Source organism: Prionailurus bengalensis, chromosome B1 (genome assembly GCF_016509475.1).
Source record: "Prionailurus bengalensis isolate Pbe53 chromosome B1, Fcat_Pben_1.1_paternal_pri, whole genome shotgun sequence".
Classification (NCBI taxonomy): domain Eukaryota; kingdom Metazoa; phylum Chordata; class Mammalia; order Carnivora; family Felidae; genus Prionailurus; species Prionailurus bengalensis.
The window spans coordinates 140,778,578-141,066,935 of NC_057344.1; the positions used below are offsets into that span (position 1 = coordinate 140,778,578).

General features: G+C 37.0%; 1 protein-coding gene across 1 annotated transcript; it reads left to right on the forward strand.

Annotated features, from left to right (window-relative positions):
* The first annotated feature begins 20,596 nt into the window (after window positions 1-20,596).
* Window positions 20,597-176,492, forward strand: ANTXR2 (ANTXR cell adhesion molecule 2). The gene is made up of 17 exons (XM_043572387.1): window positions 20,597-21,461; window positions 22,236-22,307; window positions 24,370-24,441; window positions 41,122-41,203; window positions 41,659-41,766; window positions 41,903-41,971; window positions 42,719-42,799; window positions 64,957-65,017; window positions 66,964-67,062; window positions 69,322-69,391; window positions 82,841-82,919; window positions 96,113-96,208; window positions 112,040-112,084; window positions 112,932-113,024; window positions 119,223-119,390; window positions 119,705-119,785; window positions 173,196-176,492. Exons 1-17 carry the CDS (start codon window positions 21,310-21,312, stop codon window positions 173,232-173,234), a joined length of 1,467 nt encoding a protein of 488 aa, XP_043428322.1. The 5' UTR covers window positions 20,597-21,309; the 3' UTR covers window positions 173,235-176,492.
* Window positions 176,493-288,358: the final 111,866 nt, after the last annotated feature.

The following is a 288,358-nucleotide window of genomic DNA, read 5'->3' on the forward strand; positions in this document are numbered from 1 at the left end:
AAGAGAAAAGGTTCTAACTAGAAACGGGCAAGAAATATCCCTTAGTCATATCCCCTACTCAGGGGGATATTAATATTACATTAATATACAAATTCTGAACTATTGTCAGTTTTCAGTATATGTATATATGTGGATGCTAGATTGAATGTGTATAAGGTGCTTATTTTAAATTTTTTAGTGAGCTATACATAGTTTGATTATAGAATATAAATCACTTATTTTCAATGAATTCTTCTGTTATATTAAACCATATTCAATCACAAGAATCTCTTCAAGTAATATTAAAAAGGCCTTTTCCTCTTTTTAATCTGCCATCTTTATTGTTTTTTGTTCTCATGCTGTTTTTTCATGGACCCCAATAACTGCGGCAGCACCAAAAAATACCAATTAGATAAAAGGTGAGAAGTGGGCTGTTTGAAGACCTTATGCTAAGGACCTCAATTTGCTTTCTTTTACTCTCTTTTCTTCTGGTGTCTGTCTTATCCTTTCCACTCCCCTTCCCAGACTTCTTCATTCAGTTTTCCAGATGAGCTGGTGAAGGCTTCAGGTCCGTGACCACTGGGTGCTTTCATTTTGCCTGCAGAGGACTCTGCAGAGGAGTGTTAGCTGCCCAAAAATGATCCAATGAGTCAGCGTCAGATTTAGGAATAAAATCACGTGTCCAGAGTTTGATCCACAGTGTCATGTAGTGACAACTCATTCAATCTTTTGTAATTTTAGAGTTTATCCAGACTGTTTTCATATGATGCACAGGTATACCTGTGGATATTTTTATAACCCTAAAAACTCTTGCATACATACGATGATGGTGGTGGTGATGGTATTGTGTGCGTGTATCTTTACAAATCATTCTTGTTTGTCTATAAATGAGATGTTAAATTTTTCAAACTTCCCCTTTTCTTCTGAGAACTCTGGATCTTTCCTTTTTTTTTTTTTTTTTTTTTTTTTTTGCCAGGTCCTGGGAATAAACACCTTATGTCTTCAACTGGTCATGGTTGTAATCCGATTTAAAGGCTGAGGAATTGTCTGCAACTTCTTTGATCCTATCTGTATCTCACAATCAGCTAGTGCTTTTAAATTTTTTCTGCTTGCATTTATCTAGGGCAAGACTTTTTTTAACTCCACATATGTCTTAGCATATTTGCATTTTATAATATAGTTATTATCATCCCTGTCTCTACTTAAAGCTAGTCTGAAAATATATAATGCATACTTCAAAGTTTGAGAGACAGTGTTGTGTGGTGAAAAGAGCTCTTTGCCAGGAGTTTTGTGTCCAGGGGCTGCAGTTTTTCATCTATAAGTGAGGAAATTGGACCGGAGAAAATTTTAGTCAACATTCACTGAGCAATTCCCATGTGCCAGCAACTCTTGCAGGTGCTAGTAAGGAAGAGACAGTCTCAGAGCTTACGATGTTGTCAGAAGAAAAAGTCAATTCGTAAGCAATTACAATAAATTATAAAAAGACTCTATTAGGAAATTCACAGCATGCTAAGGGTGGATTTATTTTTCTCTTGAGAGAGCCAAGGAAAAATTCTTGGAGGAAACTACGTTTATGGTGAGAACGCAGAGTAAAAGGAGCAGTACGACAGCGAGAGGTGGGATAGTGTTTAAGATAGACGTCCCTATATGGCCTAAAAAGACTATTACTGGGCCATTTTCACTGCATTTATATAGCAGTTGAGCAAATAAGATTACTGACCTTTTAGAAATATGCAACTTTTGGCTCAATCTGTAATGATAGATCCTTACTTATTTTTAATTTCCTGTTATATATTTCTTCTTCAAGAGCTCCCTCTGGGCCTGCTAATTCAGAAAAGATATATTCGTAATTTGAGCTACATGATTGACATAAAAGAATGTTCAAGCTGGAAAGAACCCACAAGTTTATTCAGTCTAGCCCTCTTATTTTGCATGTTTCTTTAAGACAGAGATCAGGAGACATGTCTACTAAGTGCTTATAGCTGGTTAGTGGTTGAGTTGGACTGAATGTAGTTTTTGACTCTTAGCTTAGTAGTGGCTCCGCCCTGTCAGGTTATCTTTTTATACCATGAGGATAAATAAATGTACATTTCCATCGTATTTTTTATCCAAAACCAGAAGAATAAAATCGTAAAAAGGAATAGAGGCAGAAACGAAACGGGATATGTTTTTGGTTTATTTGTTTTGTCTTGTTTTTGGCTCTCTGGTTAGTGGTTTCATCACTGTGATAGTTATGAATGTGTTTCTAAAGTTAAAGAAAAATGGACCCATTCACTCTCACTTTCTTCAGGTTACATTTCAGTGTTATTTATATATATGTGCTAATATTTCAATTGGTAAATAAATATTATTTTAACCTAGAACAGCTAATATGATTTTTCCTAATAACATCTAATTTCTTGGTACTATCTTTTCAATTACAGTTTACTTAAATTCTTACACCAATTTGTCTTGTTGAATATGATAGTAGTTAAAGAGTTCAGGTTCTGGCATAGTTCCTGGTTAATTCTGGACTCAGTATTTGCCAGCTCTGTGACTTTAGGAAAATAATGTAACTGCTCTCTATAATCCTATTTCTTTATCTGTAAAATGGAGAGGAGATCATGATGGGGATTTAATGAGAAAGTTTATGTAAAGCATTTAGCCTAAGTCCAGAAAAAGGTTCACTGTATGTCAGTTGTTATTATTGTTATGATTCATAAAAAGACAAGTTCTCAGTAAAAATATGGTTGGAGGTGGTCTCCAGAAACACTGCTCACAGGAGTATTTGTCAAAACAAATTAAAAAAAAATTTTACATTTGTGTCATGGACCAAACTAGTTTTGATATTGATGTTACCACTGCTGTTGCTGGAAACCAGATTTAGTTTATGGGTCTTGGCTGCCAGATGAATGAAGTGGAGAGCCAATTTTGTACAAGTGGGCCCCACATGATTCCTGGGAGTGTCCGGAATGTGAGGAGGGCGCAATGTGTGTTACTGTTGCAAATCTCTCTTCCTGCCAGGAGTGACATTATCCGGATAGCTTGGCTCAGCCTGGTCATCCCACCCTACTGGCAGCAAGACAACTGTGAGAGAGAAACAAACAGCCTGGGCCAGGCGAAATAAACCACTGGGGAATGTGGGAAGGGGGTGCAGGGAACTCCTGGAAAGACAAATAAGACAAGGAAGAGGTTTGGGAAAGATGTGATAAAATTAAAATTGAAGTTGATCAACTCCATGGGATTCCAATTGAAAAGGGTGGGCTAATACTTTTGAGATATTAATCAAGTTTTTCTTGGCATTTTCCATTCCCACTGTCCTTTCTCCTAAGCCCGGCCATCCTTAACCCCTCCCTCTTTGCAGACTGAATTGGTTGGTACCTGCCATGCAGATAGATGACACTGAAGACCAGATTCTACCTGTCCTTTCTTTACTCCCTCCACTCATATAAATGCCTTGGTACTAAAGAAACCCCTCTGATTGTAGCTGCACGCTAAAAAAAAGGGAGTGTGGAATCACCGGTATTGACTGAGATGTTTAATTATATCGGGGGCTTTCTACCCCAGTAGGAATTTAGTAGTTAGAGCTAAGGAAATAATATTTAAATTCTTGAACATCTGAGTTTGAAGATGAGATTCAAATGTGAAGCATATATAAATTATATACATTTTTCCTCTTAAATTTTCAGTGTCTATCCAAAGTAGACACTAGGTAGAATATCTTTAAAAGGATTCATATTCTTATAATAGTATTAATCTTATTTTGTTGTCTTCTCCAATGTCTCTCTGCCTGGTGCCAAGACTCTTTCACTGGTATAACTCCAATAAAATAAAATAAAATAATAAAATAAATAAAATAAAATAAAATAAAATAAAATAAAATAAAATTCATATTCTTGTATTACTTGTGAACAAGGAAGTACAAGGAAGTTTTTCATGAGGATTTCACTGCTGTTCTTTATAATCACGAATCATAATCATTTCCTGCTGAAATGAACTAAACCTCCACCTGAGGGATAGCTCTTTGTGTTCATTCTTTCAGCAAACATTTATTGAGCACCAATAATAGGTCGGGCAGCATGTTTGGCACTGGGGATATACTGACAAGAGCATATATGGTCCAAGGAGAGGGATTGTTTGCAAGTAGTCAAGCTAAAAGTCTATGTGAAATAATAAGGAAGTATGGATCTTATAAGTAATTTATAAGTAACATAAAGTTATTTAATAATAGACTTGAATGGATAATCTGTAATTTCCTCTCTCAACCAACATTCCCTTTCCCTAAATAGCCTTGGAGAAGGCCAGGATCCTGAGAACTCTGTGGGCAAGTGTGTTCTCATTGGTTGATCTGGCTTGCTAATTTGAAGTGGAAGAATTCACCTCTCAATCACTCACTTAACATTCCGGTACATTTTTGGAACAACAGATAATTTTGGAAGCTGCCAAGCAGATGGATGAATGGTAACTGACTTAGCAGATCTAGGAAAGCTGAAACCTAAGCCTACCAATAAGTTAATTAAAATTGCTGAACCCTGGAAAGCCTCCCAAATTGAAACCACCAGGTGCTCCTGAAGGTAAGAATGCAGGGCAGAGCTGACAGCATGAACAGGTTGATAGTGTTATAAGGAGTTCCCATTCCTCCATATTCCTACTTCTCCCCATGCAGAAGCTTGGAGGTTAACTGGTTGAGTCATAGACGTTCTCCTCTTGGAGATATCAGATACCGTTAAGCATGGATATGCTGGGGAGACACCATAATAAATATGGGGGAAATGTGAAAGTCTACATTCTGAAAAATGAGACCTTCAGAACCCCTTTGCATGGCATTCTTAACATCCAGAATACTGGAGGATAATTTTATATTCCTCAGGCAGGAGATTGTAGGATTCTTCTCTGTAAAAACATAGCTCATGAAAAAAGACCTACAGATATTATCAGGAATGCAGCTTTTCTGGAATGGAAAGATGGGGGGAAGGAAATGTTTGCATGTGAGGCAGTGGTATAGGGAGTTAAATCCCCTCTTTTATAGCATGCAATCATTAACAAAAAAAATCAGGATATATCACACACAATAAGCATGTTACTTGTAATTACATAGTATTGAAAACATAGAGATAATAGCAGAAAATGCTGCTTATTTTCAAATATTTGAAAATGTATTTGTCAATTTTTCTCCTTCTATCAAGGATTGGGAGTTGGGTAAGTAAAGGAGAAATGTGTTACTTTTTAAAAAATAAAAATATAAAGACAATCAGTAGAGTGCCATGTAGTCAAATCTGGATTCAAGTTTTAGCTTCTCTACCTATAAGCTCTGTGACCTTGGTCATATTGCTTAAATTTTCTAAACTTTAGTTCTTTCCTTGGTAAATGGGAAAATAGGATCAAGCAGACAGTAAGCAGTCAATAAACAATAGCTACGTTTTAGGGTTATTTTGAATATTAAGTGAAATAGTATATTTAAATAGTATATACACAAAAAAACTTAAGCAAGACTATTATGACAATATTTTGTGAAAGATGGGAAGAAAAATCAGAGTAAGGAGAGGAATAAATATTTGGCTCTGAGTACACACACATACATACGCACAGACAGTATATAAAAAGAAGGAGAGGTGAGTGAGTAGAACCAGATTAAAAGAAAGAATGCCAATTCTAGAAAGAAAGATGAGAGATAAATTTCCTAAATAATCTTTTGCTGTATCACCTTAACTCCTTTGTGGAACAAGGTGGCATGTAAATAAATGTGAAGAATTTACTGAATATCTGCAATGTGGAAGGCACTATTTTTAATTACAAAATTACATAGCTGTTACATTTAATATATCTTTTCACTTTATTTTCATAATTGCCCTGCAAAATACATAGGATAACAGTTCATAGTTGGAGGTAAAAAATGGGGAAGAGTGGTAAAGAGAAAAGGAAACCGTAAAAGTTGCCTAACCATTAGCATAGCTATGGAAGCAAAATAGAAATAATAATTTTGTTACATCTACCTATTTTTATAACGCAGTGCGACAATTTGTTTCTTAATTTTCAGTGAAAAATACAATTGCCAAACGAGCTAAAATACTAGTATCACCTGCTTTGCACATTCTCTTCCATGTAAAAAAAAAACCCAAAAAGCCAGAAAACATTTCCATGGAGATTCAAATGAGTTGGTAGAAATACATTCAGAACGGTTATGGGATGTTTTAAATGGCTCATATCATCAAATTATGACACATGATGTCCCCCAACACACTCTAAGGGTATATTTGCCAAGCAACCAGAATGTCCATGTCAGCTGGCCAAGTCACCTTCATCTCTGGGTGGTGCTGAAACTACACTGACAGAATTGTGTTCCTTGACTTCATGCAGACCATCTGGTGACATTTATTCTTTAGCTGTATCAGTACAGTTGGTTAGGTTAAAGTCTTCTCTTATATCAAGTCACATTCCAGGCATGCCTTCTTGAGTATTCTGTATTTCAAATGACAGTTGGAAAACAGTTCTGCAGGGATTAAAAATGAGTAATATATCCATATGGTTTTCTAATATTCTTTTAAGTGCATTAAAAGAAAACCCAACAATTAACTAAAATGAACTTGAGTTCGTTTTGATAAGAATGAAGCTAAAGATGATTAATCTATTGGATTAAACAAATCTGCCATTAGAAGCGTAGGTGCTAGTGTCAGAGTATAGAATGCACAGTCTGTGATATTCTTTATATTGTGTGTACATTTAAGATACTATCAAACTCTTTTAATCACCACCCTTATGTTGGAAGCTTTGTTTGTCTTAGCTAGTGAAATGTCACTTCAACAAAACCAAAAGAATTTTAAAAAATACCCACATGCTTAGAAAGCAGAAAATAGCAAAATGTGGGAAAAAAGTCATCTTTGCAAGGAAAGGTCGGCAGAAACATATGGATCCCAAGTGAAATTAAAATAAGGTTTCTGTACAGACTAGATACTGTGGCAGATAACGATGCCACAGGCCAGACAGAAGGTTCCCAAGGCCCCAGGCTGCTTTCTAACTTCTGCTCGGCTGAAGACTTTATCCAACATTATTTTGGTGATAACACTTGTTATACATCCTCTGGATCCTCAGATGCTAAATCATCCTGTATTAGTCTTCATCCAGGAAACCTAAAGGCCAGCCATATTTCATCATTTCTTAAGTTTCAGTGATTATAAAACAGCCATCTGTACATGTCTGGAAGCATATTTTTATTTGGGTTATTATTTGATAATGTACAGACAATCCAGTCTCCAATCCTCTCTAATGTGCCTACTTAAAAAAAGTCCATAGGAAATTCTTAAATGGTTATATTTTTTATATTCATATTTTATTTAGTTGAAATGTATACAAGATTTCTTGCCTGCATATTAGATAGGAAAATTACATGGGATGACAAAGAATATGTTCATTGAAAACTATTTGACTATATTATCTCATTGATTGATTGATTGATTTTTTTTTTAGTGAAGCAAACTGCCCATATGCTTAGAATTGGAGACCATATATAAGCATTCTGTATTGAAAGCTCTTTGGAAATTTTCCATCTAAACACACTCTTTTACTCTTGTTTAATTTAATGTATTACCTATCAAGTTTTATCTATTAGATGCTTTTATTACCAATCAGATTCAAAATAGGGAGAGAGTAAGTTCAATGCTGTAAACCCCTCCTCTTAACTACAGACTTTTGAGCTTAATGGTCAAGAACATCTGATTGTAAGCCACCTGCAGCAGATGCCTGGCATGCTGACATGAGATGTTTATTCTTTGAGATTAAGGCAAATATGCAAATACTGTTGGCCAGTTGGAAATGGGGTAGAAAGGTAATACATTACTTATTTATTAGTGATCTAAATATTAATGTGAATGTTTAAAAAGATCAGATTATTTTCTTTTAATGAGGAAAGCTTGATGAGCTTGTTTGTCTAGAACAAAGATAGCAGGAGTGAGTACTTCAGTGGGAGCAAGGGACAGAGCAGTTGAGATGGAGCATGGTAGAAATGGGAAGTGGGATAGAAGTTGGTAGAGAGTTGGAGAATGCTATTTAGGGTTACACCATGCTAATCAGGTTCCTGGCAGGAAACAGAAAACATTCAAAAAGATAATTTAATAGAGAGATGATTTATAAGGGATGGAGAATGGATAGATCAGGAAGGAGAAGATTCTAGAAGCAGAGACCTGTGTAGAGAGGGCTGCCTGAGAAGTTGTGCCCTTCAGTGAGAAGGCCATGTAGAGCAAGGACCAAGGCATTGTGGAAAGGAAAGGAAACTACATGTGGCATCCATCTAAAGACTTGAATTTAAGTCTCTGCTCCGCAATGTATACTAGCTAAGTCTGGATTTTCTATGCCTCAATTTTCTCATCCAGAAAAGACGAAAAGTAATTGTGAAGGTCGGAATATATAATTTGTATAAAAGCTCCAAGTGCAGCACCAGAGAAGAAAGTTTGGAAGAAATGAATGTTTAATCTCAAGAAGATGCAAAAATTAAAGGCACAGGTAAAAAGGAAAGAATACCTTCTTTATCTGAGGCAGGTCCTAAGGGTAATATATGGGAAGTAATTCATCTACATGCTCACAAGCAAATGTTTCAGAGACATATGTGTATAAATAGGGATCAATAAGTCAGCAAAGTTAAGGTGAGAGGACAAAGAGGGAGAGGAAAAATACTCCCCCAATAAAATCCAGAACTTTTTCCTGAATCATTAGGATCAAGAATATTAAATATCTGTTTTGCTAGTGGAAGTCTGACTATCCAATCATAGGGCTTATCCTCCTATATACTGGAAATGGAACAGCTTGTAGCTTTGAGTAAAGCGGTGATTGCAAATATTTGTCATAATGCTTCAGAAATTTATTTCACATTCACATATATATATTTTAGTCTGCACTATTAATTTTCTTGGTAAGCCACAGAAGGAGAGTTTAAAACACTATTTTTTTTCTCCTTGTTTCCCCATGGAACTAGCTTTCAGTTTAAATCCCAGCATAGAGTAATGTATGAAGAATGTCAATGCACTTTATCTCCTACAAGATACTCTTGTAAGAAGGATTACTAGTTAAAAGGGATGATACGCTTCTTAAGTCTGCATCAGGGAAAAGAGAAATTATTTGTTTGATCTCATGAGTTTGGTATTGTGTTGTGATAGCATCTAACATGAATGCAGTTTAAAATTCTATGTGAAGTCCCTCTGTTTGGACTGTCAATTCAGGGTGGAAAACCATTTTGTTAGAAGTGTCAAGAATATGATGAATGGTGAAGATATCAACTGTGTTAGCTTATTTTTTTGACTGCCACATGATTCTTCTTGTATTATAGCATGTATGAACAAAAAAGGCATTAATTCAAAGACTAGAAATTCAATGAGTTTTAAACTAATCACCTCAAGGTGCAATGAATTTATCAGCAATATCTTTTACATATTGATGTCTGTGTATACTCAGCTCCCTTGGTTTATATTCAGTATTTGTGCCACAGAAAGGAAATCATTAATGAATGTCTTTAAAATGCAAATTTGTCAAGGTCAGAGTTTCAAAAACAGTAGCTTGTTGGTTGAACTATGCACTGCATTTTATTTCTCTTTAGTAGTTGGCTGGATTATCAATCAAGATGTTGACTATAATTGTTTAAAAATTAATCTATAAAAGCCATTTTCAGCCTTTTCTTTGTCTGATGTGAGAGAGGAGATAGGATAGGTTGGTATATACAATACAGATATTGCACTCTGTGGAACGGAGTTATCCTAAAGAATGCGGCTGAAAGCAGAATTTTTGCAAAGTGAATCTTGCTTCTTTGTTGACTCTCTACAAAAGGCGTTACATTTCTTGTGGTGGACACCTTCGGAAGTATCATCCTATGAAGTTCTCTTCCCGTCTCTGGGAAATGTCCTCTCACCATTAGGGACGGCACCCTGTCTGCCATGTTACATGTTCATGAGTGGTTACATGTTCATGCCTCAGAACTTGACCTGCAGTGCAGGGTGGACACCTGATCCGAACTAAATCAACACAGCAAAACCTTCTTGCCTGAGGATTTGATATTGGGACCTGACTTTCCAGGGTAGACTGTAGTCCCATCCAAAAGTGCCATTACAATCCTCTCCTTAGTTTCCATGAGACATTTTATAGCTTAGCAATATTTATTTTTTCTTTACCTGGTTCACATTGGTATCTGATACTATAACCACATTTACCTCTTTCTTGGGATGATCTTCATGAATTGAATTCAAGACTATTTTAGAAATGGCAGACTTGCTATTAACTATAAAGATATTCTGGGACCCTATTCCAACAATGAGATTTCCCATATGTTGTTTCCCCTGTGCCTTCCCATCCCGTCCATGCACAGTCGCTCCATCTCCAACTCTTTTCCAGGCACATCTTACCTATGTATATTCCTCTGAGGTGTAGAAATTCCCTTACCTTTCCCCTCTTAAGAATGTCACTCTTCTGATTTTACTGTTAAATTTACAATTTTGAGTGAATCTAGGCTATAGTATTTCATTGAAGGCAAGATAAAAAGCAATGTAATAATACTACAGTTTATCTATTTTGCAAGTAGTTTCAAGGGTTCCTGGCTCCTCAGTGTCTCTCCTCTCTAACTTGTCTTGCCACAGTAACCTGAGTGTCCTTCCAAAAGCATAGCCTGTTCAAACCTCTCTGATGTTTAAATTTATTATCTTTACTTTTTCTACACAAAGATGTACATACACTAAAATGTTTTTACCTGAGGTAGAGGTTGGCAACCTTTCTTATTAAAGACCAGATAGTAAATACTTTAGGCTTTTGGAACATAAGGTTTGTGTCTCAACTACTCAACTCTACTATTGTAGCACAAAAGTAGCCACAAGCAGTGAGTAAACAAACAGGAATGGCTGTGTTCAATAAAAACTTTATTTATAAAAATAGATGGTGGGCAGGACTGACCTAAAGTATTCTATGTATTGGACCTTATCCAAATTTGTTTGTTTTGCTTTCCACTCTATCCCATCATGCACTCAGCACTCAACTGAAATTAAGTTTCTGTGCCCTTTAGATGCTTTATACATTCATTATTCTATGATTCTGTTCCCTTGGATGGGGGCTGGGGTGGGACACAGGGGAACTGTCATTTCCCCAGGCACATTTCCTATACATAATGCCTTTGCATCAACTTTTAAGATAATATGTCGTCAGCCTATTAAAAGTATGATGACAGTACTCCAGAGAAAGCATAATAAAATGCATGATTAAAACACAATGCTGGGGTGCCTGGGTGGCTCAGTGGGTTGAGCTGCCGCTTCTTGATTTTGTCTCAGATCGTGATCCCAGGGTCCTGGTATTGAGCCCTGAGTTGGGCTCTGAGCTGAACGCTGAGTGTGAAGCTTGCTTAAGGTTCTCTCTTTCTCTCTCTTCTCCTCTCCGCCCCCCCCATTCACGTACTCTCTCTCTAAAATAGAAACAAAACCAAACGCAATATTAATACTATGATACAAGTAATACTATGAGACACCTAAGGAAGGTAGTGAAAAAGTTGTGCTTATTTTTAAAAATATGCTTGCTCTTGTACTCAACTCAGTAACTGATGCTATCCTTCTATCACTCCCCACCCTCAGATGGAAGCTGGTTATGCCTTTTCCTCCTGGAGCTTTCATCCCTTTGTCTGCACTAATCTTAAAAGTACTACCTATCTTTTAAGATGCAGTTTAAATGCTCGTTCTTTTATTAATCCTGATCTCTCCAGCTAAGAGTAATTTCTCATTCTTTGGAATTTCTATTGCCCTCTATCATGTCACTTTACTCTCCGTCTTATGGTTATTTGTTTAAGTATCTTAGTTCAATCGGTAAAATATATAACTAGGGTATCTTTCTTAACAGACTCTGGGTATCCCAAAGATCAGTGCTTTGCAGAGAGTAAGGATTAAATAGTTATTTGATTCATACATTTAAAACATTTGTAAAAATGAATTTTTTCAATTGAAGTTCCCTTTATTTGATGAAGCTATATTAACTCTGTAAAAAGATCAGGGTCAAAAGCAAACCTCTGGTTTAGTTATCTTTAAAAATTATCCTCAGGCACTTGTGGTCCAATATTATTGAACTTAAGTTGTATTTTTGCTAGCCAAATTTGCTACATATGAAACCCATTGGCCATTTGGGGATTGACAACTTTCCTACTGCTCCTTTCAAAGAACTTCCCAAGAAAACTGGGATAGATAATCTATGTGCCATATGTGCTGTTAAAATAAAGTTGGATATGCACTAATCAAGCGGTTTCCATGAGAAACACAAGGACTCAAACTATGAAAAATCTTTTTAATTGTAGTACTTATGGTAGGCACTCCAAATAGCAAAATTACATTTCAAACTTTTTTATCTAAAAAAATAGTTTATACCAAAGCTTAAATATCTTGGAGCAGAAACACTGTGACTGTTTAAATGTTATATAAAAAAGTTTGAAACAAGCAAAAAAAAAAAAGTTTTCTTTTTCATGTTGCCTACAAAATCTTTAAATTAGTGCTTAGCTTAGAAGAGACTTAATTTTTTTTTCTTTTGCTTTATGAAAATGGTGGAGACAAAGGTCTAGGATGCCCCTTTCCCATGAGGGCTTGCAGGCAAGAAAACAAAAACGAACTTACATTTCCCAGCTGAATGGATTAGCTAGGAACTCTGTCATTTAGGTATCATCCTTAGGTATAATTCCCAGGGTCATTCAGTCTTTTTTATTTGTTTGTTTCTTTTGAGGTGAGAGATAAGGAAGAATTAAGATTGAAATACTGTTAATTTTTAATGTACCCAGCATCTAAGGCCAGCTGGTTGAAAATTTGAAATATTTATCAAAAAGACAATGAGGATAGGGGCACCTGGGGGGCTCAGTCGGCTAAGTGTCTGACTTTGGCTCAGGTCATGATCTCACTGCTTGTGAGTTCGAGCCCCAGGTCAGGCTCTGGGCTGACAGCTCGGAGCCTGGAGCCTGCTTTGGATTCTGTGTCTCCCTCTCTTTCTGCTTCTCCCCGACTCATGCTCTCTCTCTCTCTCTCTCTCTCTCTCTCTCTCTCTCCCCCTCTCTCAAAAATAAATAAACATTTTAAAAAAGACAAGGTAGATAGAAGTATCTTAAAAACTATAAATTGTTATCAAAATTCACTTGTATTATTTTCCAAGTTTTATACTATTATAATACATAATAAAATAAATATTACAAGGATAATTTAAATTCTTCCAAGCTATCCTGTATTGTAACCTCTTAAAAGTAGGTGTAAACATGCAACTTGTTTGTTTAAAATAGCCTGGGAGAAGCAAATTGAAAGATTACTTATGTCCTTTGCAATTTTAAGCATTCCTAGCTGTAACTTGTTTTGTATCCCTTCTGAGTTGTCTGTTTCTATCTACAGTCATTCCCATTCTTTGAATTTGTTATTTAAAATTCCTACTTCTGTGTCCATAATCAGCTAAGAAGATTTGTACTTATCTTGCAAGATTCTCAAAGAAGTCGATTGCATCTTCTTTTTTAAAATCTAATGTGTCTTTTTCACCAGAGTATCTGAGTTTATCAAGAAGAATTATGTCAAATAAATGCAAGGGGTAATTCAAAATTCACAATTTCTTATCTTTTTTCTTCCATTTACAACCTTTTATTGCAATTATAGATACCAGCAAAATGACTAACTTAAGGTTCACAGAGATTACATAATGTTAGAAATTGTAGATGTCTTTAAAAACAGAATGTAGTATAGCTTCTTTAAATGAAAGGTATTTGTTAAGGAGTGTAAACAGCTTAGAGAGTCATGTGGATTGTTGAAGAAGGAAAGTGAAGGCTGAGTTCAGGAACAACTCTTCAAGTGCAGTCACACTGGGCTGTAAGGGAGCTGCCTGCCTGCTCTGTGGCGATCAGGGAGGAGGTGGGCCAGGAAATCATCCAAAGAGTCCCAGATGCTGCCTCTCGCACACACCTTCTTTGCTGTGACCTGCACCAGCAAAAAGGATACTTCATGCCGTCATCTCTCCTCCTGAAACTTGGTTCTGATTCAAAGTCTGGCATAAGCATCTACGGGTGGATTCTAAACCACAAGGAGACCTACCTATAGGGCAGTTTAAGAAATGCCCACATTAAGTTTTTTCTAGCATGCAGAAAAACATGGTAGAGGGGAGTTAGATGTCCAGTGAGTGCATTCATTGTGTCCTCCATTGCAGGCAACTTTTTCTATTCTGTTTTCTTTGATTCTCACTTCTTCCCTAGCTGGATGCTGATGAACAGCAAAATGACTAGAATTTGAAAATTGGAAGATGAATCAAGTTGTGTCAAGATGTGTCAAGGACTTATGAGAATAACTATTTTCCCATTTCCTAATTTGTAGCTTCCTTATCTGATGGTGAAAATGTAGCTTCCACTATCTGTATTTACTTATCAATCCTTCTGTATGTAACCACTTTCTTGTCACCACTGCTATCTTCCCCCCAACACTGATTCCTTCATCCTTCAGGAATTCTGACTTTGTCACCACCCTGCACCCCCACTCAGACTCTGTCACTCTGTACCTGGCTGCTGCATTGCCTGGGCACTTTCTACACCCTGTGGGCAGGGTGGGGAGTAACATTTGCAAAAAAAATCCTCTCTATATTACTTGGGTTTCAGTATCCCCTGCCAGTCTGCTCCCTCTTCTGAAGCTCTCCTTACTCTGTTTGGGTTCAGCTCCACATCAAGCTGGTTCCCTTGTGCAGAATTCCTCTTCACACTGCTGGTTCTTCCACCCTGCACTGTGCTACCAGCTGCCTTATTGCCCCACTCAGGTTCCAACATTCTGGACAGCTTGTCTTCCAGTATAGACTCTCTCCTCTCCTTTTCGTGCTTTGATACCCTGCAGTGGGGGTGACATGCCTGCATGGAAGTCCATGCTTGGACTCCAGCTGCTCCGCAATGACCATCCCTCTTGTACGGAAGTTCTTCTCTCCTCTCTTAGGCTCAGGAACCTCATATTGGACAGTGCTACGGCTACACACATGCACACATACACACTCAGAGATGATCTCCTCACCTGGGCCATTCTCTGACTCCTCATGTTAGGCCACTACCGTCCCATGTGGACATTTCTCTTCTTCTTCTTGGGCTCCAACACCCCATGCCAGGCAAGCCCCTCCCTGCACCAGGAGGAAATTCCTCAATCTGCTTGGCTTCTGACACCCTGCTCTAGACTACTATAGCTCCTGTCCACCCTGACGCTGTTTGCTTGCACCCGCCTAATGGCTTTCAGCCTGAATTGTTCTGTAAGGGAATGGAGAGGAAGAGAATGAAGAGATCGAATTTGACACCTGGAACATGATGTCAGGTAACGGGGGCACAAATGAGGTGAGACTCAAAGGTGCAGTTGTATATATGATAGTATAGTGACTGTCATGGTTCCTCTGGAGCCTAGTGTATGTGAGGGACTTGTCAGAGGTAAGGATAGAGAGCTAATCTGTGCTGCTGTTGTGGAGGGCCTTAAATCGTTTGGAAGTGGTCTCTCATTGGCAGTTGTTAGGTAGGTGATTAATGTGATTGGCTTTACACTTCAGAAAATAAGTCACATTGAAGTGTGTAGGTGTAGGAAGACGGGATATGACTATAATACTACTATAGAGGCATTCCACTGAGCACTGAAAAACTGATCTGGAGAAGGGAGACAGATACATGACATTATCATTCCAGGACACCCTTCTGAGCCTGACCTAGTTTGTGAAGGTCTGACATTACACACGAAATAAGGCTCTCGTCAACCGAGCTGCCACGTCTCCTGGCTTTTTGTGGATGTTCTGGATGCTGTGGCTGCATCACCTAGATTCCTGCTTCAGAACTGAGGCACTCATTCCCCACAGCCAGGAGCTTGGCTGCTGACAGCTCCCAGCTGACGTTCTTCTTATACTGGCCCTAAGCCAGAGGAAGCTGCTTTGCCCAAGGGTATGCTTCCTCTGTAGGGGCAGCCCACATTTAATGACTGGTCCGTGAGGGGACACAAACACTGGCCGCATTGCCCCACTCAATTCAGGACCATTGTAAAAGACCATTCCGAACTCCAGAGCTGCCACTGGGGTTGGCTGAGACTTCCTTTGCAATTGTGCCGTGCTTCAACCTTCCCTCTGACCATCCTGCTTCCCTCACCCCTCCAACATTTTGCTCCTGAGAGCATGCTCCAGTATACATCCTGCATGCAAATCTCAGAGTCTCACATCTGGTTCTGGGAAACTGGATTTAAAATACACTTAATCCCAAATGCAGACCCTGTTGTCATACATAGAGATGTTAATTTAGGAGTAATCAAACCTTCCCAAAACATTTCCTTCACTCTCAGGAACTAGTTCAGATATTCTATAGAAGTAATGACTGTATTCTATAGAAGTTAAATAAGCTTTGTCACCTATAGATACTGAAGATTTATTTTCTTCCTCTGAATCACTGTAGATACCAGGTAATGAATCACTCCACATGTAATGTGGATATGAATCACTTCCAGTGTGGTACTTAACTTCCAGGAGAGTCATATTTGTCATTGTGGATGTCATACAAAGATATTTACTGAAAACAATATAGATTATATGATTTAAAAAGAAACTTAATGTTTATTTATTTTGAGAGAGACAGACAGAGTGTGAGTGGGCGTGGTATAGAGAGAGAGGGAGACACAGAATCCAAAGCAGGCTCCAGGCTCTGAACTGTCAGCACAGAGCCTGATGCGGGGCTCAAACTCACAAGCTGCGACATCATGACCTGAGCCGAAGTCGGATGCTTGACTGACTGAGCCACCCAGGCGCCCCGATTATACGATTTTTTTTTTTTACACATATAGGATACGTGTATTTTATTTTCCTTTCCTGTTTATTGTCATTTATTTGCCCTTTCTGTCAGTTGTTTGTGGGCTTTGGGGGAGATGGAAAAAACTTGGTGATAGCATATTGGAAAGGTGAACTCCTGAGAACAGGGAATATAAGATTTGTGCTTAGAACATTAATAGTTACACAGTAGATATCAATAAACCTTAATTAGAGGAAAGTCAGTAAATAAATAAATAGATAAGTAGACAAATAAATAAATAAATAAATAAAATCTAACATGAATTCCATAGGAGCTCTGTAGGTAAAGGAGGTAGACAATGATAGTGAACAGTTTTAATTATCAAGTGTCAATCTCCAGCAAGTCTAACTGCATACTGAGTCTAAAATGTTTTTGAACTTATTAGCATATTTTATGTAACACGGTAATAGATTCTAACATGGAATTAGAAGTTTGGTTTGGTACAAATAGTAATTTTCAAAGAATGGATGCTGCATGGATTGTGAAGCAAAATACTTCAGCAGAAATCCAGATAATTTGATAAAAGAGAATTATTTTAGATTTGTGTATCTAAATACCTCAGTCTAACCTCTCTCTTTCTGCTTAGACGTCTGCATTCTGCATCCTATTCTTGATTTGGAAAGTTACACAGGGTCCCAGCATGTCTGTCATGAGGCAAAAAAGGTCAGCTTGAAACCTTACCTGGCTAGCGTCCAGCTGACACACTGCCCGAGGGAGGCCTCTTACCTGATAGATGGGAACAGAGAGGGTAGCTGTCGATATTGCTCCTTCTTCATGGCTTGGTGAAATTCCCAAACCTTCCCTTGCTTACACTGTCCCTCATTATTGCTTGGAAACAGAGTGACCAACAGCCTCCTTTGCCATGGACCACCCCAGGGACTGCTCCAGTTTTAGTGCTGAAAGCCCTATCTCCTTGGACACCCCTCAGTCTGGGGAAAATCTGGATAGTTGGTTGCCTCCATAATTAATGACCTTTCCCTAATTTTTACTAGATGAAAGAGATTTGATTAATTATTGGTTTCTGCTAGGCAAGGCCAATTCCCTGCTTTATTATAGGTCTTCCATGAGCAAATGAGTGAAATGAAAAAAAGTTCCAGAACTGGGCTCAATTAATTACCCAAACAAATAACCAAAAGAATGGTAATATGCTTTAGTATTCCATCGGCTCTGCTGGTCTCATAGTCAGGAAAGAAGGACTAAGTAAGGGGACCTGAGGCGGTCCAGGGAATTTTGAGGAAGAACAAGTTTTCAGTCCAAGATATTTTGTTTTAATGTAGGCCTGGACAAGATAGATCCTTAGATTAGTGTGTGCGGTCCCAGAAGATGAGCAGGTTGAGTCAAGAAGCTAGGGGAAAGAAAGCCAATAAATGTGAGTTTAAAATACTTCATCATGAGGATAGAGTACATAGTTGGCATCCTGTCTCTTATTTCCTCACCTTCTGTCCCCTTTTAAACCAGTTGTTATTACTTTCTGTCAGATTTTTCTCCCAGGTTTTATTCAGTCACATACTGATACAGTATTAATTGCTAAAGGTATATCATACCTTTGATTTTATCTTGATTAAAAGTTGAAAATGGAGACTAGTTTTAACCAACGGTGAACACTAAAAACCTTGACAAGAGATGTTAAAAAGCTGTTAATACAAGTTTCCTGAAAAGGTCAGCCTGTTTCAGCTTTGTTGTGGGAAGTCAAGGAGATTAGTGTATCTATAGTTGGACCCAAATGTGAAACAAAAGGTGATAGCAAATCCCTGGAGACCTGATGGCTACAGAGGAATTAAAATTTCAGAACCTCAAGAAAAGATGAAGCCAAGGAGGAAGGAAAGAATTAGGATTCTTTTAATACAGCCATCCCTTTCCTTAGACTTTCTTCTGGAGTTCAATTATTTGAACACAATGTGTTTATTTCTAACAGAAGGCTAAATGATCTTCCATTCGTTCAGTCAACCACTTGTCCTATCAGTACCCTCCCTACCCCAACAGGTAAGAAGTGGTACATCCAGTGGATGGTCCTGGAATTTCCATCTCCAGGTAGCAAATATTTCCAGACTGTGGGTCTGTCTGTTTTTTGTGGGTTTTTTTTTAATGCTTATTTATTTTTGAGAGAGACAGAGACAGTGAGACAGCATAAGAAGGAGGGGGAGGGTAAGAGAGGGAGGGGAACAGAGGATCCAAAGTAGGCTCTGCACTGACAGCAGAGAAATCCATGCAGGGCTTGAACTCACAAACCAAACTGTGAGATCATGACCTGAGCCAAAGTTGGACGCTCAACCGACTGAGACACCCAGGTGCTCCTGTCTGGGTTTATTAAAGCTTTTGTCCATTCATATCCCTCAGTTAAGCTGCTGTAGGGGCGATGGTCCAAAGTACTGTTTTACTGTGCCCTGATACTGCAATGGTTCCTGACTGGCCTCCTTGCTTTCATTGTTGTTGCTTCCAAATACATTGTGGCATATCAGCCAGAAAGATTTTTGAAAAACATAGATCATAGTACTTTATCCTCTACCCCATCCCAGAGGCTAAACTCCTCTAATGGGCTTCTATCACACTTAATAGAATATAAATGTAATGTAATGTAAAATATCTGAATTGTTTATCATAATTTACAAAGCACCACATAATCTGCCCACAGCCTGCCTTTCTTACTTCATCTTTCCCACAAAGCTGTAGCCATACTGCTTTCCTTTCTGTTTCTTAAATGTGCTAAGCTAATGCCTATGGTGACCTGCAACAGCTAGGGATTTCTGTTTTGATTCTTGGAATAGCTGGCTGCCTTTTGTTAGTCACATAGTCAGTCATTCCCTGTCGTATTGCCATATTTGAAATCTCTGCAAACCACCTGCTAATCTGGACATTTACTTACTTTTGTCTGCTTTTCCTTCTCAACCAGACTGCTCTTGTTCTGTGCCTTCACTGTAAGTCCTAGAACAGTGCTTAATAGATAGTTGGTACTCAGTAAACCTTTTTAAAGTGCCTGGTTTCTATCCTCAAAGAGCTTACAAATCTGGTTGTATATCGAAGGTAATGTAAGTGAAAAGTTAAATGCGTATGACAACAAACGAGATGCTAAAAGGTAGTATATGATTAAGTACTACATGAACTTTTTATCATAAAGCATCGATTTAAATAAAATATAAAGGAGGAGGGGATACTTCATTTTCCCCTTTCATCATACCAGTGAAACTGCAGGTTCTAAAAGCCATTTTCAACAAAGGGGAGGTCACAGGTGGAGGTGGTGGGGAGGAGACGGGAGGAATTGCAGAATGAGTAAGCAGAGAATGTGAGTGCCCTTGGACCTTCAGCCCCGGCCCAAGATTGACAAGGACGGCCTACCTTGCCAGGGGATGAAATTCTTAATTATTTGGAACTTGGGGGTAACGCCAGTTGGATGGAATATTTTGAGGTACAACCTTCCGCTCCTAACGAGTTCTGCGGAGGCTTCTCCTCCCTCCCCCCCCTTCTGCCCTCCGTCCCCGCCCGTTTTGGCTCTGCAAGTTGAAACTACAAACCAGGTTTACAAAGAGGAAGTTGCCTTAGGGAGGTAGACCCGCAGCAAGTACAGCTGCGAGGGCGCCGGCGGTAGTGGGGGTGGGGCGGAGGCCACCACCTCCCTTGGAATTGCTAGGCTTTGGTCTCGCAAACACAGAGTGCCTTTCTGCACAGCTGCTGAAATAGGCCAGGCCTGCAGGCTATACGGATATGTTTAGTATCTAGGGGACACTTGTTTTTGTAAACTCCTTTTCCCCTTTCAAAATCTGGCAAACGTTAGTCAACTTGAACTCAGGCACGAACCCACAAGTGTGCGTGTGTGCTTTCAGATCAGGCCCCGCCCCCGCCCTCAGACGCAGGCTGACACACAGAGAGAGACCTGGCCAGATCTTGCTCTTGGCCTTGATTGAAGCGGCTTCCCTGGAATCGCTAGCCCCAGGGCCCGCTCTGCCTCCTCCCCTAAAGGGGACCGCCCGGCTGCGCCGCGCCACAGCAGAACACTGGGAAGAAAGTTTGGAGCGCGGGCGGGGGGAGTCGGGCCGCCGGAGGAAGGGAACGAGCGGACGGGGATCTCCGCTGCAAGTTTGCGCGGCCGTCCCCGCGTCCCGAGGGCGCCTGCCCCGCCCGGCACTGCAGCCGCCGGACATCAGCGCTCCGGGCGGAATGGGGCTTCGGGTTGGGGTCCGCGGCTGCCGCTAAAGGCTCGGCCAGAAGCCTGGAGCGAACTTCTCCTGAGCGCTGTCGCCGTGGGCCCTCATTGTCTGCAGGAACTCTGCGGAGGGGGAGGACTGGATCGCTCTTCCACTGGGATTCGTCAAGAGTTCCGGCGGCAGCTGCGGCGGTTGCAGTATCTCCCTTTGTCCTCCTAGGACCTCCCTCCCTTCCTCTCTCCCTCCCTCAGTCAGTTAGTGGGTCCTGCTGCCCCGGGCGCCGGCGCCCTCGCTGCTCGCTGGCCCCCACCCCAGGGTGCGTCCCTGGTAACTCCTGCCACCTTAGCGTCCCCACCGAGTCGAGTCGAGGGGGCTGCGAGCAAGAGGCAGTCGCAGGCCCCTGGCCGCAGGATGGTGGCGGGGCTGTCCCTGGCCCGCAGTCCCGGGAGCTGGCTGGTCCCTGGGCTGTGGCTGCTGGTGCTCAGCTGTCCTGGGGGGCTGGTGAGCGCCCAGGAGCAGCCCTCCTGCAGAGGAGCCTTTGATCTCTACTTCGTGCTGGACAAGTGAGTGCCGGAGGGAGGTCCAGGGTCTTCTGTTGGTGGCCCTGGATGAGCTGTGGCTGAGGAGACAGAGATGTGTGTGCTCTCTGGGGAGGGGTGTTGGAAACCCGAGGACGGGTACTTTGTGCCCTGTCCAAAGGGCAAGGGCTTTCTTATCTGTGCCGGCTGTGTGTGTGTGTGCGTGTGCGTGTGCGTGTGTGTGTGTGTGTACGTGTGTGTTGTGGGCGGGGGGGAGGTGATCGTAGGAGCCCGGAGCTGCTGGGCTCTCTGGGGAAGTGGGGTAGTCACTGTTTGCCAGTCTTGGGGCCTCTTGGGAAATGGGAGCGTGTCTCTTTGGGGTAGCCGTCTGCATCTCTGTAACCCAGACGGGCTTGTTCCTCGCCACCCCCCCCCCCCCCCCCCCCCCCCCCCCCCCCCCCCCCCCCCCCCCCCCCCCCCCCCGCCGCCTTGTTCTTACCCCCTCACTGGCTAGTTTGCCTGGTCTTATCCTGATCACTGCGCTTTCATTGTGGCCAGGAAAACCTAGGGTCCACACACTCAGGGTGTTTTTCATTTCCTGTGAGGGGAGGTTGTGTTTATTTTGAAGAGTTGAGATCTACTCCAAACAATTGGGCAGGTGGTCCTAGAAGATGGCTTGATTTCCTTGATTCTTCTAGCGCCTAAGTTTTAGCTACTGATACACTTAAATTTTGCTTGAAGAGGGGGTCAGGTTACCCTATGTAAATATTTTTTGTTTTTGTTTTTGTTTTTTCTGATCAGTTCGTTTTCATTTTACAGGTCTGGGAGTGTGGCAAACAATTGGATTGAAATTTACAATTTTGTCCAGCAACTTACAGAGAGATTTGTGAGGTATTTCTCCCACTTTACTTTTCTAGGCAGGGAGGTTTGAGGTGGAAGGAAGTAGACTGAAGTGTAAGGTATCCCTTTTTTGAAAACTTTTTAGGGAGAGTCTTTACTGAGATGTTGATTTTTCAGTGCCTCAAGATCATTATTACATACATGTAGTTATTAGGACAGCCCTTCAGTTGTTCAGGGCTTGTATCATCTGGATCCCAGAAATTTGGCTCAGGCCCTGGGGAAGCATCTTCAAATACTATTCCAAATGTCTTTTCCTTTCTGAATTTTCATCTGTTTTGAATTTAAGTTATGCTTTCTCATAATTTATCACATTAAACAAATTTTATGCTAATAGTATCCATAATATATTTTTCTTTCCACACAGTTCTTAGCATTGTAGAGGTCCTCATTAAGAAAAAAAAAAAGTGTTGGTAAACTTCAAATGAACATGTGTTAATAACCCACTACCAGAAAAGGCACTTGTGTGTGTTTAAAGAAACGAGTTGTGTTTACCCAATGTGTGGGTGTGTGGCTGGTTTAAAATTTAACTGTTCTATATATGCAATAAGCCTTACTAGGAAAGACTGGTTTTCTCTCCTATAAAAAGCATAACTGCTATGAAATCCAGCTTACTCTCTTATTTAGAGGTAACTAGAAATTAGTGGCATCTCTGTTTAAAAATAACCCCAGGACACCAGGCTTTTGAGCCTTCTTTTTCCTTCTTTTTTGAAAGGAAAAAATGCAACGAGCAAATGCAAGTTTATCAAGATAATGCAAAGGACACAAAAAGGAGTGTATCATTAAATATTGCTTCTTTCAGTCTTGTTAGCCCAAATGTTTTCTGTAAAACAGGCTTGGATGATCAAAACATTTTGAAAGTCATGTTGCAAGTAACTTCAAACAATCTGTAGAGGCCTAGGCAATCCTTGCTTTCGGTTATTGGCAGCAGTAAACTTATCCCTATAAAAATGTATGCTTGTCCATGTTCAATCATCAGTCTCCTGCTTAAGAAGCCAAGTATAACACTCTCATTTCTGGACAGGGTCTGAAGTAAAACTGTCTAGGAAAGAAAAATAAGCCCTATATCTTTAAATGTTAAAGGCAGTAGAGACAGTTGTTTATAAATTTTCTGATTTAATCCGAGAGTGCAGAACGTATCACACAGATTTTGATCGAAAGCAACGGATCCTTTCAATACAACGTTTTTAAGAAATGGGGCCTTTATTTATTTGGTCTGGTTTGCACGTTGGAATTCTGTAATACACAGTTCTCTGGCTCAAATTTAGTTGCTTAGTTACTGACTCATAAAACATTGTAGGAAGTGAATAAAGGGTGACTGCTGCAGAGAATGACTTCAAGTATGGATAAGTCTTTGAGATCATTCTGATCTTCAGTTTACAGATCTTTGTTTCCTATGGGCAGTTTCAGGTCTTAGTAATAGTTGCATAGAGTATCATGGAGTCAAGAACCATTACGTGAGATAAATGCCTAAGCTTAAAGGATGTAGCTAACTGGGGCAGGTGTTGCCATATAGAAATATGATGTTTGAGACTTGGGCAATTGAAAATGTCTAATCAAACTAATTGCTTGGTCTCTTTCACATTGTCCATGGCACTCTATAAGTATTCTAACTTCTAGATAGCTTTTGTTTGAACTCCTATCGTAATTGTGGTGATTAAATCAAACCAGCTGCTCCGTAGCCCTAAATATTGTTAATGACAATCACTCAGAAGGGTCTGGCTTCCTTTAAGGAGATGAGGTAGAACCAAGGGAAGAAGTGTTTTCTACAAAAGGATTTTACATTGGCCTAGAATTTATCTTTCTAGTTAGTCTCTTCCTTAAATGGCCCTATGGGTCATGGAGGATTGCTTGAGTGCTGAGAAGCACTGATTGAATCCAAAATGGCTTATGCAGTAATGTTAAGCAGAGTTAGTGTATCTATTTAGGGAGTTCTATTTAAAAGAAGCCTGGATCATCAGAGTCCGATTTTAACTGAGACTCCATAACTATATATCTGTATTGTATCAATATTTCTTTTAAAAATGTTTTAACTGCCTCTTTTCTTATTTTGCAGCCCTCAAATGAGATTATCTTTCATTGTATTTTCTTCTCAAGCAACCATTATTTTGCCATTAACTGGAGACAGGTTAGTGCATTATCATTTCACTGTAGGCTCTTAGTAGAGACTAATCTGGAAGGAATGATTGATATTTCCAAGTGGTGATTCGGGCGTCTCAGTGGACTCAAACAAATGCACAGACAATTCAGCTCTCTTCACTAATAGAAAGGAAAGGAGGTATGCATAATATAAAAGACCAGATAATCTGAAAATCAATATCATTCGTATTGTCCATGGAATGTACAATGAAACCCAGATCTCTGTCTTAGTGGTGTATTTGCTGCTTTCTACCTCTCTTTTGCTATAAGTAGTTCTACATCTTTCTTGTTTAAATGTAATATATTAATCGACTAGGAATTTGCAGAACATTAGGGAGGAGAGAGATACAGATCTCTTTGTATAATTACTAGATTCAGGAGATATCACAGATCTTCAGTCTTATGCTGAGGTCCACCGATGCTGAATATATTTATCCTTGTAAAGGAACTTGCTAGTTTTATTTATAATGTATATACATATAATATTATATATAAATTTATAAATATATACAAATAAAATATATATTATATGTTTAAATATATAAAGATATATAAATACAAATACAAAGATTATACATGTAAATGAAAAAAATATATAATCTTGTGAAAGCTGTGTTTTGCTTAATATGCAGATTTCTGAAAAGTTATACTTGAATACAGCTTTTTTATAAATTATTTTTTTCTTTAAAAATGTCAAGAGAACATAATTCTTATTTGTTTGTTTCTATTTTTTATTTAAATTTTAGTTAAGGAACCATAATATTTAAAAGGACTCAGGGAAAGAAATTATTTATACTTCACAGAATTAATTTGGAAATTATGTTTATATATATGTACATATACATATATATATATATATATATATAAACTTCTTTTTTTTTTAAATTTATTTATTTTGAGAGAGAGAGAGCACGAACATGGGAGGGGGAGAGAGGGAGAGAGAGAATCCCAAGCAGGCTCCATACTGCCAATGAAGAGCCTGACATGGGGCTTGAACCCATGAACCTGAGATCATGACCTGAGCCAAAACCAAGAGTTAGATACTCAACCGACTGAGCCACTTAGGTACCCCTAAGTACATACATATATATGTACATACAGCCCCTAAGTACATACATATATATGTACATACAGCCCCTAAGTACATACATATATATGTACATACATGTATATACATGAATGAACTTATAATTTATTTGTGCTTTAAGTTTTACTTTTTCTGGAGAGGAAATAAGCTCTGTAGGTGAGGAGTCCAGCTTATGCCTTCAGTCGTCTCATCAATGCTTTCCTTCCATACTTTCTTGTATGCATCTGTGTGCCATCAAGAGCCAGAGCAATAGTAGTCCCTTATAACCCAGCTACAATAGCTTTCTATACCTGGTGATTTAATACTCTTTGCCTCCATGAGAAGGAATTTTGTTCATTGCCCAGCTTAATTTTCAAAGAAACAGCTTTGGATCCAGATAGTTCTAATGGAGTGTATTCATTAAGAGAAAGAAAGAACCGTGTTAACACTTATGGGGTGCGTATGCAGGGAAAAGCACTTAGCATAATGCCAGACACATAGTAGACTCTCAGTAATTGTCACCTGCATATGTTGTGCCAGGTTCTCTGTTAGGCACTTTACATATGGATCTTCCAGCACTTGGAAGATGAAGTGTAGTCATTGGTCAACAAAATTGGTATTGCTTAGACATGCATGGAAATGGTTTAAATCGTTAATCTAAATTAGAGATTTTTCCTTTATCACTGGTTGAATCTAATTGAGGAAAGGAATGGGATAAAGAGGCTTCTATTTCAAGAGGCAGCATAAACATAAGCATTTTGCAATTAAGAGTCACTGAACCAACGTACTAGCCAAATGGTCATGGGCAAGATACTTAATCTCTTGATGCCTCAGTTTTGTCCATTTATTTGCATAATGATGACGATGATTGTGATAACAATATCTGCCTCATAAGATTGTTGTGAGAACTAAATTCAGTGAATGTGGAGAATGCAGGACAGAGTCTGGTACGTTTGTATTCAGGAGATGAAAGCTTTGTTGTTGTGATTATTTATTACTATTATTATTATTATTCTAGGGAATATGTAGTATTTTAGTGGTTAGCGAAGAATTATGCTTATTTAAAGGGACAATTGTCCTGCTTGAAAGGATTTATAATATTCTAGGAGAAATTTCAGTAATGCTACTTGTAACTTATATACAGTTTGCTCCTTTCTCTCTTAAATAGGGATACATTCAGTTTTAATGAATTGCACTATTTGCGACATGCTGAACTAGTATGGGATGGCAGAAAGTGCACTAAGAGGGCCTAGGTTACAATTACAGCTGTCCCACGTACTGATTTAGAGACTTGGGGCAAGTCATCTACTCAATGTGTCAGTTTTTATGTCCATGAGCTTCGGATATAGTTGGCCATATTTTTTTTATCTTTTTGTAATTTTTATTATTGATTATCTGCTATTTTCTTAAGAGAGTTATGAAGGTAAAAATAAGACATTGCATAAAAAAGTACTTTGTATATCACAGGACAAAGGATATTATTTCTTAGTTGTTCTTTCACTAATTTTATTTTATTAAATCAGTAACTTCTCAAATTTCTGTGGTTCTGTGTATTTGGATATAGGGTCACTTGTCATCTATTACACATTCTCTGGTGTGTGGAAATCTTTCACATATTTAGATGCAAAATCACTGAACAAATGTTTCCGCTACTATTGTGGATCTTTGTTTCAAAGCCTAGAAATTGGAATTCTACATGTAAACACTCTTGATGTCACATATCACACTCACAAAGAGAGCCGGGTAAATGGGAAACATGGCAGATTTCACAATTTTGGTTCTGTTGCTCATAAATCTACAGTACAGTGATTATTATGAGAAGTACTGCTTTCATGTTTTTCAGAGTATTGCTAAATATTTTCAGTAGAGATGAATCAAGATTGGAAGGCAGTAAGTCCTTACGATAGTGCAGCGTCTTCTTATGGGGTTTCAGCATGGGGTTTCATTCATGCAAATACATGAATAGAATAATAAACTTGGCAAGAAGGGATCAGTTATACATTTTGCATACTCATAATATAAAAACTTTACTCTTTTAAGTGTTTCAGTGAAATACTTTCTTCTTTTCTCTCACCCCCATGATTTTTGTCCTCTGTGTATCTGTTAGCCCATCCTTCCACCTACCTACTTACCTGCTTGCCTACCTTAGATATGATGTACTGAGCATTATGGGCTCTGGGACCAACACAGAGATGAATAATCTAGTGTGTGTGAGAGGAAGGAGTGTGCACATACACATAAATAGCTCAGGGCTGTATCATAGGATCAAATAGGAGAAAAGTGCCATGTTGATTCAATATGGACAAATCCAGCCTCCCAATAATAGAGATTTGAATCAGGACTAATTTTAAAAGATATTTTTTTGCTATTAGGCTGCATAATTGGGGATGGTGAACCATGCTCACTTCAGTTCAATGTGATCTTAATGATGTAAAAGTGATTTAGTTGAAAACATTTAATGAACAGTTATTATGTGCTAGGCAGTGTGCAAAATGCTTTCCATTCATTACCTCATTTCATCCTCATATTAATACATGTAATACATACTATTATTATCTTAACTTTACAAATGAGGAAATATCAGCTAAGAAACGTAATGTAGCTTATCCAAGGACATACACTTAATACGTGGGGAGCAGTATATTAGCCAAAATGCTCTTTTAAAGTATACAGTAGAGCATGTCACTCTCATGCTTAAGGCAGTTCTAATGGCCTAGAAGAGAAGGCACATGTCTCCTGGTGGCCTAAAAGCCCTACCTGATGGCTTTACACAGTCCTCCTCTACAACATTGTGTGCCGCAGTTTAGCCCACAGATCTTTCCATTCCCTGAGGTGACTGAGCTTGTTTCCAGATTACAAATTTTGCTCTCCCTCTGCCCCAGAACTTCTCCTGGCCAGCTCATTCTTACCATTTAGGCACCATCCCATGTGTCCCCTTCTCTAAGACCCCTAGCCTACAGGATCAAGTCTAAAGGAACCCTGGCCCTCCTCCCCAGAAATCTGTCACAATACTCTATTTGGTTATCAGTTTTTGAAATTGTTCTATTAATTAGTTAATTCTTATCTCCATCACCCTACCATAAATTGTGAGAGAGCAGAGGGGTCTTCTTTGTCTTGTTCGTTCATATATTCAACACCGGAACAGAGCCTGGCACACAGTAGATGCTCAACAAATACTTGTTGAATGAATGGTTGAATTGGTCTGACACTAGAACCTGAATTATTAAGTACTGTCATATATTTTCTTTCTTTGAGAAATGAGAAATGATGACTTATATTTCTTTCCTATTCTTATAGATCAGTTATAAACATTTCCAACTCTCTTTTTTTGAATATATTTTTAAAAAATTTAATGTTTATTTCTGAGAGAGAGAGAGAGCGTTCATGAGTGGGGGGAGGAGCAGAGAGAGAGGCAGACACACACTCCAAAGCAGGCTCCAGATTCTGAGCTGTCAGCACAAAGCCTGAAGTGGGACTAGAACTCACCAGTGGTGAGATCATGACTTGAGCCGAAGTTGGACGCTTAACCGACTGAACCACCCAGGTGCCCCTCTGATTGTCTTTTTAATATATTTGTTCCCCATATTAAAAATAAATCATATAATTGTTTGACCTGAGAAGTTTCCATAGGCAAACTTACAGAAAATTAAATAGAAGTCATTTGATTAAGTTTAGATAATGTATACATTTCTGTTATTTAAAAAAATTTCTTCTAATTCCTTAAAATCTGAGTTAAAAATTTACTTGTAATAAAATAGCCCTTCATAAGAATTGGGAACTTATAAATTGATTCATTTATTTTGCACAGAAATTTGGCAGTATCTGTAGAAGGTTAGAAGGTTCCTATCAGCCATTCTACTTTTTAGGACCATGTTCCACTGAAATACTAGCACCAGTGTGCAAAGATAGGTATGTGCAAAATTGGACACTGCAGTGTCGTTCATAATAGTGAAAAACATTCAATCTAGATGCTTATCAATTGATACTGTAATTAAAACATATATATATAGAATGGGATACTATGTAGTCATTAAATGAATTGGAAAATCCATATATATTAACATGAAAATATATTTAAGATACATTAATTGGGAAAAGCAGGAACAGTCTGCTAAGTATGATATTATTTTTCTAAAATAAAAACAAAAAATCTTTAACTGTTTTTATGGTGTGTGTGTGTGTGTGTGTGTGATCATAAATGCATGGAAAAAAGTCTGGAAAATGTGCAACAAACTGCTAAGGACAATACTGTCTTCGCAGTGAGATTCAGGGTGGGGAGAATCTTAATTTTTTAATTTCCATACACTTTGGTTATTCAATTTTATTTCAACATTAATTTATTATTTGTAAAAATTTAAATAAATGCTCAAATTTAAAAAAAAGGGGGGGTTAGAGAGAAAGCATTTGGGAATAACATATCCAGTTGCTACCTTGGAGGGTCCTGAAAGCTCCTTGTTAAAATGAAAACACCAGGAGTGGACCTCGAGTCAAGTAGACATGGAAACTATATACTAGTTGTGTACCTTGGGCAAGTAATTTCATCTTTTGTCGGCCAATTCTTGTCTGTTAAAAGGAGCTAATCATTTCTCCCGTAGAGCAAGATGGGGATGATTAAAGACATATGATGCATGAGAAGGCCTAACTGATGTTGGGTGGAAAGGGGTCTCAGGCTGAGATGGGATTTGGAGGTTATCAGTGTATACTACCATCATTATTTTCATCCTAATGTCCAAGGATTCTAACAGTAGTATGGAGACGTCAAATGAATTTGCTCGAAGTGACACGGCCAGGTAGTGAGAGCTGGGATTCACGTCCAGGTCTGACTCCTGAGTGTAAGCACTTAACCACTGCATTGCCTCAGAATTTCTATGTTCCCTCTTCCCCACATCTCACAATTAGTCAGAATGTGTCATAATTCAAAGACGCATTCATCCTCCAAATTTACTCTGTTCTCTTACAAACTTTTTTGCAGTTTATCTGTCATGCATTAGGTGAGAAGTGACTATAATTTTTTGGTTGTTGCTAATTATATTAGGGAAGTAATTACTTCTGCTTACAAAAGTAACTTTTGGCCAGACATTGTACTAATCCTGAGAGGTCTGGGCAAGATAGCAGCTCAGATTCTAGTCATGGATGTGCTAATAGTTACTTTCAGTGCAGTCCTACCTCTGCTTTATATTCTAGAAAATTAAATACATTGTTACTCAGATCTGGGAGACAAACCCGCATACTGAAGCGGTTAAATGTAGAGGTCAATTTCTCATGCCTCAGTAAAGCATAGTGAAATGGCATAAAAATATACACAAACTGCAGCGAGTATGGACTTCAGGTGTGAACCATGTAGCATACATTAGTAAGTGTAGACTAAATTGGAGGGAATGTTTTTCACAAAAAACAGATTGTGCAGAGCATCTTGTAAGCAGATAGTTTTGAGTCCAGGACTGTTACCTTGGATTCTTTGGTTTGGACTTTGGGCCATGGAGACATTGGCATATGTTGGTCTTAGAGTGACATGCTAAATCAACTATGAGCAAGTTTTTATATAAAGTACAATAAAGTTAGCTAAACCTGTTAGTTCCTAAGATATTAGAATGCATTAGCAATGTTTGTGCTTAGAAGATAACTCCTTCCCTGCTTTGTAACCTTTAAACATTTTTTAAGTTGAGGAGCTAGTAGAGAGCAATTACTTTTTTGCAGTTCATCCTTCATGCAGTAGGTAGTATAGTAGTATATAATAACATGATTAAATAAAGTGGGTATATTTCAGTGAATGAACAGATTTTCCTTCATTATTTTTTTCTAATTTTATCAGCTTGGTTAATATCGTGTTTTGTTATTATTATTTTTTTAATGTTTATTTTTTGAGAGACAGAGACAGACCAAGCATGAGCAGGGGAGGGGCAGAGAGAATGGGAGACACAGAATTCGAAGCAGGCTCCAGGCCCTGAGCTGTCAGCACAGAGCCTGATGCGGGGCTCGAACTCATGAACCGTGAGATCATGACCTGAGCTGAAGTCAGAGGCTTAACTGACTGAGCCACCCAGGCGCCCCAGTATCATGTTTTATTAATGGAAGGAGGCAGTAAAAGTAGTAGATGGAGTTTATTGAGCACTTACTATGTGTCAGAGATTTTGCTAAGTGCCTTATATGCAATAGCTCGGGTAGAGTACTAAGGACTAAAGTGCTAAGTGGATTGTAAATTATTGGTAATTTGTAGAGATGTAAAATAACACGTTGAGAACAGTGTTTCATATTCTACTCAATCTGCTAAATTTTACCTTCTAGAAAACATTTAATTGGGGCACCTGGGTGACTCAGTAGCTTGAATGTTCATCTCTTGATTTTGGCTAAGGTCATGATCCTGGGGTCGTGGGATAGAGCCCCACGTTGGGCTCTGTACAGAGCGTGGAGTCTGCTTGGGATTCTCTCTCTCTCCCTCTCTCTCTGCTTGAAAGCATGCTCTCTCTCTCTCTCAAAATAAATAAACATTAAAAAAACTGTATAATTCTATGTAATTGGCTGATCATCACAAAGTTACTGCATCGCTACATTTTGTTTGCAGTTACTATTTATTTCAAGAATTAATGTTCCTGGCTAATAATCTCTTGAAGACAAACAGAATTGACGTATGATACAAATATTTATAACATTTATGCACATGCACTTATCTAAATTGGCATTTGGTAGCATAAGTATATGAAGCTTTGTAGCTTTTGTGGCGGATTGTTCTGTGGCTTCCATTTAATTAAGTAAAGAACACATACAAACATATATATATATATATATATACACACACACACACACACATATTTAAATACATAATTAAATTACATATATTTAAGTTTATAAATTCATTTAAATATAAAGTTTAAAAATCTGGTGTGGGCCTATGGCTGACTTAAACCAATAGAGTTCAGCCCATGAAAACATGGAACTAAGCCTTAATAAGGCATGGGAGTTTCCTTTCTTGTACTCCTAGTAGCCAGCTGTCATGTAAAAACTTTGATTACCCCAAGACCACCATCGTAAGAGGAAATCCAACCTAGCCATGTGGAGAAGAGAATGATCAACAGTCCTAGCTGAGCTACGCAATAGCCAGCACCAGTTCTGACTTGCCAACCATGTGAGTGAAGCATTTCAACTCTTCTAGCCATTCCTACTTCCTAGCTGACAATGTGTGAAACTTAGGAACTGCCCATTCAATGCACAGGATTATGAGGAATAAGAAATTATGTTTTTTACACCACTAATTTTAGTGTAGTTGATTATGGCCAAAATGGAAATGTGACTGAGGTAGGTGCCAAATGACCTTGAAGAGATTGATAGTGAAAACTGGAAGGGCAGTGAGCAAAATTGTTAAATTGGAGGTTGAGCAGAAAGGACCATTGTCCTTTGGTGGTAATGTGCAAAATAGAAAATGTACATAATTTGATACATGGGGATCTCCTAAAATTTTTAATTTTTTTTTTTAGTGTTATTTTTCAGAGAGATGGAGACAGAGTATGAGTGGGGGGAGGGGCAGAGAGAGAGGGAGACACAGAATCTGAAGCAGGCTCCAGGCTCTGAGCTGTCAGCACAGAAACCATGAGATCATGCCCTGAACTGAAGTCAGACGCTTAACCAACTGAGCCACCCAGGCACCCCAATCATAAAATTTTTAAAGGGCTTTTTTTCAACTTGGATTAAAAGAGATAGAGATTTCAAAATGAGAGACTTCTGGGCTTCAATTTTATATGGGCAGGAAGGAATCACACGTGGTCTACTTGCAAAAAAGAATGACTCAGAAAGTAAGACCAAAGCCCAGAGGATGGAGCTGAAAGCCACAAAGATACAGTTCCCCTTAGAGTTGAGCCCTAATCAAAGAATTGGGAATATCCACACAGATGAAATATGACACTTCTGGTACCAATTTCTCTTTTGATTCATGACAAAACACCCCAAAACTTAGGGGCTTAAATAAGAACAATTTTATTACCATTAACGATTCTGTGGTTTGAGGGCTTGGCTGGGAGGTTTCTCTGCCCCATGTGGTATTACCTGGTGCTGTAGTCACAGAGGCTGGTTTGTTTGTGTTTGAGGCTGGTTGTTGATTCTGGAGCTCAGCTAGAGCTGTTTAATGGAATAACTTGATTCTCCTCCATGGGACCTCTGAATGTGGCATAGTTTCTAACAGCATGATAACTGGGTTCCAAGAGAGAGCATTCCAAGAGCAAACATTACAAGATGAAGGAAACAAAATCCCTGGTTTTCTTAAAGGTTGGACTTAGATGTCCAACAACATCACTTCTACCTTATTCTATTGCCAAACAGTAGCAGGAGTAGACCAGATTCAAGGGGAGAGGAGATAAATGTCATCTCTTGATGGAAGAATGGGCATACATGAGTGGGAAGGAATTGACAGAGGTCATATTTGGAGATTATCTACTAGGGATTTTATAAAAAGTAATAATGAAATTCCAAGATGAATCTCTTCTGAAATAAATATGTTAAGTTAGAGAAAAAAATATAAAACTTGTATATAACCAAAATAACAAATGAGATAGGTGATTTTGGTGCTAGTCTTCAGATTCTAGTATGACCCATAATCCATCTCAGTAATTTTAAATGCCAAGTGTCCTTTACTTTTATTATTTATTATTACCCTTTTCCTCTCATTCCTTTTGTTGTTTTCTATATATTAAAATATTTATTAACAACATTAATACATTCCCTTTTGTTATTTTAATATTACCATTATGTCCTTCTTGAATTATGTTAGAATAGATTGGAACATTCTGCTTTATCTCCATGATTTTGTATGGTATTATTAAATTTAAACTCTCAAGGACTTAATAATTAACAATATGCAGAAATACTTTCTAATACAACATGAGGATGGAAGTTTTATTAATTAGAAATGACTGAAAATTTAAAAAAATATCTTAAAAGTTTGTGCAGTAAAAGAAGAACATTTTGAGATTGTTGGTATTTGACTGTTTACTCAAGAGCCATAGTGAACCTTATGCATATGATTTGTAGTTCGTGTGATTTAATGTACAGTTTTAAAATGGTGTGTTTTATCAGGGACGATTAAAGGGATAGTTCTCAAATGAGGCTTATAAACCATGACTAACAAAGCTGATAATTCAAGCTTATGTTCTCTTTTATGGATAAAGAGATAGTACAGTGAATAGACATAAAGTTGGTATTGATAATTGAATACTTATGTGCCATGCAGTATACTAAGTGTTTTACATATAATAGTATCTTTAATTTTTATAACAACTCTACTATGTAAGTACTACCCTCACCCCCATTTTTCAGGTGGGAGAAATGGAAGACTAGAGAGGTTACATAACTTACCCAATGTTGCAAGACTAAGAGGCATTGGGGCTAGGAACTGAGGCCAAGGCCCCATTGCTTGACCTGTATGCTACATTCATTATTTGATGCAGAGTGGCATAATGAAAGAATTGAGGGTTGGCTTGTGGATGACCCCACTCCATCCCTGACACATTATGTGATAAGAGAATAATAACTAATGTCTACATAGCACTCACTTTGTACCAAACACATATACATATGCATTATATGATAGGTTTTCCAGAAGAGTAACATAGCAATGAAAATGAGAAACTATAATGAAGAGGATTTGTTTTGGGTGCTAGTCACTTTCTTTCTCCTGTCTCTCTCCTAATACCCTCTCTGACCAGTCACTTACTTCCTTTCGAATGCTCAAAGGTGCCAAATAACATTATGTTGTAAATATCATAGTGGACACCCAATAAATACGTATAAAATGAACGAATGAAAACCTAACTGGAGCAGGCATTATTATTTACATTTTATGGATATGGAAACTGAGCTCCAGGAGATTAAATAACTGCTGGTATTATATAGCTCGTTAGTTGCAGAACCAGACTTGCAGTTCATTTTTAATTTGCTCTAATCCTTGAGTCTTCCTACGTCATTAACATAGCTTCCCATTTAACTTCTTTCCAGGAGTTCACTATAACTCTTTCCTCTCTTTTTTTTCCTTTTCCTCCTTTCTGGTTTCTATATCAAAATGTTCAACTCTCAGTTTGCTGGGTGAGCTCTCCTTAGAATCAAGGAGAAAGTAGACTGGGTGAACAAAATCCTACTAACACGGGAAATGACTAATATCAACTTAACGACAATAGTAGCTACAGCTTACTCAGTACTTATGTGCCACTGAATCCTCACAATGGCCCCATGGGGTAGATATTTTCACCTCTATTTTACAGATGAAGAAACAAGATAGGGCTTGGAATTAATCTGTATTATCTCTGGCTGTAAGCTGTACCATCTGAGAAAGTATATTGTACAATTTAAAAGATTATCCTAGGTACCCCCCAGCCCCTTCAGTAGAGGACTGACTGGCAAAATAGTTAAGGAAAAGAGCATTCCAATAACATGCAAAGGTTTTTAAATTAGTTTAGATTAGAAGTTCTTAATTCTGGCTGCACATGAGAATGCTCTGGGGAGTTTCTAAAAACCTGAATCTTTTTTTTTAAATTTTTTTTTCAACGTTTATTTATTTTTGGGACAGAGAGAGACAGAGCATGAACGGGGGAGAGGCAGAGAGAGAGGGAGACACAGAATCGGAAACAGGCTCCAGGCTCCGAGCCATCAGCCCAGAGCCTGACGCGGGGCTCGAACTCACGGACCGCGAGATCGTGACCTGGCTGAAGTCGGACGCTTAACCGACTGCGCCACCCAGGCACCCCTAAAAAATACCTGAATCTTTCACAAAACAAGTAAATTAGAATCTCTTCTGTTAGAGCCCTGAAGAGATTTTTTTTAAGCCCATCATTGATTCCAGGGTACAGCCACGGTGGAGAACTAAGGTGCATCTGTAGAGATGTGTGTGGACTATTTGTGAGCCCTTCTCATATCACCACATAGATTCAGTCTTCACTTGCGGTGGGTGCTCAGCAGGGGGATATAGATTGACTAAAATCTGGAAAGAGCTTTGAAATCTGAAAAGTTCAGGGGCGCCTGGGTGGCGCAGTCGGTTAAGCGTCCGACATCAGCCAGGTCACGATCTCGCGGTCCGTGAGTTCGAGCCCCGCGTCGGGCTCTGGGCTGATGGCTCAGAGCCTGGAGCCTGTTTCCGATTCTGTGTCTCCCTCTCTCTCTGACCCTCCCCCGTTCATGCTCTGTCTCTCTCTGTCCCAAAAAATAAATAAACGTTGAAAAAAAAAATTAAAAAAAAAAAAGAAATCTGAAAAGTTCAATTACCATACAGATATACTGTATAAACCTAATGTCCTTAGTCACAGGTAAAAGTTACTTAAAATAAAAAAAAAAAGTGCCTCAATTGTGTTAGTTGGGCAAGTTAGAATTCTCTGCCAACCATTTTATTATGCCCCTATTTACAATATATATTTATGTTTAGTTATGACATCTTGAACACTTTTCAAAATCCAAAGTGTTCTATGCGTGGGGAAAAGCCATTGATGTAGCACATTATATGGCAGCTGTAGTTGCTGTGTTTCCTTTCCTTCTCATGTCTTTTTGTCCTTTCCCTTCCCTTTTATCTCTTCCTTTCCCTACTCAGCAGAGAAATTTGAAAGATACTAACAGAGTGGAAAGTGTTATTTTATAGATTTAAAAAATGAGTCCGTGTGTTTTTGCCTTTCTTCCCTGTCCCTCTCTCTCTTTCTCTCTCTAATCAGTATAATTACAACATAAAAAAGAAAGAGTTGATTATACATTTTGGCCCCCTGATTCTCAACAAAAAAAATCGAGCTTTAATGTCCCATTTTACTTGTCTCAAGTCTCTTTCCAAAAAATATTTGAGGCGTCACTGAACATAATAACATTGCAGAAAGATAACAACTTAAAGAAAAGAAAAGTTAAGATCTTGCGAAAGAGGATGTAGCAATAGGTTAATCATAGGAGCGTAGCAGAATTCTGTGAATGAGTAAGAAATTTACCGTGGGCTTCCCAATAATCATGGCAAGAAACAGTTCACGTAGTTGTAGTTAGCAGAATGGAGGAAGTATGTAGCGATTACTCAGGGATGACAAGAAACTTCTGCCTCGAGACCTTATAGGGGACATTATGTGTTATGATAGCAGTGCCCTTGACTACCGCTTCACAACAAATACCAAAGTAGTTTTGGTATCTCTCTTCCTGTAGTTGAAGACCTAAAGTTAAAACCAAACTTGGTGAGGATGATCTAAGATGCTGTGGGATTTGAGCTTTGTAATGTGTAAATATTTTTTTGTTTTTATCATTCCTCACTTGCCTTTTTTTTTTAAAGAGTCTTCTTCAAGTCTTAGTGTAGATGAATGAGTCCTGTTTTTAACCTTCAACATCATTTGCTTTCCCCTAAATTAGCTGTTTACGAATAGACAAATTTAGAACTTCTTTTTAGTGGCTTGGGATTTTTTGAAGCCCTGAGATCTGCCCTGTCTTGTTTTAGCTTTCCTTCCCCCTAAAGTGATACTTGTTGATGCAGTAGAGGCCGACAGACTGTGTGGTTACACTGGAAGGAGATAAGACCAGGGCTCATGTGTGTTGATGTTGACTGTGGGCAAGAAACGCTTTTCCTCTAGGGACAGTGCGGCTGCAAAAGGAATGATGGAATTCAGTGCTATGTAGAATGTTATGGTATCATGTGTGGGTATGGATAGAAAAGCCAGGGGCACTCTACTTCTAATGAAATGAGCTAGCTGAGACATCCCTTCCAAAAAAGCTGTGAATTCCACACTGGGCAAGTGCATTTAACTTAGGGTTGTCTGCTGCTGTTGTCTGGTGTCTGGTGCTTAGAAGTAATTAAAAGGTGAAGTGAATCTAAGCTGAATGGAGAGGGTGATTTTTACCTTGCAGAATCTGTGTAAACTTAAATTTCAGTTTTCTTTTTCATTTCCTTTTTGGTAGCAAACAATGCTTGAGGCCATGCTACCACTCATTTCTGGGAAGCATCAAATAGTTGGTTTTTGTCCGCATTGAGACAGCATCAGCTTCAAGTTGTTTCTGTAGACACTAAACATAAATATTTAGGTAAAACAAGCTTATAAATTATGTGATTTACTCCATCATCTGTGGAATTAGAAATCTTTTTCCTAGGACAGGTTGAAACACTTATTGAACACTTACTTTGTAAAAGGCATTATAGGGGCCCCTGGGTGGCTCAGTCGGTTAAGCGGCCGACTTCGGCTCAGGTCATGATCTCACGGTCCGTGAGTTCGAGCCCCGCGTCGGGCTCTGTGCTGACAGCTCAGAGCCTGGAGCCTGTTTCGGATTCTGTGTCTCCCTGTCTCTGACCCTCCCCCATTCATGCTCTGTCTCTCTCTGTCTCAAAAATAAATAAACGTTAAAAAAAAAATTAAAAAAAAAGGCATTATAATAAGCAGTAAGTGCAGAGTAAGGGGGTACATTATAAATGATAGACACAGTGATAGCCCACTGTAAACTTGCATTCTAGTTGAGAAGTTAAAATATGAGATTCAGTTAAATTAAATTAGTTACATTATTTCGAAGTAGAATGTTTTTGAGAGCCAAAGTATTCTTTAAAGTAAAAGTTGAACAAGGGTCTATTTGCGGTACCTTACAAGAAAGAGTGTGATTAAATTAAAGATAGGTTCAGAATAGGCTGATTTTATTTTATTTTATTAAAAAAAATTTTTTTTTTAATGTTCATTTATTTTTGAGACAGAGAGAGACAGAGCATGAATGGGGGAGGGGCAGAGAGAGGGAGACACAGAATCTGAAACTGGCTCCAGGCTCTGAGCTGTCAGCACGGGGCTCAACGCGGGGCTCGATCTCACGGACCGCGAGACCATGACCTGAGCTGAAGTCGGCCGCTTAACCGACTGAGCCACCCAGGCGCCCCCAGAATAGGGTGATTTTAAACCAGGTATTAAGAGAGACAGAGATGGTAGGAAGAGATGACTGAATCAGGAAGGAAGAAGATTAAGATCAAACTTTGAAAGTTGTCTTGTGTTTTTGGAACATTTCTTGAGATGGAAAACTTGTCTGATAATAATTTTCATTGCCATATCAACATATAATCAAGAAGTTACTTTTAAAACATGATTGAAGCTCTGGTAAATGGTTCATTTATTTCAAGTATTTGACATACAACATTGCTGCATAAGGTTTTTTTTTTTTTTTTTTTACTATTTCTGACATGTTTAAATAGTGTATTACACACACACACACATTTATGTATGACTCCAGTAGTTCCTTGATGTTCAGATAATTCACTTTTTATAATTAATTTTTCATCTATCATTCTTAGTAGTGCAGGTGCTCTTCATGTTTTATTTAAAGTATTACATTTCAGGGGTGCCTGGCTGGCTCCGTCGGTTAGGCGTCTGACTTCAGCTCAGGTCATGTTCTCATGGTCTGTGGTTTTGAGCCCCGTGTCGGGATCTGTGCTGACAGCTCAGAGCCTGGAGCCTGCTTTGGATTCTGTGTCTCCCTATCTCTGTCCCTACCCCCCATCTCTCTCTGTCTCTCTCTCTCTCTCTCTCTCTCTCTCAAAAACAAACATTAAAGAAAAAAAATTAAAAAAAAAGTATTATACTTCAGTTTACCATTGCAAGGCTCTTCTGTTTAGAAAGGTATTTTTCTTCGCTTCTTTTTAAAAACTAAAATTTCGAAAACAATATGTTAAGATCTCTCTTCTGGTCTTTTAAACTTAAAATTTTTAAATGAAATTTTAAGTTTATCTCAGATTGTTTTTGTAAAGTTGTTATATTTATCTCATATGACTCTTACAATTTCTTTATTTTTCAAGGGGTCTTTGGAACCTGTATTTAAAAAACCCTGAAAAAGGAGCCTTCTCTTACTTAATACACATAAAATAGCTCTTAATAGTGTAGTCATACTTCATTTAGACATACCACATTGGAACACTAATTAGTCATGATGGAAAAGATTCTTCTATAGTTTTTCATCTTTTTCATTTATACTGCCTCTTGCAAGAATCCATTATCATCCATCCATCCATCCATCTACCCATCCACCCATCTACCCATTTATTCTTTCATTTGTTCATCAAATATGTATTACTACCTGCCGTATTCAAGACAATGAGCTGTCCAGTGTTCGGATGGGTGAGATATTACAAAAATGACTAGATTCTGAGATATTTGACTCTGGAAACAAAAATGGAGAAGGTTGATTTCTATAAGTTAAGGATTAAGTAATGTGCCTTGGAAATTTGCAAATAACAAAGAAAATTTTCAACGTGTAGGGAAGTGGTTAAGTGCTTCAGAAAGGCTTTTTTCACCTCAGCTGACCTACTCAGTCCTTGTTTATTTTGGATGAAGGAAACTGTTTTAACATTTAGTAAAAAATACAATAGAAGTTATCTGTTCTCAGTTCAAAAATGCCTAGAATATCTCTAGATTTTTCAAGATGTTTCACATCATCAGTACTTTTACTTTTTGTAGTTAAAATATAAATGCTATTAAATACTTAACTAAAATAGCGAAAAGTATGAGAAGTTATCTGTCCTCAAGGTCCATGTTCTTTCCTCTTACTGAAGAAACCTGAGTTGTAATACTGCCATGTTTTTTGATAAGTGCTTATTGTGATCTTTGCTCATTTTTCTTTTGTTTGATGTTATAATGCATTATTTTTCAGGGGCAAGATTAGTAAAGGCTTGGAGGATTTAAAACATGTTAGTCCAGTAGGAGAAACATACATCCACGAGGGACTAAAGCTAGTAAGTTCTTTTACATTTATAAGCATAGGGGAGAATGTTTTCTTATTCTGTAATACAATAAACTGTAACTCTCTAGTAAAACTCAAAGGCCCCATTACATGTTTATCTTTAAAAGTTTTTAAACATGCTTTTGTTATTCTAAGGATGAGATTGACTTACCATGGTGATAAGAAAACTTTGGATGGCATTTTGCTTTTTAAGGAATTTTTCATCTTCTGTGTGATTACATTCAGACTAGTCAATCAAAGCTTAAAATTTATCTCCTTTAAACCCAATAGTAACTACTCTATACTGTGAATATATGCACATTTCAAATAAAATAGTTAACCCAAAATACCCTGTTTTAAAAGTCAGTCTATAATATTTTGATTTTGTCAGACTCCTAAATTCAGCTTGATGGAGCATACTGGTTAAAAGTTAAAATTCTTAGTTGGATAATTATTCTTCATTTTCAGGCAAATGAACAAATTCAGAAAGCAGGAGGCTTAAAAACCTCCAGTATCATAATTGCTCTGACAGATGGCAAGTTGGACGGTCTGGTGCCATCATATGCAGAGAGAGAGGTGAGTATTGAACTGAACCTGTTCTTTATGCCCCAGTGTATTTTGCTGTGTGTCTCTGTATGGATAGCCTGATATTTGGATAATTCACCTCTGTCTCTCTCCCTCTGTCTTTCTCTGTCTTTCTCTCTCTCCATAGGCAAAGATATCCAGGTCATTTGGCGCTAGAGTTTATTGTGTTGGTGTCCTGGACTTTGAACAAGCTCAAGTGAGTACAACAGATCTGCAAACTTTAATCTAAATTACATAATTGTCCTAAGGATAGCTTATCAAATTTTTTTCACTGATGACTTACTGTGATGCTAACCATTTGCCAAAGGTTTTCTATAAGGTGGCCCTATGTCTTGAAAGCTGCATCAGTCATGTCTAGTTTTGATAGGTTTCATTACTGAAAACAAAACTCTAAATTTCATGACGATTCATTTGATTTGAAGGAACTAATATTGTAGGATATACATTTGGATTAAAATAACATGAATGCTCCTTCTTGAACTCAACTGACAGGATTATTATGACAGTCTTATAGAGGTATTTTAGTTTGATTGAAAACTTGACTCTTAGGAGTGCAGGGATTTGGGAAAACAAAATTTTTTAATTAAGTTTTGAGGGTTTATTATTAATTTTTTTTTCTGCTCACCAAGATGACTTTGCATTTAAACTTTTGGTTGAATGTGACATAGGACTCCTGTGTCTCATGGCATTTACAGCTAGCAGAGCTCTGCACTGCTTTGAGATTCAAACTTGGGGCCAATGTAAAGGGGCTGTGGCTGATTCATTTCATTGTGATACATTTAGAATGACACTGGTGCCGTCTCCTTCAATTCCTGACAGGCTACCCCGGTGAATTAATCTGTAGTGTAATTTTTCAGATGAACATAACTGAAACATAATGAAGTGTATAAAATCTTGTATGTCTCAACTACCCGTTAATTAAATGTTCCTCCTTTTACTAAAGCTGGAAAGAATCGCCGATTCCAAGGAACAAGTTTTCCCTGTCAAAGGCGGATTTCAAGCTCTTAAAGGAATAATTAATTCTGTGAGTATTTTTCTGGGAGTAAGAAAGGCTCATAATTTTAGATACATTTTACAAATGTTGGCAGTAATCTTGATGTCCAGTTCAGGTAGTCATTGTGTTAAAAAGGAAGTTTGTTTGGTACTGTGAACACAGCATAATTCGGAAGATCTGAGATTTTGTTTGCGAGATTTGGTGTTGATTCTTAGATGTTGAACTCGGTGAGCCTGGGCTTGTGATTTCAAGTTTAAGATCTTAGACAGCCTGAGACCCTTATATCCTTTGAACGTGGAGTTCCTCACTGTCTTGATAAGTTTTATAGGATTTATGGAGGAAGTATAAAATAAAAATTTGGATTGGAATTTGTGTGATTTCTCCCTCCTCCAAATACAGTGTTTCGTGGCTGTCAGGCACCTTGCCCCAGCGGCCGAGTATTTGACTGCTGTTGTTGTTCTTTCCGTTTTAATGATTAATAGTTTCACTGGAGCTCATAATATTTCTGTTTGGAATTCAGTTGCTCTGTCTCTGGTGATCGTTAGAATCGAGGCTACCCTAAAGAGTATGATGGGAAGTGGGATGATGAAATGTGAAGCAAAACTCCTAGGCTTTCACTGCTGAGGTTTATGTTTCATTTTACTGCCTTTTGCTAGAAGCACTAGGAACAGTTGCTATTAAGTATTTATGATATTTTGGTAAACACCATCCTAAAATGGAAGCGAGTAATATATATAGTCTCTAAGCTAGAGCCTTTCCTTTAATCTTTAGGTATTTACTGAAGGGCGGTGGGGTGGGGGGAAACAACTCAGTGTCTTTGGATGTTTCGTTCTGGCTTTTAAAATTTCTCTTTAAAGATCATTCATGTGTTTCACAACCAGAGTGAGATGGATTGATTTTGTTTTTAAGTAGCATGCGAGTTTTTTTTTTACCCCCTCACTCATGGAACTTTCCAAAGAAAAAAATATGATTTGGTTCTATCACGTATCGGTACTTCTAGTGGGCAGGCCGAATGTAAATACAGAACGGAACAGAGATTTTGTTATTTTAGGAGTTTAATTATGCTTAGTATTTAGAAAAAATTGCAATGTAAAAAACAGTAAATATTTTTATACTTGGATTCAAGGTAAATACTCTGCAACTGTGATTTGTTTTAAAATACAGAAATATGCATGGTCAATGCAAAAGGGAGGATAATTTGATCCTATAAATAAACAAACCAGCAGATTGTGTTTTAAATAGAATTTCATTGTGCTTGGGAATTTGCAGTTATTTTTATAATTATACTGGAAAGGAGAGAAGACCTCTCTGGATTATTTTATTTGGAATTTTTTTCTCTGTATAAAAAAGGTTCACTTCAAAAGACTAATTGGTTTTTTAAAACTCTTTGCTTATGGGCTATGACTGCATATTTCTCCTGTAGGAAATTAGTAGTTGACAACCAGAGAAGATACAGTTGTTGTTTTATTTGTTTAACTTCATTTATTTTATTTGTATTGGAGAAACTTTAGAATGGAATTTCTAACTGCAGTCTTTCTGGCCTGGAGTTCTTGATGGACTTTAGCTTGAGTAAGTTATGTGGAAAGAGTTAGCATGAAATTAGAAAGACTTGTGTTATTTTAGCTACAGATTGCAAACAAAGCCTCTTGAGTTTCATCTGGTGGAGGCCGATGGGTATAGCGTTCATTTTAATACAGTTCCACTTCAGCTATTTTGTCACTAAAGGAGGAGTAAATTCTCCTCAGGGAAGCCAACCTCTGGGGAAAGCCTGGCAGTAACATGGCAGAGTTGACAGGGGGACAAATGGAGTCATCACAACCAAAGTTAATCTCACTAATGGTTGAGATTTTTATCAACATGATGATAGGTTGGGATTTTTGCTTACTTTGCAGAAATTTAAGGCAATTCAAACACTTTCTCTCTCTTCAAGGCAGAGATTGCCTCATCTCTGATAATATACAAAAGCTATAATTCTGCCTTAAATTTGAATTGCACCTTATACTGACCAAGTACCATGTTATCTTCAAAAAATTATATTTGGTATTTAAAACAAATATACTGTATCTATTTCAGGGTAAGGGCAGAGAGAAGAGACGATCTCTTTATTCTTTATGATTTACCAAACTAGTAGACAAAATTGTGCTGTGAAATGTATTTATGCAAAGCTAAGCAAATGTAAAAAGTTAGAAAATTGAACTCTTTCAGATGTCTGGTACTTTGATTTTTTTTTAATATTCATTTTTGAGAGGGAGAGAGAGAAAGAGACAGAGTACGAGTGGGGCTGGGGCAGAGAGAGAGGGAGACACAGAATCTGAAGCAGGCTCCAGGCTCTGAGCTGCCAGCACAGAGCCCGGCAGGGGGCTTGAACTCCCAGACCACGAGATCATGATCTGAGCCAAAGTTGGATGCTTAACCAACTGAGCCACCCACGTGCCCCCACATGTCTGGTACTTTGAAGGCAAAATATTAGTTAAATTGAGAGATAATTTCTTTTTCCTGCAAGAAGTTCTTCAAATACATCTGGCTTTATTGCCAATGAATGAATTTTTTTGAAGTTAATCTTTGAGAAAAAATGTAATGTGTTTTTCTTGCTTTCTCAATCCCCTCTCGCCTGCCCACCAAAATCCAGTGATCTAGATGGTCTGGTCCCTTATTGTATATCACGTTTTGTTAAGACATCGTTTGTCTAAAATCCACTTCTTGATCAGCAAGGATAGGTGTTTCATTTTGGAGCCTTCCTTCCTGTAGTTAAAAAAAAAAAAAAAAAAAAAAAAAAAAGAAGCTCTGTAGCAGTACTGTCTTCTGTAACTTCAAAAGCAAGGGACTGAAAAAGGCCTTTGTTGTGAACATTTTGCATGTTAACAATATAATACCTTCTCTAAGATTTACTTGATTCAGAAAATCATTTTAATGTTTTAATTTGGAATGGAATGAATCATTTCAAAATTTTTAGACTTTTAGGCAAACGTGATATGTGACATTTTTTGGAATATGGGTTTAATCTCCAATCTTAATTAGGGATATTAAGGTTTAAAATTCATTATTGTCTCAAGTAGATGCTGGTAAAACTTTCCTCTTGTTCACCTCTTTTCCCCCCCATTATCTAATTTATTATGTGAATTCATTCATTTATTGAGCTCGAACATGCTTACGGCACTGTTAAGCTCAGAAGAAGGGACATAAACTTAAATAAGACCAACTCTCTGTTTCTAAAGGAGTTTGAAGAATGACGACTTGGGGTTTGGAATATGGTTTTCCCCTTGCAGGAATTGCAAAATGCGCAGACAAGGAGGCGGGAAACTTCAGTGAGTCACTCTAGGTGATAAAAAGGAATCCTATCATGCAATTTGTGTTAAGATGCCAATATGGCTAGAGTAAAGTTAACAGAAGGGTGGGATAAGTTTGGATATGTTAAGTAATGGAAGACTTTGGGTGGTGGAATTTGAACTGTGCTCTGACAGTTGGAGTAAATTAGAAACAAGGAACACAGAACTTCAGAAAGAACCTGGGCTGAGTGGCTGAAGCACAGGAGGCAGTGTGTGGCCTGGCTTGGATTAGGAGGGATATGAAGGATATCAGGCTGGATCCAGATTCTGGAAACTCTTAAGTGTTTGAATGGGGAATTGGCACTTATTTCATAAGTAATTGGGGAATGATGGAGGAGCAGTTTGGGGATGGGATTGATATGATAGCTGAGAACGTTTAGGAAGAATATTCTTGCAGTAATGGATAGGATAATTTGGAATATGGAAAGGTGTGCTGAGATTGGGAATAGGAAGACCTGAGTATGAGTTCTGACTCTGCCACTGTCTAGCTATGTGGCCTGGTGTACTTCCTAAGTGTAATCTCTCTGATTTCTAAAATTCTCATCAAGTCAAATGGGGACAATTCTATTTCATTGGGTTGTTTTGTGAATAAAATGACACAATGATTAAGAATGATCTAACTCAGAAGGGTTGGGTTTTAAACCATTTGGTAGGCAACTAGGAATGGCAGGAAGTTGGGACCGTATAGGATAGGTTATTGATCTTTCTGCAGGACAGTCCACTGAGAGAGATGGCTAGAATTCTAAATAATCAGTGTCTTAGAAGAGCATGACACTGCTATGTGAGAGGATCAAATCTAGCAAGTGGGTCGTAAGCACAAGGATTTCTAGATGGTGTAGCTAACCAAAGTCAGATATTTGGCTGTGTCCTAGTTCTGAATCTTCAGGCCATGGAGCTAGGACCCAGCCAACAACTGGGAAAGGAGATTCAGTATTCCCATGACAAAAAAATTGTTTTTGGTAGAATGTCACGTAGAATTTCAGGACCCTGCATTCAGAAAAGAGTCACAGTTCTTGTCAGGGAACTTGTAGTGCTATTTAGTGATTCAAAGTAGAAACCTAGTTGTTAAGGGGGGAAAACCATCTTCAGTGGACCACAGTTCCTTAGGGCTTATTTTAGGTACTGAGATTCTAGGTCTTTCCCAATAAAACTAGGTCAAGGACCACAAGGAAAACATGTAATAAACTCTCTGCCCTGGTCAGAATCATGTCAGGAACAGGGTGGGGCAGAACCTCCAGGGATAAAATTGTTTTCTCTTGCTGAGCCAGTCTCTAATGGGTCTGGAAAACATTAACTGCTGTTATTATTGTGATGGCAGTGAAACTGGAAATAAAAAGGTACATTTGGGAAACCTTAAAAGTTAATAGAACCTGAGAGATGACTGGATATGGGGTGAAAAAGACAGAGGGGAATCGAATATAACTTGGGCATTTTGCCCCCCATCTGGAAGCAGTGAGAGTGAAAGCTGTTTTTACAGAGGGGCACAGAGTGCTAGAGAACACACTGGAATTGGACAGAGGGACAGAAGAGAAGTAGGACTGGGCTGGGAAGTCCCTGTGGGGAAGGTCCCTTTGGGAAGTGGAGGTCCAGCAAAATGTTCAAGTCAGAAAACTTCAGACTTGAGTCATTGTTCCTCCTCTTGTGTTTTCTCCCCTCCCGTTGCCTACAAACACAGGACATAATTCTTCTGTTTTCCTCTTTAGATTATCTTTAATATGTTAGAATGTTAAACAATTATTTTTGGTTTCTTGGAAAGGTGATTACCAGGCTTTGATTTGAAAATGAATTTTGAACTAGTGTTCGAACTAGTGTAGGTCAGACTGACGTGTGAGTACCACATGGGTACTGGTTCAGTGTTTCATAATGCAGTGCTTTGGCAAAATAAAATAACACCTCAGATTGGTGAATAATATGGAAAGAATAAAAATAAAAATTCTCTGTGGAAAACCCCCTCTCTCCTTTTCTTTTCCCCTAAAAGCAAGGCCATGGGATGTTATACTCTTTGCAATTATTTCAACAATTTTTTTATAGAGTACCTCAGAATGTATTAAGCAGAAGAGATAAATCAGTTGTGAAACTGGTTTTATAAATAACCCTGATCCAAAAGAATTAAGAACACTATATCCTAGGTGATGGCAGCTAATGCCAGAGTTCCTAAGTACCTAACGGGGAAGTATGGGAACATAAATAGGAAGGAAATGATCACTCATACGTGTAGGACATTTAAATAAAACTGTAATAGGTTGTTTATAAAGGGGGAAAAAGTGCAATATACATTTCAAAAAATAGCTTCATTCATAGTACTGGAAATGTAAGCTTCATCTGACCTTTGCAGCCAAATTGTTTTTTCTCAGTAATGTCTATTGTTGCTGTTTTGAAAAGTTTCTAAGAAAGGTGTCTACATTATGTTTTAATGAGATGAGAAGACACTGCAAAATTGTTTTCTTTACAGGCAAATCATTTTCATAGAAGAGGTACCTAATGAACATTCTGATAAGACCTCAGTTTAAGTGATTTTAGCAGGTTCTGCTACGAATGTTGACTGCTTAGTTGTGAAAATCTCTATAAAATCATGGTTTGATGAAAAAAATCTAAAGTCTGAGCTAACTGTAAAGATATATCCACAGGAAAACCTCCAAACTGGTAGGATTACTCAAAATTGGAAACCAGTTTCTAGGGCTCTTTTTAACAAAAGATTGAGTATAATATGAGGCTCACAATAAATCAGCTTCTTCTGGGCTTCTATTTATCCAAGAATCTTTAGTACTGAATATAGATGAAGTGTCTCATTATAACATCTTCCACATTAATGGTAGGAAGGTTGGGACTGTATTTCCTCCTAATCCTTTTTTTTGTCTAGTGCCTAATATAGCACTGGGTAAATAGTTATTGGTTAATTTATATTTATCAATGATTGGAAAATAAAATCAGTGCTTTTTGAACATATTTTCATAGTTTTATAATATAGTTATGGTGTATTTAAAGATTAAAAAAATCAGATTTTTTCTTTGCCAGAGAATATTTTGAATTAACATGATTCCATATAACTTTTATTTCATCTTCTTATTTATATTCCACTGTATTATGACTTTGTTTACAAAAACCACATTCATACTACCTTAAGAGGAAAAAAAAGTTATTGGCTGATATAACTGGGTGGTGCAGAGGGAGGAAATTACCTCAAGTACAATTGGATCCAGAGAATCGGTCTATGTTCTTAGGATCTCTCTTTGTAAAATTTACCCATGATTTTATTAGCCTCATACTTTTCTTGTTCAAATGAGTGTCTGATGAAGGTAATTGCCAAAGGTTTCAGGGTTGTATGGGCCTCAATTACCAAGCATATTGGAAAGAGAGAGCTATTGTTCTGGGGCATCAGTATACTCTGTCCCAGATAAGGACTCTGAGTGACTCAGTTGAGTCAAGTGCTCATCCCTGTCAACATATTTGGACCAGCCTGAGCATCATGCCTACCCCGTGATAAGAGATTGACAGCAAGGCAGAGAAGGAGGAGGCATTATGATCCATAGCATCACTCAGACCACATGGACTGGAGAACACTTTCTCATTAGAAAGGAAACACTGTTCATAGACATGTTAAGGGTGAAAAAGTGTTCTGGGTAGGGGAAAAAAATCAATAGCTATTATAGTCCACTATATTCAAATACCTTTAAATATTTTTGACATCTATTCTTCTATTCTATTCTATTCTATTCTATTCTATTCTATTCAAGACAGAGAGAGTGCAGGTGGGGGAGAGGGACAGAGAGGAAGAGAGAGAGAATATTAAGCAGGCTCTGTGCTCAGCATGAAGTCCGACACAGGGTTTGATCTCATGACCCTGAGATGATGGATGACCTGAGCCAGGATCACAAGTGGAATGCTTAACTGGCTGAGTCACCCAGGCATCTCTGACGTGTATTCTAATTAGACACTTCAGGGGCGCCTGGGTGGCGCAGTCGGTTAAGCGTCCGACTTCAGCCAGGTCACGATCTCGCGGTCCGGGAGTTCGAGCCCCGCGTCAGGCTCTGGGCTGATGGCTCAGAGCCTGGAGCCTGTTTCAGATTCTGTGTCTCCCTCTCTCTCTGCCCCTCCCCCGTTCATGCTCTGTCTCTCTCTGTCCCAAAAATAAATAAACGTTGAAAAAAAAATTAAAAAAAAAAATTAGACACTTCATTCCTTCCAGATGTTAATTAACTAAAAAATACAAATAGAAAATTTGTTTTAAGTTATTCATTTTATGTACTGAAATTTCGTAATCTTATCTTGATGTCTATAGTCCAATGCTCTGTTTGCATTTGCATGATAATTTTACTTGATAACAATATTATTCTTTTTCTTTATGTGGTTGGGACTATAGTTTAAGAAAATCAAACCTACTTTGAATAAATACAGCTTTGTGATATTTTGTGAGAAAACTAAACTAGCCATAGCATTACATAGCCAAACTCAAGTGCCTGAAGGTTGTTTTTTAACATCAATCTGTTGGGCTACAAAAGATGACCTTTGGAGGCTTACCTTTTCTTGAAAACAAATTCAATCAAGTAGAAGGACATTGAAAAGGAGGCTACAGTGATTAAGATTTATGAATTAAATGTACCACCAATATGAATTATAATAGATAAATGCATGATTTCTGAGTTATATCTTATTTTTACCCAAATATAATAATTCTCAATTTATTTGGAAGCATTTTTTTTAAACTAACTATGTTTAACACACGTTTATGGAGTTGGGTTACAAGGATAGGTATGGTACCCTTGACTTTTCTGAGTTGACTGCTTTGAGGCATGTTTGTTTGAATGTAAAACTAAATAGAAGAGTTGATAAGGCTTTTTTTTTTTTTTACTATTCTTGTTACATAGGGAAATATTTTATTTGCCACTATGGATTTTAAAAAATCAAGTAGGACAAATATAGACTTAGAATGACAGATGGATTTCATGTTTTAGTTAAGAAAACAAGAGAGTGGGCAAATAGGACTAATATGAAATAATATATGTATCAGAGTGAAAAACTTGCTGGAACTCAATTTCTTTAGATTCTGAAACAAATAGTTCATTTGTTATAACTTTATCCATAACTTCAGTGTGCTTTTTTTTTTAATTTTTTTTTCAACGTTTTATTTATTTTTGGGACAGAGAGAGACAGAGCATGAACAGGGGAGGGGCAGAGAGAGAGGGAGACACAGAATCTGAAACAGGCTCCAGGCTCTGAGCCATCAGCCCAGAGCCCGACGCGGGGCTCGAACTCACGGACCGCGAGATCGTGACCTGGCTGAAGTCGGACGCTTAACCGACTGCGCCACCCAGGCGCCCCACTTCAGTGTGCTTTTTATGGAGATTCTTCATCCTTTAAGAAAGCACTAAATGATTATTCTGAGTTTGTGTTGACTAAAAAAAAAAAAAAAAAGATGATAAGCTTTTGTTTCAAATCACAACTATTTTTGGCAGATTTCTATGTTGTAGCAAGAAAGGAAGACTTGCTAATATGAATCATTTTTGAAAATTGTAGTTGTGAGGTGCAGAGGACCTAAATGTCATTTGGGGGTTTTGTTTCACAGTTTGTGATATGGGCATTATTTTCACCAACAGTATAATCAGAACGATTCATCTGTTATGTTTGGAGCTGAGAAGAGTAAAAGGCAATGATTATAACTCACATTCTTCCTTAGATTTCTTAGAGTAAAAGTTTGTTTAAAAATTTGTCACTTGTGCTTATACAACTCGCTTACTTGGAAGGAAGAGAGAATCCATTTTTAGCAATGGGCCAGTGCAGAATGAGCTGTATTGAGCAACTGGTATTTTGAAGCTTCAAGCACTTTTTAGAAATGAACTCAACCAAAACATGTGATTACAAATTACTTTTTTTAAAAGATTTTATTATTATTTTTTTTAAGTTTACTTATTTATTTTGAGAGAGAAAGAGTGAAGTGTGTGAGCAGGGGAGGGGCAGAGAGGGAGAGAGAGAATCCCAAGCTGACTCTGCCCTGTCAGCCCTGAGCCTGAGGCAGGACTGGAACCCACAAACTGTGAAAGTGTGACCTGAGCCAAAATCAAGATTTGGACACTTAACCGACTGAGCCACCCAGGCGCCCCAAGACTTTATTATTATTTTTTTAAAGTTCGTTTATTTGTTTTGAGAGAGAGCAAGAACAAGCAGGGCAGGAGCAGGGAGAGAAGGGGACAGAAGATCTGAAGCAGGCTTTGCACTGACTGCAGAGAGCCCTATGTGGGGCCCAAACTCATGAACCATGAGATCATGACTTGAGCCGAAGTCAGATGATTAACTGACTGGGCCACCTAGGCACCCAGCCACCCAGATTTTATTATTTTTAAGTAAACTCTACACCCAATGTGGGGCTCAAACCTGCAACCCTGAGATCAAGAGTCACATGCTCTCCTGACTGAGCCAGCCAGGTGCCCTATGATTACAAATTATAATTGTTTTTCATTGATGTATCACCTCGTAAAGAAAAATATATTTGTTAGGGATGTTTGGCAGCCAGAGAGAAAATAAAGATCATCTGAACACTGAAAGCTAAAAAGCAAACAAGAAAAGACTGTGAAAACATCCTTACAATTGTTTTAGCTGCTTATTTTATGCAAATATATGGTTAATTACTAAGGCTTCATTTTGTTGGGACCTTTGGAATAATGCTGTTCAGTGATTTTTCCTTATGAGATAGAAGCTTGGAATCCTTCATATTAGGATGAACTCCTATTGTGTTTAAAACTACTCCCTGAGTAAGGAAAAAAAAAAAATGCTTGCTTTTTTAGACTTATTCTTATCCTTACAGATATTTTCTGACATGTTGTATGTCATGGAAATTCGCGGTTTCTATCTGTTAAAGATATACCTTGGATGCCTGTAAATTATCTATAATGTTCTACTGTAGATGATGTTATATACCCAAAGTCAGTGTTAAAATTTATTGCTAGGATGAATATTTTTAATTTTTAATGACGTTTAAAAAATGTTATAGATGTTTGGGTAGCAGTTGAATTTAAGTATAATGCAATAAATGCAATATTCTATTTTTGGGGGAAAATCTCTAATATTTCGAATAGACCTTTAAAAATGAGATCACAAAGGAAACCATTCAGTGGGATTTATTTATTTATTTCTCTTTTCACATATCCTATCTAGAATTAACCTTCTTTTCTTAACAAAATAACGTATATTAGGGGCACTGGGTGGCTCCGTTGGTTGAGGCTGTCTCTTGGTTTTGGCTCAGGTCATAATCGCACAGTTCGTGAGTTCAAGTCCTGTTCAGGCTCTGGGCTGGCAGCCGGGAGCCTTCTTGGGATTCTTTCTCCCTGTCTCTCTCCCTTTCCTTCTGCTCTTCCCCTGCTTGTACTCTCTCTCAAAATAAATAAATAAACATTAAAAAAAGAAGATATGTATATTAAATTCATGTTTCTTTTCGTGTTGTTTTATTGTTTCTTATTTTTTTTCCATTTGGTTTGCTGCTTTATGGGTGCGATTGATTACCAAAATTTGTACTATGCAAATAAGCTTTCTCTTCATGTGTGTGACTGAAGATGTGATTTGATTAATTCAAGTAGCACATAATTAAGCTCTGTATTTTTTTATATGCTTAACTGTTCAGTGTTACACACTTCATTTATTTGTCTTATAGTCAAAATGCTCATGCTTTTTATTAGAAAGTTTTACAGGTACTCTTCAATTAACTCAATAAACATTAATTGAGCAGCTGCTATTTTTAATATATTGTGCTATCTGCTTTTTATATTAGATTGGTTTTGAATATATGGCATTATCATTCATTAGAGAAATGCTTACCTAGTTTCTTCTGGAACGGGCTCTATTCTATTTTCCAATATTATAACCTTTCTATTGCCATTTAGAAATTGGAAAAAGTACAGATGTTAAAATCTGTTTTGGTTTATCTTAGTTGTGGGAAATTTTTCTTTTTTTTAACTGAATGCTTGATTCTCAAATCATTAAACCTAGATATTTCAACATAAACTTGAGAGACATGGTATGTCCTAAGTCATACTCTGACTTCATTTCCCCATCTTAACTAATTTCTGCTAAATTTTATCTTGGGTATATCTCAACCAGGGTTCTCCACTAATTGATCCCATTTTATCGTAAAGGCCAGAAGAAAAAGGCCACGACTATATACATTGTATGCATTTTTTTCAGGCCATAATATGGCTTTCACTACTTCTTCCATGCCCCCTATCTATAATTATAGCCTGTGTTCATGATGTAAATATGTTGAGGAATTTATAAGATCTCATTACATGGTTTAATATGCTTCTTAAAATATCTAAGAAAGAAGAGATAAAATATGATGCTGTCTGGTTATTTCTGTTGTAGATGGTTCCTCAATAATGCTGTCATTTTACCTGATTATTATTCCATACGTATAAAGAACTGATTGCAACTTTAAAGACAAACAAGATAAGAAATCGCTTTGTAACCAATGAGATTCTTGAAAGAGTTGTGTCTGACTTAGCAGTTGTCCTTACCCGTACTCCCACAAATATTGCCGGTTCTGGCTTCAGGATACATCTCTGCCGCTTGTTACTTTATATGTAAATTTGGCCTACCGTGAAATCCTGCAACCGGACCACATGACATTAGATGTAGATTCAATCCAAATTAATTTGGAACATGCCTGGAGTAGTCAGGGTGAAACACCATTCTGGTACTTCATTCAAGTAGCTCTGCAGAGAAGCGACAGCACAAAGGGATCTACTTTGATCTTCTGCCAAACATCTATAATCTCAGAGAGGCCAGCAGGCACAAGGTCAGAGCTGACTCCTAAGGCTGCATCTGGTCTTACTGCTAACCAACAACCAACCCAGAGGGAGGCATAAATAACCTTATCTATTCTCTCCCCCTCCCTTGCCCAATAGAGAAATTCCATGAAATTAGTATTTACAGTGTACACGGAACTAATGAGAAATTTTGATTATCAGAATTGTGCAGATAGTGAATTAAAATTATATACAACCAGTTAGCAACAAAAAAATAATGACAGTTTGTAAGAGTGAATGCTATTGTTCCACTTGGAGTTTTACCCCAAACAACTTGGAAGAGGGGAAATATTTAGGTTTTGACTTTATTATCATAATGCATGGCAGACTTTTTATCATACATTTAAAAGAAAGCATTCAAGACAAATACATTTAAAATTCTTTTTAATGTTTATTTTTGAGAGAGAGAGTGGGGGAAGAGGCAGAAAGAGGGAGACACAGAATCCAAAGCAGGCTCCAGGCTCTGAGCTGTCAGCACACAGCCTAACTCGGGGCTCACATCCACGAACTGTGAGATCATGACCTGAGCTGAAGTTGGACGCTTAACCGACTGAGCCACCCAGGCGTCCCAAAACAAACACATTTTAAATAGGACAGAAAGTTTTGATAACGAGAAAGGACAGTGACTGTGATTATAGAGATTAAATATATAAAACCATCTTTAGGCATTTAATTCACAGTTTGGGACAACATGTTGGAATGTAGAATTTTTACACAAAGAACCAGAATTTAGAATTCTATGTATTTTAACTTCTTTTCTATTATAGATTTGCACTGGCTTATAAACGCAAGTCTTGCAGATGGCCTTGTGTATACCAATGGCTACTTTGCTTAGATGTCTCTCTCCTGGAAGTTCATACCTTCATCTCCTACCCAGCCTGGCCCTGTGGGTGCAACTGTAGGTTACAAAGTTTTCACAAATATAGGAGGGAAAGAAACCAAGAAAAAGAATAGCAGAGGAACAAGTCTCTGTCATGCAGATATATAAGCAGACCTCATTTTCCGATGTAGGCATCCCATTTTAGAGAACATTTTCCCTCATGCTGCTTGCATTTCTTGCTTTACTAAATGGTTGTGCTACCTGAATTTCCATATGTAGGGATTTTTATGGGTAAAAAATTTCTCTTCAAGGTATAACCCCATCTAGGTTGTTTGAAAGGCCATCATTTCATATATTTGTTTATGTATTAGTGTGAATAGGTTCATGAAATGAGAACAGCCTCATTGAAATAGAATATTTTGGGCAGCAGAAAACCTGGACAGTGATGGCGTTTAGAAAAGGGATATCTGTGTGTCCAGTAACCTAGGTGACACCATGAGCGAGGGAGGGACAAGGACTAACTTATTCTGTATCAAAAATTCTCCTAAAGCCAGTTCCACATCCAGAAAAAATGGAGAAAAATGAAAGAAAACAAAGCAAAAAAACCCCCAGCCTTCTGCCTTCTGGCTCCAAATGTCCTTTCTGTTCCCAGGACTCAGGCAAGTTCTAGAAACATATGAAACCAAAATACCCTTCAATGCCATTGACATACTACTTTTATGAAAAAAAATATGTGTTCTATGATGGAGTAACAAATTAAGTTTTCTAAACACAGTTTGATTTTAGTTTTCCAAGTGCTTCTGGTGCCCTCAAACCAGAGTTAGGACCTTTTGTGGTTCTAGTATAGCCTCTCATGTCTTTTAAGTTCTGGATTATGCTGAGAAGTAAGAAGTACAAGTGTTCTATCTGTACAAAACACATTTGAGATAGAAAGTGATAATAAAATAAGACAATAGAAAGCAAAAATAAATCAAAAGAGAGAGGGCCCTAAGCATTTGCATATCCTATATATTACTAATTGATAGGATGACCTAAAGTTTTGATTTATTCAAAGTCAGTGGAATTCGGAATTTTAAATCTATAAAAACCCCATCAAATGTAGATGAGGGGCAGCTGGATGGCTCAATTGGTCGAGTGTCTTACTCTTGATTTTGACTCAGGTCATGATCCTAAGGTCTTGGGATTGAGCCCCGTGTTGGGCTCCATGCTGAACATGGATCCTGCTTAAAATTCTCTCTCTGGTTCCCTCTGCTCCTCTCCTCCACTTGTGCTCTCTGTCTCTAAAATAAAAAAAATAAAAATACATACATTTTAAAAATGGGGGTGAAAGCTTCATGGAATAGTTTTGAAGATAAAATATAACATAAATTTTACTTGTTTTTCATATTAAGATAGCTTTATTGAAGTATAATTGACAGATAACAGACTGCATATATTTAAAGTGTACCATTTGATAAATGTTAACAGATTTTTATGTATAAAGTATCCATGGAAATACCACCACGATCAAGATCATGAACTTATCCACCAAAGTTTCCTCCCTCTTTGCCCCTCCCTTTTTTTCCTGGAAGCCACTGATCTGCTTTCTGTCACTATGGAATGTCCTTTGTCTGTATCCATCCAGAGTCTTGGAAATATCGGTATCTATTGACACTGACCAGTAATTAGATTTTTAATAATCTTTGGGCCTATATGCATACATAGTATACACTTGATAAATGTTTGTATTATTCCTGCCTTGTGTGTAAGGATTATCACTCCATTGATGTGATATTTCACTGCATATGAGCCAGACATTGAAACTTAAGTGTGTTCATTATTACTGGAATATATATATTTTCTAAACCCTTGCTACTCAGTGTGGCCCACAGACCAGCAGTCTGTGGCATCATTTGGGAGGTTGTTAGAAATGCAGAATCTTGGGACTCTTCTCAAGACCTACTGAACCAGAACCTGTATTTTAACAATATCCTAGGTGATTTGTACACTCATTAAGATTTGAGAAACACTGTTCTAAGACATCATTTAATATTTGTAAACTATCCGGATGTGCCATTATTTACTTGATATGGGGAGAAATTTGTAATTATATTAACTGAAAAGCAAACAACAACTCCATATAGTAGGATTCAAATTTTATTTTTCAAAGATGCAGCTTATAAAATGCATAGAAGTGCACAAAAACACAGGAAGGAAAGAGATAAAGATGGAGTGAGTGATATTGCTGAATAGAATTGTGATTTTTATTTGAAATGAGATAGATTTAGATCATTTTGATAGTGTAAATAGAATCTGGGCAAAACAGACAGATAAATTGCACAAGTTTTGTAGATATTAGATTTTGTAATGATTAGACTGTCTCTCACAAGCCTGGAGGATAGCAGAGCGCACTGATTACAATAGGCTTTAGAGTCAATCAAACCTGAGGAGATCTTGCGATGCTATTTAAAAACTACTCTTTCTTAGCAAAAAAAAAAAAAAAAAAAAAAAAAAATTAACAGTAAAGAAAATATCTCTCTACCTCAGTTTTCTCATCAATCAAGTGGGGATAAAAATAGTATGTATTTGGGGTGCACCATGGGTGGCTCTTGATATCGGCTCAGGTCATGATCTAATGGTTTGAAAGATTGAGCCCTGCGTTGGGCTCTGTGCTGACAAGCACAGGGAGCCTGCTTAGGATTCCCTTTCTTCCTCTCTCTCTGCCCCTTCCCCTCTCTCTTTCTTGCACACATGCTCTCCCTCTCTCTCTCAAAATAAATAAATAAACAAGAAAATACCGTGTATTCATAAGACTTGAGAGGATTAACTGAAGAGATTTAGATAAAGTGCTTAGCACACTTCCTGGAACATAATTAGTCCCCAATAAATGATAATTATTATTACCATTGTTCGGGATTCTTTTGAATTTTTTTTTAAAATATGAAATTTATTTTCAAATTGGTTTCCATACAACACCCAGTGCTCCTTCCAACAGGTGCCCTCCTCAATACCCATCACCCACCCTCCCCTCCCTCCCACACCCCCCATCAACCCTCAGTTTGTTCTCAGTTTTTAAGAGTCTCTTACGTTTTGGCTCCCTCCCTCTCTAACCTCTTTTTTTTTTTTTTTCCTTCCCCTCCCCATGGTCTTCTGGTAAGTTTCTCAGGATCCACATAGAGTGAAAACACAGGGTATCTGTCTTTCTCTGTATGACTTATTTCACTTAGCATAACACTCTCCAGTTCCGTCCACGTTGCTACAAAAGGCGATATTTCATTCTTTCTCATTGCCAAGTAGTATTTCATTGTTGATATAAACCACAGTTTCTTTATCCATTCATTAGTTGGTGGATATTTAGGCTCTTTCCATAATTTGGCTATTGTTGAAAGTGCGGCTATAAACATTGGGGTACAAGTGCCCCTATGCATCAGCACTCCTGTATCCCTTGGGTAAATTCCTAGCAGTGTTATTGCTGGGTCATAGGGTAGATCTATTCTTAATTTTTTGAGGAACCTCCACACTGTTTTCCAGAGTGGCTGCACCAGTTTGCATTCCTACCAGCAATGCAAGAGGGTTCCCGTTTGTCCACATCCTCACCAGCATCTATAGGCTCCTGATTTGTTCATTTTGGCCACTCTGACTGGTGTGAGGTGATATCTGAGTGTGGTTTTGATTTGTATTTCCCTGATGAGGAGTGACATTGAGCATCTTTTCATGTGCCTGTTGGCCATCTGGATGTCTTCTTTAGAGAAGTGTCTTTTCATGTTTTCTGCCCATTTCTTCACTGGATTATTTGTTTTTCAGGTATGGAGTTTGGTGAGTTCTTTATAGATTTTGGATGCTAGCCCTTTGTCTGATATGTCATTTGCAAATATCTTTTCCCATTCCTTTGGTTGCCTTTTAGTTTTGTTGGTTGTTCCCTTTGCTGTGCAGAAGCTTTTTATCTTCATAAGGTCCCAGTAATTCACTTTTGCTTTTAATTCCCTTGCCTTTGGGGATGTGTCGAGTAAGAGATTGCTACGGCTGAGGTCAGAGAGGTCTTTTCCTGCTTTCTCCTCTAAGGTTTTGATGGTTTCCTGTCTCACATTCAGGTCCTTTATCCATTTTGAGTTTATTTTTGTGAATGGTGTGAGAAAGTGGTCTAGTTTCAATCTTCTGCATGTTGCTGTCCAGTTCTCCCAGCACCATTTGTTAAAGAGACTTTTTTCCATTGGATGTTCTTTCCTGCTTTGTCAAAGATGAGTTGGCCATACATTTGTGGGTCTAGTTCTGGGGTTTCTATTCTATTCCATTGGTCTATGTGTCTGTTTTTGTGCCAATACCATGCTGTCTTGATGATTATACCTTTGTGTTAGAGGCTAAAGTCTGGGATTGTGATGCCTCCTGCTTTGGTCTTCTTCTTCAATATTACTTTGGCCATTCAGAGTCTTTTGTGGTTCCATACAAATTTTAGGATTGCTTGTTCTAGTTTTGAGAAGAATGCTGGTGCAATTTTGATTGGGATTGCATTGAATGTGTAGATAGCTTTGGGTGGTATTGACATTTTAACAATATTTATTCTTCTAATCCATTTGCACGGAATGTATCTTCTTCAGTTTCCTTCATAATCTTTTGAATTTTTGACTGCTGATATTTGTACTAAATTTAGGAAGTTTGACTTTTAGTAAATTTCAGTCTTGTTACACATATTAATATTTGAGGACTTAAGAGTAGGGAGTAGGTAATAATGTACCTATTATTTTCATTTGTAAATATCCCTTAACACTAATATTACTTTTTGAGTGAACAGATGCTTGTGAGTGAACAGATGCTTCAGTAGTATACTTTTTTCATGGTGACCATCAAGTTCTTTGCCAATTTACATATATATATATATATATATATACACACACATATGTATATATATGTATATATACATATATAATATAATTCATATATATGTATATATACATATATATAATTTATATATGTATATATACATATATATAATTTATATACATATATATATAAATAGTTCAGAATCTCAAATGATGCAGTTTTGCATCTAGTGTGTGCAGTGCCCTGGTTTTATTAATAGCATTTGGCATGTCTTTAAATTTGGTCTGTGGTGCTATTAGCTCTCTCTGATGTCAACCAAGGCCAACCTTTAGTGGAAACTATTTTCTGTGTCTATTGAGATATAATGAAGACAGATGGCAACACATATTTGAAGAAACATCCTTATAAGATGCTCTGTTGTACAAATGATGGAAGTGCAGATATGAAAGATAATGCATCAATTATCATAGATGGGACACCTGATCCAGTGTTCAATCAATCAATAACAGTATTTAATTTAGTAAAAATTAGCTAGAGTGTTTAAAATATTTGCCGTCTCTGTCAGTTGTCGTTTAGTGATGACAATTTTAATATAATGGACCTATTTTGATATCTTGAACATTTGAACTTGTGCAATTACTTGGTGAAAATAAATTATAAACTGTTTTGTGTTTATGGAACTGTTTATACATACAAACATTGAATTATTTGGATTTCCAGTTGTTTTCCTTTTTTAAAAAAATGGTTATTTATTTATTTTGAGAGAGAGAGAGCATGTGTACAGGGGATGGGGAGAGAGAGAGAGAGAGAGAGAGAGGGAGGGAGAGAGAGAGAGAGATGGGGAGAGAGACAGAATCCTAATCAGGTTCTGTGCTGTCCGTGCAAACCGTACCACGGGGCTTGAACTCAGAAACTGTGAGATCATGACCTGAGCTGAAACCACTGTCAGACGCTTAACTGACTGAGCTACCCAGGTGTTATTTTCTTAATACAGGAACATGGTAAACACTAGATGGAAAAATCCAATTTAGGACAAATTTTATTTTTTAAAAATGCATACACTCTCCTGTCTCAATTTCTCCCCAGTGCATTCTCCGTCCCTCTCTTTGATTGTTTTTCATTTGGAAATGTTTGGGGTGGTTTGGGTGAACTTCCTCTCAAATTATGGGTTTCTGGATTTCCAACATTCACAACTTACTGGCTTTTTCACATAACTTTATTCTGCTTTATCATAGTCATAATATGGTTGTTGCTTTGCTTACTAGAAAGACATTTTTTATATTCTCATTAATTCATGTAACCTGTATTCCCTAAGCATTTATCGGTTGTACTACATGTACAAAACAATTTGCTAGTTCTAAAGGGTTGTATAGTATAATATCCTATTTTTATACCCCAAAAGAGTTTGTTTTTAATAGAGGAGGTGATTCGTATACTCAACCAATATAACATAAGGTCCAAAGAAATATATTTAAAAAAATCAATACAAACTTTAGAGGGGGGTAGGTAATGTCCTGTGGGGAATTCAACTGAATTACTTTAGATGATGAGTCCAATTTTATGACTCATTGTCTAAAATGCTTGCCCTTCTTTTTTCTTTTTTTTTTTTCTTCTTTTTACGTTTGTTTATTTTTGAGAGAGACAGAGACAGCATGAGTGGCGTAGAGGCAGAGAGAGAGAGAGGGAGAGAGAGAGAATCCCAAGATGACAGTGCAGAGGCTGATGTGGGGCTCAAACCCATGAAACTGTGAGATTATGACCTGAGCTGAAACTAAGAGTCAGATGCTCCACCAACTGAGCTACCCAGGTGTCCCCAAACTACTTGCCTTTCAATGAATGTGTTACTGGAGTCACTTTTCCGTTCAGTAATGTCATTTCTATAAAATTCATTTTATTAAAATAAGTATTAATATTAAACTAATGTAAATGTATTCTTGTATATTATATAAGAATATAAATGTATAAATGAATGTATAAATGAATGTAAATGTATAAACGTACATTATACAATATATTGCACTATATAATCAATCTTTAGCTGTTCTTAGCTTCTGCTTAATGTAGTGTGATTTCTTTAATCTCAGACTTGAATAGAAAATAAATATCTAAATAATTTTGAACCTTTTTCTTTAAAATCAAAATACCTTACAAGGGATAAATAGGGTCTGGCTTCAGAGATGTATACCATCAATAGTACTTAAAGGTATTTATTCTCCAGTTTTATGGAGAACGCCACAAGAATTAATCATTTGATTTTGCTATTGGAACTGTCTTTTTGAACTGTATGATGGATTACATCAAATTAAAAGAGAAAGTCAAGATACACACATTTGTCTTAAATATTTTGAGATCTGATTTAATTATGGTCAATATTGGTAGAAGAGACAAAACTAAGACAATTTTAGAAATTCACACAGGTCATTCTGGGTTGCATATTCTTTGACATGACCTTTGGAAAATCTAATTGTAATTTCTTTTTTTTAATGTTGACTTATTTTTGAGAGAGGCAGAGAGACAGAGCACAAGTGGGGGAGGAGCACAGAGAGAGGGAGACATAGAATCCAAAGCAGGCTCCAGGCCCTGAGCTGTCAGCACAGAGACAGAAGCAGGGCTCGAACCCACGAACTGCGAGATCATGACCTGAGCCGAAGTCTGATGCTTAACTGACTGAACCACGCTGGCCCCCCCCTCATTGTAATTTCTTGATTTATCTTATTCTAAGCAATTTTTAAAAAAATGGTTACAGTTTCCAGTGGATTCAGTCTTTAAGCCTCTCATAATTTTTCTTGATGTTTGAAACATTTTCAGTAATGCTGCCAGAGGTGTGCCTGAAATAACTAATAAAGAAATTGAGAACTGATCTCCTTAAGGGATCTATTTTAAAATAGATTCCCTCAGACTTGCTGGCAGGTAGAGTAGATTTGGAGGCTTTACGGTTTTCCTTTGACCCCTCCGTCTGTGTGGCTCACCGTTCTTTTACCTCAGATCGGCCAAAGTGAATGCTATAATGCTCCATTTTTGTCAGAACCTTTTTAGCTCCATATTCCTTTAGCAAAACTTTTCTGTTTTGTTCCTTTCAGAGTCTTGTTACCTGTATCGTGTTAAAATATTTAAGGAGGTCACTGATTTGAGATACTTGCCCTCCAAGAGGGCATGTTAACCTTTGACAGTGGTCCTCAATTCTTTCCCCAATTCTTAATTGAACAAAGGTACACAGTCTTCAGAGGCATGAGTGTTGATTTTAGGAGATAAAATAACAGACCAAGAGGAGGTCTTTGGGCATTGAAAGGTCTGTGGGTGACCATGGAATCAATCTTTTTGGTCATTTCTGAGTTTAAATAGGCCTCATCCAGAATGTCTCAGATATAAAATTTTACTGTATTTGTTTCCTAATCACTAAAGCTTCAGTTGCTTTGTGAAAAGTGGATTCACTGAGAAGTGATCTTAAAAAGTACAAATGATTCCCCTTTTCAGTGATGCATATTCAGCAGCAAAAATTACCAGCTGACTTTTGGAGTCTGACAATTTATACTTCCACTGTTATTAAAGAAAGCATAGAAAGCGTTTCTATTTCCTTCTTTCCTGTTCTAGTTACGAGCAGGAGATGCTAGAGACCATTGTACGTCATCTGTCTTCAACTCTGTCAAGAAAGGAATGTCGTTCAAAGATCATCTGGAATTTGTCTGAATTTGATAATGAAGTGCAGAGCAGTTCTAAAAATAAAGACAGGATTGTTGGGTCCATTCAGACCAGCTTATTTCATCATTGTTGTTTTTCACTTGTAGCCTTGTGCCTTGTATGGTGGTTTCTGTTTCTCAGAACGAGCTAAGAAGGGCCATTCTGTTCCTGTGCTCTGGGCATGCTGGAGTACAGAGTCTGTGTTTTTGAGGAAAATGTTGGGCTCATCTAAGGAGCCTGTGTCCTCCAACCATAAGGTTTGCTGCATACAAGGTGGGTTAGCATCCGTGGGAAAGGAGGCTGAGAAATCGGATAGAAATGCCAGAAATACAGAAGTGCTTCTTTATGGATATTATATTGAACGTCTTGATAAAATGACATTAAATTTTCAGAATTAAAGAGGGGGTCTGATTTGCTATCTTGTTTTTGCCTAATAGGGAAAGTCAGCATTGATTTCATGGCCATCAAGAAATTTTAGTTATCTGTTTGTATTCAAGGCTACCAGACTTTGAGGCAACATCCGCTTTATTGGTGCCTATTTATATTTGCTCTAATCGAGTAAGGGTTCCTACAGTATACAATTGTAGAATATATACTGGAAGACAGCACAGAAATTTCCTAAGAGCTTGGTAGCTGTATATATGACAGTTAATAGGTTTTTCTCTGCCATCTATTAAACTTAAGGGGAGGACCTTGAGGTTATTAGCAATCTTATAATGCACTTTACATGTTATAATTTAGTTCTCTATCTCGGTCTTCTTTTTTCCTTTTTAGATACTAGCTCAGTCATGCACTGAAATCCTGGAATTGCGGCCTTCAAGTGTCTGTGTAGGGGGTAAGTGGTTAGAATTTAAAAATACCATATAAGAAATTGTATTTTTTCCCCCTAGTTAAAATATATGATTTGAAACTCGTGTTGGAATGAGAATAACAAAATTAACTTTTTTGGCATCCTTTTCTGTAAGAATTTTTAAATAATTCCTTGAAATATTTCTATTTTAAATTCAAATTTTTTAAGATTGGAGTGTTATTTTAAATAATGAACATATTGTGTGACAGGCTTTTAGAATTTTCTGTATATTTAGTTCATGTTTGAGACCTTTCCTATGACAAGTAAAATAAAATATGAGTTTTTTTTCTTTTATCTGATTATACAGTCATGTATCTGTAGACTTTGAGCTCCATGATTTGATGACCGGCCCGAAGTGCAGTGCCCTCCAGCTCAGGGCACAGAAGGGAGCGATGTATGGGTGGATGGCAGGAAGGAAGCAGGTGGCTTCATTAGCTAAGAACAGACTCAGGTTTTAGCATTTCCAGGCTGTCCTTACCCAAAGAGAATGTGATTCTCTCTGGCTTGTTCTGTTTCTTCTTCTTCAAGTCTGACCTGGAGTTCATTTTAACCTGACTTTACTAGAAAAGGAAAAATATATTGGGTCTGATGGAAGAGGAAATGTGCTGTGTAATTTACCACCGAGCCTCCCAATCTCTGGATATAGTCTTAAATTCTATATCTTTTAGACTCCCTAATTAATGGTTGAGATGTTTAAAAGGAATAGTGCATTTGAATGTCGCAGAGCATCCCTTTGCCTTTATAACTTTACTTAATCTTCATACCAGCACTATTTGACATTTTTATAATCACTGGTTCAACAGATGAGGCAACCCAGGCAGAGTGGGTCAGTATTTGCTTTAGTAATTGTCCTATTTGACTCTTGTCTATCTGACTCTGAAGCCCATGATCTTTTGCACAGTCACATTGTAAGTTTTACCTGCCCTTTATAAGTAAAATTCCTTTTATAATATACTCCATGCAGAGTGGCATAGCAATATTTTCTTGATAATACATTACTGTATATATGTTAGATTTTGCTAGGAGATTGCTTGAGAAGATGGAGAGTTAATCACTGTTAAAATAGTTAATATGCCTTCTTCTAGCTAAATAGCAAATGTTTAATGGCCTATCAAGGTATGTGATCAGTTAACGTTTTTTCTAGCATTTTATCTTACTGTCTAACATTTAGTGACTACTTCCCCTGTATAGAGTCCTGAGCAATATGTTGAAAAAACTTCCTTTATTGACTGGTCATAGATGATTAGTAATCCAAAGTGCATGTCCTCTGCTGGGTTCTAAATTTGTATGTAAAAGAAAATGAAACCAGATTAGTAATGTCAAGAAACTGTTAAAGAACTCTGTCTGGGGTGTCAGAGATTAAAGAAAATACAAAACTGTTCTAAGAAACAAAGAACATGAGTAAGTAATTTTCTTTACATTCCCACATCTTAATACTTGGGAGTACAGAAAAACAAAGAGGGTTCTTTCCTACTGATATTTGCCTAAGGATAGAATTTCTTCCTTTCTTTCTTTCTTTCTTTCTTTCTTTCTTTCTTTCTTTCTTTCTTTCTTTCCTTCTTTCTTTCCTTCTTTCTTTTTTCTTTCTTTCTTTCTACTGGGGACAGAGAAGACAGGGTAAGGGGAAGATCCTGTGGTACGTGGGAATAAGTGTTAGGCTTTAGTTCTAATTTCTTGGTTACTATTGGAAACCACTTTGTTTAAAAAATTAAATAATGTCACCTTCCTATGTGACAATCAATGATATCTTCCCTGAATTTCCCTAGAGGGTCCGAGAAGCAAGTAGAATTGGAGACAACGATGTCTTCATTGTTACTAGTTGGCTGAATACTATGAAGAAATTAATTCTGTGTACCTTGACCTTTCAAGTTATGTCTTTTTATTCTTTGTAAAGCAGGGGTTAAAATGTTTGTTTTTCTTTTTGCTTCTAGAGGAATTTCAAATTGTTTTGAATGGAAGAGGATTCATCTTGGGCAGTCGGAATGGGAGTGTTCTCTGTACTTACACTGTAAATGAAACATACACAAAAAGTAGGTTCCTCATAATCTTTATGTTGCTTGAGTATCTTTACAGCATATAAGTACCAAGTGTTTTCCTCTTTTTCCCAGCTGAAATCAACTATGCTATATTTTTCAATCAAGGAAGAAAGAAATGAAGTCTGGTGAGAGTACCAGTAGTAATAACAATTTGTTGTTGTTGTTGTTGTTTCATGATTACAACCTTTGTTCATAACTTAAGAGATGCTGAACCCTATCCTGAGCAGCCTCATTTTACGGGTGGTGGTCCAGTGGCTGAAAGAGTCAAATAACTTGCCTGTGGTGACACAGCCAATAATGGGCAGAGCTGAGAGTTGAACCCAGTTTTCCCAACTTGATTCTGTGTGGACTGCATCAACTGCTTGATTTAATTGCCTCTTTCTCCAGATTTATTTATTGTCACTCTTGCCTGAAAATCTAACTATCTTGGACCACTCTACTACTTATTGCCTTATTTTATGCTCATTCATTTTCTTCATCTAATGTCCCAATAATTTGCCAGTCAGCTTCTGGAGAGAGGCTTTTTGCCTTGTCGATATTTCGTATATTTTATGTTTTTGAATGTTTCACGTATTTTTATCTTCAGTGCCCACCCAGCACTGTTTATTGAAAATTATCATATTTATGGAATGGGGTTTTATTTTCCCTAACATGACTTTCAAAAAAGCAGATGAGGATAGTGTTTTTAATCTTCATTCTGAGAAAAACTCCTTATATAGATCTTAAATATTCTGAGCGTTTTGGGTCTCTATTGAGACATTTTTTCCTTATCGATGATTATATTGGCTTCTAAAATTTTAATCTGTAAGGCAGATACCATAACTCTGTGAACTCTGGTGGAATTATGTTTTGAGAGGTTCATCTACAATTTTGCTGTTTTTCTGATGGTACTAAGCACTCCAATAGCACAGCTTTGGCTATGTACACAGCAACTGTTCAGTGTGTGTTTGTTGAATTAACGTGGTGAGGATCTCAGCATGGTAAATGTCAGAATTAATTCCTCTCTTTCCTGTTAGAATCATCATTTTGGTAAAGCAAGACAATAATATTTGTAACAAATGCTTCATAGTAGATGCTACAATTGTAGAGGACAAAGTAATTTTATTTTTATTCACTAGCCATCTGAATCTAAGAGTTAGCTTTACTTAGCTCCCTTCGGTTACGTGTTTGATTATAATATAAACATATTTATCCCTTAGCTACATAAGATTAAGTTTATTAAACTAAATTCTCAAACAAATGAGTAGAGTCAGGTTGTATTTTCATCCCTCATATCCAGGATTATCCATTTGTTTATGTAACTTTTCTGAATATTTATAGTCCAGATTTTTTTGATCCTATATTATTAAAATTATTAGGGCAATTTAAGCATTCTGTTTTATGAAATGTATTTATTTATTGTAGATACAACTATTTTATTGAAGCCTTGAAATACCTTCATTCTTCTTTGGATATTCATCTTTTCTCCATTGTTTTTAAAATTTTTTTAATGTTTATTTATTATTGAGAGACAGAGAGACACAGAGCGTGAGCAGGGGAGGGGTAGAGAGAGGGGGAGACATAGAATCTGAAGTAGGCTCCAGGCTCTGAGCTGTCAGCACAGAGCCCGATGCGGGGCTCGAACTCACAAACTGCGAGATCATGACCTGAGCCGAAGTCGGTCACTCAACCGACTGAGCCACCCAGGCGCCCCTCTCCATTGTTTTTAAATTCTGCTTTTAAAATATATATCACTTATCCTTAAAAGCCTAAGATACTTAAAAAATGGAGATGGAGAAGATGATAATTTTATAGTATCTACAAATACATGTGAATTTAGTCTAAGAAAAAAACCACAATTTACCAACACTGTATATCAGTGAGGCCTAGAATCTCTATTTTTTTCATTCTCTTTTCCTTCTCCTCTTTTTCAATGAGAATCTATTTGGTTTTTCATTCTAATATATATCTAATGTTCCACTGTTAAACCCTTCTTGCCATTATGTTTTAATATAATTTAAAAATTATTTTTCAAGTTTATTTATTTATTTTGAGAGAGAGAGGGAGAGTGGAGGAGAGAAAGTCCCCCATATTGTCAGTGCAAAGACCAACGTGGGGCTCGATCTCACAAACCATGAGATCATGACCTGAGCTGAAATCCAGAGCCAGATGCTTAACCCCTGAGCCACCCAGGCATCCCATGTTTTTCATAATATTAATGAAACTGAGAAAAAATAAAGCTCTTTATTAATTCAGTGCCATTTTATTTTCTAGGTGTTTACCCAGTAAGTGTGGAGCTTAATTCTATGCTTTGTCCCGCACCTACACTGAATAAAGTTGGAGAGTAAGTACTTCATTTAAAACATACTAAAAACATTTTAGGTACAAATTATTAGGAAATGGTGACAAATATGCATCAATTATTTTATTGCATCTTTTTTTTTTATGTACAGAGTGAACATGAAATACTAGTTCTAGGCAAACTACTCTGGCTAGTACTTTAACCATATATACTCTTAGTAGGTTGAAAATGCTTCAGTCAGCTTTATCGTATTTCTTAAATATTGATTAAAAGGCTCCATAAGTATTTATCTGGATGGGTAAGAGATATTGTTAGAGCCTTTAAATAATCAGAGCCAAAGCATTATTTTGAACTGTGTAGTATTAAATTTACACATGCCCCTACACACATCTACACACACATGAGTTACAAAGTGAGATTTTGACTAATTACTATGGTGTTTAAATATCAAGATTAAAGAGCAAAAGGAACATGGCTCAATAAGGCATGCCTTGGACTAGGAAGTATTTGTGCTTTAATTTAATATCCACATCCTATGAGGTCTGTTTTCTCATGTTCTTTGGTGTGACAATATAAACCATAATGATAGCTGGTTAAAATAAAGGATGTTAGTTTGGAAGAAGAGCGTTTATTTAAATCACCTAAACAGATAATTTTGTTCATAATTTAGTATTTCCATTTGTGATTTTTTTTTTACACTCTATTATGAAGGAAATGATTGCAGACAGTTCAGATATTCCTTAGCCCAAAAGTAGTGGAAGGAATATGTTTAGGATAATAAGATACAGAATTACTTTAAATTGATCTTGCATATAGAGCAGAGGCAAATAAAATATACAAGGTTTATTAGCTTCTCCTGGTTTTTCTGCTTCTGTTCTTGGCATAGCGATCCTTTTAAAACTGTTCATTTATATCACCTTTCCCTTAAATCCTTGATAATATTTCCTGTTCCACTCAGAGTGAAAATCTAAACATTGCCATGTTCTACAAGGTTCTGTAGGATCTGGCCCCTCACCGTGTCAGAGTATTCATCTTCCTTTTGCCCCTTTTGTGATGGTCATACAGGCCTCTTTGCTGTTCCTCAGCTACGTTGGCACTTGTATACCTGTTGTTCCCACTGCTTGAAATGCTCTTTTCCTCATGGCTCATTCTCACCTTCTTTAGGCCTTGTTCACCTGTCACCTTCTTGGTAAACCCTTCCTGGTCACCCTATTTAATCAATACAGTCTTTCTCCTCTTGCGTTTGGCACTCCCTATTCCCTTCTCATGGTTATTTTTTTTCTCCCAAGCATTTATTTTCTCTTGGGTCTCTTTCCTGCTAGGATAGATTTTGTTTTGATTCCTGCTGTATCTGTAACACCAAACACAATGCTTGGCACACAATAGATTCATAAATGTTTGCTAGATGAGAGGATGGATGCATTTTCCTCAAATATTTTGAATTACGAGTTATATTAAGAGCAAAAAAGTACCTTTGATTGCTGGGGGTGATCAGAGACTTATATCAGGTAGGAGAAAAATGCTCAGAATCCTATGGGAGGGGCATGCCATTTAAGAGAATAGAGGAGTGCGTGGGTGGCTCAGTCGGTTGAGCGTCCAACTCTTGATTTCAGCTCAGGTCCTGATCTCACCGCTTGTGGGATTGAGCCCTGCATCGGACTCTGTGCCGACAGTGCTGAGCCTTCTCGGGATTCTCTCTCTTCCTCTCCCTCTGAGTCTCCCCAGCTCTCTTTCTCAAAATAAATAAACATTTAAAAAAAGGAAAAAGAGAACAGAAAACTATCTTGACTTTTTAATAGCAATGATTGGTTAAGGAAGACATCTTACCATCTTTTCCAAAGTAGTTATAAAATGCAGTATGCCTGTTTTATCCCAGACACTGAGTTTGTATTCTCTAGAATTTGCCTCTTTTTTTTTTAAGAGACTATAGAGACTGCTGATATTCTTCAGTGATTTGTAGATTGACTAAATACCCAGGACATGTGATTAAAAAAAAAAAAAAACATATAGAACATAATAAATATCAGACATGAGAAGTCATCATTTATTTGGCTTTTGACATTAATATTTCACCTACAAGAGAACTGGAGATTTGGGGGGAAGGACATTTTAGATAATTACTTTTGCTTTCTCTTGCTTTCCTGCTTTCTTTTTGGTATCAAGCACGTGATACCACTGAGGCAAAACATGAGGTTTTATTTGTTAGTATATTGGGCACTTGGGGATATCATTATTGTTCTTCTAAGTATGTTGCAAGTAATTCAGACCTTTCCTTTGCCTTGACTTTTCTTTAGATACCTCTGTAGGTGACGAGCTCTCTTATGAGATTGGATAAAAATCAACACAACTGAAACAGTTTAGCCTTGTAAGGTGACTGATGCTTAATATGTTTGCCTAATTAGCTTTTGGCTAAGAATTCAAACCCATTAAGTAGCTAGTTAGTCTATGTTTCAAATAAACACATCTGGCCCAAGAACGAATGAAGGGTTTTCCTGTGTGAGGGTGACAGATGTGGTGATGGTTCCCCCTGTTCTCTCACTTCAATAATTAACAACACCCTGGTGAAGTAACCCTGGATAGACAGCCTCAAAGGCAGATGCCTAGTCTCAGAGCTGGACCCGTGGACATGTGCCTCATCTCATTAACCTGCTCTATCAGTTCCTTTCGCATCTTGCTGTTACTTCCTGAATTCCATTTTTGTTTGAGGATTATTCTTTTAAAAAAACCTAAACACTTGTGAATGTTAGTTTGTAAAAAGGTTAATATGAAGATGCTTTGCTTGCAGATGGGGACAAAGACTATAGCAGCAGAGCTAGGACCATAGCTTTGCATTTGGAAATTGATGTTGTGGAGTAAACAGACATTAAAACTGCCTGGGCAAATCTTATCCAGGCCTATCATTAGTTAGTGTTATTGAAATGGGTCTTTGAAGTACTTTCTTTGAGAGAGATTTCCGTTTATTAAATTTTTTTATTTGATATAGATTTCCAGATTGAGATGAATGGATTCTTAATATTTATTTATTTTATTTTACTTAAGTTTATTTATCAATTTGGAGAGAGACGGAGACAGTGTGAGTGGGGAAGGGGCAGAGAGAGAGGGAGGAGGGAATCCCAAGCAGGCTCTGCACTGTCAGCCTGGAGTCTGACACGGGGCTCAAACTCTCGAAACCACAAGACCATGACCTGAGCTGAAAACAAGAGGTGGACACTTAACTGGCTGAGCCACCCACGTGCCCCTGGATACTTAGTATTTAAATGGGAAGAATGTAAAGGTGGTGGTAATGAGGTCGTTCTTCTGTACTTCTTTCATTGGATACAGTTTAATTTTAAAATGTCATGTGATTAAACAAATTGTCTTACCGAGAGAAATCTGTAGATTGTTGACAGTTTACTTCTGCCAGTGGCTCACTTGTACCAGTGTTTTAAGTCTGAATAGGAAAGACTCTGTGGAGTTCTTTGAATCCTCCCCACCGCAGGGCATTCGCCTTATGGTGTAAGTGCACGTGTCCCCAGTACTTGAAGGATGGGCTTCTCCTCTGACCCTTGTTGAGTGAGATGTCAACAATAGCACAGCTGTTCTGCAATAGTTGAGATCCTCAAACCTGTAATTTGGCAAGAAGAGCAGAACAAATTGGGTAAATATACATAAACACATTGTGAAGAAAGAAAAACAGAACAGAATGAACCAGAGCCTTATCCTACAGCTTGTTTGATAGAGATGATTTAAGGAGGCATATGGTATAGTTAAATGTGCTTTCAAAAACATTGGCCAGAATCTTCTGGCAAATATGAAATAAATATCTAAGTCAGATGAAACTGATAGTATTAGTTCTCTTAAAAGGCAATGTGGGAAGACACATGACAGAGTGTTTTGAGTAAGAAGTGGTGGGACATTAGCGTATGTGGAAATTTTTAGGCATGTGATATTGAAGGTTCATTCAGATGAATGGTGTGGCCACCTTGGGGTTAGAGCCTAACTTGGTAATAGAACCTTTTTATTTTCTTCTTCAACATTGTTAGTTTTTCAATATGATCATTTTACCTGGAATAAAATTGATTCATTCCACTTCTCCTTCTTGGCTGGACAAATTCTGCCTTTAACACTGCTTCTCACATGAACACTTCTTTTCAAAAATATACCTATGCATGCATGTGTATATATATCTATACAATACCTAATAACATTACCTTAGTAGCAGATGATATAAGAATGCCTTTATTCTCTCTTGTTTTCATTATGAGGAATGACACTTGATTTATTTATTTTTATCATAGATTCTAGGACAGTAGTTATGTCTTTACTTTGAATGTAAGCATTAGAATCTTGGTGAGATGGGTTAAGGCTGAGGACCATCTCTGTTTCTTTATTTCTCTATCCCCCACCCCAGTGGTGGGGCATTTTATCTTTTTTCTTTCCCATAGTGTATTGCTTTCTGATTATGCGTATAAATGTGATCAGTTCATCTAATCCTTATTGGGGCTCCATCCTCAGTATTATTTTTAGTTCTGGAAATTGTCTTTTAAGAGGAACAATTAGTTGGAGCACATCTAGAGGTGGCCAACAAGATGTTGCCAAGTATGGAAATGCTAAATACAATGTAATTGAAAATACTCTAAAATATGATTCAGGCATGACATATCAGATGTCTTCAAACATCAGCTCTGTCATGTGAAAGAGCTGACTTATTCTTTATTGCTCTAAGGAAAGGAGAAGGAAAGAGCGAAAGGTAAAGAGAGGCACATTTCAGCTCAATACAAAGAAGATCTCTGACAATTTAGAGAATGTTTTGGTAACCACAAGTGTTCAAAGACGGATGAGATGAGAGATATATGATGAGATAGAGATATCCTTAGATATGTGTTTCAATCCTCTTAAATACTGCTTCTAAATTTTGTATTATTTTATTCTTACTTTTTTTTGCTATTAATAGGGGATTTGGCTTTTTTTGGATGAAAGGCACTAAAAATGAGTGATTATTTCCAAGTATCTTTTCATTATTTTATTAAAATATGCAAAAACAGTTAGAAAGGGATTATTTTCAGGGTAATGCTGTAAACATTTGCAGTACAGCTTCAAGTGTGATGGCCAGCACATTTCTGAATACAGCTTTCTGTTCTTTCTGAAATCTAGCAACTTCCCAACTGCAATGTTTGTTTTAGTATACACATATTTTGAAATATCTTAAAAAGAAATTATTTTATTCAAGAACCCTTTAACCACGTTAAAAAGATATCCTTAGATAAAGCATTATTTGCATATATACTTCTCACTATAAGTGAAATCTAGTGAAATCTTTATTCACAAATATGAAGACTTATTTTTCAACTCTTCATCTTTATTATGCACAAAACTAACTTTTAAAAAGCTCTGCAGAGTATTTAATAGTAGCACTTGATTTCAAAATATCTAAGTCATCATAATTTTTATAACTTTTTGAGTTGTTGCCAGCTTAATTTTCAGTACGTGCAAATTGGAGGTAAATTATTTATTACTTCTGGCAAATGCCTTTCATAATTTTATTTAATTTTTTCATCTTTTTTAATGGATCATAAAATGGCATCTTTTATTGGCTACACAAGAAGTCAGTAGTAAATGAATACTTTGCAAATAGGCTACCATGGATTGAAATGTCAACCATAGTTCATGGTGTGTGAAGTTTCTTAGATCAAAGTAGCTCTAACATATGGCACTGAGCTATTCTGTTTGGGAACTCTCCTGCATCTTTAAATAAACTCACTGTGACCATTAGGACTTACTGAATTTTATTTACTTAATTATATATCACAATACTATTTAATAATTCATGTGGAATGAATTTAGTTTTATCACTATTAATTGAATACCAGTTGACATTAAAATGTACTTCAAACAGTCTTTTTGCTATGGTGAGTTGTTTGGGTTTCTTCTGTCCTTCTACTTTGTTTTGTTTTTTTGTTGTTGTTTTTTGTTTTTTGTTTTTTTGTGCTTAAATGAGCTCTAGACCCAACATGGGGTTTGAACTCACAACCTGGAGATCAAGAGTTGCATGTTCTATGGGAGGAGCCACCCAGGCACCCTGATCCTTCTACTCTGAAAAAAAAAAAATATTCCAAGGATGGAACCAAGAGTGTATTATTTGTGAGCAATTCTGAACAATGTAGAACCAATTTATAGAAAAGGATGTTGGAAGTTTTCAGTTCTTAGACTGATCTTCCCTAACCACCCTGCATTAGGCACTGTGGGCCATTCCTGTCTCAGAAGGTTCTCCCTTTGTCTTTCATGACTTTTTATTCTCACCTAGCTGGCTGTTTCTTCTCAGATGTCACTGCAGGCTCTTCTTACTGTCCCTTACTCTCAGTTATCACCATTGTTGGCATACTGATTCATAAATGCATGTTCTTCAAGGCTTCCTTTTCTTGCTGAGGAGCTCCAAATCTCAAGACAAGATCTTTTTCTTAGCTCTAAAGGCACTATCTGAAAGTCCATTATCCGAAAGTCTACTGCTTCGCTTGGATTTCTCATGGCCCATTCAACTTGAAGCTCCCAAGTTAAGCCTAGGTACTTCTGTTCAAACCTGCTCTGTTTCCTGTGTTTCCTATGCAACCCACCTCACACCAAGGTAGAAACTGTTAAGTCATCATTAACTATTTCCTTCTTCCTCACCATTAACATCCTAAATGTCCGATCATTTTTATTTTAACTCCTTAAGATCTCCCAACTTTCGTTTTCACACCACCCTTATTGCCACTATTTTAGTTCATTTCTACTTTGGCTCTAATGTGAAATATACCACGAGATCCATAAATGGTGTTTCTACTGTAGAATCTACTCTTCCAATCCACGTTCTACACTGTAAAAAAGAACGATATTTGTAAAAACACAGTTCTGCCAATATTTCTACATAATTTAAAAACTCTTAAGACTAATTCCAAATGTCTAAAGATGGCATCCTGGCTGTTTCCTGATCCTTTCCTACTCCCTTTTCCAGCCTCAGGCCACATATTCTCACTCTCACATCTTGTGATGCTGCTACGTTGAATGGTTTTAGTTCCTCGACTGTTCTGTGCCTTCCTTACCTTCCAGCCTATCAAATAGCCTCCTTCTTCGTGGATGCTTTTCTAATCTCTTTTCCTTATTATCTCCTGGTCATTATGTAGGATTCATCTTTGAGTGACTTCCTGCAGGAAGCCTTTGTTGATGTCCCCTTGGCAAAGCTGAACAAGTTGTATCTCTCACAACTAGGTCCGCTAGTACTCCTGTGCTTATACCTCTTTTAGTTAATGTCACACTCTATTGTAATTGTTTATGTGGCTTCCTTTCACTTACATTGTAATACTGTGTTTTATTTGTTACCGCAGTCCTGTTACCAAGCACAGCCTAGCTTGGCCTATTGTAGCAATTTGTAAGTATTTGTTTAATTAACTAGTAATAGAATGATTGAGTGATTAAATGAATCATGAACTTATTGGCAAACATTCATAAACCAATTTAGAGTGCAGTTTTAGGTTTGAGGTGTAAACATACAGCCCAACACAGCTATGATGTTGGGTTTAATCAGATGATGTTTTGTAACAGGAAGGAAATAACACTGAAACATTTCTGTACAGGAACCTGGGTGATGTTACATTCTAGGCAGTTTTTGAACAATTTATCTGTAGTTTTACATGGCAGTGAGTAGAAAAGTTCTTTGAGCCAAAAAGTGTTAGGTAATTATTTCATTGCTGCTAGATATTCTTCTGTATTATCTGTGTTATATTTTCACTTGGGTCTAAAAGGTTTATATAAAAGTACCTTGGGGCGCCTGGGTGGCGCAGTCGGTTAAGCGTCCGACTTCAGCCAGGTCACGATCTCGCGGTCCGTGAGTTCGAGCCCCGCGTCGGGCTCTGGGCTGATGGCTCGGAGCCTGGAGCCTGTTTCCGATTCTGTGTCTCCCTCTCTCTCTGCCCCTCCCCCGTTCATGCTCTGTCTCTCTCTGTCCCCAAAATAAATAAACGTTGAAAAAAAAAAATAAATAAAAATAAGAGTACCTTGTTATTCTGAATAATCTGTTAGAAAAATAGTCAAGTGTTACAGTAATATAAGAATAACTGCTGTATCCTATGTTGGGTATTTTATGCTTATTATTTTTCCAGGCTCTCTTCCCCCAAACAACTCTGACATAGGTAAAATTATCCCCATTTTACAGATTGAGGAATGCAAGGTTGAGAGTATAGGGACTAGGCTTCAAACCCAGGACTCCTGATTTCTCAACTTGTGGGCTAGACCTCTCCCCTTTTATAATTTTAATTGATTCTTGGCACAAATGAAAAATGAACTCTCCCCTCACCTCTCACTTCTGTGTGGAATTAGGTAAAACCAACATGGCTTTCATACATTTTCATCCGTAACAAAGCGTCTATCAACTGGGAGTGTGGGTTCTACTGTTAGTGATACACTAACCAGAAGTAGGGGTTATGTAGGAATGAGCAATGCATAGATACGAATGGAAATGACATAAAATAAGATGGCAAACATTAAATATATGTATTGGAATTTTGAGTCAACAAAAGGTCAGGGTATCAGGTTTGGGTTAGAGGGTGAGGTGGCTTTACCAATCTGCATGCAAAGGAGCAGCATACCTTTGGGGGCAAAGGTATCATTCATGTGCCAGTATCATACCAATAATTTCAAAAACGTTTCACTAAAGAAACAACAACATTTAAATGCAAGAGTAACTTTTGGAGTGTGTTTTTTGTGTTATCTTAGCAGTTAGTAAATGCCATTCTAGTTAACCATGAGCAATATGGTAAATGTATTAGTATGAGCAATATGGTAAATGAATGTAGTAAAAACCTGGAGGAGTGTTACTCAGCTCTTGCCGATGAGAGAAATTTAAATGTAAGATTCTCACATATTTATCAGGGATGAAAGAAGTATGTGGTAGAAATAAAAGAAGCACTTGGACTCCAGAGTCAGAGAAGTTTAAGGTTTGGGCAAGTTACCTTTGTAAGCTTCAGTTTCCTCTCTTGGGAAGTGGAGAAAATGCTGCTGCCTAGCTCAGGGGGTCTCTGTGAAGATTAAATGAGAGGAGAGCCTTGTGTCTGGCTCGTAGTAGGGACTCGATAAACGCCATCGTTATCAATGCTGCTGCTGATGGCCATGCTCTGCTCTCAAGAAGGTAAAGATCATATTGTTTCAGTTGAGTCCACATGTCAAAAGAAACATCAGGTGCCTTTCCATCTGTGGAGACTTGTCTCAGTTTTATGTGAAACCAGCCACATGATACTAGACTGAGTTTTGGAGATAACTGCAGTTATATTGGCTGCCTAGAAGATCTCGTTGGCATGCATTTCTACTAGAGGAAAGAACTTTGTTGTAAAATAGATCTTCTGTTCTTATTCCACTTGGATAAGCATTAAAATCCTTTTTTCTTTTTTTCTCAGTCTGGAAGCATCAAAGTTTTTAATGTTTCCTTCATTAATTAGAGAACTGGTTTATTTCTGGGGAGTTCTAAGTGCCAGGTTATAAACAACTTCTGTATCTGCTGAACGCATAAAAGTTGAATCAGTAAGATTATTTGCAACAATCATACATTATTGTGAACCAGATAGTCCCTTCCCCCAAACTAAAACCATACTTACCATGTCATATGCTTTCTGGTACACTTCAAAGTAGAGGAATTGGGAACTAGGAAAGATTATTTTTGGATTCAACTCTGCTTAGTCTTCAAAAAAAGTAAATAAAACAAGGCACTTGTTTCTGCAGAATAAGCAATTGGGTTTAAGTTTTCTTTCTTAAATAAACCACTTGGCATTCTGTGTTGAACTAGTTCAAAAGTTCAAACAAGTTGATATAAATATCTTAAGTTCTCATTCTTTTCTGGATATAGCTAAACCTTTTTTTTAAACAAAGTATTTTGAAGGGAATAATTTAAAGAAATATTTTAGGGGCGCCTGGGTGGCGCAGTCGGTTAAGCGTCCGACTTCAGCCAGGTCACGATCTCGCGGTCCGTGAGTTCGAGCCCCGCGTCGGGCTCTGGGCTGATGGCTCGGAGCCTGGAGCCTGTTTCCGATTCTGTGTCTCCCTCTCTCTCTGACCCTCCCCCGTTCATGCTCTGTCTCTCTCTGTCCCCAAAATAAATAAACGTTGAAAAAAAAAATTAAAAAAAAAAAAAAGAAATATTTTAAACAGAAGTATTACTGATTTTTGAAGAAGAGCTCAGCTTCAGGTCTGCTAGGAGTATCTTTTCTGGTGTCTCTTGTTCCTGTGTGAATCCAAACTAAATATCACGGCGAGAAAAGAAACACACTAAGGACTCTGATTTCAACAAGCTTGCGTGGTCTGATGGAAAGACTTCAAAATTAGTTAGAACCCTAGCTTTACCACTTTAGGCAAGGTAATTAGCATTTCTGGGCCTGATGTACCCCATCTACACAACTGTGAAACTACTACTTTCTTTAAGGGCTGTTGTGAAGATGAATGAGATGATGTTCATAAAATGCCTAGGCTGGGTATCTGACACATAGCAGGGGCTAAATCATATTTCTCATCCCCCATCTCTGGCATTGTAATTGAAATTTTACCAGTGGTTTGAGATTGCTTCTCTTTTATCAGAATTCTTTGTAAGTGGTAGTGAATTTGGCCTTCAATTCAAGGAATAGAGAAGAAAACTTCAAAATATAACATTTTGTTGATTCAGAGTAATTCAGGCAAAGTTTTTAGCTATCAGTTCTTGGAATTTAGAATATTTTCGGAGAATGGGAGCATGGCACTGTATAGAAGTTAGATTACCAAAATCTTATCTACTACTTTCTGCTTTAATGAATGGATAGCTTTGAAATGTTGGCATTCCAAATATTATAGGATAATATACTGTGTAAACTATTTTGGAAAAGGGCTGTTTCCTTAATATTTTAAAATCCCCTTGTCATTTTTTCCCCTTTTGATATCTTAGAGCCATTTTTTAGAAAATTACCAACTCCTGGCTGACTGATCACAAATAATTGCTAGAATCTGAATTAATGAAATTTTAACTATTATTACTTATCTTAAAATTTGAAATCATGTTTCCAAAGTAAGAGCTGTATTCTAATTCTGATGTATCTTAGCCATGAAAAAAAGAAATTTTTCTTTCTTCTTGTACCTTTGTCAAGATATTTTTTTTTAATATATGAAATTTATTGTCAAATTGATTTCCATACAACACCCAGTGCTCATCCCAAAAGGTGCCCTCTTCAATACCCATCACCCACCTCTCCCCTCCCTCCCACCCCCCATCAACCCTCAGTTTGTTCTCAGTTTTTAACAGTCTCCTATGTTTTGGCTCTCTCCCACTCTAACCTCTTTTTTTTTTTTTCCTTCCCTTCCCCCATGGGTTTCTGTTAAGTTTCTCAGGATCCACATAAGAGTGAAACCATATGGTATCTGTCTTTCTCTGTATGGCTTATTTCACTTAGTATCACACTCTCCAGTTCCATCCACGTTGCTACAAAAGGCCATATTTCATTCTTTCTCATTGCCACGTAGTATTCCATTGTGTATATAAACCACAATTTCTTTATCCATTCATCAGTTGATGGACATTTAGGCTCTTTCCATAATTTGGCTATTGTTGAGAGTGCTGCTATGAACATTGGGGTACAAGTAGCCCTATGCATCAGTACTCCTGTATCCCTTGGATAAATTCCTAGCAGTGCTATTGCTGGGTCATAGGGTAGGTCTATTTTTAATTTTCTGAGGAACCTCCACACTGCTTTCCAGAGCGGCTGCACCAATTTGCATTCCCACCAACAGTGCAAGAGGGTTCCCGTTTCTCCACATCCTCGCCAGCATCTATAGGCTCCTGATTTGTTCATTTTGGCCACTCCGACTGGCGTGAGGTGATACCTGAGTGTGGTTTTGATTTGTATTTCCCTGATAAGGAGCGACGCTGAACATCTTTTCATGTGCCTGTTGGCCATCCGGATGTCTTCTTTAGAGAAGTGTCTTTTCATGTTTTCTGCCCATTTCTTCACTGGGTTGTTTGTTTTTTGGGTGTGGAGTTTGGTGAGCTCTTTATAGATTTTGGATACTAGCCCTTTGTCCGATATGTCATTTGCAGATATCTTTTCCCATTCCGTTGGTTGCCTTTTAGTTTTGTTGGTTGTTTCCTTTGCTGTGCAGAAGCTTTTTATCTTCATAAGGTCCCAGTAATTCACTTTTGCTTTTAATTCCCTTGCCTTTGGGGATGTGTCGAGTAAGAGATTGCTACGGCTGAGGTCAGAGAGGTCTTTTCCTGCTTTCTCCTCTAGGGTTTTGATGGTTTCCTGTCTCACATTCAGGTCCTTTATCCATTTTGAGTTTATTTTTGTGAATGGTGTGAGAAAGTGGTCTAGTTTCAACCTTCTGCATGTTGCTGTCCAGTTCTCCCAGCACCATTTGTTAAAGAGACTGTCTTTTTTCCGTTGGATGTTCTTTCCTGCTTCGTCAAAGATGAGTTGGCCATACGTTTGTGGGTCTAGTTCTGGGGTTTCTATTCTATTCCATTGGTCTATTGTCTGTTTTTGTGCCAATACCATGCTGTCTTGATGATGACAGCTTTGTAGTAGAGGCTAAAGTCTGGGATTGTGATGCCTCCTGCTTTGGTCTTCTTCTTCAAAATTCCTTTGGCTATTCGGGGCCTTTTGTGGTTCCATATGAATTTTAGGATTGCTTGTTCTAGTTTCGAGAAGAATGCTGGTGCAATTTTGATTGGGATTGCATTGAATGTGTAGATAGCTTTGGGTAGTATGGACATTTACCTTTGTTAAGATATTTTGATGTCCTAGGATCGTCTACAACAAATACCTACATGGACATTGCATTCTCGTTTTTCTTCAGTTTCTCTCTCCTGTATTGTCACTTTCTCTATATTTTAACCTTGAATGGTTTATTATTTCCAATTATTTATTTATTTACCTATCTATTTTTTAAGAATTTTTTTTAATGTTTATTTTGACAGAGAGACAGAGCGCAAGTAGGGCAGGGACAGAGAGAGAGGGAGACACAGAATCCAAAGCAGGCTCCAAGCTCTGAGCTGACAGCTCAATGTGCGGCTCGAACCCACAAACAATGAGATCATGACCTGAGCAGAAGTCAGACACTTAACCTACTGAGCCACCCACGTACCCCTCCAATTTTTTATTCTTAATAATCTTGTGATGGTAGTAATGTCTGAAGACAGGGGAAATATGGTAAATAGGATCTAAGTGGTTTTTTAAAAATTTTTTTTTTTATTTTTAGGGTATTGGGAAGACAGCCTCAGCATTTCTCTCAAGGAATTTTTTAATGTTACTATTTATGTTAATCTTTCTTTTAGGAACAATTAGATCATTTAAGGAATTTGCCTCTGGCTACTAAGTAATGACTGGAGCTAAGAAAGAAAAAAGTTGGGATAACTGATCAAAAGTAAACATTCTTGCTTGTTTTGAATTATATGCAGAAATAAAAATCTCCCACAATCCTCTCGTTTTTAATTTATTTTTAATTATTGTTTCTTTCATTTTCTTTCAGAACTCTTGATGTTTCAGTGAGCTTTAATGGAGGAAAATCTGTTATCTCAAGCTCATTGATAGTCACAGCCACAGAATGTGTAAGTAAAAAGTTGCATAAAGTTACTTTTTAAAAAGATTCCATCCAGAAATAATTTACAGATTCTGAGTGCTGTTGCATATTATAATAAGGAAGATGCCAACAATGACACTGGAGAGCACCACAAGGAAAACTTTGTATAGAATTCATTCTAGATTTCTGTTTTTTTTCCTTTAGTCTCATTAAAAAGAGATTTTAAGATAAGATAAATTTTGTTCTGATATTCATAAAATTCAGAAGTCATTTAAAATCAAAATAAGGTAGAAGAATGATTTTCAAATGAAACATTTTTATTAAAACATTAATTATCAAAATGGAATAATTTTTTTTTGTGTTATGAAGGTTGGGTTATTGTGTCTAAGACATTGATCACGTTTTTGAAATTATGAGTGTGTTTTAATGGTGAGCTCATATTTTTGTCCCTTTTAAATGTTGGTGCTTTCTAACATGAGTAAATAATTTGATTTCCATAGTTTGCTATATCTTAGTTTGAAACTCTGTTTTAGTTGAGATGATTGATTTGTATTACCTAAGATGCAATAATTTCAAATGTAAACTTTGTTGTTAAGATAGTGTTTTCCTTGTGGATAATTTTTAGGGTTCATGGAAAGTTTTCATATTCAGTTGAACATGAAAACAGAAAGCACTAAAAGGGACTGATCACATGGCTATTATTTTTATGAGTATATTATCTTTATAAAAAATACAGTAATCAAAGCAAGAAACCCCAAATTCTTGCCCTTCAAAATACGAAAATTACAAACCAAAACATTTTCTCACATCTCATGGTTGCATGGGTTTATATTTTGATCTTCATTTTTTAAGAAATGTTTTTATTTTTATTTATTTTGAGAGAGAGGGGGAGAGAGAGCAGGAATGGGACAGAGACAGAGGGAGAGAATCCCAAGCAGGCTCCACGTTGCCAGGGCAGAGGACTTGAATCCACAAACCATGAGATTATGTCCTGAGCCTAAATCAGGAGTCAAATGCTTAACTGACTGAGCCACCTAGGTGTCCCTTCCTTCAAAAAACAAAGTAACTCAATATTATCTGTATAGAGACAGTTGTCTTTCTCACTGTAAGAAAACATTGCAAGGAAAACAAACATCCATAAGGACCTTGGGCCACTACTAAATTTTCTGGATAACTCTTTATCAACACCTGTCTCTGTTTGAAAATATCTAGGTTTTTTTTCTCTCTTCATTTGCAATTCATGTTGCAATTTGCAAGTTTTCTTGTCTCTCAGGATGTGGTTAGATTACAAATTACGTAGTTTCTCAGTGATTAGCTCACTAAATGATACTCTTTCTCCGTCCTTCCTCTTATTCTGTTCCTCTAGCCATCTCTTCTCATCCTTGTATGGGATACAAAGACTTGTATCCCATAGGCACTCACAATTTTGGTGTGAAGGGAAGCTGAGGTTAAATGACTCATTTTCGAATTTACAAGTCATTGTACTTTTAAGGGAGTCTTCTAGGTCTTTCCGGTTCTCAGGAGAGCACATTGTGACTCAAGGTAGTTTAAGAGTAAGGTGATTTTAGAAAGAGTGACATTGGTTGTGTCAGAGATGGAGAGAGTGAAGGTGCAAGTTGTAATATTAAGTAAGGGATCAAAGTAATTTTTGTTGCAAACGTGAGATACGAATAAAGACTTGAGGAATGTGTGAACGTGAACCCTGAAGACCACCCAAGGGAAGAGTGTTTTATGCAGCAGGAGCAGCTAGAACAAAGCTTAAAGGGTCATTCTGTCTGACAAGTTTAAAGCAAAGCAAGGTGGCCAGTGGGCTGGAATGGAGGTATCCTGGGAGAGCAGGAGTCTCAAGAAGAGTAGGAGAGAATGGGGGAGGGGGGGAAGGGGACCGATTATATAGGGTTTTGTAAGTCATATTAACGACGTGAGTTTTTCTTCTGAGTGAATTGGAGAGCCATTGTAAGGTGACATGATATGACTTAATACTTTGAAAGGATCATTCTGGCTACTGTGTATAAATAGATTTTGCAGAGAGGGGCAAATGTGGAAATACAGAGACTAATTCCTTGCCTAATTCAGTAATCTAGGAGAGGGGAGAATGGCTCCACTAAATGTGAGATGGTGAGAAGTGATTGGATTTGAATACATCTGTGTAAAGGTGGAATCTATGGGATGCCTAGACAGAGTAGATGTGGGTGTGAGAGAAGGACATTCACAGTAATTCTTTTTTTTATTAAAAAAATTTTTTTAATGTTTATTTATTTTTGAGAGAGACAGAGACAGAGCTTGAGTGGGGGAGGGTCAGAGAGAGAGGGAGACACAGAATTGGAAGCAAGCTCCAGGCTCCGAGCTGTCAGCACAGAACCCGATGCGGGGCTCGAACCCACGGACGGTGAGATCATGACCTGAGCCAAAGTCGGATGCCCAACCTACTGAGCCACCCAAGCACCCCCACAATAATTCTAAGTGTTTTCACATTGAGGGACTAGAAGAACGTGTTGTCATCAGGTAGAGCAGTGTTTGGAAGAAGATGAGGACTTCTTTTGTTTTGGAAATGTTGAGTGAAAGATGTCTATACAGCCATTTCAGTGGAAATATCATAAAGCAGTTGAATATACAAGTCGGGAATTCCAGAGAGAGGTCTGGGTTGAAAGTACACATTTGGGCACTGTATAGAGTGAAGTAGTCAATGAAATTCCACATGATTTTTACTGAAAAAAGAAAAAGAAAGTGACTTTCAAGAGGTTAGAGCAAGAAGAGAAAGAAAAGAGCATCAGAGAAAGGTTTTGTTTTGCTTTAATTTGGAGAATAGTTGACATACAGTATTGTATTAGTTTCTGGCTGATTTGATATTTACGTACATTTCAAAATGGTGACCGCCATAAGTGTAGTTACCATCTGTCACTATATAGAGTTGTTACCATATTACTGACTGTGTTCCCTGTGCTGTACGTTATATCCCCGTGTTTCATGTATTTTATAACTGGAAGATGGTACTTCTTAATCCCCTTCACCAATTTCATCCATACCCCCAAATCCCTCCTCTTTGGCAACCACCAGTTTGTTTTTGAGAAAGGTTTTGTATTCATGGAGGAATCAGGATAAACTGGGTCCTGAAAGGAAAGCAGGACCTAGGCAAGAAGAAAGGAGGGAAAAGCCGATTACAGATGAAGAGAAAAATGAAATTGAGGGTGGATGTATTTGATTGGAGTGAAGATGGGAGGGAAACTTGAAAATAGAAAATTTAGACCAGATTATCAGTAGCCTCAAAGAAGAAAACAACCAGGTGGAGTTTAGAGTTCATCCCATAGGTCTGTGGTTCCTAAACCCCAGTGCACAGAAGTCAGTGCTGAAATGAAAAAAGAAAAGAAAATGGATTATATTTTTCATAATGCTAGATTTATTCAACTTGAAAGAATTCTTTTATTCTGAAATTGTTCTTTCTGCCACTTTAATTTTGCAATATCCTTTAACTGAAGAAAGGATAACTGTAATAATTTGTTGGATCAGCCCTTCCTTCGTTTTTTATTCTCTCCTTCCCTCTCTCTTCCCTCCTGGCTCTCCTTTCTTCCTTGGAATGGGAGAAATATGTAGCAATAAAGAAAAACTGCACTCAACAACATTAAACAGGTAAGGAAGACCTTATTCAAGGTTATTATAAGGGTGCCTGACTGGAGCATGTGACTCTTGATCTTGGGGTTGTGGGTTCAAGCCCCACATTGGGTATAGAGATTACTTAAAAAATAAAATCTTGGGGTGCCTGGGTGGCTCAGTTGGTTAAGCGTCCGACTTCAGCTCAGGTCATGATCTCACGGTTCGTGAGTTCGAGCCCCGCATCGGGCTCTGTGCTGACAGCTCAGAGCCTGGAGCCTGCTTCCGATTCTGTGTCTCCCTCTCTCTCTGGCCCTTCCTCTCTCTCTCTCTCTCTCTCTCTCTCTCTCTCAAAAATAAGTAAACATTAAAAAAATAATAATAATAAAATAAAATAAAATCTTAAAAAAAAAAGACTATTGCAATAGGGGAGAGATTGAACTCAACAGAGGTGGGACAAGGGAGAGGAAGGAATTGCAGGCCACCTGTATATGCTAACTGGTTTTACCCAAAATAGAAATAAACTTTCTCTTATTTTACTGACAGGGGGTAGTGTTAAAATTTGGAGCTAGGCACCCATGAAGTTAGGCTACTGCCCTTCCACAGAGACTGGGAGATAGGGTTACCATCTTGTTTGGTGAATACATTTCAAAGGGGTAGCTCTCAGGTTGAGAGAGACCTTCCCCCTTGGATCTGTAAAACTGGAAAGAGACTTAAATATATTTCAAAGAGGGAGAGAAAGATTTTGCAATTAGAAGTTTTCTTTTTTTTCTTTTTTTTTTAAGCTATGAGCACAGTGCCAGACCATTCAATATTTATTCAATCAAGAATGCTAATTCAGCTGTATATAAACTAACAGGAGGAGACAGATATGCAAACATATCAGGGCAATGGTATTATACAACAGATAACACTGTTATCTGTGTGAAGTAGGTATTATTTTTTTTCAGTATATGAAATTTATTGTCAAATTGGTTTCCATACAACACCCAGTGCTCATCCCAAAAGGTGCCCTCCTCTATACCCATCACCCACCCTCCCCTCCCTCCCACCCCTTGCAATTAGAAGTTTTCTAAAGTAGATTCTCTCAAAAAAAAGGGAGGTCATGGACCTATTGCCAAGAGGAAACTTATCTGAAGTTTAATCAAGATGAGGAAAAATGTAAGCCTATGTTGGTCAATAGAATTAGTGAAGTGAATGAGAGAAGGAACAGTTCAAGAAATGGGAAAACCAGGACACTTACTATATAAAGGAGCCGAAGGAAGATGGAACTCTAATATGAAAAGAAGGCAGCATTAAGTGCTTCAGAGAGGTGAAAGAGGAAAGGTCAGAGGGGTCACAGTTACCTTGATGCTTCAGTCTAGGTTGATGATGTATAGTTTTCTGTGGGAATTTTATTATTCCAGTAATTATTATAGGATAATAAATACTATAATTTTCATTATTGTATTGCTAATAATCATAGCATAATTCATTTTTCCTATTAGAATAGTCATTGTTTTGTACTCAAACTCAAATACCTCTAGTGTGTGGTAGTGATATTATATAACATTTGTAGATGTGAAAAGTGAGACCATTGCCATGAGATGCTCCTGCTGATGTGTGCATTAAATCTCTTTTCAAAACAGACTAGGATAGTGGGTAAGATGATGATAAACACTCGGGTGTTGTATTAAGTGGTACTCAGTCTGTCAGGCATTTTCAGATATGATGAGATGCAGTTAGTAGTATTACTCATTCTAGGATGATGCTTTTGGCTTTCACAGATATTTGAAAGCCAATGAAAATAAAACACCATTGCTTTGGCAATCGATTAATCCTCATAGAAATCCCACAAATAAAGCAGCCCTTCTGTGTGCTCCCAGGGCATCCAGGCTCAGTTCTGTTAAGGCACTACGTCACTGAACTGTAATTTCCTGTTTACTTCTGGGCTTTTCTTACTTGTTTCGAGATATTGGCAGCAGGGCCTGTCTCACTCCCTGCCTTCCTCCCAGTGCCTGGTCCTTACACAGGGCTTGTGCTCCAAAATTATTTGTTAAATGAATGGAGGTAGATCTAGTTTACAAGTGGGAAAATGAAGCTTCGATTTATGAGACTTAAGATTAGGGCCCAAGGAGGGCTTGTATTTAGACAGTCATCTCTCTTTATCTATGTCAGAAGATCTCCTAAATGAGTCTCTGCTTAAAAGAAATAGTGAAAGATATCTTTCTTCCCCCCTTTGAACCACTGTTCTTCTGACTCTTGACATAACAGTATCAAAAATGTTTCTTGAGCACACAATGCCAGACACCGTGCTAAGCACTATACATGTGCTAAGCACTTTATGACTTCATTTAATACTTAAAACTTAAGAGGAGGCTCTTACTGTTACCTTAATCTTACAGATGAGGAACAGAGAGCCACCTCTTAATTTCTCGTACACATATATGCAAACACATCAGAAGGTGCTTCTTCTATTAGGTAGACCCAACCCTCAGCAGGGGGTATGGCTTGATGCGAAAGAACATCGGTTGATTTTAGCTCTCACTGCCCCTGAGAGGGGGGACATGGAGCCTGGAGGCTCTAAAGGTTAAATTATCTGCTCATATCAAGTAGGTGGCAGAATCAGCAATTGAATCCAAGTCTGTCTCCGCCCACCCTGGCCTGACCACTTGTGCAATCTGCCATTTGTAACTAGGTCCTAATTTGATTTATATAAAACAGGGGTTGGCAACTTTTTTTTTCCTGTAAAAGGTACAGGGTTCAGGGCTACACAATTTCCATCACAGCTACTCAACTCTGCCATTCTAGCACAAAGGCATCTGTAAATACTATGTAAACAAATCCATGTGGCTGGTTCAACAAAGCTATGTACACTGAAATTTGAATTTTATGTAATATATTCTTTTATTATTATTATTATTTGAGAGGGAAATGGGAGAGGGGCAGAGGGAGAGACACAGAGAGAGAGAATCCCAAGCAGGTGCCATACTAAGCGTGGAGCTTGATGGAGGGCTTGATCCCACAACCTGGGATCATGACCTGAGCTGAAATCAAGAATTGGACAATCAACTGGCTGAGCCACCCAGGCGCCCCATAACGTTTTTGTTTTTGTTTTTGTTTTAATTTCTTTTGGCTATGTAGTAAGATAAAAGAAAAAAATCTTAACTTGCCAGGGGTCTTATGAAACACATGAGCTGATTTGGCCTTTGGGACATAGTTTGCTAATTCCTGATATCAAATGTTCCAAAAGAATCCAGAACATGAAATCATCACCCATTCTGTTACTGATTTTTCTTCCCTGAACTCTAAATACATAGAAACAAAAATTGTGGAGACCCATTTCCCCTTCTCTGAGTGTCTCTTTGTTTTTTGTTTTTTTGTGGTTTTTTGTTTGTTTGTTTGTTTTTTTAATGTGGTTTCTGTGATTAATTATTTTCTAGGTAGCTTACAACAGTTTTGAAATTTTGAGTGATTCCTTTCTCATAGTTATTTTGCAAGTACAGTACTGACTGATTTGTTTAAAAAGTTTTTTTAATGCTTATTATTATTTTTTTTTTTTGAGACAGAGACAGAGTATGAACGGGGGGAGGGGCAGAGAGAGAGGGAGACACAGAATCCAAAGCAGCCTCCAGGCTCTGAGTTGTCAGTACAGAGCCTGATGCGGGTCTCGAACTCATGAGCAGTGAGATCATGACCTGAACCGAAATCAGATGCTTAACCGACTCAGCCACCCAGGTGCCTGTGACTGATTTGTTTTTATACTTCTATGATTCTCTTAGCCAGAATTTCACTTACATTAGGCAGAGTGAAGTTTTTGATTGGAAAACTTACTTTTAATGGAGAAAAGGAAATCAGATGCAGATGAAATTCAAAAACTTAGTGTGTCCGGGATGACTACAAAATATGTTCTTTCTACCCCACTGTCGAGCTCAAGGCTCTGGTATGTCCTCAGTTAACCCTTAAAAGAGTTTTGGCTTCATAGCTATAACCATCATCTGGGTAGTAAGTCTCAAACTGGACTCCTCAGCTAACTTGCACAACCTACTCTTCACAGACATGTGAGAATGCCATTTTTTCAAAACTGTGGTTAGAAAGATTCAGTCCAACAAATGGCCAAAAGAAAGGTTGTCCAATAAATGGACATTAATCCAACAGATGGCCAAGTCTCTCTGTATTAAAAAGAACTGCCACTTTTGAGAACTTTGTGTTTCATACCCTCTCTTCAGCTTCTTCAGGTGCTACTAAATCCCCTCTACCTATGTTCCACCCAAAGTTGTCTTTCTCTTGTCCTTGCAAGAAGCCACTATTTCTACCATACTTTCTCCCTGCGCTTTCTTACTTCCTCAAAGTGGTCCTCTTAGAACTATAGACCAGGTTCGTCTCTACTTGTCTCTATCGTAGTTGCCTTCCTTGCTCAAACCTTGCTCAAGGTTTGTCTCTCCAACTAACCTGTGGGCTTCATGAAGACTTGTCCAACTTGGTAACTTTGGCACCTACTTATTTAAAAAGTGGCTTGTAGTTTCTGCCTGTGACACAGATCTATGTGTCATCATGGCTATTTCATTTGTCTCCTAAGTCTGCAGTTTTCATCTTGCTGTCTGCTCTTAGGACTGAAGTCTATGTGTTTGACCTTTCCTTAATTTGTTTATAAAGCTATGTGAACAATGAAATTATTTCCCTTTAAAGATGAAGTCTTTCATGCTCGGATAATGGCTCTGGAAAATGAAAACAACAGAACTGGGAAAGCCTGAATTTGTATCCAGTTAACTGAGCTAATTTCTGGGACTGGGGCATCCAGGGACTGTGTCATATACTTACAGCACTGATGGCAAGGTTGGGCTATATTATATTCTTTGCTTCCTTTGACCTGCTTTCCATCATGCTCAGGTTAAATATGATAAAGATTAGGTCTGTAGGTCTTTAGAAAGTGTGTATTTTCGGGGTACGTGGGTGACTCAGTTGGTTAAGTGTCCGACTTCGGCTCAGGTCGTGATCTCACTTTGAGTGAGTTTGAGCTGCGAGTCAGGCTCTGTGCTGACAGCTCAGAGCCTGGAGCCTGCTTCAGATTCTTTGTCTCCCTCTCTCTCTGCTCCTCTCCCACTCATGCTCTATCTCTCTTTGTCTCTCAAAAATAAATAAATGTTAAAAAAAATTAAAAAGAAAAAGAAAGTGTGTATTTTCTTTTTAATTTTATTGAAGGTGAATCTTTGGAGTCCATTGACATGATAATATTGTCATAATAAATATATATTTGCGTGTGGATGTGCATAGTGTCTTATTAATGTTCCTAATAGAGTTATTTTTTTGGAGGAAAAATTAAGAATTTTAACTACCTATCATGGTGAGCCCATCTACTGTATATTCTGTCAGTGTGATTTTCTGAATTTCCTGCTAATGACACATTCATAGAAAGAAAAAAAAGACACCAATAAAATTTTAGCAGATTCGTATCTTCTGGTTGCATGTTCTTATTTCTGAACACAGAGTCTGAATTCTAAGAAAAGAGGAAACCAAATGTTCATAGAACCTTTTTGAAAACTGTATAGCACAGACAAATGGTGAGCCATTTCCATGAGTGCTGTGACTAGATCCTAATGTGGGAAAAGACTGGTAGGGAGTGCTGTATTCATTCTGTACATAAACAGTCAGATGGGGAGTATCTTATATAAGACCTTATATTTGAAGGTAGAATCATGAATTTATGCATTTGACAGCATTTCTCCCATAGGATATCACATTTTTCTATGTGTTTCTTTGACATTCTTTTCCTGTCATATTCCTGTTTGCCTAGATTTTAGAGCTTAGTGTAATCAAGGCTGTGGAGAGTCACATGATTTGTTCATGAATGTTTAGAAGTCTGTGTAGAAAGATGTACTTTGAGTATTTCTTAGGTAGCCTGGTGTGTGTTCTGAATTGTTTTCTTTGACTTTAGGAACAGAGAACTTAGATATTTGCCTGGAAAATTTCTGAAAAGTATTTATATTCTCTCTCTCTCTGTCACACATATGTGCACACACACACACGCACGTACACACACACACACACACACACACACACAGGAATTTCTATGTGCAAGACAGTGAGTGATTTAGATATTTCAGATATATTAATAACTAGATTTGAGGTTATATTTTCATTCTACCAGACTCCACATCAAGAAATTGCTACATGAGTCCATGTCTTTTTATTTCTTATATTTTAGGTTAATTCTTTATGGTAAATATCATGTAGTTGCATCTTCTAGAGCCTTAAGAATGGTCATATAGTGAATGATAGAACTCGGTGAAGATAGTGTGTGCCTGTGTGCAGTTTCGAAAGTTATTTTTGTTGTCTTCTGTGAGAAAAGTTAAATAAAATGATCAAAGATTCTAAGTGATACCTTGGTGGTGCCAGTTTGGGTTCATTTGCAACCTAATAGCAGCTACAGAAATTTACCTCCTATGGTTGTTCCCTCTTCCTTTCAGATGCGAAATCAGAAATCAAAGGATAGCTTTAATTGTTCATGTGTAGTTGAATCTCAATCTTCTGAAAGTTTCTGAAAGTAATGAATGTTTTATGGTTTATGCTGCTCTGAGAATTAATTATTTTAAAAGTAGATTTATTAAAACTGAAAGGCTGCTAGTAATCGGTATCTATAAAAATTGATCTGTTTTGGGATAGCTTCCAAGCCGCTATATGCTCATCGTTTTTCCTTTTTCTTCCTTTGTGATAATAACTGGTGGTACAGGGAAATGATACACATGTCAAGATTTTTCTGATTAGCTGAACCAAGTGTATTTGGCTAGCACTTCTTGCCACTTGTTTTGAAAACTACCTTCTCTTCTCTTCTCAGTTATTTACATGTAACTGTCTACCTAGTGATTATTATCTCCTTTTGTGTGTATGGCATTATGTTTTGCACTTTAAATCCCACTATAAAATGTTCTGACTGAATACTACCACCATTGTGACTGAAACATCAGAAAGTCTCTCAGCTTTGATCGATCCCATCAGTTCTCAGTGTGGATTCTAGGGAATCCTAAATTTAAATATTTAGATGTTTCAAATGTTATGAGAAAAACAATGGTTCTGTGCTGATGTAAGTTGAACTTCTTTACTGCAGAACCATTCAGATACTTAAAAGTATGTTAACATGCAGAATGATTTCCTGCAAGAGAGAGATAATAGTAATGGCTTTTTTCACAAAGAGTTTCATGCTTTGGGAACAACTGGCTTTCTTGTTTTGTAGATTAGAAAACCATCCCTGAGAAATTAAACAACTTGCTTAAAATTAAATGTCTAGACTAATACTTTTAATGCAGTGCCATTCCAAGACGGGTACTGCTGAGTCCCCCCACACCTTGCCACCTCTCTTGCTGTCAGCTCTTGTGATACAAGTAGCTCACTCTGACCTCTGGGCTTGTACTTCTTATTTGTTTTGAATGACAGGACATGTATTTCTGAAAAACTGCCCATGAAGTTCCAAATTCCCACCTGGAGAGTGTATTGATTTATTTACATTTTTTTCCTTCCCTGAATTCTTTCCAAGAAAGAAAGAAAGAAAGAAAGAAAGAAAGAAAGAAAGAAGGAAAGAAGGAAAGAAAAGAAAGAAAGAAAGAAAGAAAGAAAGAAAGAAAGAAAGAAAGAAAGAAAGAAGGAAAGGAAGGAAGAAAGGAAGAAAGGAAGAAAAAAAGGAAGGAAGGAAGGAAGGAAGGAAGGAAGAAAGAAAGAAAGAAAGAAAGAAAGAAAGAAAGAAAGAAAGAAAGAAAGAAAGAAAGAAAAAGAAAGAAAAAGACACACATACCAAAAAACAAAACATTATTCCTGGGGATACCAGAGTAGGATTTTAGAGACACACTTTGTCCCCTTGGGAACTTTATCCCCACACTAAAAATTCAGTAAATACGAGTCTTCGCATCAGTGGCTTTTGCAGCCTAGTTTTTTAAAGTTCATTTTCTTAATGCCAAGCTCATAATTTTAAATGCCAAGCATGGAATGTACATGGGTGAGTAGGTTGGATGTAACCCCATGGCTTTCTAGAGCTCCTAATGAATAGTGGCAGAAAAGAGAAATGAAATCAGTTTATCAAAAGTAAACAAACAGGGGCACCTAGGTAGCTCAGTCGGTTAGGCGTATGACTTTGGCTCAGGTCATGATCTTGCAGTCTGGTCTGTGAGTTCGAGCCCCTCGTGGGGCTCTGTGCTGACAGCTCAGAGCCTGGAGCCTGCTTAGGATTTTGTGTCTCCCTCTCTCTCTGCCCCTCCTCCACTCGCACTATGTCTCTCTATCTCAAAGGTAAGTAAACATTAAAAAAAAAAAAGGAGGAGGGTGCCTGGGTGACTCAGTGGGTCAAGTGTCCCACTTCACCTCAGGTCATGATCTCATGATCTGTGAGTTCAAGCCCTGCATCGGGCTTTTGTGCTGACAGCTCAGAGCCTGGAGCCTGCTTCGGATTCTGTATCTCCCTCTCTCTCTGCCCCTCCCAAGCTCACACTCTGTCTCTCTCCCCCTCTCAAAAATAAATAAACATTTTTTAAAAAACTAAAAAAAAAATTAAAAATAAATTATGATAAATGTTAAAGATTGAAGTACAGAGAACTATGAATTGTGTAATAAAGAGAGATGTTTTCTATCTTTTCTTTTTTTTAGAAAATTTTTATTAGTTGATGGAACACTTTGTTTTTGTTTGTTTTTCAGATTTTTATTTAACTTATAGTTAGTTAACATATAGTGTAATATTAGTTTCAGGAGTAGAATTTAATGTTTCATCACTTACGTACAATACCCAGTGTTCATCATAACAATTGCCCTCCTTAATACCCACCCATCTAGCCCATCTCCCACCCACCTCCCCTCCATCAACCCTCAGGTTATTCTCTATTGTTAAGAGTCTCTTATGGTTTATTTCAAGGAGGGGCATTTTCTACCCAGAGGGTGCAAGACAGCCTTCCTGGGGAAGTGACTTAAGCTGAGCACTGTAGGATGAGTAGGTGGTGGTTACAGGAAGGGGATTGGAGGCAGAGGTAAGAGCAGGTTCCGTAGGGCTGGAGGATCTTGGCATTAGGAAGCGAGCAGACACCAGTGTGGTTCTTGAGTGGTTAGTGCTTGAGCTGTGGTGAGAAATCTTCTGATATGTGAGTGCAGAGGTTGCTTTCTTGCACTGATGCATATGAACCGTTTGCCAACAAGAACCATTGTTGTTGGTTTCTCATTTGCTTGGTGATTTTTGATATTCCTCTTGCCCTGGCATTTAAATACATAATGCAAGTAGTTTTCTGTCATCAAAAAGTCTGGGAAAATGCTGCATACATTCTGCCTAGAAGTAATCATGCTTGCAATCAAAATAATCCATTCCCAGAGACAAAGATAGAGACCCAGACTGCCCATTCCTATAACCCCAGATAGTGATTTTTCCTGCATTCTTTGAGCCATCATTTAAAAGTGTCTATAGCACTTTGGAAGGTTTCGTATTTATTATTGACTGTTTTAACATATATGAAATAGACTATAAAGGAATTTACCGAATTTAAAGGAATATAATAGAACTCTGATTTGACATCATTATGCTTTTCGCATTGTTTTCTGGTGTTTCCTTAAAAAAAAAAAACATGTATTTGGGATTTAACTCTGCGCTTTACTGACCACTTTGTTTTTGTCTTCTGTCTCTTCTAGTCTAATGGGATTGCAGCCATCATTGCTATTTTGGTGTTACTGCTACTACTGGGCATTGGTTTGATGTGGTGGTTTTGGCCCCTGTGCTGCAAAGTGGTGAGTAAGGAGGATTTTCAACTCTACTTGTTTGTAAAGCAGTGGAGATGTCAAGTAAGGCCTGGACTGCAAATCAATGCCACTTGGTCAACAACAGCAAAGTTTCAGTTAGCAAATTGAATTTTAGGAGCTTTTATTGCTATAATAAGTTCTAGAAAACATGCATGCCAATAAATGTTTCTTATAAAACTTCATCTAAAAAAACATTTCAAAATGAAGCTTGGAGGGAGAAGGCGAGAGGGTGGGGGAAGAGGTAGTGGGGATAAAGGGCTTTCTACTCCAGTACAAAAGAATTTCCAGTAAGTTGAATGATACTTTCTGTTGGATTCCTGGGGAGAAGTTGCTAATCTGTCAGGTTTTCTTGTCAGTTGCTTATTGAATCTTTCATTACCTCTTTGGAAAATCGATTTCAGGACCATCTCTGTTTGCCTCTCAAAAAAACATTTTAGAAATAAATTGTGTGCAGATGTTAGGGTTGCACAGGCAGTTTTGAAGTTACAACGGTTTATTTGAGTTATTGTTCCTGTTTGAGTAAAACCTTTGAAAGACTACAGGTTTATATTAGTTTTCTATCGCAACTTGAACAAATTGCTCTGCATTCGTGGCTTAAAGCAACACAAACTTATTATCTAACAGTGATTTAATCACATATCCAAGATGGGTCTCACTGGACTAAACCGGGCTAAAAGGGAATGGCAGAGTTACATTCTTGTCTTAATGCTCTGGAGGAGAATCTGTTCCCTTGCCTTTTCTGGCTTCTAGAGACCACACACGTCCCTTGTTTCGTGGACCCCTTCCTCCATCTTCAAAGCCAGCAACATTGCATCTCTCTGACTATTCTTCTGTAGTTGCATCTCCCTCGGGTCTCAGCCAGCTGAGAAAGGACCTCCAATGTTAGGAAACCATGTGAAGAAATTGGACCCAGCTGGATAATCCACGATAATCTACCCTCTCAGCATCCTTAACTTTATCATATCTGCCAAGTCCCTTTTGCTATGTAATGAAAATTATGCATAGTTCCAGGGACAGCTTTGGGGGGACCATTATTCTGCCTACCACAGGATGGAATGTTGAGTAATAAAGTTCAGCACATTTATGGGGCACCTGGGTGGCTCAGTCAGTTAAACATCCGACTTTGGCTCAGGTCATGATCTCACGGCTTGTGAGTTCAAGGCTCTGTGCTGACAGCTCAGAGCCTGGAGCCTCTTCAGATTCTGTGTCTTTCTCTCTCTCTCTCTACCCGTCCCCTGCTCACACCCTGTCTCTCAAAAATAAATAAACATTAAAAAAATTTTTTTAAGTTCAGCACATTTCACGCAACCCAATTTGGATTGTTCAAGTTTCATAGAAAAGATTATTCTGAAGAAGCACTCATTCAAAGCATACCTCCTACTTAGTTTGATAGTATTCTTTTTATTATCAGCATATTATGTAGAACTTTATATTCTGTAGATCACTGTGGTGTTGTACCTAATATTACTGGACTGCCTTTTTTCTCCCTCACGTTTGCTGACTAATTCCAAGTTCCTTATAACTTAAGGCACTACTTTGCATCACTCCTGCATTTATTATTAATTGTACTTCAGTCCGTTTTCATGAGTCAACTTTACAATCCTTTATCTCAGAGCAGTTGGCCCATATAAGAGGTATAGAATTAACTCAGACAATGGTAGAGACAAGAAGCATCCTGTCTCTTTGCTGAACTAATCAGTTTCCTGCCATAGCAGTTTATGCTCAGACAGTTTCCTGTTGTAATCTAGATCATCCTAGATATGGCTATTTTCGGGTGGCTAACGTTCTTGAGTCAAATTGAAAGCAGAAAGGTGCCCTAATATGATTTGTGCTCCTTGGTTTTTTAATTTAAATTTGGCCGTGGTGGATGTCCTTTGCAGTTTCATTTATTATTGATCAGAGGGCTCAAAAGCGTCAAAGTATATGATTTTTTAAATCATTAAAAGACATGTGAAAACTAAAATGGGCTTCTTTGGAGCATTGTTAGATGCTCCAAAAATGTGGGCAAAGTTTAAATGGAGGGGCATGAGTGTCCCAATAGCAACATTTGTAAAGCACACTAAGAACATAAGGAGGAGGGATTTACCAGAGTCACGGGATTGTTTCAGAGAAACCTGACTGGGCTGATGACCCCACACTGAGTTTTGAATAATGAATAAGATGTTTGCAGTTGAGAGAGATTTCAGATGAAGTGTGTGTGTGTGTGTGGAATTATACTGAGTTATTCTGGCATGCTTTGGGGAGCACTGGGCTGAGGCTTACCTAGTGTGCCAGTGAAAGGGAAGCGTGAAAGATGGTTTGGGATTTAGGTAGGAATCTCATTTAGGGAGGCTTCCTCTGTCTTTTAGGAAGTTTGAGCTCACCCCAGGGATGATGAGAAGCCACTGGAGATATTTGTTCAGTATAATCCCCTGAAAGAAGCTTTGCTTGCTTTACAGCAGTGTCTACTCAGGTCTGGTCCTGGTGAGGATTAAGTCTGTATCCAGCTGAGTTTCCATCAACAATTGAAATGGAAAGCCAGTGACAGATGATGCACCCTGGATATGGCCAAAGCAAAGGAATGCTAACAAAGTGCAGATAGGAGTTAAGGTAGAAGCTAAGTGAGCTAGGGAAAAATGAGGAGGTGATGTGACGAAAGGGGCACAGGGACTTTAGCCTTGTGAAACAATCTTGAGAGTGTCAAGGGGTGTTGTGGTGCAATTGCAGGATATTTGTTTTACTTTGTTCCTTTTAGAGAATATGTTTGTGCAATGCTGGACTTAGAATGTAGTTAGCTAAATAATTCTTAGCAGTTAAATTATTAAGGATCAATTTAACTTTGACTATTGTTACCAGTAATATTACTTTCTAATGTGAAATGAGATGCATTTATTTCAGCTTGGTGTTGTACAAATTTTGTTTTGTTTGAGTGCTTTTAAAGTACTAGTGGCAGGGGCACCTGGGTGGCTCAGTTGGTTGAGCATCCGACTTCTGCTCAAGTCATGATCTCACGGTTTGTGAGTTTGAACCCTGAATCAGGCTCTCTGCTGTCAGCACAGAGACAGCTTTGGATCCTCTGTCCCCTCTATCCCTGCCCCCACCCCACCCACTCTTGCATGCCTTCTCTCTCTCTTTCTCTCTCTCTCTCTCTCTCTCTCTCTCTCTCTCTCTCTCTCTGTGTGTGTCTCTCAAACATAAATAAACATTTTAAAAAAATGAAGTACTAGGGGGAAACATTTAAATTTAATGTTTCTGGGGTGCCTGGGTATCTCAGTCGGTTAAGTGTCTGACTTCAGCTCAGGTCATGAATTCACTGTTTGTGGGTTTGAGCCCCATGTTGGGCTGTGTGCTGACAGTTCAGAGCCTGGTGCCTGCTTCAGATTCTGTGTCTCCCTCTCTGTACCTTCCCTGCTCACGTTCTGTCTCTCTTTCTCCACCTTTCTCTCTCAAAAATAAATAAACATTAGAAAAATTAATCTTTCAGCTGAAACATGACTAAAGAGCTTAAAAATGTCTGTTCTCAGGCACATTTAGATTATGTCCATGGTCCACTTCCTTGGGGATCACATGCTCAGGGGCTCTTATAAAGATAGAAAGCCTTGATATAAAGCTCTGAACAGAGTCCATAATATTTGTCACACATTCTCAATCATTTCATATTTTATGTAAATATCTTATGAAGTGATTTGTTCATTGTTCAGAGATTAAAATTTCAAAATTTCACATTTACCTGATCAATAACTCAAAAATGACAGTGTTTCTTATACTTCAGACCGTGGTTCTCATTTTTTTTTTTTCCTGCCCCAAATAACCAGAAGGTCTCAGAGCAGTAGTGGTAAGATTTCCCATGGTGATGATTCTCCCTGAAGGGAAAGACAGGGCAGTTTCTGTAGGATTCAGTGCCATTTGGAGAAGCCTGTGGGGTTTGCTGAATAATGGTCTCTAAAGATATGCAGGTCTTAATTCCTGGAAATTGTGAATGTTATCTTATATGGCAAAAGAGACTTTGAAATGTGATTAGATTAAGGATCTTGAGCTAGGGAGGTTATCCAGGAGGACCTACTGGTGGGCTCTAAATGCAGTCACAAGTGTTCTTGTAAGAGGGAGACAGAGGGAGATTAGCCTACTCAAGGGGAAATGGCAGTGTGACCATGGAAGCAGAGACTAGAGATGCAACTACTGGTCAGGGAATGCTCACCGTCACCAGGAGCTCAGGGAGGCAAGCAACAGATACAGTTCTGGAGCCTGTAGAAGGAACCAGCTCTACTAATACCTGATTTTAGCCTGATAAGACTCAGTTCAGACTCCTGACTTCCAGAACTGTAAGAAAATAAATTTTCTCTGGTCTTAAGCCATTGCAATTGTGGTAACTTGTTGCAGCCATGTTAAGAAACTAATACAGTTCTTAAATGATTCTGATATTCCCCAGGGTTGGGAATGACTGCCCAGGGCTATTTATTTTGGCAATTCTTATGTAACACGTCTTCGGAGCAGCTCGTTACAAAAACTGTTCATGGAGTACAAGAGGTTGTAAAATGGAAGACAATGAAATATTCTTTAAAATGTTAGCAGTGGTTCCAAGGCTATTAAGAAATCAATATGCATTTTTAAAAATTAGAATTACGTTTCTGTTTTGTTCTGAGTAACCATAAAATAAATGTGCATAATGTTGTATATACTGAGTAGAAGTTACTTACTGTTTCAGAGTGACAAGGAATTTTTGGGAAGAAACAGGTTTCTAATTTTCAGAAGTATTCAAGGCGTATATGTCATTAGAACCATTTGACAACGGGGATCCATGGACAGTCCCCTTGGGGTGCTTGTTATTTGCTAGAAGAGGCCAGTACCATCCTATTCATATTCAGAAACTGAACCACTGAATTCCTTGAAAGCTAGAAAGTGACCATTTTACTCTGCAAGGAAAAGCAAAGAATTCAAACATTTAACTAAATATGTCTCTGAAACTATGACATATACTTCATTAGCTGTACCAAATTAGCATGAGGAACAAGAAACACATCAAAATCGTAACTATCCCCTCTAGAATATTTTATATTAAAATTTTAACCAACGGGTGCCTGGGTGGCTCAGTCGGTTGGGCATCCCACTTTGGCCTAGGTCATGATCTCTCTGGTCTCAAGTTCTAGCCCCGTGTCGGGCTCTATGCTGACAGCTCGGAGCCTGGAGACTGTTTCAGATTCTGTGTCTCCCTCTCTCTCTGCTCCTCCCCCACTCACTCTCTCTCTCTCTCTCTCTCTCTCTCTCTCTCTCTCTCTCTCAAAAATAAATAAACATTAAAAATAAATTCAAAATTTTAACCAAAATCCTCAAAAAGTTACCCAATGGTACATTTTTGGTGATACTTAAATGAAATTAAGATTAAACGATTATTTATGTGATCATTTGTTGAGCATTTCTCTCACTTTATAGTGTACTAATTTCATGAAGTCAAGTATTGTGTGTATTTTAATCATAGGCGTGTTATACATTATCTTCTTTGAACCGTTTCAATTCTTAAAACACTTGACATCTCTTTATCTGGAAGACGACTTCAAAATAGGGTAATCTGTTGCCAGTTTTAATCAAAATTCTGTCAACTATGGAGAAGCATTTTGCATGAGAGGATTTATGGTATACTCTTAGTTCTTTGTATGATTTTCACTGGTTTTATTTAAAAGGTATTCTTTATAATGTATATACAATAGGAAAGGTGGCCTTTGCCATTTCTATACAATAAGAAGTAAGATACAAGTACATAAAATTGTTTATTATTTTTAAGTTTTTTTTTTTAATTTTTAAAATGTATTTTTGAGAGAGAGAGAGAGAGAGAGAGAGAGAGTGAGAAGGGTAGGGGCAGAGAGAGAGGGAAACACAGAATCTTAAGCAGGCTCCAGGCTCTGAGCTGTCAGCACAGAACACAACACAGGGCTTGAACTCACAAACCACGAGATCATGACCTGAGCTGAAGTCAAATGCTTAACTGACTGAGCCACCCAGGGTCCCCAAGAATTTTTTATTATAATAAAACTCTGAAGTAGAAGCAATTTAATTTTAGTTGCTTCTATATACACCCCACAGGGGTTTCAAACCTGAGGATTGTGAACTTGGGTGGGAAAAAAAATGTTTCTTTTTACTTCCAACTGAAATTTATCATTTCCTTCATTTATAAATGTAGGCCGCTATTCACAAAACTATTGTCACCAATAGTAATTACAGGTATCCTATATCACATACAATTCTTCAGATATTTTTGAAATATCTTTTACAAGTAACATAACTTCAAAATTAGGATAGTTCTCAGTTCTCATTATTTAATGAATTAATAAAGTAGCATATATTTCTATATCAAAAATTTGTGTGTGTGTGTGTTTACAGAATTGATAATTATATTTAAATATAATTGGATTCCTTAAACCTTTTTTATTTTAATGTCACTTAATTATTCTGGGAAGAGATCCATCAGTTCACCAGATTGCCAAAAAAGGGCATAGAATAAAAAATGTTAAGGAAAAACCTGTGCAATAAAAAAATCTGTCCACTCACAGACTACTTACTGGGCACCTAGGTGGCTCAGTCACTTAAGCATTGAACTCTTGGTTTCAGCTCAGGCCATGATATCACAGTTCCTGAATTGGAACCGTGCATCGGGCTCTGTGCTGACAGCATGGAGCCTGCTTGTGATTTCTCTCTCCCTCCATCTCTGCCCTTCTCCGGCTTGCTCTCTCTCTCAAAAGATAAATAAATAAACATAAAAAATAATGAGACTACTTACAAATTTTAAATCTTTCAGTTCTGTTTATTTATTTTTTTTTTTTAAAAAAATTTTTTTCAACATTTATTTATTTTTGGGACAGAGAGAGACAGAGCATGAACGGGGAGGGACAGAGAGAGAGGGAGACACAGAATCGGAAACAGGCTCCAGGCTCTGAGCCATCAGCCCAGAGCCCGACGCGGGGCTCGAACTCACGGGCCGCGAGATCATGACCTGGCTGAAGTCGGACGCTTAACCAACTGCGCCACCCAGGCGCCCCTTTCAGTTCTGTTTAATGAGTGTTTTCAAGGATAAGAGAGAGAAAGAGGGAGAGAGAGAGAGAAATCATTTAAAATGTTGCAGAATAGGGGTACCTGGGTGGCTCAGTCGGTTAAGTGACTGACTTAGGCTCAGGTCATGATCTCATGGTTTGTGAGTTTGAGCCCCATGTCGGGCTCTGTGCTGACAGCTCAGAGCCTGGAGCCTGCTTCGGATTCTGTGTCTCCCTCTCTTTGCCCCTCCCCCACTCATGCTCTATCTCCCTCTGTCTCTCAAAAATGAATAAACGTTAAAAAATATTAAAAAAAATTAAAATAGGGGTGCCTGGGTGGCTCAGTTGGTTGAGCATCAGATATCAGCTCCGGTCATGATCTCATGGTTTGTGGGTTTGAGCCCTGCACCCAGCTCTGTGCTGACAGCTCCAAGCCTGGAGCCTGCTTTGAGTTCTGTGTCTCCCTCTCTCTCTGCCCCTCCCTGTCTTGTGCTCTCTCTCTGTCTCTCAAAAAACAAATAATAAAAAAAAATTTTTTTAATTAAAATTTGCAGAATAGTGTCCTCTGTGTACCAGAGCTTTCCATGACAAATAGAAATCTGAAACAATGATAGTTGGAAAACTACCTAATAATAATCATAGTAAAAGAGTCTTCATGCAAAGCTGAAATTTTTAGGCACTATCATTAGTGAATTATAGAGTGTGTTGGGTTTGCAAACTATTCCGTAAGGGGAAAAGTTCTCATTTTGTGTGAAGTTATTTCTTACCATCTGTTTAAGAGTCTGTATCCTGCTCATTGAGGATCCTCACATCCATCCTTTAGACCTGCTTTTCTTTAGCAAAGACATCAGCTGCATCCTTCCTTAATCCTTAAATTAAAAATGAGGGCAGGAGAGGTTAAAAAAACTTATCATGTACTGAGTCATGAGTGGAAATATCAGAAAATATGGGTGTTTTCATCATTGTTTAGCTTAGAAGTTCTGTTGAGTTTATGACAGATTTGTTTTACTGCCAGGATGGCAGAAATGACAGTCCTATAGTTGTATCATTGGAATATCCAGACACTCTGCAGAATTACAGATGTAAGGCTAATGAGGTGGCAAACAAAGGCTTTCTGGAGTGTTGTCAATTAGAGGGTGTTCTACAGCTGCAAATAAATATCTGAATATGCTGGAAATGATAAATGTTCACTTTGCTCTAGTGTCCTTGGCCAAAGTTCTTCATCCTCAAGGGAAAATTGCAAGCTCATTTTTCCTTGGAGCATTTAAGACTTTACATAAAGATCTCATAAATCTTAATTTAAAAAAACCATTTTAAAAAGTTATCTTTTTAAAGCCCAATTTGCTTATAAGTAAGTTGAGCTTTCATGATGAGGATATATCTGACTGCAGCTCCATGGAATCATTTTCTTAGCCAGCAACAGCTGTGCTGTTCTTTCTAAATAGTAATAATGCTTCTATATTGCACTTGTCTTTTATTGTTGAGGAGGGCTTTTGGTGCCTTTATTGAGTTACTTTGAGAATAGCCTGATTTTTTTGGGGGGGAAATGCACAATAAAATAGAAGTAATTTGAATTTTAATATGCCTTCCTTGCACCATTAATTAAAATGATTTATGTTTGGTTGCCTCCTCGAAATAGAGTGTGATGTTAGTACTTACAGCTTCCATGGTGATGTTTTCCAACAGAACATCATTTGCGAAAACAGGGTATCAAACTCTCCCTGGTATTAGTTTATTTGCTTTGACAGCAGCACCTTTACTTAACTCTTGGCAAAATACACTCTCACACTATTCTTCCCAATCCCCATTTGGCACTTTAAGTTATATTTATTGTCCAGACCTCCCACCAGCTCTTTATTTGTTCAGAGTAGGAATCTTTGATCATTGATGAGTGTGTCAAGGAGAAGAGGAAAGGGGGGATGAGATAAATCAGACCGTATTTTGATCTGGATGATGAAAGGATCTAACTTGGTGAGATTCAGGGGGAAAAAAGTCCCAGATACGAATGTAAGAGAACTTTGTGTTTATGCACTTCAGAGGAAAGGCACCACACTTGCTCTCTGATCTTATCAAAAAGAAAAGGAGAATGAAAGGAAGACCCCATATATTTCAAACAAACTTTTCTAAACACTGAGAGTGACTTCTCTATTGTTTGTGGGCTCTTAGTCGCTTAGATGACATTGCTGATAAATTGGGCATTTGTTTTTGTCACTGGCAAGAATCAGTCCTGAAACACGACTTGATCTACAGGCGTTGTACAGTATCTTATTCTTTTTTAATCCAAGGCAGTTCACTGTTGACAGTTCTTTTCACTCTTTTCTGAATATTGGAACATATGATTGCATCAAGCTGGCTGCAGGCTCCAGTGCTGACATTTTCTAGCGCAAAGAATGCCCACATCACTCGAACATTTGAAAAGTGTTAATGAGCGGATCAAAAGGACTGTTGCCTGAAGCAGCTAACTTTTTTTTTTTTTTTTAAGAAATCGGCTCTCCTCCAAACTGAAATCTTCATTCTAGCAGCTAAGTAGATGAGATGTAATCCTCCCTGATGATGATAATAACAAATGAAAAAAAAAAATTGGAGGAGAATCAAACTCTACATATGGTTCATAAAGTGGTGAAAGTGTTTTCCAGAATCTTCAATACAGAACTAAAGGATGCTAAGTGGAAAAAATCCTGGCAACTAGGCAATATTATGCCTTTTAAAATCTGCAAATTCTCATAAAATATGGTGCATATGAATACATCCTTTTCTGAAATGGATGTGTTCTTGCACTATTTAGTACAAGAATGGGATTCTCATGACTGTTATTTTTAATGTATTTACATTGACAGTAAGGTTTCCTTTTCTCCTGCACTAGTGTTACTGAAATGTAGGGATATCAGTTGGACACAGATTTTTGCCATTTTGGCTTTTGAACCAAATGGCTTCAGATTATTTTCACCGTCTTTGGTTACTTATGAGAGCCTGTAATAGAGTGGAGGGGGGGGAACATTTTGAAACATCACATAAAAGCCGTTTTATTTCTTGTTCCAACATTTCTAGGTCAGTGATGTTGGGCATATTAATTAACAAGTTATGTCTCTATAAAGTGGGAATGATAACCTCTATCTTTCATAGTTACTATAAGGTTTAAATTAAACTCTATCTCTCTCTCTCTCTCTCTCCCCCTACCTACCTACCTACCTACCTACCTACCTACCTTCTTATTCATCTACCCGTCCATCCATTCATGCATTCTAGCAATTAACAGATACTCAACACATCTTAGGTCTTTTTTCTTTTCACCCTTCCCCTTTGTAGTCCAAACCTTATTTTATTAAAAAAAATTTTTTTTTAACATTTTTTTTTATTTTTGAGAGACAGTGTGAGCAGAGGAGGGGCAGAGGGCAGAGAGAGAGGGAGACACAGAATCTGAAGCAGACTTCAGGCTCTGAGCTGTCAGCACAGAGCCCGATGCAGGGCTCAAACCACCGTGGGATCATGACCTGACCCGAAGCTGGAACCTCATCCAACTGAGCCACCCAGGCGCCCCATTCCAAACCTTATTTTAAATGGATGCCATGTGGCAGAGGAAGTTGAACTCTGAGTTTGGAGATAGATGGACCTGGGTCCTGGATTTGAGTCCTAATTCTGTTTTCTCTTTGTGCATCACTAGACAAGTTATTGAAATTAGCATCTCCCTCTCCTTATATTTAAAATGTGGACAAGTATGGTAACTGCACAGGGCTACTATGCCAATAAGGGAAATATAGAGCATGTGGCATCTTGTAGCACCAGTAAAGGGTGGTTGCTGTTAATAGTCATAACAGCACAGAGATGAGCCTGAGCTCTGGTTCAGTTTCTGAAGGTGCTATTCGTTGTGGTGGTGGTTGTGTCCCTTAACTTACTAGATCAAAATTTGATGTAGACAGAGTTTTAAGGGGTGTATTTCCATTGTTAACAATGTAGAAAATATACTTGCTAGAATTTCAGAATCAATTGAAATTTATAAGTCATACATTTAGTCATAAATGAGATTATACATTATCGGAAAAACAAACCCTTATGTTCTTTTCTGGAACCAGGTGGATACAAATGCATGTTGATATATGGCCTACTTAATTATGGAAAGGCCTAGAAGCAAAGACCTGCTGGAAAAAATGTGATACGTATTTTTTAAGTGTTCTGTCAGAATTTTCATGTTGGAAATGACCTACAATTAATCAAATTTATTTCCCAGATGAAGAAAGTTAGGATGGTCTAACATCTTCCCACCTGCCATTTAGTTAATTAGTTCTCTGATTTTATTGGTTGAAAGAGAAATTTGATGCTTCATTTTTTTTTGAAACTAGCAGTGTTTTAGTTTCATGGGAACCTGTGTCTATTTGCTTATCATTTATATATTTTTTCTCAGTATTTTTCTTTAAATGTAGAGGTTGGCTACAAGCCTTTGTGAACATCCTCAGCTAGCTCCTTCAGGTTACTTAGAATCATATTTTTAGTATCGCTATTCTCAGAGCACTTTCTGAGGAACTGGTGATACTTGTAAAGAAGGAGAAATGATTATTGCCCTTAAGAAGTCTACACTCTTATGGGGTAATTGAAAAATTCCCAAATAAACATATAAGTCCAAGCTAATGAAGCATGAATGATTCAACTGTGCAGCAACATTTATTTTTAGAAGTTTTCAAGATTTTAGATAAAGCACTAGAAAGTTGGGGGAATGGTTCCGTGAAGGTTGGGTGGGACTTAACATGGAAATGGGCATTTTATTTGGGGCAAGCAAAATAATCTTCACTTTTTCTGGAGTAGCGATGCACATAGGGATGTTTGTAGATAGGATGTGAAAGCATCACTGCATCATACTGATGCATTTGAACCATGAGAATAGAATTGCTGGTTCACATATATGTCCTGTACTGAAAAGAAGCTTTGGTTTTCCAGGTTGTGGCTTATAAAAAATGCAAAGATGCCTCTTGTTAACCTATTGTGAGTCTGTTGGCAGTGGTCATATGAAGAATTTATATTAAAACTCAATTTGCCTGTATAAACACTAAAACTAGATGCTATGCAGGATAATGAATATGACAAGTATGATGTAAAAAAGGATGAGTCATGGAGGAAGATTTTTCAGTAATTTTCAGGAGGATATAATATAGAACCAGTTTGGGGATACTGTTTATGTCCTCAGAAATATGTATAAAAGTGCAAGATGTATAGGTAATAAGCAGAGCAAATATGAAATCTTTATGAGGAAATGAAAAGGAGTTCAGATACAATGTACTCACACTTAGTGGAATGAAATATGTACCTTGGTCTTTTTCTAGTGAAAGAACTCTAGGGAGTACTTTAAGGTAATATGCAAAGCTAAGAGTAGAAGCATCATTTGTAAGGATCATCCAGTACAATTCACTAATCCAATGATTTCAATTGTGGTCATTGGAACCATTGATCCATTTTGACCAGAGAAACACTTAGGCTACTGTTAGAAAAATATACCTAGTTACACAGGTTAGAATGAGGGATGGGTCGGAGATAGAAAAACAAGATAAATGTCTAGTTTAAGTAAGTAGAGCATGTGGACATTGATGCCAAAAAATCTATGGCAATTATTGACTACCAATCAATGTTATCAGTGTGTCATTAGTTAAAATGCATAGAATTGAAGTAAAAACTGGTGAGGGTGCATCTGTTTTATGTGAGTACCATATATTTACTTATAATGGCTTGGTTACACTTAAAATGCTATTATCAGTTCTGGAAAGCCTGCTTGGAGGTATTGATCAAAAGAATATGTACTAAAGAAATGGACCAAGATGACTGAATAACTCAGAACCATTGCATGAAAAATTGTTGTGATGTTTAGCTTCCAGATGAGTAGGCTCAGTAGATATATGGTTATTATCCTAGTATTCAAAAATAGGAACTGCCCTCTTCTGGAAGAAAGATTAGTTGTGTGTGTGTGTGTGTGTGTGTGTGTGTGTGTGTCCATCCGAGTGTGTGTCCACATCCTAGGATCTGGACTAGGAGTGGAAACTACAGAGAGAGAGGCGCTTTGGCTTCTTTGGTGGGGGGGGACTTTCAAATGATGCAAATTATTTGCCAGTGGAATGAATTGCTTTGTGAGGTAGTGAATTTCTCTTTATTACAGGAATTCAAACATAGTTGGACTACAACTTGGTGAGAGGTTGTCAGAATCTTGAAGTTTTGGTTGAATGTGCATTGGAGAAGTTGAAAAATGTACTAGATATTTTTAAGGTCCAGAGAATTATGAGTTTATGATTTTAGGTGGAAATAGTGGGAATAGAATGCAAAGAATCCTTCCCTCTTCCCTTGTTCTTCCTCTCCTTCCTTCTTTCCTTCCTTGTTTCCTCTCTCTTTGTCCCTTCCTCCCTTCTTTTTTTTCTTCCTTTCCTATCTCCATCCTTTTCCTCTCCTCCTAACTTCCCTTTATTCCTTCCTTCCTTTCTTCCAAAATAGAAAACCTATTTTGTGCCAATTTACTAAGTACTGGGAATGCACTGAGGAACAAAGCAGACATGAATTTCCAAATAGGCATTTATGCATATGAGGGGAATCTTACCTGCATTGGGAAGATTGGGGAAAGTCTTGGGTGGGAAGGTGAGGGACACAGAGAGAGAGAGAAATATTTCAAAAAATCTGTTGGACATGGTAAATGATTTGGTGAAATCATATAGAAATGAAGAAGAAATTATTGATTATGCAAAAATTTTGAGGCTGCAACTGGAAAAAATAATTTACTTGAAAGAAACATGGAATAAGAGTTGGATTTTCGAGTGCGAAATGTTAATAGATACAGTTTTTACTGATTGCGTTTGGACATGCAGTTTGGATAATGATATGTGGCACTTTCTTTCTATAAATGCACCTGTAGCTTGATAACCTTCACTTTGTTTTAAATCTTATCCTCCACTGGCATTTATTTCTGGGCTAACTGTAAAAATTCACAACTTTTTATCCTTCAAAATTACTAAAGAGAACCGCAATTTTATATTGCTGATAAAATAAAATTGAATTAAATAAAAGGGCTAAATAGAAATAACAGCATTGTTGGTAGCATTCAAAGTTTTAAATAAGTTAGAGATTCAGTCAAACTGTCAAATTACTGTCTAGTTACATCTATGTGGAGACTGGATCTATCTGAAATTTAGATCCAAACTAAAATTTGGACAATGAAAATATTATACATAAAGAAAAGTAAGAGTCGGTTCTCTCAACATTATCAATAGCATTGCATATTAAAAACCTTTCACTATGGAAAATCTCAAACATATAGAAAGAGAAAGTCTAAAATAACGAATTCCCTCATGTCTCTTTCACTCAGCTTCAATTGATTCTCAATTTATGGCTAATTGTATTTCATCTGTAATCCCTTCCACTTACCCATCCCAAATTATTTTGGTGAAATATCAGAATCATATCATTTAATCTGAAAAGTTTTCAGTATATATCTTTAGAAAGATGAACATTCTTTTAAAACATACCCATGACTACAGTAATATACCTAAATAGTAATATAATTCTTTGATGATACTCATTTTCAAAATTATTATTTTAAACTTCTTAAAAAATTTAAAACATAATTGAAATATTTGACATTAAGGTGAAGCAGTTATATTTTCAAACAGTTTTTCCTCTTTGTCTAGAGACTTGGAAGTATGTCTAAATTATCAGAAGCCATTGACACTTGGTCAGTAATTTTCTATCACGATGGTGTGAAAGTCTAGCTACCCCAGTACTGGTAAAGGTCGTTTAGATTAGATCTTAGGCTTCATTTCTATCACATAAAGAATCGGCCATACACAATGTCATGAAAGAATATATTGAGTAATAATTCACAGAAAAGGCATCTTCGTTAAGAATGTCTGTTTCTAGCTTAAAGGGTGCGGAAAGAGAAAATGTTAATTTTCCCGTCATCTCTTCCAAAGCAAGCTAACTTGTGCATTTTAAATTCATGGAAAAGTCAATGAGTCTTAGAAGGAAGATGTTGCTAGTAAATTCCTGCTCTGTTTGAAGGGGCATACTGTAATCTAGTGAAAAGTGGTTGCATTTTGACATTAGAAGAACCATTCAGTGAAAATTTGTGCAAAGTATTTGACAATTTTTGCTCTTGTTTTTCACCTGAAAAATGAAGCTACTAATAAGTCTATGGCCTAAAGCTAAAAGGAATGAATGCATATGAAGGAGTTTTGTAAATCGTTAGGTGCTTTTTATCTAGTGCTGCCTAACAAACCACTCCACAACCTAGTGTCTTCAAGTGACAAGTTCTGTGGAAACTGGCTCAGGCTAGGAGATTCTTACTCTGGGGTTCTCTCATGTGCAGTCCGGTGGCAGCTGGACTGGAGTCTTCGGAAAGCTCTACAGACCTCCAGGTCTGAGAGAGCCATGCTTGGCACTTCAGCTGGGATGGTTGACCAGGCACTTCTCTCATTACCCAACCTTTCCATAAGGTTATCCTGGGCTTCCTCCTGGTCTGATGGTCTCAGGATAGACTTCCGACATAACAGCAGGCTTCCTGCAGAGTGCGTGTCCCAAGGAAGAGGGAAGTGGAAAAGCTTCTTTTGACCTAGCTGCAGAAGTCACGTGGTAGCACTTGTACTTCATGCTAGTCAGTCAGAAGCTAGTTACAAGCAAGCCTGTATTCGAAGGGAGAGGCATACACATGGAGAGGCAAGGATCACACGGCACTACCAATATTTCATTAGCACTACCACGTTATGTTATTTAATCTAGTTATTTATATACATCTTTGCTGTCTCCTTCCTATGCCACCAAAGTTTTTTACATTTGATTTTTTTTTTTTTTTGGACAGGTTATCAAGGATCCTCCTCCACCACCACCTCCTGCACCGAAAGTGGTAAATCAGTGCCTAATAAGTGATGTGGATATTTTTTTCTGTATTCAGATACTATCCCCAAATATGATCATTTACTTTGTTGTTAGACAACGGTGATGCCTGTCATTGACTTTTGAATTTATGAAAATTCATTGTTATTTTTCATCTTCTTATGACTTCTTTCATGTGCTTGAGGAATAGAACCTTCAAAAAATGACAAATATAGCCTGGCCATGAGGATCAATAGCGCATAGAAACGTACTTTTCTTTTTATGTCAATACATCAATAGTCCGGCTGTTACTTATAAAAAGTTGTAAGATCCAAGCTGACGGTTTAAAGATGCTATTCCTTTCTTCAAGATGATTCTTTTATATTCCATTCTTTGTTAGCCAAAATTGAGTTAGTGTCATGAAATATGGAAGGTAGTGGTGTAGTGCATTTTCAAAACTTTGCAACTGCCTACCTTTTTAGTACAAATTTTGCAGTTTAACTTCAACATGTATGTTGATGTTTTAAATGATTATTGAAATGCTGTTCTAAAGTTAATGTCTTTTTAAATATGAAGTGATGTATAGAACTGGAAAAATAAATGATGCTCATAGTTAGGGAGCAACTTCTGGTGATCTGGTGAAATAAGGGAGATTCCTAAAATTGGAAGGGCGGGAGTCCTTGTATTCTGTAGAATTCCACTTGAAATTTATGCATGTAAGCCTAAGTACATCCTCATGCCCTCTACGTAATTGTTACCACATTTCTTTCATGTCAGTGGCATTATTTGGCAGAAACGTTTAAATGTGAGTTAGTTCTGATGAAACAGTATCTTAAGAAATTAATTAAACCCATGTTTAAAACCTTGTATCTACCCAGGAAGAAGAAGAACCTCTGCCCACCAAGAAATGGCCCACGGTGGACGCTTCCTATTACGGTGGCCGAGGGGTTGGAGGAATTAAAAGAATGGAGGTTGGTATCTTTAAAAAAGAAAAAAAACCCAAAAACCCAGAAGCTGCTAATCTGAACATGTAATTCTAGAACTATTAAACCATGGAAACTGTGCTTTTCACAATTTAATAATACCGTCCAATTTTATTTAACACTGGCTCTTTTTTGGATATAATTTTTTTTTTTCCTATGGGATCATCCTGGCCATTTCAAAACCATTCAAGAAGAACTGACTTCATTTAGTCAAAGCATCGCATTGATAAGATGTTTGAACTCTAAAGGGCAAAACAAAGTTAGGGTTTTTCTCACTATTTTGGAAAAAATTACTGCAGACAGCATCAACTTTGTAGAAGCCAGCCACTTAAAGTTGCAACAATGCTTTTCTTTGAAAAGATCCAATAGTTAATGTACTGTTTAGAGATAAAAATGTTAAAATATTCAGTGGTATGGGTATGACCTTATCACAAATGTAAGGAAGCACATTTAGGCTTTTTTTTTTTTTTAAACAGCTCTTAGTTACCACTTATGAACAATTATAATTAACTTAATTTATTTTTTTAAGTTTACGTATTTATTTTGAGACACAGAGAGAAACAGACAGGGTGCACCCATGAGCAAGTGCAAATGAGCATGAGTGGGGGAAGGGCAGAGAGAGATGGAGAGAGAGAGAGAGAGAGGGAGAGGGAATCCCAAGCAGGCTCTGTATGGTCAGCACGGAGCCTGACATGGAGGCTCGAACTCAGAACCCATGAGATCATGACCTGAGCCGAAATCAAGAGCCTGATGCTTAAACGAATGAACCACGTAGGCACCCCCATCATAGTTAATTTTAAATATCACTTACAGAATGTATTGAACTTTAAATTTTTTTTTAACGTTTTATTTATTTTTGAGACAGAGAGAGACAGAGCATGGACGGGGGAGGGGCAGAGAGAGAGGGAGACACAGAATCGGAAGCAGGCTCCAGGCTCTGAGCCATCAGCCCAGAGCCCGATGCGGGGCTCGAACTCACGGACCGCGAGATCGTGACCTGAGCTGAAGTCGGACGCTTAACCGACTGAGCCACCCAGGCGCCCCTGTATTGAACTTTTAGACTGGCTCAAATTGAACTTTAATATTATATCTTCAAAATGAAATGTGGTCTTCTTGCCACCACAGAAATAGTTCTCAAGGTGATAGCTTAATTAATAATAAGCCATTATTGCCAGCACTGAGCCCTTAGCAACAGTGTAGACAGGCCAGCATCCCACCTCAAGGAACAGTTGGAGGAATTTCGTCATTGATAGGCTGACTTTATTATGAAACACAGATCCTGGCATTTCTTCCTTATTAGTTACCTTTTAACTTTACTTCTTGATAAGAAGGAGTTTTTATGTGCTCTGCAATTATCGTGTATCTCCTACCACCGTATCTGCCTTGTCGTGTCACTGCCAGCAAAAACCAGTAAGCCAATTAATAAACAACCTCACAACGGTTGCAGTTTTCTCTTTTTATACTTTTCTATAAAATTCAGATTCCCTAGGAGAGTTTCCCCTTTTCAGAATAAATTTCAGTATTCTTCCAAAGAAGTGGTTACTCAAGCCATCTGATAGTGATTCTTACTTTCTTGACCACATTAGATGTTAAAGTAATGCACACTTTCCATAAAAGCATGCCACATTATTGCTGAAATATCCACTGAGACAGGTACGTCATTGCTAACAAGCCATGGAAAAAGGAGATGCGGGAAGCCATTAAGTTTGTCTTTTGGCGGAGACAGTGCGTATGTGTTTTCTTGTGAGTGACTGAGAATATCAAACAGTCCACAAGAACGTGGCTATGCTAGCTTTTGTTGCCTGACACAGAACCAGGAACATTTCCTTCTGCTTAGTTTTGTTGTGTCATTCAGGGCTTGGAGGGGTGGGGAAATAATAGACTAGGTCATCTAATGTATATGAAAAATAAACTTGGAGATAAAATAGTTACCTCTGGATATCCTAATATTGTCTCTCTCAACTTATTTTTAGCTTACTTCACCTCATTCCAAAATGTGTATGTAAAAAAATATGTGCAAGGGGAAAAAAGTTTTGACAAGACATACTACAAAATGTTAGTAGATTTCTCTGGATGGAGTGATTTTCAGTTTGTGCTATGTATTTCCCTATTTTTCCTAACTCATTTGATAATGAGCATGCACTACTTCAGAGTCAAAATAATACATTTAATTCTATTTTGAAATCCACACATATAAAATACCACATGACCGTGAAATAAGGATATGCTAGTAAGTGAGCCTTAACTGAATAATGTTCTTGCTGAAAAAACGAGGAATTATGCCAGATTTTTGTGAGTCCAATATTCCAGTGTACCAAAGATTGAGATCTCTTTCTAAAGGGGGGAAAAAAAAAAGCATACACATGAGCTCCTGAAGGGGTCCTGAGTTCAAAGGAATAATACTGGTTTATGATCAAGAAAGCCAAAGGCTCATGCACATTCTTGAGTAACTCACATTTCAAGTTCTAAGAGTTATTAACTCGTAATATGTGAAACGATATTGCCTGTCCTTTTCAGTTTAAGAAAACTTATGAAAAGGACCCACTTTTAATGATTGGGGTGCATTTTAGCTTTGGACAATTTTGGCTACATTGTATAGGGTATTCCATACATAGGGTAAATAGGGTATAGGGATGGAAATGGGAATGAGAAAAAATGAGAAAGGAAATGTGAACATTACAACAGGGAAACAATACATAAAAATACACAATAAAAATTGAGTCAAGAATTAAGCACCATGAAACTTTCTCAAACCTGATCTTATTTAAACTTAGGGAAAATAGAAAATTTAATTGTTTTAAAACCATGCCTATTTAAGCCTGGAAAGTATTTTTCTGAAAAAATACCTCTAACTAGGAAAAATAAATGGAATTCTAGAAGTTATGTGCACATCTGAATTACAGAACAAATCTTCATAACTAATGTTATTTTAAGGCAGGATAGGGATTTTACGTAGATTTTTTTTTCGTACTCTTCCTTTAAATTAAATATTTAAACGTTACGGTAATGGCAATTTGCAGAACGCTGGAACTGAGCTGATGTTAATAACAGCTGTTAGCACAACTGATCCACAATACCTAATGACTTCAAATGTGTGTTTCTGCCAATTCAGCGTGAAACTGTTTTTGTTTCTTTTCTCAATTCTAAAATTGCTCCTTTATGATACAACCTCCTAGTCATCCAAATATGCTCTGGCAATTATGGAATTTTATTGTTTATTATGAAAGCCAAGTAGAGTTGGAAGGATTTAGCTATCAAGCTTGCACTTATTTTTTTTTTCCATAGTAAAAAAGCCAGGTATATTAATTCTGCTGAAGTTCCCTTTAGCAATTTATTTGTGTGTGTCTTTAAATCCTTTTTTGACTATCTTAAAGTGGTTAAACTAAAATATTAAAATTTATACAACTAAATGTATATATATATTTGCTGGCATACCTTGTTTTATTGCACTTTGCTTTATTGTACTTCACAGATACCGTGTTGTTTTTTAGAAACGGAAGGTTTGTGGTAACCCTGCATTGAGCACGTCTGTCAGCATCATTTTGCCAACAGTATTTTCTCCCTTTGTGTCTTTGGGTTATGTCTTGGTAAATTCTTGCAATATTTCAAACTTTTTCATTATTATTGTATTTGTTCCGATGATCTATAATCAGTGATTACCACTTGCTAAAAGATAAGATGACAGTTAGAAGCTTTTAGCAATAAAATATTTTTACTTAAGGTACATACATTGCTTTTTTAGACATAATGTTATTGCACACTTAATAGACTACAGGACAGTGTAAACATAACATTTATATGCACTGGGAAGCCAAAAAATTCACTTGACTCATTTATTACGCTATTTGCTTTATTGTGGAGGTGTGGAGCCAAATGCGCCATATCTCTGAGGCTATGCCTGTAATTGCTTGGAGAGTTTTAGGAAAAATCTATGAAGTATTTCCTAATTTTAGACTTTGAAATTGAATGGGAATTATTTGTTTTGTTCTTTGTGATGATGGTGACGATGAAGGACCAGTTACTTTAGGAACTAACACTAAGGATTCAACTAATGAATTTCCTTTAGACCTCAGCAACTCTACTTCACAGAATATAGTCTTTTAATAGTCGAGTGTCTAGAAATACATTGAGTCAGAACTCCAGTTCAACAACCTTCTTCATGTTCTTTATCTGAGAATGGTGCCAATGATAATTGGAGAATATGATTACCATTACCTCTAAGATACCAACTGTGAAAGCGAGCCTGGAGAGCTGTGTATGTTAAGTCTATAAGTTCTGAATAGATCTAACCTTTATCTACTTACATTTTTAATTTGAATTACTTTTCTGAGTTATGGCATTCATTTGTTTACTTAACTGTGTATATTTTTTTGTTTTCTTTTTGTTTTTTTTCCCTTAAAATTGAGACTTCACAACTGCCAGAATAATATCCTGGTTTTAGAGGGTTTTGTTTTGTTTTTGTTTTTGTTTTTATTTTTTTAGCTCAGGTTAGCTATATTTAAAGATTTCATAAGTTTTAGTTTATCTAGGTGAAGACACTGTGATTTGAAAGAGAAGGTCATTTCTCTGGAAAGAAAACCAACTACCTAGCTCTAAAGGTTTAATGGTGTTTAAAACAATTTTAACAACCTCATAAAGAACATTCTAGTACCACTGATCACACTGAAAGATACAGATACATTTTAATGACTCAGCAGGGTCTACTTGAAGTTGAAAGCCTGTTCTAAAATTGTAGTAAAAAAGGTAAAAACATCTAAGTAAGCCTTATCGAAAAGCCATGAATAGTTCTTCCTGTGAACAGTAATCATCTGTATCCCTACCCACTAACTCAGGTCATTAAAATGCTTTAAAAAGTGCCTAATTTTTTTTTTCCTTTGTAGAAATCATTTAACTCTGGTGAATCAGCGTGCTCTGGACAAGGCTTCGTATTTCTTTTTAGACCTTCACTTATCTTATCCTTATCATCTTTGTTAATGTCTTTGCTTTTTGTAGGACTTCTCCACTGCTCCTGGTTGGACAAAATCTTTCTCCAGGAGTCACATCCTATTCCCATACCTATACAGTGGTAAAGTTTAGCTCAGATTTAGCTCTTAATTCTTATTCATTGAAGAATAAAGAAAACAATCATTTGACCCTATAGTTTTTCAATCTCTAGAGCTTTCAGAGAAGGAAATACCCTAAAATTTGTGGAATTCTCTGGTGCCTCTGAATTTTTCTTTTCAAAGCAGAGTCTTTTCAGATTTGCCTTCCTCTCAATGAAGAATTGACCTGTCAAATAACCATACCCAAATAAGCATCAGAACTAAAGACTAAAAGCTACTTTACAAAGTCAAGTTTTACAAATTAAAGAAAAATTGTATATAATGATTTTATGTGTACAAATATTTTTTAAGAGACTTTTTTTTTCAAATGTTTTTATTTATTTTGAGAGGAAGAGAGGGAGAGAGTGCGTGAGCTGGGAAGGGGCAAAGAGAGGGAGACACCAATTCTGAAGTAGGCTCCAGGCTCTGAGCTGTCAGCACAGAGCCCAACACAGGGCTCGAACCCACGGACTGGGAGATTATGACCTGAGCCATAGTCAGACATATAATTATTTTACTTCTAAAGTCTAAATGTTAAAATCATACTTTTTGATTTAGGCAAACTTGATGAGAATTTTGGAAGAACAACTTACTCCTTTGTATAAAATACAAAGTTTTTTACAAAGTTGTAAAATACATGTAAATTATATTTGTAAAATTCAAACCTATTTGAAAGGTACTTATTTCAGACTGCTTACGTTCAAATCCCTGCCCTGCCACTTGCTAGCTGTGTGACTTTGGACATATCACTTAACCTTTCTGTGCCTCAGCTTCCTCATCTGGAAGGAAAAGAATATAGTACCTATACTGTCTATTCCATTGCATTTTTGTATGGATTAAATGCAAATTGGCACATGGTAGCCATTCAGTAAATGTGAATTGTCATCATCATCTCTTTCCCCCAGTGCCATCAGTACATATGGGTACGTATTTAGCTAGAAGAGGAACATACCTAATTTAGTCTCAGAAGAGGAGAAATTGAGAGTTAGTATACTACTCATCTGTTTATTCCAAGATGGTGAGCCAAAAGACCATCTACTAAATAAGAGGTTGTTCTTCTAGGACACTATATGTCTGATACAAGTATTTCCCCATTGTTTTGAAGGTCCGTTGGGGTGATAAAGGATCTACTGAAGAAGGCGCGAGGCTAGAGAAAGCCAAAAATGCTGTGGTGAGGATTCCTGAAGAAGTTGAGGAACCTGTCAGGCCTAGACCACCTCGTCCCAAACCCACGTACCAGCCTCCTCAGACAAAGTGGTACACACCAATTAAGGTAGTTGTTTAAATTTTGTATGATTTAACTGAGAAACCGTAACTAGAGAAAATGTGACTTCTTCAGCTCCCCCAAGCTCCCAACTGTCTGAAGGAGGACCAAGGTACATCAAGTAGCGGACATTCATCATACATTCTAACAACTGAATGCTTTCTAGGCAATAAGAACCTCCATTTTTGTTATTATTTGTTTAATTTAGTAAAGAAAGGAGAGAGAGACTAAGACTTTACCTTCTTCATTGTAACTGTTCGTTTATTTAGTAAGTAGAGGTTAAATACGTCCACTGAGAATTTACAAATCCTGTTTCCCTTTAGGGTCGTCTTGATGCACTCTGGGCTTTGTTACGGCGGCAGTATGACCGGGTTTCCTTGATGCGGCCTCAGGAAGGAGATGAGGTTTGTATGTGGGGATGTGTTAGGAAAGAGCGGAGTGCTTGGATCAGTATAATGAAGGTAGGGAAATAATGATCAAAAAGAATTTAAAGCCCTCATCACACTTGAGGAAGGAATCATCATCTTACATGTTCCTATTACACATGCCTATTACATAGGGTGCTTAATAAATTATTTTCTATTGTTGCACTATATTTGCAAGTCAAGGCTCAACACAAGTCCCTTCTCAAGTAGTTTGTAAAAATTATGGCCTATTGTACACATACTTTCATATGCACACTCGTTGCTTCAGCCTTTGACTTGGACGACATCACATTCTGAGGTTTTCCAAGGTGGGAAGGACAGACTGAGGACTAGTAGCAGATACATGTCCTAGCAGACTAGGACAGACTGAGGATCCTTTCTCTGGCATCTACCAGCAGAGAGGCCCAGGGAACATAGGTGAACTTCATTCACATCAACTTCAGAGGACTTTAGGTTCATTCAGGTTTGATAGGCTATTTTTTTTTTAAGATGAATGATTAATGACACTAATATTTATTTTACAGTGCCAAATTAAGTTATGTTTAGTGCAATATATTTTAGCTTGGTGCTTAACATACAAAAACATCTAAATCCTTAAAATTTTACTTCTAGGAAAATGGGGGTCATTTTAAAAACCTCTGAGCTCAACTATTTAGGAAATACAGTTTGAGACTTTTCAACAGATCATTTACCCTTTGCTTGGACCATAGGTAGAGTGAAGCAGGTGGTTTATGGAACAACCTCGTTCATTTCCAGACCACTGTAGTTAATAGAAAGTAAACTCTATTTACTCTTTAATATGCCAGCCTTTCACTGTGTGTGTCTTAAAATCATTGTTGTGCATCTTCTTAGTTTTCTGTTCCCCAGATTAGACATTAATTTATTTGTTTAATGATTTTCACCTGTAAAAGTGTTGGGTATTGTGATAGCACTAAAGATGTATTAGCTGACAAAAGCAGGCAGTGGTTCTAACATTCTTGCCAATACTGTATATATTCTTTTCACTCTTATGATTAAAATTTAGTTTTGTCTTTCATCATTTCTACTAATTCTGATTTAATTCAGTAGTTTTTGAATTATATATGTGCCTTAGTAATGACATCAGGTACTAGTGAGGGGTAGATACAAACTGTAGCCATCGCCCTTAAGAAACCTAAAACTTGTTTGGGAAACAAGACAGCTAGGAAAGAAATATTTACTCCAGAAGGTGATCTGAGCCACAGTATAGGTAGTTACCAAGTACCCTTGAGTGTACAGAAGGAAGAGAGATGAACTCTTTCTGGAGGAACTTGGGAATGCTTCTTCAAAAATATAGGTCTTCTATCTTTAAATATGAATAGGATTTCAACAGGTGGAGTTAGGTGGAATGAGCTTTTCCATGGACGAAACATCAGGAACAAAGTCTCTGAGGCAGCCAAGAACACAGTGATTCGTGGATTACTAGTCTGAGGGTTGGGGATTGAAACCAGAATGATAGGTTGGGAATAGAAGAGAAGAAATCTTTTGAGATTGAGCACAGTAAATATTGTTATTGACAAGGCCAACCATGTGACTCTGTGATATTTGTGCCAAAAAATCTACACCAATCATAAGGCATACATAATCATAGTACATGTTGGGTCAACTTTATAAAAGACTGTACAATAACTGAAATACTTGTACATCTTTTGACCCCAAATGTCCTGTCTTGTTCTCTTGTTACCCATGTCCTCTCCCCACCATACTTACTACTCTTCAGATATGTTCAGTCCATTTCCTTGAGTATGCACACTCTCTCTTGCTTTCTTTTTTTTTTTTTTAATTTTGTTTAACGTTTCTTTATTTTTGAGACAGAGAGAGACAGAACATGAACAGGGGAGGGGCAGAGAGACAGGGAGACACAGAACCCGAAACAGGCTCCAGGCTCTGAGCTGTCAGCACAGAGCCTGACGCGGGGCTCGAACTCATGGACCGTGAGATCATGACCTGAGCCGAAGTTGGACGCTTAACCCACTGAGCCACCCAGGCGCCCCATCTCTTGCTTTCTTAACTCCAGGTCAAATAATATTATCCAGAAAATAATATTTAATTGTTTATATGAAATCATGATTGCATGGCACCATGGCAATAATCTGTATGGACATTCCAACATCCCACAAATTTGATTTTAAAAAAGAGAGCAACAATATTTCTTAAGTTCCAGTACCTTTTTACCTTTAGAGTATCTTTCATTTTAGAAATAAAAGTGATTCACCTAGTAAGAAAATGACCTAGAGGTAGAAATAGAATTAGGATATGGAGCATATTTTGCACTGCTAATTTTGATGTACATTTGGTGTAGGATATTAAAATGGGATGATTTGCTTTGGTAAGGCTTTATTTATTCATGAGAAGCAGACTGGCTCACCATTACCTTCTACTTACTATGGCTAGTTAAGCCCTCAAAAACTAAATGGACTGAACTGTACAATTTTCACCAATTCACTGTATGTAGACATAGTTTGTCTCCCAGGATTACATGGAGTAGAGAAAATTTTAAATTTAGGAGATTAAGATATTCAAATGGCAGAGGCCTCCACTCCTCTGGCTATTCTTCATGTTGAATACTCCAAGTAGGCCAGAATAGAATCATTGAAGGAGTAAATTAGTCTTGGGAGGTTTTTTTTTTGATAGCTTAAAACCATACTTACTAGTGACTGGATGCTGTAGCATGTGGCTGGGTAAAATCCATTTTCAACTTTACTCCCCTGAAGCCAATCAGTACCTAATTAAACTCAGACTACTCAAAGTACTCATGAAAGGTTTGATACATGTGTGTGTACAGCACACATGTATACAGTAAAGACAATCATTGTCCTTCCAAACTTATTACTTTGATTTCACAAATCTATTTTTCCATTAATTTTTCCCATTAAATAATAGGGAATTGGTAAATAGTATTGTATCAGCGTAGGTATATTGATTCCCACAAAAACCGTTCGCATATCAAATAATGCACTGGAAAAATGTTATTAGCTAGTCAAGGACAATCTTTTTAAAAGAAACTTTCTTATCAACATACAAATTGGTGAAAAAATTTGCCAATAATTTTGTTATTTTCCTGTGCTCATAAAATCTTGTGCGTGTTTACCTTTGATTATACTTCTTAGAAGTATTTGTACAATGTCATACGAGGCATGTGTGTATATATGGGCAATTTGTACGTTGTAGAAATGAAGAAGACTTTTGGAAGAATTGTCTAGTCGTTGGAAATGGATGGTTTGTTTCCTATTGTCAAGGAATAAGCAAGAATGGTTTCTCATTTGTGACTTTTAAAGGAAATAATAGTCAGTCTCTTTCTTAAAAAAAAAAAAAGGCAAAACAAAGTTAGCGCTGCTTGGGAGACAATAAAACAATTGTTTTCAGGTTGTGGCTGATGGTTCCAAAATAACGGAACCAATGCCTAGTCAACAGCACGTTTTCCACCTTGGAAAACAATCTTGTCATTTATTCATAAGTTGTTTACTGTAGATTCTGCCTCTTGAGAGTTTAGTTTAATAAACAAATCAGCGTACGTAGAACTAAACCCGGAGTCAAGCACATTTTACTCTGCAAGTCCCGTCACGCTGAATTTCAAGCCAAATGTTCTCCTTTTATGGCTCCGGGGCCGCACCGGGCTCATTTGCAGAAGAATTCACTGCTGAATTGAAGTCCTTGATCAAGTAATTGAAGTTCAGGCATAAAGTATCAAAGCGGCGCGAGAAATCTCTGGCCCCGTCCCTCGCTCCCGCTCGCTTTCCGCGCCGCCAGCTCCTGCGGAGGTGGCGGGGTCCGTGCGCGGCGCACAGACCAGGCACGGGCTTTGATTGTGGCTGCAACTCCTCTGAGTCATGAATGTTTCAGCGCGCGGCGCGCGAGGTTAGGGCCGCGCGTCCAGGTGTAAGCTAGCAGGTTGTCGCCGACATCTGTTTGCAGCAGCGGCAGCGGCCTCCCCAGCCCGCAGCGAGCGGCCGGATTGTCAGCGGAGGTAGTTGAGAGCGGCAGAACCATTTTGGTCTCACACTCTCTGCCTGGAGGCCTGAAACACCAAAGGTAGGAGTGGGGGTGGACACAGCTGCGCTCCCAAACTTGCCTTAGGCACAAATAAAGAGATCTAATGCAGTTTGACTCCGTTGCGGTGGGGAGACGAGGACAGAAAGCCACTTCAGAGACAACTTAACGCTGCAACATCTGCCGCCAAGTTTCCAGGGAGTGACGGGGGACAGCAGGTACAGATTGAAGTCTCCACATAAACAACCTCCATTAAGCCATGGACTCTTTTGAAGGGCCTCCATCAAACATGCTGGAGTCCGCAGCAGGAGTTTGTTTGGTTTTCAAAGCGGTGTTTTGTTTTTGCAATAACAAGGTAATTTATAAATGATGCATTACCACGCGTTCTCCTTTTTCATTTGAAAAGTGAGAGTTGGAGAAGCAGAAAGGCAAAGAAAGAAGAAAGCGCGGCACTAGTTTTGGAGTTGTTCCACAAACCAATTAAATCTCCAAGGAGCTTCTTGGCTGTGATGGAGGTTATGTTAACCTTCAGACCGCAATCCCTCATTCACCAGTAAGCAGACATAAATTTATACGCCGCAATAGAAGAACCCTGGTAATAGTAACACCCATAAAGCGCATCCACTCTTTGCTTTTAAACTTCTGTCGTGCGGCTTTTTACTACTTGGGGTGAAATGAAATTAGATTTTCAGATGGATGTAAATTTTTAGCAAAACAAAATTGAGAAAATTCTATTCGCTTTAATTTCCTATTTATAAAAGACTTTACTTAATGGCTATAGTTGGATAGTAAAAATACAATTGTAAGTCAAAAGTAAGAAGTGCATGTTCAAGGAAACATTTTTCTTTCTGAGGGGTTTTTCTGCTCTCCCGCCTAGATTTAGCCAGAGAAAAATTCAAGAACGTGTATACTTTTCAGTGGCAGTATTGCAAAAGCTCATAGTTGTGCACACACTCATGTGACATAATTAGAATTGGTTTAAACATTAGTGTGACAAATAAAGCTTCAGGGTACAGTAAGATAATATTTTATGGTAATGTAAACTGTTATTATTAATAAAGTTTAGGTGTCCTCACCTGAGGAAATACCTGCAAGGCTACTCTGAGATAAAGAAAAGGTGCTAACTCACAGGTATCCTTTGGAGTGGGAATAGTCAGGGAACAATGCCCTAGGGAGACCTGCTAGACTGTGGCAAAGTTTTCATCAGTCAGTAGTGAAATAAGCAACAGAAGTGCGTAGTGAGTTTCCAATTAAGCTAAATTTATGCTGAGAAGACTTTTATTAATCGTACAGATATAATTTTCAGTTTTTGAGATGATTGATGGTAGCTGCTTTAAAAGACAAAGTCCATTTTGACAGAAGCCAATGTCAGTCCTCCAATTAAAAAAAAAAAATCTGCAGGGAAAAAGAATCCCTGAGAACATAGATAGCACAGGCTCATTTAAAAGGCACCATGGGGCGCCTGGGTGGCGCAGTCGGTTAAGCGTCCGACTTCAGCCAGGTCACGATCTCGCGGTCCGGGAGTTCGAGCCCCGCGTCAGGCTCTGGGCTGATGGCTCAGAGCCTGGAGCCTGTTTCCGATTCTGTGTCTCCCTCTCTCTCTGCCTCTCGCCCGTTCATGCTCTGTCTCTCTCTGTCCCCAAAATAAATAAACGTTGAAAAAAAAAAATTTAAAAAAATAAAAAAATAAAAGGCACCAGAGAGGGGCGCCTGGGTGGCTCCGTCGGTTGAGCGTCCGACTTCGGCTCAGGTCATGATCTCGAGGTCTGTGAGTTCTAGCCCCGCGTCGGGCTCTGTGTTGACAGCTTGGAGCCTGTTTCAGATTCTGTGTCTCCCTGTCTCTCTGCCCCCCTTCCCCCCCCCCCCCCCCCCGTTCATGCTCTGTCTCTCTCTGTCTCAAAAATAAATAAATATTTAAAAAATTTTTTTAAAGGCACCAGAGAAACCTGATAACTTCAATGGCAAATGATTAAGGCTGGGCCTCTGATGTTTATATCTCTGGTTCTAGATTTATGTTCACTCCTCTGCCTGTCCTGCATCTGCATTCTCAAGTTCAAAACAAACCGGCCTCACTGTCTTCAATGGCAGCTTCTTCAATGATCCTAACCTCCTGAGGATCGCTGTGAAGTCCATCATGCTTACAAATCCCCCAGTGCTCAGTGCTATTAAGTCACTTCATCTTCAGACTGAATAGCATTTTGGTAGCAGAGATTTTGTGTCACACTGCCTTTAAGTTCCTCATCACATTTGCAAAATGTAGACCTCTTGTGGGTGTTTATGAACAGATTGAAACCTTCACTCACATGATTTGAAATTTCAAATGTTTTCAGTGCTTGGAAGTATGCAGCTAATGACTGCATTTTTACACTTAGTTTTTAGGTTCCATCTTAATATTTTGTATCATATAGCTGGACTTTGCAATCAATTTTAAGTGCTATAAGAAAACCCTTTATTTTAGCCTGAGTCATTAAGTCCATACTATACACAAAAATGCCCCTGGGGCATTGAGGAGGGCACCTGTTGGGATGAGCACTGGGTGTTGTATGGAAACCAATTTGACAATAAATTTCATATTTAAAAAATGCCCATGGTACTTTCAGATCTTTTCTTTTTTTGAATTCTTAACTCAGAAAAATATTGAGGTATTTTAAAACTCAGATGATTACCTTTATTTTTGTAAGGTCTGAAATTTTACATGATCCTTTAAAGTAATTATGATGTGATATCGCTGGGAAAGAAAACCATCAGATTTTTCTACCCTCTTTGTTATCACCAGTGCCTTTCATTCTTATTATCTCTTGTCTTAATATTTTAGGGCATTCTGAAAATACCTAAAATGTCCCGTTTAAACTAGTAGAAATAATTTACTTGGTTTATATACATTTGAAAGATAAATTTTTACTAGAATAACACAAGATAGACTTGCCATTATTACTACAATCCCACTGAGTAAGTGTATGTATGTGTGTGTGTGTGTGTGTGTGTGTGTGTTTACTGTAAATATTTTTGTGTGTATACCTATAGAACATATTTTCTCTGTGTGTATGACATCAGTTAATGCTTGTTTAAGTAGAAAATAACAATTTCATGAAATAGAGTGCTTTTTTGGATTCCATTTCTTAGCTTAAATAAAACTCTCTCTTAATTATGTGTATAAGCTGACAAAAGTGTTGACTTCAGTTTAGTTCCCTAAAGTGAAATATAGAATATGTGAAATGTAATGATTTAAATTATACAGGAAGACTTATTTTTTCAAAGAAAGTATAAATAAATCTAGATACTTACTTGGCTTTTTAACCCCCCCAAACCAGGCATAATTTGTATTTAGTGGCCTCATACATATTTTATGTATCAACTTATAAATAAGTTTAGGTAGAGAGATTTCTTGGTTAAAATTGATCAACAAGTTTTTGATTATCAAGAGGCAAAAATTGTTATATTAGCATGAATACCCTCCTTCCAAAGCAATGTGCTGATTTTAGAAATAAACTTTTTTTTTCATCATCCATGAGCCTTGGCACACTAAAACAATACTTTAAAAATACCAAGAGTTAATGTCAGTTGTCTAGGGCTAAATACATTATTTTCTTAGGCTTAATATACAGCATTGCTGTAGAACATCTTGAGGACATCAATTCAGTCATCTAGCTGGGAGCAGAAATGTCAGCACAGATATAATTTTTAACTTCTCTTTTTTACTGTTTTGAGTACTTTATGTATGGCCTTTTAATAATGTTAATTGCAGAAGATTAAGTATATTTAAGTAAATCATCTTATAATTCCTAATGATTTACAAAAATGTATATTATCCTGCATATATTAAATATTAAGTTTTCAATTTAGAGCTCAAAGGACACAGTCCAAGGGGTGGGGGGAAGTGCATCTTTTTTGTAGACAGTTTATTATTTTACCAAAGCACATTACGATGGTGCCTTCATGTCTACCAGAGCCCCAATTTATAAGTTTAGTTTAAGGAGAGCTTCATAACTCAGTTAAGGAAATTGGCTTGAGTAGGAAGCTTTTATTGTTCCCTTATTCTTAAAAAGGAATTTGTATTAACACATTATACAAATGTATATACTTTTAAGGAGTGTCTTTTCTTGCTAAATATCTTTCATTTTTATTTCTAAATAAAATACTAGTATTTTTATAATATACCCTTTTAATCTCTAAGTAAGTCCTTTTTAAAATTACTTCACATAATCTTTGTATTTTCCCTTAATTCTGCCCTGAATCAAATCACAACCTCTAACACTTGAAAAACTTAAAATTTACATAATTTTGAAGTATAAAATAAAAATGATTTACTTTTCAAACTTTGCAAGAAGTTGTTTAAGAATACCAGTAGACATTTGTTTACCATTGTATGACTTTGGCTTAAAAATTAATTCTTTTATTTCAAAGGGTTATGAGAAATTTCTTGTTTATTTTTCTTTTTGCTTTTTTTTTTAATTAATGAGATTGGGATGGTTTTTACAAACTTGTTCCCATTTCAAAGCGATTTTATTCTCTGATATACCTCATATCTTTCTCCTAGAGAGCTCTTTTCATTTAAGACTGTGGAAAAAAGGAATGCATCTAATTTCTTAAACTTTAGATTCCCATAATGTTTCTTAGCAAGCAGGTTAATGTAGTGAAAATAATATATATTCTATTTATATTTTAGAGTCTTCTCCAGTACTAAGCACATTTTGGTTTTGGGTCAAAATTAGATTTTTTTTTCTTAAATCAAGCACTGTTTCCTGCTTACAATAAATTCTTCTATTAGAGCCATTTCCTGACACTAATGATATCTTAACAAAGAGTTTATAATGAATTCAATAAATTTTATTCAAATAGCATTAAGATCTACCCTAATGAGAATTGGCTATACACACACAGGAATATATGGTTTTGCAATTATACACACTGATATCATATTATATATCAAATCATATCTTACTTGCCTAACAAAGTAAATCTGTAAAACATATTTCAATGAAGAATTCAAATAGGACATCTATATATATAGTGTAGAGATAAAAGCTCTAGAGTTAAGAGTGCTTATTCTCTGATTTCTTTCTCTACATCTTTCATTTTTCTCTCTTCTCCTTCCTCCTAACTTTTATTGGTTCCTCAGGTTTAACCTTTGGTCTCCTGGTATTCTCACATCTCACTCTTCTCTAGAGATCACATGGACTTTCACTGCTTTGCTATCATCATTAAGTACATCATTTTTAGTCGGTTCCTTCCTCTCTCCTAAATTCTACTTGCACGTCTCTGAGAGCTTATATGAATTTCCTCTTGAATGTTCTCTTGTCACCACATCATCTGTGTTCACCTGGATTTTTACTGTATTCTTTATGTATGGCTTTCAAATTATAATTAGCATATAACTTTTCAGTCTGTTCATCTCTGCCCCTCACCTGATGTATCTCAGCTGAGACCCAGCTGACTTCATGATTCCCACCAATGCAGTGAGCACAGTCAAGACTTTAACTTTCTCATTCTGGATAGGAAGTCCTGTGCCAAAAAATCACAATATTTCACTATAATGTGCACAAGATATTGAACATTGCTGTGTGTATTAATGTCTCTTAGTTCTATTATAATTGATGGAAAATAAAGATGAGCTGTTGAGGAATATATGCATTAGACTCTAGTGACTCTTGAGAGACACATCACTTTGACTTTGTACAATTTCAAAGCTTTTATTATCATGACTTATGATTTTAGGTTCATGATTTTTCCCCTGAGACTATGGGACTACAAAAATCAAGACACAGAGCAGTTAGGAAATTTGATAAATTTGAATTATTTCTTATAAAGATATAGCTGAGGATGCTGATACATAAAAATGTTATTTATATGGTGCTAAGATTTATCATTTTGGATGATGAATAACTTTTATAATTAAATCTATTAAACATTTTCTGAGTAATAAAAGCATGACACAATCTTTTCCTTTTAGGTGGAATTCTGAATAGATGAAGGCTTATAATTTTTATTAATTCTCTTTATCAAGATATGTGTATTATTTTGTTGCTTGCAGCTTCATTCTGCTTATTTTTTTCTAAAACAGATTTAATCTTTGTTTCATATTTGATCCAAGAAGAGTTTTCAGTGATTGGGATTCTTGTGAAGCCTGTATTTGTCCCAGTGAAATCATACATTAATGTCAATCTCTTCCATAATCATCTTTCTGCAGGGCTGTATGTGGCTTATGCTAGCCTCTGAGTTCAGTTTATAGAAATGCTGGCTTTTCCCAGCAAACAGAGAGAAGGGAGCTGCTGATTGAATTCAGTTCCTACTCTCCAGAAGAGGTGTGATGTCTTTATCTATCCTCTGAATCCAGATTTATGAACTAGTCCTGTGCTCTTAACTAGATTAGTTCCTTTTCCATTAACCGCTTAAAGTAGGGCAGAGCTGTCTGAGCTGTTGGTTGTAAATTTGCTAATGTCTACTTCGTTAATCTCAGATACAAAAGGCAACAGATAACAGGAACAAAGTTTTGGGACCCTGTGTTTTCACAGCCTGAAATGAGCGTGGAGTGGTCACAGGAATGAGAAATTAGAGATAGGAAGGACTGCTACATTGAAGAAAAGGGAATGACTTCTGTCATTAATCTTAATTAATTGCCAAGAGTTTTAAATCTGAGTTATTAATACTGAAGCTAAGCCCTTAATACACTGTTCATACTTTGGCATCAGATGCTCTTTTATGAGATAAGAGGTTTAGGAGGGGAGGGGAGAGGAGGGGAGAGGAGAGGAGGGGAGAGGAGGGGAAGGAAGGGGAGGGGAGGGGAAGAGAAGGGGAGAGAGGGGAGGGGAGAGGAGGGGAGAGGAGAGGAGAGAGACTTACATAAATATTTTCATTTACATCTTTCAAACATTTCCCTGGGTTAATATTCAGGCCTTCACCTTTTGACAGTTACTGTAGGGCAGTTAGGAATTATAGACAAGTAACAATAAATCCAAATAAAATCCCTAGGTATAGCATCGGCAGTAAATCTGAATAATATTACTTTACTGGTTACCAGCATACAAAATACTTCACTGAAGACGACATGTCAGATTATGGGCTGAGATAGAAAGAGGGAGGATCAGGAGCAGAAAGAGGAAAGGAAGAAAGAGGAAAAAGAAATGAAAACTGGGGAGGAAAAATGATTCCTCTTAAGCACATGCGGGCAAAAGGAGGTTCAAGTGTTTATTTATTAAGTAGTAAGCTGCAGATTATATGTTTGTAGGGCTTCCTGCTCTGCTGGACTTCAATTTGGAATGAAATTGACCCTCAAAATGACTAAGCCATCTTCTTAAAATCTCTTTGTTTTTCTCCCCCCTGTGGCTGTTCCATTCATGTTTGTCAGGTTAATCTCCCTTCACTATTAAATCTATGCTATTATTCTGTGATACTTTTCAATGTGAAATCACAGCAAACTGATTCATTGTATTTTGTCTGTGAAAAACGGCTTGCAATTCTTGCAGAAGAACTCCTTAAAAAGCACACAAGGCTCGAAATTTAAGAACATGATTTCGGTCTTATGTCTCATGTTCTCCATGCATTTGGACAAAATAAAAAAAAAACAAAAACAAAAAGGTCTGTAATGAAAATATGCGACACGCTAAATCCATTTAGTTTCTACATGTATATCTTACTTCTGATAACTGTGAAGTCAGTTTCAGTAGAAGGTTGTCATCAGTGGCTTGAATATTATTGTGTGCAAATTTGAAATCCCAGATTTGGCTGTGAGACATATGTTTATTCTTTGCAGCAATGTTTCCTTTTATGTTAGCTTTAAATGTAAATAGGGGGAAAATGTGAAAGTGAAATAGTATTTATTTTATGTATTCAGCTATTTATTTTGTACCGAGTAATTATTGGAGAGACAAGCAAAAATCTGCAGGTGTCAAAGGTTTAGATTTTAATTTATAGTCCATGGGGAGCCAGTAAAGGATTGGAGCTGGGCAGTAACATAAATAACATTAGAACTGGGCTCTTGGAAGGTTCTCAAATAAATTTGTAACAGGACTAGAGATAATTTGTGTTTTCCTGTATGGCTTAGTCTTGCTTTCAATGTTTTTGTCTTTGACTATAATCTTTCATCATGAGTCACAAAAAAAGACTTGTATATAAATTTTGATATAGAAAGTGTGGTGGATTCTCAAGTCATCAAGTGGTTTCTTGGGTAAAGTAACGCTTTTCCAATAGGAATCCTATCTTTTGTTCTTGTTGTTGTTGTTGTTCTTGGGTGGATATCAACTTAGATTTATTAGCTACAAAAAAAAAGAGATTCCTGGCTTCAGATATTTTTCTTGATATTACCAAGGCTCAGGCTTGTAATACCGATAGATAAAAATGCATGTGTGTGTTCATGTGTACATATGCATGTATATGTGCGGTGTTTATGTATCTAATGGGGGTGACAGTGCTTTGTACTTGTTGAGGGTGCTCTTAATTTCAGGAAGGAGGAAATCTTTCATAGGATAGATTCAGAACTCAAATTAGCTAACTGTCATTGACTGCCTACTATGTTTTACGTATGTTCTGTATATTCAGTTCCTCACAGTGCTGAGTTGGGTATCATATTATTCCCATATTACAGATGAAGACTATGTGACTCAGAGATTTTTTTTTGTTTTTTTTAATGTTTATTTATATTTGAGACAGAGAGAGACAGAGCATGAACGGGGGAGGGCCAGAGAGAGAGGGAGGCACAGAATCTGAAACAGGCTCCAGGCTCTGAGCTGTCAGCACAGAGCCCGACGCCGGACTCGAACTCACGGACTGCGAGATCATGACCTGAGCGAAGTCAGACGCTTAACTGACGGAGCCATCCAGGCGCCCCGACTCAGAGATATTTAGTGAATTTCCCGAGGTGACATTGCTGAAAAGTAACTGAACTTAGATTCAAACCCAAGTTTTTTTGATTTCTGGTTCAGTGAGCAACTCCATTGTGCCGTGCTGTCATTTTAGAGTGCAGCACTTTATTTTTCTCCCTCTTTCACTCAATAACAGACTGAATGAAGACTATTATACATGTAGGAAAGTACTTTTAAATAAATTTCAATTTTGAGTCTGATTCTCATATGGAAATTATTAATATTGTATTGATGCCAACGTCAGTAAGTCGTTTTGGAATATATACAGAATGCATGCATGTTCTATTTCTATATATTATATAATGTACATTTAATTTTGCATGCATTTGTAACTAGAAAATAACATTTAGAAGTGGCAATAAATTCCATAGAAAGTTAATAAGCTGCATCTGTAAATGAAAGATAATATTTAGAATTGGCAATAAATTCTACAGACAGTTAATAAGGATCTTTTGCATCATAAAGGACCTTAAAGTTGTGTAATTCATCACCTTTCTATGCAGAAACTTCCCCTCCATTTCAGTTCTATGCCCCAGAAGGTAGAGCATGTTCAGAGGAACAAAAGGGATGAAATATCTGTGTATTCCAGGAACAGTTGTGTTCTAGGCTGGCACAAGAGTGTCAGAATTGGAGAAGTAAGTTATGAGAAGAAAGCAGAATTACAGAAGTTCTAACGCGCTTGGTGATGTATTGGCAAAATCACTACACTGGGGGTCCAGAGACTTGGATCTCTGTACTGTCGTCGATTAGCTTGAAGCCCAGCATAAATCTCCTCCTCTCTCTGGTCCTCAGTTTTCTCATTTATGTATAGAGAAATAAATGATCACAAGGATACCTTTGAATTCTTGCAGTCTGGTCTTTTTTTTCTAATTCCAACCAAGCCAGTTTTATGAAGACAGGGCTTTTCCTGTAATGTTCCCTGGGGTATCCCCAGGATGTAGGGCATTACCTCTCAGAGAGTAGGCTTTAATAATAATCTTTGATGAATGAAAGTTTGTGTAAGTAGAAAGTTTGATCTACTGTTTACAAACCTGTTTAAACTAATTTATACTTTTTTAGTAATTAGACATTTTGTCAGCCCATCAATAATTTAATAATACATAGAAACAACCTGAAACTAGTATAATACTATTTGTTAACTACACTGGAATTAAAATAAAAAATGATAATACATATAAACATTTTACAAGTTACCATAAGTTAAATAATAGTATATATTCCTCACAGTATTTTGAAGTATGTCTGAATAACTGTAACAGTATAATGATTTTAGATCCATAATATATATTTTGCTACAATTATGCTTTAAATAAATGGAAAATAACTGCATATGGAAGAAAGTAGAAAGAATACAGATTTAAGAGAGCAGCATAGTTAAATTTTATGCCAGTTTTTTGTCTTTATAAGACTAGTCTATTACTGCTTTTCTTCTTTCAAAATAAAAGAGAAGATATTTATGTGTGATATTGGATTATCTCCATTGTCGTTTTGATATGTTGCAATTTCCTGCATTGTGTCACAACTGCAAAGTAATTTCAACACAAAGTTTCTTTTATTTAATGCTGTTATAAGTAGTGAAGTACTAATGGGTTTCTGTCATTAAATATATATAGCTAACATGGAGCCCTTCTCCCATTGGGTCACTCTGAAATTGATTTTCCAACTTGAGTTATCAGTAGTGGACAAATGTTAAATGAAAATCAATCATTTTGATTTAAATTAACCAAATACACTCCTTGTATTAAGTGGTCTTTTCCCCGAACTAGATGACAAATAACACTTTTGGTGACCTCTAGCCTTTGAAAGCTTTTAACATCAACCTCTAAGGACAATGGTTTTTATCATAGTTTTATTCTTATAGTAGAATTATTTTACTACTCTTGATCAGTTAGATAAAAACATATTTTAGGTATTCTTTATATATTGAAAAATCCCGAGTTAATATTGGCATCAAATTCTTAGATCTTTAATATTTCAAATATGTATCAGAAATATTTCATTAAGGGGGCACCTGGTTGACTCAGTTGGTTAAGCGTCCGACGTTGGCTCAGGTCATGATCTTGTAGTTCATGAGTTCGAACCCTGTGTTGGGCTCTATGCTGACAGCTCAGAACCTGGAGCCTGCTTCAGATTCTGTGTCTCCCTCTCTCTCTGCCCCTCTCCTGCTCATGCTCTGTCTCTCAAAACTTAATAAACATAACAAAAAAAGAAAGACTTCATTAAGAATACAATGTGGATATAAATAGCAACATGTTATTGGGAATTATAAAGATGAAGACATGGAAACACAGCAACATTTAGTAACCTTTAGCTTCTTTTTTTTTTTTCTGGATCATAGATTATATGGTAGTTTTGTTTTTAATTTTTTGAGAAACATCCATACTGTCTTCCACAGGCTGTACCTATTTATTTGCTTATTTATTATTACTATTTTTAACTGAAGTATAGTTGAGACATGATGTTATGTCAGTTTCAGGTGTACAGCATGGTGATTGGACCAGTCTATATGCCATGCTCTGCTTACCACAAGTATAGCTACCATCTGTCACCATACAGCACCATTACGGTACCACCCACTGTGTTCCCTGCACTGTGCCTTCTATCCCTATGACCTTAAAACAGGCAAAGATAGGGGAGCCTGGGTGGCTCAGTTGGTTAAGCGTCTGACATTGGCTCAGGTCATGATCTCATGGTTTTGTGGGTTTGGGCCCCACATCAGGCTCTGTGCTAGCAGCTCAGAGCCTGGGGCCTGCTTTGTGGATTCTGTGTCTCCCTTTCTCTCTGCCCCTCCCCCACTTGCACTCTGTCCTCCTTCTCTCTCAAAGATAAAATAAACATTAAAAAAACACAACAGGCAAAGTTAAAAAATCAGGAAAGACCCCAATGTGACATAGATCTTAGGTAATTATAGTGATGTTGGGACAGTGTCAGGATCCAAAACTGTGATGGCCAGCATTGAAAATCAAAACTTGAATAGACTTGACTAAAAAAATTGCCTAAGAATTTAGTTCTATGGAAGGCAGCACACCTCACCATCATTATTGATACCATCATTAATTTAAAAACCCAGCATTATTTATAGAGAAGCAGCTCTGTGCCAGGTACTGTACTAGTGACTTGTATATGTTGCTCTAATTTTCAGAGCAACTCACTGCAGAGTATGTTTATCCCCATTTTATAGATAAGGAAACTGAGGCTCAGAAAGGCCAGGTAATTTGCCGGAATCACACAGATAGTTGGTGAGTGAGCAGTATTAACGTTCTTTGAAATTTAAATACATTATTGGAGGAATTTGTTTGCCAATTAAATTCTACTTTATGTTTTAAAGCTAATTGGCCAATTGTACAGAAAATGCACCACAGTTTAAAATTCATTGTTTTAGTTGTAATATATAGGCTCATGCATTGAATTGAGAAGATCATACCAATGAAATTAAATTGAAAAGGCCAACATAGACATGGGAAATACTACTAAACTATTTAAATAACCTAAGCATCACTAGTGACTATTTAAACATAAAATATTCAAAACATAAATATTAAGCATTTTAAACGCAGTGTTGTAAATATTGGGGTCAGAAAATCATTTGTGGATTGATTTTTGAGCATCTACAGATACTATACAAGGACCAAGGCTTAGGAACTATTATAAAACATATTTTCCTTAAAAAAAAAAAAAAGAGAGAGATAAGTAGTGGTAGCAAATAAATCAACAGGTTACTCTTTTTATTTTTTTTAAACTTAATTCCAGTGCAGTTATCATACAGTGTTATATTAGTTTCAGGTGTACAATATAGTGATTCCACAGCTATCACTCAGTGCTCCTCATGATAAGTGCACTCTTAATCTGCTTTACCTATTTCATCCATCCCCCCACCTACCTGCCCCTCTGGTAATCATCAGTTTGTTCTCTATAATTAAGTGTCTGTTTTTTGGTTTGTTTCTCTTTTTTCCTTTGATCATTTTCTTTCTTAAATTCCACATATGAGTGAATCAGGTGGTATTTATCTCTCTTCGACTGGCTTATTTCATTTAGCATTGTACTGTCTAGATCCATCCATGTTGTTGCAATAGGAAGATTTCATTCTTTTTTATGACTGAATAATATTTCGTTGTCTATAAATACCACATCTTCTTTATTTATTCATCTATCAATGGTCACTTGGGCTGCTCCTGAGCTTGGCTGTTGTAAATAATGCTTCGATAAACAGGGGTGCATATATTCCTTCGAATTAGTGTTTTCATATACTTTGGGTAAACACCCAGTAGTGTGATGATTGGATCATAGGGTAGTTATATTTTTAATTTTTTGCAGAATCTTTGTACTTTCTTTCACAGAGGTTGCACCAGTTTGCATTTCCACCAACAGTGCAAGAGTGTTCCTTTTTCTATACATACTCTCCAGCACTTGGTTCTTGTGGCGTGTTTTGGTTTTTTGTTTTGTTTGTTTGTTTTTTGAGAGAGAGAGAGAGAGCCCACATGCATGTGCAAGCGAAGAAAGGGCAGAGTGAGAGAGAAAGAGAATGTTAAGCAGGCGCCATCCCCAGCGCAGAGCCCAATGGCAGACTTGATCCCATGTACTGATCCCATGATTCTGTTTTCGACAAGGCCTCTTGAAAGATTTTCATGTCATAGCATGCTGATGTCATTATTATTTTTGTTTTTATTTTGCTGAGAAAATACCTCTTTTCCAAATTATAAGAAATAATAAGTCTTTCTTATTCCCAGGTTATGTTCAGTGTGCTCACTTCCATATAAAGATACTAATATTAATAGTAATAGTAGTGATGAATTTATGTAACTGAAGGAATTAGGACAATGTTTATATGAACTAAATTTTAAATCTTAAGTTATAAGATTTAGAATAAATAGTTTTCTAGTCATTTCTAAACATTGCTTGGTTTTTGTAAGTAAGAGCAAGGAAAACACAGGAATAATTAATGATATTAATACAATTATAATATATGGTCTAGAAGATTACAGGTGAAAATTCAATTTTGAAAATTATGAATGCTAGAATTTTTCTTTCTTGGTGTGTGGAAAAAATGAACATTTAAACACATTTCTTACTTTTGTCTTTTCTGAAGTTTTGGTTAAAATGTTTTTTAATAAAATTAGACCAAGAGGAAAATGAACTACAATCTTGTCAATAGACCCTTTAAAAAATTTAATGATAACTAGATAGTCCCTACTTACTAGGAATTTATGGTCTATTGGGGCAGGAGATAAAGAAAAGCTCACAAATTATAACTCAAAGCAAATCGGGTAAAGTTCAATTAACAAATAAAAACAAAAAATGAAGCCAATTGAACAATCTAGATGGTTTCTAATTCTTAATCCAACTTTCTACTATTGTATTGCCTGAAATATATGACTATGTTGCTTTTGATACATACTGTATTTTGAAGAATTAAAATATTTTTTGCTTTATATCAATTCTTAATAATATATGCATGAATGTGTTATAGATAATCTATAATATGTATTTATAATATGCATTTATAGCAAAGCCTGGTCTCATATACCTATCTACATATACATATATATGTATGTGTATATATATATATATATATATATCTCCATAACTGCAATTCCAGAAACAATTGGTAGTTTAAAATAATGAGAGGCATAAAAATAAAATGATTCATTTCTTTTTGAACACTCACTACTTTAAGCTATCTTTAAGACCCCAAAATATTTAGTACACAGTCCTCGATAAACTTATAATCTACTCAAAGGACCAAGAATGCACATTTGGAAAACAAGATAATGGAATATTTAAATACCAATTCAAGGCAGTAACAAAGAGATGCTGTGAAAGTATCGTTTGCTTTCCAGATGAATGGTCTAGACATTAATTGCTATTGGAGTTATCAGGGAAGAGCACTTCAGACTAGGAGATTAGTCTGAAGGAGATTAGCACTTCAGACTAGGCTAGTTAACAAATGAAGAAATAAACATATGAGTTAACTTTGAAGGATTTGTACAGGTGGAAAAGGTAGGAAAGTGAACATTTGTTCTAGGAGAGTGGTTCAAGTATTTTCTCTAGGAACTTCCAAGCTATATGGGGGAAATAGTAGGGAATAAATCAAGGTCATGTCCATTCTCAAGGGTCTAGGATATTAGACTTAACATGTAGCAGTCAATGTCCAGCACATACTTATTGCTCTGTGTCTCAAGTTTTTTTTAAAACCTTTGTCCCACCAAAGATATTTTATTGAATTCTGTTTTATTCATGAAAACATTTTTATTTTTTTAATTTATTTTTAATGTTTATTGACTTTTGAGAGAGAGAGAGAGAGAGACAGTGTGTAAGAGACATGAACTGTGAGATCTAAAGTGAAATCAGACGCTTAACAGCCTGAGCCACCCAGGTGCCCCCATGAAAAGATTTTTCAAAGGAATTAGCTTGGTGATCCACACTATATATACTCCTGGATAGGTTGAAAGAGAGAACAGAAGAAGGCTGGACTAATGCAGGAGGAAGGGACAATGGGATTTCATCAGAATGGGAAATAGGAATTAGAAAGGGGCTCCTAACAAGACTTCATTACTAAGTGGCACTAGAGAGAGCCATACATCTAGAAAGAAAGAGAGGCCGAAGAAAGAAGAGAAAACACCTGAGGATGGTGCCATGGAATTGAGCTTGAAAAAAAAAAAAAGTTGGAAATGCTCAGTAGGAAGTTGGAAATACTAGATGTGTCAGAAAAATCAGACCTGGATATGGAGACCAGAGAGGCTCCTTATGTAATTGAAACTCTGGCAGTGTTTAAGAGATTGAGGATCAGTTTGTCCTACTTTATATCACGTATTTTCTGTCTTGCAGATCAAAACCACATCTGTTTTATTTTATTGTTTTAATTAGAAATATCTTACTGACCACTCGTTGGCAGTTGTTTTTATTTCCCAATTCTTTGCCATTTTTGGTAACATGAAAGATACAAAAAAGGAAGGGTTTGAATAGTCTACGATGGAGGGTGGATGGGCAGAGAGAATGGAGAAGAAGGGAGAAGAAAGAAGAAATAGTAGCTTTGGTTTGTAAAATTCTGTAGCTATTAATTTGCAGCTGTTTAGAGCAGCTTAATTCTTTTAAGAGCTAGAGATATATGTAGCTACCAGAGATGTGGTTTTTCTTCTAAAGCAGTGAGAGTTTCACAAATGAACATGGATAGTAACTGAGAGATGTGGGTCTGTAGGTTCTTGTGAGCTATTGTATCTGAAAACAATGTTAAAGAATGATGTGAATGATGATATTTTTAAAAAAAAATTAATGTTTTATTTTTGAGAGAGAGAGCAAGCACACAAGTGGGGGAGGAGCAGAGAGAGAAAGCGACAGAGACAGAGACAGAATCCCAAGCAGGCTCCAGGCCCTGAGCTGTCAGCACAGAGCCCAACGCAGGGCTCGAACTCATGAACTGTGAGAACATGACCTAAGACAGTTAACTGACTGAGCCACCCAGGCGCCCCATGAATGATGATACTTGATGTATTAAATGGTACAGATAGTAACTACTGCAGTCTTAGAGTATGAATGAAGATATGATAAAGGAAATTGGGGCCTTTTTCTACAACTATTTCTAAGATTGATGATCCAACAGAGAGTATCAGGATGACTGTTCAGTTAAAAAGAATATACCAGATACTGAATAAAATAATGAATATTGAGTGGGAATTTTTTAAAGAAGTTTGCTAGTGGTTTTATAAACTTAGTTGGAATGATGCATATTCAAAGAGGACAGCACTGATATGATAGCCATTCTGTTCCCTTCCTACGCGTATAAATATAGTCATCAGTTGTATGCCTTATTTTTAAAATATTGGACCATAATTCAGAAGTTATAGTAGTTATAAGTTGATGTATTTTTCAGCAAAACTTTGTAAGAATATAAGAGTATGTAAGAATATGTTCCTTGGAGAAAGCAATTTTAATCTAGAATTGATCAGTTTATTCAGTGGATTAGCAGATAACAAAACTTTATCCCATAGCTTCTTTGTGCCAGCTGTGTTACATTTGGTTTTTAACTTAATCCTTATAAAGAGTAGGTTTTCCATTATGCACAAAGGAATTTAACAAAAATAAAACAGTGGTTTGTTTAAACTCAGAGTTTGACGACATCAAAGCTCTCACTTATATTACCCTGGAACTAGTGCCTTATAAAGCCATAGTCTAGGAAGGAGTAAATTCTTGGGGCATTGAGGACACTGAGATTTTCTGTGCATGTTTCTGTATATATTATTACTTCTATTTTCTAAGCAGATGTAGTAAAGCCCGCACTTTCCCAGGAAGGACCTCCATAGAGATAAGGATTATGGCAGTATGGTTACCCACCTGGGACAGTGACAGGTGCTGCAGCCGAATCCAGCCCTTGTCATCATTAATGACCTGCATGTGACACTTTATACCAGCCATCCTTGTTTAGTGTACAGTGTATTGCATTAAAATAATTACTACCTGTCACCCCCTATTTAACAGAGCTCTTGGTCATCCCAGACATGTGAGCAACATGTGACATACCAAACCCATGTTAGCTCCTGTGCTCTCATCCTGTTTGTGGATACCTGTGTCCTCTGCCTTTCTTCTTTTCTCATGGTGTTCCAATACACTTTATACTTAAATGAAGCATTTTCATTTTGTTATTCATATTGAAAGTTCATCTCCTTTGTTTTAAAAATAATGGCCAAAGGATGTACAGTCTCTGTCCTGCTAAAAATACTGGAGAGCTAAAGTAGAAATCAGAGGAAGGAATGGGACTCAAGGAAACATGATGACCAAATCCAGAGTATAAATCCTGTACAGAGGGTATTATAATGCTGATAAGAAAAACTTTGTTTTAACTTAAATCTGAGTTACTTCCGAGGACAATTTTCTTTTCTTCCTCCCTTCTTCTCTTCTCTTCTCTTCTCTTCTCTTCTCTTCTCTTCTCTTCTCTTCTCTGTTCTTTCTTTTCTTTCTTTCTTTCTCTCTCTGTTCTTTCTTTCTCTCTCTCCTTTCCTTCTTTCTTTTCTTTCTTTCTTTCTTTCTTTCTTTCTTTCTTTCTTTCTTTCTTTCTTTCTTTCTTCTCCCTCCCTCCCTTCCTTTTTTTATGCATTTAGTTTGAGGGAGACACAAGGGATTCACTAAATTACTCAAATGGAAAGGACCTCCATCATGATGTTAAGTCATTATAATATTCTTGCAGTATGTCTCGGGGCGCCTGGGTGGCGCAGTCGGTTAAGCGTCCGACTTCAGCCAGGTCACAATCTCGCAGTCCGTGAGTTCGAGCCCCGCGTCAGGCTCTGGGCTGATGGCTCAGAGCCTGGAGCCTGTTTCCGATTCTGTGTCTCCCTCTCTCTCTGCCCCTCCCCCGTTCATGCTCTGTCTCTCTCTGTCCCAAAAATAAATAAATGTTGAAAAAAAAAATTAAAAAAAAAATATTCTTGCAGTATGTCTTGAATGGGTTTAGAAATTGCTTTGTCTTAGACATTGAAGATTGCGACTTTTTTTTTAAGACTTTTATTATCTTTATTTTGTTTAAGACCCACTCATAGGCATCTGTTATGGTTTATTTTACTTAAGGGAGTTAGTCTAAAATGTGCTTCTGAATTGCTGTGTATCTTAATTTGACAGCTTAAGAAAACAAAATAAGTCATGCCTGAAATTTGTAATAATGCATGCCTTGTATTTATTATGTGATTTATCCCAGCTTTATTGTCAAAAGTCCAGATTCAAATACCAGATTTTGAATTTACAGCTGATTGGCCTTGAGCAAGTTATGTAAGCTTTCTAAACCTTTAAAAAAAAGAATTTTTCAATTGAGGCTCCTTAGCTGAATCATAGAACAGAGGAAATATTTTAAGGGACTATCATCTCATTGTCCCAAGGATGCCATACAACTACCATAAGGCTTGGGTGAGAAGTTAGTGTATCATATACAAATAGATACTTCCACAGGTCTTGAGGATAAGAAAATTTTCCACTTTACATATTTTTACCACTATTTTTCTCATTAATTGCAAAAGGCTTTGGTTTTGCAAGCCAGAGTGAATGCAGCCAACTAGCAATTTATTTATTTTTTACTTCCCAGAGTATCACTCAAGGAAAAGGAGGTTGATTTCTCTGAAGTAAAATTAATTTCTCAAATATGGGCCTTCTGGATAAAGTATAATTTTATAACAATAATGAATACAAAAGGACAGAAGTCTATTTTTAGATGGGTTTATTCAAATTTATATTTGTGGGATTAAGTTTATGTGTATAGTATATTAAATTTGGAGAGCAAACTTTTTTAGAGTTTTGTGATATACTGACAAGATAGTTAGGTCATTATTGTGCATGTGTATATACGTTTTTGCAAGAAGTTGTAGCATCACTCAACAGTGACCTTGTTAGGTGAGAGGGAAGGCAAGAGAGGGTTACACTGCCTCTTGAGAGCAAGTGGAGTGATGCGTATCAGGAAAAGACACTAAAGATTTATTGTCTGTGGCAAAGGAAACACAGATTTCTGCTTGTGCAATAAGTGTTTTTGACATTACCCATAGTGAAGGGTGCTTAGGAGCGCTAAGTTGGAAAATGTTCTACTGGAACAAAATAATAAACATTTTCACGTTGTTTGTATTAAGAGCTTGTCTCACTGTTGCTTCTTTGTGGCACTTAAAACATGAATAATTGTCCTGACAAACCAGTCCTTGTTGTAAATAGGACCTTTCTATCCAAATAACCAGATTTACCTAATTGAACCAGTATGTAAGAGCAGATTTGGTGTGAGAGGTAGCACTATAGAGCTGCATAATTATCATTTTTTTCTTCCAGTTTCATATTTTCCTTTTGTGAACTTTCTTCTCTGTGTATACTGGCTAGTTTAAGACAAATGTGATCCTCTTAGCCCAAAATTTGAAGGAAGGAGAACAATTGTAATGGGAAGAACTACTGTCCTTGGGTCTTCACGTAGCCCCATCTGGCTAAGGAATAGGGATTACAGTTCAGTTATTGTTGTTTGTTCCTACTCTGTTTCTGGTCAGAGGAAGCAGGCATCTCACACATAGTAGAGATTCATAGCAATTTGAAATATTGTCTCTGTGGGTGTATGAATCTTCACTTTAGTAAGAAAAGAGAGAAGGCATTGTGCCCCTTTTATTTTGTATGGTATCTGCTTCCTAAAGTTTTAGGATTATCAGTATACACATACAGGATGCAAACTATCTGGTATGTAACTTTAGGTAGATTAACCATCCAAATAAAAGTCTTCAGTTACAAACAAAAACAAGGAGGTTTTTGTGGCTCATCACCTATTCTCATTCTTTTTTTCTCCTCCATCCCTCTTTCTTTCTTCCTTCTTCCCCTCCCCATCCTTCTCTCTCTGTCTCCATCCCTCTCTCCCTCTCTCTCTTTATTTTTCTTTTTCTTTCCTTCCTTCCTTCCTTCCTTCCTTCCTTCCTTCCTTCCTCTTCCTCCCTCTGTCCCTCTTTCTCTTTCTTCCTTCCTTCCTTCCCTCCTTCCTTCTTTCTTTTCTTTCCTTTTCTTTTCTCATCTCTTTCCTTTTCTTTTTTTTTCTTCTTTTCTTTTCTTTTCTCTTTCTGTTGAGCATTTCATGAAAACCATAGGAAAACTATTTCCCCTGATGGTTCAACAAAAACAGAGTAGGGCCACCCACATTCAAGGGCTAATTGATGTGAGGTGCTCAATTCAGAATAATTTGAAGGGCCTTTCCCACTCCAGAGATCCCCTGTAAAGTGGGGAGAACTGCAACAAAATACAAATTCTTGTTTTGCCCAATCCTGCTTTCTTCATGGAAACCGGGCTGTTTCTGAAAGCACTCCCAGGGAACATTTTGCAGACAAATAATTACCTTAGAGTCTGTTTGCAGGGGGACATGACCTCACTTAGTAACCCATCACTTTCTTTTCATATCTGGCTTCCATTCCTGGTTGTACCATTTACTAAGTCTGCCTTGACACAAATTCCTAGGCTCTCTAAAGCTCATTTCTCTTTTTTTCAATATTTAAAATAGAAATTGTCATATAACAGCGGTTTACCACAAAGGGTTGTTTGGAGATTAAATGAGATAGTAAAGCACATAGCCCAGTGACTGAAACCCAGAAAGTCCATAATAAATATTTGCTATTATTATTTTTACCATGATGATTATTATATTGGTAGTCTCTATTTCTCAATTTCATTCTCACGCCACATTTTCCCACCATACATATTCTGCTTTAGAAGATCTTACTTCCTCCCCACCCCCCCACCCCCAGTTTATTTTTATTTTATTTGTAAATTTTTAGGTCATTATGTAGTGAAAAAATCTGGGATATGCATTTATGTGTAAGAACAAATATATTAAAGGAGGGCCTATTTGTGATGAGCAGGATACATTTAATTTAGGTTCTAGCTGCTGTAACTCAGACCTTGTTGACTGCATGGGGCTCCTTCTTCCATTCTTGTTATATCAGAAGCAGGATGGCCCAGTCTTCTGGAGGGGTGCCCAACAAACACCAACGAGTGAGTCTGAATGCTGTTTGACACAAAGGAGCCTCATAAAAACTGAGTATCTCAGCTTCAGCTTGTATTGAGGATCTCACATCAATAGATAGTAGTTTTATTAAGGCAGAAAACAAAACTGCCTCCCTGGCTTCATGTTGTGTCATATAAATACCCTGCTTCATTTCTGTGGAGGTCGTAGGAGTTAATTCATGCGAAACACTTAGAGCGTTGCCTGGCATAGAGTAAACACTCCATAAATATTACCAACTATTTTAGTCATTAATTACAATACATAGGAAATCAGTGCATTTCTTCCAATAAAATGATATGGAATGGATGATGGTTGACATGAAAATCTGGAAGCTGAAATTATAATGAGAATTTCGGGGAAGAGGATTATTCCATATTTAGGTTAACTACTGCTATATAAAGAAACTTTGAGGCACACTCCTAAAAATGAGATTTCCATATTGAACTTCTGCACGCGTTGCTTACTGTACTAAGTTGACTTCTAATTGGGCAAGAGATCTCCACATACTTGCTCTCTCATCCCTGCCTTCAGTGGGCAATGCTGAGCAGAAGAAATGTGGCAGAAAGAAGAGAGAACATCCACTCTCACGGAAGCAGCTCTAGTGTGGATGCATCCATGATCTCCGGTGTAGCTGCTGGAAACTAAGCCCACATTCAGGAGTTAAATAAGTCAAGTAATGCTTTAAAAGTCAAGAATGACCTGTTGGAAAACCATTTATGCTTGGTTTTAGAAAGCTCAAGCGTAGAAAACTGCCGTGTCTTGAGGGAATTACAAAACAACTCTAATTTTAGCTGAATTTCTTTATTGTTTTGTTGGCAAGAGTCACCCTGCGGAAACCTCCAGCTCTAGGGTGAGAATCCTGGGTTAGAAGGAAAGACAATCAAAGGGGCAGGGCATCTGGCAGCAGTGGTGGACATGCTTAATGTATTTAAAGGATTAATAGGCTATTGAAATGAAAATCGCCAACACAAGGCATGTTATACCAAACTCACACACGTATGTATAACAACCATATGGGCTACAGCTTAGGCCAGTGGCTTGCTTTTATATTGTGACAGGCATAGAGTAGGCCTTTTTTTAGTGCGAAGGCTCAAAAAAAAATACCTTTTATTTGTCACACAAATTAGAAATATACACTTAAGTACAAGAATTCATGTTCACATTTTTCCCCCCAAGCAGTACAGTACATCATTCTTTTGGTATGGTGCCAGAGTATGATACTCTAAAAATCTGAATGTTTTTCTCCTACTGCAGCAGTTTAAAATGGTCTTGTGATTTAGTGGCTTTTAATGAGTATAACAGTAGTAATTATTCCTATGTATAATATAATATATTAACCACCATGGATAACAAAGTAGCGATACTTAAGGTAATGTACTACTTTCTCAGCATTATTTAAATTTTTCTGTAGGGAACTAAATTGGTTATAGAGAGCTTGGCATGAAAATACAGAAGTGTTTCAGATACATTTAATGGGCTTGAATTCTAGAGCTCTCTTCTTTTTCCTGCTTTTCCATCACCATTCTGCATTTCACAAAGATACCCTCTAGAGTAAAATATTTTGTTAATTTGTATGAGTAGCACTACCAGTGTTGTTAGGCTTTGCGAAGCCTCTGGCAGGTTTTAATTAACTTGATTCAAACTCAGAAATGAATGATGTTTTGCCACCAGACTTAGCAAGATTACTTGCCATCTTGTTCAGTGTTCTTTCCATGTGACCATTTCTGTCTAAACGGACAGTAGTAATGCTTATGATCAACCTCATGGAAGCTTTTGCAAGAAGTTGAAACAACAAATTCCTAAAAATATGGAATGGGAAAGGCAGTCATTTATTAATAAAAACTAGAATGAAATAGGAACCAGCTGTCAAAATATCATTTCTTGTTTTTACTGAAAAGCAATGAATTATTTGATAGTATTAGGGAGTTTTAAAAACACAAGCACAGTGCAAGGTACACAGTTGGTGCTCAGTATAAAAAATTGCCTCAGTAGACACTTAATTGCTCAAGTTGTACTTTGTTAGTGACACACAACATTTTTTTATTTCTCTGTTTCTAGTTTAGATAGTGAAACAAATCTGCTTTTTGAGAATGACACAATCTGGGTAGTACCTCTATCACGGTAGATATAAGTTGGAAATCAGAGTTGAGAAAAAGGAACCCAGGTGAGTGGCAAAAAAAGTAACCTGCAACTGGCCAATTTTTTGTGGATGTACTATAGTGAGGACTTTGATGAAAATACATCCAAGTGTAAGTAATCAGAAACCAGCCGCGCTAGCCTAAATTTTTATGGATATTTAAAACTGTCTTCCAGAGACTTTCTTCTTCTGCCCTATGCTGTACAGTTTTAGATGGTTCTATGAGATTGGTTTTCAAGGACCTTAATTGAGCCAAATCTGAATCTTTTGAGGTTTTCCTATTACTGGTAATTGCCTCATTAAGAAACTGAAATGGGCACCTTGTTTTCTTAATGCTGCTGTTGAGACTATAGTGATTGACTCCTATTCTCTATAACTGAGTTAAAAGCTTAATTAAGTTTATGGGTATTTTTAAACTGCATAAAATTAGGGCTAATTCATTTATTTCTTAAGAGTAAAGAAAAAGATCAGCAGTACATTTTTTTTCTTCTTTGTAAGGAAGATAAAAATGAGAAATGCCTCCAAGTGATTGAATGAACACATAATCAAATTATTCATTACTTGCTGACTTTGTTCCTAGAATTGTGTGAGAGATAGAAAAAAGAAAAGTATATAGTTCTTACCTTTAGTTAGTACCCTTGTGTATATAAGCATGCTTATATAAATAAGTATAGTATCTAAACCTTGGATACTACTGTTGTATCATGTATAAGTGCAAAGGTCAAAATCCACAGTGCAATAAATTACCAGAGCTTAAAGTTAATTATTTTAAAGATTGTGCAATCATTTTTTAATTAATTGCTTTCTAATTATTTCATGTGTTTTTTTTTTTTTTTTCTTCACTCTTAGGTTTAATAAAGGATATTTATTTATTTATTTATTTATTTATTTATTTATTTATTTTTGTATCATTGTCCAGTCTCTAAGAGCAACTTGAATGCTATGGAAATACCTCACTATTTTCTTCCATCAGCAATTATACATGAACTTTTATGAGGGAAATAAATTCTCTTAAAAGGAAAAGAAGCTTTAATAGAGTTAGAAAAATGTGAGAATATTTCGCCTGTTCATTTAGGTTTTGGAGTGAGATAGAGGAGAAGGCTTCTCGTATGGGATGTCTCAAAGTAGGATTCTAATGTAGTGCTACCAATTATAGTGCTGACTTAGGGAAAAGAATGGTAATAGTTTTGAAAGAGAGTAGCCAAGTTCAGATGAAAGAAGATCTGAAAATAGCACAGCTAAATAGCAGTGTATCATTTTACTTTTTTTAATGTTTATTTTTGAGAAAGAGAGCACACGCATGAGTGAGTGAGGGGTAGAGAGAGAGGGAGAGAGAGAATCCCAAGAGGCTCTGCACTGTCAGTGCAGAGCCTGACATGCGGCTCGAACCCATGAACCAGGAGGTCATGACCTGAGCTGAAATCAAGAATAGGGCACTCAGCTGACTGAGTCACTCAGGTGCGCCCCCCCCCCCATAATGTATCATTTAAAAATTTATCTGAATGGGGATCGATTTTTAAAAATCCAGCAAAAATTAATGTACCTATGAATTAAATAATTATATCATTTGTAGTATTTACTTGAGTGATGATTGAAACCACTGGCCCCCTTAAAAAGTAACATCAGAGTAATGCTGGCAATGATGTCTGGTTACTTCCTACATTTAGAACTGAATGCTATCTCTGTATTAGAATATGTGATCTGTAGTTAAGTTGTAATATGTCAAATCCTGGTAAATCACATTTTCTTACAACTTTAGAATGGGATCATAGTTCTTGGTCCTTTTTGGGGGGCGTGGGTTGGCAGATGCACTTATAGTTTAAGAAACTAGATCCTAACAGAAGCTAAGTCATCTCCAGAGAGTATACTGACTGGAGTGTCACTCTTTAATATGACTATACAACACCTAGACCGTGGTGGAATTGCACCGCGTATTATGGCAGTGATGTGAAATGGCCAGTGTTCCTTCTGAAAGCAAGCAGTCAATGTACCCACAAATGGTCACAACATACTCCTTTCTAACCCACGTTAGATTTCCAAGTCCTTTGAATTTTAAACACCTCTGACAATTTCTTTGCATCACAATTTCTGTAGCCGAAAGAAATAAGACTTTCTTTCTACTATTCTGCATACCTTCAGCACTTCATTATAAATAGCAATGTGCTTGCTTGCACTTTAGTTTCTACTCTGTTTCCTCATATTAGCATGACCCAGCCTTCACCCAAGTCACTGCTCCTTCTGGCATTTCCCTGTTTCAAGTCCCCTTTTTGTCATACCAGCTGGCCTTTGAGCTTCTCTTTTTTTAAAAAAAAATTTTTTTAAAGTTTTATTTATTTTTGAGACAGAGACAGAGCATGAACGGGGGAGGGGCAGAGAGAGAGGGAGACACAGAATCGGAAGCAGACTCCAGGCTCTGAGCCATCAGCCCAGAGCCCGACATGGGGCTCGAACTCACGGACCGTGAGATCGTGACCTGAGCTGAAGTCGGACGCTTAACCAACTGAGCCACCCAGGCGCCCCTGAGCTTCTCTTTTTATGATCAGTATTTCTCCCTAGACAATCTGCTACCAACTCTTTGTCACTATTTCCTTTTCACATTTGTGATCCATGATGTCCCATCAAAAGTTACCTATAATTTCAGGAATGCTGTTTCTAGTTGAGCGAATTATGCCCTGCATAAAGGTAAAACCTGAGGGAATAATGGAGGATCATTGATATCCCGCCCACTTTGTGTTGGCCACCCTGAGTCAGCCTGGAAGAAAGGGAGCTTGTTCTAATTGCCCAAGGCAGTGCCTTAAAAAAAAATACCCAGAACATATAATTTTTAAACTCTTCACGTAGGTAGAGGGCATGCACTTTAATTTTACGAGAGTGTTAGAAACCTACCTATTTTTAGCAACGGCTAGCGCTATTTCATTGTTTTCTTAGAATGCTCAGAGTCTGTTCTCTTAACACACAACAGGATCTCTCTCCCAATGACTGTGTGTGTCCCTCGTGAAAGAAGCTCTGAATAGGTAGATAGTTCTTTGGTTTGGAACTTGACTAATGAAAGTTCTGTATTTTGCTCCAATATCTGCTTTGAAGTTATAGTTAAAATAATTCCATGCATCAAACTACTTGCCATCGCATCTCTGTTAGATGGGACTAGTAGTAGGAGCAGGAGTAGTAGGTCATAGTAGAGTGAGGAGCAACTGTAGGAAAGGCATTTATGCATGTTTATCATGTGTCGAAGATTGGGCGTCATGTGCAAGCTCACACTTGTCCCACTAATTCTATGAGGCAGTACTATCACTTTTCACATTTTATCAGTAAGGGAAATAAGGTGGAAAGATGCGTTCTTCCAAGTCAGATGCCTCTCAAAATGGCGGATTTGGTTTTCAAAGACAACAAAAGCCTGCCCTCTTAACCACTGCTTCCATCTTATTCAAAAGCATTGACAGTCATTTACTGATACTCTTGTCACAGAAACTCTTTTCTGTTGCTTTTCCCATACACTTGTAAAAAAAATTGTTTTAATGTTTGTTTATTTTTGAGAGAGAGATACAGAGTGCGAGTGGGGAGGGGCAGAGAGAGGGAGACGCAGAATCCGAAGCAGGCTCCAGGCTCTGAGCTGTCAGCACAGAGCTTGATGCAGGTCTTGAAACCACGAACTGTGAGATCATGACCTGAGCTGAAGTCGGATGCTTAACCAACTGAGCCACCCAGATGCTCCCATACACTTTTTTTTAAACGTGCTACAGTTTATATCTGAGGGAAAAAGTATAATTATTTGCAACTAATTAGTTTCTTCCAATAATTTGATTTAGTGGGAAGACAACAATTTAGAAAAAGTAACTTTATGTTTCTTGCACGTGGAAGATGGGCGTAAATAGATAAATGAGGTAGTAAGTTTTAACTCTTTATTACAAAACAAATATGTACTTTATATTAAAGAAAATTTGCAAAAGTTTCAGGACAAAGAAAAAAGTATCTTCCCCTATCACACAAACCAAAACTATTAAAGAAAGTATTACCTCAAAACTTTTTCTGAGCCTGTTTTTAAATATAATTGAAATCATACTATATAAATACTGATTTCTGGGGCGCCTGGGTGGCGCAGTCGGTTAAGCGTCCGACTTCAGCCAGGTCATGATCTCGCGGTCCGTGAGTTCGAGCCCCGCGTCGGGCTCTGGGCTGATGGCTCAGAGCCTGGAGCCTGTTTCTGATTCTGTGTCTTCCTCTCTCTCTGCCCCTCCCCCGTTCATGCTCTGTCTGTCTCTGTCCCCCCAAAAAAATAAATAAACGTTGAAAAAAAAATAAATAAATACTGATTTCTAGTCTCCTTTAAAACTATATGATTATTATTTTTCATATCTTTTATGATAACCGTCATATGACATTTTCCAAGCATTTTACTATGATCAGTTTAGGAATCCTCTGTGTTTGCATATTTAATAATTTTCTCAGTGATGGGAAGGACACTATTGTAACCAATGCAGCAGTGATGAATCTGATTGCAAGTTGGGTACATTTGAGGAGAAAATGAATAGGTTTATAATGACAAATTAGGAAGGAAATCTTTTTCCAAGGAAAATACACCACTCCTTTATGCCATTAAGAGTTGTTGTGAACCATTTAAATAATTATACAAGGAAATTCTTTCTGTGCGCAGTCTCTACCTTCCTGAAATGCCTCCTTCACTAATCTTTCTGCTCTCTCTAGACTGAATCACACATTAAATGTTTAACCCTTTTTTCCTCTTGGGGGCAGTCTTCATGAAACAAACTTAACTATGAGGTGGGCACAGGTGGGGTTACTTAATAAAGGCCATTTTATTAATGTTTTGCTTATATTTAGAATTAACTGAATATGAATAGTAAAGGCCTGACTTAATATACCTATACAATGGATATTTTGGGGGCATTCCAAACTTAGAGTATGCTAATTTGACTTAGTTAATACTTTCTTTTTCTTTTTTTTAAGATAGTCTTCAAGTAATATTATATTAGCAGTGTACAATAAATTTGTATGTCAGAAGAGTTTTAACGTGTGAACATAGGTGACACATGAGTGCCTTTATACCCTCCTTTATTTTTCTTTAATATTCATGGAGTTAGCAGTTTATTACTATGTACTGAGAGGCATCAGTGGACAAGACTGATCAGGTCTTTCTTCTTGTGAGGTTTACGTCTAGCTCAAGAGCCACAGAACAAATAATTTCGTTATGGAATGTGAAGTCCTGTGAAGAATTCTGTGAATAAGAGTAGTGGGGGGCATATTTGGTATATTAATAGGCAACCAATAAGATTTTCAGGTAACAGGAACTCTGAAGAAAACAAAACGAGCTAAGGAAATAGAGAATAGGTGGGAAGGGTCTACGGATACTCAGATACACATGAATATGTGAATGCATTCAGGCGGGTGCACAAAAGAGAGTATCCTCTTCTTGTATTATTCCTAAGGATACATCATTCATCTAAATACCATCTAAATTAATGCATTTGTGGCAAATAAAATGAATTAAATATGCTTATTTGTTCCAGAATTTCTATTGTTGCTCTGGGAACAAATAGTGAGCTCTCACAGTCGCCGCTTTAACCTTGCCAATCACAGACTTCCTGTAAGTGCACTGCAGTTATTTGGAATCTTTTCTGGGTTGGCGTTGGCATTCTTTTACTAGATTACATTTATGCATTAGTACCATCTGTGCCTGCTGTACCTTCTGTGAGTTAGCCCTGGCCAAATGACTGGCATTTATCTGGAAGGAGAGAGAGAGAGAGAGAGGGAGAAAGAGAGAGAGAAAAGAAGAGAGAAAGGAGAGAAAAAGGAGGGGAGGAGAGGGAGAGATCTAAGAGCATTTATTTTACTCTGTTGGCACAAGTGGAATTTAGGAGACAAGACACATCAGTGAGCATAAAATATTTGCAGCTGGTGTCCCTGACTTCAACCCTTGTAAAGCTAACTCTTCATTTGCGTTCTCTTAAAAAATAAAATATAATAGTTATTTACTTTTAGCCTGTGATATGCAAAAGAAGATAAAACCAAGCATTTAAATAAGGAAGTATAACAAAGCACATTTGCAAAATTTTCAAGTTGAGAAAAATTATGTACAATTTGAATATGTGTGCGCTTATATGACAGTGAATATACATAATGTGAGTTTGGTTTTGTTGTTTAGATTTGGTAGACTGCTCGAATTGGACTCTATTTTGGTAAACGTGTTGAAATGTAGACTTAAGAATATTACAATCATGTAGGAACAGTATGGCTCAATATTCAACATATAATCAGGATACTGAATTTATTCTGTAGAATCTTCATGCAATTATATTATAAAACACAGTTGACCTTTGAACAATATGTATTTGAACTTCATGGTTCTCTATTTTCTTAATAATATCTTCATTTCTCTAACTTACTTTCTTGTAAGAATACAGTATATAATACATGTAACATACAAGGTATTTGGTAATTGACTACGTTATCCGTGAGGCTTCCAGTCAATAGGAGACCGTTAGTAGTTGAGTTTTAGGAGCTAAAAGTTATATGTGGATTTTTAACTATGGGGGGAGAGGCATGGTGATGCACCTAACCTCTGTGTTGTTTGAGAGTAAACTGTATGTGGTATTACAGAATAGATCAGTAATTCCTATACCTAAATCACACTGTAGAACTGTAAATGGAAATAAATAACTCTCTGATCAGTAAAAATAGATGTTGAAGAGTTCCAGCTCATTGACACTATTCTCTATTCTTATCTCATACCTACTTTTAGTGGGCTTGATTATCTGGTTTCCCTATTGGTGGCAAATTAGAAGAAGGGATATAGAATTGAGGCAGAAGGATAGATATCTATCTATCTACAAAAGATAGATACGACACAGTAATGAGAGGTCAGCATTGCAAGGAGGAGAACTAGAGAAGATAGACAAAAGACTTAGACCAGCACTGCCCCTGGGGGGTCATATGATGTAGGAAGAAAAACAGCCTCACATTCCCTATTATCCTCTGAGGACATTATTGACTACATCCTAGTATAATAATTAATATTCATCATTACAGAGTTATATCATGATATGAGAACATGTGCAGATAACTCAGTTTAAGAAGATGGAAGTATGAATACATTCTCAAGGAGAGTTCCATCCAGATTCTAAAATATACAGAGTTTTAGGACTTAATGTAGTTAATCTACACGTATCTTTACATACTAGCTTGTATTATGTTTTCAGTTCTAGATATCTGAGTCACTTTCTGTGGTCTCAAATAGGAAAAGTCTCTCATATAAGTTTCCCTAATATATTTTATATTCCTTTTCATAATGCTCTTCGGACTAAATTTGTCCTGTATTTAGTTTTTGTATTTTCACTGGATTTAAGTTTCATAGAAGTGGGCATTTTTTCATCCAGTAATATTTTATTATGTCTAATGTAGTTTAAAAGACCTATATAAATCTTCAAGATACAGAATTTTGTTAGCGCTAGGGTGGCAATGATTATGAGTGTTGGAAGCTGACACTCGTGGGTCCAAATCCAGGAGCTGCCATTTACTTGTGATGGACTTTGAAATAAATGATTTGCCTTCTGCAAACATCAGTTTAATCATCCATAAATTTTGAATACCATACCTGCTACATAGGGCCTTTGTGATTATTAAGTAATACCAGTATTTATAGAGCCCTCAGAAAAGCATTTGGTTTATAATAAGGACTAAATTGTGTAATGGTTAGTCATAGTTATTGCTGCTGTTGTCAGAAAACAACTGATTACATACATGTGGAATATAATTTGTTATGGTTCAAATTATATTTTTAAAAAATGATTATTACTGGTTTCTCTGCTGTACTATGTTATGTGTATTTAGCTATGTATCTCTTTGGAAAAGTCTTCAAACTCACAGTCGTATTGCAATGTTAGCACTAGGAGAAAGAAGTGCCGTAGCATTTGCTCCTGTCCTGGGCCCTGGGTCCTGTCTCTGTTGGAGACACTCATGGTGGCAGCAGAATTAAGAACAGCTAAGGAGAATTTTCTTTTGCTAACAATAGCTAAGGTACTTTACATTTTAATCTTTGGTGACCAAGTCTGCCAGGCCAGTGGTGGCTACTTGCGTTCATCCCCAGTAAATGGCAGCTCCTGGATTTGGACCAGAGGGTAGGCAACAGGGGAGAAGACTCCTTACCAGGGCCAACTCAGATGACTGGGAACAGAACAGAGGCTGGGGAAACCAGCAGCTCCTTTGCCTTCTCCTCTCAATTAAGAGTATAATTAATTGTTCCACTCTGAATTACTTGTTTCCCTGCCTGCTATTACATATGGTTAAGATTTGGTTGCTTCTGTTAGCATCTATTTGGGTTAGTACAGTAATATATCTAAACTAGATTTTGAGTTCATTTTTGAGGTGTCAGATATTTTCTTATCTTATAAAAATACATATGAGCCAACAATTAGTTCTTTCTTACATGCCATCATTAGTTTTTATAACATTAAAATGAATTGACCAGCATGGCAAATAAAATAATCATGATAAATATGTAGAGATAACCACGTATTAGGAATTTATAGTAAAATTTGTTATATATTTTTAATATATTAATAAGTGTTTTTATTTAAACATAAATATTCCATCATATTCCTAACTGAATTATTATTGGTATATGGGATATTTTGATTTTTTTATATCTTGAAATCACCTTATCACTGACTTCTACAAATTATGATATTTCAGCTGATTTTAAAATCATATAAATAATAATTGTTTATCGTGGTAAAATATGCATCACATAGATTTACAATTTTAGCCATTTTTATGTGCACAATTCAGTAGCATTGAGTACATTGACATTGTGTAACCATCACTGCTATTTATCTCTAGAACTTTTTCATCATCCCAATTAAACAATAACTCCCCCTTCTCCCTTTCCCCTAGCCGCTGGCGGCCATCATTTCATTTTCCGTTTCTGCGAATTTGACTATTTTAGGTACCACATAAAAGTGGAATCATACAATATTTGTCCTTATTTTACTTAGCATAATGTTTCCTGAGTTCATCCATATTGTAGCATGTGTCAGAAGTTCATTCTTCTTAAGCCTGAATAATATTCCATTGTAGGTATATGCCGTGTTCTATTTATCCATTTATCTGTCGATGGACTTTTGAGTTGTTTCCTCTGGCTATTGTGAAAAATGCTGCTAACTATATGAGTGTGCAATAAGGACTGTACAATACCTGTTTGGGTCCCTACTTTCAGTTTTCCCAGAAGTGGAATTGCTGGAACATACAATTCTGTGTTTAATTTTTTGAAGAATCACGATACTGTCTTCCACATTGTGCCATTTTACACATCCCCTAACAATGCATGAGGATTCCAATTTCTCCACATCTTCTCCAACACTTGTGGGGTTTTTTTCTATTTATTTATTTATCTGTGGTTTTGAGAGTAGCTGTCTTAATGGATGTGAAGTGAGATAATGGTAATCTTTTTTTAGTTTCCACTTTTCTACTTATTTTTCCCATTTGTAAACAGGTAGTGTGTACTTCCAACTCAGGCATTTTGCTTGGCATGGAAATACAAAGATAAAAGACTTATCTGATAAATTATGGTAACCTCATAGCAGCTTTCCCATATAAGAAACATAGTTGGATTTCTTAGTTCATTTAAAAATATCTACAGACATGTTATGTTCAGCTGTCTCCACATTTGATGAAATTGATTTATTTTTAAAATAAAATAGTTACTTTCACATGCAAGTCTTTACAGATCTTTATAAATTCTCATTTTCCTTTCTAAGCTTAAAATCACATCTCTTAATTTGCTTCAATATGGCAACCATCTCACTTCTCTTTCAACTCACATAAGCTAACACAACCTTCAAGATAGGAAGCTGACATGTAGTCTATAAAATAATAAGGTTTAGAACTCGAACCTTACTTCTGACATCATGTTAGACACATTTCCTATCTCATTGACAACATGGTACAGTAAACTGTTTTCATAGACATGATTGAAGTTGCTGTGTCTTGGTAAGTGAAATATTTTGGTTAACTAAACTTTCTCAAAAACATGCACAAGAACATATGACTCTTCAATCGATTATTAATTCTTACAGAAATTGGATTCAGATTCTCATTCACAAATATCGGCTGATTCACTCAATGCATATGAATCACTATTAATTCAGCACACCCTTGGCAATCTTGAAAGGTCTCCAAAGCCATCATTTTGAATCAGTTTTTAGTGTAGAGGTCTCCAAAGGTAAATAACCTAGGACACTGAAGTGACTGTTTAAGAACACACTGATTGGTGGAAGGTAATTTCTAAGATCATTTTATTAGGTAGAATTTGTCTTTTTCCCATAAAAGTGAAAAGCAACCAAAGAAAACCGCTTGCTTTAACATTTGTCTTGTCTTGAGAATACCTGAATGATATCAAATTTTCTTTGTCAGACTTTGGTTGCTCAGTACTTACTTTTTCGTGGACACCACATCTGTGATAATGCAGTTAAGTGGATAGATGAAGGTTGTTATACTAATAGTATTGGTTGCTGTTAATTAATTTATTCACTGGCTGATTTGTACAAGTGTTATTTTTAATATTGTTCAATACAAAATGACCCCAAGTCATACAAGGAGAAGGATTCTCTTGATACAATCTTTAAAAATCCATGAATAAATTTGGTAGAACCTGAATAGTAAGCCATCGACTGTGGAAACTTTAAGTCCTGAAGGTTAGTATGATTACAGTAAAGAGATTATGTTTCTGTTAGTTCTGAGTCTCCATAACCTGCCTGATTTGAAACTACTGTAAAGTAGCTTTTGAACCAATATTTGAGGCTGGAATTCAGATTTTCTTTTTCTTATTTCCATATGCTCCGTTTCAAACGTATGTTACATTGTGTATTTAAAGCAAGAAGTACCAAAAATCCACATAAAAATATGTTTTCTTCATTATTAAAAGCTTCAATGCCATCGTCATTTGGGAAAAAAAACAGTGAATATAATTCAAGTCTATACAACAGACTTTTAATAACACCAAATAGAACGAACATCTGGCTTTCTTTTTGCAAGGTGCATTGATGTTGTCAGAAGAGAATAAAAATGCTGATATGATTGTCCATGTTTGGGGTTTGCCAATACAGAATATTTTATTCATTCAGTGTTCTCTGAGTTCCAAAGATAGGTGTTGACTTTGATGAAAAAATACAATGATATATATTTAGAATGACCAATCTTTCACATTTAGATCTACAAACGTGCTGCTGCAGTTGGGTTTTTCTCAGGGATGCCATTCAAGCAACACATTACATTGTCATCTCACATAGCCTTTCTATTTGTGATGATAGGATGCCAGGTTAGAGGATGACAGCTTGGCACAGCTTTTATTATGGCATTGTACTGATGCATGACTACCTCGCTTTTGTTTCAGTCAAAGAGATATTTTAAAGTGGCAGCGTTTTGAAAGTGAATTTTCGTTGTCATATTTAAAAAGTGTACCAGAGGCTGAATTTAAAGAAAGCAAGCTTTCTGAATATTAGATGTTTTGCAATTGCAAGAGGCAGTTTCTTGTCCCTTCCTTTCACGTTTCCTGACTCTGAAGAACATTCTTTGCTCGAGTCCTGCCATAGAATTAATACTTTTCTAATACCCTCTCACCAAAAGAACAACAACTCCAATAATGGAATGCGGGTTAAAGATGTATTAATTGACATTGATTTTTCAAGTTACATTTATCCTTTTAAAGAATGTTCTCAATCTTTTTAAGCCCAAATCTTTCTTTTTGATAAAAAGAGCCCCGTATCCATTAAATCCTAAACTTTCACATTTGTCAGCAAATGCCACCAATGTTGAGAGTATTATAAAAACGTGTATTTTGAAAATCTGCGTAAATTGTGTTGTATTATTTTCAAATTCAATAATGTTAGTAACAAATGTAGAATAATCCCTCCTTGATGCATAACTTAGTCTCTGGAATTTTTTAACACATGTAGAGATAGAAAGTGGTATGCCACTTGTGTGAAGAAATACCATGTTTCTTCAAATATTGATTTCTTTGACAGGGAATAACTGAGGGATAAAGGAAAATAAATGCCCAGGAAATCAGTTAATTAACTCGGCATTGATTTAATGTTTCACTACTTCATAACATGTTTACATGTGGTTGGGTTGCTTGTAATGACTGATTCCTGCTTGTCAAAGCATGTGTTGATTTAGATCTAAGAATCATAATGGGCTTAGAATATATACTTTTATCTCTATCTTCTCTGTTGGTGGTTTCAAGCATGAAACAGACCTCACTTTCTACCATCTGCTCTCCATTTAAAATTGACACCAAGTTCAGTTCCTCTCTGATGCCTACTTGTTTCCCAGCTTAGAACAATTCTATCCTGTGGTTCAGCCATCTCCCTATTAAGCCTACCCATTGGCCTGGTGTATAGGAAATGGAACATCTAGGACGGCTTGAATATTCATGTCTCAAAATAAGCCAGAAAGACTTTTGCACATGGAATGATGGCCACTATTGCTTAATTACAAGTCAGTTAGCAAAAACTGAGGTACAGTTTTGTTGTTTTGTGTTTTAATGTTTAGACAAGTGAACTATTTTATTTTATAGCTTGCTAATCATTGTGTTACTAGATTCAACTATTTCAGTATTCATATGGATATCTATGTCAGTTACATGTTTCAGAGAGATATTAGCTGCATAGGTTAAATTTAATATTTCAAACCCTGTAGTTATTAACTCAGCAAATATTGTTAAGGACTTAAACTCTAGGGTGAACACTGTCTTAGGAATTTGCAAAATGGTGGTGGCGGGGGAAAAACATGGAGCTTGCAGTCTAGGAAAGAGGACAGAACTTAAACAATTACTTAGATTTCTTTGTTAAAAATAAATTAGAACTGTTACAATGTTGAACAAACTTTGCTATCACCCAGAGTCTATTTTTTGTAGGAGGATAAGATATTGGGCTAGTAATATAATTTTGGGTTTAGAAAATCATTTTGGCCTAGAATATCAGAATTTGTTTTTCTAAACTAACTGAAAAATGACTCTATATTCACATCAGTGTGTCTATATATCTTCCTATCTATCTATTCACCTATTTATCTATCATCTGTTTTGTACAAACATTAGACCCAATACTTGTAGATAGATCTAAACTCTACTGGGATTTATGTTGAGTAATTACATAGACAGTCAAATGGAGATTAAATAAAGCCAATCGCTTTTTGTTCCTTGACCCTTCATTATACATGTCTTCATCTTTTTTGAGTTCTATGGACCAATAAGCAAACTGTCCTTTGTATATAGAGGTAACTTATTACACACAAGTGAGTAATTAGTAGTTGGAAACACTATCATAATCATGTTTGTTCACTTATTTGAATGCATCTGTATGTTTTTATGTGTATAAATGTTTAAACTTTGAAAGTTTAGTCTTCCTGTTTGGGGAAATTATGTTGGATTAATTATATCTCCAGAGAGGGTCTAATACTTCCACAGTTGTTTTAGAAATCAGTCTAGTTAGTTGATATGTTTTTTGTTTGTTTTTTTTTTTAATTTTTTTTTCAACGTTTTTTAAACTTATTTTTGGGACAGAGAGAGACAGAGCATGAACGGGGGAGGGGCAGAGAGAGAGGGAGACACAGAATCGGAAACAGGCTCCAGGCTCCGAGCCATCAGCCCAGAGCCTGACGCGGGGCTCGAACTCCCGGACCGCGAGATCGTGACCTGGCTGAAGTCGGACGCTTAACTGACTGCGCCACCCAGGCGCCCCAGTTGATATGTTATTTAGACTAGGAATGTCTGTATTGATTAAGGGACAAATTAATGCATGTTTAGTTTCTTTTCAAACTGTGAACAAGGGATTCTATTAAATACCATTTTATTCTCACTGATCAGTGAAATGACATCTGGGTCACAGTGGTATCTATATTTGCAATATAAATCCCTGTGGCTATGTTTGAAAGGTGTCTGCACATAAAAGTAGGGATAGATTTCATGCTGCTACCAGCCTAATTTTGGTATATACAATTTAAGGTGCCACTTGAAGTTTTGTTCTCCATGGTATAAGTTTAGTAATAAATGTAGTCATTTGGCTGCTGTGCTAGCAGTCTAGAATGTAGAGGTATAATGTGAAGAATTATAATCCACATTACTCAAATGTTATAGAAAAGCATATATCATTTTGTATCATATATCTAAATATTAGTCTTTAATAAATATACAAAATTAAGTCCTGACTTTGGGGATTTGGATATCTTCTCAGTAGATATAAAACCGACTTAGCAATTGTTTAAAATTGTTTTTCCAGGGGCACCTGGGTGGCTCAGTCAGTTAAGTGTCTGACTCTTGGTTTCGACTAAGGTCATGATCTCATGATTAGTCAGTTCAAGCCCCGTGTCTGATTCCATGCTGACAGCACAGGGCCTGCTTAGGATTCTTTCTCCCTTTCTCTCTGCCCCTCACCCGCTCATGGTTGTGCGCACGTGCTCTCTCTCTCTTTCTCTCTCTCAAAGTAAATAAACTTAATAAATAAATAAATGTTTTTCCAATATTTGATAAAACATAAGTAAAGCATATATTTGTTGAATACATACATATATTTTGTATTAAGACTGAACGCCTTGAATGAGTTCATAAATATTTGCTATGCTGAAAGAAAACAGTACCAGAGTAACTAATTTTCCAGCTAAAGCGGTAGGCAGATTTTTCATAACATTTTTTATTTATAATCTTCTAGAAACTAATCTGTAATTACTCTTCAAAGTGAAGCTTTAAAAACTGTACATTTCTATAAAGTATCTTTAATTGATATTATTCATGCAATATCAATTTAAAAATTTAAAGTGAAGTTTTTAATAATTGGTTTTCTTTGAAAAATCCTAGTCTCAAATTAGCCAGGAATTTAGCTATCTGACAAATGACCCAAAGAACTGTGAATACTTTTAAGTAGAGAGAGCTAATAAAAATCTGTGTGACTCAAGTGCAGGCTGAATTCATCAACATATTTTTAGTTATTAATTTTTGAGTGGGACAACACTTACTGTTTCAGGGTCCCAAAAGTGAGGATTTAATTCTTAGAAATTTAATTTAGCCAGAGATGCATCATTACATCCCTAGGGTCATGATTATTTTCAGTGCTAATATGTGTTAAGTATTCAGGATTTCTCTTAAATGTGACAAAAGCAATTTGATAAGACAAATTTTCTCAGTGCCTGATTTTCTAGGAAAAAATCCATGAATTGCATGTAATTTTTTTTGCTCTGTGATATTAACATGAAACTTTAAGTTTAGAAATATTCTAGTGCAAATTAGTATTTTCACATGGCATTCTTCCACCGTGAGTAAATTAATTTATTCTATTTCTCACCTAATTTAACAGTAGTGATTTGATATGTCTTTCATTTGGATTTTTAAAATTAAAATTTTCCTAAATGCATAATTCAAATATGGATTGAGGTTTCAGTTAGCCATTATTTGATATAATGGTGGGTATTTGAGTTCTTTATTGTGATATTGTCTGTGTGTGTGTGTGTGTGTGTGTGTGTGTGTGTGTGTGTAAGGGAGGGAAGGGAGGGAGAATATTTTGGTACGTGTGAATCTTAAGAACTTTGAAAAGTAGCTCATTTAACAGCTTAACTCTATCTACTGTAAAAGAGATGAGAGGGATCCAGATGTTAACTTTGTATAATTAGTAACTTTGGTTTTACAAAGGAGAATTTGTAACAGGTACCCTACAAGGCTTTCGCATGATAGGATCTCTGCTTCCTCTCTGACTTCATCTTACACTTTCTCCATTGCTCAGTCTACTCCTGCCACACTGGTTTACTTGTCTATAGATATGCCAGAGGTGTTTTACCCCAGGGTCTTTGCAATTGGTTTCTCTAACAGAATTACTCTTCCACAGATAGTCACAGTCTCATTGACTTCCTTTGAATCTCTGCTCAAGAGCTACCTCAACATTTTTTAAACAATTACAACTTCTCCAGCAATGGTCCCCCACACAGACTGATATATACTGATACTCTGTACCCCCATACTCTGATTCAGATTTATATTTTTCTTTCGGCATGGATTCTTCACAAGTGGTGCTGTGATAATGCATCACATCAATTTCTATTAGGTAGCCAGGATAGATCAGAGAAAGCAGGTTGTAAGAATCTGATCCATCATATTGATTATTATACATTTGTAACATGGCCCAAATTAGTGTTTAATAAATTTATTTTATTTTGGCATAATGTGTCCCAGATTCATCTTTTACATTTTGGTTTTAAGACTGGAATAAACCAGGGTGCCTGGGTGGCTCAGTCTGTTAAGCATCCGACTTCAGCTCAGGTCACGATCTCACAGTTCATGAGTTCAAGCCCCACATTGGGCTCTGTGCTGACACCCCAGAGCATGGAGCCTGCTTTGGGTTTTGTGTCTCCCTCTCTTTCTGCCCCTCCCCTGTTTGCACTCTGTATATCTCTCGAAAATAAATAAACATTAAAAAAAATTCTAAAAAAAAACCTGACATAAACCATTCAACTCCAAAGAGCCCAAGATGTTTTTAGTAGATAATGGTATTTAGAGAACACATTTTGAATATTAGCGGTGCTAATTGTTATTGGGCTGTCTTGCTTCTAAGCATTTCAGAACATAAAGCTAGAAAATTGAATAGTTTTGAAAAATATCATGAATTTATTATGGTATATTTTCAATTCTAACTTAGCATTAAGAGCTCTTACTGAATATTTTTAAAAATTTATACTTGTATCTCTTTTACCTTACATGAAAAATCTTGGCCTTAACAGTACTGAAGTATTTACTTATTTGCTTTAACCTACCAGATACATACCTACAAATTAATTATAAAGTACTGTTCGTAAAATTAAGATTGATTAATGAAATAAAACATTTCTTTGCTGCCATATTTGTCTTTGGATTATATTCTGTTGTTGGTATACAGGCAAAATACTGTTTTAGTCACTTGAAATACTTATTTTCTGGATGTACTTGTGTATCCAATTCATTTGTTTCAGTTTGCGTCTAGTTCTTACATCCACGTATTTGATTTCTATTTGTTCTATCCACTCTTCATTCTGTTTCTCCTTTTCTGCCCTCTTTGTGCTAACGTAGTTGTTTTGTAATCCATTTCATCTCCTCTCTTAAGTAGATTTTTGTGCTATTTTTTTGTGGTTGCTCTAGAAATAACAATTTGCTTTTAGAATTTTTCACAATTCATTATCACATAATATAGCAGTTTAAGACCAATATATAAACATTACAGTGGCCTAATTCACATTTCCCCCTCTAACTCTGTGTGCTTTTGTTGTCATATATTGTATTTCTACATATGTTAGGAATTCAATAATGGGATTTTTTTTTACTTTAAGTAATCAATGGGTGTCATAAAGATTTTTCATTTCTTTTCTATATTTGTATTTCTTGTTTGTTCACATATTTCCTCCTCTGTTTTTCTTTATTTCTTCCTGCAACTCTAGGCTTCCATCTAGTATCTTTTACTTTAGTTTCAAGAACTTTTAGCACTTGTTATCTTTGAAGTCTATTGTAGATAAATTTATGTCAGGTTTTGCTTATCTTAAAATATTTTTATTTTGCCTACATTTTTGAAGGGTATTTTCTCTGGATATGGAAATATAGGTTGATTTACCTTCCCTTAACACCATTTAGCATATTTTGGGGAATTCCATTGTCTTGTGTCCTCCACTGTTGCTGATAGAAAGTTGGCTGTCCTGCTTGTGTTTTCTTTGTATGTAATGTCTAGGAAGGGTGATGAGGTACAGAGAAGTATGTTTTTATGATATTCTTTGGTTTTCAGGACTTTTACTATTTGTTCCCTGATATATTTTTCTGTGTTTTAATCCTCCTTGAGTGTCACTAAGTTTCTTTGATCTGTAGGTTTATGCCTTTCATGAATTCCAGGATGTTCTCAGCCATTATTTTTTCAAGTTTTTCTTGTCCATTATTTCTCCTCTACTTCTGGGACACCAATTACTCATTAATCCATTAGATGTGTCCCCACAAATCTCAGATTCTCTTTAGTTATTTTTTTTCTTTGTTTTTCAGTGGGAACAATTTCTATTCCCCTACCTTCAAGTTCAGTAAGCTTTTCTTCTGCTGTGTTGTCTATTTTACACAAATCAAAAGCATTATTCTGATATTACAGTTTTCTCTCTAGCTTTTCCATTTCATTCTTATTTATAGTTTCTGCTGAAACTCACCACATTTTTATGCATGCTACCTATCTTTCTCACTAGAAATTTTAATATTTTTATCATAGTTATTTTAAAGTTTGTATCTTTTGGCTGCATATTTCTCTATATTGACTGTGTTTTCCAGTAATTATGGGTCATGTTTTCCTACTTCTTTGTGTATACTATAATTTCTTATTTATGCTGGGCACTGTACGTAAAAATAGACACTGGATAATATTTACCTCTAGAAACATAGCTATCACTTCCTCTGTCATGTTGCTAATCTGTAGCTGAGCTGGGTCACAATTTGTTGCAATTTAAGTTATTTTTATTTCCCTATTGGCTTAAAACATTTTGAGGGCAGGATCAGGGATTTCTTTTCATCAGAGCGCACTCTCTCTCTCTCTCTTTGTCTCTCTCTCTCTCTCTCTCTCTCTCTTTGTCTCTCTCTCTCTCTCTCTGCTTTACAGCCCACCTGTGAGCTCTGTGGGTAGCAGGAGAGTTTTCTTTGCTCTCCAGCTGCCAGTATCATATCCCCTCACTCACATCCTCTGCAACTTTCTGTATCTTGAGAGACCAGCTTCCATATTGATTCCTGCTTGTAGCCTTTAACTGACCAGTGATTTGCACTCTCAGCCTCATGAATCTTGAAGGGATTTTTCTCAGTTCTCCTGCTCTCAAGCTTTCAGTTGGCTGCTAAGGCCCAGGTGCCTCAGGGTTATTTTTCTCATCACTCTTGCCATTCCACAAACCTTCAGTGAGCTGCTTCCTTCCCTGGAGGAAGGTCCCTTTGGAGAGGGAAAGATTCCTATTCCTTCCTGCCTTTCTCCCATCTTTTACTTGACTATATTCTTGTTCTCAGGGAAAACTTATTGTACTATGGAGGAATTTCCCTTAGCTTTTCTGCCATGTCCTCAGTTTTTGGCAGAGTTCTGACTTGCACTTAGTAAAGCCTATTTTAGTTTGTAGGGATTTCTTTTCTATTGAATGTTTTTGCAAATGTATGTATTTATGATTGCATTTGATAGTATATAACAAGATCTGTTCAAAGATCTCCTTTACACCCTCATCCTGGTCCCAACATGAGTCCCCTCTTCCACCTATCAGTAACTGCTTTTATTTTCAAAGCAAATATAGGCTTTTAATTTCCATTTGAAAATATAAGTATGTAGCAATTCTAGTGTATTTTTCTTCTTTGTAACATAAAATATAGCATAATGTATATACTATATGCAGCTTGCTTTTTTTCCATTAATAGACCCTGGCCATTATTCTATAGTAGTATAAAGACATTTCCTCCATTCTTTTTAACAGCTGTATATGATTTATAATATTCTATTACCTATCTGTATCTTATAGTTTATTCATCTTGTCTCTTACTGATGGGTATTTGGGTATTTTTCAGTTTTGTTACATACCCATAATGTTACACTGTGCATGTACAGAACTTATATTCTGTTTTTCTATAGCTTTAAGTTATATTTTTAAGTAGTTCTTTTTTTACTATTGGTTTAAGACCTAAGATACAAATAGTACTCTAATTGAGATTAGAAAGAAGAAAATTATTCCTACACTACTTACAATGTATCCAACTAAAACAACGTATGGAATTCTGATTTTACATAAATAATTCTACTGGGCATCTTCTTCCCATTACAATGTATCATGAGGCCCAAGAACGTATTGCCAACAGTGTTTTTGGAAAACCATCAAAGTTTTACATATGTATGTGTGTGTGTGTGTACGTGTGTGTGTGTGTGTGTGTGTGTGTGTGTGTGTGTGTATAAAGAAAAATTAAGAGACCTGAATATTTGCAAAGTAAATGTTAGCAGTGCGTATAGAGTCACTAAAATTTTGCAGGTGCCATAATAGAAAGAAAAGGGGAAAAAAGCATTTGAAAGTAAATTTGTCAAGCAAACTCAGCACTTCACTCCATGACATCTACTGAATATCCATATGGTGTGTGGTCTCTAACCATAAATGGGACTTTTATAGGTTGAACTTCCATTACAAGACAGTATGTGTAATTTATATTTCAGCTCAAAATCTTGCACTTTTGGTTTGAGCAGAGGATAGTAAGGATTCTCTCTCATATATATATATATATATATATATATATATATATATGATGTAAAATTTTATGTGTTTATATATATGAATTGCTCTCTTGATATATATCTCATACATAGATAGATCTCTGTTGCATATATAGGAGAAAGATGATAGTATGTGCCCTCTCTTCAGTCTTGTACTTTCAGTTGCTTCAGAAAATCTCTGCCCAGAGAGCCTATTGTGTCCTCAAGTCGACATTCTTTCCTGATAATCATGATTTTCTGGACCTCTTGAATTGTTTTGTGTCTATTTCTATATGTATCCACGCTTTGTATACAATTTTAAATTTGAATCACTGTTTACTGTTGCACAAAGCACGAAGGTTTAGTACATTTAGAAGTGGAGATATAAATAAATCCGCTATCTGTGTTTGAAAAGTCTAAACTAAAGTGCAGTTGTATGCTTCAGCTTGTCAATGGATATTTATGAGGTGAGCATAATACTATAACAGTTATAGCAGTGAAATATATCCTGTGCAGATAGCTAGTAAAGGAGTTCACTAGCATTAATGCCAGCAGAATTTTAATGCTGAAAAAGATGGGAAACATGGCACTTGCTCTGGCTAACGCTACTCTTACTGCCTACAGTGAAAATGAATAGGTGAAATCAGTTTTCAAATATTGCAAAAGAGTTAGGGTCTACATACTTAACCACCAGCAAATATGTCAGTTTCGACTATTATCTTGTTTTCATCTCTTGGTTTACTTAACTGTAGAGCAGTAACAACACCAGATACTTTTTTTGGGGGCATCAATTTCCCTTTCCCACTTATTAAGAGACCCAAAAGAAGATATTTCCAACAAGGATTTCTGGAGAAATGTCAATGAAATTCTTACTCTAATAGATACTTGTTAAATGCCTGAAAATCACTTAAGTGATGTTAAAGCTGACAGATTCTAATTGTGAATTTAGACTTTGTGACCAGAGTTTTATTTGTGATTTATCCTTGGTACATTCTGTTCCTTCTCAGGTGGAGGGAAAGTGGATAATGCAGTAAATCTTCTGCATAGAGTTCTATTCTAATAGATGAGTTGAGATGTTAATGTATATTAAGTTTATAAAGAATCATACTGTGCTTATTTTTTTAGAAGCCAAAGAAAACAAAGTTAAGCTTTCAATCTTTAGACCTAGGATATTTATTCTTGTAGAACTTTTGGGATTTTATGAAGAATAGTATAGTTTTAATATGATTACAAGTGTAAACTTCAAGTTCATATTAATTATCTAAGTTAACTAAGATTAAGTTCAAATTAATAATCGTTTGACATCAACTGTCTGCAGAATACTTCATTAGGTCCCACCAGAATAAGAAAAAGCAACAAAGAAGGGAAGTAAACATGATATTGTCTTTTGGTATAAGATAGAGGTTGAGATGGGGCGCCTGGGTGGCGCAGTCGGTTAAGCGTCCGACTTCAGCCAGGTCACGATCTCGTGGTCCGTGAGTTCGAGCCCCGCGTCGGGCTCTGGGCTGATGGCTCAGAGCCTGGAGCCTGTTTCCGATTCTGTGTCTCCCTCTCTCTCTGCCCCTCCCCGTTCATGCTCTGTCTCTCTCTGTCCCAAAAATAAATAAATAAATTAATTAATTAATTAAAAAAAAAAAAGATAGAGGTTGAGGCAATTCATTTGTTGGAGGGTTTGGAAGGTTTACCTGAATGTGGAATCTTTATGTGTATGAAAGTTGAGAATTAAGAAAGAAATACATATTAGTTAAAATTTACTTATACCTGGTCTACTTCTAAAGAAATCATAAGAAAAAAACATACCATCAAACTACAGAATAAAAATAAAATAATTATGGGCCAAAGTCACACTGTATGGACACTAGAAAGTCACACTATATAGTCACACTAGAAAATGAACGCTAAGGGCAGTCATAGCTTCTAGAACATCATGTGCCTGCATTTTTTGAAAGCCAAATTACAAACAGAAAGGCTGAGTTATATAGTTGCCATTATGTAAGGGTAGCACATAAACTTACCAGAAGTGACAAGCTTTATCCTAGTTAGCTCTTAATTTCAAGAATTGATCTCTTAATATCTGTGTTCTCAATAGCAATTTTCCAAAATTTAAAATTCTCTTTATATGACCAGAAGTCATCTGGGCTGTTCCTATGACCAAAAGCCAAGGGAATAATGTTGTAATGGTGTCGTAGATCTAGGAAGGCATGTCTAAAGAAGAATAAAGAAACCAAAGTCCAGATATATAAGTAGCTTATTGGTGACCTGCCTTAACATAAGCATGAATATCTTGAATAATAGTTATCAAAATTCATTTTAATACAAATAGAAACAAAATCTTGTAGTGAATTGCAATTTTAAAGGTAGGTGAGATGGACTTCCTTGAGCCAAATGAGGATTGAGGGGCTTGCAGTGTGCCACCTCATTCCCTTCTTGTGCACCGTGCCAGCCATGGTACCCCTGAGGCACCTACAATGGACTACAGTATAAAACCTGACAGAGAAATACATGGCTGGCATTTCACTTAGAAGTTCCCTCCCAGGTGGAGATAATTTTGCCAACTGATCTGGAGAGACAGGATTCCAAAGTTATTGCCATTAGTGCCAGAGGTAAAATATTCTACGTTGTTCATTGAATAGAGAAATACGTACCTCTAGATACCAGGCATATGGTTAGAAAGATCGATGTGGTATGAAAATTGAATAGCTTTCCTGTATTATTATTTAAATATAATCAATCCCAGCATGCATAGAACTTCAGATAGGCTGTGTGTAAGTGGTTGGACAGGCATTTCATGGAAACTCTTAGAAATGTGTATCATAAAAATGAAATGCTGACTAGTGGTTGTAAGATGTATTCATCATTGGCTTGCATCATCACCATGCACTCTTTTTTTTAATTTTTTTTAACGTTTATTTATTTTTGAGACAGAGAGAGACCGAGCATGAACAGGGAAGGGTCAGAGAGAGAGGGAGACACAGAATCTGAAGCAGGCTCCAGGCTCTGAGCTGTCAGCACAGAGCCTGATGCGGAGCTCGAACTCACGGACTGCGAGATCATGACCTGAGCCGAAGTCAGACGTTTAACCGACTGAGTCACCCAGGCGCCCCAAACCATGCACTCTTGAGTAGAATTGCATTCAGATGGATTCAAACAGGATGTTAACTGTAAATACAACCCAGAGATGAGTAAACAAGGTGATCTATAGGAACATTGAAAACTTTGGCATAGTTGGTAGCTGGAGGTGACTCCCAGAGTGAGTAGTCAACAGATTCCCCTAGGAGTAAGATCCCTGATGGAATACTGAATAAAAATTCCTTTCTGGCCAATAGTTTTTTTTTCTTGGTTATAGTTTTTATTTTTCCCTTTTTAGGGCTAATCTCTTCCAGTATCTCTATATTTTCTTCTCACCTTTTCCACTGCTGTATTTTTCTCCTTGAATCTTATTTATTTATTAAATTAATATTAATATTAAATTAATAATTTAATTAAATTAATATTAAATTAATATTAAATTAAATTATTAAATAAATCTTATTTAATCCTTTTTCTCTTTCAAATTTATGTTTCTTCTGTATTCCTATTTTTGAGGTCTGGTTATTATGTATTCATTCATTTTTATGTTTGTCACCCATCCATTCATTTGTTTCTAAGTGAATATTTATTACAAGTTGGATCTATGTTAGATACTGCAGTGACATTGTACAGGACATACAATCCAAAAGGCTCCAGAAGATAATATTTTTATTAAAAAAAAACAGTCCATCACTGTTTTAATATGCATAGTTCAGAACTATATCTTATTGCACATGAAGTTACACTGTCATGGCTTAGAAGCACTGTTTTATTGCTTTGCTCAAACATTTATTAATCATGTTATTTTTTTCTACCTCTCCCCCTTAAAAAATGTTTAGAAAAGTGATGTGTAATGAAAATAATGTTTTTAATGTTTCCATGGCTTTTGGTGTCATACTTAGTTAATCTGGAGAAGAGCATCTTTTCACTTAATATTCATCCTAAAGTTCTTGTTTGAAGGTTCTAGACAGTACAAAAATACAGTCTGTGTCCATGACCTATGACCAAGGAATTTTGACCTCATTCTAAGAGGGTCTTCTCTCTGCTTTTCTCCCACTCTCATTTGCACAGCTATTATTTGTAGACACTAGGTACAAAGTAGGTAATAAAATTGACAGTTGTAATAATGTTGCCTCCAAAATTGTTTAGAAGATGTATAATTTTTGATGAATGTCTGCCTTTTAGGCAAAAGCTGATGGAAACAAGTTTGCTTTTATGCTTTCTCTTTTTTCATTAATTTCTGAAATTTCTAAATTTATTGAGCAAACATTTTTGAGAGGAAAATGGACCAAAATCTTTTTTTTATGTTCTAAGCTGTCTTCTCCAACAATATTTGTTGTTTCTTTTGAATCTTACCATATATTGGATATTTAAAACAAACTTATTATTTACATTTAGAGAGAGGTAAAGAAAAGTTCTAAAATCTGAAGTTAAAGAGCAGATATCATGACAAATAGGAAAATCTCAGTAAGATGATAATCTTTACCCAAAACTAGAAAAAAGCAGTATGCTTAGCTTTTGGCCTATTGAGAAATCTGGATGTGGTTTATGTCGTACAGAGTATCACCATGGCTGTACCCAGGAGACCGAAAGAGGAGATCCTTTATCAATAATTTAAAACTTTGTTTTCAAATAATTCTTGGATTATTTACAATTACATAGGAAACAATGTGTCTCCATAACCTTCCTTGAAATGCTAAGAAATTGGGATGACAGTCTCTGAAATGTGGAAAGTAGTGGTGCCTGGGTGGCTCAGGCAGTTGAGTGTCTGACTCTTGATTTCTGCTCAGTCATGCTCTCATTCTCATGAGATCGAGCCCTAAGTTGGGCTCTGCACCGGGCATGGAGCCTGCATGAGATGCTGTCTCCTCCTCTCCTTCTGCCCCTCCCTGGCTTGCGCACGTGCACACAGGTGGTTTCTCAAAAAAAAAAAAAAGCAAAGAAAATGTAGAATGCAAATAGTCACCCTTTGTTAAGAACACATAATGATGGTGTGTAGTTGCACACAGAGAAGTGGTCAACAGCAGAGGACGAGTTTTCTACTGTCTTTGGCAAAAGCCTTTTATTAAAATGCAAACAGAAAGAGATGCCATCTCTTCCCTTTCTCCCTGACTCCTTATCCTCCGTCTCTTACTACTTCTCAAGTGCATTCTTCATATATACATTTTAGAAGCACCATTTTTATATCAGTTTTAAAAGCACCAGATTGCATAAAGAAATACTTTCATTTAAATCCATTATAGAAAGAAACATAGGGTTTGGCTTTGATATTTTTATTGCTAAGATAGTAATGCTATACTTTAAATAGCAATAACATAGTTCTGTTTTACATAGAGTTCTTTCCACTCTAGTTTTACCATACGGTTGTGTAGGTGAACTTGCTCCAGAAAAGATCTGAATGAACCACCACCATGCTTTGACCCAAGGGAAAAAAAACATGACTTAACGGTTCATCTTAACATTGACGTGTTCTTGGGTAATTGTCTATTATGTCATGGTAGGAAAACTAGGTATTCTTATGCCTTTTTATAATTGCTTTAATATTTCAATAGTGGTTTTTTTTTTTCTTTTCTAGGGCCGGTGCATAAACTTCTCTCGAGTTCCATCTCAGTAAAAGGAAAACAGGAAGACCAAGAAGGTATGAAGATACATCTTCACACTGCTGATTTCCAACCAAATGAAAAAAATATGCATTTCAGAAGTTTTTGGAAGAACAGCTTTATTCCTCTCAGTCAGGAAATGTTTTCTCTGCCTTCTGCTTTGCTTGCACCAAACATTTTTAAATACTTGTTCTGCCATCTACACGAGAGTTGATGGAACCCAGGAGTAACTCATGATTCATGACATTGAAAATAAAGACTAATGTTAATCTACACGCTATGGTTTATACAAGAAAGTGCATTTGAAAGTGTAGAAGAGGAAAAAGCAAAAACGACAGCATGAAGATGATATCAAAACAGGGACCACAGAACAACTGGCCATGATGGATCTGTAACGGAGAGAGGAGTGTTTTATATGGAAACATGGCACTTGTGTTTTCACAGCGCAAGATTGTTAGCCACAGGCAGAGTATGGAATATCCCACCAGGCCAAGCAAATAAAGGAGTCCATTGCCTTATAGCTATGTCAGATCACAAAATCCTCCCAAGTCCCCTATCACAATGTGCCTTACGGGAAGCTTCTGACTGGAAAATCTTGTCATTCTAACACTGAAAAGTGCACACGCATGACAAAATGTAGACAGGATGCCTCAAGGTGTTGGTAGCAAGCAAGATTTTGCCCTTTCGTTTTTGAAGACACCTTTCTTTCATTATGCACCCGGGAAAAGAAGAAAATTAATAGAGCGTTATTCCACAGGAAGACAGCCTCTAAGCAAAGATCTTGAATGGAGTTTGAGGGACTTGGGCTTTGAGAACTTGTCTCTGGGATCGGTAGATTTACCCCTCTCTCTATGTTTAGGGTTTAGTAGTGCATAAAGCATTAATATCTGTAAACATACCAGGAGTTTGTTTTGCTTTTAATTTAAAGGAAGCAGTAACCACAAAGCTTCCGCTCAGGGTTTTTCCTTCCTCCAAGTCTCCAAGGGCTCTTCAGCGTCACAAGCCAGCAACTCTCTTTGCATGAAAATTTCAAAGTTTAATTAATATAATTAAAGGCAACAGCAAGCAGCAGCCTGTGAAGATTTTGCTCATCTTTTTTATGCCTTTTGACATTGAATGACCTATTACTGTATGCGCATTACTTGGATTTTGAGGGGCACTCCACCTTGGTTATGATTCAGTAGAGGAAAAAAGACCTCCTCTCATCAATTTATAAATTAAATTTTCAGGAGGATCGGCCACCACAAAACACCGAAATGTATGTATTATAATTTTTTAGAAAAACCACCATCGTGTCACGTCGACGATGCCAAATTATGTTAGCGTGAGTGGAAACACTGTGGGGGAGGAAGAAGGCAGCAGCTGAAGAAAAAAGCTCAAATGATCTAGTCACTTTCGATACTGTACTTCAGATGCGAAATGGATATTCGACTCGAAACCTGACAAAGCGCGCCTGCTTTGATGTGAACTGGTATAGACAATGACCAGTGGCTGGGTCAGTGGGATGTCTCTCTGTGAGCACAAAGGCTTATCAAATGACACTAAAAATAAGTTCAACAACCATCACATTGGAAGGGAGAAGGCGAGCATTTCATGTTTGGCGGGCATGTGTGTGCACAAGATGGAAAGAGCGATTTGGAGCATCCCAGTATAATTACCCCCATTGTGCTCTTAATGGAAATTTCAAAGGACGGGAGTGATTCTGTTGGTTGGTGTCCAGATCTGTGGCACTGCTCCGAGAAGCCTTACTCAAGCACACACAAATATAAGTATACATGCATATCCTCTAGCTTGAATCTTTTTGCTCAAGTTTATTTATGTCACTGGCTGGCTGGATCCAAAGTCATGTGTCTACATATTCATAAATAAAATTTTACCTGTGCCTCTGCTACCATTTTCTTTAAGCCCACATAAACTCAAGTTTTGTTTGGTTGAATATATAATTGTCCTGGTTAGTTTCAGGACAGAATTCTATTCAGTTCCAAAATGTCGCTTATGTTCACAAATGATACTATTGCCAGTAATTATCCATGTGTGCAAGTGTGACTTAGAAGCCTGATATACACCCCATGAGTTCTTGTAGACCTTTGTTCTACATTTTTATATCTGGGATGGCATTTACTGCTGTTTTCTCAAATTGGCACTTCGTTTCTGATCCATGCACATCCACAAATGGTATTTAAGAGCACCAAAGATAGTACAGAAGCCAAGGCTGTTTCTTCAGTAGTTAACTTGGAATTTGTCTACTATCGTATGGCATTTGTATTGAGTTAGTGTTTTGCTACATGAGCAATGGGAGTAGACCTCTGCCCTTAAAGGGAAAAATAGCTTTCTGTAGATTGGCATGTAAATGGGGTTCCAGTTCTAATACCACTATGAAGAGCTCTCCGTGAAGAGGGAGAGGCAACGGCCTGTGTGTGTAGACTAAAAGAGTACAATTCATAAAGTTCAAAGACAGATGGATTTTCACTGCACTTAAAGATATGAACCAGATCTATGCCATTTTCTCTCATTTTGCTATCTAGCAAATAGAAGAATTTGATTTGAAAGAGTACTCTTTTCTCACCAAAGAACTAAATCAAAACCTCTATACCTTTCAGTCAGGAAAATAAAAGGTTAGAATAAAGCCATTTCTATAAGTTTAATAACGTTTTTTTAAATATTTTGTAGAGAGGAATCGGTCCTGTTTAATTTTCTGGACATAATGTCAGTCAAGATCTACTTTCTGTGTCTAAACGAATAAGTCTTTATCCGTAATCCATTTGTGTTGCATAAGGTTGCAACGACAATTAAGTGGGAAATGACTCCTAACTTATGTGTCTACTCTGCCTGGAAAGAAAGTTTTGAAGGCATCTATATATATTTCATAACAATGTCTGTTCTTTATGGATTTGATCCATAAATATTTATCTATCTGAAAACTTTGATACTTGGAATGTTTTCCTTAAAGCATTTGGTGCTCCAAGAAAAAACATTTGGTGCTAAGAGTTACAGCACTGATGCCTTTCCCCAAGTTAATTCTATTTTAAAAATTTATATTTCCTTCCCAATGAGATGCAGAGTCAAATTTGAGACCCTCCATTAAGTAGGGCGCAGTACCTGCCATCTACAGATAATTCTTATTTTGACAAAAATAGAGAAGGCTTAAACCTCCTGTATTTCAGATTGTTTGAGAGATGATTTGCTTATATTCTACCTGAACTTTATTTGAACCATTTAACATCATAAATTATTCAATATCTGTTTTTCTAATAAATCTTTACTGGATATAAGATCTGGGTGTCTCTGTGAAGTTAGTAACTTTAATATCTGTGTATCACTGACCACTGTTTACTGCTCAGAGGCAATTTATTGGTTTATGTTTAAAATTAATACACTGTCTGTATTGTGGCCAAAAGGCATCTAAAACATTTTTGATTGATCACTTCACATATATTATTTTTGAATTTTAAGAGAGCAAAATATAATCAGGCCACAATTACCAGTATTGTAAAGCACTGTAACCTCCTCCTCCATGGCAAAACCCGTGGTTAGCTTCTACTAAGTGGCAGATTAGCATCACATTACTTTAGGAAGTTTATAAGTGTTTTATTACCAAAAAAGTTTTTGGTGGGTATGTAATTCAGGAAATAAATATATCCATTCTTTATTTTAATATGAAAGGAACTGTATAATGTAGAATCAGAATAACTGGTACACCTGCCGTATATTTAAAGAAAGAAACGGGCAGGTGAGGCTGGAGAATGTTGTCTGTAGATAATGAAGTGAGTACAGCCATGTGTTCTAGTCTCGAGGTTTAATTTTGGTATATTCCTACACTTACTAGGATCTAATTCAGTCAAATTGGTCAAAGGAAAAAAAATTTTTTTGAAAACTCATAATGCAGCAAGCCCTGTGCTATTTTTTTAAAGTGTACTTTATTTCGGTGCTCTTCTGCCAAAAGAAAATGCTGATAAAAAAGTACACAGTAGAACATGCAAATTTATATTAAAATGTGCTTGTTCAGATTACTTTACGAGAACTATATTAAGGTAGTGTGTGTGTGTGTGTGTGTGTATATGTGTGTGTAAGAAAGAGAGAGAGGAAGTCAGTGTGATGTGGTACACATCATCTTCTGTTAGGAATCAGGGGATGGATGCCCCAGCTCCTAGAGTGAGCTACAACTAGCTTGCTGAAACTGAACTGATCAGCTTCTCAACCATAGACTAGAGGTGCACTGGAGATGTCTCAAGTTCCTTCCAGCTCTGACAACATTTCTGTGAATACAGTCATATTGGAGGTTTTAGTACTTATATATTTCATATTTGTAATGACTTTCCTCATTTGGAGAGCACAGCAGTATTATCTCTGTAAACTGCCATTTAGTTACCAAAAAGACATTGAACCATACTACATAATTTTATAATTAGCCATAATAGAGCAATTTCTCAGTTAATTTCTTACAACTAGAATTTGTCAAAGAGGCAACTGATAATAAAATTTATGTGTGATGAAACCTCTGAAATGATGAGTAAGATAGTGGGAAACATATCTTGTGTATTTCACTCTGACTTTACAGTCATAGCAGGTGTCTCAAAGGCATGTATAAAGATGTACAGAAATTGTTACAATATATTTATGTTACTAATTTTAATGAGGAGGTACTGTGTACTCTGCAGAAAGTTAAATTATTCTTTAAGTGAAGTTAAGAAAAATGAAACTTTTCTCTCCTTAGTCGAAATTGGAAAACAATCTTCATTGACAATAACTGTGCTTATATCCCCCATGAGAAGTATTCAGTGGAAGACATTTTACTGAGTAATTTCAGTACTACTCAGGATATGGTAGTATTTTAGAATTGCTAAACTTCCACAAAGTTACCATTGTCTTATTGTAGAAGAGAACTTTGGAAGTAAGAATTAAAAGAAAATGGATGCTTAACGTTGTCTCCTAATTACTATAAAGTTATTTATGTTTTAGGTAAGTAATATTCACAAGATTGTAAACGTCAGTGGATAATCCAAAAGTAATTGTAAAAGTTATTAAAATGTACATTTAAGTAGATCTCAATTTGGTTAGAAACCTCAAGAGTTCATCTTCTAGAATGTATACTATCCAAAAGATAAGCATTGCCTTTATGCACTAAAAGGCAAGGTGATTAAGCAATGTAGATGCAAACCAAAGGAACTGAGAGCTTCCAAAATCATGGATGATAGAAAAAAGAAATTGTTACATCATAGGCTAAATTAGAAGCAAATGTAAACCTCTAGCCATGCTTGTGTACGTCACCATCTGATTTGTGTAAGTAGCTGGGGAAAGAAAAACTCACAATATAAAATAAGATTGACTAGGTCTAGCAGATGACACCTGTAAATAGAATTACCAGTTGAAATTCTGATGTGAAATGAGATGATTAATATTATCACGCTAAAGTCTTCTTTTGAGTTCTTTTTTTTAACATCTTATAATCCGAAAAGTCTCTGTTAATTAAATAGAGCAATGACAGACCTGCATCTTCTTTAAATACTTTGTTTGTGTGAGGCTGTCACATGGGGAGAAAGATTATATTTTAAACAATATGTTCAAGTGTAAAATATCTTCAACAAATTCTTAATGTTTAAAAAAAAATGGAAGAAGCTCCATGAGTTCTATAATTAATTTCATGGGATTCTTCATAAGGAGCGGAATATTTCAGAAAGCTTTAAAAGATTATATATATACATATATATATATATATATATATATATATATATACACACACACGTATATAGTTAATTTTTTAAATGTTTATTTTTGAGAGAGAGTGCATGGGGAAGGGGAAGAGAGAGAGGGAGACACAAAATCTGAAGCAGGCTCCAGGCTCTTAACTATCACCACAGAGCCCATTGCGGGGCTCAAACGCAGGAACAGCGAGATCATGACCTGAGCAGAAGTTGGATGTTAACTGGTATATTTTTTTAAAAGGGTATCAAAGACCAAATTATATTGGTAAATATTCAGTGTGTTTTATCTCATTTTAAAGGATACTGATGTGATTAAAATAATATGGCATACCACTAAAAAGAAAATCACAGTGGCATTAATGTTCAGTATCTCTGTATTCCTACAACCATCCAGAAAGCATTGAAATGATATGTTTATATCAATGATTTTTTAAAAATTCAATTCAAATGATAAAGACCAATACACAAATGGTTTCAAAATTATTAAATCCATTGGACTGGTAGAGTAAACCTAGTATACACATCAAATTATTTTTTCTAATCATGTATAAAATGGGAGGGATTACTATGCTTTAAAAAAGATTTCCCTCAACTCTTCCAAAATCAGTCCAAAACTTTCAACCCAAGGACATTATGCATATGTCTATAATTTCTAACTCAGAAAAAAATGTTTTTGATATCAATTAAATTGAAAAGAGAGGGCTTGTGTTACTTTTCTATTGCTTCTGTCACAAATTGCCACAAACTTAGTGGCTTAAAACACAGATTTATTTTCTTATAGGTCTGGAGGTCAGAAGTCCAAAATCAGTTTCCATGAGCTAAAAAGTTAAGGTTTCAGCAGATTTCGTTCCTTCTGGAGGCTCTGAGAGGAGAGTTTGTTTCCTGGTCATTTTCAGCTTCTAGTTTCCTGGTCATCCTCTGTAACCTTTGGCTTGTGGCCCTTTCTTCCATCTTCAGAATGTATTATTCCAACCTCTACTACAGTCACCTTTTGTTTTTCTGATTTCTTTCCTCAACATCCTTAACATAATCACACGAGCAGAGTCTCTTTTGCCATGTATGGTAATAGTCACAGGTTCTGGGGCTTAGGACATAAACATCTTGTGGGGGCATTATTCAGCCTACCACAAACATTAGAATGATTTACCTTCACTAAATATTTTCCTTGCATCTGACACCCTAAGAAAATATACCAGTTGAGTTCAACTGTCTCCATTAAATCCTTGCCTGCCCATATTCTTTAGATCTTGTCATCACACAAGTGATTTTGTTTTTGGAGGAATTCCATTTGTCCCCATTCTACTGCTTTATATTTTACTTGAAATTCTTCTCAGAAAAGGAAAAATGCCAAGGGATAAATTCTTGGAACATTTTTTTTTTGCCAGATGATAAACCTCACACAAGGCTGAGAAGCATATGGGCAGTTTTTTGTTGCCTCTGGAGAATTTACCTGGCCTATCTGCACAAGCCCAGAAGTTAACCTAGATTTAGTCCCTGTAATACTTTATGCTATGGTACTGAAAATCTATTTAGAAGGTATTTAAATATCACTAGAGACAAAGGACAAAAATAAGTGGATGTTGCTAACATCAGAAATACACATGTAAAAAAGAACTTGAAAAACCTTTCTTAAATGCTTGTATTGACCATTTTGTCCCAAATCCTGTGGCATTCACACATGACACACCCTGTGTTTATATAGGTCATTGGCTGCGATCTTACCTCATATATATATTTTATATATTTATTTCTTTATTTTTAAATTTTTTTAACGTTTATTATTGACAGACGGAGAGAGAGCATGAGCATCGAAGGGGCAGAGAGAGGAGGAGACACAGAATCCAAAGCAGGCTCCAGGCTCTGAGCTGTTAGCACAGAGCCCGACGTGGGGCTCAAACTCACAAACTGGCGAGATCATGACCTGAGCTAAAGTCAGACGCTTAACAGACTGAGCCACCCAGGCACCCCTATATATTTTTTTAAGTTTATTTTGAGAGAGAGAGAGTGTGTGTGTGCACATGGATAAGCAGGGATACAGAGAGAGAATCCCAAGCAGGCTCCACATTCCATGCTGAGCCCAGTGCGGGTCTCGATCTCACAATAGTGAGATCACGACCTGAGCCAAAATCAAACGTCAGATGCTTAACCGACTGAGCCACCCAGGCACCCTTAAAATGGAGTCTTAATCGTATCGTTTGGTCCCATGTATAATGTCACTCCAGAACACACACTCCACAACAGAAAATTCAACAAATAACTATTGAATGCCTACTGAGGGCCAGACATTATGTGGATCACTAGGGAAGTGATATAATAAATAAGCTGAGCTTACATTCTACTGGAGAAGAAAATACCTTAAGTGAATAGGTAACAAGTAGGATGCGTGTTTTAAATGTGTGAGTGCTGTGTTTGCAAATAGTGAAGATTTAACTGGCTTGAGGGTTTTAGTGAAAAACTGGAAGAAGCAAGAACTTGGAAGTGATAAGGACAGAAAGGAAGAAGGAAAGAAGAATGTTGTGGACAGTGAAAAAGCATGCCCTAGAATTAATAGAAATTTAAGCTACCTGGGAGGACCAAGAGATGTGAATTACAGCATAGAGAGCCAAGAAGACTGGAAAAAGATGGCACAGGGTGGTTTAGGAAGGATCAGACAGTGTAGGGCCATGTTCACAATTTTTACTGTCTCTTCAGGTTGAAAAGTCTAAAGCGTTGAAGGTCTAAAGCAGGAAAACAATATTTACTAGGTTGACATTTTGAGGCATAGATGAGAGAGGAGACTATCAGGGAAAGGGTGTATCACAAATAATTCAACATCTCTCCTAAAGTCTCACATCACTGCACTGTCTGGATATTATATTTCTGAGCTTGTTATACCCTCTTGAATTATGGGAGCCTTTAGTTTCTACTGCCTCAATTAAAACATACCCCTCAGTTTTAAACAGATGCCATGTGTTTAAAGTTAGAACTAGTCATTCTTGCTTCACACTTGTATTTTTTTTTCTGTTACTTTTAAAGATTCAAAAAGAGTACTACTATTTTGAATAATTTGGCCATGGTACTACCTACCCCCCCCCCCACTCCATCTCTGTGGGACTTGTCACCCCTGTGCCTAGATCCCTGTGTCTGGCCTCCCCCTGTGTCTCTTGTCATTCTTAGATTCCTTACCCTCACATTAGCTAGAAGTGACCTGTGAATGCTAGGCGACCTGTGACCTGTGGCACCAGTTCCACAATCACAGCATGTCCTGCCCAGAAGATCTAGTGTAATGCACATTTGGATGTCACTCCTCAACTCTTGAGGCTTCTGCTACACCTTAGACAAAAGACTCCCATTTTAATGTTATGTCCTAATTTGTTTAACAGGGTTTTGGGGAAAGAATAGCGCAGGGGGATAAGATCTCTGGTTTTGGGGATTTTACATTCAAGTGAGGAACTAGAAAATAAACAACGGGACTTCCAGAGATGGTCTCTTAAAGTGACAAATATATAATACATGCCATGTGTGCTATGAAGAAAAAAAAGCAGGATGAGATAAAAAATGAGCAGAAAAGGATTTACAGTTGAGGTGGTCAGGGAAGGTTTCTCTGAGGGTGTGAGAATTCCAGATAGAGGGAAGAGCACATTCTCAGGAGCTGAGACAGAAATGAGCTTGGTAAGAACGAGAAGTTGAATGGAGAAGGGCAGGGGGGTTGAGAGGGAGGGAGAGAGTCTGTGACAGGAGAAGAAGATGAGGCAGCAGAAAGCAGAGCGTGTAAGCAGCCCCCAAAGGCCCCAGAGGAGAGAAGACGATACTCTCAGATACTCTCACCATGATAGGAAGCAAGCTATTGGAGTTGAGCAGGATAGTGATGCGTTATGCTTTAGACATGGGAAAAAATGACTCTAACTCCTGGGTGGAGAGGAAGTATTAGGAGTCAAAACTGGAAGCAGGGAGATGTGTGTGAAGTACTGAAAGATCTTCTCTTCCTTAAAATTTTGTGTAAGTTCATGCATATGTTTCCCAAAGAACAGCGATTCGTATAGAGGAATTGTATTTCAAGTTGGTATTATTCAAAGCAATACGAGGAGTTAAAAATATCTTGTACTCTAGTTGCCTGTGCGCTTGGGTAACTGGAATAATAAATTGCCTTTGCTCTCTTTGTAACGAACGAAAGAGCATGACAGCCTTTGTCTTAAGAACTTAACTCAGAGAGGAGGGGCTCTTGTAAGTCGTCCCTTGGAAGCTTCAGTTCAGTTCTCCCACGTGACGTGAATCTCCGATCCGAGTTCTGCAGCGGCGGCTGAACAAAACTGAATTTCTCTGCATAAAACAAATCTTGGAGGCATTCCCCCCTCCCCTGAAATAGAAGGGAAATAAGATGGAGAAAAAAGAAGACAGAGAGAGAAAAGGGCTGAGCATCATTGTAGGAGGTTAGAGCATAAATTGAGAAAATGATAGGAGATGTTTGTGTTTTTAAGAATGGAAATGCCTGGTGCTCTGTTTTCAATGGCAGGCATTCCTGCAGTGTAAGCTCCACTGCCTGATAATTTCACTTGTCTGCTAACTCCGTTTTTGTGTTACTTAAGGAAGTTGCTTGAGTTCAGGAAAACTTTCAAGGCAGAATAAAATGATCCTTAAGATTAACATAAAAATGAGCTTCTCTGAAAATGTGCAAAAATGTTGAGAACTGGCCATTCAAAACTGATGAATGGGTTTAAGGTAATATTATATAGATCTTATATAGTAAGTTGCCCCCACCTATTAACTGTTTTCCTAGAATAATATACATATTATACACACACACACACAAACGTGTGTACATATATATACATATATATACGTGTGTGTGTATATATATACACATATATACATATATATACACATATATATAGTAAGAAAGGAGAGTGATCTTAAAGTCAATAAAACTCACATTTATTTCAAACATTGTTCAAGTAGCAATCAAATTGATAAACTCTAAATGATAGAAATAGAAGGGATCAGTTTCTCCAGATTTCCCCTTAAATATTACATCATGTGCCAAGGAACCTTGAGTTCTTAGGAAGAAATTATTAGATTCCCTACATGCGATAGGAATAGCATTTACATCTCTCATATTTTTTACTTTACATAGCTATACACACACACACGTGCACGCGCTCCTTCTAAGAAACATATTTGTGTTAGAAAATGCTATAAATGACCCAAACTATGAACTTTTGTGTACAGCTTCACAATCCTAACGATATCCGGATTATTGACATAAGCATTTTGACATCTGAAAATAATGATTTCTTAGCACGTTCAAAGAAAACCAGGCAAATCACTTAACACTCATAACTTGCATTTCTATATCCTTCTATAATTTTCCAAAGTACTTCCACATGTATTTTTCATTGTTTTTATTTAATAAATATGTATTGGCTACATACTATGTATACAGTGCAAATTTGGTGAAAACCTACGCAAATTGAGTGTGAAATTGTGGTATAAGGGTACGGGTGGAAAAAAATGGCCTTCCCATGATGCTCAGTAAAAAAAGTCTTGCAGCATGAATCCTGAGTGGCCCATTTAAAAATAAACCCTGATCACATAAAATGAGATTTAATGCTAAATGAGGCCTGCTTTATATGGGAAACCCTAGATAAACTCTGTACCGCTGAGAGTATCTCATTTTGCTGCCACACAATTTTCCGTGTATATTAACAGCCTTCCTGAGGAAGCAAAATACTTTTAAATCATTTAACGTACTTTAAAACATTACTTTGGTCTAACTCACAGATAAGTTAAGCTACATAAAAATTTAATATCCCCTAAGGGTAAACAAAACAAAACAAAATACCATAAAAATGATGAGGTTAAGAAGGTTGACATGATTCCTAGGGAAAATGAAGGTTTCTGTAGGAAATTGTTTTCAGGGCCAGCTGAAGGACATTATGATAGAGATCATTGCTTTAACATAATTTCAGAGGCAGTTAATGTTGAACAAGAAGGGAAAGAAAACCCAAGACAGTAAAAGGATAATTAATTCAGTCTTGGTTTTAATTTCCAAGGATCATATGGTGAAGTGACCCTTCACCATGGAAAACTGAACTCGATTTATAGTTTGCGTTTTTATCTTGTGACGATTAACTCTTCCAGGTATTTATTCTACTTTGACATCGATGTTTCCCCTCCATTTTACCAACTGACCTACACAAAGCAGGTGAAGAACAATGCTGCAGAGGATGAAGCCAGGTATCACAATCCTTCAGCACCTAATGTTCCCATAGCTCCTGGAGAATGGCGGCATGATGTGTCTGGGGTGGAGTCCTGGGAGTAGGAAAGGTTAGTTGGGCTTAGTAGCCAGGAATGTGAAGACACTCCCCCCCGCCATGCCTAAATTCAGGGAGTTGGTTCTGTTGCCAAAAACTGACCAAGGAGGTCAGAAGTCAACGCAGCCATTTTACAAGGGATGAAAAGCAAAGGTAAGAGCAAAGTCAGGCAGAGAGGAAACCGCCTTGGATTCACATATTTAGCTAATTTAATGAATACTGGTGATGCCTACCTAGTGCCAGTCTGTGTACAGGGGGATGGGATATTGCAGTGAGAAAGACAAACTGGTCTCGGCAATCTTACTGGCAACTGAGGACAGACATTGAACAAGACAATTCCAGGTCATGAGTTCTGTAAAGGGGAAATATAAAGTGGTATTGGGGCATGTAATGGGAGGGGAATAACCTAGTGTGAGTCATTAGAGAGGGCAGTGAAGTTGTCGCTGAGACTGTGAGGGTTTGTAGTGTTTCCTTCCTTCCCTCTTTGCTTTAGTCCTCTTCACTTAGCAACATAAATAGAACAGCGGGGTGCTTGGCACATACTAGGCTCTCAATGAATATTTGTTAATGAGCTAGAAATTGATTATTCAGACTTCCAGTTCCTCCATGACTGAGTATTCCCAGTTCCTCCCATGTCCTCCCTATTGCAATCCAAAATTCCTGGACATAACACAACAAAAACCTAAGAAGCCCGTGAAAGGTGGAAAGAAGAAGGCAGAGGCCATAGAACTCAAGGAATAACACGTAGGTCCCTGGGTTTTCTTACTGCATTACCCTGGAAAGGCTTCCCCAACAACCTCCAGCTGGGAATCCCCAATAGGACATAGAAAACCCCAAAGAAAGCCTCTTTCAACCAGCTAAAGGATATGGGAAAGGGGGCCTACCAACGGAAAGCTTTTCTGGCAATACTTGGTCAAATCCGACCAAATAACAACAGAAACAGGCCACGCTCACCCAACCCTGGTGTTTACACGGGAGCCAAGTGGGAAGTTGCTGTTCCAAGCCCCCGTGCCTCCATCATTCAACCCCTTCCCACTCCATGGAAGCAGCCAGTGAGCTCTGATTCTCCTGCTGGATTCCATCTTCCATCCAGTGGAAGTAAGAGGCAGTGACTTGAGGGACCACCCTCAACTAGCAGCCACGAGGCTTAACTACAGGTTGCAAGGCTGAACTAGTGACCACCATGCCTCGCCTCCACCCCCTGAGAGCAACAGCAAGTTCAGTTGAACCTCCACACCCAGAAATTCTGTTTTTGGAATTGCTGCAACATAAATATTGTTTGGCTACTTTTATCATGTTTATAAATTGACAGATGTGCCATTTCCTCTTTTTTTTTTTTTTTAAATTGTAGCCCAAGAGTTAAGCTTTCCTCTATGAAAGAGTATAATTAATGTGTGTGTGTGTGTGAACATTCTTTTGAATTAGTATAACTTGTTCATTTCCATTCAACACTAAAAGGCCTCAAGGCCACTGCTATAACGAGATTCACATTTTGGAGCCAACAATAGTATAGCAATGCATTTCGTGTTGTCGTTCCATAATTTGCCTAATCAAATAAAATGAGATCAAGCATTACATTGGAAGGATCCAACCTCCCCATTCATACAAAGCTATATTTAGCTAATCACATAAGAAATTACTCTTTTGCCAGGGTTTTGTTTAAATTTTTAAGCTAGTTACAAAACAGAATTTAATTTCTATTCCTCTTCTAAACTCTAGTGAGACTATTTCCCCTACTAAGAAAAGCCAAAATAATGAAAACAATGTATGGAGCTTGATTAATTAGTTAAATCAATAGATATTTACTGATTACTGGCAACATGCTAAGGCACTTTGCTGGTCACTGATTCACAGCAGTGAAAAAGATAGAAACATGATTCTTGAATGTTACGAGGCTTCTTATCTCTAATTTTAATAGTTTTTTTTATTGCTGATATAACAAATTACCATAACTCTGATGTCTTAAAACAACACAAATTTACTATCTTCCAGTTCTGTAGATCAGAAGTCCGACAGCATTTTTTATGGAGCCAAAAGGGAGAATCTCTTTCTTTAAGGTTATAGGATTAAGGTGTCTGGGTTTCTGTTTGGGACAACCCCCTCCACTGGCTCGTGGCTTCCTTCCTCCTCCTTCAACGCCAACCACGGCAAGTCAGACTTCCTCACTTTGCATGTCTCAGACCTAGTCTTTTGCCTTTCTCTTCCACTTTTAAGGAATGATTAGATTGGGTAGAAAACCCAGGATAATCTCATTTCAGGGACCTTCATCTTAATCACATCTGAAAAGTTCCTTTTGACATGTAAAGTAACATAATCACATGATCTGGACATCTTTGGGTGAGGGGAGTATTATTCTGTCTATCACACTAACATAGAGAGTGAATTTAAGAATTTGGCCTGTGAAAATATTTCCTTGAAATAAATTTATTTCAAGTAACAATTTAAATTCATATCATATGCTTTGAGAATGAAACTGAATTAAAAATTACTCAAATCTGCATAATGGCATTTGAAAATTTATGTTTGTTTTAATTTCAGATCAATCCAATTTATTGAAACTCAGGTGGAAAAATTCTGGTTTTCCTCATGCCAACCAACACCTCTTTACTAGTAATTTTGAAAGGCTCAACAGTATTGTTCTTTGTCTATAGCCATTGGCCACACATCCACCATAGCAAGTCCCTAATTCTGAATTATTGCTTTCAATTTTCCTGTTACAAAGCTAAAGAACACTGCGAGAGGATATTGAGTCAATCACCAATTGGCACCATTAAAAAAAAAAAATGTGTGTGTGTGTGTGAGTATGTGTGTGTAGTTTTCTAGTGTCATATATTGTTCTACTGTTATTGAGAATAAATAACTCTTCTGGAAGGCAATTAGTATGTGCATTCTCTAGAAACAAATAAATTTGCTTTATGTTTTCTAAAAAAAGAAAAAAATTAAAGACAAAATTATAACCATATGATTAAATATTGTAACAAATCAATAATAATAAAGGATTGGAACCCATCTAAATAACAATAATAGGGAAGCAATAAATTAAATTCTGGTACATATATTGAAGAATACTCGATCACATGGGAAATGTGTAGTATATATATGCGTATATAAGTACACATATATATACATATGTATACTTATTTAAAAATACTAAGTTATAATATGTAGCTATACTATGATTTCATTATAAAAAACTATTAAAATCACATAATAAATGCACATGAAGATTTAGATACATAAATTTAAATATAGCAGTTGATGTACAGAAAAGAGTGATGCTACTGAATTTTATTTTTAAGAAATTGTAATTTTACTCAAAAGCAGATATATTTCCATTTTAAAATGCCATTTGGATTGGAATCTCTGATGCAGCTATTTATAAATATCCATAATAAAAGGAAAGAATGAAATTAAAAGTTAATAGTGTGAGATACAGACTACAATAGTGAGATGAAGAGGAAATTAAGTGAGTTAAGGTAAAAACTAGAAAGAAACTAAAATTTGAATAGCTAGATCAACAAAAAACAATATTATCAGAATAGATGCTGCAGAATCTTTAGTTACATTGAAAACACAGAGAATCTTTTTAAATTAAGAAAAAAGAGACAAAAGATAAAACCATGATGATGAACTTGAAAGACCTTACACTCTAAATCACTTACCTCACTTAATCTGCCAACTTATGTCGCAAGAAATTTTTCCACAATCTAATGACCAAATAGGCTTTTATTCAGCGATTCATGAATCAGGCAGCATCCAATCAACAGGTAGAAAGGAACTCCAAAGAGGTGCATGAAGGAAAGACTTTTATAGACTAGCATGAGCAGAAACAAAGAAATTACACTGGGTGTTTGCTGAACGGTTAAAACACACTTCTTTTACCTAGAGCAAAGGGCAGTCGCAGAAACTGGTCAGGTAGCATGTGTTGAGATTTTACATACGGGAGATTAAGAATGTGTAAATTATTTATTGAATTTGGTGTTTAGAATCACTTATGTTGAAAAAAAATTTTAAAGTCATTTCAAAAGTAGACATTTATAGAGCTAAAAGTAAATTATTTATTTCCAAATAACTGAGGAAGACAAAAATAAAGCTAAACAAAACAAAGTTGTTTATACGAAGATCATAAAAAGGAGCAATAAAATAACCATAAAATAAAGACAAACTATGGAAACTAAAGTTCCAGAATGACAGACCAAGTATATCATTTACAATCACAAATAAAAATGACTTAAATTCTTTCTTAAAATTCAGTGGTTTCCATTTTATCATAGAAAGATTAAAATAGAATGGAAAGTAAAAGTAAGTCTAATTCAATGACACAAAAATATAATAAATAAAATAAGTATAGCAAAGCATAAATCAAAATAAAATTTAACATATCAAATACAAATAATATAAAAGATGAGCAGTGGGGCACGTGTGTGGCTCAGTCCGTTGGGTGACCGACTTTGGCTAAGGTCATGATCTCACAGCTGGTGAGTTCGAGACCGCGTCAGGCTCTGTGCTGACAGCTGGGAGCCTGGAGCCTGGAGCCTGGAGCCTGCTTCGGATTCTGTGTCTCCCTCTTTCTGTCCCTCCCCTGCTCACACACTCTGTCTTTCTCAAAAATAACCTTAAAAAAATTAAAAAAAAAAAAAAAGATGAACAGTTAATGAAAGATAAAATACAGAAATCAAAAATTCAAAATATCTGAAGACCAAACATATATGTTACAATGACTAATGTTTGACTACTTAAAAAATTCAGTGGCTCATATTGAGTGAAAGAAGACACAAAATAATCATTCCTTTTATATTATGCCCAAGGATAGGCAAAACTAAACTACAGTGGAAAGAAATCAGCAAGTGGCTAGATAGGCAGTGTGCAGAGTATTGGGTTTACCGGAAAAGAGAATGAAGGAATGTGTTGGGTATGAATACAATGCTCTATAACTGGTCACTCTTGAAGGGTGGTCCAGACCAGCAATGTAAGTACTACCTGGGAACTTGATGAACATGCAAATTCTTGGGTCCCACATCAGACCTACTGAAATAGAAACGGGAATTCAGAAGGAGGGACCCAGGAATCTGTATTTAATAAGCCCTCTCACAGATTTTAAATATATGCAAACCTTTGAGAATCAGTACTTTGTTTTGGGTGATAGTTACATAGATGTAAGAAACTATCAACAGAACTAAGTGTTTAGAAAACTTTTTATGTAAATTATAATTTTTTTAAAAAAAAGTCAAATATAAAGATTCACTGTTCAAAAAAAAAGGCTTGCATTTTGGAGTAAATATAAAAATACTATAAAAATAAAACCCACTAAACAATGTAAATGTCAGAAGAACATAAACTAATTATCAGCAAATAAAGTTTAACAAGGAAAACACACGTGAAAATAGAGGAGTAGGTTGCGGGGGGCAGTGGAGGGGGGCATCTGAAATTAAAGGAATGTGATGTCCCATGACTGGCTTAGATATACAAACTGGAAGAAAAATTAAATGGCTTATTTCAAAAACATCTATTGATCCCTCTGTGATATGAGATTAATATATAAAAAGGAAAACGCAAGTCAGTTTTATTTAATTAATTGGACAGAATTTTGTATAATTTTTAATGCTCTTTAAAACATTTAGAGCATGAGATATCAAAGATCTTTTAGGACACAGATTTCTTCAACATCCTGCTCAGAGATTTGGCTTAAAAACAAAGTTTATTTCTATGGAATAGGGAAATTCTCTATATTCAGAAAATTTAACCAGTCAATTACTGGGCAAGTACTAACAGCTGTGTTCCATTATAGACAAAATATGAATTCTAAGGTAATCAATCTATCATACTTAATATGTATTTGTATAAATCCCTGATGCCTTTTACAAGATAAATGTAGTAGCTCAGAGTAGTGTATTGAAGCATTTAAGGAGCAGTATGTCAGTGTTGTTAAAGTAGGAGTTAGTGTTCTATCATTCTAGGAGAAAATTTTAAAGTCCTTTGATGTCTTTGTGGGCAATTTTTTTAAAAGTTCAAATGCTTGATAAATTTGTATACATTTACCCCATGATACCATTGTGAACTTTTTAAAAGGTTAAATTTAATACACAGGAAAAAATATATATTTCTGAATGGAGAAACAACCCAATTTGGTGATTTTCACAAAACTCATTTATTCTAAACGTAGGACATCATAAGGACAGTGAGAATCCAGCATTGTTTGGGGATGGTTCTCTAAATTAAACAGGAGAAACAGGAAAATGTTTAATGAAGGATCTCCTGTTACAAAGGCAAGTTGTAGAACAGAGTTTTTTATATTAACTTTGGACAGTGACACAAGAAATATCCACCAGGATGTGCAACTGTCATCTCACACTCAACAACTACCACAGCAACGACACGAATAATCTCTCATCTTGGCCTCTGCATAGCTTGGCATTTCTTATGTCTGTCAACTCATCAACTAATCATGACATCTCGAAATCATAACCAATTTCCTCCTTTCTTTATTCTCCTATTTCTTACTAGCTATCATTAGTTTTCCCTTTCTCTTCTTAAATATTCCTGTTCCAGTTAATCTAATCTTAGGTTGCACTGTCCAATAGAACCTGTGAGATAATGGAAATCTGTAAATCTACACTGTACAGTAGAGTAGCCACTAGCCATATGTGAGCACTTGAAATATAGCTAGAAAGACTGAGAAACTAAATTTTCAATTTGACTTGCTTCATCCATACATGCATTTGGTCATTTAAAAATATCTTCTGGGGGGTGCCTGGGTGGCTCAGTCTGTTAAGCATCCAAATCTCTATTTTGGCTCAGATCATGATCTCATGGTCATGAGATCAAGCCCTCCTTTGTGGAGCTCTGCACTGGGCATGGAGCCTGTTTAAGATTCCCTCTCTCCATCTCCCCCTGCCCCACCCCTGCCTCAAAAAAATCTTTCAGGGGACATCTACTATGTATGCAAGCATAGTTAAGCTTCTAATTCCAAAAGGGTCCAGTGGCAGAGAAAAGAAAGTGATAGATATTTGTGCATAGGGGGTTATAGGAGAGTGGACAAATACCGACTAGGTACTCAGAAAAAACTTCTTGGGGAAGGTGATGCTTTAAATGAGACTCGGTAGGTAAAGAGTACAGATGAAGGAGGAGCAGAGAGGCATATATAGTATTAATGTAGCAAAAGAGAACATGGTCCACTTGGGGGGAAATTATAGAAGTTTAGCATGGCTGAAATCTGTAATTTGAAGTGAGGAAAATGTCATGAGATGAGCTTAAAAAATTACTCAAAGACTCCAATGTCATGTTTAACCATTCCCTGCCCCCTATTTTAAAGTGCTTAGAAGATAATTGTTTGGTAATGGACTAATCAGGACTATTTTGTTAATTAAAATTTATTTTTAAGCAAAAGAGATATAATCAGATGTGGAGTTTGACAAGTTATGCAGGAGAATGGATCAGAGTATGCAAAATTCGTGGGGCTGTCAGTGGGAGATTGTTGCCATGGTCTTAGCCTGTAATGACAGAAGAGAAAGAAAGTAAAATGTATTGGGAAAAAAATTATTATGGGGTTAGAATCAGCAAGATTTGTGACTGATTACCTGTATGGGGTGAAGGGAGTTGGGGAATCAAGACATCTCACAGGTTTCTGACTCTGGCCCCTTTGACTTGCAAGAGTCATTAATGTGGAAAGGTTTGACTTGGACCAAAAATTATTTCTAAGATAACTCACTCAGGTGGCTCTTGACAGAAGACCTCAGTCCATAGACACATGAACCTCTTGACAGAGTTCCATGAGTAGTGTCCCTATGACTTAGAAGATTTCACCCCAGAGCAAGTGTGAGAGGAGAGATGAGAGAGAGAGAGACACACACAGAGAGAGAGAGAGGACACGATGCTTTCTAATGACCTAGTTTTGGAAGCTGTGTACCATTGTTTCTGCCTTATCCTATTCGTTAGAATGGAGTTATTAAGTCCAGCTCATAGTCAATGGGAGGGAATTAGGCTCCACATTTTGAAGGGGGGAGTGTCAAAGAATTTGTGGGCATATTTTAAAATTACTGCACTAATATAGGGGACAAACAAGCTTATTTATTCCAGCAGTAGGCTTCACTCTAATTATTGTGGAGGAACAATGAACTTAGTTCTGGTCCCACCCACTTGCCTTTGTGAAATATATAAATGGCAATTTTCAATAGACTGTCAGGGAATACCTGTAGCAGGAATATATGGATGGAAGTAGAGCCCAAAAGTGATTGTAAAAAACTGATAGTCAAATTGTGTGAGAGAACCAAGAAAGAGTGATGTGTTAATGAATCATAATATTTGGAAAAGGAAGAAGTGGATATAATACACAATGACTTTAAGTTATAAGTTACTCCTGGGGAGGAAGAAACAGGGAAAGGATGGGGATTTTTAGGCATCTCTTATGTTTTATTTATTTATTAATAGAGTTAAAAAATATGGCAAAATGTCTGTATTCGTTTAATCCAAATGATAAGTAATGAGTGTCTGTTATATTTATTATGTGAATTTTTATATTTGAGACACTTGTGTACTTGAAATACTTACAATGTTAATAAAATTCCAAAAATGGATTAACTTTTGAAAGTCCTGAAGAAAGTTAAGTAGGACAAGGACTGAAAAATATCCATTGGATTTGGTAATCAAGTGGTCACTAGGGACCTTGATAAAAATAATTTCAGTGGTTGTAAAAGCCAGATTTCAGTGGGATAAGAAGTTAATGGGGAGGTTGGCTGGAAAGGTCAGATATTGGACTTCGTAGATCAAAACATTATATTTTTGTTACTGCTTCCTTATAAAACAAGGTGACTTCAATTTATTTATTGACCAAGGTGTGGGGAAGCCAGTAGAGAAGGAAGTCATGCGATACCAGACCCAAGTCCCCAAAGAGCAGAATAAGATCCAGAATGCACATAGAAGCCTTGTCATGAATGGGACGTGGGCCTTTCTTTGTCTTTTTATGTGGTGGGGAAAAAAAGGTGAGAAGGTGAAAATAGAGCTTCTAGAAATAGCAGGAAATTGAGGGAGTCACTGAGATAAGAAGGATAAGAATGGGTAGGGCTTATAAGCACCATAAAAGTCTGGATATCTGTTCTAGGAATCAGAAACCTATCACAAAACACAGTGCCTGGAACTACCTGCCTGAGCTATACAGGCTGGTTTCTAAGAAGCAGATGGTGAAATGGAGTTTTGGGTGCAAATGTTTATTGGGGACCAATGCTTATGAAAAAGTGGAAACCATCTAATGCTTTTTTGTGGACCACAGGGTGAATAGCCATGGAGCATTCATATTGTTAAAATAAATGTGTCAATATGGAGAAATCCCAAGGATAGAACATTGAGTGAAAAAAGTAACTCGCCTAAAGGTATCTGTCATAGGGTAAAATTTGTATAAATTTTTAAAGCAAACAAACTAATAGTATATGTTATGTTATGGATAAATATAGACAGAATAAAAGTACAAAAACCCCTAGGGGAATGATACACATCAGTGTAGGTACCTCTGGTCGGCACGAAATGGAAAGGAGTGGGAGGTTCTGTGAGGTAATTATGTCAAGCCTCATTCTTGACACATAATAAATACAATAAATAAGTAAATAAATAAATAATACAATAATACAATAAATAAATACAATAGATGTTAACTAATATAATAATAAAACATATTAACATATGTTTATTCTCACTGGTATATATACAAGTATCTATTATAGTATTTTATTTTATTGTTATTATGTTTAAAAGCATTCGTACTTGATGATTTTAAGGAAACAAACACCATCAGGGACCCTTTCCTAATTATACAAGGCCAATAATAGTACTAATTTCCAACATGATATGTGACTTTCATCTCAACTTTCTGAGGGCCAAACCTCTATGAATTAATTGGTGATGAAATGAAATAGTGAAGTCAGTGGCATACTGTTTGACTGAATACACACGCGCTCATATGCATGAACATCCTCTTCGTGTAACATAAGCACCAATAACCTCATTAAAGGCTAAGGCCAAGTGCATCTGTCTTTCCTCTTTACCTGATGAATTCTTCAAGGGTAGGACAGTGTCCCTTTACGCTCTGCCAGCCGTCCCTGGCATATTGTGAGCACTCAATAAATAATAATTACTTCAATCCCTTAATAAACAATCATGCATTTCCTCAATAAATAATACTTAATGATAATGAAATGACTGAAAAGAATGGCAAAACTTGAAAAAAGTTCTAAATGAGATATACCTGTTTGAACCTAATTAAATATAATTTTCTGAAAAGTGTACTTAGAACTTAACCCTGTAGATTTCATATAGGTATTCTATGCCTTAGATTTTAGGACACTATTGTTCTTTTAGTTCATATTATCACTAATGTCTCAGCTATATTCACATTTATATAAACCTGTTATGCACGTGTGTGTGCATATATGTATGTGTGCATATCCCTCTATAAGTGTGTGTGCATATATGTATACGTATATATATTTGTGTATGCACAAATACATTTTTTCCATCTCAGTCTATATATCACTGATTCTCAGCAAGACTGTGAGGCATTATAGTTCTCTTTGTGGGTGTGTATGTGGGAAGAATATTCTCCATTTTGCAACACCATTGATACTATGTGGCCTAACTGTGCCCCCAACCTTTTATGCCCTGTGTCCTAAACTATCACAGGTGTTAGCTAATATTATCACTATCGTCTTACTATTTAGCTAATCTCATAAACTAATTTGTAATGAGGTATTACTATGTCAATGAATTGTTTTCTTACTTTAATAAGGACTGTTGGTACTTCCCTCTGAAAAAGTGATTGACAGTATGAATTCGAGACATACATACCGTCCAGACATGCTGTGTTGGAAATGCAGTTCCACAAGGATCCTTTGGTAGTACTCAGATTATGACATATGTAATATTCTTGCTACACAATTCATATGAAAGATAAATTCACCCTGACATTTGTTCTCAGATATCTAGCTTTTTCATCAAACAAAACAATAGAAAATACTGATTTTATTTTACTTTACTTTTAGGTTGTACAGCATAGTCTTATTAAAATTTAAACTGATGCTGGTTGGCTCAGTTGGTTAAGTGTCTGATTCTTGGTTTAGGCTCAGGTCATGATCTCATGGTTCATAAGTTCAAGCCCGCATCAGGCTCTGAGCTGACAGCACAGAGCCTGCGTTGGATTCTCTCTCTCCCTCTCTCTCTGCCCCTCTTCTGCTCTCTCTGTCTCTCAAAATAAATTAAAAAATTAAAAAAAAAATTAAACTAACTTTCAGAAATGCATTTTGTAAATAGAGTAGCAAAATCATGTGACATGCTGTAAACCAATCTAAGTTGATATGCCCACAGTTATTTACCAACTTTCCATTTTGATTTTCACTTGGACATCTTCTTGGAGACTCATCCATTTCCTCCTTTCTCTTCTATAACTACAACTGAAATTAAATACTGTTCATCTCATTCAGGATTCAGGATGTGCCTCTCAAAAAAATGAATGACTGCCCTTTCCGAGTTGGTTCCATAGAGTAACTTTAAAGAGTGAACACCACACTTGAAGAACTATGTAATTCAGACAATGCTTTTATTGATGAGAACAATTTTGCTTAAGTGTGAATGCTTTTTTAAAAGAGGATAATATGAGAAATAGATGTAATAAAAGGAATGAGCCCTTTAGATAACAATGGGGTGATAATAAGCTTGTGATGCTGTGCTTATGACTTATTTTGTTATTTTAGTCTAATGGCCTGAAAGGTCCTTTAAAAATCATCTAGGTGGATATATATTACATGAAGATAATAGTGTAGGTGGTTGTTTCCATTTGACTTTAAAATAAACTTCAAAGTCAGGAACTTTTTGTATTATGTTGAATTGTTCAATTATGTACTTTTGAAAGGCATGGTTTTCATATGCAAAATATCTTCCCAACATGTGCATGCTTTAAAAGAATTCTTTTACTCGAAATGTAAAAACACAAAAATAAATACCTCAATTCAACCAGTGAACTTGGTTGATGAATCCTCTAATGGAATAGCGTGTCAACTCTGCCCCTTTTAAACTCACCTTTGTCTCTAATGCCTGAGCTATCACTGAAGATTAAAGATGGGATTCAAAGAGAGCTATTCTTCATATTTTACCTGCTCATTAAATGCCAAGATAGTTTTTTACTCAATTATACATCTGCCAATGAAAATGGTGAGCAAAGACAACACCAAGGCCATGTTTTCCTTTCCATCATTGTCCCCTAGTGAATTACAAGGTTGCGAGCTCTCTTAAAACAATTTATATTGACCCAGGCTTCATAAATCTGGTACAGGAGACTGAGTTGCTGAGCTATATGTTGTGGTCATGTCTTTCTGCCAACAACATTAATCACTTGCTCAAGAAGAAGTAGCTGTTCAAGAGTGTTCTGTCTCAGGCTCTTGTCAGAAAGGACGTCTCAGCAGAAGGCTTTAATGTTGCCCTCTCCCCTCTGGCTTTCTACACTCCTCTCTATAGGTAGGTTTTCAGGCTCTAACCTACCATGTACTCTTTATTAGGTAACGTCAAAATGAACAAAAATGTACAAAGAATCATATGCTCGTGAGAAGAATATTATATTTGTTAGCCACAATTTCTAAAGAATGGAGATAAAATTAAAAAGACACTAGATACATTTGCATATGAAAAAAGTAATCTTCCATGTTTAGAATCACTTGAAGTTGGAGATGTATTTGAGATGAAATGATTTTTATTTGTGCCCTTGCGATGAACTGCTTCTAACTCATTTTTTAAAACAAATAATTTTCTCCTTAAGGAACTACTAAACTTAACCAGAAACCAGCCAGCACATCTGTCTCTGAAATGTTTCAGGGGAAGACATTAACAGGACTCTGGTAGGTTATGCATCTGGCCACCAACATTTTATTTGGAAAAAGAAAGAGGGCTATGACTAATATACAAGAAATTATGTTATTTGACACCTTATTATATTAGAGAAAAAAACAAAACAAAATATTAGGCTAGTATGAATGAAATGAAATAAATGAGATTGTTTTAGGTATTATATACAATAATTACTCCATTTCTTCCCATTGCCTTAGTGAATAAACAGAAACATTACTATAATATTTTTACTGAAAATAAATAAATAATATGCCCTTTTAAAATCTCAATTTTCGGGGAGCCTGGGTGGCTCAGCTCGTTAAGTGTCTGACTTCGGCTCAAGTCATAATCTCGTGGTTTGTGAGTTCAAGCCCAGCGTCAGGCTCTGTGTTGACAGCTCAGAGCCTGGATCCTGTTTCAGGTTCTGTGACTGACCCTCTCTCTGTCCCTCCCATGTTCATGCTCTGTCTCTCAATAATAAATAAATGTTAAAAAAATACTTTAAATACAAAAATAATAAAATCTGAATTTTCATGTGTCTTCCTATAACTGCTATTAAGTAACTCTTATAGGAGACTTTTGTTCTATGCGCAGAGCAGTTTGTAATCAACCAGTTGATATACTTCGTTGAACACTATTCTCCCTGACACTACTGATGAGTGCCTAGAGCATTTCTTTCTTTCTTTTCGTTATTCTCCTGCTTTTTTAAAACTTCCATGAAGTATAGAGTATCTAGGGGATGCTTAGTTTTAGTTCTCAAAACAAATACGTTAGCATTTGATTACAGAGAGACAAATAGAAGAGTGCTCAGAATTATTTTTTTTCTAGCCAGTATAGAGCATGTGCTACACTTTTAGAAAATGTGGTTCTCATCCTTCGTTCCTTCGTTTGTGATAATTTTAGAAAACCACTTAAATAAGAGTTTAATTGTATACAATTTATCAGGCTGATCTCTTTCATATTGCTGGCAGTTTTAATTACTGTTGATAATATTGATTTGCCGGTTATACTGAGTCTGGAAATAGAAAGGTCAATTGAATCGACTTGTTAAAAAGTATAAAATGGTAATAATTATCCCCAGCCCCATATGCGAAGTTGCCAGGTAGTGGCAACTTGTACAGCCATCGATCGGTTCCCTCAGCATTATCTGTATGATAAAGACCATTTTTAATGCTACAGTCTCATGATGGATATAGAACCAGATTGCTGAAGATTTTTCCCTACTTATTAAGTCATCTTATACCATCTGTACCTGGACTACATTTTGCTTACAATAAAATTAAAATGAGTCTATGGGTAATGAAGACATTTAAAGGAATGCTGTATAATACAATTCAAAGCATGAAAAACAATACCAACGCTAATATTTTGTACACATACAATGCAGTAAGATAGTGAAGCCACTGTATCAATAATATTTATTTTTTAATGATGTAAAATAATGCTTACAAATCATAAAAACACAAAAAAATTAAGGAAAAGCACCTCATAATCATAGAGGGATTAATGTGATTTTAGAACTTTTACTTCCACTTTTTTTTTCACTCCATATGCTACTTTGTATTGGATGCAAATTTCCAAATTAAGATATCTGTGGAATCCTAATCTGCACTGAAGCAAAAACACCGTGCGTGATCAAGAAACTCTTCTTGCACACATGGAAATCATGTAAGTCACAGAAAAGAATACCTTTATTTTCTAAATTTTTTTAATGTTTATTTTTGAGAGAGAGAGAGAGAGAGAGAGAGAGAGAGAGAGAGAAAGGGAGCTGGGGAAGAGGCAGAGAGAGGGAGACACAGAATCCAAAGCAGGATCCACGCTCTGAGCTACTGGGCACAGGGCCCGACGCAGGGCTCGAACTCACAAGCTGCGAGATCACGACCTGAGTCAAAGTCAGATGCTTAACCGACTGAGCCACCCAGGCACCCCAGAAAAGAATATCTTAAAAGGGGTATTTCAAAGGGTAGGTGTTTGACAATATCTTTCCTCCTCAAACTGTAATTACTTTACAAAACTAAGATCAAGTTTGATATTTCAACATTGAAGTATCAGTAGGTTTCTAGGAATATCCCAAGAAAAATAAACAGTTAAATGGAAGGATTGAGATTATGATAGGCGTTTTGAGATTTTCATGCAGAAGATTATTTTAGATTTTCTTTTAATATATATATAGGGGAGGTAAATGACAAGAAATGAAAACAACTACTTCAAGAAATGGCATGGTAATTACCACAACACAAGAAAATTGAGTTGATCCATCTTTAAAAAGCTAATCTACTTAGAAAATACTTGAGCCATATTCTTTCTGGAAGCTCTTATAGCGTTGTCAATGTGCCATAGAATTTTAAGTCTTTATCTCCAGTGAGGTCTCTCTTACTCCAGACTCGTTTTACCCACTGTCCCATACCAATCATTTGGATAATTCAGACTCAACTTGTACTCAACATGTCCAAAACAGAACCTCCCACATTTTGCCTAAGCCAGAAATCAAAGGGGGAAATGCTCTTCCCTTCAAACTCCAAATTCAATCAATGGTCAAGTCCTGTTATTATACTACTTAAACATCTGTAGCCCCTGTTTCACTTCTCTCTATCCCATGACGATTCCCTACATTTAGACCACCATTGCCTTTCATCCAAAGATGCTAAAATAGCCTCCTGGCTGGCTTCCTGGTCTCCTTTCTCTCCAATCCACATTGCAGTAAGGGAGAGAGATAGCAGGAGCTATGGAGAAAGGGAGGGGGGACTGAGTGAAACTCTGATTTAGACTTATCCTTGACAAAAATCTTTAAATATTTTCTTAAATTTCTTTTTTTCTTTTTTTTTCTTTTTTTAGAGAAAGTGTGTGAGTAGAGGAGAGGGGCAGAGAGAGAGAAAGGGAGAATCTTAAGCAGGCTCCATGCTCAATGCGGAGCCTGATGTGGGGCTTGATCCCATGACTCTGGGATCACGACCTGAGCAGATATCAAGAATTGGATTCTCAACTGACTGAGGCACCCAGGTTCCCCCAAATATTTTCTGAGTATGAACAACTGGAAGTGGATTTCAGTGGCTCTTATGACCTGGTTCTTGCTTTCCTCTCCAGCATGTCTCTCTAACTAAACCTCTTGCCTTGAACCCACTGAAATATACTTCAATGCAACACATCCCTCCCTTCTTGAATCTGCGAACATTTTTGTCTTTGTTGAGTATTATGTTCTACCCTTTGCCTGGTTAGCCCCTACTCAACTTTCCAATATCATCCCTCAGAACACTTTCTAAATGTAAACTTCACTGGCCCCAAAGGCTTGGCTAGACACTCTTTCCCCTTATGCTTCCAGAGCACCTGTATTTTCTTCAGCAGAGGATCTATCATTCTGCATTGAGATTCCTAATTACTTGCAAGGTATAAGGCTAGGAATTGAATCTTTTTAACCATTATATCCTCAGGTTTATATTTTCCAGATTTCTCTCAGTTCTCATATGTATGCATTTAGGCTCCATTCAGCTGGACCATCCAGAGCCTGGTGAATTCGCCCCTCTTCTTCTTCTCTCCATTATTTTCCCTTGAAATCACTCATGTTTCCCCAAATCTTACTTGTTCTTCTAAGTTCTGTTCATTTGGCACCCTTTCCAGGAACCCCTCACCGGTAAAAAGTGCAGAACTCCTTAGAGCCTTTATAACAATTATATAACACTTATTTGGATTTGCATGTTAGAGGCCTTTTTGGTAGTCTTCTCTTTCTTATAGCACATAGACAGAAACTATATATTATGAGTCTGTGTACTCTTAATTCCTACCACTTAACACTAGTACCAGGAAATAAGTGTTTAGTGTATAAATAAATGCCTGCTGATCTTTGGACTAGTTTAGAAACTCACATGTCACATATACTAATCTCTGTCTTGGTGTGTCTCTTCCTGACATGCCTTCTCTTTCCCCCCCCCTGAAGTCCATCTGTCCTTTTCCCGATTCACCTCCTTAAGGAGACATTTCAAAATCATATTTTCCAGGGAAGCCTTTTTGAATCCACCTGCCACACCCTGACTTCTCCCCCACTCTCCTTGTCTTGTATGCTTCCTTAGTATTTTATTTTATATTATATTATTTTATTTTTTAGAATATTACTTTGTAGATGCTAACATATCATGTTGGTTGTTTTCAGGTTATTTTGAGGATATTTATTTTGTCTCCTAAAATAACTTGTAAGTTCTGGACAGAAGCTTTCCAATACGACTCTCTGCCATGATGGACAAAGTCTATATCTGTGCTATGCAGCAGAATACTCTCTAGACATATTTAGCTACTGAGCACTTGAAAAGTGTCTCGTGTAACTGAGGAACTAAAATTTCAATTTTATTTAATTTTCATTAATTTAAATGTAAATAGCTACATGTGGCTAGAGGCTACAATATTGGGCAATGCAGTTTTCAATGCCAAAGAGAGTATATTTCAAATTATTCCTCTTCCCTAAGGTGTCTGGTACTTAACAGGAAGCAATGCCTCATGTTTATAAAGTATTTTACAATAAATATATAAACTCAATTAAATACAGAACCCTACTCAAGTTTCAGAATTACTCTTTCATGCAGGTAGGATAAATATTATTAAACCCATTTAATTAAAAAAAATTTTTTTTTAACGTTTATTTACTTTTGAGACAGAGAGAGACAGAGCATGAACGGGCGAGGGTCAGAGAGAGAGAGGGAGACACAATCTGAAATAGGCTCCAGGCTCTGAGCTGTCAGCCCAGAGCCCGACGCGGGGCTCGAACTCATGAGCCGTGAGATCATGACCTGAGCCGAAGTCGGACGTTTAACCGACTGAGCCACCCAGGCGCCCCTATTAAACCCATTTTAAAATAACCGGGAGGGTAAATGACTTATGCAAAGTCATATGGAAATCACTGGCAGATTAGAATCTGCCCCTTTAAAAAAATATATCCTAATCCTTTTCTTTTCAATGTTATGTCGCCACTCAATAAAGTCTACCAATAAACTGAATTATCAAAGCAAGAATTTAATTTGATCACAGAATCTTCATTAACTGGTCATTTATTTCTTCACTCAAAAAATATTTATTGAATCCCGTCAGTGAGTCAGGCATGCTACAAGCTGGCAGTAAACTGGTGAATATGTGGTTCCTTGCTCAGAAGGGACTGATTGTGTGTGGGTTGGGGAGTGGTGATGAGTGACAGTGAGTAAGCAAGTCGGTAAGTAAATAAATGAATACAGATGAAAAAAGTGCTGTGAAAAATATAAGCTGGGTGGTTAGGTAGAGAGTAACTGGGGAAGTCTTTTTCAGATAAGGTTATTCGAGGAGAGTTCTTAGAGTATATAAGATATGAATTGAGATCTAAAGGATGGAAAGAGTTGGAAACTAATTCTGGGCAGGAGGAACAGCAAGTCCTGAAGCTGAGAGGGATTAGCTGAACTTGAACTAAAAGGAGGTTAATGTGTCTAGCGCCTGGTGAATAGGGTAGGGGCTGTCTTAGTCTGCTCAGGCTGCCATAACAAAATATACAAATTGTGTATTACACAGCATACAGAAAAATTAATTGAAGATAGACCATGGACCTTAATGTAAAAGCTAAAGCTGCAAAGCTTATAGGAGTAAATATATGAGAATATCTTCATGACCTTGAGGTAGGCAGAGGGGTCTTAGGACAAACATATATAATATAATGCATCAATTGTCAACCAGTTATAAATACACAATAGAATACAATGTGCTTTATGATTAAATACTACATAGTTATAATACAATTATACAATACAATATAATAATTGACAATTGGACTTCATCAAAATTAATAAAAACTTTCATTTGTGAGGGCGCCTGGGTGGCTAGGTCAGTTAAGCGTTCAACTCTTGGTTTCAGCTCAGGTCACCTTCTCATGGTTCACGGGTTTAAGCCCTGCATCGGACTCTGCGCTGACAGTGCAGAGCCTGCTTGGGATTCTCTGTCTCCCTCTCTCTGCCCCTCATTCTCTCTCTCTCTCTCTCTCTCAAAAATAAACAAACTTTTAAAAACAAAAACAAAACCTTTTGTTTGTGAAAAGACACTGTTAAAAATGAAAAGACAAGTGATACACTTGAAGAAAACATTTACAATGCATTAATCCAATAAAGGATTATATCCACCATGTATACAAAATGTCTTAACTGTATATTAAAAGTATAAACCACAAAAAGATGGGCAAAGGACACTTAATGAAAAAAGATATATGAACAGTCAGTAAGTATATGAGAAGATGTTCATCATTAGTCGTTGAAGAAATGCAACTTTCCTGCACTCACTAGGATTGCTAAAGCAAAAGAGATAGGCAATACCAAATGTTGGTGGTGATATGGAACAAATCGACTCTCAGATATCTAGTAGAATTGTAAAGTGGTTTAACCAGTTTAGTAGATCCTGATAAACTTACATATACACCTACCTTATAGGCTAGCAATTCTACTCCTTTGTATTTACCCAAGATATATGAAAACATATATTTGACAGAAACTTGTACATTCATGCCTGTGGTATATTTATTTATAACAGCCAATAACTGTAAACAATCAAGTGTCTATCAAGATAAAAATAGAACCGAATTTGCGTTATATTCATGTGATGAAAAAATAGTAACAAAAATACTGATACATTCAACATCATGGATGAATCACAAAAATATACTGAGCAGAAGAAAACAGCATGAAAGAGTATATACAGCATGATTATATTTATAAGAAGTTCAAGTTCAAGCAAAATTAATTTAAAGTGGTAAAAACTTTAAAGTACAGTTTCGGGGCTCCTACGTGGCTTAGTCGGTTAAGCGTAGGACTTCAGGCTAGGTCTTGATCTCGAGGTCTGTGAGTTCGAGCTCCTCATGGGGCTCTGCGCTGACAACTCAGAGCCTGGATCCTGCTTTGGATTCTGTTTCTCCCTCTTGCTCTCTGCCCCTCCCCTGCTCACACTCTGTCTCTCTGTCTCTCTTTCAAAAAATAAACATTAATTTAAAAAATAATAATAAAATAAAGTTCCAGGAAGGGGTGAGGATGATTGTCTAGAAATGAAACCTTCAGGGAGTAAAGGAATTCTACATCTTGAGTGGGTGATATTACATAAGTGTGTCATTTGTCAACATTCAACCAACTCCACACATAAGCTCTGTACATTGTACTATGTGTAAAATATATAAAAGAAAAATGTAATTTACTAGTAAAATGTGATGAGTAATAAGAGTAAAATGCAAAGCATCTGACTGAAATGGAAAGGATCAGGAGTGAAGTTTATAATTTAACCCATCTCATTCGGGAACCCATGTTGGGCCCAGACACAGAGGACTGGACTGACTTGACAATACTCTACCAGGCACATCGGCCAAGTTCAGTGGCTGGATACTTCTTTTCTTCCTACCTTTTAAGTACAGATACTCCAATAACTACCAGGAGATTCTGATCTCAAGAAGAAGGTAAGTTAGAACTTGGGATGCGATATAAATGCTCCCATTAGTGATATCCATTGACTTCATCAGGTCCTGAGTTTGAACTTTGCTAGGACGGTGGAGAATTTTCCATTTTGGAACTCATTTATGTTGTTATTCTGCTGCAGCCTGAGAGCTCTAACCTCCAGGGCACAGGGCAAGCCTCATCTGTTTAGCCTCAGTATTAAGGGAAGGGTGGTTCAGCTGTAGTCAGTTTGGCAAGGGTGGAGATGTAAATATTTTATGTTTTCACTTGCTAATTTTAAGTACATGCATAAGGCCAGTGGTTGAATACTAGCTTTAAATTCAAAATCAAAATAAGGCAGATTACAACTAATAAGTCCAAGACATCAGATTAAAAGAATTTCAGCTTTTTCAGAAAGATGCTAGAAAATAAAAATGAATATACCTGGGTAAATATTTGAATAAGTAGATCTTCATGACCCCGGTGATACTCCTTTTAAAGGCCCTGTACAACTAACTACTTGTTTCCCTGACATGCTTCCCCTTTACTTACCATCTCTTCAGATACACCTGCTATATTTCTGCAGCTAAACTCTCAATTTTTTGAGCCCAAACACTACCATGTCACCACTATGATGTCATTGAGTCTATCCTGTGACATATGTACTATTATAATTTCTTATTTACAGATGTAAAAACAGAGAAGCTAAGTAGATTGCCCAAAGTTGCAGAGCCTCTAAGAGAATCAGGATTTTAACTCAGATCATCTAATAGACATGCTTGATCGCCAAGCAAAACCAGCTCTCCTCACCTTGCCCCTTTCCTTCGCTTCCTCAAGCACCAAAGTGCTTTTGCATGTAATATTTACTCTAATTCTTGTAATGACTTTGAAAGATGAGATGTCAAATCTTTACTGACTAAAAAAAAAATAGAATACTGAATTTCAAAAGATTAACTTTCCCAAGTTTGCATGGCTAGAAAGTGTTGATGGCACCCGAATTTGAATCCTTATCTACCTACCTGCAGCGCTGTGAGTTTTTCTACCTAAAAGACACACTTTTAACGTACAATTTCTCCCAGGCCCTTTTGTGTTTTAGAAACCATTTCCATATATGGCTTACTTAATTAGGTTTTACTGAAGCTATTTTAAAATAGTTTGCATTCTTTGGGCAAATAAACATGAAGGGAACCCAGAAGTGAGTTGGAGGTCATTAAACAATTGGGCACTTGTGGATATGATTGAAACAGTGTGGCATTCACACATATTCCATATGTATTTTTCAAAACCTTGAGATCTCTAGTCAATATAAAATGTTAAATTTCTCTAAGTCTTGTTTTCCTTATCTTTAAAATAAAGGCATTGAACCTGCTGATTTTTAAGATCTTTTCCTACGAATCATTTTCTTTTCTATTCTGTAATATGCTCTGCCTATGTACTTTTGTGTTTTTTAAAAAATACAGAAGTATACAGGGCTTAGTATACTAAACACCTTGGAGGCTTAGTCGGTTAACATCTGACACTTGATTTTGGCTCAGGTCATGATCTCAGGGTTCGTGAGATCGAGCCTGGCATCAGGCTCCATGCTGTGAGCACTGGTAGCCTGCTTGGGATTCTCTCTCTTTCTCTTTGCTCCTCCCCTACTCACATGCTCTTGCTCGATCTCTCTCTCAAAATAAATAAATAAACTTAACAAAATGCAGAAGTGTAAACAGGATGGATTCATTATTTCATTTGTTCATCTGATTTTCCATTCCACAAATATTTATTGAGAACCTACTAAGTGCCAGGCAGTCTGTTGACTCTGGGGCAACAAGCATAAATAAAGCACAGTGTCTGCCCTCTGGAAGATCCCTTCGCAGAGTTGGATAAAGCTACACAGTACAGAGGGATGGTGCAATTCTCATGGGTGGCATTCTTCTCAGAGATGACAGATGACAACTGCTCTTCCTTTCATCACGAAATGTACAAAAGGTCCGTTTACTTCATAAGCTAACACGCACACCTCCCTCTAACAGTGCTGTTATCTTTTGTGTAACTTCTTCAGAACCAGGAAGGTTTTTTTTTTTCTTTTTCTTCCTCCCCCCCCTTTTTTTTCCACATAAATGAATAATACAGGAGACAACCAATAGCCAGTTTATACTCCCTGCTGTCCTTCCAAAGCTTCATAGCCCAAAATAAAGGTGCTGCGGAGGTGGAGAACCCAATTTCCATTCTAAGTTTCACACAGTGGGTTTCAGTCAATTAAAATTTCTGTTCCTAAGATACAGTTGCTTATGGAGGCAAGTAGCACCCACATTTTCTGGAAACAGTGATCCTGGTCTAGAGGAATGGTCTTTCCCCAGTATCTGCTGAGACCCCAAAGGATTCTTTCTATTCAGTTGCTGATGCAGGATTTCATCTCCTTTCTCAGGCATCAACTTCCTCTTATTACCTGGGTTTTGACTCCTCTAAGCAACACAACAAACATCTTAGGGGGAAACAACATGTTTGTCATTCTTTTTATCCTCACTAATGCATTGGAAGTAGGCCATCTGGCTGCCTTTTGGGTAAATCCATTTTATAACAAGATTTTTTTGTGTGTGATTCAGTAATTAAACCCCTTTGGATAGAGTTCAAGATGGACCTGCCTTATGCTGAATTTTGCTTTAGAGCAAACTGTTAGTCACAGGTGCCAGTGAATTCATAAATCAGGATGAAAAATCTTTTATAGATTTTGGAAAATTAGTCATCTCTCTGAGTTTCTTCTGGCCTTAGGTACATTCTTCTTCAGAGGTGAGCAAGGTGAGAATATCCTTAGGATTGCCCCTGGTCTAACATGGCTAAGATTGTGATCTGCCATCTATTCTAAATCTAACCTCCTAGGGCTGAAATGTTGAAATTAAGATAAGAGACTATTAATATTGTTAGTCATTGCTATAGACACCATAATAGATTTATTCACTCATTCATTCATTCATTCAGTAAACATTTGCTAGCTGAAGGTACAGAAATAACTAGAAAAGCTTGTGAACTCAACTTCATTATGACATGATTTATTCTATTAGAGACCCGATGTTCTTTATGTGTGTGTGTGTGTGTGTGTGTGTGTGTGTGTGTGTGTGTGATTTATTATGTGGGGGCTTCAGTTGTCAAAATCTGATATGACATAACATCTCCTTTGGAATATTTTCTAAGAATAATTTATTTCTTTGGACAAATGGCCCCATCTCTTAAACCCAAAAAATATAAATCAGTACAAAAATATGGTTAAAAGTCAAGTGATCAGTCATGTTTTGTTGGATATCTTGTAGGAAATATTTCCTCTTGTTGGCTAGTTGTGCTCCCAATTTCTTTTGCCATGAGTCATGGAAAGTTAATATTCCATTTGAGAATTTTCTTCTGGCCACTGATTCCTATGAAAATCCCTTTGCAAAAAATCATCACTTTGATTAGACCCTATTTGCCTTTCTTCTTGCTTTCTCCTTGGCATCCACTTTCTGGCTGATGAGATGACCTATTCCTTAACATGCTTATATCTTTCCTTAACTATGATCTAGTTATAATGTCATTCGTTTCAGCAGCCCTGAGAGCTTGTTTGACAAGGAGAGCAACCCTCTATGACAGTTAATTGAGTAACAACTCACTTTTATATCAAGCTAAGTTGTCTGCATCTTTTAAATAGATAATAAGCATAGAATCTCTCCTCAAGCATAAGAGTGGCTTGCTTTGGGAGGAGTAAACTCTTTGAGTTGGGGCATTTTCCCTCCTTGGGCATAGATTTGCTTTACTTTTGGACCCCCACGAATGGTCACTGTGGTCTAGTGTCATTGAGTAGAGACAGAATGTTCCTAAATTCCTGGAAATTCACCAGATGGTACCAGACTTCAGCAAACAAATGGTGACTTTGGCTTCCTTGTGGCTTCTGTCTTGACTGACATAAATCAGCCTCCACAAGTGGACAGCTGATGTTTGTAGTCAGAGAGAAATGTGCTCTATGGCTTAGGTCTAGATTCTGCAAAGACTAAAAGAGGTAACAATGGGTTTGGGTGCATTAGAACAATTGTTGGAATTACATCTGGGGTCACACTTGGGAAAGGTTTTCATCTTGCTCTCACTGAGATTCTTAAAAGCTGCTTATACAATTGTAATTCACTTTGAAACTTTCTGAAAACAAACTTCATCATGAGATTTCTAAGGAATTTTTAGTTCTGGTTGGGTCCCATACTAAGAGAAAACTATCTAAGTAGAAGCCAAGACGTGCTGCAATCCAGACATGTTTATGAGGAGGCAAATTACCACAGGTGTAAGAACCTCTCAAGAGCTCACCAAGTTTAGATAAAATTAAAAATAGTTCACTGCAATATTGTGAAATGTATTTTTGTCACACATTCTTGTGAGTACTAAAGCATGATTATTTCAAAGGGTTGTCAAACCGATCTTGTATTCGCAGAATTTTTTGTGTACTAATGATTTATTTTTTGCTTGTGGGTTTGGTTCTTCTTGGCCACAGTGGATTGTTCTCTGTATAGTGTATGGGTTGGAAGGGCTTAAAAGACATATTGATGAGGTTTACAACTTGCTAGCTGGAACCCTTCCTTGTTAGTGAGGGGTAAATTCCAAATATTCCCCTGCTGAGAGCAGACTTGAGGACATGTGCCTCCTTACGTAAGAATAGGATGCTCTCTCAGACTGAGGCACCCAGTTCTAATGATCTGGGCTTGCATTGGTGGCTCTGAGACTTCATCAGAAGTCTACGTGAAAAGGGGTGAAAGGCACAGTGAATATTTAGAGTTGCAAACTTACTGTACATCAAGAGCATTGCCTGTGCTGCTCAAATTGGTGACCAAAGCAATGTAGTGTATTACTGTGTAAATGAATGACCTGGTTTTTCAAGAGTTAAACTTGGAAGAACCCCCAGGAGAGAGGCAGATGGGGTTCCAGGTAAGGGACCACACAAGACTTGATTTTCTCTGGCAGAACTGGCAGAAATTATGCCATTGATGGAAGAGCCACTATTACATGAAGAGGCCAGAAGCCTTTGAAGGTTAATAGAGTTTTAAGTTTTATATTTATTCTTGGATACATTAAGCCATGCGTTTAAATTTGGTTTGAATTAAACTATGTACAGAGGTTTCAAGTAAAGCAAGTGGTCCACCTATCATACATTCTCCATCCTTGAGTTCCACTTCTCAATGTGAACTTTTTTTTTGCTTTTGCTTCTGGTATTCCTCTCCATTTGTCTAAATAGCAGAATATTTCTTTATTTAAAAATGTTAGACCTTATTATTTGATTTTTTACTACAGACAATAAATATTTACCCCCATCCCTCCCACAGCCCTCTCTCAGGTATACATGGGACTCTCCCCTATCATTCTAATACAGTTGTTTTGCCACTTTTGATTAAGTCTGTATTCGGTATTTACATTATTTTTGGTTATATAGATGTCAACTGCTAAGCCACTTGATATAATAAAGTGACTTTCCTATATTTTTACAATTTTTGCATTTTGAGGTCTTTTTAAAAGCTAATAATTCTTTTTTAGTTCATTTACTTATGCATTCTTCAGTCATAAAAATCTCTGAAAGAACTGACCAAACACATCAAATAAGAGGTCAATTTAATGATTTTTTTTTCTTTGAGTTCTTTAATATTTCTCCAAGAGCTTTCAGTTTTCTTTTTCTAATCTTCCCTGTCAATTGCCAGATCTTCCAGGATTTTTTCACAGCCGTTTTGTCCTTGTTTTGTCTTGGATCTCACATTGCTTTCATGTTTTCTGCCCTATTGATTCACTCCCTAATTTTGTTGGAGTGCATTCTCCAGTAGCTTTCTAAGAACAGCTGTGTAAGAGATGGATGTTTTGAAGCATTGCATGTCTGAAGATATCTCTATTCTATTTTATCAGCCATTGGTACTTTGGCTATGGGATTCTGGGTTGTGTGTCATTTTTTCACTATCTCTTATTTTAGCTTCCAGCACTGCAGCTAAGCAGTTTCATACTATTCTGATTACTGATCCTTGGTAAATGACTTTCTTTTTTGTCTCTCTGGAAGCTTTTGCAATCTTTTATTTCTTCCTTCCTACCTTCCTTCTTTCCTTCCTTCTTTCCCTCTTTCCTCTTTTTCCCCTCTCCCCCATCTTTCTTTTTTCCATTTAGGGTGTTCTTGCTGAGGAATTTGAAATCACAGACACATGTTCTTAAGTTCCAGAAAATTGAAAACTTCCTTGTATTTTGTCATCAATAATTTCCTCTTTGATTCTTTTGAAAGATTATTTTTCTAGAACCCCTATAAGTTGCAGGTTGATGTCCCATATTGATCATTTTCTGACCTCCCCCCTCTGTTTGTCTTTTGGTTCTACTTTCTCAGTCAACTCCTCAACTTTATTTTACAGCATTCTTATTGGCTATTTATACTTCTTCTCTCATATCTTTAATCTCCTAAAGCACTTCCCCATTTTCTGAATGTTTTCCATTTATGTTATTCTGCCCTTATTACATGGTTGTAAACTCATTTCTAACTTCTGTGGGAAAATTAATTGAAATGTTTCCTTTAATCCTTTTCTTTGGCCTCTTCTTTTATGTCTTTTTCCAATGCCAGGTTTTTCTTTATATTAAAGAAATAAGGTGTTCCCCTGTTTCTAGAAGTACGGAAGATTATTCTAAAATTTTCTCTTAATTAAAATAAACTTATGGAAAAAATTATATAAACTTTTAATTAAATGCTTTTTAGGCCTGCACAAAAGAGTCTGCAGAGACTAAAAACAAAGTGAAAGAACCTTGAGATTAAGACACATCCAAACATGCCTCTATTGCGAGGAATTCTAAAGAGAGAGACTGAATGAGATTGCTGGATTGGATGGGAGGCTGGATGAGTAATTCCAGCCCTACCCTCTTTGGACACCCTTTAAATATATTTTATATAATTTCTCATTACCTTAAGTTTCACTGCAACATATACAAAATCTTTATATAGTCTCCCCCCCCCAATTTTACCATTGTGTAAGGCTATGAAAAGCACAGTGAAGATTAAGGAAGAGGGTCAGATACCAACAAGATTCTTTATGGATGAAGTTTTAGAGACTTTTGATCTAATAGGAGCAAGGGAAAGCTTTCTAACATTTAGCAACAGAAATTTAGTGGAATAAAAAATATTTCTATTATTTCCTTCCACCCAAAACTCTTCGTAGGGATAAAGTGAGCTAGGTTTTCCATAGGTGACAGCTTCTTTCATTTTCCAACTTGAATTTGCCATGTTTCAATATGGATTTTTGTTTTGTTTTGTGAGGTAATAAGCATGAGATATTTCTGTGTTCAACGTTTTATCAAATCTCCTGTTGATGCTTGCTTAGACCTTTCATAGCAAATGACTATTTCATACTTTCCAATTGGGATAGCATGGCTAAAACAGGAAGATTTCCTTTTCCCATTTTAATGACAGATCCTTATTTCCCTTTTGTTGTTTTTCTTTTAAACAAAGTATAAAATATCTTACTTCACTAATTAGCCAAGAAAACGAGATTTACCCCCTCATCCTTTTGAGTTTAAAAGAGAAGTAAAACTCTAATATCAAGGGTCTTTAGAATAATGTCTAGATTAAAAGTGCTTCAGAAACACAAGTATTAGAAAAGAGAGAAACATATGTCTCAGGAAGCAGGTGGCTGTACAAGAAAAGAATGTCTATACTGGCTGGCCTGCATTTCTGGAAGCCAGAAATACTGCACAAGCACAGCCTTAATATAACCATAACAGACAGCAGGGTATGACTTAATGATCAAATAATAAATAACAAGAAAAAAAATGAAGCTACAGGTATTAAATGGTGAAGTGTGAAATGGAAGTCCTGGACTATGGAGCAGAACTTAGCAAGTCACTTAAGCACTTCTGCAGCACTGTAAAGCCTCTGGATTGAACTAAAATCTTTTTTAAGAAAAGAAATTATATATATATATAATATAAATGTTTTATTCAAATGTACTCCATCTATTATTTTTGTTTAAAGTTTATTTATTTATTTTGAGAGAGACTGAGAGAGAGAGAGAGAGCGAGAGAGCAAGAGCGTGCATCTGAGTGCGGGAAAAGCAGAGAGAGAGGGTAAGAGAGAATCCCAAGCAAGCTCTGCACTGTCAGAGTCAGAGGTTGAAATCAGGAACCATGAGATCCTGACCTGAGCCGAAACCAAGAGTCAGCTGCTTAATTGACTGGGCCACCCAGGCCCCTGTACTCCATCTATTGTGGCAGAAATTGTTTCTAATTGGCTGATCATCATCCATTCAATGACTTACTTAACAAACCTTAACTGAGTGCCTGTTCTATGCCAAGTCTTAAGCTAGGCACAGTGGATGCAGAGATGTCCCAAAGTTCATAGTCTAGTAATAGACAAACACCAACTTTCCAATTAGCACTATAGGAAGATGAGTTCTGTGGTGAAAGGAGGCAACAGATGCTGTGTAAGAAGAACTACCTAACCCAGCCTAGAAGACTTTCAAAGGCAGCTGATATTGAGGCCACATAAGAGTGGAAAGGTTAGGAGGGTTCTTCTAGGGAGGGGAAGAAGTATATACAAAAGCCTGAGAGACTTGGCTCAAATCAGCAATTTTGAGTTGAGTATATTGGTATACACAGTGCAAGGACTAGATGGGTAGACTTAAATAAAGGTGTTGCCTAAAGTCACTGTGAAGGCATGGCAGGATTTAGAAAGATCAAACTAGTGGCTAAAAGTGGAGGTTGGGAGACCAGATAAAAGGTTGTTATAATAAAGTGAGAACTGATAAAGTCTTAAACCAAGGAAATCACAGTTGAGATAAGCAGATTCCCCAAATTCAAGAAGTACTCCAAAAGAGCAGAATTAACTGTAACTGATGACAAATTTTATGTGGAATAGGGGAGTAAGGGAAGATGATGAGTGAAAGATGATATTCAAATCTCTGATTTGAAGAATGGGTATACATGTTGCCAACTATGCAGTTAGGGTAATCTGAGAAAAGAAGCAGATCTGGAAGAAAGCTAATGGGTTCACTTTGAGATGGGTTCTGTTTATGGCATATTTTTTGGCATCCAAGTGGAAATTCCAGTAAGTGGTTATATATAAAAGCCTGGAAGTCAGGAGGAGGGAGATTTGGACTTAGACAGGTACAATAGGGAATTATTGAATAGTCATAATAGTTGTTGTCATCATTAGTATAGATGTATTTGTCAGGTTGGCCAAGGGATAAAGGTAGATAAATATTAACTTTCAAGGAGAAGTGAAAGAAAGAGTATGTTATAAAAGGGACTGAGAAGGACTAGCTGGTGAAGCCAGAGTATAACCACGTGAGAGTGGTCTCCCGGAGTCAAGGAGCTCAAAGAAAGAGCTGGGTCACAGAGGTAATCGCTGCAATGCAGTCAAGTAAACTAAGGATCAAAAAGTTGAGTGATGATATAAATCATCATCCAAAATAGAATAAATTTGAGAGAGCAGGGACTGTGATGGTCGCTTTAAGCGTCAACTCAACTGGACCATGCAGTGCCCATATATTTGGCTAAACATTATTTCTGGATGTGTCTGTGAGGGTGTTTCCAGATGAAATTAACATTTGAATCATTAGACTGAGTAAAGCAGATTGCCCTCACCAGTTGGGGTGGGCACCATCCAATCAGTTGAGTCTGAATAGAACAAAAGGGCAGAGGAAGGGAGAATTCACCATTTCTCCACCTGAGTCAGGTGAGTGCGAATATTGGTTTCTCCAGCCCTCAAAATGATATTTACACCATTGGCAATTCTGGTTCTCAGACCATCAGACTTGGATTAGAATTTACACCATCAACTCTCCTGGCCTTTGGTCTTGGACTGGAACTACACACAGCCAGCTTTCCTGGCTCTCCAGTTTGCAGACAGCAGATCTCAGCTTCAATAATTGTAATAAAATCCTTTCTATATCATTTATCTCTATATCTGTATCATCTCTATCTTTCTCTTTATCTATCTGTGATCTATCTATCTATCCATCTTATATCTACCTGTAAATCTATTTATCAATTTGTCTACACATTCTGTTGGTTCTGTTTCTCTGGAGAATCCTAATACAGAGATTGTTACTGATGACTATGATAGGACAACAAGTATAAACCAGAAGTTCTCTATGCAAAGAACTAAATTTAGAAGAATTATTTCAATGAAGTAGTTGGAGTGGGGTTGTGGATGGCAAGAATAAAAGAGTGAAGTGAATGAGAAGTAATTAAAATACTTATTAACAGACTATTTTTTTGAACTGACTTCTATTTAAAAGGGGAGAGACTGCAAATTAGAAGGGGATAGCAGGTTAAAGGCAAATGTTTTGCCCGGCAGAGGCTTGAGCAGCCCTGTATGCAAAAAAGAACAGGTCAATGAAGAGGAAGAAGTCAGAGAATTTACCATAAGAGAATAAATGATTGAACCACTGCTATATGGGAACTGGAGGGGATGGCAGGATTAGCTTTAGAAAGAAGGATAGAATATCTTGCCTAGAGAAACCACAGAAAAAAATGAATGGAAAGCAAATATAGCAAACATATGGGTGGTGAGTATGAGGTTGGCCAAATTTCCTCCTGATGGTCTCTGTCTTCTCTGTAAAGCATGACGGGAGGCCTAGCGCTCAGTATGGATTACATACATACATTAATAGGGAGCTTGGGAGACACAGGTAAAATGGTATGTTACTCTGGATAGTGAGGGACAAGCTGATTAGGAACATGACAGTATTTTCAGGCAATATTAAGGGCCTACTGGGCACTAGTAACTTGCAGTGACATGGACCTACAGAGTTTCATGTTTTATTCTCCCCCATCAGTTTTAAGTAGTGGGGATCATGGCATTGGTACAACAATATGATGCATGAAGGAGTGGTTTGAGTTCTGGATTATTGTCCCCATGGAACTGGGGACAGGAAGAGGCTGACTGATGGGTTAGACTCGGGAAGTCAATAAACTTCAAGTCTCACTAAAGTTGGGAAACAAACATGTTATTAGTACAAACACAGTAGCTCGAAGGACAGGAAACTGTGGATAGGTTGGACATAGAACCTTAAGATTTCAGAGGTGTGTGAGCTCGGGGTGGTGGTGAAGTCCAGGCTATGACCATGGTTGCATGTATACAGTGGAGATGAGATATGTTCTGGAGTTGCTGTTGGCTAATTCAGCCGCACGGTTGCAAAAATTACTAAGAACAATGATAAAAGTTAAAGCAGAGAGGAAAACCTTAAACCAAGGATCACTGAGATGACTGAAGTAAACAAAGAGATGGAGATAATGTGCACGATATAGCTCTTATTTTTTGCAAGAATTTAGAGAAGCAAAGATTTTGTGTGGCCCCACAGAGTTGAAACTGCAAATGCTGCCTTTCAGTATAATTCTTCAGTGGGCTTTTAGGCGTATGGTATCATCAGACAGAGATTTTCACAAAGACATTGAGATCTAGGAAATGTCCTGTGAAGAGAGTGGAAGGGTTTACAAGAATAAGAGGATTGTCATGAGATAGGAATAAAAGATGAGCTGGGAATAACAGTAATGAAGAAAAAAAGTATAACTGAGAGGTCAAGCTGCATTTTTGGAGGTGAGGAAGGATGAGAGGCATTCACTTATCGAAGTTTCTACCCTGTTCTAGCCTTCCTAGCACTTACTAGCCCCTGAAATGTATGTGTAGAGCATGGGCTGTAAGCTCCAAGACAGCAGAAATTTGTAGCATTTTGTTTATTGCTGTATCTAAAACACACCTGGCACAGAGCGAGTGTGCCGCATTTATTAAAGGAAGGAATGAGCGAATCCCGGGAGGTGGGACAATGGGTAATGGGCAATGGGCAGCGGTTAAGAGCATGAGCTCTTAAATCAGAGAGCTCTGAGTCAGGACCCTGGCCAAATCTTGGGCAAGTTGCTTAACTTGTTTAAATTTCAACTTCCTTATCTATGAATTCTAGGTTAGGTTGGTAACTATACTTCAGAATTTCTGCAAGCATCTGGCACCTAGTTGGCACCCAGTAAATGGCAACTATTGATGGCACTATTACTTTAACTGTTTTATTTGTTAGGAGGAAATCTGGTAGGACAGTATATAATTTGTAGCTAGAGCTCTGATATATATGTATATATATCTTGATCTTTGGCATATATATATATATACACACACATATAGCTAGAGCTACAAATTATATACAATTATATATATATCAGAGCTCTAGCTACAAATTATATGCTATATATATAGTGTATATATAATATATAATATATAATATACTATACATATTAATTTAACCAGGCTTTCAAGCAGAATGTTGGTTAAAAATCCCAGAAACGTTATACCAGTTTCAGAATTAGTTAACTCCTTAGAAAGTGAAAAGCCTTCCTTGCTTTTAATAAAAACTGCAACATTTCTACCTGGTTACTTTTAACAAGTGTTTTTTGTGTTTTTTTTTTATATCAATTTTTTGCCTACACCTGGACACCCTAAGCAGAAATATAGGATGTTATTTTTTTATTCTGTGAATAATACAAATATTTTTCCTGTTTCAAATCTACTCAACCTGGGAAAAGGTAAAACATTATGGGAGTGTGTGGCTGTGCTTTCTAGTTAGTTTGCACCTTTCCTGAATTTTCTTTGACTTTGTAAACTCTTGGGTTCCAATGACAATCACTGCCTACAGTATTCAATTTTCCCAGAAATTCTGAGTGCACATGAGTTATGAATAAGAAATATTAACATGAAATTATTTTAATTTACTTAATAGGAAATATACTGTCTCCAATGTGCCCATGGATAATTTGGCTATGATCTCTATCAGCAAACCCCCTTGACTTACCTAATCTGCTATTTTGTTTCTCTCTGGGTTTGCATTGGGATCTTGTGTTTTAGATGAATGTCGGCTTCTCCCCCAACCCCCCGGCCCAGTTGACTCTAATTCCTTCTCTATCAGCCCTGAAAACATCTTGTTGGGGGTAAGTAGCTCATTCCTTTTCCAAAACTTCACTCTAATACCCTTAGAATGTACATGACTCATGGGAAAGCCAGGAAAATCGCTTCCAACACTTTTACACTGATTCTGGCCCAGCCTACAGTTTCCTCGTGCTATGATCCTTTTGCTTTTTTGCTTTCAAAATCCACAGACTGCAAAACAGCTCCCACCCATTGAAATGACTTTCCTCGCAGATCACCAAAATCTACTCTAATCTTTCCATGTGCGGGAGGTGACCTGATTCCTTTCAGTGTTGGAAACCACCTCTCATTTCCCCCATCCACCAGTGGACTTTGTGGCCTTTTCAAGATTTTGCTCCAATGCCAAAGATCAAGTCCAACCTTCTGTGACATATTCTTGATTTATGGTTGTGGGGTTTTCCAAATGATGTTGAGTGTTCAACCCGAATATTTTAAATGAAAACTTGAGACATTTTTTTTTCAACAGAGCCATAGTCGTGAATCTCTCATGTCTGCTCTCCTGGGTCAGTTTGTCCTACTGGACACAGAGCCCTCCTAAAAACCCACACAGTGTGGGGGGTGAGGGGGGGGGTCTCCACATGATGGTGTGATGCTTTGACACTGCAGCTGGCCAAGTGGTCACTGGTTGATTTACCCAGCAGGAGATTTTGCAAAAATTAATTTGATGAGAGTAAAATAAAACTATGCCTCCCCCCCACCCCCGGAAGCTGTAGTAAAAATGAAGCAATAAATAATTTTGATTATTTTGATTAATTTTGATTAATTAACCCTAAAGAGACAATAGAAGAAACATAAGGTCATTCATTGGTAAGGGTAGTTGCTGGAACCCTACTGAAGCAAATGCCGGTATTGTTTTCAAGGTCAAAGACTAAAAGAGAGTGAAGTTAAACTTGGCTTGTCTCTCCTATGGCATGTGCTGAATGTGGCAATTCAGGGAAGTTTAATCTCTTTTATACACAGATTGAATTATATGGTCATGAATTTCTGCATTACTAACTAGCTTTAATCCAATGAGAAATAACTTGATAGAGGAAGAATACAGTGCCTGAAACAACCAGAAAACCTGAAAAAATTTTTATTCTATGTTGTGGCTGTAAAGAACACTGCAGTATTAAGCAGAATGAGATAAAAATGTTTACCTCTTTTCTTTCTGCTGCTCGATTTGCTACTGAGCCTTCTCTCACTCATAAATGCTGAATAATCTGTGAAGGAATTAGAATGTAAATCAGGCTTATGTAACTGTACCTGTAAGTGCTAAACTTGTTCGAGACTAGATGCAGTTGAGTATTAAGGGGTTTGTTTTTTTCAAAATCTTTTTTCCTGATTAAAAGATCAACTCATCCACGCACATCCAGACACACACATATTGTTAAATTGGTTATTAGATAAATATTCAGGTATGTAATTATTAGATTGTTGTGTATGAGCAAAGAAATGGGAGAAATTGAAAGCGCTGAGGTAGTTTCAATGAACTCATAATATTTGATGTATTTTATTACTTAAAATATGTGTCTGAAGGAAGAGAATGATGAACGAATAAAGTATTGGGGGCACAGCTTCACCTGAAAATCTCATGTGAATTTTGTGCTTTACTGTGTATTTACATCTGTATAATGTCTTATACCTACAGTATCCTTTTAAGAGGAAGAAAAAATAATGCCAGTTTTTCTTCCCCAAATCTTTGAGTAACATTAGTTTTCCAGAGAGACATGCTCCGTTTTTATCCAGTAGTTTTGTGTACCGCTGAGCCCACGGGAGTTGCCCTAATTCAAAGGGTCGAAGCTCTGTCAGAACAGTGGACACAGTAGGGTACCTATATAAAAATGCCAACTCCTGTGCCTCTCAAAAGTCCAATTAAATCTGAGTCTCTGGGAAAGATTCTTGGCATTGATATTTTAAAAAATCTCCCCAGGTGAACCTAGAATTTGCCCAAGGGTAAGAACCAATGCTCTAGGTGGAGGCTTACTACAGCTTGAGGACCAGGGAGGAGGTTATATTAGATATGATCTGTCGTTATACCTTTCTGCACATCAACCTCTCTTTGAACTTTTTTCCCTCATCACTGGGACCCTAGAGTAGGGAACTGATTGCCACGAAGTAGAAACATGGTCTGCAATGAAATCCACGCCTAGTGTATATAGCCCAATGGGATCCAGCATTCAAGTCACTAATTCTACAGCAGAGAAATAGAACTACTAACTCTAAACACGTTGGGCATGGGTTTTTTTTTCTCCCTCATGGTAACTTCCTACATCTGAAGAAAATTTTAACGTGATAAATTCCAAATTGTTGAATTTTGAATGTATTTAATAATTATAATTTTTATCAGTTTGACTTTTTAAAACCCCACCAAATTCTCCTGCAATATTTTCAGTATTTGCTGAAGGATGACATCCCCCTTGCCTTAATCATGTGCCAGATTACTCGTAAACCTGGACCATATGCCACTGCAATTTGCTGATGGGCCCAAGCTGTTTTGGTAGATAAAAAATCCAAGGGGATTAGAATGGCTCAATCCTCACTGTGAACAGAGCAACGGCATTAGGGCAGCTCTATGCTTTCCGCTCTCTCCTTGTCCATGCATTACCTAGTTTCTCTCCGTTCAGGTCACTGGTAACCCCAAACCAGAGATTGCATCAATGCCTGCAAAAGACGTATATTTCACCCTGATAAGGCTTTCTGTAGGTACGTCGACAGAAACCAATTTCAGAGATCCGGATCATGCAAGGAAGGGAGTAAAAATCATTATGTGCAAAAGTAGGAAATATTTCCTCACTTTTGGCTTTAGGATGGTCCTAGGGGGTGGTAAATACTCTAAAATTGATGAGTAACAAAGCATCTTTCTCATTTGGCTCCTGGTTTCTGCTCGGTACCGTTAATGGTGATATTCTCTGTCATTAATATTTGAATGACTACAAGTTTTTCTGTTTATAATAAAGTGAACCTCTATGAATTCACTTCAGAACTCCTCTGAATCTTGAAATCAGAATCAGATGGCTGATTAAATTATTAAAATTCAAAATGACCTTTGGGAAAATATAATTTTCTGGAAGACACTTTCCCACACTCCCCTTTTCCTTTCTTTGCAGGTGAAACTTTCCTCAAATCAGGAGGTCATTGTGATTTATTTCTTGTGTCTTGAAATCCATTTTCTTGATAGCAGCCCTTGTTTTAAACCTCTGACATGGTGTGCTTAAAGATAAAGCAGTAAAGCATTTGGTTTGAAGTATACTGCTAAGAGTGCTTTAAAACAGTAGGAAAATGCTGGTTATTCAGGTTTCTAAGTTACCATTAAATAATTTGCATACTAAATAGTTAATAGTCCCAGTAGTGGGGAGTTTTTTTCATTAATTACACATTAATTAATTAGTTCATTGATTTACTAACTTCTTAGATTGTCTCTTAATCAAGTTTCTTTTAGTTAAAAGTGACACAAACATAACCCTACCATAAGAAACAAAGGAACTTTTATTATTATTATTATTATTATTACTATTGCTGTACAAACAAGACTCAGGTACAAGATTGCAGGATTCCAGCAATGTAACCAAGACTCCCTTTCTCTTGATCTCTTGCTGTTGGGGGGAAAACCACACTTAATAACACTTCTGACATCAGAGGTGTGGGTTGTGGGTTTATTCCCAAACTGCCCAATTCTCCAACACCAGCTGAGTGTTCACAATTCAATTCAATTCTGACACAATCTCCCTGGAGATAGCATCAGATTCCAGAAGTTAAGGGCTCAATCCCACAAGACTGTCCCCCCTTCAGATACCAGTCACAAGCCCCAGGTTGTCACCTATATTTCTGACTGCCTAGCTATAAATCAGGGTTCCCACAACCCCCTCTTTGGGTTCAAAAAATTTGTTAGAAAAACTCATCAAACTCAAGGAAACATTCACTGATGGTTACTGGATTATTATATAATAAAGGATATGATAAAGGATAAAAATGAACATTCAGATGAAGAGGTACACAGGCAGAGGTCCGGAAGGGACCCACGTACGTACAGAAGCTTCTATCCTTATGGAGTTGGGATGAGCCACCCTCCTGGCAGGTGGATGTGTTCACCAAACTGGAAGCTCTCTGAACCTTGTGCTTTAGAGATTACAGGAAGTTACACGGGTTTTAAGAGTTCTGTGTGAGGAATCAGGATCAAAGACTAAATATCAGCAGGAACAAGAGGCAGAGACTAATATATGTATCTTCATGCAGAAGGAGGACACAAAGATAGTGCCCACCTTTCTAAGGTCTCTGGAGAGGATTACAGAGGGTGTTTAGAAGTATGTTGAACTAGCAGCCTGCCCCTCAGGCCACAGCTCTGAAGATAAACTAGTAGGCCTTTCTCACAGAAAGACTGGTTTGAGCTGGTTGCTTCTGTACTGGGCCCTGGGGTAGAGCCAGGGTGAGTCTGCATGAACTATTTAGGAAATGTTTCCCAGGGCACTATAGCCTTGTGGGTCTTGTATATGCAAGCTCCATTGACATTCAAAGCTAGATGTTTTGGGATGTGTTCTCTCAGCACAGGTCTTAAAAGTTGGGTACCAAATGTGGGTAAAACACTTCTTCTCCAAGGAAGCTGGGGGTTATGAGTTCCCACCTGATGGTGGATCACTGCACTGGGGCTGCGGTTTCAGATGAGATTGTGTCTCAGGCTCTCCTACCCATTTTGATGCAGTTTTTTTCTCATTCATCTGATATGTATTGTCTGGAGGGAATTTAGGTTTCTCATGTTTTCCAAATTATCACTTTATCTGCTATGTTTCCATTTTCTCTAGTTATGGAACAGGCTGTAACATAAGGAGAGGTGCAACACCATTGAGGAAGGAACTATATATATTTCTTATTATTTCACACCTGTCTTTGTTGGTCTCATTCTCTCCTACTCTATGTAAACTTTTCCATGTGGCAGGTGATATGTTTATACATAGCCTCGAGTTCATATCATCCCAATTCAGGGAACTCACAGGAATGAAAAAGTTCCCAACAGGTTCTGCATGAAAAAATCTAGGGATGGTGGCCCCTGTATGTATACCTGAACTGGTGACCATGACCATTGGATTGATACTGTGAGTGGTCAGGTCAGAGTCACATACCTCACTTTGTACCCAGGTTCCAATAAATGAGTTTTTACTTGGTCTCTTCATATCTTTTCCACACTGGTATGGAAGGCAAGGTGTTATGGTAAATGCACACACAGTTAATGTGACTGCTGTGAGCTTAGGATTTCAAGTTACTTTCCTAGTGATTTTTGGAATACTGTAAGCTAGTGAAACATAGTTTTTAAATTATTATGCTTCTACTGCTGAACTCCATCCCTGAACTGGCCTACAAAGTGAATACATTTCTAAATTTTTTTTTTGTTCTAAGATCAATTATATCATAAAACCCACAAAAAAATCTCTGCCACATGGAAAATATGTTAAGGTAGATTGATTTATAGTGGTCAGAAAATAAAACAACAGAATTTATGATGAATGCCCTGAGTTATAAGAAATGTCTTTCAGCTATCAACCTAAAAAATGTCAAAGTCCCTTTGTGTTAAATGGAAGCTTAGTAATACCAAACTTGTGTAAAGATGTATTTACTAGGTTCTGATAGTTAAATAAATAACCACTTAAAAAATTCTTAAAATCTTCAGATCTTAAATAATTCCTATAAAGAGAGTATAAGATGTGGGAAGTGTGAAACCAAAAATGTTTTCACTCATTAGAGATGACCTTATATAATTTCACCACTTCTGAGTTATCAGGGCATCTGTAACTTGTGAAAATGATTTTCATATTTTATTCCCAAATATTATGTATTTTCCCTTTATTTTGGAAAACATGTAAACATACAAATGCACATATTGAGGGACATAGCTTCCATATTTAGTTACACCATATTTAGTTATAACTAAGTATAGCAAAATTCTGTGTCCTTGTTCCTTCACAGAAAATGTCACCTTTCCAGAGGTGCAACAAACTGGAGCATTGGGATTAGAGAAACGTCAATAGAGTCAAGTACATTTTTCACTTGTGGACTGAAGGCACAGTTGGGTAAGCATAATTTTTTTTTAATTCTTAAAAAAACAAAAAGCAAATAGTGAATGGAAGATCAATGTGCTGGTTTAAAGGTTAAGCAGATAGAGAAAGGGACGTCTGTTTCCAAATCTATTTTCATACAATCAGTTTTGAGAAGGTCATGAAAGGCGGTATTTTAACAGGTTAGAAACTGCAGACTGATTTTTTAGTATGATTATGCCAGTTGACATCTGTATCGGGTGCTCGTCTGTCTTACATCTTCTTGGGCCATTTTTACTCCAGTTCTTGGTGCAGCAACCAGGGGTGTGAGGCTGTAACATGACAGGACTTTGCCTCAGCTGCACAGCCACATCCGGGCTTCCATGGAGTAGAATGAGGCTGAAATTGAGTCAGCTGGTGCAAGTGCTATAGACACAAGGAAGCAGGAAAAGGTAGCCAAGGATAGGATAGGGTGCAACTTTTAATAAGGTGGTCGCTGAAGACCTCACAGGGAAGACAGTACTGCTATGAAGGCCTGAATGGAGTGAGAGAGTGAGCCTTGTAGGCATCGGAAACAGAGTGCAGAAGCTCTAAGGCAGCAGCATTGTTGGAATGCTCACCAGGGCCAAGTGTTCCTTGACAGAAACCAGACAGGCAGAAGAGCAGGAGAAGAGGGGAGAGGATGATGCCAGGATGTAGAGATCCTCACAGGCTTCTCTAAAGATGGTGGTGTGGTCTCTGATGAGCCAGGAATGGAACGGAAAGTTTTAGGAGAAGGGCTGACATGATGTGGCGGGTGTTGAGACTAGAATGCAGAGTGTGTGGGCAAGTGTGGAAGCAGAGACATCTGTTAGGAAACCAGTGTAATAATTCAGTCAAGAGACAATAGCTTTGTGAAAGGTGGAAGCAATAGATGCGGAAGATGAGGTAAGAATCTGGATATATTTAGAAGGTAGCACCAAAAGAATTGGCTGATAGGCCAGATATGAGGAGAGAAATGAAGGATAATTTCAAAGTTTTAATTGAAAGACAGGAGGGAAAACATTGCTATTAACTGAGGTTCCAAAGACTGACAGTTGTGAGGTTTGGGGAGGGGGTCAGGTTTTGGATACAATCAGTTTTAGATACCTACTGGCCATCCAAATGGAAATAGAAATAAGGCAAGAGGGTGGGCACATGCGTCTGAAGTGCAGGAGAAGGTCTGGGATGGGTTGTAAATTTGGGAGTCATCATCCTATAGATGATATTTAAAATCACAAAACCGGATGAATCGCCTAGGTCGTGTGTGCAGAGAGAAAAGAGAGGAGGCCTGAGGGACTGAGCTCTGGGTCATGCCAAGGTGCAGATGTTGGGGACCTAACAAGAAACTTACAAGGGAGCCAGGGAAGGAGTGGACATGGAGGTATAGGGCAACTGGGAGAGTGTGAAATCTTGGCAGCCAGATGGAGAAAGAGTTTGAAGAGTGTCAAACCCTGAAGGGAGGTGAGGGGTAAGGACTGAGAATTAAGCACTGGATTTAGCAATGCAGAAGTCACTGGGGACCTGGAAGAGCCAGTTCAGTACAATGGTGGGGGCAAAACTCAGAGTCAGGGAGAAGAAACTTAAAAACAATGAATACCATGAATGCAAACGACTTCTAAAAGGAAGACCAGACCAGAGTGGACTTAGAGCTGGAGGGGGTCTGTGAGTAGAAGAGAAGGACTCTTTTTCTTTTCTTTCTTTCTTCTTTCTTTCTTTCTTTCTTTCTTTCTTTCTTTCTTTCTTTTTTCCTCTGGGAGAGATGATAGCATGCATACATACTGTTGTATGCAAGTTATTTGGTGGAGAGGGAAAACGGGAAAAGAGAAAGAATTGCAGGATGATAGGAAGCTTGGAAGACTGCACGTGCAAGAAGGCAGAGAGGTGGCTAGATGTGGTGATGCAAGAAGCTGTGGGGGTTGCATTTCCATTGTTTCTCTTTCCCTGTTGAATAGGAAGCAAGGTCAACGGCTCAAGTGAAGGTGGAAGCAGAAATGTGGGGCATATGAGCATAGAGAAGGAGGTTCCAGATGGTCCTCTAGTTGTGGGGAAGTGGATAGATTAGGGAAATGGATGTGGTTTCTGAGGAAAATCAGGGGCCTGGTACACAGTGGTGCACATTTGAACTTGTGTGCTTTTCCCAGCCATGTTCAGCCTGGGGGAGGAACAGAGCAATCAGAGTTGAACTTAACCGGGATGGGGTTTTTGTCAGTCCAATAGGCTAAAGTGAGAGATGTGTAAAGGAAGGGAGGGTTACACAAGACAGGATTTCCATGATTGCAATGGTTTTATGCTAGAGAGATTCATGTTTTCTTTCAAATAAGTTTCCTACTGTGACTTCAGCCTTTCTACTAAAGGTAATACCTCTTCTTCATCCTACTTCAGAATTCCAGAATCGTTGTGTTTTCTTTCCTCTCACTCTCCAGTTACCCCAACCACCAAGCAGCAGCATGGTGTCACAGAAGCTACATGTCCCACTGGTGACACTGTCACAGAAGATACATGTGGGAGCAGACCATACACGGAGGGGTTAGAGCAGGGTAAGGCAGGAAAAGCTGCTCAGTGTCAGGATATGGAGGTTCTAGAAGGCTGAGTTAAATACTATTCTCAATTAGGCAGGCATCCTCAGAGTGAGCATCCCAGGAGAATCAGGAGGAAGCTGCAGGGTCCTTGGTGAATTAACCTCAGTAATCTGACTTAAGGAGGAACTTCTTTTTGTAAATAAATGTTATTGGAACACAACTACATCCATTTCTTTGCATGTTGTCTACGGCTGTTTTCTCACCAACAGCAGAGCTGAGTGATTGCAACAGAAACTATATAGTCGGAAAAGCCTAAAATCATAACTACGTAGCCACTTAGTGGAAAAGGTCTGCTAACTCGTTCTCTAAAAAATAAAAAAGTGTCCTAAGCGAGAGCTTTCAAACTGACCAATCATGGCCTTTGTTGTAGAACTGAACCTCCTAACATGCAATGAAAACCTACAGTATTTATAGATCACTATCCACAAAAAGATCAAATTTCTCAGTGAGATTAGAGGGAAATTCCTACCCCTCATTTCCCCTCTCCAGAGATATTCCCTAAGACAAGACAAAATACATGAACTGCACCCAGATTTAAACATTAATTTTGGGATGTTTGCCAGACCAGATGGTTAGAAAAGCTAAATACCATTGATTTATTTCTTACCCTTTATGAAGCAACATTAGAGACAATGGACCTTATCAGAACAAATGAGAATAAACAACAGAATGCAGATCAGAGGAGAATTAAGAACAAATGCTATTGGATTTTATTATGCTATAATTAATTTTGTATATAGAAAAGCACTAATTATTAGCAAATTGTAAACTCCACCAACCAAGCTTTAGTTTATAGCAGCTGGGCAAGGATGGACTTTTCTGTTTTATGAATGTCACTTTTCCTCGTGTGACACTTTTCCATCATTTCCGGTACCCAGAGGATGTTCTCTTGCAAATGCAATTAAATATCCATCAAATACCTTTTGAGCACTCTACACGTTAGCGGCCAGGAACACACGATCCCTGCAAACAATGTCTCAGTATAGTGGTGATTTGCACCCAGAACTGCAACAATAGTTCTTACTTGTTTTGGATCACAGACCCTCACGAGAATGTGATCAAAGCAGCAAACCCCTTTTTTCGAAAAACGTGCAAAGGCGCATAGAAACAAAATTCTGCATGTGATTTTGAGAGTTTATTTTATTTCCTGAAGGTCATTTGTGAAACTGCATTTGGGGGCTAACCCTGTTTTTAGAATCTTTGTGGTATAGCATGGGCACAACTGAGTAGATGTGCGTGTGTGTGTGTGCATGTGGGCGCCCATGAGTATGTACAAATGTCTTAGTTCCTTCAGGAAATTAAGATGGAAACGTATTTTCTAGGTGGGCGGATTGGTTTGTGCAAAAAGTGATGAGACAGACATGACAGGGGAATTGAGGGAGTTCAGGCAGTTTGGGATGACACTACCATAGGGAGGAAGACTGAGGCCTTGGGAGAAAAGGCTGAGAAGAAACTATAGCTTGGCTCCCACAAGTCTTTGTATGTTGTATGAGTACTTACCTCTTTTCCTTGGGGAATCGTACATCCTTAAGGAGCACACACGCCATTGGAACTGGCATTGACCACAGAACACTTAAGGCCCTACATTTGCTTGCTCTTGGCTGGTTGTTTATTGCTGAGTTTCTCTTCCTTTTTGTGTGTAAAGTATGTTACTAAACAAGGATATTTATGTGTATCCTTTCATGGTATTTAATTTTGTAGCAGTCTAGATTTTATTTTACCTATTTCACTCACAAAAACACTGAGAGCCAGGGAGATAGCTAACTTGCTCAAGCCCACACAGCTGGGAACTGAACATCCCTTTTTTTGACTCCAGTTTCTATCCTTTTCCCTCTAGGCTTACAATACTGAGCCAAATGAAACTTTTTTAAAAGAAGAACTGATCATTTCTGGCTAATGTAGATATTCCTTTAGGGTAAGTCAGATTATTAATTAAAACCATACTTTTTTTTTTTTTTGAGTCTAAAACATCTTTTGTTTACTTATTTCCATAGGGTATTTCTTTCTCTTTTTGTCACAGGATATATTTATATATTTAATTTTTTTAAATGTTTATTTTTAGAGAGAGAGAGAGAGCACGAGCAGGGGAGGGGCAGAGAGAGGGAGGCACAGAATCTGAAGCAGGCTCCAGGGTCTAAGCTGTCAGCACAGAGCCCAGCGCGGAGCTCAAATTCACAAACCATGAGATCATGACCTGAGCTGAAGATGGACGCTTAAACAACTGACTGAGCCACCCAAGTGCCCCTATTTTTTTTTTAACATTGTATTCAAGTTAGTTAATATACAGTGTGGTCTTGTCTTCAGGAGTAGAACCCAGTGATTTCTCTCTTACATATGACACCCAGTTCTCATCCTGAAATGTGTCCTCCTTAATGCCTGTCACCCATTTAACCCATCCCCCTGTCCAACACCCCTCCATTAACCCTCAGTCTGTTCTATGTATTTAAGAGTTGCTTATGGTTTGCCTCCTCTGTCTCTATCTATCTTATTTTCCCTTCTCTTCTCCTGTGTTCATCTGTTGAGTTTCTCAAGTTGCACATATGAGTGAAATCATATATCTTTCTTTGACTTATTTGGTTAGCATAATACCCTCCAGTTCCATCCACATTGTGGCAAATGGCAAGATTTCATTCTTTTTCATCGCCAAGTAGTAGTATTCCACTGTATATATAAAAACCATACTTTTTAGTAAGTATTTTTATTTAGTAGTTTTATTTAGGCTGAGAATTTTGGAGGGTATGTGTTAGAGATCCTTCACTCGTGCCTACCCTTCCTTTGGTTTTTATTTTAAGAAAAATAAAGCTGGAGAAAGGCTCATAGCTGGGGTTGAAGTGAGCAAACTGGACAGACTGGAAAGGATTGGCAGGGCTAAGACCTGGATTACAAGACCCTGGGAAATCCTCCAAGATAAGAATTCCAAGCAATAAACAAAATGACTGTACAAGATAAAGAGAATTACACATTAGGAATTTTTTAAAATGTGTTCTGCCTTCTCCAGAGGTGGCAAAAATACATAACCACGAAGTGGAGAAGGCACTGGTGGCCCAGGGACAGGGGAAACTACCTATTCACAAATAAAGCCCTCTCCAGGGTCAGGTATGGCTTGAATTCTCCCTGTGAACTTTGCTTTGGGGCATAATGGTTTATTGGCAAAAAGGCTGTCCAAAATTTAAACCTAATGAACACCTGAACTCTTCTTGAAAACTACATGCCAGTTAAAGACCACAGATTCTGAGGTGATAAACTAAGAAGCGGACAGTGTCTAGTAAATTCGGGTTGTGATAAGCTTTAGACCACTGAGCCATCAGGGAGATCAGGCTTAGGTGTGGCACTTTGACGTCAGATTAGCACAAAGTAAATACTCAAAATTCAACAAAAAATGCAAAGATAATGGTGACGGACAACGCCAAAGAGGAGGAGGCTTCCGTGGATGAATCTGGCTTGCTTCACGATTGTGCTTAGGGCCTGCTCTGCGGGTCAGACAATAAGATTCATCACGGGGTGAAATAATTTGTAATGAGACCATGAATCGTATTCACAAGCCAAGGGAAAACATTGTCAAAGGCCCCTCCCACTGGTGCATAAATGACAGGGAAGCGTTTCTGGAGTGGGGCTTGTTGAGTACTGTTTGTGTGTTCCCCTCTTCAGGACAAGCAGCCTCTAGTCCTGCTAACACACAACCGGTCAAGTCACAGATGTTTATGTGGAAGTTTCTGTGACCTTTCCGGAATGCTCTCCCCTCAGCTGGATCCCAAACACAGTCCCATTTCACAGCCTTGCATCATCTAGTAGGAACCCAGCCAGGTGGAGAGGGAACAGCCTGGGAAGGGATGAACAGGAAGAGCCCCAAGGATTCTAGTGGGTCCAGAAACCCCTTCGCTGAGTAAACTTGAGGAGCCCAAGGGCACTTTCATCAAGCACAAGGACAGTGTGAGAAGAGACAAACCAAATGCAAGTTGAGAGTGTGACCACGTTGAAGGGCAACTGACACTTGTCACAAGGCTAGAAGTTTTGTATGTTTTTTAGCACTTGGTAATATGACAGACATATTTACTAAAGCCTATGCTCTTGATACAACCATAGGGCGTGAAGTCCCACAGTATCTTCATAACTGAAATACATATTTTTTAAGGTCCTTTCAATTGTTCAGTGTCACTGATCACATTGTGACCTATTTTTTTTTTAATGTTTATTTTTTCAGGAGAGAGATAGAGCATGAGTGGGGGAGGGGCAGAGAGAGAGGGAGACACAGAGTCTGAAGCAGGCTCCAGGCTCTGAGCTGTCGGCACAGGGCCCGACGCTCGAACCCCCAGACTGTGAGATCATGACCTGAGCCGAAGTCAGATGCTTAACAGACTGAGCCACCCAGGTGCCTCTCATTTTTGTTTTAAACCTGTTTCTAAAGTGACTCTTCAGTATTGTCAATGGATCCATAATAAGAACTAAAATTATTTTAAGGGAGTATCTGTTATCATTTACTCTTCTCCCATTCCCCTAAACTGAAAGACATGGTCATGACTGGAATTCTCAGAGATAGGAAATGATTTTCCCCTCTATTTTGGTTCTTTGAACGGTTTTCCTTGCTGCTTCATGGTTTCCAAGCTGGCTATTATTGTGGAACCTTTTAATCTCTCTGTGCCTGTGGAATTGTGGCTACCAAATGGAGGTGACATCAGAATTTACTGGATACAGTTGTTGGAGAATGAAATGGAATGATAGATGTAAAGTGCTTAGCAAAATGCTGGGACACAGAAAGTGCTCAGTAAGTGCTAACTATGATCGTCTTTATCATCACCATCATTATTCATTTAAATTCAGGTTAGTCAAGGATACAGTAATTTTTAAATGATACATTTTATGTTTGAAGATAGCATATAACTTCTGATTATTAACTTTACATAATTATCACTGCTATCTAATTTGAAAATGCCCAAAAAAATTTTTCAGCACCCTCCACATTTGCTTGGTAAGGGTGTTATATGTACGTAGGAAACATTTTTTAATTATTTTAGATTTTAAAAATAATCAGATTTAATTTTCAGGCATGACAATGTTGAATTTGTGATAAATCTGAAAAGCTGAATGATTAAACTTTGTTGATAATCATTTGCATTATATGTTTTGTCTAATCTTTAAATAAATCTACTATGCCAGCAGAGAGCCTGTGATGTTTTAGAATTTGTTTATTCAAAGAAAACATGGAAACATTTGTGTACTGATGTGGAATGCTTAAAAAATGTGCCACGCAGAGGACAGTTGGAAGCAATGTCTGTGAACCTCAAACTCATCTTGCTTCTTGTATTTTTAGGGCACCAGATCCCCAAGCTGTGTTGAGAAATGTCCAGAGATGAGTGGAAGTGTTTTGAAATCAGAAAAGAAGTGCGTCAGTGCCTATCTGCCACAGCATGGAGACCGCCCTTTGTTTAAAGGTGAGCCAAGCATTGTCTCTGGACCTTCATGCACACATCCCAGTGACATAACTGGGAGTGTCAGGTTGAGATCCCTCTAGACTTGGCTACATCGTGTGCTGGAGTTTTAAAACAACCTAGCTATCAGAATAGTTTCCAGGCTCAGAATCAAATGCAATGAGGATAAAATGCCCCCATAAATTAGTTTTCTGAAAGCTTCAAATATACTTTAATTGAGGTGAATCCTGATATAATAAACGAGTTTCCCAGGTTCCTGTGTAGAAATGTAATGCCTCAAATTGGGTAACACTATCATGTTTCAGAAATCCCTCCATTCTGGCTTACCATAACGTTAGGTTTCCTAATAGTCACTTGTCTTAGACATTCTCTGAAGTCAGATGTTAAAGCAAAGGCTTTTGTGCAGGTAGTATATTCATGAATTGCTGGAAGGCAAGAAGGAAACGATACTGGAAAGCAAGATGTGGAGGATCAAACAGGAAGGAGGAAAAGCCAATTTAGGGATGAGTTACAAGGTTGGCCACACCAGTGGTACTCAAAGTGGTATTCTGTTTTTGTTTTTGTTTTGTTTTTGTTTTGTTTTTGTTTTTGGTTTTGTTTTGTTTTGTTTTTCTAAAGAGCCTTATGTATGTGTTTCAGAAGTGACTAACTAGGGTATCAAAATGGTGGACACATCTTTTATCTTCTGTCCCCCACTGGTCAAGGGAAACCACATTAATGCTCCTTTGCACTTCTGAATGATGCACAGGTTCTTATATACTTTCCACACAGGTGCATCAAAACCAAAACCAAACAGGGGCACCTGGGTGGCTCAGTCGGTTAAACATCTGACTTCAGCTCAGGTCATGATATCACGGTTTGTGGGTTCAAGCCTCACGTTGGGCTCTGTGCTGACAGCTCGGAGCCGGGAGCCTGCTTTGGGTTCTGTGTCTCCCTCTCTCTCTGCCCCTCTCCCGCTCATGCTCTGTCTCTGTCTCCCTCTCTTTCTAAAGTAAATAAACGTTAAAAAAAAAAAAAAAGCAAAATACCCAGGTAGAAACTGAGAGATGCTTACCACAGGCCTCAGTCAAATGTTGTCAGGTTGTCCCTATGGAAAGCTGGGTGAAGCTTTCAAAGAACAAGTCACCACGGCAGTCCTGGAGTAGGATGTGGAGAGGGTTTGAGGCAGAGTTCAAGGCACGTCTACTACAGTCCATCCTTTTTACCTCTCAGTTTCTCTCATTCCCATTACAGAGTCCCTTTTAAGGTGGTAGGCAAATTTGAGAGGATTTAATAAAAGGTTAGTTGAATGAAGGTTATCCTCACTGCTTGGATGTAAATCCTAAAGCCATAATCAGTATTTTCTTTCCTCCACTATGTATTTTGAATTTCCGTTATATTTGACTAGTAGGTAGGAGGGTCTAACTGTGTGCCCAGTGGAGTGACTCGGGACCTTTATCCTGAAGCCTTAGCCGCCTGGCCCTTGTTGGGCTGTGGTTGCTGTACCTGCTGATTCTTAGTTACCACTAAGGGCTGAAGCACCAAAAGACATCCCAGGGAGCCTCCTCTTTTTCAGATATATTCCTCCCTGTCCCGAAGGTGTAGCAGCAATACTAACTCCCCCATGGTTGTTAAGGTCAATTATTATCCCCTGTAGAGTTAACTCTTTGCTTATTGGTTCCCTGGCATGACGAGCCCAACACGACCAGATGGTAGTTGTACCTCCAGCTACACTAGAATGCTCGCAGTGCACCCTGGGAAATAGAACTAATGATGATGTAATGTAAAGGATGGTGATGAGAAGCATGCATTCTGCAAGTGTGTCACCAGGAGTGATGGTGAGAAGTACCAGCCCCACTTCTCCCCTTGGTTCCCACACCTGTATATCCAATGAACTGGGGGCACAGAACCAGAAATGAACCATTCGTTCAGAATACAAACCACATTCTGGAGGACTGCACCTCACAGGATGCTACTTGAGCTGGTGCCTTTACCAAACCTCTCTACTATATTCTATAGTCCGTTCTTCTACTTCAGCTGATATCGTACATGGTAAGTCTAAAGGGTTCTGTGGATATGTATCTATTCTTTTGCCGCTTTTGGGGTAAAGTGGGTCTATTCTCAAGATGAAGCAGAGAGAAGAAGGAAAGTATATGACAAATACATGTGCAGTTTTCTATTCAACTTAAATAATGATTTCGTGGTGGATGCAACCTGTTAGGGCAACAAAATTCATTTTGCAAATTATTCAGTGAATCCAAAGTGCCATGCAAAAGTTGTGGTTGTTTACAGTGATCACAGGATAGGGAATTTGGCTAAGAAAGCCATCCAGACTGGTGCAGAGCTGTTTTTTTGATTACAGATAGAGCCAGGCTGATGGCCTGAAGTACATGGGCAGCAAAAGAGAAACAGAAATCCCTTAATGTCTGCTATCTCCTCCTCACTCTCCTTCTTTCTGCAACAACTGCCTTAGCTTCAGGCACCTTGAGTACTGTGGGCAATTTAGAAAAAGAAAATACAATTTGAAATTCTGAATTTGCAAGGGACTATAAGAATAGTTGATAGTAATGCGTTTATTTTATTTTATTTTTTTCAACGTTTTTTATTTATTTTTGGGACAGAGAGAGACAGAGCATGAGCGGGGGAGGGGCAGAGAGAGAGAGAGAGAGACAGAATCAGAAACAGGCTCCAGGCTCTGAGCCATCAGCCCAGAGCCCAACACGGGGCTCGAACTCACGGACCGCGAGATCGTGACCTGGCTGAAGTTGGACGCTTAACCGACTGCTCCACCCAGGCGCCCCAGTAATGCGTTTAAAAATCAACTTTTGAGCTACCAAATGGGTAGCTCATTTGGTTGAGTGTCAGACTCTTGATTTCTACTCAGGTCATGATCCCAGGGTCATGGGATTGAGCCCTGCATTGGCCTGTACTGAGCATGGAGCCTGTTTGAGATTCTCTCTCTCTCTCTCTCTCTCTCTCTGTCTCTTTCCCACTGCCCCTCTCTTCTGCTCTAAAATTTAAAAAAAGTTCTTTAAAAATCTACTTTTTATTGCCATCTTACTAGCTGCAAAATGTTTTGAACCATGAATTTTTGCAATAGTGCAGCACAGTACATTTTTACACTTTGAATAAAGAATAAACTTCACAAAAGGGGAGCGGGCAGAGTGTGTATACAGGCCATGAGGTAGGCACAGCACAGCACGTGTGAGGGGTCAGGAAAATCAGGAGAGGTAGGTCCGTGCTGCTGCTGGAGCTCAGACATGGCGGCTGTTGTTACTCACCCAAAATCCTCAGCAACAACTGGGCTGTGAGGGCCATGGAGCAGCTGGAGAAAACAACACCCTGTGTTTAAGAACATTAGCTTCAAGGGGCTGGAAGCAAATATGTTAGATTCCCCCTTTCTGTCTCGATCCCCATGCAGCTTATTACGAAGACGTCTTGGGTTTTGAGCAGTTCTCCACAGTGAAAGGAACTCACCTGGGCACCACAGATGACACCTTCTCTGTTCAATTTGCTACAGGGTGTGTCTCCATTTCCTGGCAGCATGAGATGATGGAACTGAATGTTTCAATGACACCCGTGAAAGTGAAAGTGAGGGAAATACAGCATTGGGTACATAAGAGAAATGTGTCATCCAGTTTCCAGACCAAACAGAAGCTTCTTCTATAGAGTACTCAGAAGAGGAGTCTGCCTTAACTCTGACCCCAGAGGGAAGAAAGAGCTGCCCACGAGACTGTGACTGCTCACGATGTGGAGTCATACCTCAATGCCAAGGAGCGTGTGCTGTGTTTCATCTTATTGTTAATTGCAATAAACATGTATGATACATCTGAAATGTAAAAAGCAATACCTGTTAGTGTGAGGCAACGTTGTACGTGACACCATGCCAATGGTTCATCGTTAGGCAAATACTCTAATGGTAGTGCTGGAGTTGCGCTGGAGTTCCTCTGTAGACCTAAAAGAAAAACCCAGATGTCAATTCTGGTAAGGATGATAAAGGATGGAAGAAGTCCAATGCAGTGGAATTGAAATCAAGTGATTGGCTCTTCTCCTCCCTGACGGTGCTACATTGCCACTGGTGATAGGGCATTCAGTAATGGTAGCAGCTAGATCATTCTGGATGAGAGAGAGCTCATGCTGTATAGTCCATATGTAGTCTTTATCTCTGGCACAGTGGCCACATCATTCATAACTCATTGTGTCAGCCCCACTCGGCTCAATAAATATGATGATTGACACAAGATGGATCATCTTGTCCAGTGAGTTGTTGATTTCCTTTTCTGTGTTGAATGCTCTTCAGTAGCTATTAATGTAAGCCATGAACGTTTGCATACTCTGTCCACTTCCATTGTTCCATCAACTGGTCTATTCTCCAGACTTTCTTGCCTCTGATTTTTTATTATTGTTCCCTCAGGCACAGGAATCAATGTATACTCATAACTCAACCTTCCCATAATTCAACTATCCCTTCCACACATGGTAAAAAATGAACTGTACTGCTCACAGTTTTTAACATTGATAGAATCTCCTTAACCACAGTCTTTTGGGGCCACCTCTGAGTGAGGCTGTGGTGTGGCCGCAGTACATTTCTGGCTGGTCCCAATGTATTAATGTATTACCATCTGTGGACCAGACCTGAGGTTTTCCTTCTCTGTTATTTGGACATAATTGTTTCAGGTTGGGTTTCCTAGGAAGCAGACTCTGTTTAACATGCAAGATTTAACATGCAAGACATTTATTAGAGTGTGCTTTTGAGAACAATATCTGTGGAAGGAAAAGGGAGGGGGCAGGATTGGGCAGGAAGAAAATTGAGCTGTGACAGTGTCTGTGGAATGCCTTAGATAGCCCTGAAGAGAAGGCTGAAGACCAGAAGACTCTTGAGAGCTGTCCTGAGCTGGATAAAGGCACCAGACTTTTCTTTGTATCCTTTATCAATGGTCACAGAATGTAGGGTACCCAAGAAAGGAAGAGATCTTAGGCAAGGAAGCTCTGTTCAGCTGAGGCAATCCCAAAAAGGGCTGACAGCTGAGAGCTGGTTATCACAGTATGTGGGGTTAATGAGTCCTTTATTCCTGATGGGAGATCTGGGTAGCAAATCTCAGCATATGCCAGAGGGATCAACCTTTAGAAGATATGATTTGAAGGAAAGGCATTGGTACAACAGTGATGGCTTCCATGGAAGTCTGTGAATGTACTTTGCTTGTTCTTTCTGAACCTGCTCAAGTCTGAACCTGTAAGAAACATTCTCCCCATTCACACACAGGATTGCTATTATGCCCCCTGAACCATTTGGTTTGGTTGGTAATACCCAGCTTGTGATGGGCAGCTCTGGCCACAAAGGTATTTGTTATCGCAGGTAAAATCTCCTGATCTGAATACCTATATTTTTAATTCACTGGAAGCAAGAAAGCCAAATTCCTATCTGGAAATTTACCACATTGATGAAGAACTTATCCTTAGAAACTTATTTTAACTTTGCTTTTAATCTGTATGTTTATCGATGACCATAGCAATCTCATGGAGAATTAGGGTATTAGAATACTGGGGCACGAATCAAAGTTGAGCATTCACGTATGAACTCATTCTCTTGAACAGAAAATTTTCATGGATGTAACAATGAAATGACTGAGCAAAAGAACATGCATATGATAGGAATGCTTACAAGATGTTTTCAATTTGCTCTTTTGGCAACCAGTATCTGAATAGACTAAAATTGCAATTTCTTTGTGTATTCTCTTTTATTTCAGAATATGGATTTATAGAACCCTTAGGTTGCTATAAATTTTAAAACATTTTGTAGTCAGCGTCTTTGCCTATATTTACACACCTATGTTAAAAAATTAATCCTCTGGAAGAAACACTATTTATCTATTTATCAGTCTATTTATTTTATTTGAATATAGTTGATGCACAATATCACAGTAGTTTCAGGTGTACAATTTAGTGATTTCACAAGTTTATACATTATGATGTCTTCACCACAATTATAGTTACCATCTATCTCATCACATCGCTATTGCAATATCATTGACTATATTCTTTATGTTCTGCTTTTATTTCCATAAGTTACTACTTCCATAACTGGACACCTATATCACTCTTCCATTTACCCATTTTGCCCAAAGCCCCTCCCCTCTGGCAACCATCAGCTTGTTCTCTGTATTTATAGTTTTAATTCTGCTTTTTGTTTATTCATTGTTTTAGATTCCATTTATGAGGAGAATCATATGGCATCTGTCTTTCTCAGTGTGACCTATTTTACTTAGCATAATACCTCTAAGTCCATCCATGTTGTCTCAAATGACATGATCTCATCCTTTTTATGGTTGTATAATATTCCATTGTGTATAAATTCCACATTTTCCTTATCCATCTGTCTATTGATGGACACTTATGTTGCTTCCTTGTATTGCTACTATAAACTATGCTGCAATTAACATGGGAGTGCATAGTGGAATTATTGGATCATATGGTAAGTCTATATTTAATTTTTTAAAGAACCTCCATATTGTTTTCCACAGTGACTATACAAATTTACATTCCCACCAACAGTGCATGAGGGTTCTTTTTTCTCCACATCCTGACCAACATTTGTTGCTTCTTATCTTCTTGATTTTAACCATTTTAACAGATGTGAGGAAACGTTTCATTGTAGTTTTGATTAACATTTCCCTGATGATGAGTGATGTTGAGTATATTTTCATGTTTGTCCGTTAATAATCTATTTTAAAACCTGACAATTGTAGTTGAATTTTCCTAATGTCTACACCTATCTATCTATCTATCTATCTATCAATTGATTGATGTAGATGTTGGGAGAATTTTTGTATAAAATATACACATATAAAATATATATATATAACATGCAAGGTACATGTATAATAACAAGTGAACTATCTATATCTACCCATCTCTCTCTCTATATATAACCAATATATTATATACTCCTGGTATAAAAAAATATAAAAACTTAAGAGAAAGTTAACAAAATTACATGGACTATTCATATCTCAAATCTATAGGATTATGTGGTGGTTTAAAAAAAGTTGTTTGCATATCTGCTCATCAAGATTTGGGGTCTAAAGTTCCCTCCCATTGAATCTTGTAATTCCCAGGGAATTCCTGGTTCTCTCCCAGTGACTCTTGTAATTAAGATAATGTACTAGATGTAACTATGTAACTTCAAGGTCAGATCAGAAAAGATCATGAATCTTTCAACTGGCTCTCTTGGGAAGTTTGCTCTGGGAGAAGTCAGAAACCATGTAGTACATCTAATTATCTTGATATTTGTATGCTGGAGAAGACACAGGTAGACACTCCAGCAATGGTGCAGCTAAGCTTCCAGCCTACAGTCAACTCCAAGTGTCAGCATTTGAGCGAGCCATTTTTGACATCCGGCCCATTTAGACTTTCAGATGATTGTAGTCCCAGCCAACATCTGAGTGCAATAGTATCCGAGAACTTTAGAGTAAATAGCCCAGCCAAGCTTTACTCAAATATATAACCAATACATGAAGAACAAAGTAAAATGTTTGCTCTCACAATTTGGGGGTAATTTGTTAGGCAGCAATAACAACCAATTAGTATGTGCCATTTTACTCTGCTCTGCACATTATCTCTACCAACTCCCTTAATCTTGTCTATACTGCACAGTGTTACTGCATTTTAGAGATGAATGAAGTGAGTTTCAGAGAGGTTAACACTCTCATAATGTCACACAGCTAGGAAAAAGTAGAGTTGGGATTCAAACCCAAGCCTGCCTGACTAACTGAAATCTAAAAAATAAAATCAAAGGAATCTTAAATTTGTACAGTAAGGCCTACTCTTCCAGCAGAAAAAAGATTAAAAAATTGGCAACATATCTGAGATCAATTGAATTAGAAATACCCACGTTCAAATAAAATAATTAAAACACTTTCTAGAGTTCAGCATGTGCAAGCTACAAATGAAAAATTTGGTTGAGAGGGCCCTAGTGAAAAACAAATTTAACTATTACCATATGAACATTGTTGCCTGAATAGTGAAGACGCCTAATGGCTGAGCAAAAGGTATTGGAAATAATCTGTAACAACTTCTGTAAAGATGTTTTGGCATGAAAGTGTACAGCAATTTCATTTTGAAATACTGAAAAGCATGAGCGAAAACATAATTAGTATCCATAAAAAGTGAATAATTACAGCGCTTTGCTTTAAATGACCTTTGATGAAGTTCTAATTCTTCAATATGCTATTACCCATTTAACCTAACATAAAAAAGGAGAAATCATCTTCTATACTTTTCATCCCTTTAGAGGTCTACCGTCAAAAGGAAATATCAAACTTAAACTGCCCTATCATATGCCAAGACTGAAGGACTATAATTATGCTCATTCACACACAAGACTAAACATATTTTTTAAATTTGTTCTGATTGTATATGTGGCTTGCAACTTGTTTATCCCAAATAAACATTTTCCATGTTTCTTCTGTCGGACTTACAGTTTTTTACATATTAACTCTAAATATTGGCAAAGAAACTTTTCATCACGGAACAGTCCTTTCATCCCTTCGCCTCTGATTGCTCTAGTGTCTTCTTCAAAGGTTCTTTGCTTTATCCCGGGTTAGTGTTTGATATATTGGGAATAGGTTGGATGTTTCAAGTATGTCTATTAGAATTTGATTTGTTTGATTCATAGTTCTCAAATATTTGTGTGCTTACGAATCATCTGGGGAATGCATAATAAAAAACTAGATTCCTAAAAAAGAAGGGGAGGGGGTGCCTGGGTGACTCATTTAGTTGAGCATCCTACTTTTGATATGATTTCCACTCAGGTCACGATCCCAGAGTCGTGGAATTGAACCCCGCTAAGAGTGGAGCCTGCTTAGGATTCTCTCTTTCCTTCAGTCCCTTTCCCCCTTCTCACGCACACTCAATCTCTCCCTCTCTAAAACAAATACACAAAAACAAAACAAAACAAAACAAAACAAAACAAAACAACCTAGATTCTTGAGCCACATTGCCAGAGATTCTGTTTGGAAGGCTGTGGGGTAGATCCAAAGGATGCACATGTGTAAGAAGGACTTTAGAAATTTCTTTTGCAGATAGTCTGAGTATCACATTTGGGCAAATGCTGTCCTAAGTATTATGGCAGTAATTTTAGTAACTACCATTAGATTGTAGGACGCCATTTACCATAAATTGCTAAATGTATAGACCTCATCCATATAGTTTTTAAAAACAAGAAAAATAAAAACTTTCATACTTTAAAAATATTACTCAAAATAAATTAAAACTTGAATACTTAAGGTAAAAACACAAATATTTATTATAGCTATTTGGATATATTAAAATATAATTTATCAAAATTTAAGTGTATACAACAAACAGGACAGAATATTTACAGTATAATGTTGATCATAATTATATAAGATATACACTTATCTAAGAGTATACTTATCTGAAATAATTTTCATAGATATATAATTATCTAAAACCATTAACATTAAGTAAAATAATCATTTCTTAATTTAATATCATTATCTACCTTAAACTTTTCATGAAAATTTGCAAATAATAAGAAGTAACCTATGTTGAAGTGGTTACATAGAGGTTACATAGTGTTCATGAGCTGGTTGCTTATTTATTTGTGTACTCTTTTGTCTTGAAGTGTCAGAAGTTGATGTAAAGCCTATGAATGCTCCTAATGATTTAATTGCTCTTAGACTTGATTTATCTTTGCCAATATAGAGTTCTTTAGGCTATTTACCTCCAGTGTTTCTACATAGAATTTTTCCTCATAATCTACAAAATTATCATATATTATCTCAAAATGATCAACTGAAATTAAAAATGAAACAACAAAGCCATTAAAGTTTCCCCCACCATAATTCATTTTTGTATTAACTCAGCAATAAACCTATTAAATAATCTCTATTACGAGACACTCCCTTAGCCCTCTCAATATAAAATAACACAGGGCACCTGCTCTCTAAGGTACCTGTTCTGATGAGCCTCTGTACTTCAAAATCACAAGTAAGTTGTCTAGAATTTTTCTGAAGTAATTATTTCTCTTCCATATCCCCTCTTTGTTATTAAACTAGTTAGTGTTATATATTAAGAGAAGGAGCTTTGAAATCTGTATTTTTAAGGACTCTATTCAGATCCTCGCTCACCAATGAATTGCAATGGGAAATAAGAGCAATTTCTTTATAAAATCAAGATAATAATACTTAAATTCACAGAATTTATGCAAGCTCTACCTCCAGGAGGATAATAGTATGAGGAGTTCTGTGGATATGCTTCCCTGAAAAACTAATGACAAATATCAAAAATCAACCTGTAAAGGGATGTAAATGAAGAAGTGTTTATTCAAGAAAATCTACTACAGTTTGGCAAGAACAGTGAGAGTTGGTGGTATGTGAATGAAGACCCACTCCCTCCTTTGTTCTCCCGTCTCAGCCACGTGGAAAATCCAGTCTAGGTTTGTATAGCTAAGAACCCAGGGCTCCCTCTCATCCTAGCTCCAAGTCAGAGGGCAATTTCCCAGAAGAAGCAGGACAACCGCATTTCTCAACCTGCTCTGAGGTATCTGTTGCTCAGGCTAAGTTCTGGGTCAGTATGACTGACAAGTGGGGCTCCTTTCTTCCACTCTGCTCTCACTCATGGAACAGAGACTCTACCTTGTGTACAGTATCACCGAGAATCCTGAGGCTTGCTTTTTCTTGGTTTGCCATGCTGAGAAAGACAAGCTGAGAAGACCTGAGGCTATCTAACCTTTCCACTCAGCACTCAGGTACTAAAGCAAATGTCTCAGAGAGAGACGAGAGACTTAACCATCGTACCATACCTAGCTCCAGAGTTATCACTAATATATTTTGCCTAGAGAGAGATTCAGGATATATATTACAGAGCTTTGAATCTCTTCCCAAAGGAACTGACTTCATTTGCGACAGAGTATGGAGAAATTCAAGCCTAAAGGTTGCTTTCAAAATCGGTAGGAGTTGTGGTGCCAAACAATGGGTAAAAGATTGGTAGAGTCATTGGGGACATAGGCAATAGTGTTGGCTAGCTAGTTTGCCAAAGAGAGTCAGGGAAAGAGACAGCTGGGAGGAGCACTCCTTGGGCTAGAACAAATCTCAAACAATGGCCTAGGAGCTATCCCTTCAAAGGAGCCCAAATTTGATTGGAATCAGTCTGTTGAACTTTCTTGCCCCAGGACATTGTTGAAAATAATAAAACAATTAGCTGACAATTATTGTAGTTTCAACTAGGTGTGGGCACAGAAAGAGACCAGAGAGAGTCCTGCCAAAACCCTATCATACCAGGGTCACTGTGGGCTATTCAAGGCTGTGACTGTGGGCTATTCAAGTAGTGGGTGGGAATGGCATGGCGTGGGTGATACACTTTGCTAAAATAGTCCAGCCAGTCATTAAACAAGTAGAAAAGCAACAGCAATGACAATCCTTGGAGGGGAGGGACCAGTACCTGAATTGCTGCAATACATTATCCATAATGTCGTTTCCAACAAAAAAGTACGAGACATGCAAAGAAACAAGAAGATACGATCCATACATTGGGGAAAAAGCAGATTGTGTGAATGACTAAATGTCAGATTTAATAAAGACTTCACTTCAAAGTAACTGTTACTAATATTCTCAAGGAACTAAAGGAAACTATGATTCAAGAAGTAAAGAAAGATTATTATGACAATGTTGCAACAGACAGACAGTATCAATAAGGAGATAAAAATTATTTAAAAAAAAAAGAACCAAATGAAAATTCTAGAGTTGAAAATTTCAATAACTGAAATGATAAATTCATTGGAGGGGCTCAACAGTAGATGTGAACTGGTAGGAGGGATAATTAGCAAACTTGAAAGTAGGTTGATAGAGATTATGCAATCTGAAGAGCAGAAAGAAAAAAAATGAAGACAAATAAACAGACACTCAGAGAAATATGAGACCCTACTAAGTATACCAAACCACAATCATGTGAATACCAGAAGCAGAGGAAAGAGAAAAACAAAAGTATTGAAGAAATAATAGCTGAAAATGTGCCAAATTTCTTAGAAAACATTGATCTATACATCAAGGTACATCAAAACAAACAATCTCCACATCGGTAAACTCCATAGGATAAATGCAAAGGGATCTACAAGTCACAGTAAAAATGCTGAAAGCCAAAGGCAAGGAAAAAATCTTAAAGGAGCAAGCAAAAAATGAGTCACCATTGCAAGGGAACTCCAATAAAGTAAACAGGTAAATTCTCTCAGAAACGAGGGAGGCCAGAAGACAGTGGGATAGCAAATCCAGTATGCTCAAAAAAGAAACTGTTAACCAAGAAACCAATATTCAGAAAATTCTGAATCATTTCAAACGAGAAAGTAGGAAAAAGACATTAAGAGATAAGCTAGAAGTGAAAGAATATATTATTCATAGATCTACCTTTGAGAAATACTAAAAGAAATCTTTCAGGCTAAAAGCACAGGATCTTATATTTTCAAATTCATACAAAAACAAAAAAACAAAGAACATCTGTAAAGGTTATTGTGTAATTATGAAAGAGTGCAAATGTTTATTTTTTTGTCTTCTCTTAACTATTTTAAAAACCAATTGTATAAAACAAATCAATATATGTATAATGAATTATTGAGCCTATGACCTATAGAGATGAAATATATTTGCCATTAACAGTGAAAAGGAGGTGGGAGAGAACACAGCTCAAGTGGGCTAAGGGAATGGCTCCAGATGGTAGCTCAAATCCAAGAAACAAATGCAATGATAAATAATGAATATTCTTGGTCTTTCCCATAACCCCTCCTTGCTAAATGTGATATTGATTTCACATGCTGTTTCTTACCCTCTCTTGGAATCCCAAGGAGCTCCTGCACTGATATGGTTTTGTGATGCAGGAGGAAAAGGAGAGAGAGGACAAGAGGCAGGACCCAACAATCAACAAGGGGTCTCTCCACTTCATTGCCAGGGGGAGTCGAAGCCAGGGAGGGTTAGAGTTTACACATGAGGACAGAGGAACTAACTGGAGTCTCATCACGATGCTCAATTAATTCAAACAAAAACTTGAGAACTTATTTTGAAATTAACTTTTATTTTCTTATCTGCTCTTTTGATAGATAACTCTCTGAGTTATACTAATCTTACTGGGAAAGTGCCAGATACATTCTCTACTAGCTTTTCTCGCACCTGCTTCAAGCCTTTCATTAATATATATATCTTTTAATCCTATCTCTTGGACATTTCACCACTTGGTTCAAATAGTATGTTCTTTTCCTTTTTAAATCAATAACGTTAAGTAGCACAATAACTATCAATATTTTATCAATAATATTAATTGTTAACATTTGCTAGCCAAGTAAATAGTTTGAAATAGTGTAATTGAGTAAGGGATGTGTATTTTTGTATAGTATTCACTATAAGTATCTTGCTGTCTCTGGAGTATCTGTTTAAATTCTTTGAGTACCAAATTTCTTACCTGTTAAATAATGGAGATGGCTTGATCATGGGTCACAAAGATCACTTCAGCAGGTCTATATATGCCCCAAAATTATATGTGCAATTTTCTCATTACATAGGTTTGTGTTTGTTTGGTTTTTATTAGAAAAATGCATAGCTTTCAAATGATTTTCCAATGGGAAAATGATTTCCTTCAAAAGGGTAGAAAACTCTGCATGGAGTTTTCCAAGGTCTCTTTATAGCTTTAAAATGATATAATGCCACTAACTAAATCCATATTTTCAGTCTTGAATGTTATAAACTTGCTTACCTCTTGCCACAAAAAAAGATTATTTCTCAATCTATTCAATGTTCAGTCGTCCATAAAGGAACCGGCTCAATGATTACAAATGTGTTCTTGGAGCCTCCTGGTATGAGCTTCGGTCTCTACAGTCCTTCAATGCACAAAAGATTTGTGATTGGTCTTTTACTAGTATCAAAAGAAGTACCACCTGATTCTGGTTTTTATTTGTTTGTATCAATTTCTTTCTTTAGCTCAAGAGTCTTAACAGATCAGTCTGTCCAGCTCTGAATGTTGAGGATGAGGAAACAGAAGGAAACAACCCATTTCACTGACTTTCTTAAAACCACGTTTCATGTCTCGAACAGCACTGGATTTAGTACCGTTCCACTACGCTATCCAGTCCTTCTAGATCTAGAGCCTTTGTGTTGAAATTTTACAGTTCTGTTTTATACTCAGATAGGTGTGGACAATGCACATTTTTAAGAGCTTATTTATTTATTTAGAGAGCAAGGGGAGGGCAGAGAGAGGGAGAGAGTGAATCCTTAGCAGGCTCCATGCTGTCAGCACAAAGCCTGTGGTGGGACTCAATAACATGAATCATGAGATCATGACCTGAGATGAGATCAAGAGTTGGACACTTAATTGAATAAGCCACCTTGGTGCCGCCTTTTATTCTGATAAAAAACAAAAAAACAAAAAAAGCAAAAAACTTCACATTTAATTTTCTGGAATATGGTCATTTGTTGAGTTGAAAAAAGTAGAATACACTGGAAAATGTGATAATGTGATTCAGTCAGTGGTAGGATGAAGTAAGAGAAAAGTACAGTTTTCAAACCATAGGAGATTCTTAAATACAGAGAACAAACTGAGGCTTTATATGGAGATGGGGAAAATGGGCAATGGGCATTAAGGAGGGCACTTTTCAGGATGAGCACCGGGTATTATATGTAAGAGATGAATCATTGGGTTCTACTCCTGAAACCAAAACCACACTGTATATTAACTAGCTTGAATATAAATAAAAATAATAATAATAAAAAAATAAATAATACATTGAACAACAACAACATAATATTTAAAAGGCATGTGTGCTGGTAAGCTTTGAAGTTGTTCCATTTCCAGTGAGGAGAATAAGATAATTTAATTACATCTTGTCTATTAACTGCTACACAGTTTACACTTGTTATGCTTGAAAGAAGAGACTGCAACTTTAGTTATAATTTAACACTGAATTCTTATCTTTAGAGTCTTAGCTAACACTTCTTATAGTCATCTAGGATGTGTCTCAGTACTCAAAATAAAAAGAGAAAGAAGAAGGCTTATTTTATGTGTAATGTTAAATGCAGAGAACGTAAAATCTAGGCAGTTTAGGTGAGCTCTATAGAAAACAAAACCACTGTCTCTAATGCAATAGGGATTCCTGTTTGACTCTTGTTTATAAAGAACGGTGGAGTATTTTCCAGGCGATTGTTCCTGATGTAAACATGTGGAGCTCATAGAGAATAATCCATATGCATAAGCAATTTTCATATAACCAGCTGTGGAAGAATGTAGGGCAATTTCTAATCCTATGAAGCAGGATTTACAATTTATCCTGGTTAAGAAGGTGTATCAGTCAGTGTCCTGCTGGGACAAAAGAAACCATTTTAAGTCTTTCAAAAGAAGAAACTCGATGAAGGGAGTTGCTGATAGATGCAATGGAAGAACTGAGAAGCCAAACCAAGTCAGGTTGGGGTAACCCAGAGATTAGTCAGCAGGAAGTCTTTACCTTCCTAATGGATAGGGAACCAACAGGAAGACATGATATTATCAGAACCCAGGAACTGGGGTATCTGGTGAGAGGACAAACCCATGTCAGATGCTGCCCGACAGGAGCTGGAGCCACGGATAAAGTGTAGCACCTGCAAGAATGGCTGCTGAAAAACAGAAGTGTCCTGTGTTTTTCTCTCCTCCCTCTCCCTTTCCATGAATTCCTCCCATTACTGAATTTACTGGGAAGCTAGAGAGTAGGCAGCCTGGTCAAAGTAGATGAAAATAACGCAGAGCAAAGCAGGGAAAGAAGGCAGTGTGCATCTGAGAGGTAGAGGCCAAACATTGGAGGATATCGCCTATTTGCGGAAACGATACCAAATGCTAAGACAATTATATGACAGCATAAGAAAATATGTAACCAGGTGCTCAGAATTGTACAGATAGAAATCACCAGGGAGTTAAGTGTGAGAAACGCCTCTGTTAGAAGGAGCATGGGGGCAGAAATCAGGAAAGGCTGAGATGAGACAAGACTTGACCTGTGAGTTGATGATTTGGAAGGACAACAGGAAAACATCTGACAGAGGAAGTAGAGCATAAAAAAAGGCAGATAGTTATCCTGGAGTATGTGTGTGAGGCGAAGGTGGAGAAGGAAAGAAGCAGGAGGTGTGGTCAGTGAGAAAACCAGAACAATTCCCCCCTCCCGTTTCACCCTTACTTCCTTTCTCCATTATGTCAGGTGTTTATTGAGTAACTTCTATTTGCCTGATACCTACAGTAGCCTCTAATAGGTACCAGATATGCAGAGAACATAAAGGTCTAGCTCTTGCCCTTGGGAAGCTTATAGTTTAATTGAAGAAATAGAAAATAAATTAGGAAACATAGAATATCTATAATTTCAAATGTTGGAAAGGCTATAAAGAACACAAACAGGACTACACTGTATGTTAACTAACTTGAATTTAAATTAAAAAAAAAGGACACAAACAGGGTAGCATCAAATAGAAAAATGTTTAGTAAATAGAGATATATCAGGGCTTTTGACCCTTCCTGTGGAAAGTGCTAAACAGTATTTTGGAAACATTTCTGGCACTGTGGAAAAGGATTCATTGCAGACCGGACTCACTACACTAGGCTATGACAGCAGCATAAACAAAAATTTTGTCAGGAGTTGGGGACATGGGGAACACAGCTGAGATATCACAAGACTTAGTGACAAAGTTGACTCTGGAGAATACATCCAAGCTTGATACATTTAACATACAAGTCCAGAATAATAGTGGCGACATCAATAAAGGAAGACATAGGACAAAACAGCAAATTTAAAGGGGAAAACGATCAGTTTTGAACATATCATCTTAAAGACAATATCCATTCAAGGTAAATGGCGACTTACAAAAGTAATGTAGGAAAGCTAATTCTCCCAGAAACAGATCCACTTATAGATAGTTAATTAAGAAAAGTTGGGGCTGTGGGGACGGGCAGGGGTGATTCTTACAAATTTGGAGTTATATAGTTGCATACTAGCAGGGCAATGACAGATAACATAAAATGGGATTATTCTCACCCAATATGATTATCTATCTATCTAAAATTTTATTCTCACCCAATATGATTATCTATCTATCTATCTAAAATTTGTATGCCCACTGAAGTCTAGGAAATGTGAGATAAATATTAGATACTCAGAATTGTTTCTGAAACACAGTAGGGACTCAAGCTGTTCAATGATGATTAGATCTTTGAGAAGGCAAAGATATTTCCCAAAACCGTCTGAGCACTGATTCTGCTTTCTTTCCCTGATTTTTATGTGGCCTTGTATATGAAGACTTTGATAAAAAAACACAGAAAAATCTAATTTGTGTGAACGTTCATATGAGTGGAAATGCGTAGGGTGGACCAATGCCTAAGGCATTGACAACTGTGGCAGACGCTGTGTCACTCAACCCATCCCCAGTCAGGTGTCTATTATTTCCCATCCATGAGCTCTGTTACTTCTCAGAGCTAGCCACTGAGTCTCTTGGTAGGCAAGTGCCCTCAGACCTTCAGATCCCACTTTCCTACTTGCATAGAGATCTAAAAATACCTGGGAGTTGAATCCTATAGCCTCACCACCATGGGCAGTGAGGAAGCAATGTCCAGGCAGAAGAGAATTAGGAACTCAGTCCCGTGGACGTTTAATTTAGAATGACTTGGAGAAGTCACCCACACTGTCTCCAGAGCTCCCCAGTGGAACTAAGCCAAAGTCCCATGGACTTAGCTTGGAATGGTTCCCTTGAGTGGCTTCCTTTCCTTGCTGATGTCACTTCCCTCCACCCCTAAACAATTTTTTTTTTCTGGGAACACTTGCTAATAAAACATTTTCATATGAATCCTTATTCCAGAGCCTAAAACCAGCCTAACTAAAGAGTAGTTGCTTTTGGTTTGCTGCTCTAATAAATTACTACAAAATCAGTGACTTAGAAGAACACAAATATGTTATCTTGCAATTCTGAAAGTCAGAAGTCAAAAAGAATTAAAATCAAGTCACTGTTAAAAGCTACTCACTGGACTAAAACCAAGGTGTTGTAGGGCTTCATTTCTTTCTCAAGGCTCTAGGGGAGAATATTCTCACAGATTCTAAAGGCCACCTACATTCCCTGGCTGATGACCCTCTTTTTCCAACTTCAAAACCAGCAAAGGCTGGCTGAATTTCTTCTCACATCATATCACTGACCTCCTCTTATGACTCCCTCCTCATTTTAAGAGACCCCTGTGATCACATTGGGCTCCTTAAAGTCAAGTATTAGCAACCTTAATTCTATTTGCAACCTTAATTCCCACTTTTCCAAGAAACTTAGCATAGTCTCAGGTTCTGGGGGGAGGAAGGAGGTACCACTCTTATATGTTATAATTTAGTATATTGTAAATCCTGAGTATAAAGGCCTCCTGGTATAAAAAAAAGTAGACTGTTTTCTTAGATAAGGCATTATCCTACGCTGTTCAAAGTGTTATCCGTTTCTGCCTTTTTAGTGAACTGGAGGGCCAGGAAAAGTCACATCAAGATAAATTACATCTGTGTCTCACTTGTGTGGTCCATATTGCTTCTGTTAATTATTTGTGTCCATGGCTAATTAAATCCAGAATTTAATCTAATGTGTGTGTATATGGGGAGAATGGGGGAGTCTCTTCTTGCCAGTCCAAATGCCAGAAATTCAGCAGTGATGCAGTTGTAATGCACAGTTTTTTTTTTCCACTTGGAAGTCAAGAACAAAATATGTGAGCGGTGCTTCTCTGCTTGTGAGTTCCCTTTAATCTCAGTGTTTGAGGAGACACTGAGTGTCAGCTGCATATGGACATTACAGTAAGAGTTCAGAGTGTAAGAGGGATTCGACTAGATTGTGTCAAAGATATATTCTATTGTATCTTTTATCATTTTCATTGTATCAACACAACAGATGTAAAAATGACTCGGGAATTGTCTTTCTATCACAGTGTAACTCAACCAAGGAGCCGTCAGTCAGCAGGACAGAAAAGGAACCTGTCCCTGCAGCAGTAATTGCCTGCATTCTGAAGAATGAATGGGGAAAGGACGGAATTCTGAGTCACGTTACAAAGGAAACTTTTCAATTTCCAGGCAAGTTTGGAAAACTTTCCTTGGGAGACTCTAGCAAGGGGCACAGAGCCATGAATTAAGTGCTTATGCGAGAGAGGATTTTAGAAGCCAGAAGAAGCTAGATGTTTAAATATGCTTATGCTATTTTATTTGAAGCCAAAAAAGGAGACACTAGAATTGTTTGTCGTATCTGAACTGTTGCTGGGAAACTAAGAAAGGTATTTCCAAAGCAGGATGCCGGCGAGCACTGAAAAACCTTGGGGGCTGCTTGCCAACACTGTAAACTCCATTTGTCACAGAGCCTGTGTAGTACCGAGTTTCTTCTAAATTTATCTTCTCCATTTGTTTTTGTCATACGATTATAAACAATGTGAGGTTAGACACATGAAACAGCTATATGTGTTGCTTCTTTTAGCTTTGTCAGAAGCAGCTTTGTTTAGTATCAACTGCACTGTTAAAATCTATGAGGACTCAGACCCATTAGATCCTAAAGTTTTGAGGGTTGGAGATGCTGTCTTGTTCCTTTCCAGATGTTCTGAATTGCTCTGCCCGTGGCTAGTACATCCTAAGTATTACATTCCAGGCCAGACTTATGAACCAATGAATGAATGAAAGAAGAGAATGAATTACCAATGAAAAATCAATAGGGAGGTGTTTCTTCAATGCTTTGTGAAATATAACATTAAGCAGACACGGTAAATAGAACCAGATGAAATTGTTAAGACATTACTAATTTTAATCTACAAAATGGTCATTTCTCATGTTCAACTGAGTAGATAACTACCAGTAGTTCACTACTACTGACTAGTCCCTCCAAATATATTCAGAATAAATCACACTTTAGTAGGCCCCTATTTAGAGCCAGGTATTCAGGTAAGTGTTTTTGCATGTAATTTTATTTCACCCTTAAAAGAATCCTGCGGTAAGCAAAATTCTGAAATGGCCTCCAAGATCCCCATACTTGAATATTTTTATACATTGCTCTTGGGACTGCGAATCTCATAGGGTTTACTTCTGTAATTACATTACGTTAGGTGACACTACTGACTTTAAGAAAGAGAGACTGTCTGGGTGGGTCGGATCTAATCACAAGAACCCTTTAAGTCTGGGTTTGCGGGTCAGACACAGAAGTCAGAGATGAGAAACAATAGGTTTTGTGTGAGAGGTTTCTCCAGTGCTGGTTTTGCAGATGGCGGGACCATGTGGCAAGGAATGTGGCCATCTTCCAGGTGGTAAGACTGGTCCCACACCTGCAGCTGGTCGGAGAGTGAGGGTGTCAGTTCAACACCAGAAAGGACAGGAATTCTGCCAACGGCCCTTGCACTCTGAAAAGGACCCTGAGCCACAGATGGCAACCAGAGACCCAGCTGACAGCTGAGTTTCAGCCCGGTGAGATCCTGAGCAGTCCTGTGTGATACACAGAAAACAAGAAATATTAAATTTGTTGTGTGTTGAAGTCCTTATGTTTAAGGTAGGTCATTGGTTACACAGCAATAGAAAACTCATCCGAATCCCCTTTCACTTCAGTTTACAAACGAGGAATGGAGACTCAGTGCAAGTAACTAATTTTGTCAAGGATAGGCAGAAAGATCTTAATACAAGACTTTGAGTCTATCTGTGGTTAGTATTTTTTTCTAATGGGCCCTACTCTTTGGAAGGAAAAGAGGGTTGGAAGAGGAAGTAAGAACTAGAGAATTAGAGTTCTGTCAAGTCAATGGTAAAGTCTCACGTATATGAGGTCACAGAATGTCATAGGAAATGTCCCCTTACATGTGGCTTTACTAAGGTTTTTAAAATTCTGGTTGTTTCAACAAGGAGCATACAGATCAAAAGATACTTGGCAAAAAAGAATCACATGGTGGTGGGTAAGATTAACTGTGCTTCTGAAGTGAGAGACGCATCTGTGGTTTGTGGGAACTTCCAGAATTCATGTGATTCCTCCTTATTTATTTCTTCCTTGCTGAGAAAACAACACACCAAGCCCAATATTTGATGAACCAGTTTCTTGTAAATCACATTATGCTAGTTCAGCATCATATGTTGCTGTTTCCTGTGGATCTCTAGGACTAAGAAATGCAGCATTTAGCAAGATAACCAAATAGGTTCCATATCTTATTACATTAAACTCTGTGTGTGTGTGTGTGTGTGCACGCGCGTGTGTGTGTGTGTGAAGTGGGGGTGATATCAAACTATGCAATCTACTTAGAATTTTATTTCATTTTTAAAAATAAATAGATTTTATTGTTTTATTGTTTTCAGCTGTGATGGTCACATTTCATATAAATCATGTAACTAAGAAAAGTTCTAAGGAGGCTTTTTTAAATTATTCGTCATCCCAAAAACTAGAAATAATTTTGCTGTTTTTAATTATCTTTATTGTAGACATAGTTTTATGTATATATACAGATAAAAAGGATAGAACAAAAATGAACATACTGCAATAATATCTAATAATAAATAGAGTTTTACTTGAGACAAAAAAGTAAAGATATGCTGAACTTTAGATTTATCCTGCTGCCTCTATTAGACACCACTCCGTGCTGGGACATGTTGGCAACCCCACCTGCCTCACCAGGTCACCAGATCACCAGGTGCACTGGTCAACTTCAGGTGTGTCCAATGGACATCGCCTCTTATGCCACCTCTCCATCCAGAAAAAAAAATATTTTTTTTTCTCACCACATGACATGTTAGTTCTAGAAGAACCATTGCAAAAGCAGAGGTGGAAAAACTCTTTCCGTAGAAGGTCAGAGAGTAAATATTTTAGGCTGTGATGATTTCTGTGTGTGCAGGGGGAGAAGGGGGCGTTTTACAATCTTTTACAAATTTAAAAACCATTCTCCGCCCCAGAGCTGAACAAAAACAGGCCAAAAGCCACAACTGGCCCAAGTAAGAATAAAATATGCCAAGCATTAAGAGATTAGAGTAGTTTTTAGCAAATTATTTTATTAAAGTATAATATACTATAGAAAATACCCACATCATGAGCTTAGGGCTCAAAAAGTTTTCACAAGGTGAGCTCACTTGAGTAATAAACCGAAGTGGGGTGAAGAAAGCTACATTTTTGGCAGCTTGGAGGTCCCCCTTCCGCCCGTGGTGGCCACGGAAGTGTCGCTCCCATCTCTCTGTGAGAAAACACTTGTCTTCATCTGCCAGGAGTGCAGTGAGCTGGCCGCCACTTTTCTGTGGCAGCTTAAGCTAGTCGCTGAGCACACAGGTGGTTACTATGGCCTGACCATTTGTGCCTGATGTAGAACTCCTCCATGTGGTAATCTTTTTGGAGAGTTTCCCTTTGGATTGGATGAGACTTTCCCAAATCTGCATTTGACTTCGAGGCTCTTCTTGCTCACGTCTGTTTCCTTTCACAGATGTCAGATCAGCATAGGGTATAATGGCTTCCACTTCCCAGTCAGGCTTCCATTTCACTTCTAAATCTCAGTTGTTACTTCTCAATAAACCTATCGCACCCCTAATCTACCTCACCTCCTGCCCCCTGGAGGACTCAGACTGACACTTGTCCCCTTCCATCTGTTCCTTCACCTTCTCAAGTGGACACCACACTAACCTCTAACACGTAGGTAGCTTCCTGGATTGAACTTGACATCGAGAGAATCATGCACCGTGAAGTCTTTTGTAATTGGCTTATTTTGCTCAGCATTTTGTTCGTGAGATTCATCTTTCTTATTCTTGTAGTTGTAGATTGTCCATTCTTGTTCTTTAGTTTTCTGTGTGAATGTGTCCATTGTGTAAAATATACCACAATTTATTTGGCGACCCTAAGGTAGATGGACATCAGTTTGTTTCTAGTTTGAAATTATTACCAATAGAACTGCCATAAGCATTGCTGTACCTGTCTTTTGGTGAACATTTGATTCATGTATTCAGCTTCAGTAGATTTTGCCAAACAAATTTCCAAGTTCTTTTACGAACTTCTAGTCCACAAGCAATGTGTGAGTGCCTATTGCTCCATAGAAACAGTATTTTTTATTTTAGCCATTCTGTTGGGGGTAAAGATATATCACATTATAATTATCATTCAAACGTCATTGAAAAACAAGTGAGGTTGAATACTTTCTGTGTGTTCTCTTTTGTCTTCAGGTATTTTGCACCTTTTCCATTCTGTTGTATTCTGTTGTGTGCATTTTTCATATTGATTTTTTTGATGTTCTTTAAATATTCTGGGTAAGAATGTTTTGTTGAATGTATATGTAATTCAAACATATTCTGCTATTTTTACTCTTTTGATGGTGCTTTTGATGAAAAGAAGTTCCCGACTACAATGTGGTCTGATTTATTACATTTTTTTGTTAACTTTTTGTATCCTGTTCAGAAAATATTTCCCTACTCCAAAGTCATGAAGATACTCTCCTATGTTTTCTTCTAAAATCTTTATTGTTTTAACTTTAATGTTTAGATTTTGACTTTATTTTTGTACGTTAAGTGAGACAGTGGTGATAATTTATTTTTTATGAATATTCAACTTGCCCAGCACCATTTATTGAAAAGACTATCTTTCTGCAATGCATTGAATAGTCACCCAGACCATAAAAGAGATGATGATTCCTCTACTCTCAAATTCTGTTCTATTGGCTTATTTCTTTTTCCTTGCACTATTACCATATATTCTTAATTATTAGACCTTTGTAATAAATCTTGATATCTAGCATTGTAACATCCAGCCTTGTTCTTCTCCAGTAATGCCTTGGACATACTTGGGCCTTTACATTTCCATAAATTTTATAATCATCTTGCCAATTTTCATATGGTTAGATTTAATTTATACATTAATTTGATGACAACTTACATTTTTACAATACTGAATCTTCCAAACCATGAAGGTGGTATAACCTTTCATATTTTTGGATGTTAATATGGTCATGACAATTTTCTTATGCATATTGTCTTCGTGGTACATGTTTTCATATTTATTTATTCCAGCTATCTCTTAAAGTGAGTCATTTATAGAAAGCATGTAGTTGAATCTTACTTTTTTACATAGTCTGACAATCTCTGATTTTGAAATGGAATGTTCATTTTACATATAATTCGATCAACTTATTTAATTGGATTTATGTCTACCATTTGCTATTTTCTTTTTATTTGTTTTCTCAGGTTTTTATCCCTGTTTCTCTTTTGCCTTCCTTTGAGATAATCGGACAATTTTTAGTATTGCATTAAAACTTTTCTTTCGGCTTTTTTTTTTTTTTTTTTTTTTTTTTTTTTTAAAATTTTTTTTTTCAACGTTTATTTATTTTTGGGACAGAGAGAGACAGAGCATGAACGGGGGAGGGGCAGAGAGAGAGGGAGACACAGAATCGGAAACAGGCTCCAGGCTCTGAGCCATCAGCCCAGAGCCCGACGCGGGGCTCGAACCCACGGACCGCGAGATCGTGACCTGGCTGAAGTCGGACGCTTAACCGACTGCGCCACCCAGGCGCCCCTTCTTTCGGCTTTTTATTAAAACTTTGCATACTTTTATTTATTTATTTATTTATTTAATTTTTTTTTTCAATGTTTATTTATTTTTGGGACAGAGAGAGACAGAGCATGAACGGGGGAGGGGCAGAGAGAGAGAGAGACACACAGAATCGGAAACAGGCTCCAGGCTCTGAGCCATCAGCCCAGAGCCCGACGTGGGGCTCGAACTCACGGACTGCGAGATCGTGACCTGGCTGAAGTCGGACGCTTAACCGACTGCGCCACCCAGGCGCCCCAAAACTTTGCATACATTTAAAGAAACTAATAGAAGAAAAATGCACATAACCATCATCCCCCGTGTTCCTCATTTATTTCTGTAAGTCTGATTTTTCATTTGGTGTCACATACCTTCAGCCAAAAGAACTTTTAGCATGTCTTGCTAAAATTTTCCATGTTTTGATTTTTCTGGGAATGCCTATATTTTCCTTAGTTTTTGAAAAATAACATTGACACTGAATATAGAATTCTTTTAGCATTTTAAAGATATTATTTCAAAAAAACGATATCATTTCATTATCTTCTGGCTTCTCTTATTTCTAATAAGAAGCCTGCTATCATTTGTATCACTTCTTTCCTGTGTATAATTTGTTGTTTTCTCTGGCAACGTTAAATATTTTTTCTTTATCTTTGGTTTTTACCTGACTGCTTGGTTTCATTCAGCTTCCTGCATTTGTAAGCTTATGTTTTTTATAATATCTTGGTAAACTTTAGCTAGTATTTTTTTTTTCGGATCTATTCTCTCTTGGCCATGTCTGAGATTATATGTTATTTGTAACAGATTCCTTGATATTGTTCTCCAGTCCATTGAGGCTTACTTTTTTTTTTATCTCCTATTTATAGATTGAATATTTTCTATTAGTCTGTCATTAAGTTTACCGATGCCATCTTTAAGCAGCTGTTAAGCCTATTCAGTGAGTTTATCATTTCAGATACTTTATTTTAGCTTCTAAATTTTAATTTTCTTTTGTAAAAAAAAAAATAGCCTCCATTTCTCTGTTGGAATGGTCCATTTATTAATATATTTTGACCCTCCTTTACTTGGTCTTGGAAAACATTTATAGCTGCTTTGAATTCCTATAAGCTAATCCTGACGTCTGGGTCATCTAAGGTTTGGTTTCAGCTGGCTACTTTTTATCTTTATTACCAGTAACATTTTCCTGTTTCTTTGAATGTCTCATAATTTTTAATTTTATCCTATGCATTTTGGGTCATCCATTGTAGAGACTCTAATTCTGTATATTCTCTGAAAGAGTGTTGTTTTACTTTGAGAAGGCAGTTAACTTGGCTTCACTCAAACTCAGCTCTCTCTCCTGCAGAAGGCCAACTGAACTCTCTACTTGCTAGCGGCTGTTGTCTCCTGCTCTTACCAGAGTCAGTCCACTTATCTGCAAACTTGGGTCAAAACAATGAGAAGTTCATGCACTAAATTTTGGTGTTCTCCAGTGGCTCTCCCCAACACAATACCTTCGTCTTCCTGGTTCTAGCTGCTCCAAACTCTATCCTGGTACCTCTCCAGCTAGGAAGACTACAGCTTTTTACTATCTTGCTAGCACTGGGAAGTGCCCTCAGTTGAAAAGCCATGTCACATAGTGCAGTTCCCTTTTTCTTAAGAGGTTTTTCCTAAAAGTTTCTTAAAAGGTTTTTTGTTGTTGTTGTTTGTTTGTTGTTTGTTTGTTGTTGTTTGTTCGTTTTGTTGTTGTTTTCTTTAAAGGTTCTTAAACGGTTCAATTTCTTTCAGCTGTTTGTTGCCTGTTCCTGGTTACTCTTCAGTGGTGCATATGGTTGTTTGGTTGTTTTTGTATGTCTTAATAACTGTTATCTGTGCAATGAGCTCAATACAACTGTTCTGTCAAAAGTGGGACTTCTGTATATCTCTTTGAATGTCCTTTTGTGTGATTCTCCCTATTCTACCTACCATTTTCTCTTTTAAGTCACATATGTTTTGCTGCTACTTTTAATGCAGCTTTCTTCTCTGAATGTACTTACTCTTCTTACATTTGATTTAAAGTTTGCTGGTCCAATCTCATCTCTTGATTTTTCTTTTTTTTCCTTTTTTTTTGTAATTTTATCTTTGAAAGCTTAGTTGTATTTTTTTGTCTTTACAAAATACAATGATGTCCATAAAGAGTTTGGTTTTTTTTTGTTTTTACAGTTCATGGCTTTTTCATTGTTTTTTTTTTTTTAATTTTCTTTTTTATTTTTTTAAAATTTACATCCAAATTAGTTACCGTATAGTGAAACAATGATTACCCATTTAGCTCATCCCCCCTCCCAGTAACCCTCAGTTTATTCTCCATATTTATGAGTCTCTTCTGTTTTGTCCCCCTCCTTGTTTTTATATTATTTTTGTTTCCCTTCCCTTATGTTCATCTGTTTTGTCTCTTAAAATCCCCATATGAGTGAAGTCATATGATTTTTGTCTTTCTCTGACTAACTAATTTCACTTAGCATAATACCCTCCAGTTCCATCCACACAGCTGCAAATGGCAAGATTTCATTCATAAAGAATTAGTTTTTTCTGTTTTCTTAGCTGTTTACTCTCGTGATATGCGTCTTTCATCTGCATTTAACCTATGTTCCAGTTCTTTATTTATCCCCTTCCCCACCTAAAAGTTTTATACTGGTTCCATTGTTGTCATTACCTTAAATGAAGCTAACTATTTGTTAAAGAATCATGTGGGGAGAAATCAGCTTCTTCTTGGAATTACGGTTGCGAGGACTCAATAAATGTGTTATTTCCTTTGGCTTGAAGACAATTTACTTGTCTTTGTTGTTGTTGCTGTTTAGTGCCCAAGAGGTTTATTGAAGACGTCTTTGCGTGGCAGCGGTCTGTACTGCTACCATATAATCACTTGATACCTTTACTCCTTCATCCTATTTTCCCCTCCAGTGGCTTCGCACACTGACACAGAGAACGTAAAAGTACCTGATCTACAGTTGATCCTTCAGGTCCACCTCCCTTTGCATTCTGTGGTCTGAAACAGAAGCTCTAACAGCGTCTTATCCATTCTCTCCGGTGATGCACATAAACCCCCGGTTCTCGTCTCTCTCCTCAACGTTACATTTGTATGGGCCCTTGGAAATGACACTCCTTACTTTTAAGAAAAGTCTGAGGAAAAGAGGTCAAATCTCCTCTTTATCCTGCATTTTGGTCCCGATTTTATATTACTTTGCAAGTATGTTTTAGGTTTAAGTTTTTCTGTATTTTTAATATTATTTTCCGCTCGTTTCAAAGAAAAAGAATGAGAAAAAAACTTGCCATATTTAACTGAGAGTCCCCACAGGACTCTTCAAAGCATTCAGTTTATATTGCGCCTTTTAGATAAAGATGATAAAGTGATGTCAACGATTTACGATACTTCCTTTGCGCTTCAGGTGTTTTAGAATTTCTTGAATCCTACAGTACAAATTTTACTGCATCTTGAATAAAACCTTCAGCCCAAGCAGTACTCATTAAAGGAGATAGTGTAGTATAGAGGTTAATGTCACAGTTTCAGAGTTACAATGGCGTGGGTTAAAGCATCAGATGCACCCATACCTGTTGTATGATAATTGAGAAAATTGCTTAATTTCCCAATATCCTAATTCAATTTCTTCACGTTGGCAATGGAAATACCCACCTCACAGAGATGTGGTAAGGATTAAATGAGATAACACAGAGAAAACAATTGCTACATAGTATTGCTAAATGAACAGTAGTAATTATGATTATTATTCTAGATTATATTTTGTTGAATCAAATCATGATATCAACTATCATAAAATTTTATTGTACTTTCCATATTCCTTAGGTAGAAAGATATGTGTAACTCTCCCAATACAAGTAAAATTATTTTTCTGGAGAAACAGAAGGAAGGTTAATGATTCCTGTGTCTTAGGACCTTATTATCTAAGGGTTGAACTTGCTGGGAGAAAAATTTTGCTTATGGAAGTGCATGCCAGCTGCTGGCATGTTATCTTTTGTCTTGTCTATACCCTGACCTTTCAGCTTTATAACTTCCAAATGTTTATGTAATGAGAACTGCCCTTTTAAAATTGACACAGTGATTAAAATTGAAAATGAGATCCGAGACTGTTCTCTAATAAATAGGCTGGATCTGAGCATACATCTGTCCAGCAAAAATCTTCTAAGCAAGTAGGCACACAATTCTTTGCTTGTATGGAAAAAAGTGAAGGTGACATTTATACCGTTCAATAATTTTTCTCTCCATCTGCTTATTCAATGGTAAGATTTAAGTTGGCAAAACGCTACACTCACACTGATACTACTACTAGGCTATTTGTCAAATATTCAGCTTTTAGAAGCATGCATCCAGGGCCTTATTGACACATAAATTTCTTATATATTCCAATTTATAAGAAAACACCCTTTCAAAAAGAGGATGATAATCAAAGCAGAACCCGCCTTACTCCAGTAGTTCGTCTTGCTAACAGATCCGCCAGTTCCATCAAAGATTCCCGGATCCCATAACAGTTTATCCTATTTTCCTCACTTCTGCCCATTTATATATACATATGTATATATGTATATATATACACATATGTATATATATGTACACATATGTATACGTACATATATACACATATGTATATACACATACATACATACATATATGTACATATATATTTATACATCTGTATGTATGTACATATATATGTATGTATATGTATATATGTATATATGTATATATGTGTGTATATGTATATGTATATGTGTATAACTTTCTTCTCATCTGAATAAGAAGTATGAATGAAACTTTATCAAATTTATTGATTCCAACCCTTTTTTGTTTTAAACTAGGATCTAAGCTAGGATTACATTCAGTCATGGTAACCACACCTCTTTCATCTGTGCTCTGTTTTTCAGGTAAATAGAAGGAGGTTTCTTTTATTTCAAAATACTGAATCTTGTACTTGTTCTTCCACTAAGTCCTGTATCTGAATTTGAGGGACACATCTAAATTTTACTTATTTTCTAGGAAAAAAACATTGATACCACTGGGTCAAATAAATGTGACTCACTCTTTACATTCACACTGTTCTAATCATTTCCCTCCTGTGGGAGACAAAATGCTTATGGCATCTCAACATGCCAATTTAAAATATTTAAATATTTAAATATTTAAGTAATAATAATAGTTTTCTATTATTCAGAAACCTACCAAAATTCTGAAAAAATAGGAAAGTCTCACCACTTTGTATATGTACTTTATTATTGAAGCATGACACCATTCTTTTTATTTTTAATTTCTTAAGGTTTATTTATTTTTGAGAGAGAGAAAGTGGGGTAGTGGCAGAGAGAGAGACAGAAGACCCGAAGCAAGCTCAGTGCTGACAGCAGAGAGCCCAATGCGGGGCTCGAATTCACAAACCGTGAGATATGACCTGAGCCAAAGTTGGACGCTCAACAGACTGAGCCACCCAGGTGCCCCAGACACCATTCTGTATGCTTTAAGAAAGGACACTAATTGTTAAAAGTTGAGAGATGTAAAGGATCTCGAAATCATCCAGTCCAACTACTTTTTAGTGCTTAGATTCTCTGCATAGATTTCTCCAAAGTTATTGTCTTATAAGCCTATGCCTGAACACTTCTATTAATAGAATTGACATGGTGATTTGAGACAGTAAATCCTGCCTTTGGACAATTTTGATTGTAAACAAAAAACGATGTTGTGATTAAATATTTTTCTGAGATGTTCTTCAATTGGTTTCATTTATATTCTCAAATATACTGAAAAGTTATATTCCAATTACCAAAACGGTTTTCTTTTTACTATTTCTGTTGTGAAAACTACAGGTCTTATAATAAAAATTCAAATAATATAGAAGGATATGCAATTAAAAGTACCTGTCCCTTATTCTATCCTGGTAGCTTTACTCTCTGGAAGTTATACTATCACAATTTTCTTGGAGGATTTTGGAGAAAATTCTCACCTAAAAACTCATACCTACTGATGTATAGATATAAATTATATAGAGTTTTAAGTACCATTTGGCATGTAAAATATACACTATTCTGGTTTACTTTTTAATTTTACAACTAATTCTTATTTCCCCATGAAAATGTACACATCAACCACATTCTTTTTATTAGCTGCAGAGTACTCTATTGTAAAAATCCTGATACAAGTTTACATGCATGTGTGAGACTATGCAATGGGAAATTTTTCAAAAAGGTTTTGTTGGGTCAATTTCTTTTATTTCTGAGCAAGAATTTTGCTCTTTTCAAAAATAATTAATTAGTACTTTGGGAAAACAGTATGGAGTTTCCTCAAAAAGTTAAAAATAGAAATACCCTACAATCTAGAAATTGCACTAGTATTTACCCAAAGAATGCAAAAATACTAATTCAAAGGGACACATGCACCCTGATGTTTATAGTAGCATTATCTATAATATCCAAATTATGGAAACAGTCCAAGTGTCCACCGACTAATGAATGGATAAGAAAGATGTGGTATATATATATATATATATATATATACACACACACACACACACACACAATGGAAGAATACTCAGCCATAAAAAAGAATGACATCTTGCCATTTGCAATGACATGAATGGAGCTAGAGAGTATAATGCTAAACAAAAGAAGTCAGTCAGAGATAGACAAACGCCATATGATTTACTCATATGTGGAATTTAAGAAACAAAGTGAAAGGGAAAAGGGGGAGAAAGAGAGTGGTGGGGGTCAAACCATGAAACAGAGTCTTAACTAGAGAGAACAAACTGATGGTTACCAGTGGGGAGCGGGGGGAGGAGTATGGGTGAAACAAGTAATGGGGATTAAGGAGTGCACTTGTCATGATGAACACAAGGTATTTTATGTAAGTATTGAATCACTATATTGTACACCTAAAACAAAACTACACAGTACGTTAACTACTTGGAATTAAAATAAAAACCTAAAAAATAAATAAGAGCACTGAATGAAATAAAATAAAATGGCATAATACAATCACTTTTTTCAAGTTTCGTAACAAGTCTTCTCTTTGACAGCAACAAACCTGAAATAAGTATTTTGTGCCTGAGATTCAATCTTCTTTAATTTTTAGAAAAACAAGATGAGGTTTTCAATATTGCCTTTGGTTCAGTACTTAAAACCTAGCAAGCAAATATATAATTTTTCTACATTGAAACAATAGCATGTTTTTACGTTAAATTGTGAGAAATTAGGAAGTGACTGGGGTGCCTGGGTGGCTCAGTGGGTTGAGCGTCCGACTTCAGCTCAGGTCATGATCTCGCAGTTCGTGAGTTCGAGCCTCGCGTCAGGCTCTGTGCTGACAGCTCAGAGCCTGGAGCCTGCTTCAGATTCTGTGTCTCCCTCTCTCTCTGCCCCTTCCCCGCTCATGCTCTCTCTCTGTCTCTCAAAAATGAATAAACGTTAAAAAAAAAGAAGTGATTGACACTTCTGTTGTGTTTCAAAGATAAACTTGTAGAAATGCATCCGTTTTTATAATTCTTCTATAATAAAACTTTTTTTAAAAAAAATTCTAATTAACTTTAAATTTACAGAAAAGTTGCAAATAAAGCACAGAGTTCACACATAACCCTCACTCAGATTCCCAAGTGTTAATTTTCAAAACTGTAGTACAATGATCAAAGCCAGGAAATTAACATTGCTGTGCCACTATTAGCTGGACTACGGATTTCAGTGTTCCCTTGATGTCCCATTTTGATTCCACAATCCAGTTAGAATCCCACATCACAGTTAGTTGTGTCTGAGCAGTGACAATTCTCAGTCTTTCCCTATCTTCCACGATTTGACATGTTCTGAATACTGGTCAGTTATTTTGTAGAGTATCTTTCAGTCTGTTTTTGTCTGCTGTTTTCTCATGATTAAAATGAGGTTATTCATTTTAGCAAAAAAAACTGGAGAAGTGATGTGTCCTTTTCACTGCATTATAACAAGGGGGAAACGATTTTCATATGGATTGTAACTAGTGGTAGAACCCTCAATCATACGGCCAATGTGGTGTTCCCTCAGTTTCTCTAATGCAAATTTACCATTTTTCCTTTGTAATTGATAAGCATCTTGGGGGAGATATTTTGAGGCTCTGTAAATATTCTATTTCCCCTCAAATTTTTATTCATTGCATTTTTCATCCACTGGTGGATCTTGCTTGCAGCAATTATGATGGTGGTGTTTACCTAATGATAGTTTTGTATTTATCTAAGTCCTTCTACATTTATTAATAGGAATTATTTTATTAAAAGGAGCTTCTACTTCCTTCATTTACTCAATTATTTATTTATATAAATACAGACTCATGGATATTTATTTTATTCCAAAAATTATAATTAACTGCTATCTTTATTTATTTTCTTATTCAAATTGGCTATTAAGAATATAACAAAATACCACAGACTGGGTGGCTTAAACAACAGGAATCAATTTCTAACAATTCTGGAGACTGAATTTCAATATCAAAGTGTAGCCAGGTTTGATTTCTCCCTAAGACCACTCTCCTTCATTTGCAGATGGCTGTCCTCACATGGCCTTTTCTCCATAAATGCAGATCTCTTGTGTGTCTTCTTACAAGAACACCAGTTCTAGGACCCCACCCTTATGACCATATTGAACCTTAATTACCTCTTAAAAGGTCCTGTCTTCAAATACAGTCAAATTGGGGGTTAGGACGTCAACATATGAGTTCAACAGCATAACAGCATATTTATCTTCCTGTTTGATTAATAGTCAAGGTTGGCTACCTTTCATGGCCTCTTGTTTACCAACAATCTGCTTCTGCTTAAGGCTGTCTTGTTTCCCTGATTCCTCATTCTGCCTCTCCCTCTGCTCCTCTGTAGTAAGAAAGGGCTATAATGACTCTCACATTTTCCACTCTCTCATTTTTAGTGCAGAATCATTGTTTGAGCCCTTCAGGCCTGGTTGATTATTGGAAGACTGAATGTTATGAAAGATTGGCAGATGTTGATGTCCTCTTAAAAAACTTTCTTAATTTGGTACAAATTCCATTGGATTTGACAGCTCTCAGTCACAGTTAGTGGTTTTGCTGTGCTTTCCTAGTTTTATTTTAGATGGAGTTTCTCCACTCTGTTTTCCATTCTCTTTTTTATGTTTTAATTGGCTTCAAGAAGAGTGGAGTGAAGTGCCTTTATTTGGCTATTATCTTCAATTAAAGAGAAACTAAATTATTCACTGTTATTAGTATTACGGATTTTTTTTGGAAAGAGAGAGAGAGAGACAGCAAATGCGTGAGCAGAGAAGGGGCAGAGGAAGAGAAAGGATCTTAACTGGGCTTCCAGGACCCTGGGATCATGACCTGAACCAAAATCAAGAGTCTGTTGCTCAAACGACTGAGCCAGCCAGGTGCCCCAATATTATGGAAATTTTAAAGAGAGAACCGTGAATATATTAATGGAAATTATATGCTGATAAATGTTGAAAATGTTCCCAAAATATAAATATAATAATAATATATTTTATAATATAATAATATTTGTTTGTGCTAAGCATAATAATAATTAAAATAAGAGCCACCAATATTTATTGAACTCTTACTCTATCCCAGGGATTGTGCTAGGAATCCATAAGGAAAACCTAATTTCCTCTTATAACCACTATAAACCAGAGATAACAGTATTAAATTTGACAAATGGAAATACTTGTTCAAGGCTACACAAGTGATAAATGTTAGAGCTGGGTGTCACACACAGGTTTACCTATCTAAATTATTCACAACCACCATGTCGTAGAGATTATCTTTGGAAGAAAAGAAAACAAATAAATCAATACAAAAGAAACAACAAGATACACCTCAATATTTTATAATATTATTTTCTTTACTAATTATCCTATTTCCAATAACATCACTGCAAAATATGTTAACTCATCTTATAAATGTACTCATAGAATAAAACAAGCACATATGTCATGGTCACTACTGTATATAATTCCTCACTTACAAAAGCAATATATTGCCTCTATTGTGAGTGGCCTATTTGTTTCAGTTATTTATTTCTTTATATACCAAATCTACACAGGAAATGAAACCCTGGCACTGGTTACTTTACACTAATATGGCCAATACAGACTGATGCAGTTTTCTTTCCATGCCCAAACATCTATTAACATGGAGAAAATCTGGATTATCTGGTACTGAATGTGCAAAAATGGGTTTAGCTTCCTGTGCTGGATGATTGAATGCATCCTTGGATGAGCCTATCAAGGTTTAATTGAACTACAAATCCAATGATAATTGGAATAGAACTCCAGTCCAAAACAGGACGCAAATATTCTAAGCTTTAGTTAATGAACAGAAGCAAATGGAGATTTCTGCTTAAATTTATGGCATCCTTTGACTGTGTCAGTCATTCAAAAAACTCAATATGGCAATATTTGAAATGAATAGTTATGTAACAATAATTAGACAGTACCTACTCTGTGCTCAATAAATGAGACTAGAAAACTAAAATGTAAGATGGGAATATTTTAAAATAACTCAAGTCCTCATCTATATTTTAGGTTCTTCAAGGCTATATATTTTTCTTCATACAATGTTAATGCAGTTTTAGGTGTATCGTAGTTACTAAATACATGTTTTATTTGTATGTATAAATGGTTAGTCTTTGGGGTGCCTGGGTGGATCAGTGGGTTGAGCATTGACTTTGGCTCAGGTCATGATCTCGTGGTTTGTGAGTTTGAGCCCCACATCAGGCTCACTGCTGTCAAGAAGAGCCTGCTTTGGATCCTCTGTCCCCCCATCTCTCTGCCCTTCTCCTGCTTACACCTTTTCTCTCAAAAATAATTTAAAACATTAAAAAAACATTTAAATGGCTAGTCCTTGGAAGAAATAGATTAGTAGATGAGGCATAATACATTGCATTCATTATTAAAGTCATTTAATTGATTTTAAAAAAAGGTGAGCTAACTGAATAAAAGGATATATACTAGTCAGGACTGCAGTTGCCATTGTCAACATGGTCATCTGGTACATTGAACGAGCTCAATGGTTTATAATCACCAGAATTAGGTAAAACGCATGCAAATTCATTTAACATTGTCTAAACCTCTTATAAGATTTTAAAGCTGTGATGTTTACTTCTGAAATGTTTTTGAAAGTTTCATTACTGTGACTATTCACAATTACAAATGTACATAGAACTGAAGATAAAGGTGACTGCGTTAATCAAACTGACACAACTATGGAGAAGAGATTTGTGATTGCTAGGGGTTCGAGATAAGAGAAGAGAGGGAGAGGACTGTGGACTCTAAGCAGTAGCGGAAGGATCCCTTTGTGGTGGTGGAATAGTTCTGGACTTGATTGTGGTGATAGCGGTAGGAATCTACACATGTAGTACACATGTTGTCAATGGCACATGAAATGAAATGGCACATGTTGTATCTATAGCAATTTTCTGATCTTGATATTGTTCAGTAGTTGCATAAGAAGTAGTCATTGAGAGGAACTGGGTGAATGACACACAGGGCTTCAGTAATTTTACAACTTTTTGTGAATCTATAATCATTTCAAAGTATAGTGTAAAAAATGATTGAGCAGAGTTAATCTTGACTTGCATAAGAGTTGTGTTTTTTTTTCTCACCACTTACATTTAAATGTTTTCTACAATTCTAGTTTGAATGATGCTATTTACAAGCTGTGCATACTTGGGCTTTTGACAAGCAGTTGCAGGTGGCATATCAACTCATCAAATGCATCATGTACTCTTGTTTTTCAGTGATGAACACACGGCAGTCAATCTGATATTTTTCTTTAGAGGGCAGAATTTCTCAAGTGTTTTGGTCGAAACACTGTTGTGACACTTGCTCGTTTCTACCTTTATTGCAAATATGGTTTTATATATTTCATCAGTACAATAAAAAAAATGTGAAATACTGGAGTTTTCCCGATTTTATAGTTCCTCGGGGATTTCAAGTATACTTTGAAACAATATACCCATATTTTGTTATTCACAGATTTTTTCCTGTGTTCATGTATATTATACTTAGGTGAATGGTGTAGATCTTCCTGATAATGCATAAAGGATGCTAGAAGACACATGGATGGTATGTAGGTATATGTGTATAAAAGTCAATGAGAAAGGTATTAGAATTCTCCTGCCCTGCCAATCTCTGTCAATGCTAGGAACCTTCCACAGGCAAATATTCCATCTCATTGTTTCAATTTGTATTGCCTTAAAAACTAGAAAAACTGAGCATTTTAATATTTATTTCAATTTATGTTTCCTATGAACCTATGAATTGTCTAGTGATTTGCTTAGTTTTTTCTTCCTAGGTAATGTTCTTTTCCCAGGTGATCCAAGGAACTGCTTCTGTTGATTACACAGAGCTCCTGTGGTATATGTTGCGAAGATCCTTCTTAAAGTATCATCAATAGGAGGACAGGAAACATGGTATATTCAAGGAATTGAAAAAAAGAAAAGCAAACTTGGTATGGCTGATGCACAGAGATTAAAGGGAGTATAAGTGAAAAACTGCGAGAGGTATAGAAATACATAGGCTACATAAAGGATTTTAGTTTTTATCCTAAAGCAAGAAGATGGCAGTGGAATGGTTTTTGTTGGGAGTGTGGGTGGGATAAAGTACAGAGATGATGGTCGTGTTGTAACTGAGATTTATTGTAAAAATTCTTTCCTTTTCTTTATTTTTTAAGTTTATTTATTTATTTTGAGAGAAAGCAAGAGTGCGCGCACCGCACATCAGGAGTAGAGGGGCAGAGAAAGAGAGAGAAAGAGAGACACAGAGAGGATCCCAAGCAGGCTCCGTGCCATAGGCATGGTGCCCAATGTGGGGATCAACCTCAGGAACTATGACATCATGACCTGAGCCAACATCAAGAGTCAGTCAGTTAACTGACTGAGCCATCCAGGCGCCCCTGTAAAAATTCTTTTCAAATAATATATCTAAAACTCTTAGCAAAGAGAATGGCACATAGTTCCAGATATTTAACAAACATCCAAATTCATCGTTAATATGAATATATTTATCACTGTTAACATTTCTGTCAGGGGGAGACTCTGAAGTCTGGTGAGGCTGAATGATGATTCCAATGTGATAGCTATAAAGAATCACAGATAGCTGTTTCTAAGCTAAATCTCATTCTCATTCTGATATCCAGAGTGTGACTATGTCTACAGCAAGCAGTTTGTGAGCTCACAACACAAATCTAGCCAGGGGAGTGATTCTTTTACAGACCAAAACATTAAGAATATTAAAAACAAAAATTCAATCACTCATTGGGTCACTCTCATGGGAGTCCACCAAGTGCATGTGATTAATGCATTGGAGGCCAAAAGACTTGGTTACAATAGCACTTACACAGAATAGGTTTTGGAAAACAATACTATCCTCATTATAGAGTTAGTCTGCCAGAATTTACAAGTGCCATTTTTCAAAATTAAATAATCTACAAGCTTCATGCTCACAAACATGCACATACTCCGTGAGCCCTCAATAAATACTAACTGACTGACTGACAGATAAACAGCCTCATAAACAGATAAACACTTCTAAGTGAACTGTCGCCATATATTTAAAGAGGCAGTATCAGGTCTACGTGTATCAGCTGGAGATTAAGTATATGAGAAATGTAGCAAAAATACAAAAGTGGAAATATCTATTTAAATTGTGAGTTCCTTGAATAGCAAATGAAGTCTAGCATTTTTTAAATTATCCCAAATGAAAGTTTTATAAAGTAACTTCATTCAACAGAATAGGGACTCTTGAAAGATTATAAACAAATCCATCTTTGTAACTTCAAATCTGTAGGCTGCTTCTTAATTTGTAAATAATGGAGACTTTGGTCTTGTGTATTTCTTGTGTGATAATGTGTGACATCTCTTGAGAAGGAGAGATATAAGGAAACAGCCAAGACAACATTAAAGATCAAGAAGTGGACATTTGATTACACCCTTTTCTCTCAGGTTTTATTATACTGAAGTCTTATTAAATATCCTTACCTATATCAATGAGCATATCCCTACTAATTTAACTGAAATGTAGCAACGATTGGGCTAACAATCTTGAGTTCAGAACTTGCTTACTTTATGAACTTAGGCAAGATCTAACCTTCCTGAGTTTAAAATCATTTTATCTCAACAATGGGAATAATTCATTTCACCATTTCTTTTAACAAACTATTTTTTTAAATATGTATAATATCTGGCACAGTGCTGGGCATTTCATGGGAATGAAGTGAGTCTTATTTGCTGATATTATTTATTAATTAATAATAACAGTGACAATTTCCCCAGTAACAAATCTCCATTTAAGCATTCTCTCTCTCTTGATAATGAGACTGTGGTGGGGAGTTTTGTTGCAGTAGCTGAGTTTACAGGGTGACAGAATAGAATAGCCTTTGTAGGATAGGACAAGTTGGGACTAAAGGAGGGTCTTGCTCTCTGGGTTGGCATAGCCAGGATGTTTGAAGTGTGTTAGTTACCCTGGCCAGACCCAAAAGAGAAAGTGAAGGCCACACAACTACCACGGGCTCCCCTTATGAGGAAGAAAAAGGGAGTAAATGGCTTTCAGTAAGAGTTAAGGGGAAATCCAAACCCTGGATTGAAGACATAATTCTCCAGCCTATTACGTTAAAGGTCAAAGAAAAGGATTTTGTGGCTGTTATCTGTTTTGTTTTGAGAACTTGGAGGCCCCATTCCTTCCAGTTGTGTTACATGTAGATTTCAGTCATGCCTGAGACTAACTAAAGATGTTTCAGTGGTCACAATCGCTCCATGGACGACTGCATTTTCTATGGAGGTTAGAGACTGCTTGCAAGAAGGACAATAAAAACACAGCGATGTATTTTAAAGGTTGATCCAAGTGCTACAATTTGTGACTACTGTATTAATAGGATATTAATGAATACTGCTAATGGGGAGGAAAGTGACTCATAAATGTTGAAAATTATGCTCTTTTTATATTCGTTTCCTCACTTGCCTTCTTTCACTACAAATGGGACTGAGCTTAAATGGAAGGTATAGGCTGAGTGTTGTGCTTTGGCATTACATTTGCCTTCTAAAACTACTTCAAATGTTTTCTTCTTAAAATCCTTAATCATTCCAAAAGAGGCTATTTTTAGGCCAAATTTAGTTGAGAAAGTTGATGTTTAGACTAGACAAAAGCAACAGACCGAATATTAAATAACAGGTGAGAGGTAGAATATGAAACTAGTAATTTTTAAAATTTGGGAAGACATACCATGTTTCTGATTGAAAAGCATAAATATTACAAGGATGTAAAATGATCCCTATATAATACACATCTAATAAAATTGCAATCAGAATTCCAGCTCGTTTGAGTTGATCAAAATAAATAATATGTGGAACAGTAAGAGCATAAGAAAAATTCCCAGGACATTTTGAGAAAGAAGAATATTAGGGAAGAACTCCCCCATCAGTTAATAAAACATTATAAACCTGGAGACATAATCAAGGACAGTGGCAGAAAAATAGGTGAGTAAACAAAATGGTCCTGGACGTAATCAAACTGCTTTATAAAATAACACGCAAAAAGAAACTCAGGACTGCATACCTCAACCTATCTCTATCTCTGTCTCTATTCGTAACCAAATTACCACTATCACACTCCTCTCTCTCCATCTGCCAAAAACAAAACACACACACACACTTTCTCTCCCTCCTCATTGATCTGCCCATTATTTATCTAGTTATTTATCTACCTGTCATCATCCATCTACCATTTATTTATCTATCTTCTCTATCTATATCTATGTACAGATAGGGAGTAGGGAAGAACATTTTATCCAAGATAAATATATTGGAAAAAACTGAGAGATCTGATTATGAAAAATATTTTCAAAGTCTTCAGAGAAAACATTTTCAACAACAGAATCAAAAGGCAAATGATATGATCAAAAATGTTTCTAACAATGTGCTAATGGGTTATTCCTAATACACAAAGAGCTTTTATTAATGAATAAGAAAATAAGCCAAGCAGCTCAATTGTAAGCTGTATAGAGAAAACAGCTAGGCAAGCCAAACTCTATATGAAATGTTACCTGGGCAGTCCTGTCTGTTATTCACTAAGATACCATCTGAACTTCTGTCAAAAGTTAAGTAGTCACAATTCTATCTCCCTGCCCACATGTTTCTTTTTGTTTCTCTTCTTAATCCATAACCAGAGAATTCAGTACTCTGAATATGTTCTTCCCTAAAATTCCTTCATCCTCCAAAATTTGTAGACGTTCAATTAAAATTGGAAGTTGATTATAACTACTACTATCAGCTAGAAATTAATTTTTAAAAATACACACTAAGGTGAGAGAAGTCTTATGCCTCCTAAGGTGCCTGCATTTGCACAAGTAAATGACACAAATGTTATTGATCCTATTTTATAGACTCAAGAGGCAGAAGGATTCTACTGATTGCTTATGCTACATTCAGGAGGGAGCTACATTGAAAAGTAGAATGAAAATTGAGGGATAACTATCTTCTAAAGAGGTTAATCTTCATTTTCAGAGCTATAGCATAAATACCCAATATAAAATACTCGAGATTGTCTTTTTAAAACGTGCAAAAATTGCAAGAGAGATTTGTGTCACACACTGGACTGACTTTAAACTGTGACCCAGAGGAAAACCTTCATAACAGTGATATCTGATATTGCGGATGATAATAAAGTCAGAAGAACAGTAAATAATAAAGAACTATGCAGTCAGATACAGAAGCTGGATCACTTAAGTACCGGGGCTAAAAGATGGCAAATGCCAGAAATCAATGCAGATAAATGGAGAATACTACATCTTGAGAAGAAAAAGCGTCAATGTCTACAAAAGTAAAGGAAACAAAGCAACTCTGACTGCCCTGAGGTGAAATCAGGAGACTAGATGCTGGAGAGGATGTGGAGAAACGGGAACCCTCTTGCACTGTTGGTGGGAATGCAAACTGGTGCAGCCACTCTGGAAAACAGTGTGGAGGTTCCTCAAAAAATTAAAAACAGACCTACCCTTTGACTCAGCAGTAGCACTGCTAGGAATTTACCCAAGGGATACAAGAGTACTGATGCATAGGGGCACTTGTACCCCAGTGTTTATAGCAGCACTCTCAACAATAGCCAAATTGTGGAAAGAGCCTAAATGTCCATCAACTGATGAATGGATAAAGAAATCGTGGTTTATATACACAATGGAGTACTACATGGCAATGAGAAAGAATGAAATATGGCCCTTTGTAGCAACGTGGATGGAACTGGAGAGTGTGATGCTAAGTGAAATAAGCCATAAGAGAAAGACAGATACCATATGTTTTCACTCTTATGTGGATCCTGAGAAACTTAACAGAAACCCATGGGGGAGGGGAAGGAAAAAAAAAAGAGGTTAGAGTGGGAGAGAGCCAAAGCATAAGAAACTCTTAAAAACTGAGAACAAACTGAGGGTTGATGGGGGGTGGGAGGGAGGGGAGGGTGGGTGATGGGTATTGAAGAGGGCATCTTTTGGGATGAGCACTGGGTGTTGTATGGAAACCAATTTGACAATAAATTTCATATATTGAAAAAAAAAGAAACAAAGCAAAGCAAAACAAACAAACAAGAAACACTGCAGCTTATTGCCTGAAGCACAGATTTGGGAGTTCTATGGAAATATTCTCCACAGCTAGCACTACATTGTATACATAGCCAATGATGAAAGAAGAAAAGACTGTGACACACTTCCCCTGAAATACAATATGAATCACAGGGAAATGGGAAGATTTTCAGACACTCTCAAAGAAAGTAAAGGAATCTTTGGAGTACATGACTGGTATTATTAGCCAGATCTATGGACTGTAAGACAGAATGGTAGACAGGGCATCAGAGACCTAATTTTAATAGCATTAGAAGTTAGAATTGAACTTTCTTCCACATTTTTGTCAAAATAGCTTTATGAATTCCTCATGGGCCGTAAACTAAATATCATTTTAAGATTTTGAATATCTGTCAATAACTTTGTTATTAAAAGGAATCAGTACTTTTCCATGAAACCAATCTTCTAACCCAACATATACCTCTCGAAATACTGAATTGAAAGGTGTACAAACCTTTTTCTACTTTAGAAAAGCATTTTTGAAAATAATTCCTGTTGACAAATGCTCATTTCTTTGTTCCCTGGCTCCCTCTTGTCTCCACTTCCCTCTTTTTCTCTTCTTTCCAAATAGCACTTGTTTTCTTTTTCCTAACTTTCCATTACTGCTATATTTCAGTATCTTTTAGAAGATCTTAAACACATATTTACATTCGTTTTTCTTCCCTCGAGTATTAAATTCTTTGGTATCTTTGCCACAATGGACATATAATTAATTTAACATTTTGGTAACTGCAAAATAAATTTTACAAGATCAATAACCTGTGATAGTCTTAAAAATTCTGGGGTGCTTACTGTGGGCCAGGCATTCTATTAAGCCCTTAATTTTTATTTTTATTACAATTCTGTGAGCTAAGTCCTATAATTGCCCCCTTCCCCCCCCTTTCAAGGAGGAAACTGACATTCAGAAACATGAAGGTCACAAGGCTAGTAAGAAGCAGAGGTGAGGTTCCTGAAGGGAAAAGTGTCTGAATCTAGGGTACCACTTACACCCTACCGTGTCACTGCTCTATAGGTCCTGGGACCAATACACTCAGCTCTTGTGGGGACACCACATTGATTCATGGTTTCCAAACAATTCAAGGCGTTTAGAAATATAACATTACATTCTGTAATCTCATGGCGGGTGAGGAACTGTGTCAAGCCCTGAGCGAGAGAGAGAGAGACTTTCATCTCTCTGCTTCATTCTTCTCCTTTCCTTATACTTGTTAGTAAAATCTAATGAAAATCTATGAAATATTTAGTGAACAACTTGGCTTTACAAGGAGTATGTGCAGCCTGCTGGTTTCATAGATTTTCCAGACTATCATATAATTATTTTAGTTTATTTACTTTTTTCTATTCCAGGGATAAAGTGAGTAAATTAAATCCCAGCCCTCATCTTTGTTTCTAGGTTGAGATCAGAGCAAGCATACCTTCAGGTTTTGCTCATCAGAAAAGACATCCAGCTTCATTTCAATAGTCAACTGAGCAACTCTCAAAGATACCTTGCCATTAGAAGGAGAGGTAAGAAAGAGTGTCAAATTACTAAAGACATGACATCCTAATTAAAGGAGTCCTGTGTAGAGTGCCAGAGAGGGTTCAGGCAGAGCCAAAGTGATTGTGAAATCTTGTCTCTCCAAACGTCAAGATCCCCAAAGCTGGTTCTTTAATTAGAATCTTTTTTTATTTTGTCTAAGCTCAAGACATGAAAACTCACTGCAGTCACCCTGCCTGGAAACGGAGTTGCTTAGAACAAAAAGATGTGTCCCGGAAAGAGAAAGTCAGGGTTATAACCGGCGAGACATATAAATATGTATATGGACTATCATTTTCTTGTAACAAATGGTAAACAGCTATGCCAGTGACAGTGAGAGAGTCACGTGGAGGGTCTGCTTTATCACCTCCCTCTGACTGTTTCCCAGGCAGCGCTCTCTCCGGTCCTAAACCCGGGGCCGTCATTAGTCCCCGCGCATGGAAGCAGTGAATGTGTCTCTTAAAGTAAATCATTGGAGGATTTTTATAATCTCAAATAAAATTTTCTAATATTTTTTTCTAAGTTTTCCAGGTTTAAGGTTTTAATCTTTTATTATTTATTGTGCAGCAGTTTTGAAGAGCGTGGTGAGGAGTCCTGGATAAATAGTTGGATGGCAAGATCAGTGCCGTGCAATGCTCTATTAAAAACTAATGAGTTCTTTCTTTTTCATATTACCACTGTTCTATCTTCTGGTGCTTAAAAATTAATAGCATGTGGGCTTAGAAACCTTTGGCTGTCGATCAGCAAAATTGCTGATAAATATATTTTAGAGATTGCACAGGCAAGAAAGTCTGCATATAAATTTTCTCTTCAATCACCAGGAAGACCATAGGCATCCATTTCAACTGAACATATTTTCCAGTGTTTTCTTTCTTTCTTTCTTTCTTTCTTTCTTTCTTTCTTTCTTTCTTTTTATGATATCAGGGCAAGGAAAATTACATATCAAAAAATGTATTTCGAACTTCAACTTTGAAAATTAATAGGAAAAGATGTTGATAAGACAAATAGTTATGGAATAAAGGTAAATATTTCTTACTTCCTACCTATCAGGGTTTGAAAAATTAACAAATCGTCACAAATCATTTTTTGTAGAAATAATGAGAATAAATTCAATAAGGGGAAAGGTACCTTCTTCTTACTTTTTTTGAAAGTCTTGAGTGTCTGTATTTATTTCTGGTATTAAACAGAATTGATTTGCATCTACCAGTGAAATCTCACATATGGATTCAGCTAGAAAATTAGGACCTGAAAGGGTCTGGCCTTTATCTAATGAGGAAAAAATAAAAAGCAGACACACTGAGAATCAGTACAAAATGTGAAGTCATAATGACACGGACTCTGAATACTATTCATGTGTGTTCTTACATTTGTGAGTTCAACATACACAGGAAGAAAGGCAGGAAGGCAGCAATAAGGGATGGCAGGTAGAAAGGAGAAGAGGAATGATTGAAAAAACACGAAGGAAGGACAAAAAATGATGAAGGCGAATGATTACTGGTTGAGTGTGTGATGAGAACTGAATCCAATATAAAAGGGTTCTAAGTCTTATGCTGCTCCTGTAGCACAATTCTAGCTGTATTTTTTCCCCTCAGTTTTGCAACAAAATATCACATCTATCCCTTCAAGAGAAGTATTAACCTTCCTTCTCTTAGACTATGATTTTGAAAAGGCTCTCCTCTAATTTTGGATTATGTATGCCATTTGGACCTTCAGTTTATTTGCGGCAGCAAGCACTCTGATGAGTGTACTGTTTGTCCTATAATTGCTATCTTCCAGCAAGCATTTTGTTCCATTATGATCTCCTAGAACATTTTATTCTCGAAAAGACGTGGCACAGGCTGATTCTTCATTCTAAAGATGCTCCTTGAACTTCTCCAGATTGTAAAATATTTTAAATTATCTTTTGAATAGTAAAAAGTGGGGGAGGGGTAAGGAATGATCGAAACTGGGATCCATGTTTAAATTCATATTGAATATTTCAATTTTTATTTTGAAAATGAGAGTGTGTTATAGAATAGAGCCGGACACAGACAGCTCATTCATGATGTGCATTAATAATACAAATAGGTAAGTGGAAACGAATTCAGTTGTAGACACATACAGTAATTCTGAGTACTTTTTAGTAAATATATATACATATATATTGCTTTCCTTAGACAGGTTTCATCATGAATGCAGGACTGCTATTTTTTTTAATATCTTTTAAATAATTTTTGTAATGTTTATTTATTTTTTGGAGAGAGGGAGAGACAGAGTGCAAGTGGGGGAGTAGCAGAGAGCGAGAGGGAGACATAGAATCTGAAGCAGGCTCCAGGCTCTGAGCTGTCAGCACACAGCCCTACGTGGGGCTCAAACTCACCAACTGTGAGATCATGACCTGAACCCAACTGGGACACTTAACCGACTGAGCCACCTAGGCACCCCTACTGCTGGTTTTTAATAAAGACTATCAGCGTTTTTTTTTTTTTTTATATAAGTAAAGGATAATGACTTTATCTGTTTTATGAATGTTATATTGTTGTCCACAAGCTATCTTTGTGATGTTTAAAAATGAGCAATGAGTGATTAGGAGAATATGCATTTTATTTTAAGCATATTTAAGTAGTTTAAATTCTCATTAACATCTTATCAAGGCCCATGTGAAAATATCTTGTAAGAATTTACTACAGAAAGAACTGTTTAAAATGTTTACATACTTGTAAAACATGATCTGAGGTGACACACAGAGTAACAGGATGGTTATAAATAAAGTTAGAGAGGTCAGAAAACATAGTCTTCAACAAAATGTGGTTGACGAAAAAAATTATAACAGGAACATATGACAAGGCACTACGATTTAGATTTAAATACAGCTCTGGGCTTCCAGATTGCCAAGTCAAATAAGAGTACAGTTTCCATTAAATGACAAAAGAAAACATACCAAATCATCTGACAAGAAAAGGTATAGTATCACTATGCAAATAATATGTAAAATAATTCTGCTAGGAAGAAGCCAATTCTTCTTCCTTTTTCTTTTTTTCTCTTCTTTTCTTTTCTTTTCTTTCCCTCCCTTTCCTTTCCTTTCCTTTTTTTTTTTTTTTTGGAAGAAGCCAATTCTTAAGACACAGGTTATAGATGGACTTATGCGATTATATAGATTGAAATTTCTGAGATGTTTTTGAGAGGAGGAGGGATCATTATTACTTCCCATGACTACTGACATCCATGTACAAGCCCACATCACAATCTCACATACGGTAGAGTGAATGGCACCTCTCACACTTCTAAGGTGTCTGCCTGAAATGAACTCCTCCCCTGATACATTTAAGGAACTCCTACTTACCCTGTAAGCCTTACCACCGACTTTATTTCTGAATGGAAGCTTTCTCCAAGCATCTAAGCTTGCTCAAAGCACGATGTTACGGCACTTTTCATTCTGTGTTGCCATAGTTGATTTACTTCTCCCCACTAGACTATAAACTTCCTGAAAGCATGGAATATCGTAGTTAATGTTTTATTCCTAGTCTCTAACATGGTCTTTGACACCTAGTAGATGTTCAATAAATCTTTGGTGAATGGATGAATGAGTGAATTTAGGGCCATGCTGAGAGTCTTGTTACCAGCGGGTTGGGGGTGAGGCAGAGAAGTGAGAAGTGAAGGGAAAAAAAAGACTGTACCACATGTAGAGGGGGCTGGCATGTCTCAGCTCTGAGCTCAGATTTCACCTCCTTCCTGGAGCAGCTTCCCAGACATTAAAAAGTCAGCATGGATATTGATTCTTAGGAGTGGAATTCAGTGAAGGATGAGGAAAATTTTTATTTAATCACATTCCCAGAGCTCAAGCTGTGGTACTCCAGGGCTGATGGAGAGAACCAGAGAAAATCTTGATACAATTCTATTCTATGAAATGGATTTTTCATGCATTCATTTTAAAGAGTGTCTTTATCATACTTGCCTTTGAGGAAGGCAATTTATATTTAGCAAGAACTGCTATTAATTAGTATTCATGGGCATAGCCTTTCTTTCTGTTTGTTCCGATGTTCCAAAATTGCAAGGAAAAAATGCCTGCCATTTAATTATATTAAATCAGATATGTGAACAACAGAATTCTGGCGTCAAGGACTGTATTAGCAAATTGTGCCAATTAGAAACACACAGCAAGTACTATGCACTTTCCTTTTGCATTAGTGGCTTTTAAATCATATAGTGGCATAGTAACAAATACAGCTAGCATGGTGTGACTGTCACATTTTCCACACATTCATTTTTAGCTACTTTGCCTTTTAAAGAAAACATACAGTATGCTGTAGGCCTACACATAAAATGCTTCCCAGAATATAAGAGATAATTATATGCTTAAGGAATAATATGCAAACATTCTTCCTCAGATAATTATGAACACTTATTTTTCCACATGGGAAGCCAGCCAAGGAGTAAGACATACTGCACTTCGGGAAGTCATCCATTTTTAATACATGAAGCAGCGCCCTCTCAAATACTACAAAAAGAAAGTTATCAAATTTCCTGTGATCAAATGAACAGCCAAAAGTAAAAAGAAATTCTAAAATGACAATTAACATTCATCACACAGTGCCCTGCTAAATAAAAAACAATCATTGAAGCAACAGAATCTGCTGTAACAATAAATGTTGGCAGCCATCAAAAACATTTGAATTTTAATAGATTCTGAAGATATTTATGTTTATCTATCTTCCTTCTTAAATACATATTTAAAGAGATGGTTGATATGGCTTGATCAAAATTTACTATCTGGCTCTTTTTCTATTAGCTCCATTTATTCTTTATTTCAAATTCCATTTAGTTTTTTGCCTTTTCTGGGCTTAGCTTAATTGGGCTTTTTTATGATTTCACTTTATCTTTTTTACTGACTTATTATTACATATTGATAAAAATTAGGAGTTGTCCTAGGAATTCTACTATATAGGTGTGTGTGTGTGTGTACGTGTCTGAGTTTATGTTCAAATAACATTACAGCATCTCACATGTAGTTAGGATCTTACAATAATGTATTTCCAATTCCTTCTCATCTTTTGTCATACTGTGCTGTGTATTTTAACTTTCACACATGCTACAAACACACAATACACTGTTACCATTTTTTGTTCTGGTCAGTTATCATTGAAAAGTTAAAATTATGAAAAACATAAATTAACTTACCTTAATTTATTCCATTTCCAATGCTCTTCATATCTTGTGTAAATCTAAATTTCTTATATTCTTTCTGCCTGAGGATCTTCCTTGAACATTTCTTTTCCAGATAGTCTGCTAGCAAGTTTTTGTTTGTTTCAGAAAATATTTGTTTCTCCTTAATATGTGGATGATATTTTATTGGGGATAGAATTCTAGATTGACAGTCTTTCTTTTTCTTCCAGTACTTGAAAGATATCACTCGACTGTATATTACCTTGCATGGTTTCTGATGAGAAGTCTACTGTGGTTCTTGTTGTTTCTCTGTAAGTGCTGTGTCTTTTCCCCCGGATTTCAAGATTGAATTTGTCTTTGGATTTTAGCATTTTGAATATGACATGCATAGGTGTTCCCTTTGTCCTCCCCAATCCCATGCTTCTCTGAGCTTCCTAACTCTGTAGTTTGGTGTTTTGTCATTGATTTTGGAAAACTGTCAGTGATTATTTCTCTTTCCAAGTAATACTTGAGCTCACTTGCTCTCTTCTCCTTCCAGGATTCTAATTATTCATATGTTAGGTCGGTTGATATCATCCCACAGCTCACGGATGCTCCTTCTTTTTTTACTTTTTCTCTCTTTGTGTTTCAAGTTGGGCACTTTTTATTGACTTATCTGTGCTTTCATGGATCCTTTCCTTGCTTGTGTAAAATGTGCTGAGTCTGTTGAAGGTAGTTTTCATCTATGTTCTTATGTTTTATATTTCTAGCATTTCCATTTGATTTTTATAGTTTCTATGTCTGTGATGAAATATCTTTCTGATCTTAATGTGGTCTACCTTTTCATTAAGAGCCTTTAACATATTAATTATAGTTATTTTAAATTCTTTGGTATTTCCAACATCCGTGTCATATCTGAGTGTGATTCTGATGATTGTTTTGTCTTTTCAAAATTTTGCTTTTTGCATCATAATGTTCTTTGTAATTTTTGGTTAAAAGCTAGACATACTGTATGAAACTGTAGGTACTGAGGTAAATATTTTTTTAATATGTGGATATGTATATTCTTATCCTTATACTAGGTCTTTAGTGTGGAGAATTGTGGTAATATGCTCAGGAGTTACACCGGGTTTGCAGTTTGTTGCACAGTCTTTGAATTCTTCCACTTACAGGGTGTGGAGTATTCCAGAGTTTTGTTTCTCAATATTCTCTCCCCAGAGAGAATGTAGCCCTCCAGCTGCATCCCATTGTTATAACTACCAGATGCTGTTGGCACAGTAGTGGGAGGTGGGGAAGGGGGAAATGGTCTCTGATGTTCTGATTAAGACTTATCCTTATGCAGGGTGAATCTGGATCTTAGAGTGGTGTGGCCTGAACAAGAGCTCCTGCCCTGCCTTGCTCCAGCTAGAGTGTTTTGCTTAGTTGCATGTTTCTGCCCCTTTCCCAGAAGTAGAACTTTATTTTCCCCCTGTTTCTTTTCTATAGCTTGAATGGATTTCCAACAGTGCCTTAAGAATGGTTTTGTGGTTCTTATCTCTACAGACTATCTTCCTAATAGAGGAGTTAGGGGAGATGGGTTTGGGTGGAGTTTTGGCAGTGGCTGCTGTTCCCTCCCCACAACAGTTGTAATGACAGAAATTTTCTCAGGATTCTACACAGTCTTGTCTGTGAGTACCCAGTGTGATTCATGGAAGAAAAATATGTTAGAGGAGGAAGACCTTTCTATGTATACAACTATAAGTGACTTAATACTCTTCCATCAATATACATTTGGCCTGTAGTAATTCACTGAAAAAATTTAGTCAACTCGTATTACTGGCTTATATGGCATTTGGTGGCATTTGAGCCAAGTACACAAATGTTTGGTTCTTCTTTATGAATGAAATTTCTGCCCTGAAGTAAACGTTGTCTGATAGATTCAAGAAAAAATTCATTAATTTGCAATTTTGTTTTTTCTTTTTTTTTTCTCTTTTTTTTATTGTGAGGGTGAAATTAATTATCTTTACTGCTCTCTATATCGCTGGAATGCAACAAGAAGTTTATGACTGTTTTTAGTTTATCCATTATAGTGGTGATGTAGTGGCATCCTGTTGAGATTTTCAGTTGTGTTTTTCTGATGATGAATGATATCGATCATCTTTTCATGTGGTTGTCAGCTATTTGCATACATGTCGTGAAGTTGAAAGAACATTATGCCCAAGTTTTTTTGCACATTGCTTAATTGGGTTGTCTATTTATTATTGATTTGTAAGAGCTCATTACATATTTTGGATAGAAGTCCTTTGCATATAAATTCATTGCAAATATTTTCTCCCTGGATGTAGCTTTCCTTTTCATTTTTTAATTGTGTCTTTTAATAAAGAAAATTTTTTTTATTTATGTGAAGTTCAATGTATCAATTTTTTATAGTTCTTATTTTGCATTTCCTTTAAAAAAAACTATTGCCTATTCCTTTAAACAAAAAATTCTCATTTTTTTTCTTGTGGGGATTCATGATTTTAGATTTCATGTTTTCAAGCCTGTGATCCATCTCAAATTAATTTTTGCATGTAGTGCAATGTAGAAGTCAAGATTCAGCTTTTTTCCTTCAGTATTTATGTAGTTGTTTCTAGCATCATTGGTTGGAAAGTGTATTCTTTCTTCCATTGAATTATGTTGATCCCTTTGTTGAAAATCAGTTGGTCACATATGTGTGTGCCTATACTCCATATTCCTTCCATGAAGACATTTGTCCATCCTTAAGCCAGTACAACCAAATATGATTACTACAGCTTAATTGTATATCTTTGTCCTTCTTTAATGGTGTATTGAAGTTGGATGGTGTATAATTTTGTGGTGAGAAGGTTCTGGAATTGAATTCATAAGACTCAGAGTCTTATATCTGTTTCAATTTCACTATCTAAGAAATGAAATCAAGACTGAAAATGTCTAAGCTCTTCTACCTTCTCTTTTTCTATCTTTTCTTTATTTTCATTTTACCTTTTATTTACTTAAAATTAAAAACATAGTATCCACCTTGCCTACACATCATGTAAAAATGTTTTGAAACATCAAAGCTCTACATAGAGTAACAAAGAATTTTATATTTACATTATGTGAAAAGTCGTATGTACCTCTTTAGAAGCTTCATATTTTTTTTATTCTTGATTTTGACTTAAAGACAAGGAGAGCGAGGGACACAAAGCCATAGCAGAATGACTGTACTGTTGTATTTCAATTAAAATGGGGCCTCTTTTCTTCTCGTCACCCAATACCTCTATCTATAGTCAGGCAAAAACCCAATTAGTTATTAATTGATGTGCATTAAAATTCATTAACTCTGCATGTGAGGCCTGGGCTATAATTAACTGTCTTTCTTACCTTTTGTTCTGAAATCTCTAGGTAAAAGATCCCATTGCTAATAAGAAGGAGGGAAACAGTTTTGCTGCCTATAGTTAGTTAGAAGTAAGGTCTTCAGAAAGCTGGGGTCTGAGTGCCCCAAAAGTCTCATCATAATCAAGCAACATTGTGTATTTTCTTATGTGAAGTTTATCTTTGACATATTTGAAAAGGGGAAAAAATGTGGAATAGTTTACAACATTTTGATTTTATGATAGGCACACTTTAAGTTACACTTTGTATATGTCTTCGGCCAAAATTCATATTCAAACATAAGATTCAAAGAAATATCCACTGAATGTGCAGTTTCTCCTAAATACCTTGAAAATAATAAATTTTAAACTAAATGTATTGAAATAACTGTACATTTTCTTAAAGACCCTTACAAATGCATGATAGACAAAGTAAGTTATCTCAGACTCAATTGAAGTAAGTGTTTTCCTAAATAGCTTGCATTCTAGCTTGACAGTATGCTATTTAGGCAGATTTACAGTAAGAGTTGTATTGGAGTTGGTATCTGTAATCGACAAAAATAACAAAAAGTAACGATTATTCCTTAGGATCCCAAGTTCCTTAAAACTTGAGTATGAGGAGAATTACACACATATTTTGAGTGAAGACCACTAACACACTTTTCAGGGGAATCCATCCATGGGTAGAGTCAAAAGAAAGAAAATCATGTGAAATGAGAAATAAAGAAAACTTAAAATTTGTAAGATTTAGAAAAAACCATTAAGAACTTTTAATGTCTCCACTTCTTCACTCTTTAAATTGGACAAGTGAAGCCCTATGATGCAAATGACTTTCCCAAAGCCGTAACTCCAGTAAGTGCTAGAACTATAGGACAAACTCGTTTCCTACCTAGTTCATAACTAGTTATCTCTAGGACATAATAAACTTAACTTTGAATTCATGCTTGAATGTAAAAAATCATTCCTCATTTTTATATTAATCTGGATATACTGCAGATGGCTCATGCTCCCAGAAGATAATAACTATATGTGACATATTTAGCTGATATTTATTTTAGTACTTTTATGTTTTAGGTAAATACTATATACTCTTCTAGGTATTTAGAGCTATTAAATCATTTAACCCTTAGATGAAGACTGTGAGAAAGGTCCTATCATTATCATCTCCATTTCAGAGATGAAAACACTGGAATTCGGAGAGATTAAGTAAACTGCCCCAAATCCCATAGCTAGAAAGTGGCCTGTGCTTGAAAAAAGCCTATGGTCCTAACCTCTGCATATGAATGTTACATATCATAAAGGCCTATTGTGATTAAATAATATGCACAAGTCTGACTTTATAATATCATCATTATTTGGAAATTTCTCAGAATTTAAAAAATATTTTCAAATAATTACCTATTGAATTATAAATTAGACAATTTGCTTATAAGGTCTTGATGTTTTATTGAAAAAAATTTTTTTTAATGTTTACTCATTTTTGAGAGAGACAGAGAGATAGAGAGCAGGGGAGGAGCAGAGAAAGAGGGAGACACAGAATCTGAAGCAGGCTCTGAGCTGTCAGCACAGAGCCTGATGCAGGGCTTGAACCCACAAACTGTGAGATCATGACTTGAGCCGAAGTCAGACGCTTAACCAACTGAGCCACCCAGGAGCCCCAGTCTTGTTGCTTTAGATTCTCAGTAGTGCTGAAGCGAGCAATGGTTGAAGAACAAGATTCTGTTTCATTACATACATATTTAAAATGTTGAGAAATTATTGAATAAGATGTATTCTGATTCTTTTCGGTCTCTTTGCTGACTCCTTCTTCCTTCAATGTCCATTGCCTCAAAACTAGGTCCTCAGCCACTCTCCTCTTTCTACATTCACTACGTGTTTCCATTAAGTTATTATTGGGCTTTCATTCCATGTATATGTTCATGGCAATTCAATTTCTTTAGCCATGACCACCGGGTTCCAAGTTTAAGTATTTGTTCAGTTGCCTTTTGACATCTCCAGATGAATTAATAACTATCTTTAATTTAATATAACCTAAATAAAACTCTGTAATCCCTTTTGCCCTCAAACACAAATCAGAAAACAAAAACAAAAAGAAAACTTACTTTTAGGAAAACAAAAACAAAAATAAACTATTGAGACTACACCAAAATAAAAAGCTTTTGTAAAGTGAAGGAAACCATCAACAAAATGAAAAAGCAACCTCACGAATGAGAGAAGATATTTATAAATGATATATCTGATAAGGGGTTAATATCCAAAATATATAACAGACTTATACAACCCAACACCAAAAAAACAAAAAAAAAACCAAAAACAAAACCCGTAAATAATCCGCTTAAAAAATGGGCAGAGGACTTGAATAGAAATTTTTCCAAAGAAGACATGCAAATGACTAACAGACACAAGAAAAGATGCTCAACATCACTAATCATTAGGAAAATGTAAATCAAACCACACTAAAATACTACTTTACACCCGTCAGAATGGCTGGTATCGAAAACACAAGAAATAACAAGCGTTGATGAGGATGTGGAGAATAGGTAACCCTTGTGCACTGTTGGTGGGAACATAAATTTGTGCAATCACTGTGGAAAACAGTATGGAGTTTCCTCAGAAAGTTAAAAATAGAAAAAACATACAATCTAGTAATTCCACTCCTGAGTATTTACCCAAAGAAAATGAAAACACTAACTCAAAAAGATATGCCCCCCCCATGTTTATTCCTGGATTATTTAGAATAGCTAAGATACAGAATCAACTCATGTTCATTGACAGATGAATGGTTAAAGATGTGAGATATATATATATATATACACACACACACACACACACACACACAGTGGAATATTAGTCAGTCATAAATACCATGCCATTTGCAACAACATGGGTGGACTTTGAAGGTATTAATGCTAAGTGAAATAAGTCAGACATATAAAGACAAATAGCATATGATTTCACTTATGTGTAGAATCTAAGAAACAAAACAAATGAACAAACAAACAGAATCATAAATAGAACAAACTGGTGGTTGCCAGAGGGGAGAGAATTGAGAGTATGGGCAAAATAAGTGAAGGGGGCTAGGAGGCATAAAAGTCCAGTTATAAAATACATAAGTCACAGAGTGGGAAAGTACAGCATAGGGAATATTATCAATAATTTTGTAATAACTTCTGTGGAAACATATGGCAATCACTTATTGTTGTGAGCATAGCATCACATATAGAATTGTCAAATCACTTTTTTGTACACCTGAAACTAATGTAACATTGTGTGTCAACTAACTTCAATAAACGAAACAAAACTTACTCTTAGTTCCATGTTTTCCATATTAATTAATACCACCCCATCCATCTAGTTGTTCACTCCTAAATTAAGTCATTCTTAACCTCTTACTCCCTCATTCTCTACATTTAGTCCTTTAGCACATCCTGTCAATTCTTCTTCCAAATAATATCTCATATTCATTCCCCTTATTTCTTCTCCACTGCTATCATTCTAAGCCAAATCACTTACATCTCTCACCCGAATTACTTGCGCACCTGGTATTTGATGTTCTTGCTTCCACTCTTTCTCCTTATGATAAATTTTCTATATACCAGATAGAAGTTCATCTTTAAATGTAAATAGCAATTTGTTGCTCATATCACTTCCCTGCTTACAGACCTTCAATGACTATCCACTACATTTAGAATAAAACACAGCTTTTCACCATAACATCCAAGATTCTGTGTGATCTCAATCTTGCTTACTTGTCTGATTTCACTGTCACTCTCCTTTCTACTATTACATTCCAGCCATAAAATTTGGGTTTCATCTCCTTAAACAAGTTAGCCATCTTTT

Excerpts from the sequence above, each read along its gene's own strand:
- ANTXR2 (XM_043572387.1), top strand. The coding sequence starts at position 21,310 with ATGGTGGCGGGGCTGTCCCTGGCCCGCAGTCCCGGGAGCTGGCTGGTC. Across the intron at positions 24,442-41,121 it reads TTGCCATTAACTGGAGACAG|GGGCAAGATTAGTAAAGGCT; the intron begins GTTAGTGCATTA and ends ATTATTTTTCAG. Across the intron at positions 41,972-42,718 it reads TGGACTTTGAACAAGCTCAA|CTGGAAAGAATCGCCGATTC; the intron begins GTGAGTACAACA and ends CTTTTACTAAAG.